The 257018-nt window shown below is 42.9% G+C and overlaps 1 protein-coding gene and 1 long non-coding RNA gene across 6 annotated transcripts; one reads left to right on the top strand and one right to left on the bottom strand.

The window, feature by feature from the left end:
- Positions 1 to 11517: 11517 nt before the first annotated feature.
- On the bottom strand, positions 11518 to 187157 carry FN1 (fibronectin 1). 5 transcript variants are annotated; one of them, XM_070732223.1, is made up of 46 exons: positions 187057 to 187157; positions 186796 to 186958; positions 184796 to 184924; positions 179908 to 180045; positions 178494 to 178625; positions 177271 to 177408; positions 168530 to 168688; positions 160780 to 160971; positions 155176 to 155355; positions 151897 to 152073; positions 151402 to 151554; positions 149237 to 149365; positions 131407 to 131544; positions 119632 to 119756; positions 117562 to 117739; positions 115017 to 115193; positions 113346 to 113474; positions 113155 to 113244; positions 109890 to 110084; positions 107867 to 108139; positions 105176 to 105442; positions 97278 to 97372; positions 91643 to 91811; positions 87990 to 88076; positions 84772 to 84963; positions 78708 to 78890; positions 73843 to 73932; positions 73077 to 73346; positions 70634 to 70750; positions 64537 to 64701; positions 62149 to 62304; positions 60698 to 60811; positions 58546 to 58815; positions 57018 to 57205; positions 56115 to 56202; positions 49082 to 49258; positions 47983 to 48072; positions 47619 to 47798; positions 46758 to 46847; positions 40190 to 40653; positions 32606 to 32744; positions 29308 to 29472; positions 20797 to 20922; positions 19398 to 19504; positions 14395 to 14487; positions 11518 to 12388 (listed from the first exon to the last, which is right to left on the bottom strand). In XM_070732223.1, exons 2-46 carry the CDS (start codon positions 186947 to 186949, stop codon positions 12314 to 12316), a joined length of 7143 nt encoding a protein of 2380 aa, XP_070588324.1. In that variant the 5' UTR covers positions 186950 to 186958; positions 187057 to 187157; the 3' UTR covers positions 11518 to 12313. The 5 variants fall into 5 exon arrangements, with proteins under 5 accessions (XP_070588324.1, XP_070588325.1, XP_070588327.1 ...); XM_070732224.1 differs by having other exon boundaries at positions 40190 to 40515; positions 187057 to 187147; XM_070732226.1 differs by lacking the exon at positions 58546 to 58815 and having other exon boundaries at positions 40190 to 40515; positions 187057 to 187147.
- A 1181-nt stretch (positions 187158 to 188338) lies between these two features.
- On the top strand, positions 188339 to 193787 carry LOC139160208 (uncharacterized). Its single transcript, XR_011557903.1, has 2 exons — positions 188339 to 189444; positions 193388 to 193787. It is a non-coding gene; the product is annotated as an uncharacterized lncRNA (long non-coding RNA).
- Positions 193788 to 257018: the final 63231 nt, after the last annotated feature.

Below are 257018 nucleotides of genomic sequence, written 5' to 3' on the forward strand. Positions count from 1 at the left end.
AAATTGTGCCAGAAAACTACAGGTCAACACTGACCTGAAGGCAGAATAAGCTGAGCTGTATGATGAGAGCCTTTTCATGTATGTATCAACCTACTAAGTTACATTACTTTTAGCACTCCATTCCTGCAATCCCATCTCTGTACCAGGTTTCCAGGTTTCCATAATATATGCACGTCTTACATATAATCCATTTACATAATAGTTCTAGATTTTTCTTTTGACATTTTGACAGCGGGATACATAGTGATTGTTGTGTTTGGCTCTGGGCCAGCTCCTGCCCCAAGGACTGTGGGGGTGTGGGGGTGGGTGAATCCTCCCAGTGTCAGAGGCCTGTTTTACTGCTGACTGCTTCGGACAGCGAAGCGTGGGAAGCAGGGAGTGACTGTGAAATGGGACCCCCCGAGTGGGTCATAGCAAACAGCCAATTAGGGAGCAATTCATCACCCTCCTTATCTTCGCTGGACTCAGGTGAAGAAGCATTTATTGACGTATGCAGCCACAGGACAATGACTAGCAAAGAGCAGCTGCGGAAATACTTCAGGAGATAAGGGAGTTTCACCTGTGGTTGGGTGTGGTTCAACTAACTGGGGCTGCCATTAAATTGGCAGCGTTTTGGTCTTAGAGTGTAGAAGTTTATCTGTTCGGTGACAGTGGAAGTGGCTTTCATCTCAGGATTCTTCAAGGACTCTTTGCTTTGGTAAGGACTCTTAAACCATAGTCAAACGTGTGAGTTTGACAATGTTTGAAGGAGAGTGGTTGTGACGTCTTCACAGCTACTTGTTAATTGCTTTGTGTTTGTTTATTGTTTTTCACAGCATTCAAGTCTGTTACTTTGAAGGTGAGCCCTTTGACTACCAAAAGGGTGTTTTGCTTCTACTTTGCTTTGGATAAAGACAGTGTTCTTGCCTTTTCACTTGTGTGTGTGTGTGCTTTGTCTACCTTTGCAATTAATTGGGGGCTCGTGCTGTGAGCCAGCAGAACAGTGATAACGCTTGGAAAACAGATTATTTATATGTTGTATTTTTTTTTGTCTTGGTTTTAAAATCTCCATTGTGCATTCTTGTCCTTTGATTAATGAAAAAATGTTTTAATGATTAGCTAATACTTTGGAAGATGTCCTCAAGATGCAGAAGCACCTTGGCAGAGTTGGATATTGAGCCTTAAGTAATAAGATGCAATTCAGTGATAAGAAAAGTAAGTTCCTGTACTTTGTCAAGAAAAACAAAGAACCGTTGTACATACCTGAACGGTCTTCTCGATGCATTGGAAGGAGAGTCCAACATGGGGTAATTCATCAATCTTATTGGTAGAGACTGAGTTAATTTAAATATTTAAATATGAGGTAGTCACCGCCCCTTAGCAGCCCCCAATACCTCAGTTTTAAAAAGGAAGCCAGTTTAAGGAAAACCTGTTTATTGAACAATAACCATAAAACCTCATAACTGTTTAACTTGTATCCCAAACTCCGGCGACCTGGCGAAACAGCCATGCCGGGTGGGTTTGGACTCTCCTTCCAGTGCATCGAGAAGACCGTTCAGGTATGTACAACGGTTCTTCTCCACTGCATCTGGAAGGAGAGTCCAACATGGGATATGCCAAAGATTACTGCCCATGGGAGGGAAAAGGCTGAGCTACGGTCGCAGGAGTTGAACACACTTGCTGCAAAACCCGTCTCCCAAACGAAGCTTCCGCCGAAGCTACGGAGTCCAGTTTGTAATGGCGTATAAAGGTGGTAGGAGACGCCCACGTAGCCGCCCTGCAAATGTCCTCTATGGAGGCCTGAGTCCTCCAAGCCACCGAAGTGGCTGCACTTCTAGTGGAATGCGCTGTTACCCCGGTTGGTGGTACTTGAGACCGAGCTTTGTAAGCTTCCTCAATACAATCCCTCAGCCAGCGACTGATGGATCTAGCTGATACTGCCAGACCCATTGATCGCTGGCCAAAGGACACAAACAGCCGCTAAGATTTCCTGAAATGTCCAGTCCGTCTGATGTAGATTTTCAAGGCCCTCCGAACATCTACCTTGTGCCATCTCAGCTCGAGAGGGTGCTGTCCATGTGTGCAAAAGTCTGGCAACACTAACTCTTGAGCCCTATGAAACCCAGAGTTAACCTTGGGGATAAATGTAGGGTCTAACCCCAAAACCACCCGATCAGGGTGGAATATACACGAATCTGCAAGCGTAGACAGGGCCGACAGCTCCGACACTCTGCGTGCCGACGTAATTGCCACTAAAAAGGCAGTCTTTAAGGAGAGCAATCGTACTGGAATCGTCCTCATGGGCTCGAAAGGAGGGGCTGTCAACGCCTTGAGTACCAGGGAAAGGTCCCACGTCGGGAATCTGTGTACTGGAGGCGCATGGGTGTTAATCGCGCCCTTAATAAAATCCCTAATCCAAGGATCTTGTGCCAGGGAGCGAGCGTGGGGTACTCGGATGATGGTTGCCAGAGCAGCTAAATGCCTTTTCAAGGTATTCGGTGCTAACCCTTTCTCTACCCCTGACTGTAGGAATCGTAAGATTGACACAACCGAAGCCTCCCCCGGATTAAGGTGGTGGTCCAAACAAAACTTACAGAAGGCTGCCCAAGTGGCCTGGTAGAGTCTTACCGTTGATGGGCGACGTGCTGCCTGTATGATGGATATAACCTCGTCTGGCAAGGCTTGCTGTCTCAGACCCGCCCTTTCAAGTGCCAGGCGGTCAGTTTGAACCACTGAGGGTCCGGATGGCAAACTGACCCCTGAACTAACACTACCTCGGGATCTGGAATCCTCCACGGGGGAGACACCGACAGGGCTACTAGGTCTGCAAACCAAGGCCGTCTCGGCCAATAGGGAGCCACCATTATCATCTCCACCCCCTCCCGAATTGTCTTGTCTAATATCCTTTGAATGAGACACGTCGGGGGGAAGGCATACAGTAACCCCTGGGGCCATGGTGACCATAGGGCGTTGACCCCTTCCGCCCCTGGCGTCGGAAACCGGGAGAAAAACCTCTGTAATTGGGTGTTTGCTGGGGTTGCGAAGAGGTCCACCAATGGAAGACCAAATCGTAGAACTATCCGCTTGAAGAGTGCCGGGTCCAGTTGCCACTCCGAAGGATCCAGAGTGGACCTGCTCAGCCAGTCCGCTTGCACATTGCTGGTCCCGGCAATATGCTCCGCCGTCAGAGAGGCCAGATGAGATTCGGCCCAATCGAAGAGGTCCGTGGCTTGAGCCATGAGTCGATGAGATCTCGTACCTCCTTGATGGTTCAGGTGGGCTTTTGTGGCCACGTTGTCCGTCAGAACCAGGACATGCCTGTCCTGAACCCAGGGAGCGAAAGCCTGAAGGGCTAAGAAAACCGCTCTGAGTTCGAGAACGTTGATATTGACCTGGGTTAAGTCCTCCTGAGACCACAGGCCCTGAGCTATACGAGGCCCCATATGGGCGCCCCAGCCCGACAAGCTCGCGTCTGTTGTGATAATCACACGCTCGTGGCTGTGAAGAGGAGAACCCTGGATCAAAGCTGGGGAAAACCACCATGCCAGCGACTGTTTGACTGAAGCTGGGAGTCTCACCTTTCGGTGCGAGTGACTCACCTTGTCCCTCTGGGCCGGAAGGAGAAACCATTGGAGGCCCCTCATGTGATGGCGAGCCCATGGCACAATCCCTATGGATGAGACCATAGTCCCTAGTACCTTGGACAATGTTGCCAACGGTGTTTGCCTTTGTCGTCGAAGGCTGGTTACCAATCTCCGGATATTGAGTACCCTCTCTGGTGTTAGGGAAACCGTGTCCTCTGCGGTGTCTATGATGGAGCCCAGATGTTGGATTGATGTGGTAGGATGAAGATGGCTCTTCTCCACGTTGACCGTGTACCCATGCCTCTCCAGAGTTTCCCGTGTGAGCGCCAGATGGTGCTGCGCTTGGACCATAGACTTGGACATAACGATTATGTCGTCCAAGTACGCCATAACCCTTATGGACTGGGCCCTTAGATGTGCTGTCAGAATGTCCATCAGCTTCGTAAATGTACGGGGAGCCGAAGACAGGCCGAACGGCATGGCACGGTACTGGTAGTGGACCCCATTGAGACAAAACCTGAGGTAACGACGATGTGCTGGCCAAACCGGAACATGCAGGTAAGCCTCTTTGAGGTCGATAGAGGTGAGAAAATCGTTGTGCCGAACAGAGGCCAAAATCGATGGTAGGGAGTGCATGCGAAATCTGCGATACCGAATGAAGGTATTCAGGAGTTTCAGGTTTAAGATCATCCTGAACCCCCCTGAAGACTTCGGCACTAGGAACACAATGGAATAGAATCCCGTGCCCTTGGCATGTTCGGGCACCTTCTCTATCGCTTGTATTTTGAGAAGGTGTGTTATCTCCAGTTGTAGATGACGTCTTTTGAGTGGGTCTCGCGTTAGCGGACAGGTGACAAACCGGTTTGGCGGGGGCTGCAAGAACTCCAGGCGCAGTCCTCGTGATATTGTGGCCCTTGCCCATTTGTCGGTGGAGGTAATTCTCCAGGAGGCACTGAAGCGTTGAAGTTTGCCTCCTATGGGCTGTAATGGAGCCAAGTCATTTTGTGCGCCTGAAGCCCCGTTGGTTCCCTCTAAAGGGACGCCGAGACTGCTGGTATCCTCTGGGCCTATCCTGAAAGGCCGCTCGGTCCCCTCTAAAGGTGGGTTGGCCATACTGATTTTGAGTGTATGACCTATTGCTCTGACCAGCCGAGGAAGAGGGGTCCCAACGAAATGGCTGACGGCGAGCGTAAGGATTGGGTCTACGCTCTTGGCACCGGTATGCTCTGGGGAGGGTCTTACGTTTGTCCTTATCCTCAATGAGGACAGGGTCCAAGGCTTCTCCAAAGAGCTTCTCCCCTTGGTATGGAGATGATGCCAGGTTCCACTTGGACTTCAGGTCCGCTGGCCAGCTCCTCAGCCAAAGGAGGCGTCTGGATGCAAGTGACGCCGCCATCCCTCTAGCCGAAAACTTTGCGGCATGGAGAGTTGCATCTGCTGAAAAATCCGCAGCTGCCAATAATTTACTGAGGTCCTGACGTAAGCGACCTTCTTCTGGACCTAGGTGGGCTTGTACCTCCTGTAACCACATTATGGAGGCCCTATTGAAAAATGAAGCTGCGGTCGCTGCCCTAAACGCCCAGCTTGCCATATGATGGGATTTTCTGAGTAAAATTTCCGCCTTTCTATCCTCCGGTTTCAAGCTATCGCCGGTTTCAGATGGTTCTCCATGTCATCATCCAAGGTATAAAACTTCCTTTCGATGACTGAAGGACCTTGAGCTGCTGCAGGCTGTTGCCATGGGCGTTTGATGCTCTGTCTAAATATATCCGAGGATGGCACATGTTCAGTCTCGGGTTGGGGCTCCTTGAATAGCACTGCTGAAGGCTTAGGGTCCTCTGAGGCCTCGGAAGCCTTGGTTGGACCCGGTAAGTCTGCCACCTGCTTAGCTTTGTGTAGCATCTTGAAAAGGGGAGCCTTAAAAAGTCCAGCTTGCACAGGAGGATCCGGAGCTGATTCATCATCTGAAAAATCGTATTCTTTTTCCGTGTCCTCCAGGGGAGACAGCTCCTCCATCCAGGACCCCATACCCGAGGGGGGCGGTGCAGCCCACAGGTTCTTGGGCTGTGTAGAGCGGGGGTGTTGAGCAGTTTGTTGCACCCCCACAGCCATCCCTTGTGAGTAAGCATCAGAGATGAGGCCTTGCAAGGCAGGGGACATCTGCTGCCAGGTATCAGGTAGCACATGCAACCCAGCCACAGTGGGTGTAAAGGTGGCAGATGGGGCACTCCTCAATGAGTGGCTGGCAGACCCTGGTCTCTGTTGCTGAGGCCCAGTTGGAGGAACCACCTGAGGCATGAAGTGCTGCCTCTCTGGAGACCAGTCTCTCTCTGATAAAGTCTCTGATGGTCTCAAAATACATTGGGCTGGTGGATCCATGGCCTGCAATAAGGGAGAGGTGGTTCTAGGAGTTAAGAGGGCTGCCTCCAGTCTCTGCTCCAACGCTTTAATGCGCCTCTCTGCCTCCTTAAATGAAGAAGAGGCTGGGGCCTTAGATTTATCCTTGGACTTCCCCTTGCCTTTATCCTGAGGCAATACACTGGGGGAAGATGATTTCTCTAGGGTCTTTTCCTCCATACTCACAGTTAACAGTTGTTCTGATTTTTGACTGAAAGCTGAGACACGCTGACAGATATTGCTGTCACTGGGCAAATGTCTCCAAAAATGGCGTTCAGGCTCTACAGAGCCTGCACCTGCGCCGTAGGATTGGTCGCGCCCAGCGATTGGGCGGAGAGCAATCTTTCGCCCCCCCCAACATGGAGGCGCGGGGACTTTTCGCGCCCAAAAAATGGCGCTCCTGCTCATTTTGCCACCTTCCTGATCGGGCCATTTGCCTGCAAGGGCCTTGCCCCCCCCCACGATCGGCCACCTCCGGGCTTCAATTTCGCCGCTCTAAGCGGCTCTCCGGCTCGGCGATCGGGGGCGACGGCGGCGGGGCGGCGGCGGCGGCTTATTCCATAGCCGCCGAACAGCTGAGAGGCACTGGCGCGGCGCCAGAAGCAATCGCCTTCCTTTTCTAGCTGAATTGCGGCTTTTCGAGCTTCCCAGTGAGGGGGACGGACCCCCTCACCTTCAGCTGACAGCCGGGTATGGCCACTGAGGCCGGGGACCCAAGGCTGAGTTGCTCCTCGCTCAGCATGGTACCCACTGAGGGAAGGGAAGCTCGAGGAGAGGTAAGGTGGGGGTGCTCCTGCCCACGGAGGGCAGAGACCCCTGAAATCCCTTCTTCATTCAGCACCTGCAAAATAGAAAGGGAATAAAACATAAAGATTAATATATTTATTATTAATATTTATTAATATTATTAATATTTTTATTAATATTATTAATATTTTTATTAATATTATCACTATTCTTATCAATTAATATAACATCTACATCAGAAGAAAAAACTCAACAGTCTCTACACTAAGACTGAGTTTTTAAAACTGAGGTATTGGGGGCTGCTAAGGGGCGGTGACTACCTCATTTAAATATTTAAATTAACTCAGTCTCTACCAATAAGATTGGTGAATTACCCCATGTTGGACTCTCCTTCCAGATGCCGTGGAGAAAGGTATACTGTAAGTATAGAATAGGTGGTACCTGGCTGAACAGTAGTAACTGTGACAGGGATTATACGTATGTATAAGTCATCATTCCCCAAAAGCCAATGCAGTCCCAAACCGCATCAACAGTGGGATAGCATCAAGATCACAAGAAGTGATAGCACTGCTTTACATTGCACTAATGAGGGAACATTTGAATACTGCATTCATTTCACCACAATACAAAAACTATGTAGAGATCTTGGAAAAAGTGCAGAAAAGAGCTACAAAGATGATAAAGGATCTGGAGGCTAAACCATGCGATAAATGGTTGAAGGAGTTAAGTATGTATAATCTATCATGGGCATAACTCTCCCAGTATTTGAGGGGGGTACCACAAAAAAGGAGACTAATTTTAAGGCACCAGAAGACAGGATATAAAGTAATGAATGGAAAGTTGTTAAAGGGATTCAACCTAGAAGTAATGAGAAAATTTCTGACAGAGATGAATGGAAAAGCTTGCCTCCTGGATTGTGGTTGCTCCCTCACTGGATGTTTTAAAAAAATAGACTGGGCAACAATTTGACTAAGATGGTATAAGAAACATAGAAACATAGAAGACTGACGGCAGAAAAAGACCTCATGGTACATCTAATCTGCCCTTATACTATTTCCTGTATTTTATCTTACAATGGATATATGTTTATCCCAGGCATGTTTAAATTCAGTTACTGTGGATTTACCAACCATGTCTGCTGGAAGTTTGTTCCAAGGATCTACTACTCTTTCAGTAAAATAATATTTTCTCACATTGCTTTTGATCTTTCCCCCAACTAACTTCAGATTGTGTCCCCTTGTTCTTGTGTTCACTTTCCTATTAAGAACACTTCCCTCCTGAACCTTATTTAACCCTTTAACATATTTACATGTTTCAATCATGTCCCCCCTTTTCCTTCTGTCCTCCAGACTATACAGATTGAGTTCATTAAGTCTTTCCTGATACGTTTTATGCTTAAGACCTTCCACCATTCTTTGGACCCGTTCAATTTTGTCAATATCTTTTTGTAGGTGAGGTCTCCAAAACTGAACACAGTATTCCAAATGTAGTCTCACCAGCGCTCTATATAAGGGGATCACAATCTCCCTCTTCCTGCTTGTTATACCTCTAGCTATGCATCCAAGCATCCTACTTGCTTTTCCTATAGCCCGACCACACTGCTCACCCATTTTGAGACTGTCAAAAATCACTACCCCTAAATCCTCTTGAAGTTTTTGCTAACACAGAACTGCCAATACAATACTCAGATTGAGGATTTCGTTTCCCCAAGTGCATTACTTTACATTTGGAAACATTAAACTGCAGTTTCCATTGCTTTGACCATTTATCTAGTAAAGCTAAATCATTTACCGTATTACAGACCCCCTCCAGGAATATCAACCCTATTGCACACTTTAGAGTCATCAGCAAATAGGCAAACCTTCCCTACCAAACCTTCCCCTATGTCACTCATAAAGATATTAAAAAGAATAGGACCCAGAACAGACCCTTGTGGCACACCACTTGTAACCAGGCTCTGCTCAGAATACTCGCCATTAACAATAACTCTCTGATGTCTATGCTTCAGCCAGCTTGAAATCCACTGAACTATCCAGGGATTAAGTCCAATCTTCACTAATTTATCTATCAGCTCTTTATGTGGAAACGTATCAAAGGCTTTGCTGAAGTCCAGATAGGCAATATCCACGGCACCACTTTCATCCAACACCTTAGTGACATAGTCAAAGAAATCAATGAGATTAGTCTGACATGATTTGCCTTCAGTAAAGCCATGCTGATTTGGCTTTTGTGTTTTGAACAGGTGGATTGGACTAGAAGACAGGCCCCTTCCAGCCCTGTGGTTCTGATTGTTAGACTTGGGATCTTTGCTTGGTTTTGGAATTCTTAACATTGTCCTCTCAAAATTCCTTTCTCCCTCCCCATTAGTACAAAGGAATTTATTGAAACATCACTCCATCTGCTTTCTCAACTCTAGCTATTGGATTACCACTGTTGTGAGTGGCCCAGGGCCGGCTCAGCTAGTCACAGATTTTGAGGATGAGCCAGGTCTGTCTGTGTATCCTAGGCCAGCCTTTTTGCCAGCTGAGTCTGAGAGTGAAGGGGAATTAGAACCTGGGAGACCACCAGAGACTGTAGAATCACCCCACCCCCAGTTAGGGTAGTGTCGGAGGCGGAGGATAATGGAGACATTGATGACCAAATCTTAGATGCCAGAATTAGAAGAATGAGAGACAGAGACAAATATCTCTATAAACATAGATTCAGGCATTGAATATCTCTATGTATGTGTGGTCATCCCTAGCAGCATAAATAGAGACTCATGGGGAAGTGGGTGTGGAAGCTCAACGTTCCTACAATGGGGAGCAAAGACTTGCAGCAGAGAGCCATTCCTACTCCTGGATTCTGAAATCCTGGCTTTGAATGGAGTTTCCTGTCAGAGAAAAGAATTAATGACTGAGAATTTATGATCCTATTTTGGCTCGTTTTTGGTTGAATTGGCAGTCAGCCTGACATTCCGATAATCTCATTGCTGTTTTTTAGCATGTTTCTTGATAAAGACAATTGTATAAAGTTGCCCTTGCATCCGAGTCTTAATTGTAGATTAAATATTGGCAATTAACCAGACCGTGCAGAACAACTAGAGATGGTGATGTATACTTTGGCGTCCCACACTCTTGCTTTCCCAGAAATCTAAATGGAAAAAACAGGGTGGAGCCCCAAAATTCATTCTTTCCCCGTCACAATCTGAGATGTAAAGGTAGTCCTCAACCTGATAGTTGGGACCATAATTTTTGTTGTTGAGCAAGATGATTGTTAAAGTGTGTGATGTCCAATTTTATGTCATTTTTTCCAATCGTGAATCACTGCAGTTGTCAAGTGAATCATGCAATTGTTTAGTGAACTAAGCGCCTTGATTTTGTTTGTAAAAAGCTGGCTAGGAAGGTCCACTTGTGATCACATGCGTATTGCAGCTGTTGCAAGTACATGCTGGATGTCAAGTGCCCCATGATTGATTGTGAGACTGGGAATGGCACAGTGGTCATAAGTGTGAAGACTGGTCATAAATCACTGCCTTTGTAAATTTGAAGTCACTAAACCAAATCATTGTAAGTTGAGGTCTACCTGTGATCCTCCCCTGTTGCAGATAACTAGGCTAAGCTCAAAGGAAAGGCCAAACATGTCATGAGTCTCAAATCCCCTTGAGAGAGCCAAGTCCAGTCCACCTTGAATTCCATTAACTACTGCCAATTTGCTTTGACAGTAGTTCAGATTCTTGCAATTAACCTTTATGTTCATTGAACTGCCTGATTTTCCTTGACACCTTTGTAGACCAGTCAAATACAGCTATGTATTGTAAATTGGATAGGATATATGAATCACCATATCAAGTCTGTACTCCTCTTCAGTCAATCAAACCCTGCAGCCTGACCTGCTATAATAAATATTTTTGTTCCAAAGGATGTGAAGCACCTTCGAACTGAGAAAATGCTTTGGACTGAACATTGACATGTACATTGTTCCTGTCAAGGTGTTATGCCCATGTTGGAGTCTGAATCTGAGCTGGAAGATAAAAACCTGATCAGGAGGGTGGCTCAGTTAGCTGCAGAGGAAATTAGGGAAGGGCAAAGTCAGGCTGGGCAGAGCAGGGGAGACAGAACAAGGGAGAGGGAGTTCAGAAAAAGACCAAGGCCCACCCACCCTCCTCATCCTAGGGTGCGCAGGGAAGAATGTAGAAGAAACCAAGGCAGGTTGTGTGGTTTACAAGGAAAAGGCCCCTTCACAAGGCACACCTGGGGATGGAGCTTAAAGTGATGCAGTTGGGAGAGGTATTTGTGGGGAGCAAACACTGAATTCATGTAGTGTTTAGAGTTGTGGCCTACATTCCTGGCATTCCACCTGATTGAAGTATTGTCATGCTTCTGTGTGCTTGGCTTGATTGCAGTATCTTAGGCACTGGATATGCATACTTTATCTCCCATTTATAGCTGAATATAATAGCCCTATCTATCTATGATCCCCAAAGTCTAATAATTCCTAATAATTTACTTGCAGAAATTTACTTTTCAATTCTGGATGGACCATCCTATATGGATGGACCAAAATGTGAATGGTTAAAAAGACAGTTAAAACTTCAACTCGGGTAGAAAGATCACTGGGAAATAATGGGGCAATAATCTATTATCAATCTAATTTCCTTTGGAGCTTTGTTTTATGATAAAAATAGGGAATTAAAGAATTTAGCAAATTTTCTACAGCTAACCATAAACCTAATACCAGTTCTCTCTAGTTCTATTGTTTAGTATAAAGGAAGTTATTACAATTGCTGATCTCAGATTAATTAGGAAAAAATTAAACAATAGTTCAAAAATACAATTTGGTGAAACCTTTTATTAAAAGAATTATGTCTCACAGCAGAAAGCTTTGGCACTTACAGTATAAAAAATAATCACTGATCATAATTATACCAAATGTTTCTGTCAACAGTATACTAAATGTCTTTAATGTATTTTCTGTTAGAAAAATATAAAGGCATTTAGAGATGGAGTGGGGAGGTATAGAAGGAAATTGATGTTGATAAATAATGAGATACATATATACTGCTAGGGGAAAAATAGGATCATTTATAAAGATTAAGGCTGTGCATATTATAAATATCACAGTAATAGGCTATGTAGTTTCTATTGACACCTGCATGGTTAACAGATCATATTTCTTTCTTGGATTTTCATTTGAATAGTCAGCATTTTCTCCAATTTTTATGGGCCCGGGGGTATTTACAAATTGCTGAGCAGTTATTATTAGCTACAGTTGCTTTGGCACAATATTGAAAGACGTTGAGAAAAGAATGGACATCATATCTGCTTCCTTGCTGGGACTGGTCTCCTTTAGACAAGCCGTGAACTGAGCAAAAGTGGAGAAGTGCAGCTGTTGTAAGGCTATCAGGCCTGGGGTAGGAAAATCCAGATGACCACCAGAGGGCAAAAAAGAATCTGAAGTGTTTTGTGTCTGCTACAATCTTGTGGTCATCCAGATTTTATGAAGCCCAAATATGATAGCTAAATGCTTTCATTATCACACAATAAGATGGATCTACTTTTTTGTAGCATCATTTATAGTGATAGTGTTGCTGCAACCTCTTTTTGCTTGATGTTAAAATCTTGATATTAATCTCCACGTCGGTTCTGTGCATCTGAGTGTAGATGTAAGGGATAGAAGCATTCAATTGGACAATGGATATTCTGCGGGAGGAAACATGAATAAATATAATTAGTAGTAATAATGTTACAAGGCAGAAAGTATCTTACCGAAAGTGTGGATAATCTGAACAACATTTATACTGTAGACTCTTTAGGAAAAATCTTAAAATAACCATTCAACTTCAGAAGAAAAATTCAGTGTGTCTCACTATCTGCAACAACCTGAAATTAGATCAATACATGTGACATTATAGGATGTAAATTCTGCCCTTCTATACTTAAATCCTGATGCTTTGCCATAATCACAGACTTCGTTTTTTTAATGCACATTTGATCACTTGACACCTACTGACACCTATGCTAATATAATTGATGCTTAGGACTCCATGAAAAAATACTTTGTATTTGTTTTATATTTTGTTTAAGCCTTACTTTTTCTACTTTATATTACTGTAGTTCTATCATGTAGATGCAAACAGATCCATATAATTTACCAAAGAAATGAAATTATTTGATATATATGTTATATATCAAAGTAATTTCATTTCTTCAGTAAATTATATGGATCTGTTTACATTTATTATAATATTTTCCCACAACTGCAGTGTCCACTTTTTTAGATTAATCAAGTGTTGATTCACTGTTTGGGACAGGAGTTGACCTACCTATCACTTGCCCAAAGTCCACCAAGCTGGCCTTCACTTTTAAGGCAGGATTAGAACTCACAGTCTTCTTGTTTTTAGTCTGGCTCCTTAAGCACTAGATCAGTGATGACGAACCTTTTTTTCTTCAGGTGCCAAAAGAATGTGCACACACGTTATTGTTCATGCAAGAGTGCCCATACCCATAATTCAATGCCTGTGGAGGGTGAAAACAGCTTCCCCTGTCCCCTGGAGGCTGTCTATAGGCTGGAAACGGCCTGCTTCTCAATTTCTGGTGGGCCCAGTAGGCTCGTGTTTCACACACACACACACACACACACACGGCTTCAAAGGCTTCCCCCATCCCCCCCCCCCCCCCCGGAAGTTCTTTGGAAGCCAAAAATGCCCTCCCAGAGCCTTTGTGTGAACAAAAATCAGCTGGCTGGCACACACATGCATATTGGAGCTGAGCTAGGGCAATGGCTCACGTGCCATCAGATTTTGCTCTGCATGCCACCTGTGGCACCCATGCCATATGTTCGCCATTCCTGCACTAAACCAAACTGCTTTTAGTTGAATTCTAATACAACTGTTTTTCAAGTATTCATCTCTTCTTCCAAGTAAAAAACCTTGAAATCTTAAATATAGTGGAAATCTATGACAGGCAAAAGATGCCAGATTCTACAACAATTTACTTACTAATGTGCAGTTCCTATAAATCAGGTGTGTCAAACTCTATTTCATTGGATTGTGTTTTACTTTGGGTGTATGTGGGGGGGGGGGGGGAGTGGCCAGGAGGGCCATGGGCAGCTTGATGTCACTTATGTTGGAGACGTTTGTGGTTGCCCAAGCACTCTGCCAGCAAAAATGGGCTCCCGAGCTCTGTTTTCAGCTGCAACAGCTTCCTGCAACCCTCTACCAGTAAAAACTGGGAGGGCCACACGTGGCCCTCCCAAACTCCGTCTTCACTGGCAGATGCACCACAGGCTGGTCCTTGACTGTTTTTAGGGTGGCCACAGGGGCCAGATCTAAGCCTCCTGCAGGCCGGATCCGGCCCATAGAGCTTGAGTTTGACACACCTACTATAAATCATGTTAGGGGGCTGTGAAATTTCCTTTAGAATGTATGCTCCAATATTTTGGCAATGGATAAGGCAAAGGGACTCTGAGCACCGAAGGTAGAATTTCATAGTTATTCTTCTACAATAGAACACTCCTATTCCACAGAAGGCAAGTGGGTGAAATTGTGAGAAAAAAACTACACAGTAAAATATTAATCCATCATCCAAGGACAAAATATGCAAACATAGTGCCTGCAGAATCATAAAATCCAATTAATAGAAAAATACTTTATTCTTAGTATTGATTAAAATTTAAGAGTCATATACGAATGCAAATGTTCACTTACGGTATTTGTGCTTTGTTGCTCTCTCTGTAAATAGGTTTGACTAGGAGAACCTTCAGATGCACCAGGTCTACGGCAATTGTCACAACGCCAGCCCTGTACAAATTTTTTCAAAAAAAATCCAAACCTGAATTTTCTTGAGGGTATTTTCAAATGTTGCTGGACTTCACCTCCTTTACTATTTTGGTAAACATTTCAAAAGCATTTGAGGAACAGAAAAAAACCTGCTTCCATGTCCAGATATAAAGGAGATGGCTATACAATGGATTATGGAAATAATATAATTTCAAAAACTCCAAAATAAGCAAACTTAATTTAAAGTTTTTATAGCTGCTCATTCAAATATGTCTTATGAGCTGTTCTTACTACATGTTGCTGCAAATTTATGAAAATAATGGAAGTTTTATGTATATACATATCAGGGGTGGTTTCCTCGCAGTTCGGACCTGGCATAGCCACTTACAGATTAGAAAACAAACCATAGAGGGGAGGAGCCCCTGAAGCTGCCAGCATTACAGCCATCCCCCACCCTGCAGCTTGGAATTCCAAGCAGAACAGGTCCTTGACTGTTGTGAAGAAGTGGCAGCTCTGGGTGCGTCACCCCCACTTCATTCTCTTTGAGAGGTGCTTTACAGACAAGGTACAAAACGGCTCTCAAAAAGAATGAAGCAGGCATCGCGCAACCAAAGCTGCCACTTCTTTGCAACAGCTGAGGACAGAAGAGTTTGCTCAGCAGCAATGCCAGCAAGGAAGGCAGCTGGATCGGAGGGAGGTTTAGCCCGAGCTCTCTGGGATGGGTAAACAAGTGTTGGGAGGTGAAGGGAACTGGGCTTCCCCATGTTGCATCCCCCTCCCAGCTTTTGCCCATGCCTCTGTGCTGCCAGTATCTCCTAAAGGGCCGCCGTTGGAGCCGCAACAGGCAAGCAATGTGGCTATATGTTCAGGCAGGGCAAAGGGGGGGGGATTGTCTCAGCCCCATTCAACTGTGCCAGCAAAGAAGCGTGAAAGTTCCAGCCCATCTGCCCCACGAGTGAAATGGGCAACGCAAAGGAGACTGCTTGGCATCAGGTTGCATGGAGGAGGGGTGCCTTGCCTGCCCTCTGTGCATGAAGACGCCTGCCCTGAAGTCCTTGCCGCTCCTGCACTAAATGCCCCAGCCCCACTCAACCTAGCTTCTTTACTGATGTTGGAGCTGAAGCCAGGAAGGTGAAAGGGGCATCTGTGGTGGCAATGGCTCTCCAGGACAGCACAGACCTCCCAATCCCTAAGTACTTTATTCCTTCTCCTGCCGCTGAGAAGAGAGAGAAGAGAGAGAGAGAGAAGAGCAGAGGGAAGGGAGGGAGAGAGAGACAGAGTGAAAGAAGAAAGATAGGACAGGGTAGGATAGGAAAGGAAAGAAGGAGAATGGAATGAAATGGAATGGAACAGGAAGGGAAGAAAAAAATCCCCTGCCTCGCCGGCTTCCAGCAGAAACTGGGCCAATCGCCTGGTGTTCCATTCAGTGCTGGTTGCCTGGATGCACTGCCTCCATTTTTCTACCACTAACCACTGCCTCCATTTTCTCACTGCCTCCAAACTAGTTCCGTGAGACTCTTCTCTGCACTCCCTCACAGGGCAGGCAGGCTGGCCTCTGAAGAGACAGGAGTGGGGAGAGGGAGGTCAGCCACCAACCAGACGAAGCTCCCGCTGGGAGGAGGAAAACATCTTGGGAGGCTGCACTGACTCAGCTGAAGTGAGTCAGCTGAAGTGAGGCTCTTTTGGTAGCCCAGCCGGTAACACTATCAGGGCGGTCCTGGAAAAAGGCAACATGCATGAGGTGGATCTGTTAATGTATTACGAGCAACTGTGTCCTGGGGAAGAAGCTTTTCAGTGCGATTTCCTGCAGTGACAGGAATCCAGTTGTGATGTAACCCAAGGGAGACACGTTGTACAAAGGCCTCTCTTCAAAAGCACTGGCCTTTGGCTGTTGGCAAATAAATGGTTCCCCTTGAAAAGGGAGAGAGAGAGAGAGAAAAGAAAGACAGACAAGAAAAAAGAAAAAAAAAGAGGAAGGGAGAAGATAGAGAAGAAAGAAAGAAGGAAGGAAGGAAGGAAGGAAGGAAAGGAAGAAGGATAGAAAAGGAACAGGGAAGGGAGGGAGGAGAGGAAAGGGGAGGGGAGGAAAGGAAAGAAGGAAAAGAAAGAAGGGAAAGGAGGAGAGGGGAGGAAATGGAAAGAAAGGAGGAAAGGAATGGGAAGGAAAGAAGGAAAGAGGAACGGGAGCGGTGGAACTACAGCTACAGCTCTGGAACATGGGACTGACTTTCCCACCAACATCAGCAAGCCACTGTCAGTCTCCCATCTTTGTTTTCCTTCACTTAAATTGAGCAAGCTTCTTGAGAGAATGAACACAAAAGAGGTTTCCAGGCTGTATGCCTGGACCAGGCGCTTTCTCTCAGGCTTCCTACTTGGAAGCCTCGCAAGTAGGCCTGAAAGGCAGGATTTAAAATTATGAATTTGATGGTTCCTGAGGTCCAAAAGTATAACACTCTGGGGCAAAGGGTATGAGCCATTTCCTCCTTTCAGTAGTCCATGAAATTACATTTATAGTTTGTAGATAATAAAGTTGAAAAAGGTAAACAACATTTTTACAGATCTTAGATACCTTGAGGCTGGGTGTGAAAAGGAATGGCTGGGAGGGGAGGGGCCAGGCGAGGTACCCCTTGATATGAGTAACATTGAGTTGGTCACACCCATCCAGTCACATGACCACCTGGTCACGACTGCCAAGTCACTCCCACAAAATCAAGCCACACACACAGAGTGGTAGTAAAAAAAAATGGAATCCACCCGATACATATATAAAATAACACACTTTTTAATTTTCCCATTATCACTTTTGATCATTATCAAATGATCACTTTTGAAAATTTTATCTGATTTATCATTTCTCATAGATCTGTTTTGAAGATCCAGGTCAATCCTCTGAATATGAATATTTTTATGTACCAGGTCAATTTAATTATTTGGCTGGTTTCTACTACTCACACAAACATACACAGTAAATATGTCTAAATTTAAAACTGACATCTCTTAACCCTTCTGTTCTGTTTAAGAAAAGTAACAAATCTTATGTTCCCGGGTCACCCTGACCCGGACCGAAAACTCTTCATTTGCAGTGCTTATGTTTGGTCTTTTTGAAAGCTTTTTTCACTTGGAAAGTAGTCTGAACATTTCTGCACACAATGATATGAAAATTGAAATGAAAAAAGTAAATCTTATTGGTTTATTTTGCGGATATAATGCACGCCCCCCCTGTTTTTGTGAAATTTTTTTCAATTTATGGATAGTTTTGCTTGCAAAATGCATTCTATTTTACTAAAGTTGGTATGGGATTAGTAGCTTGAACATTTCTGAACATAATGATATGAAAATTGAACTGGAAAAATTGATGCATATTGGTTTATTTTGTTGATGAAATGCACGCCCCCCCCCCCATTTTTTTTAAATAGTCTTCACTTTATGGATAGTTTTGCTAGCAAAATACATTCTATTTTACTAAAGTTGCTGTGGGATTGGTAGCTTGAACATTTCTGAACATAATGATATGAAAATTGAACTGGAAAAATTGATGCATATTGGTTTATTTTGCACATAAAGTATGCCTCAATTATTTCAATTTATATAAAAATTATGCTGTTAATTTCAAACTTACATACTTTTTTTTAGTAAAATGGATTTGTTTCATAAAATTAGTTCTCTGGCTACAATGTGGTTGATTTTCAAAAGGATATTCCAAATATTTCTAGACAAATATGTATAAACAGTGACAATAATGGCACACAGCAAGGCCGAGGGGGGGTGGCCCTTTTGTGGCAAAAATAAACCAATAAGAACCATTTTTTTCAGTTCATTTATATTTTTCTTATATTCAGAAATGTTCAATTTAGTATATCAAACCTTTTGGGGGAAAATTCCTTAGGGATTTGTAGCCTTAAAAAATAGAAATTGACACGAAATTTAAAAAGGATGGGGGGAGGGGCTTTTTGATCAAAATAAAAATATAAGTCTCAATTTTTCCAGTTCAATTTTCATATCATTATGTTCATAAATGTTCAAACTAGTTTTCCAGTTGAAAAGTTTTCAAAAAGATCAAATTCAAGTACCTAAAAAAAATATTTTTGGTCCGGTCACATACGAACAGAAACAGATTCAAAGTTATGATTTTTTTTTGCCCAGAAAACAATTAGCCACCACCCCAAAAATATTTTTTGATGATCAGCATTGTTAAATTGAGTAAATGAATGCCTAAGATTTTAAAGAATTATTTCGGATTTGGAGCATAAAAAAATAAAAAGTGAAAATGGTTGCAAGCAGCCAAGGGGGGGGGGAGGCCTTATTTCTGATGTTAAAAAACCAATAAGAATAATTTTTTTCAGTTCCTTTATATTTTTCTTATATTCAGAAATGTTCAAGCTACCAATCCCACACCAACTTTAGTAAAATAGAATGCATTTTGCAAGCAAAACTATCCATAAATTGAAAATATTTTCACAAAAATGGGGGGGGCGTGCATTATATCCGCAAAATAAACCAATAAGATTTACTTTTTTCATTTCAATTTTCATATCATTGTGTGCAGAAATGTTCAGACTACTTTCCAAGTGAAAAAAGCTTTCAAAAAGACCAAACATAAGCACTGCAAATGAAGAGTTTTCGGTCCGGGTCAGGGTGACCCAGGAACATAAGATTTGTAACTTTTTTTGCCCAGCAAAAACTAAGCCCCCCACCCCCCCAAAAAAATTCTCATAGAGAGAACCCCTGAAATGATGAAACTACATGAAATTTCAAGTTTCAGATATGCAGGGAAAATTTTTTACAGGGACTCAAACTTGGCTTCGGGTCACATACGACCCGAACAGAACAGCATTAAACTGATTCAGAACAGTCATTTTAAGTGCTTTCAGCAAGATTATAAAAATTGTCTGGTTAAACAAATAAAAAAACATGACACAGAATGGAAATACCTGTTGTCCTCCATAGCAAGTACATGAGCAAATGGCTCCAAGATATTCTTTCTGCCACTGCTCTCCTACATGATACATCTTTCCATCATCGTAACAAGTTGCTTCATCTGCAATCAATTAATAAATATTTCAAAAATTGGAGAACTACCAATGCTTTGTTCATCACTTCATGTGGAAGCCTGTTCTACTGGCTGAAAGTTTACACTGTTCCTTTTGATGTCTATGCTGAATCTTCCCCTTTGTAGCTTGAACCCATTGGTGCTGGTCTTGCCCTTTAATGCGAGAAAGAAGTTCCCTACCTCTTAAAAAGTTTGAGGGAAAAGAAAATCCAATTCTTGAACTCTTCAGGTTTGTCAATAGTGTCCAGGTTGGTACTCCATATGTGGATCTCAAAATTCCTCCAATCCTGATTACATCTACCTTTCAGAAAGGTCCCTAGTCCAAAATTTACAGGCCAAGTGGCAGTCTTTAGCATATCATTAAAAATTGGGAATCTGCATTCCATAAAAATGATGTATTCCTGCTGCAATTCAAGTGTGAAGGAACTGTAGTCCCATAATGGCTGGAAGGATAGTTGTAGGGACACAAGCAGTGTATCAGAGCACAAAATGCTGACTGGCTGTTCTTCTATTACAGATGGAATTGTTTTCTAACTTTTTATATTTATTTGAATTATGAAAAATAATCTATATATTTCTATTTATTTATTTATTGTTAGAGTTGAAAGGGGCCATGCAGGCCATCAAGTCCAACCCCCTGCCTGAGCAGGAATCCTATAGCATCCTAGCCAAATGGCAGTCCAATCTCCTCTTGAAAGTGTCTCGAGTTTAGTAGTCCTCAAGTTATGAACAAAATGGAGCCTGCCCACTCCATTCATAACCCGAGGATTCATAGGTGCGAATTGTGTAATTTGAATGTGATCACTCTCTCCTTATGCCGACGCATTTTCTAACTGAATGTAAGACTCATTAAGTGCACATAAGGTAACCTGGAGTGGGGAAGGCCATGGGGGACTAGTGACAGAACAGCCCTTCTCCAACCCACTGAGATACCTCATTTCACGGTATGTTTAGGCCTCTGTTCTCTGAGAATGCACTGAAACCTTGAAGCAATGAAGCAAGCAAAAAACTGTGATAGAGACTTAGCAAGGTGAGTCTCCACAGGCGGAGTGCCTGTGAAGACCCGGTTAGGGGGTGGAATATACAGGGCAAATGTTGCAGAGCCTCCGCTTCATTTATAAGGGTGAACAATTGCCGTGCTGCAACATTTGTAATTTTGGGACTTGTTTGTAAACACTAGGGGGCACTTATCACGTAACTTCAAATGTTAGTTAAGAGAATGTAATTCAGGGATACCTGTATAACATATGTTAGAGACAGTATTCATGAAAAATACATACGAGGGTCACACTTGAATTCTCCTTTTCCATTTCCAAGGCAAGTGCAGCTCATCACCTGGCCATTCTCGTCATGCCTATCCCACTTTTCACCGATCTTATAGTTTATCCCATTGTCATGACACCACTCTGAATGAAACAAAATAATAGTTGGAAGTTGAATAATCTGCTATTGCAGCAACTTTTAATAGAAGTCGATTATTGTACTTCCTGTCCCCCAAAATCAGTGTATTGGTGATAGGAAACTACACAGAGCAACATCTTAATTGAGAAAGCAAGAGCTTTGCTCTGGGGCCATGGAAATGAAATGACAATCATAGTTGGACATCCTAAGAAAGCCTCAGGTTGACTCAGCCTTCCATTTTTACGAGATTGGTAAAATGGGGACCCTGCTCGTTAGGCGCAATATGCTGACTCAGTAAACCATTTAGACTTAGTGAGTGTTATAAAGTACTATGATGTCTATGGCTATTTATTATCAACATTTTCTACCTTTGCAAATGTGAATTCTTGCTTAAGGTCAAGGCAACGTACCATAGTCATTGTGTTGATGGACCCTGATTGAATGATCAGTGTCTTTGGATGCATACTGCCTAAAAAATCCCTGTTTGAGCCACAGAAGAACTGTTGAACTTACCTGAACGGTCTTCTCGATGCACTGCAAGGAGAGTCCAACATGGGTAATACTTCAGCCTTACTGGCAGGGACTGAGTTAAAAATTAACATATAAAACAGGTCCCGCCCCCTTAGCTGCCCCAATGGGTCAGTCAATAAAAACAAAGGAGTAGTGTAATGAACAAAGAAGAATTTATTAACCACAAGTATGCAAGGAAAATAGAAAAAAACCAACCTCTTGCACCCCTGCCCTCAAGAATCGGCCGGGAGGGTTTGGACTCTCCTTGCAGTACATCAAGAAGACCGTTCAGGTAAGTTCAATGGTTCTTCTCCACTGCACTGCTATGGAGAGTCCAATATGGGATATACCCAAGCACATTAAATTAGGGTAGGAGAAGGCTGTACTAGGGGCGCATCAGTAACGCACGTCCTTTGCAGTACTCTACGTCTGAAGGCAGCTTCAGCTGAAATGTAAGTGTCAAGACAGTAGTGTTTTATGAAGGTGGTGGGAGCAGTCCACATGACCGCATGACAAATCTCTTCAAGAGGGGCCTGCGTAGCCTATGCAGCCATGGTAGCTGCACTCCTGGTGGATTGAGCTGTGACCCCTGCAGGTAGGGGGGCAGCCTTTGACTTGTATGCTGCAATTATACAAGAGCAAATCCATCTGCTAATGGACTTGGATGACACTCTGGACCCCAGTGTCGAAGGGAGGAAAGAGACGAACATAGATTCCGTTTTCCTGAATGGCCTTGTACGGTGGACATACAACTTTAGGGCTCTACGAACGTCCAATTTATGCCATCTCAACTCTGAGGGATGGGATCCATGAGTGCAAAAGTCTGGTAAAATTATTTCTTCGGCACGATGAAAGACCGTATTAATCTTACTAGTCAAAAAGGTTGGATCCAGACGTTAGACCACTGTCGGAGTCAAAGACGCACAGGTCAGGTCTCACAGACAAGGCAGAGAGCTCTGATACTCTCTTGGCTGATGTAATGGCCATTAAAAAGGCCGTTTTAAAGGATAGGAGCCATAGTAAAATCTGGCGTAATGGCTTGAACGGACTAGCGGTAGGTCCCAGGTAGGAAAAAGATGGATGGTAGGAGGACAGAGGTTAGATGCTCTTCTGAGAAAATCCTTGACCCATGGGTGGTGGGAGAGGGGTCGAACGTGGTCTGGTCTAAGCACCGTAGCTATGGCCGCGACCTGCCTGCGCAGTGTATTAGGCGTCAATCCTTTGTCTAGGCCAGCCTGTAGGAAGGATAGTAGGTGGACCACCGAAGAAATCTGAGGGTCAATGTTTTGTGTTTTGCAGAAGGTGCCCAGGTGGCCTGATAAATGCATGTCATAGACAGTCTGTGTGACACTTGGATTGTGGAGATGACCTTATCTGGTAAGTGTTCTCTTCTCATGCAGTCCTCTTCAAGTGCCACATGGCAAGTTTCCACTACTGGGGTTCAGGATGTAGTATGAACCCCTGGCTGAGGGAGACCCAGTGGTCGGGAATCTGCCATGGATGTGATACCGACAGATCCATGAGATCGGCAAACCAAGGGCGTCTGGGCCAATAAGGGGCCACCAATATGACCTCTGCTTGCTCCCCTAGAATCTTGGCTATCACCCGGGGAAGAGGCAAATCGGAGGGAAGGCATACAGGAGGCCCTCCGGCCAAGGGGAGTGTAATGCGTTGATTTACTCTGCTCCCAGAGATGGGAAGCGGGAGAAGAATCTCGGTAGTTAGTTGTTGAAGTGTGTTGCAAACAAGTCCACCTCTGGCATTCCGAACATGGAGACAATGTCCTGGAATAATTCGAGGTTCAGGCTCCACTCCGCTTGGCCCAGTGTTGTGCAGCTTGGCCAGTCTGCCTGAACATGAAACCGCTGGGTGAGATCATCCAAGGGCATGGGGTGAGGTATCATCAGTACACAAATGATACCCAGCTTTATATCTCCACCCCATGTCCAGTCAGTGACGCAGTGGAAGTGATGTGCTGGTGCCTGGAGGCTGTTGGGATCTGGATGGGTGTCAACAGACTCAAACTCAACCCTGATAAGATGGAGTGGCTGTGGGTTTTGCCTCCCAGGGACAATTCCATTACCCTGGGGGGGGAAAATCACTGACCCCCTCAGAGAGGGTCCGCAACTTGGGCGTCCTCCTCGATCCACAGCTCACATTAGAGAAACATCTTTCAGCTGTGGCGAGGGGGGGCGTTTGCCCAGGTTTGCCTGGTGCACTAGTTGCGGCCCTATTTGGACCGGGAGTCACTGCTCATAGTCACTCATGCCCTCATCACCTCGAGGCTCGACTACTGTAATGCTCTCTACATGGAGCTACCTTTGAAAAGCGTTCGGAAACTTCAGATCGTGCAGAATGCAGCTGCGAGAGCAATCATAGGCTTTCCTAAATATGCCCATGTTACACCAACATTCTGCAGTCTGCATTGGTTGCCAATCAGTTTCCGGTCACAATTCAAAGTGTTGGTTACGACCTATAAAGCCCTTCATGGCATCGGACCAGAATATCTCCGGGACCGCCTTCTGCCGCATGAATCCCAGTGACCAGTTAGGTCCCACAAAGTTGGCCTTCTCCGGGTCCCGTCGACTAAACAATGTAATTTGGCAGGACCCAGGGGAAGAGCCTTCTCTGTGGCAGCCCCGACCCTCTGGAACCAACTCCCCCAGAGATCAGAATTGCCCCCACCTTCCTCGCCTTTCGTAAGCTCCTTAAAACCCACCTTTGTCGTCAGGCAAGGGGGAACTGAGATATTCCCTTCCCCCTAGGCCTATATAATTTATGCATGGTGTGCTTGTGTATATGTTTGGTTTTTTAAATAAGGATTTTTAAAAATTATTTTAAATATTAGATTTGTTACATGTTGTTTAATTATTGTTAGCCGCCCCGAGTCTACGGAAAGGTGCGGCATACAAATCTAATAAATAAATAAATAAATTGGACACTCCCGAGATATGCTCAGCTCGAAGGGAAATTAGACGAGGTTCTGCCCAGGTGAATAGCAGCTGGGCTTCATCATTCTGCCTGATTTTGTCCCTCCCTGGTAGTTGATGTGGGAATGAGTGCCCACCTTGTCAGTCAGGATGAGGACGTGGCGGCCCTCCACAAGACGGGCGAAGTGTTGAAGAGCCAGGGAGACTGCTCGGAGTTCTAACAGGTTGATACTGACCTCTAAAAGTTCCTCTGGTGTCCAGAGACCTTGGGTCACTTGAGAGTCTGTGTGCACACTCCATCCAAAGAGGCTCGCATCGGTGGTTATTGTCACCTCGTCGTATAGCAGAAAGGAGGAACCTTGTTGCATGGTCCCGGATCTCCATCAGGGGAGGGAACGCCTGACCTCTGATCTGGCCAGTAGTCTGTTTGGAGTGGCTGGATCATGCTGTCTGAAACGGGAGCAGAAACCACTGTAGTGGTCTGGTGTGTAGCCAGGCCCAGGGGATGATGTTGATACAAGAGACAAACATCCCCAATAGCTGGGATAGGAAGAGTAGTGGTACCTTCGTGTGTTGCTGTGCCTGGAGTATTAGGCTCCTGATCCTCTTCTGGTGGTCTGGAGAGAGATACACCTTACAGTCTCGAGTGTCTATAATCGCCCCTAGATGCGGTAGCATGTGGTTGGGGTTAAATGACTTTTTTCGTAATTTATGGTGAAGCCGTGTCTCTGTAAGGTTTTGATGGTCTGCTGGAGGTCTGTGCATGCATGATGTGAGCATTAGGATAGGATGACAATGTCATCTAAGTATGCCATCAGCCGTATTGATCATGTCCTGAGGTCTGCTGTCAGAACATTGAGGATCTTTGTGAAGGTTCTTGGCGCTGATGATAGGCCAAATGGCATTGCCTTGTATTGGAAATATATTGGTCCTGCAGACAGAAACTTTCTGTGGTCTGGATGAACCGGTATGTGCAGATAGGCCTCATTGAGATCTATAGATGTTAGCCAATCATGCTGGTGGATGGAGGCCAGAATTGTCTTTAGTGAATGCATTTTGAAGCAGTGGTAGCGGACATAAATGTTTGTTTGAGGTTTAAGATTAGCCGGCAACCACCAGATACCTTGGGTACTATGAATACAATTAAATAATAGCCCTAGCCTTCCTGGCTGGTCAGAACTGGCTCGATAGCTCCGATATCTAGTAGGTGTAGGACCTCTTGAGTCAGCATGTGGTGTTTCTGAGTGTCAATTACTGTCAGGCAGTTCAGGAATCTAGTTGGAGGGGTACAAAGAAACTATTTGGAGACCTTGGGCTATGGTTTCTAAAGCCCAGGCATATGAAGAGATAGACTCCCAGGAGGCAATGAAATGTTGAAGTCAGCCCCCAATGGGAGAGTAACTTGGTGAGTCACTTGGACCTACGGTAGCCTCTGGTGTTGTTGCTCTTGAATGGGCACCTGGACTGCTGGAACTGTGTGTTTCTATCATTAAAGGCAATTCTCTACGATCTGTAGGCTGTTTGACTATAGGCCCCTGATTGGTATGGCCTGAATGTCTGGGGAGCGGCTGGGGAGGAATCAGACTGAAAGGGCTGCCTTCGCTGGTATGGTGTCTGCTTTCGGTCTTGCCTCTGGGCTGATCTGGGAGTATCTTCTTTTTGTCCTTATCCTCAATGAGGACAGAGTCTAGGGATTCCCCGAACAGCTTTGAACCTTGGAAGGGTGCGGATGCCAAACACCACTTTGATTTGGTGTCCGCTTGCCAAGAATGGAGCCAGAGCAAGCATCTGGAGGACAAGTTGGCTGCTAAGGAGCGAGATGCAAACTTTGCTGCTGTCAAGGTGGCATCTGCTGAAAACTCTGCATCTGCTAAGACTTTATAGCTTGTGTCTCTGAGCCATAAGATGGACGCCCTGTTGAAGAAGGAGGCTGCTGAAGCTGCTCTGAGGGCCCAGGCAGAGGTCTGATGTGATTTTTTAATCAGGTTTTCTGCCTTCTTGTCATCAGGTTTCAGGCCATCTGCCATGTCAGATGGTACCAAGGCAGTGGAGACTAGGCTTGCCACAGGAGAATCCACAGTTAGAAATTGGAGCAGTGTCTCCATTTTGGGATCAAAGGTGTAGAACTTTTTCTCTGAAGCTGTTAGGCCTAATGCCATTGCTGGATGCTCCCAAGGATGCTTGACGTTTTCCAAGAAGATGGGAGATGCAGGTATATTGTCAGACTCCTTTTGGGGCTCTGTAAGGAGTCTTCTGGGGCTCTGTAAGGAGTCTTCTGGGGCTCTGTAAGGAGTCGTGTGGCTGGTTGGATACCTACTGAAGGCTGCTCTGGTTGGGTAACACTGTCCAAGGCCAGGATCTGTTGGCCTTATGCAGCAGGATCCAGAACAGGGTAGGTTTAAAAAGGCCTGAAAAGGTTGGCTGTTCCAAGATGGTGGCCTCATCCTCAGAGAGGTCATCCTTGGGGTCACTCCCTGTTTCTTGTAGCTCCGGGTCCTCATTGAAGGAGTCATGGGGAGACTGTGGGGGAGGCGGGGCTGCCCACACATCCCTCTGCTCTGGTCTGGATGGAGTGGGCATAGGATATTGACTCTCTAGGAGGAGGAGGAACCAGCAAGAGCAAGAACAAAAGACCCAAACATCATCGATCCGATCCTGCGGCCTGCGCTCCACACTCTGTCAGCTTCCTTGCTGCAAGGCTCTTTCCGCACCATTTTGTAGATCAGCTATTTGGTGCTCTGATTACCTGCTCCTTTTCGCTTTCCTGATGCGACCTGAGTCATGGCAATCTGGGAGGGTGTGTGTGGTGGCGATGAGGCATGCGTCACAACGCGGAGGCCTGGGGAAGAGAAGTTTTCATTTCCCCTTCAATGGTCTTTCTAGGTGTGCCCTGCAGGGCAGGGACCCCAGACCCATGATTTCTTGGCTACGGGGTGATGCTGCACAGAGCAGAGGCCCCCAACAGGAAGGCAGTTGATTTCTAGGTAAGTGGCAGGGAGAGGGAGGAGGCGATGCCCCACAGGGTAGAGGCCCCAGAGAAACCCCACTTTCTTCCACTCCTTGCAGAAAGCTTCTTCCTCTGAGAGAAGGAGAAAAAAAGACAAAACAGATTTATTATATTATTGGAAAAAGATGGAAACAAGAACTCAACATCCCTACACTACAACTGAGTTTTTAAGACTGGCCCATTGGGACAGCTAAGGAGGCAAGACCTGTTTTATATGTTAATTTTTAACTCAGTCCCTGCCAATAAGACTGAAGTATTACCCATGTAGCAGTGCAGTGGAGAACAGCTCCTTCCATTGAGCTCAGTGAAATGCATCATATAATCATAATTCAAGATCATTGTTGTTTAAGCAAGCTTTTTGCCTTCACAAGGTTGAAAATATAGGAGAATAACTACTTAGCTATAATCCATAGTATGAATGAATGAATGAATGAATGAATGAATGAATGAATCAATGAATCAATCAAGGTTTCAAGTTGGATTCTAATGTCTGCAAATGCTTATAGTTTGCATTGTGTGATTGTCTAGATATAGTGATGGATTACATTGGAGGAGGGTCCTATGTTGAGACTAAATCATAATTAGGAAGAGGTAATTTTCTGGCTAGGACCATAAAACTCTCAAGAGCAGCAACATAAGCTGAGAGTTCGGATAAAATTATAATGTTGGTGGAATTGTATATGACAGACGTGAATGGGTAGGTTGAGTGACAGGACAATGACTGGCTCAAAATTCACCTAGTGAAGGACTAGAACCTCTAGTCATTTTCCCTACCCCAAGTTCCATACTTTTATTTTATTTATTTATTTATTTGTTTGTTTGTTTATTTTGTCCAATATATAATACATATAGAAGAGAATAGACATGAGGTAATATATATAAAGAAAAATATAAAATAGAGGAGAAGATATATGAAAGGAAGAAAATATATACGATATATGAGATAAAGGAAAGACAATTGGATAGGGGACGAAAGGCACACTAGTGCACTTATGTATGCCCCTTACTGACCTCTTAGGAACCTGGAGAGGTCAATTGTGGATAGTCTAAGGGAGAAATGTTGGGGGTTAGGGGTTGACACTATTGAGTCTGGTAATGAGTTCCACGCTTCGACAACTCAATTGTTAAAGTCATATTTTTTACAGTCAAGTTTGTAGCGGTTAATATTAAGTTTGAATCTGTTGCATGCTCTTGTGTTGTTGCAGTTGAAGCTGAAGTAGTCATTGACAGATAGGACGTTGCAGCATATGATCTTGTGGGCAATACTTAAATCATGTTTTAGGCGTCGTAGTTCTAAGCTTTCTAGACCCAGGATTGTTAGTCTATTTTCATAGGGTATTCTGTTTCGAGTGGAGGAGTGAAGAGCTCTTCTGGTGAAATATTTTTGGACTTTTTCAAGGGTGTTGATGTTCGAGATGTGGTATGGGTTCCAGACGAGCTGTATTCTAGGATGGGTCTGGCAAAAGTTTTGTAGGCTCTTGTGAGTAGTGTGAGATTGCCGGAGCAGAAGCTACGTAGGATCAGGTTAACAACTCTAGAGGCCTTTTTGGTGATATTGTTGCAGTGGGCTTTAGCCTTTAAAAAGACATAATCCTGACTCTCAGCATGCAAGTTGTACCTTCTCTGTTCCTAAGTTCATGATTATTCCTGAATAATCAGAGCTTTATTTACCATATTTCTGATTAACTGCTAGATGCCAACCAAGAACCATGCTTTCAAAATAACTTTTTATCAATCGCCAGTAATAAAGAGTCACTAATAAGACAAAATAGGGAGTACAAATTTTTAAAAGTAATTTCAAGTTAGATAACAGACTAAAAAAATAGGAAACTTATGAATGTTAAAATATTATTCTGGTGTAGAAAGAGTATTTAAATTAATAGAGTATCTAGAAAGAGTATCTTCTAACTATTAGAAAAAGAGATGTACAAAAAGGTACTCACTTGAAGAATCACATCTGAAATGCCCACTGCCAAGACCTAAACATTGGCACCACAATTTGAATCCAGTTTCCGACATCCTTTCCCACTCATCCCCAATGGAATAGAAAGAACCGGTAAAGGTATCATAACATACATCATCAGTGGATGGGTTTAATCTTTCAGAAACTGGAAAGGAAAGTAAATAAAACTTTGTTACATCTTAAGTTCCTCCTTCCACACATTCTGTAAGTAATGATGAATCATCTCTGCACTCCTTATAACAGATGCCTCATCATACAGTAATTACATGGCATGGAATTCTCACTCATTACTTCCCATTCTAAAAGGCTGCACATTTAAACAACTGAAATGCACATTCAAGGATTAGGTTCAGACTGTAACCCAGAAAGGGGAACTGAACTGGCCAAAGGACTAGCTGTTCCCTGCAAATAGTCTAGCAAGCAACTATCAGTAGCTCAGCTTCCCTATCTTTGCAGAGGAAAAAAGAGAGGTCATCAACCTGCATCTCGGGGAGGGGGGGGAGCTTTCTTCTACAAGATGGACATGGGGAATGTTGAGACATGCCCTAAACCTAATAATCATTATTCTTGCTTGTGTCCAAGGCTCCCTAATGGAGACATCTTTTCTTAACCAATGTTCCCACTCTATGCAATTATGCAGTTATGTAATGCTAACTCTTACATGTTGAATTCTGTGTTAAATATGGAAAGTTTCTATAACCCTTGCAACTCCTTAAAGAGAATCCCTGGAAAGAAGCAGAATTCAAGTCTGATATGCCAAGGCTACAGGAAGAAAAACAGCCAGTCGGTGGCAGAGAGACTCCTGTAGGTGCAAAATTTTGCAAGTCTTATAGATTAAGACTCCCAGGAGACATCTTGGGATTCCCAGCTGCTGTTAGTCAGGGCAAATGCCAAGAGGATCATTTAGTGTTACAGGAAGAATGTAGACTCTGGATTTCTTCCTTTTTTAGATGCTCAAACCAGCTATGAAGAGGTTCAGTGCCATTTGATTTCAGACTGCGGTTGATGATCCTTTTTATCATTAAGACTTTTCCCTTAAGTACTTATTTTTCCTAATGAACTTTTTTTAACAGAGAAAAAAAATCAGTTGTATGGCCACTCCCATCTGCAAATGAAACAGCAACCACAAATGCTGGGGTGGTAATCAGGGAAAAATAAAATATTCTGAACAGGTTATTTTAACTAGCCTACTAGAGAACTAAAGAACTATGGTTGTCAGCCTTGCCGTGTTTCATCCTTCAACTGCGCTTCAGCCATCATGAGAAACATGAGGTGGAAGTAGGTGTTGGGATTTGGGAGGGGGAAGTCTGCTGGAGGAGCCCAAGGAAGTTTTGTTTCTTCTGGTGAAGGCCAGGAGAGTTTCGTTTCTCCTGAGAAGGGGTGATAAGGGTACTTCAGTGGTGTGCATTCCAAAAGTATGATGCGTCAGTGAAGATGCATCCACCTGACGAAGATGGACAATGGGGATTGGTTGTTTTCCCAAGTGGGCAATTGGGGTTACTTTGATATACACAACTATCGCACCTTTTTCCTCAGACTTTACTTTTCTTTCGATGCATTCATTTCTGATTTAGTAAAGTTCACTTTTGAAGTTCAAAATGGACTCTGCGTTTTACTTTTCTTAAATTCTGAGAGAAGTCAACCTGACAATGGTAGTTAGGATCCTGGACTAAGACAATAATCATCCCCCCCCCCCTCTGATTAGATTCCCTTCATGGGGCTGTTATACAAGTAAACAAGATTGTGTATGTGTAAGACCGAAAAAAAGAGGGCCCGTGTCTGCTCTCTCTAAAGCAGAGGTCCCCAACCTTTTTAGCACCAGGGACCGGCTTTAAGTTAGATGAGTTTTCTACAGCCCGGGGGGGGGGGCTTTGGTCATATGGGGGTGGGGTTATGGAGGGGTGGAGCTTAGTGACGCAGCCCTCCACACTTCTCCACAGGGCGGGGAGAATGAGGAGGCTCCTTTGGCGGCTGGGGGCTGCCTGGCTTTGTGATTTTGACTGGGGGGGGGACTTAGGAAGGTCCTACTTCTCCCCCCCCCAGCCAAAAACTCAAAGCCTATCTGCTCCAGAAACTTGGCGATCGCGCACCGCCGCCGCCGCCTCCTCCATTTCCCCCAACGGCAAGCAATCTAAACGCGGGAAGGGCATTCCGGCGCTTCCCTTCAGCCTCAGAAGCCCCCTCGACGCTGGAGGGATGGTTATGAGGGGAGCGAGCAAGGAGAAGAAGACGTCCCACTCATCGCTCCTGAGGGAACGGGCGAGGGCGTCGGAGACCCAAAGCCCATCCTGCGTGGAGGGAGACGGAGCCAAGCGGGGCCACCCGGAGACCTTTTCCCGTCTTCTTCTCCTCGCTCGCTCCCCTCATAACCAGCAGCCCCGCTCGCGGGGGGATGCCCGTTCGTAGCTACCAGCCCGCCAAGCGTCGAGGGGGCTTCTGAGGCTGAAGGGAAGAGCCGGAATGCCCTTCCCGCGTTTAGATTGGGGGAAACGGAGGAGGCGGCGGTTTTCTCCTCGCTCCAGAAACTAGGCGATCGCGTCCCACCGCCGCCGCCGCCTCCTCCGTTTCCCCCAACGGCAAGCAATCTAAACGCGGGAAGGGCATTCCGGCTCTTCCCTTCAGCCTCAGAAGCCCCCTCGACGCTTGGCGGGCTGGCGTAGCTACGAACGGGCATCCCCCCGCGAGCGGGGCTGCTGGTTATGAGGGGAGCGAGCAAGGAGAAGAAGACGGGAAAAGGTCTCCGGGTGGCCCCGCTTGGCTCCGTCTCCCTCCACGCAGGATGGGCTTTGGGTCTCCGATGCCGCGGACCGGCTGGAAAACCCCAACGGCCCGGTCCCGGTCCGCGGACCGGCGGTTGGGGACCTCTGCTCTAAAGGACTATGATGATAACATGAAGTCAGTGCAATTATCAACTAGTAAATGTAAAAAAGGAATTTGTAGGTTTTATTCCATTAATAATAGCTGCACATTTCAGTTTCTAGGCCAATGGAGCATTGTTGCCTTCCCAACAAAATAGTATCTATTTAACTATTTGCATTTATATGTTTTCAAACTGCTAGATTGGCAGGAGCTGGAATTCACTTTATTACATGGTGGTACGACTTGAACCACTGGAGTGGACCTTCTTTGGCATCTTTTAAGCCACTCTTTCTCTCTCTCTCTCTTTCTCTCTCTCTCTCTCTCTCACACACACGTGCCTCTCTATCAACTAGTAAACAGTCAAAAATACCATTGTGAAATAAAATTAGCATAAGTAGAATCTTCTCATTTCCACTCACCATCATTGCCCACCGTAACCATCTCTTCAAGAACTCTGTGTCTTCTTTGATTTTTAACTGCTTCTACTATGATGTTGTAGGTTGCCCCCCTAGTAAGACCCATAAGAGTAGCAGTAGAATATATGCCAGGAACTTTGATCTGTGGTTTGAGAAAATGTTGTTTAAAACAGTTTTTTAAATTTCCTTGCTTTCTAGCAGTATAGGAAACTGGTTCTTTTTTTTTTTTCAGGTAGTGAGCCATTTAGCCAAAAAAAGAAAGAACAAAAAACAGGAGGAAGAATTTACATTATAACCTTCAACTAACTTTCATATTATCTTCAGTATGAGCAATACTGTTTCCCTACCTCTGTGTGCCTTTTTAGACAACAAAAACCTACTCTGGAATCTAACATTAGCCTTCTTTATTCACAACTCTTGTTAATTTCTGTAGGATTTTCTTCAATCTAAACATTGATAGCTTATTGTATTGCACTTAAAAGTGCTTAACTAGATACAAGCTCTACTGAGGTGGCAGCACTCAGCAGACTTTCGCTGAATTCAAAAGAGCAGCCCTAGTTAATACATAGACAGAAGACTATCAGGTGATCCAAATATCCAGATTAAACTGAGAAATTGAACAAACTTTAGAAGAAGCTACTTGACATTTTTTACTAAAAAAATTATATAGCCCTGCTTATGTAGTCATCAGAGGTCAATCTTAAACAAAGTTTGCTCTTATCAGCTATTTTTTTTGTTTAAAGCCTACTCTCTCTATTATTAGTAATTATTTTCCACCTAACTGAATACAATTAACTGGCTCACCTTTTTTCATTGCATTGCTTTATTGTTTTCAGCATAGAGCCTTTTTCATGTTACATTTTAATTTTTCAATCCTGTTATTGTTATGCAGCATGGTGACAGAACAAATGCTACTATTTAGAGCAGTGGTCACCAAATGGTGGTCCACGGACCATTGGGGGTCTGTAAGAAAATTCTGGTGATCCACAAAGAAATCTTTGCATTTCTCTTGAGGAGCCAGGCCAAACTTCCTACACCACTTGCGCTTCAGTGCTTTGACACCCAGGGATAGGATGGGGTCCTTTAGGCAGTTAGTTTAGCCGCCTGTTAATGGAAAGAAGTGCCAGGGGTCACCTCTAGCATTACTGTTCATCGCAGCTAGAAATCTCAAATATGCCCGAGAAGGACTGTTGAATTTACCTGAATGGTCTTCTCACTGCACTGCGAAGAGTCCAATGTGGGTTATTCTTCAGCCTTATTGGCAGGGACTGAGTTAAAAATTAACATAATTATTATGTCCCACCCACCACTGCCCCCTCAGGTCAGTCAATAAAAATGAAGGAATAGTGAAAGGAAACAAACTTTATTCAGTATAAAACTTAACTATCAATGCAAACTGAACTGCGCACATGGGCTAATAAGCCAGACAGGTTTGGACGCTCTTCGCAGTGCAGTGAGAAGACCGTTCAGGTAAATTCAACGGTCCTTCTCCACTGCACTGCTCAGAGAGTCCAATGTGGGATATACCCAAGCAACAACTTTTAGGGAGGGATAGGCTGGACCAGGGGCGCTGGAGCACAATCCCCCTGCAACACTCTTCTACCGAAAGCTGCTTCCGCCGAAGCAAACGAGTCTAGGCAATAGTGTCTGATGAAGGTCGTGGGGGCAGACCAAGTTGCTGCCCTACAAATGTCCTCAATCGGGGCCTGTGTGGTCCAAGCAGCTGTAGTGGCTGCACTCCTAGTGGAGTGGGCTGTAACCCTCTCCGGTAAGGGTGTCGATTTTGTCTTGTATGCTTCGATGATGCAGGATCAAATCCACCTGCTAATTGTCTTGGCCGATACTTTCTTCCCCGTGGACGTGGGAAGAAATTATACAAAGAATGCCTCCGATCTCCTAAAGGTGCTTGTACGGCGCACGTATATCTTCACAGCTCTTTGGGCGTCCACCTTATGCCATCGCAGCTCCGACGGATGGGAGCCGTGTGTACAAAAATCAGGCAGAACTATGTCCTGAGACCTGTGGAATCTAGTATTAATCTTGGTCAAGAAGCTTGGGTCTAAACGTAGAGTTATCCTGTCAGGGTGGAAAACACATAGGTCCAGACGAACTGATAAAGCTGACAGTTCTGGTACTCTGCGAGCTGAAGTTATGGCCACCAGGAAGGCCACCTTCACTGATAGGATGCAGAGTGAGACCTCCCTCAATGGTTCAAAGGGGGGTCCTGTAAGGGCTTGCAGAACCAAAGGTAAATCCCAGGATGGGAAGCGATGAACGACTGGTGGAGACAGGTTTGCTGCCCCTCGGAGAAAGTCCTTTATCCATGGGTGATGTGAAATTGGGCAGAGTGGGTCTGGTTGGAGAACCGTTGCTATAGCAGCTACCTGTCTGCGTAGGGTGTTGGGGGTTAACCCGTTTTCGAGGCCCTTCTGGAGGAAATCTAGAAGGTGAAGGACTGAAGACACACTGGGTGAGACTCCCTGGGCTCTGCAAAAACAGGAGTAGGCCGCCCAAGTTGCTTGGTACATGCGAGTGGTCGACGGTCATCTTGCCGCTTGTATGGTATGGATGACATTTTCCGGAACGTGCTTTTCCCTCATGCGGTTCCCTTCAATCGCCACACGGCAAGTCTCCACCACTGAGGGTCTGGATGAACTATTGACCCTTGCGTCAGGACAAGCTGGTGGCATGGAATCCTCCATGGAGGGGAGATTGATAAGCCCATCAGATCCGCGAACCATGGACGACTGGGCCAGAATGGAGCTACTAGGAGTACCTCCACCCCTTCTGAGATGATCTTGGAGACTACTCTGTGTATCAAGCAAACCGGAGGGAAGGCGTATAATAGACCCCTCGGCCATGGTGAGAGACGTGCGTTGACTCGCTCGGCTCCCAGGGTTGGGAACCGAGAGAAGAACCGTGGAACTTGGTGATTTTGTTGTGAGGCGAACACGGCCACTACTGGATTGTCGTAACGGTGAACAATGTCCTGGAACACTTCCGGGTTCAGGGACCATTCCCCGGGGTCGATCGTCATGCGGCTTAACCAATCCGCTCGAGTATTCTCCACTCCCGAAATGTGCTCCGCGCGAATCGAGGCCAGGTGTGTCTCTGCCCATGACATTAGGGCGTGGGCTTCCTCCATCAAGCGGCCCGACCGTGTACCTCCTTGGTGATTCACATGAGCCCTTGTTGCCACATTGTCCATCAATATCAGGACGTGTTGGTCTTTTACGGTGTCTGTAAACGTCTGCAGCGCTCTGAATACCGCTCTTAACTCTAGAAGGTTGATGTTGAGGTCGGTCAAGTCCTCTGTCGACCACCTGCCCTGGGCAACCTGGGATCTGGAGTGCACTCCCCAGCCGGAGAAACTTGCATCCGTGGTGATGGTCACCTCTTGATGGTATAGAAAGGGAGAGTCCCTGGTTATGGCTGAAGATGTCCATCAAGGAAGGGAGCGGCGGACTGCTGTGGTCAGGCGCACTTGGTGTTTGGAATTGCTTAGTCGAGCCCTCTGAAAGGGGAGTAGAAGCCACTGTAGTGGACGAGCGTGTAACCGAGCCCATGGTACTATGTTTATGCATGATATGAACATTCCTAGCAGTTGCAATAGGAGAGCCAGGGAAATCTTGGTGCGGTGTGTTATCAAGTGTATCACCGCTATTATCTTCTGTTGTCTCTCTGATGAGAGATAGACTATGCCTGTTGAAGAGTCTATTGTAGTACCTAGGTGGAATAGGCATCTGGTTGGTTGCAGATGGCTTTTGTCGTGATTGATCATGAAACCGGCTCTCTCCAAGGACTCTATTGTTTGGGCCAGGTCTTGTTTGGCCTGGTGAGGGCTTCTGGAGAGGATATGTCGTCCAAATAGGCTAGAAGGCGTATCGACCGCGTTCTGAGGTCTGCTGTCAATGCGTCTAGAAGTTTGGTGAAAGTCCTGGGGACCGAGGACAAACCGAAGGGCATGGCCTTGTATTGGAAGTGTTGAAGGCAGAAACGTAGAAATTGTCGATGTTCTGGATGGACCAGAACATGTAGATATGCCTCCTTGAGGTCGATGGAGGTCATCCAGTCTTGGTGACAGATAGATGCTAGGATGGTATGCAACGAATGCATCTTGAACCTCTGATACCTGATGTAAATGTTTAGTTGTCTGAGGTTCAGGAACTACGAATACTATGGAGTAGAACCCCTTCCCCGCTGCAGTGTTGGAACTGGTTCGATTGCTCCAATGTCCAAAAGATGTTGGACCTCTTGGAAAATAAGAGACCGCTTTTGTGGATGAGTCAAAGCTGGGCATTGCATGAATCTGTTTGGTGGAATTTGTAAGAAGTTTATTCATAGGCCTTGCTCTACAGTCTCTAAGGCCCATGTCTCGGTGGATATGGATCCCCAAAATTCGGTGAAGAACGGCAGGTGTCCACCGATGGGCGGTTCGTGGGAGGAGTCACTTTTGTTTGCGATATCCTCCTCTGCTGCTGCCCCTGAAGGATCTGCAAGGTTGTTGAAACTGGCGGTTCCTGTCCCCATAGTTACCTCGGTCAGATCGGTAGAATGGTCGTGTGTAGGTCCCCTGCCCATAGGTCCTTGTGACTGGGGATGAAGTCGAGGAGGGATCCGATCGGAAGGACTGTCTTCGGAAGTATGGAGTCCCTCGTCTGTCCTGTCTCCTTGCCGACCTCGGTAACACTTTCTTCTTATCTCTGTCCTCAATTAGAACAGAGTCCAATGACTCCCCAAAGAGCTTAGAGCCCTTGTAGGGAGCGGTGGCCAGGCGCCATTTTGATTTTGCATCTGCCTGCCATGAACGAAGCCAAAGTAGGCGCCGAGCTGAGAGATTGGTCGCCATTGCTCGGGATGAAAATCTTGCTGCCGCCAAGGTGGCGTCTGTGGAAAACTCGGTGGTGGCAATGAGTTTATTGATGTCTTGGCGAAGCCGGGTGTCCTCTGGGCCTAGTCTGGGAAGGATATCCTGTAGCCACAGGATTGAGGCCCTGTTAAAAAAGGATGCAGCTGATGCTGCCCTTAAGGACCAGGCGGACTGCTGATGGATCTTCTAATCAAGTTCTCCGCCTTTCTATCATCCGGTCTCAGGCCATCCGCCATATCTGACGGTACTACTGCGTTAGACATCAATGATGTGACTGGGGTATCCACTGAAGGATACTGAAGCAAGTCTTCTACTTCTGGATCAAAGGAGTAGAATCTCTTGTCTAATGTTGAGGGGCCCAGAGCTGCTGCCAGTTGCTGCCAAGGTCTCTTTATATTTTCTGCAAAAATAGGGGCTGCAGGAATGTGCTCAGACTCCCTCTGGGGCTCATTAATGAGCCTAGCCGCTGGCATGATACCTACCTCTTGGCCTGCTGGCTTTGCTGAGTTATCTGGAATCAGTGTGGTTTTAGCCTTGTTTAATAGGACTCTAAACAGAGACTGTTTGAACAGCCCTGCCAAGGGGGGATGGTCAGGAAGGTTGGCCTCATTCTCAGAGAGTTCCTCCTCTGGATCTGTGGGCATTTCTCTTGGGCCCTGATCCTCTTGAAAGGAATCATGTAAAGACGGGGCGGCAGTGGGGGCTGCCCAAAGGTCTTGTCTATTGGCCCGAGGCAGTAGAGGGGATGGGCACTGCTGGGCACCCACTGCGATGCCCTGGGAGTATGCAGACGCTATCATATCTTGTAATGATGGTGACATAGTTTGCCAATTGTCCATGGGGCCCCTGAGACCTGCTGCAGTTGGGGTAAAGGTGGCTGCTGCAGGCTGGGAAGGTTGAGACCATGGGTGGAGAGCTGGTCTAGTCCATTCTCACCTTTGAATCCCCTCAGATGGCGGGGGGCGCTCAATGGGCGGTCAGGGGACAAATCCCCTATTCCAGTGAGGTGAGGACCTTCAAAGGCAACAGCTGTAGTTACATCTGTTGATGTGGTGGGATCGTGCTGGTAGAAGGACTAGGCCCTTGCCTTGGCCTGTTTATTTCTAGCTGAGCCTCCAGGGCCTTGATTCTCTTCTCAGCCTCCTTTAAAGCTGCAGAGGATTGAGAAGTTTTCCCCTTGGATTTGGAGCTATGGCCCTTATCTTTCCCCTTGTTTGTTGAGGGGGCAGTTGGGTCGCTGGGATTGCCCTGCTGTTGAGACATTTTTAGGAATCAGTAACACTCATGGTACTGCTTGATGCGAAGGACAATTGTAGCTCAAAATGGCGAAATGAGTGAGGAGTAAAGTCCCCTGAGGAACGAGCCATTAACCTCACCCCTGGTGATTGGTCAGGACCTATGTACCCTTATTGCCATGGTAACGCCCCCTTTTCCAAAATGGCGGCCATTGAGTGACTAGGAATTAGCTTAGTCATTGCTATATATCCCCCAACTGCTGCTTCAAAATGGCGTCTGAGCCGGCGCGGGAAATCTTAGCCCCAAATTGGCTGAGGCATCCCAGTGCCTTTATTTGCCGGCAGCTCAGACTTCTCCCCCAAAATGGCGGGCGGAACTTCAGGCAGCGAGGTTCTTGTGGAGGCTCCAGCCTCGTTTGCTGCCACCGCCTTTTATAAGCCCCGATCTGTTTCGCCGCGCCGCGGTGATTGACAGCCAATAATTAGGCCGCCTAACAGCTGATTTCGCGCTTCAGGATGGCCAAGCGCTGATTCTAGCAATTGCCGGTATTTGCTCAATTCGGATGGTCGAGGCAGCTGGAGAAGCGGCCGGGGGGGGGTCTGATCGCGGACGTCAGGGACCCCAATGCAGCCTCCCTGTTGTCGAGGCAGTGCTCCGTAGAGCAGTGGCATCTCAGGGGTGAAGAGATGGAGAGCAATACCCCGGAGGGCAGTGGCTCTCAGCTGCAGACTTTCCCTCTTCCTCCTGCAAAAGAAGAAGAGTTAGTTAGTAGAAAAAACCTGAAAATAAAATGACATAAAATTCACTCTCTCTGGAGAAGAAAAACTCATAGTCCCTACACTATGACTGAGTTTTTAAGACTGGCCTGAGGGGGCAATGGTGGGCGGGACATAATAATTATGCTAATTTTTAACTCAGTCCCTGCCAATAAGGCTGAAGAATAACCCACATTGGACTCTCTGAGCAGTGCAGTGGAGAATGAACATTTCTGATGCTAGATTGGCCCCCTGAAAACTCTCATCTCTTGAGGAACGCTCACTGAAGTGGTGTGGGAAACTTCAGCTGGGCTCAAGAGACAAGAGTTTGCAGGGGGCTGATCTAGTGTCCATAATGGACAGCAAAGCTAGGGTTCACTCCGGCTGCTTGTTTGATGTTGTGTTTCCCCGATGCGGTTTACCGCCCCAAGGGCCAGGAGTTGAGGGCTGCCTTGATGCCACCAGTTGTTACAAATATACCACAGTGAAGGTGGAATGCCATCGCCACCGCTGCTTTGGCCCGCTTGGGCCACCACCACCCTTGCTGCAACAGCACCATTGCATGTGCCAATCCCTTTAGTGGAGATTTCCAGCCCACGAGATATGTTGCTTTGGACACAAACCAACACAGCTGGTTTACCTTACCTAGATCATATACAGATGCTATTATTAAAGTATAAACAATATAGGCACATTGTTTCATCACTGACAATTAATCTAAGTTACCTCAGTAGGTTCTTCTTCAGCACTAACAGGCCGGCAAGAAATAATGTATTCAGAGCTATCTGTATAAGGTGTCCATGAGATAGTTGTCTGAGAAAGTGCTTCCTGGGGCCTGGTGTAATTATCCTTGTCTAGAAGGGTATGATGATAAGAAGGTTTGTCAACATCAGGAACTTGAATGGGATGACGGATCACCACCACTGGCTGTTCTTCCCCATCTGGTTTAGCTCTTCCTGGAGTTGCTGGAGTTGTGGGGGTTCGAGACCCAAATTCTTCCACAATGACTTGTTGACCTGGGTTGTTCAGGATGGATTGCTGACCAGAAGAACCTGGAATTGGGATACCATTTCCATTGTCATAGGGGTTGTTTGTGAGGTAAGGTACATTCTCCAGAACAGAAGGCACATCCAAGATCTCTGTCACCTTTTTACCAGGATGTGGTGGAGTTACCAGCCGGGGAAGCTCATCTAGCCAAAGAAAAGTTAGAAGCAGTGAAAGCAAGGTGCTGAAAGCTCCAGCAAGGGCTCCATTTAAGATGGAGGAAATCTGCCCCATAATATCTTAATTGAAGCAATTAAATTTTAGCAATATTCTCAAAAAAGCAATATTAATCTGCAAAGCCTAGTTAAATTACTCTCATAGCATTTGAAACAAAAAAGCATTGGAATTTGGAACTAAAGACAAATCAGAATAACAACCAAAGAACTTTGAAAGATCCATAAAAAACAAACGTCTCATTTGCCAAACTACTGAATTTCTGCTATATTTATAAATAAATGAATTGAACACTTTAACCATGTTTACTGCTGTATTGTTTTTCAAAAAAAAATCTTAAGGGACAATTATATTATATTTCACATATTCAAATACAGTGGTACCTCTACTTAAGAACTTAATTCGTTCCGTGACCAGGCTCTTAAGTAGAAAAGCTTGTAAGTAGAAGCAATTTTTCCCATAGGATTCAATGTAAAAGCAAATAATGCATGCAAACCCATTAGGAAAGAAATAAAAGCTCGGAATTTGGGTGGGAGGAAGAGAAGGAAGAGGAGGAGGAGGACAGTCGCTGCTGAAGGAAGAAGGTGAGGTGAGGGGAATCAAAAACATCCAAAACTTTAAGGCTTAAAAAAAAAAGAGGGACTCTGAGGCGGCGAGGAGGAGCACAGGCCTCCCATGCACTGCTCCAAAGAGAGAAACCCAGGCGGGCGAGAGGGGGGAACCTCCGAAAGGTGGCTGCTGCTGCTGCTGCTGCTACCTGCTTCCTCTTCCTTCCCATGTTGAAGGGCTACCCTCTTCTCTCACTCACTCGCTTTGTAGCCAGTGCCTTTCCTTCACTGTGGTGACTCCTTGGTTTGGCTGAATGTTCTTATAATGTTCTTGTGGATTTAAATAGTAAGGATGTTGTAGATATTAGCAAGGCCCCTCAGGCGGAGAATGAGGGGATGTTCAAAGGGGAAGTTGTTGTAAGTGAGGTGCATAGTGTCACCAAACCATCAAGTGCAGTTAGTAGAAATAAAAAGAGGGCACATTTTCTTGTGGGTGACTCGACTGTTAGAGATGTTGATTTGGGACAGAGTAAGGATGTGGTGAAAGTGATGAGGTGTCTCCCAGGGGCCACTGCCAGCAGGGATAGGAGGCGGATTACAAACATTGCCAAGGCTGTGAGTAAAGGTAATAACGTTGATGTGGCGGTGCATCTTGGCACAAATGATTTGTCCCAGAGAAATGTTAATGTAGTAAAAAGAGATTTTCAATGTCTAAGTGTGGAGCTGGGTAAAATAACTGATTCAGTGACTTTCTCAGAGGTATTACCGGTTTGTGGCCAGGAGAATAAAACAACTTGTATCAGAGAGTTTAATGTGTGGTTAAGGCAGTGGTGTAAAGCTGAAGGTTTTGGCTATGTAAGTCATGATGTCAGTAGGTGGTTGTTTGTGTGATGTCTAATAGGGAGTTGTTTAAGAGGGATAGTTTGCATTCATCATACAGAGGTACCCAGGTGCTCGGTGAGGAATTCAGAACTTTTTTGGACAGGCATTTAAACTAGGTAAAGGGGACAGAGATGTAACTGATGTGGATGATTTCTGTCCCCGACCAATGAGGATAAATCAGTTTCTGGAAGCTTACGAAAAGAGAGCTGCAAATAAAATAGATGTAGTTGTTGATGTTAAGGGGCAAACTAATAATGAAAATAATGTTCTTTGGGTAATGTGCACGAATGCTCGAAGCTTGAGCAACAAGCTCTGTGAGTTAATGGCCATAATATCTAGAGATAATTTGGATCTGGTTGCCATAACTGAGACATGGTTTAAGGATTCTAATGAATGGGAAATATCTATACCAGGATATACACTGTATAGGAAGGATAGAATAGAGAGAAGGGGAGGTGGAGTAGCCATTTATGTTAAAGAAAGTCTAAAAACAACACTAATTCAAAATACATGTAAAGATCTGGAGACTCTCTGGATTTGCATGCAAAATAAAGAATGTTCTGTCATTAGAATTGGGGTGATCTATAGGCCTCCAAGGCAATCTGAGGAATATGACAACAAGATGGTGGATGAAATTACCCAAATGGCAGTGAAGGGAGATATTGTGGTTATGGCTGATTTCAACATGCCTGATGTTGACTGGAATATCCCCAGTGCCCTTACATGCAAAAGTAAGAATATAGTAGAGGCCTTTATAGGAGCAGCTCTGGCACAGCTGGTTAAGACACCAACTAGAGGGGAGAATATTCTAGATTTAGTTTTTACGAATGGGAATTGGGTTTCAGAGGTCAAGGTGGGAGAAAATTTAGGTTGCAGTGACCATCTATGTTTGTGGTTTGATGTAAAAACTGATTGTGAGCAATCCTATACTGCAACCAAAGTATTGGTTTTCAGAAAAACAAATTTTAATGCAATGGGGGAATATTTAGATAATGAATTAAAGGGGAGGGATAAAATGGCAGGAGCGAGCACCCAGTGGACTGTATTAAAAAAGGCCATCTTAAAAGCCACTGGACTATATGTAAGACAAATAACTAAAGGTAAAAGGAAGAAGAAACCATTATGGTTTAGCAATGATGTAAGGGCTACAGTCAATGAAAAAAGGCTGCCTATAGGAGGTATAAAGAGTCTGGAAGTATAGCTGATAGAGAGGTGTATAAAATGAGAGAGAAGGAGGCGAAACAGATAATATATGCTGCTAAAGCCTCAAAAGAGGAAGAAATTGCCAAATCTGTAAAGAAGGGGGATAAAACCTTCTCCAGATATATATTAGTGATAGGAAGAAGAAAAGCTGCGGCATCACGAACCTTAGTACCAGGAATAATACATGCATTAATGGGAATAAGGAGGTCACTGACCATTTCAATAGCTACTTCTGTTCAGTTTTCTCAAAAGACACCTTACAAAATAATACTATAGAGGGATATAGCATTGCTTCCAGCTGTACGGATTCAGCTCCAGTGATCTTAGAAGTCGATGTCTTAGAAGAACTTGAAAGATTAAAGATAAATAAGGCAATGGGTCCAGATGGCATCCACCCCAGAGTTCTTAAAGAACTCAGATCTGTCATTGCTACCCCCCTGACTGATTTGTTTAACCAATCCCTGTTAACAGGAGATGTTCCTGAGGATTGGAGAATGGCCAGTGTTGTGCCTATCCACAAGAAGGGCAGTAGAGAAGAAGCTGGTAACTACAGGCCAGTTAGCTTAACATCATTTGCAGTTAAAATGATGGAGACTCTACTCAAAAAGAGGATAAATCAGCACCTAAAAAACAATAACAATAACAGTAAAGCATGGCTTTACTGAAGGCAAATCATGTCAGACTAATCTCATTGATTTCTTTGACTATGTCACAAAGGTGTTGGATCAAGGTGGTGCCGTGGATATTGCCTACCTGGACTTCAGCAAAGCCTTTGATACGGTTCCACATAAAGAGCTGATAGATAAATTAGTGAAGATTGGACTTAATCCCTGGATAGTTCAATGGATTTGCAGCTGGCTGAAGCGTAGACATCAGAGAGTTATTGTTAATGGTGCGTATTCTGAGCAGAAACAGGTTACAAGCGGTGTGCCACAAGGTTCTGTTCTGAGTTCTATTCTTTTTAATATGTTTGTGAGTGACATAGGGGAAGGTTTGGTAGGGAAGGTTTGCCTATTTGCTGATGACTCTAAAGTGTGCAATAGGGTTGATATTCCTGGAGGCGTCTGTAATATGGTAAATGATTTAGCTTTACTAGATAAATGGTCAAAGCAATGGAAACTGCAGTTTAATGTTTCCAAATGTAAAATAATGCACTTGGGGAAAAGGAATCCTCAATCTGAGTATTGCATTGGCAGTTCTGTGTTAGCAAAAACTTCAGAAGAAAAGGATTTAGGGGTAGTGATTTCTGACAGTCTCAAAATGGGTGAACAGTGCAGTCAGGCGGTAGGGAAAGCAAGTAGGATGCTTGGCTGCATAGCTAGAGGTATAACAAGCAGGAAGAGGGAGATTATGATCCCGCCAAATAGACCACTGGTGAGACCACATTTGGAATACTGTGTTCAGTTCTGGAGACCTCACCTACAAAAAGATATTGACAAAATTGAATGGGTCCAAAGACGGGCTACAAGAATGGTGGAAGGTCTTAAGCATAAAACGTATCAGGAAAGACTTCATGAACTCAATCTGTATAGTCTGGAGGACTGAAGGAAAAGGGGGGACATGATCGAAACATTTAAATATGTTAAAAGGTCAAATAAGGTCCAGGAGGGAAGTGTTTTTAATAGGAAAGTGAACACAAGAACAAGGGGACACAATCTGAAGTTAGCTGGGGGAAAAGATCAAAAGCAACATGAGAAAATATTATTTTACTGAAAGAGTAGTGGATCCTTGGAACAAACTTCCAGCAGACGTGGTAGATAAATCCACAGTAACTGAATTTAAACATGCCTGGGATAAACATATATCCATCCTAAGATAAAATACAGAAAACAGTATAAGGGCAGACTAGATGGACCATGAGGTCTTTTTCTGCCGTCAGACTTCTATGTTTCTATGTTTCTATGAAGCCGAATTGATTCGGCTGGGGTGAAGTGCCCCCTTTTGCCTTTCTGTGCCCAGACGCTCCAGGAGGTAACCTCGCACTGGGTGTGTGGGAGGCAGTGCGAGGGAGTCACCACAGCGAAGTGGTTTATTTCCACTCCAAGCACCCAGAGAAAGGAAAATACTCTGTTCGCTCTGGACTGCAAAGCCTCGTTAAGCACCACCGAAAGACTCCTCTCGCAGCCCAGAAAAGCCCAAGATTGCCAGGATTAAAGGGGGAATGGCAGGAAACTGGCTGGGCCTTTGTGACAGGCTCAGGTTCTTAAGTAGAAAATGGTTCTCAAGAAGAGGCAAAAAAAAATTGAACACCCGGTTCTTATCTAGAAAGTTCTTAAGTAGAGGTACCACTGTATTTACAAAATTAGTTCTCCTAAAATGTCAATCCTTGGATTCCCATCTATGCTTCAACACTGAACCTACAGTTTCAACTAGAGACCCAGCAAATTATTCACAAGATTTTTATGGATCTATTTCTGCCCTTTGGTTATGAGATCATATATAAAACAACAGTTTTCTTTCACCAATAAATGCATAGTTTCATGAAACATGGGTTAATGTTTTTGTTATAAATCATTATTTTTCATAAAATATAAAGTAGCTGATTTAGACCTAATGAAAGTACTAAAAATAATGAAATAGGGAGAAGGAGCGAGAAAGATTTTTAAGCTACTGGAAGCAATCATTCAAATCAAATTATCCCCTTTTTTATTTTACTGAGTCAATGGAAATAAGGAAGTATTAAACTGTAGCTGAAATCTAATTCAATAATATAATATAAAATTCTCAATTAATCTGGAATTAAATACTCTTGAGCAGAGATAATTTTCATTCTGAATAAATTAGTATGGGGGAGGAGTCAAATTTTAAAATAGTTTTAAATAGGTTTTTTTAATAAATAAAAATCATTCTCAGGTTTTTGATGTCATAGTAAGAAAAGTTGATTTTGAAGCCAATTTGGGGTGCAATAGTATATTTTTGAGATTTTAGCAACAAAAGTCCTTCATCTTGCATCAGGGGATGGAGAAACGTATCCAACAATATGTGAATATTTGAAGTGAACTAAATCAGTTTATTTGGAATACATATATCTTACCTTATGCCAAATTCAGAGTTTAGACAGCACTTTAATTCAATCATTTTCATAGAAAATTCAGCAGCAAGAAAGATTAACTAAATCCTTGAAATGATAATAAACTAGAATTCTATTATATTTTGCATAAATTAACATGAAAGGTCATAAACAATGTTTATGTAAGTTACAAAAGTATACTCATTTGTCTTCAAATATGTAATTGACAGTGACCAATGAAATGATAAGAATACTATACAATTAACTGTCTCATATTAAAATTATCATAAATTCAAAAGTAAGTGCTTTTTGGCTTTTCTTTTGAGATTGATTTGACCATGCAATGCTACATATGTTTACTCAAAAAATATTTTTCACTGAATTGCATAGGATTTATTTGAAGATACAGGAATGAAATCTAAGCTAATTTTACCTGTTTTTTTCCTTCCAATCAATGGTTCACTCTTCTGATTATTCTTGAAAGCCGTTATATAAATGATATATTCTCTCCCAGGCTCCAGATCTGATGGAAGAAAAATTCAAAAGGACACTGCAGCCAGTTCTGGATTCAGGATGTTCAGAAACGCAAAAAGCCTGCTCAGTTTTTAATAATCAAACTATAAGTTTATGAGGATTTTATCTGTTTCTGTGGCTTTATTGCTTTATCTTTTATTACTTTTGTGTAATATGTTATATTTAAAAAAAATATGTTGGTGTTATAATGTTATAGCATTATAAGTGCTATTACAAATCATTAAAAAAACCAAATTCCCATCTGCCTTCAATCCCCAGGATACATTGTAGCTTATCATGCAATAAGTGGACTATTCTATTTCAGATTTAAGACAAGAAGGATTAGTTATTAATGGAAAACATGTTAGGATGGGATCAAAATCTACATTAGCCTTTAAAAATCATTAAGTCACGAGATAGAGAACATGTTCTAGTTTTGAAAAGCAATGCCTTACTTCATTTCCCAATAATGTATTGTTACTACATAATATCCAGTACCAGTTACAATTTGACTAGATTTTTAAAATGCTTCTTCACAATATTTTGAAGCAAAATGATTACAAGTTCAATCCTCACAATCTTAAAGTGCAGCTGAGAAAATCTTGCCTGTAAAACCAAGGAACTATTGCTATTCCTTGTACTCCAGCAGCTAATAGCAATTTCAAAGGTTCATTGTTATTCCCTATGACTGCAGATGCTAAATGCTGCCAAATTACCTTTCCTCTATACCATTTAATGTTCCAGTGCAAAGTCAATGAGCTTTATTATGAAAAGTTCATACCTGTGATAGTGGCCTCAGTAATACCAGGATGAGGACGAGGAAGTAGCTCCCGAGCTGGGCCGCCAATTTGCTCATATTTGATTATGTAGCCTGTGATCTTAGCCCGTGGTGACTGCCAACTGATCAACAAAGAGTTGCTTGTAGTTGTGAGGAAGCGCAGATTGGAAGGTGCGTCAATGGCTAAGGAGCAAAACCATTTTAAAAAACATTAGTTATTGCAATTTCCATGTATTTCAATCACTGTCATATTTTCTTTTCATTCTCAGAAGGTGAGTGGAGACAAAAAACAGTCACAAAGAATTGTAAAGAACAAGAACAAAAACCTATATTCAGCTCATAGGAATTTTTACTCAATATCATTTACCAGTGGAAGCATCAAGTTCTGCTGGGGAGCTCCGAGCATTCTCATTCAGTGCATAGATAAAAATCTTGTAGTCAGTGCCAGGTTGCAAGCCTATAAATTAAAATAAAGCATTAAAAATAAATCAATGGTGCTCATATAATGTTCTGATTGGAGGAAGCCTATATGCCAGGGGTGTCAAACTTGCAATCCGCAGGCCAGATGTGCCCCACCCATATTTGGTTTAGCGAAAAGGGGAAAAGTCCCAATACATCACATGATGCCATTGTGACAACGTGAGTTTGACACCCCTGCTATATGCCAACGTTCATTAAAAACAAGAAGCAAAGAGTTAAAGAAATTCAGTTCACAAGTCTAGGTAGAAAAACTGGGATAACCTCTGTTGCTTTCTTTTGACTGTATTATAGATTGACTGCATTATAGTCTTCAAATCCATGTACAATTATGAAATCATTTTGCAAAAAGTAAATAAACATAATTGTAAGGGCCATATGGAAACTAAAGGAATCGAAAATCAAGCTAAATTATAATGATCATCAGGGGCCCAAGGGCAGAAAATACGATGGCAGGAAAGAAATGAACAGGCAGGGAAGTTCTAAAACCAGCATTTCCACAATCACAAAAGACAAGAGATCCCAAAGGGGAGCCAAACTGCTTTGGGTCTTTACAAGTCACACACAAAAGAAAATTTCACCAATGATTGTTTTTCTCCTATCTACTGCATAGTGATGCAATGGGAAGGATTATTTATTAAACTCTCATAGGAAATGTGACTTAATATTTGCAACTCACAAAGATAGTGAGCTCTGAAGAAATGATCTCAGTGGATGAATTTAAAAAACTGAAACCATACAAAGCTTGGTCCTTCAGCTGTAGCAAAATTAGCATTTTCTGAATTTTCCTTGGAGCTGCCCAGCTGCTTATACTGTTCTAAACATGGTAATAAAAATGGACAAAATATCCTATTTAAAGTTTAAGTGCTAGAAAGTTGTTGGAGTTTGGTTTGGTTTTATTCTGCAAGATATCCTTTAACAATACTCTTCCTTCCTGCAAAGTTATTTATTATAGAACTTTTCAGGGTTTAGAAATGATGCTCACATACCAGTAATGGTGTAGGTTCTAACATCAGGACTAATTGTTCTTTGAATTGGATTCTGACCACCTGCAGGGATGGCATCTATCTGGAAACCCGTGATTGCCTCTGTCTTGGTACGCCAGGTAATTGTGATGGTTCGCTCTGTGACATCTGTGACACGAGCCCTACGAGGAGCACTAATATCTGCACCAAAAAGGTGGAATGTCCAGCATTAATATAAAGGTCACACTGAGCTTAAAAATTTCACAGAAAAATACATTAAAATAAATTGTAGCCTACAGCCCAGAGACTGACTGATTTGTTTTATATAATTGCTGATCTCAATTAATAGATTCAATACTCAATAAACAGACTCTAGGTCAGTGATGGTGAACCTTTTTTTTCCTTGGGTGCCAAAAGAGTGTGGGCCTGCGCTATCGTGCATGCGTGAGTGTCCACACCCATAATTCAATGCCTGGGGATGGTAAAAACAGTTTTCCCCACCCTCCCGGAGGCCAGAAATGGCCTATTTCCCAACTCCTGATGAGTTCAGTAGGCTAGTGTCTTGCCCTCCCCAAGCTCCAAATGCTTTCCTGGAGCCAGGGGAGGGTGAAAATGCCCTTCCCCATCCCCCCGGAGGCTCTTTGGAAGCCAAAAATGCCCTCCCAGAGACTCTGTGTGAGCCAAAAATCAGCTGGCCGGCACACACATGGATGTTGGAGCTGAGCTAGGGCAATGGCTCGCGTACCAGCAGATATGACTCCACATGCCACCTGTGGCACTTATGCCATAGGTTTGCCATTACTGATCTATGTTCGATCTAATTGATTCTGGGTGATGAACAGCATCATAATAATTAAATCGATAAAAACATAAATCAGTTACAAATTACCATATTTTTCAGACTATAAAACACACCATGATTTTGAAGAGGTAAGTAAGAAAAAAAGTTTTTATCCTTCCAAAAAACATTTTATTGCAAAAATAGGATGTGGGGGCAGGGCTTCAGGAGGCCAAAGATGGCTGTATTCAGTGTATAAGAAACACCAACATTTTCACTCTCTTTTAGGGGGTAGGAAAGGTGCATCTTATAGTTTGAAAAATATGGTATATGTAGGGCTAATTAAAAATTATGTTACATAAAAATTAGCAGTGCAACCATGTAATGGTTCTTATTCAATCATAACATTTGCAGGTTCCTAGGCTTAGACACATAGGCAGGTCCTGAAAGCTTATGAAAGGCTAATAAGGTTGTGGCCATCCTGGGCATCGAACGAAGAATGTTTCAAAAGGCAAGGGCACTCCCCTCACCCTCCTGGTCTCCATCAACTAACATCATCCCCAATCCCCAAATTGAATAAGTAGAAACTACTGGGAGAAGACGATCATTTGAGAACTGGATCCCAAGCCATGTAGTGATTTAAAGGTGACAATCAGCACCTTGAATTGCATCTGGAAACACAAAGGAGTAGCTCCCAAATTAGTGCTGTTACATGTATTGTGTAACAGGTATCATTAACTAATTGTGCAGCTGAATTTTATATCAACCTGAAATGCTTAAGACAACCCCATGCAGAGTTCATAAACAATTATTCAAACTATTGGGAGGTAACAAGTAACAAAGTGACTGAACAAACTTCCCCAGATCAGGAATGGGGCACAACTGGCACCCCATTTCTGAAGATGTGCGAAGACCCTGTTAAAGCTGCCATCTGCTTTTCAAAAAGAAGCTGCAAGTCTGAGGGGACCCCCAGATTGAATGCAAAGTCTGTCTGAGGCAGTGCTATCTCATCTAATACCAAAGAATCTTGTTCCCAAGAGAAATAAATAACAAAAACCAGTCTTGGTGGTGATCTATATCTAGGTATCATCTGCATATTGATTATACCTCACCTCAAATCATCTCAGCCAGTAGCTTCATTAGATGTTACAGTTGTGCTCATAAGTTTACAGAATTTATGATTTCCTGCCCATGTTTCAGAGAATATGAAAACCTTCCTTTCATTCATGGTTAGTGTTTGGCTGAAGCCATTTATTATCAATCAATTGTGTTTACTTGTTTTCAATTGTAATGATAACAGAAACTATCCATATTACCCTGATCACAAGTTTACATACCCCAGTTCTTAATATTATGCATTGCCCCTTTTAACATCAATGACAGTTTGAAGTCTTTTGTGGTATGTGTGGATGAGGCTCTTTACCCTCTCAGATGGGAAGGCTGCCCATTCTTTCTGGCAAAAAGTCTCCAGGTCCTGTAAATTCTTGGGCTGACTTGCACATTTAAGATCTCCCCAGGGTGGCTCAATGATATTGAGGTCAGGAGACTGAGATGGCCATCCCAGAACCTTCACTTTATTCTGCTGCAGCCAATGACAGTTCAACTTGGCCTTGTGTTCAGGATCACGGTCATGTTGGAATGTCCAAGTACATCCCATGCGAATTGTCCTCCAGTATCTTTTGACAACTTCCTGCATTCATCGTGCCATCAATTCTGACCTATTGTCTTGTGCCTTTGTAGCCCAAAACATCAGCGACCCACCCAATGTAGTATTATGGTTGTGGCCAAAAAGCTCAATTTTGGAGTCATAACTCCAAATGACTTTGTGCCAGAGAGTTTGAGGTTTGTCTCTGTGCTGTTTAGTGTACTGTAAGCAGGATACTTTGTGGCATTTGCCTACTAATGGATTTCTTCTGGCAACTCGAACATGCAGCCCGTTTTTCTTCAAGTGCCTCCTTATTGTGCATCTTGCAGCAGCCACACCACATATTTTCAGAGTGTCCTGTATTTCACTTGAAATTTTTGTGGGTTTTTTTTTGCATCCTGAACAATTTTCCTGGCAGTTGGTTTGGTTTCAACAGAAGCCATTATCTTCCATTTCTTGATTAGAGTTTAAACATTGCTGATTGGCATTCTCAATTCCTTGGATATATTTTTATATCCATTTCCTATTTTATACAGTTAAACTACCTTTTCCCACAGATCCTTTGACAATTCTTTTGCTTTCTTCGTGACTCAGAATCCAGACACATCAGTGCAGCACTGGGTGGAGGATGCAAAGGTCTGTCAGGAGACCAGAAACTCATTGGCCTTTTTTTTTTTTAAATTTATTTATTTATTTATTTATTTATTTATTCAATTTTTATGCCACCCTTCTCCTTAGACTCAGGGCGGCTTACAACATGTTAGCAATAGCACTTTTTAACAGAGCCAGCATATTGCCCCCACAATCTGGGTCCTCATTTTACCCACCTCGGAAGGATGGAAGGCTGAGTCAACCTTGAGCCAGTTGTGAGATTTGAACCGCTGACCTACAGATCTACAGTCAGCTTCAGTGGCCTGCAGTACAGCACTCTACCTGCTGCGCCACCCTGACTTTATATACACACACTGATTACATGCAAACAGATTACACGTGAGGATGGTTACCTTTAATAGCCATTTTAATAGCCCTTTGTGTCAACCTGTGTGCATGCTATCAGGCCAAAATCACCAGGGTATGTAAACTATTGATTAGGGTCATTTGGGTAGTTTCTGTTGTTATGATTGCAAAAGAATAAACACAGTTAAATGATAATAAATGGCTTCAGCCTAATCCTAACCATGAGAGGTTTTCGAGTTATCATTCATATTCTCTGAAAAATGGCCAGGAAATCATAAATTCTGCCAGGGTATGTAAACTTATGAGCACAACTGTGCACAACACAACAGGAGTTGAGAGCTGGATCTCTCCTTTCCTATTCACAGTGACTGAAATTGGCTAAGAAGGAAAGAAGTAACTGTGATAGCTATTTAGGAACATTAAGAAAAAAAAATTCTTGGCAATTCCACAAGAATGTAACAGTAGTCTTATTGGGTCAGCAAAAGTCTAGCTCCTTGTCCACTGTCTCAAAGTGCATTAAAAATGACTACATAGAAGCCAATAGAAGAATATGAGAACAATCATATCACACCAAGATCCCTACATGACTATATTTCATTGTCTCTGAATCCCAAGATAATGCACCACCTACTCCCTTAGCCATTGATAAACGTATAGGGGCCTCATTTATTTGTCGAATTCCCTTTTAACATCTTCAATGCTGATCACATTAAATCTTGTAGTAATTTACTACATGTGCTTTATGAAGTGGCATTTCCTTTATCTTTCTTGAATTTTAACTTTACTGAATGTCATAGATGAAAAATGTCTGTATGTATTTTGATAATGCTTCTTTCTTTTTTACTTCTGACTTAAAAGACACAGTGTTTTGCCTTTCAGCTCAGTGATTTATGGCAATTTTGAATTTGTGGGATCACAGGGGAATGGGCTGGGTCTGATGGCCGCAGCAGCGATGCCATTCCTCTCCCTTGGGAATGGCCCCGAATTACCATTGCCCGGGGGTTCTGGTCCTTTTGGACCAGACCAGATCTCTCCTGTAGGGGCGCTGCCAGTGGCCTGGCAGTGGCCGGCATGCCCCGCCAGGCAAACTGGCCTGTCTTGCACTGGCTGTGGTGAAGCTGGACAAGCAACCATGCCTGAGCTGACACAGCTGTGGAGACAACGTGAGCCAGGATGGAAGCCAAATGATAACATCTGGAAAGAGAGTTGGAGGAGTTGCTTACAGAGAAAAGGAGGGATTTCCTCTCACTGATTGTAAGATGAGAGTGCCTAAAAGGGATTTTGGACTTTTGTTTTGCGATTGGTTGCTGGATGGAGCTAAAACAGCCAGAGATTGAAGAAAGCAGCTATCTGTGCAAGGTGGCATTTCAGCGAAAACTTTGAAAAGTAGCGAATTGCCCATTGTTGGATTTTTTTTAGCTATCTAATTGGTTTTATTTTAAACTTGCCTTTTGGAATCTGGAACCTTGAATCCATGTTGTGAAAGCTATATTTTCCTTTTTTTTATGTAAACAAAGAGACAGGCATGGGGGAATTGAAATTTCCCTTCCCCCTAGGCTTATAGAATTTATACATGGTATGCTTGTATGTATGAGTGGTTATTTAAATTGGGGTTTTTAATATTATTTTTAATATTAGATTTGTTTACATTGTCTTTTTATATTGTTGTTAGCCGCCCCGAGTCTTCGGAGAGGGGCGGCATACAAATCTAATAAATACAAATACAAATACGTAAAATACCGGAAGGAGAAGACACCAAAACTGGAAATAGTTGGTAAAGAGCTATCCAGAAAAGACCTGGAAAATTTGTTATCTAGCGCCATTGTGTGGCCGGAGTAAATATAGCAGCTTGCTATTCGGTTAAAGATTTTGGCATTTGACTTTCATACTGACTGGCTATGAGAAGGTAGATCAGCTATTGCATGGAAGGAAGAAAATGACTGAACTGATTTGACTTGATTTGATCTGATTGGACTGCTTGATTTGATTGAAAATACAATGGACAATATAATTCAAAATTAAACACTTTTAAGAAAATCCAGAAGATACTAAAAATTACCAGTACCATAAAGAAGAGGAAGAGGATAGGTTTTTTTCTTTTTTAATTTTTTTTTACAAAGTTATAAATTATAAAAAGAAATGAGTATACATAATGAATTGGAATTATTAATATTTTAATCTTATTGGAGTTTATTATTGGAATATATATATATATATATATATATATATATATATATATATATATCTCCAATAATAAACTCCAATAAGATTAAAATAATATATAATATATATATATTATACAAATATACAAATATATAAGCAAGAGATATAAAATGTTAAAATAGAAGAACTGTGCAAGGGGAGAAAATTTAATGGTTTATGAATGAGAAAATTGAAAATAGTTATGATTATTGTGCTTAATATGGATGAGATAATTGAAAATAATTATGATTATTTCTGAATTATTATTATTTTGATTTTTTTTCTTTTCTCTTTCGTTCTTTTTTCTTTTTCTTCTGATTGATTGAATTATGAATTGATTATCTGATTTATGGTGATAAATAAAATAGGAGGAAGGGGGAAAAGAAAGGGTAAGAGAGATACAATATCAGGAGTAAGATCAATATGGGATAATAATTAGTATTAATTATGTTAGATATCTTAGGGAAAGATAGATGAAACAAGGAAGAGCTAAATTGAATAGATTAGGGAAGATTATCACTGAGTTCGATAGTGGAAAATATATAGAATTAGGGAAAATATATAGATTTGGGGAAATATATAGATTAGGGAAGATTATTGCAATGCATTTAGCAGTGAAAGTAATTAGAATAGGGAAGACTATTGCACTGATATGACAGTGACACATAGATTAGGGAAGATAATTACACTGGGATTGGCAGTAGAATTTATAGATTAGGAAAGACTATCACACCAAGAATGGCAATGGAAGATATCTAGATTAGGGAAGAATATTAATACACTGGCTTTTCTAATGGAAGATACTTTTCGCAAAAATAATGGAACAATATGATTTATATTGATTTTGATTTGTTAAAGCAGAAATGATATACTGATATAATGAAAGAAATGAAAGAAATGAATTGAGTAGGAAATACATCTTAAAATTTCTAACAACAACCCTTCCTCCTATGTATAATGTATATTGACATTGTTATAATTAGATTAAGATACGATATGAATAGTGTTTCTTTTTTTCTTTCCTTCCTGGGTTTTAAAGAGTAAATTTGGATATTTCTTTTGTTAAGGGCAGCTACGATAAAATGAGGGTTTTTTTAAAAAAAATAAAAGCAGGAATGAGTTTAATAAGAAGGCTAGAAATGGACTGAAGCACAATGGCATAGTTATGAAAAACAGCAAATAGCCAAGAGAAATCTAGATATCTATAGCACTTTAAATGCAAATGAAGGCAAAGAACAATACTCCAAATCCGAATGATAGTATATGGAAAGGAGGTAGTACAGGATGGATGATATATATCAGAATAAATTGGATAAATAATTAGAAAAAATTGATTAATTTTGACTAAGAATTTGGCATCTGATATTATATTGTATTTTATTTTAATTTGAGGTATGTAAATTGGAATCTCTGTGAGGTGTGAAAAACAATAAAAAATTTATACCCCCAAAAAAAGAATATGTGGGATCACTTACTTTCCAGAGTATTAACTACACCTTGGGTAGGTCTGCTGGTCAAAGAGTCTTTCAGAGCATAGATACTAACTTCGTATTTAGTTGCCACCTGGACATTAAAAAAAAAAAACATAAAGTTAGGAAATTTGCATTTATTCTTATATTTGTACCGCTGTTGTAAGCCGCCCTGAGTCCTTTGGGATTGGGCGGCATAGAAGTCGAATAAATAAATTTATAAATAAATAAATTCTTCAAAGAAGCTGTCACACATGCCATTTTAGTAAGTAACCTCAGTTCCAAATAACCTCAGATACTGTGTATCTGCTGTATTCATGTCTAAAGTGGGATGAGGATTCCCCCCCCCAACCAAATGGTTCTCTTCTTCTGCTCCATCAGCCCAAACATTAATATCCAAACCTAACATTGATATGGTTTCTATTAATGGATTAGGAGGGGAGACAACACTTTCTCTCCTACTGCAGTCTCTTGGTCTTCAAATGTTGCTTTGAAGATTTTAAAATTATGGGAAAGGCCTGAAATGGAGAAGAATAGGAAAAGGAAATCCTATTTTACTATACTAGTACCTATTCTTATTTCTCCTTTGGTATCTTAGATGCTCTACAAAGAGAAAAAAGTCTAAGGCTCGGATAATTACCTTATACAACCTGCTACATATGTGAATGTATTTATACTACTCTTAAAAGATGCATAATATTTTCCTTAAAAGATTAATGTTAATTATGAAGAAAAACAAAGATGAAATATGTTAATGTTTCATTTATGTGTTCTAAATCTTGGACTTTGAAGTCCAATTGATTTTATAAATACTAAATAAAACTGTATATAAGTTATATTTTTCTCCCGCTATATTTTAAATTGCTGCAAAACAAGCACATCTAACCAACAATAATAAAAAAGTATTACCATTAGTCCAGAGATAACAGCAGATGTGCTATCTGGAGCAAGGTTAATTTCTTTCATTGGGCCATTCTTTTCCTTGGGATTTACTCTCACTCGATATCCAGTAAGCTTTACATTTGGTGCAGTCCAGGTTAGCATTAGACTTGTTGGAGCCACCTGAATAAATTTCAGGTTCATAGGAGGTGGGATTGCTGTTAAATTTAGAATAGAATAGAATAGAATAGAATTTTATCGGCCAAGTGTAATTGGACACACAAGGAATTTGTCTTGGTGCATATGCTCTCAGCGTACATAAAAGAAAAAGATACGTTTGTCAAGAATCATGTGGTACAACACTTAATGATTGTCATAGGGGTCAAATAAGCAATGAAGAAACAATCAATATTAATAAAAATCTTAGGATACAAGCAACAAGTTACAGTCCTAAGTGGGAGGAAAAGGATGATAGGAATTATGAGAAAAACTAGTAGAATAGAAGTGCAGATTTAGTAAAAAAAAAATCCATCTAAATCCTTTAAGTACTATCAATTCAGTATTTTCATTTTATGTTACAGTTACAACAGCTTTTTGAAAGTTTTCATGCATTATAAATGAAAGCTAGAAAACTAGCCTAAACTATCTTTCCTATTGAATATAGGGCAGAAAATTTCAAAAATACGGGCATCTCTTTTGCAATAATAAAACATTGTCCCACAATGCAAAATAACAAGTGAGCCGTTACAACATAATTTAATCTGCACATGGCCATATACATGTTTCAAAACTGACAAGATAAATTGGCATAGTAGGGGTAGTAGACTAAATATGAAGGTGCAAAGCAAACCACCCATTTTCTTCCTGGGAAATGAATGTTTTGAGACTGGTCAGTCACCATATCATAATGTTATGATTAGACAAAATTCACAGTGATAGCTATTTTGGGAGAACATGGCAAAATGTTTTCAAAATTCCAAATATATCCACTATTTCAAAACAATTACATAGTTCTGTTTTATAACATCTGATTTAAAAAGAGGAAATACAAGAATCCTTTCTCAATTATTGTGATAAGAATTTGAGCCAGAGAAAATTCCTACTTAAAGATTAAAACAAAATGTTCACACAAATGTCAGAAATCCTGATCTAAACCTTGTTGTGCCACCTATGGCCTCTCAAATCAATACTATAGCTGAAATATATTATTATATATACACACATATATTACATGTAGATATATAATATCTGAGTTATTATATCAGCTACAGAAAGAGGGAAGCTGCAAACTGAGAGAAAGAACAGCATCTATCTTTGGGTTCAAAAAATAATAATCTGACACGAAAACATTTTCTTTTGTTTGCGCATTCCAGGTCTCCAATGTTGCACAGTATGTTTTGATTCTATTAATCTCTTATAATTTCCCATTGATGTTGCTTTGATCCCATACCTCAGCACTGCATATCCCAAGCACTTCATAGATAATTAATTGCAACTGGATTCCTTCACAAGAAGGAACAAGTATCATGACCACCAGGTGACATTATTTCATGTGTACCTGTGTTCTGGGTCCCAATCAAAGGTAGGCTTTTCAAGTCATTGTGCAAGGCAACAATGTAAACAGTATATTCAGAACCTGGCCTGAGGCCATGCAGTTCCGCAGTGTCGTCTTCACCATCTGGAGCAGGGAATAGTTCCTGGATTCCATCCTCAGGGGTTGAATAGGTCACCCTGTATCCGGTGACTTGCCCTTGTGGGCTTTCCCAAGCAATTTTGATGGAATCGACATCCACTGCAGTGAATGCCAGTCCTTTAGGACGGTCAATGTCTGTTAGGCAAATTAATGGTGAAAGGTTAAGCAGAGGAGGATGCAAAGCAGATTTGGGGTAGCACAAAGCGCTCTTGTTATAAGCATGCAAAGCATTTTTGCTTTTGCAGATCAAGAAATAGAATTTATTTTTTTTCCTGCCTGAAGTACCACATAAAGACTCTTATAACATTATAGATAATTAAATGGTGATCTTACGGTTACCTTGAACAGAAGTTTCCTTTTGTTCAGTGGGCTTACTTCCACTTAGGTGAGAATAAGACTGCAGCCTATTGCTACTGCTCAGTAAGGAAGGGTGTGGCTAGCTGATGAGGCCAGAACAAGGCCGAAATGGGACCATCCTAGTCTCCCTTAATTTAAAAAAATTCCAGCTAAAAACATTTTATTTATATATATATGTGTGTGTGTGTGTGTGTGTGTGTGTGTTTTCGTAGATTTTCACGGGTACAGGTATGACGGTCTTGGTATATTCGGGTTTCTTCCTGTGTAGGATTTGGAAATTTCTGGCGACGTTTCGACGAGGTCTCACTCGTCATCTTCAGGCTGGTGTTTCTGTCCTTGTTCTCAGGCGAACACTGCGAGACCTGAGCTGCCTTCCTTCTATAAATACTGGTGGCTGGGTGTGATTTGATGGCTCATCAATTGCCTGCTGTGTAGAAACTTCCTGGTGAGTCAGTGGGGTAACAATTGGGGTCGTTGATGTAGCTGATGTATGCTGATTAGTTAATGGTTGTAGATTAGGCGTGATATCCTGAGTAGTTGGAACTTGCAGGCTACTTGATTGTTTTACAATGTGTGTTCTGAGTCTGGTTTCTATGGCTGGGATACGTTTGAGGGCTGGTTTCCAGATGTCTGGTAAGTGGGAGGTATCATCCCGCTTGTTCATATTTTGGGGATGTTTTTCTATCTCGATTCGGGTTCCTTCCCATGTAGGATTTAGACATTTCTGGCGATGTTTCGACGAGGTCCCACTCGTCATCTTCAGGCTACATATATTTATATATTTGTTTTCGTAGATTTTCACGGGTACAGGTATGACAGTCTTGGTATATTCAGGTTCCTTCCCGTGTAGGATTTAGACATTTCTGGTGACGTTTCGACGAGGTCCCACTCGTTATCTTCAGGCTGGTGCTTCTGTCCTTGTTCTAGGGCGAACCTATCTTGTTCGCCCTAGAACAAGGACAGAAGCACCAGCCTGAAGATGACGAGTGGGACCTCGACGAAACGTTGCCAGAAATTTCTAAATCCTACACGGGAAGGAACCCGAATATACCAAGACTGTCATATATATATATATATATATATATTTGTAGGATGACATCTTCAGTATGAGTAGCAATACCAAACAGATAATTTTATTTGATTTTGTGTCAAAGGAAAAGTTTGGTTAAAAAAACTATTTTAAATCCAGGATTTAAATTTCTTCATATTTTATAATGCAAAGACCTCTTTTATTACTCATTTGCTGCTCACAAGTTCCTCAGAAGAATAAAAATGTTAGACATATAATCTACATATCTATAGCCAAAATAGTATTTTATTTTGTAAAATGCCCAGTCTACTGGAGTAAGTAGCTATATTGAATTTGACAAATAAAGAAATAAAAAATGTTTATATAAGGAATTGATTTTCTTCAGTCAGATTATCTTTTCCAAATTATTTACCAATTATAATTTGTTATAATTAATGATTTCTAATACTTATAATTTTAGTTTTATTTTTAGTGTAAGCAGTTTGTGGGTAAAAATGTAGTAAAGGAGGTTTTTCATTGCATAACTATGAGAATAATAGTTTTTGCTATTTTCTCAAAATTGTCCCTAGAGATTCATGTATCTGTAGACACTGTTCTACAATGAAATGTGGGAAATGTAAATTTACATACTTGTAACAACTTTCTCAACCAAAGGCTCACTTTCTCCATTTGGCCCTTGGGCATAGACACTAACCACATACTCAACTGTAGGTTGTAGTTCATCAATTTTGACTTCTGTTTGTTCTGCAATAAATAAAAATATATTTATATATGATCTCAGCTATTCAGTTGCCCATCAAGAAGAAAGACAACTAAATAATCCTAGGAAAGGATAGAAACTGTTTCAGAGCAAAAGACGGATTCCTGTCACAAATATTTTGATAATGTAAATGTAGAAATATTTTTATCTAGAAATAATCTATGGCAATTGTTTCAGTGTTTTTAAAAACAAATTGTCATCAGAAGTTTCAATCAGATATAAATTACATGATTAATGAGACCTACATTTTTGCAATTCTTTTGGAAATGGTAAGCAATAACTATTCCTGTTTCAGAACATCTCAAAATCCGTTCCGGCGTAGGGAAGTTTTATAATCTATTAATTCAATCCTTATGACTCTTAGATAGATGATAGCAGCTGCTGGTATTCCAAGTTTCAAATATAGTAAGTCATATTTCCAGGGATGGGCTACTAACCAGAATGGCAGGAATGCCATTCCATTTGCAGAAATGGAGTGCGTAGCCTCGCTCCATCGCTACCTGGCATGCATGCATTATGCATGCACAACCAGCGTGATTCCGGTTAAAACTTTTGCCCAAATCTCACTGCATGAGATTTCAGCTGCTGCACATGAATAGCAGCTGAATCTCGCTGTGGTGCCTAGAGCGGCAGCTGGGGCCAGCAATACGGCGGGAGTGGTGGGTCATGGTGTGGCGTGGCAGGGGCTTGTGGTGCAGTATAGGGGCAAGCCGACAGAGCAGTCGTCACCCCTCCACTGTGCCACAAGCCTCCGCCACGCCGTGAGCCCCTGCCACCCCGGCACCACAAGTGGCCTGCCTGCTCTACCATGAGCAGCTGCTCCATCCGCTCACCCTTCCTCTGCTCTGCAAGCCCCTGTTGCACCATGAGCCCTCACCGCCCCCCAGCGCTGCCACGAGTGGCCTGTCCACTCTGCCATGAACAGCAGCTCTGTCGACTCGCCTCTCCATCACACCGGCGAGTGGACAGGAGTGGATCAGCAGTTCTTAACTTGTTCTTCTGTCCATTTTCCAGAGGTTTTTGCTTCTGCATGGCAGAGCAGGCAGGCCACTCATGGCAGCGCCGGGGGGGGGCTCACAACGCAGCAGGGGCTCGCGGCGCGGTGGAGGGGCATAGTATTAATGATGTGATGCCAGTTTTTCCATAGATTTTTAGCAGCATCTTTCCAATCTTCACAATTTCCTTCTCTTGTACAAAGACATAATAGCCTATCATAATCCCACATTATACTTGCAAGACAGTCAAATTAAAATTAGAGTTTCCTTTCTTTCATTGAAACACTCAGATTACATTCTGCTTCCTATGATTCCTTTGTGCTTACCTGCAGAAAGAACTCTAGTTTTTGTCGGGCTACGGCCATCCTTAGGGGTAGCTGTCACTCTATAACCAGTCACTGGGGAGGAAGAAGGCTGCCACTGCACAGTAAGGCTGTTGTCTTGAACATCAGTAACTTGTAGCTGCGATGGTGTATCAACCTCTGCACATGAAAATTTAACTTTCAATGTTAGATTTTGTCCTTCAGGCTGCAATGTTCTTAAATTCTAATATCATGCTGTTTTTATTATTACCATCATCAGCACTACCACCTCTACCCCCACCTCCACCTTTGGTCAGTATGCCTCTTGACAAAGCATAAAAAAACAGATTAAGAATCACAATTTCAATACAACAAGATTCAGTGAAGCATAAAATTATGGTAAGTCCATTAAAAGTTTTGAAAGACTGCAATTTCAAAATAGAGAACTAGAAGTCAAAACTATTACTGCAATTATTCAACAAAACTGACAGCCAAAGGAATACATAGCCCCGCGTTACTCTGTATTAATTCCTGGTTGTATAAATTGAAATTTCCTACCAATTTAAAAAATTCAGGATACCCCACTATTGGAGATTATGCAGAAAGCTAATATGGAAAACAAATGTCCTTCATACAGTTCTTTTTCAGATCCCTTATGGCAGCTGTGCAAAAGTTGAGGTCCATATTAAAATGTATTGTTATTATTAAGCATTATTTTAAATTAATAAAATTAACATCCTTGTTTTAGTTAATGCTTTTTTGTTCATTTTTTACAGTTTGTTTCCCTATATTTAATGGCATTGTAATTTGATGTGCAAAAATATATATTAGCTACAAGTAATATTACATTATTGCTAGTACAGTGGTACCTCAAGATACGAACCCCTCGTCTTACGAACAACTCGTGATACGAACCCGGGGTTCAGAAAAATTTTGCCTCTTCTTACGAACTTTTTTCAAGTTACGAACCAGCATTTGGGAGGCTGCTGCGAAGCCCCCCGGGTGTTTTAAAAGGTGACAGCTGGGCGGCGGGGCTTCCCAGCAGCCTCTGAATGCCTGTTCGTAACTCGAAAAAAGTTCATAAGAAGAGGCAAAATTTTTCTGAACCCCGGGTTCGGTTCGGGAGGCTGCTGGGAAGCCACCCAGCCCGGCTGCGACCTTTTAAAACAGCTGCGCGGCTTTCCAGCAGCCTCCGAACGCCGAACGCGGAAGTTCAGGTTTGGCGTTCGGCTTCGGGAGGCTCCTGGAAAGCCATGCGGCTGTTTTAAAAGGTGACCGCCGGGCTGGGGGGCTTCCCAGCAACCTCCCGAACCCCGAACTTTTGCCGAACTTCCGGGTTCGGGGTTCGGGGGGTGCTGGGAAGCCCCCCAGCCCAGCGGTCACCTTTTAAAACAGCCGGGCGGCTTTCCAGCAGCCTCCCGAAGCCGAACGCCAAACCCGATCTTCCGCGTTCCGCGTTCGGAGGCTGCTGGGAAGCCCCGCCGCCCGGCTGTCACCTTTTAAAACAGCCTGGGGGCTTCTCGGCGGCCTCCCGAACGCCGAACCCAGAAGTTCGGGTTTGGCATTCGGCGTTGGGGAGGTCGCTGAGAAGCCCCCAGGCTGTTTTAAAAGGTGACAGCCGGGCAGCAGCGTTTTTTTGCGGGTTTTTTTTTTTTATTGCACGGATTAATTGACTTTACATTGTTTCCTATGGGAAACAATGTTTCGTCTTACGAACCTTTCGTCTTACGAACCTCCCCCTGGAACCAATTAGGTTTGTAAGACGAGGTATGACTGTACAGTACTTGCTATCTCAGTTACACCTAACATTGCACTCATTCATCTTAGGATAATGCGGTAGGAATTATTGGAGATCTTTCATTAACCTAAATCCAATGGTGTTAGTTTCCTTTTACCTACTCCATCTCTTTATGCAGCTCCAGGAGATAATTGGAATAAGTATTGGATCTTGTTGATCCTAATTCCAGTTACTACAAGTTTCCCAAATATATATTTTTAATTGGTTTATAGTGTTACCTTACTCACTACCTTTCATGGCAACTGGTTTTACAAAATATTTTTTTTTACTAAATTAGTAGCCCTTATCATACTTGTTGCCTTTTCTACTTTGTCTGTATCTCTCCTGGTGCCTTTTTCAATTTCTTTGTATCCTTTCAAATGATTGTGAAACTTTGAAAATTTAAAATAACTGTTAACCATACTAATCTGATCAAAGACCCAGAAATAAAAACATGTCTTCATTTACTGTTGCAAAACATTTCATTATACAGTACCATAAAAGCAAAATGCAAATATTTTCAATAAGTTGCAAATGATCAGAACAAAAAGAAAACATTCTGAGTATATAACAGATTAAATGAATGCAATAGACTGTTTGGTAATCTCTTTAAGCCAAAGAGAAAACAGGTTTACCTATTCTGTAATTTATGCTGACAGGTTTGCTACTGGCTGGACTGTCTCCTCGCCCAGTGACAGCATACACAGTAATGGTATAATCTACTTCAGGCTTAAGACCGGGAATCGTAGCAGTGGAGACATGACCAGGAACAGTGAACTCTTGAACGGGCCCACTGCCACCTGAGGGTAATAGTGTAAAACAATTAGACATTACTTATTTCTTCTCCTCCTCCTCATAATCATCATCATCATCATCATGAACTGCTTTCAAATTTTTTCCTCCTAACCATTATACCAAAGTGGCTCTTGCTTTCCATTAACTTCCCATAAAACGAAAAACATATATTGTTATTACCCAGCCACAGCAATTAATGCTTTAGTGGCATCTTCTAACTAAACTATAAAATATCTGAAAAACCAGAATGGATCATTTACCCAAGTTCTTCGGTCTTGTAAAATATCTTACATCAAAGATATCTCCAAAATTTATTTCAAAAGAATTCATCTTTAAAAGCATCTTTAAGCTAATAGTCTGCCTTCCTTAGTTACTGAAATCCTTTATCCATGAACTATACCAAGCAGATATCCTAAATCAGTGGTTCTCAACCTTTCTAAGGCCGTGACCCATTAATACAGTTCTTCGTGTTGTGGTGACCCCCAACCATAAGTCTAGCACCAATTCTCCCAACAGAGCTTCAAGCTGATTGGCAAGAAAATCAGAGGGACATCCCCCCTGTAAACGCCTGATTGGTCGGATTGTAAGAATATGTTCCAAGATGTCAGAATAGAAGCTTTAGTTCCTAATACCGGGAGAAATTTGTCTTTTCCCAGGGTCTCAGGCGACCCCTGTGAAATGGTCATTCAACCCCCAAAGGGATCCCGACCCCCAGGTTGGGAACCACTGTCCTAAATAATTGTTGCTATTTTCTAACACTAAAGAGCCATTTCTTGCTGAAGGAAAGGAAGCCCTTCTATGGAAAGTAAAAAGACATTCCAGCTTGGAATTGGTTCAAGAGAAGAGCCGTCTGAAGTTAAACCTTTTGGTCTCCAACTGCCATTTCCCAAGAGAGGGCAGACACACTAGTGAGATTCTAGTAATTTAGGTGGTCAACAATTAAATATTTATTTGGGCCTGTTCATGATGGATTCCTGGTTGCTTGCACCTGACATCTAGAGTTTAAAATATAATGTGTGAAGTCATCCATTAAATGCTTCTGTATATGTACTGAATTATGATGAAACAATATCAATCTGAACATTACAATTATACTAAGTGTGTCTGAGTCATAATTTCAAATTTTATTGGATTCAGATCTGCTATGTGTTACTGATAATTTTTTTAAAAAAGCGGGATTATGCATGTGTCACAGACTTTTCTAGATGCACCTATGCGAGCTCCAATATGATTAATTGAACAAAGTGGAAAATCTCCCTCAAAACATCATAATTTTTTCTTGAAGATAAGCAGAGCCGTAGAGCAATTACAGAAGTTTAAAGAGAATCTAAGATTTGTGGTTTTAAGGGAAGACAGATCTTCTTTCGCTATCATGAAGTGAGTACAATAAATCTTAATAAAATGGCTGAAGGGGCTGACCCTAGCCTCGGGAAAATTGAAACGAAACTGGATAAATTGCTTCAGATTGTTGGTGGTTTTGAACAAAGATTTCTGCGAGTGGAAACTGTGTTGGAAAATCTTTCCTTAGATATTAAAACAGTTAAAAAAGGAGCAGATGAGTCAGCTGAAAAAAATTCAGAATTTAGAGCAACAAATTAAGTCAGGCTGAGATTTGTAAGCAATTTAATTATAGGCTTGCCAATTTGGAAGATCGTCAAAGGAGAAGAAATGTACGTCTGCGTAGTTTTAGACCAGATTTTGCTCCAGGCTTGAAATTAGCTGAAGCAATTCTTGGTTGGATGAAAGTACAGGGCACCCAAGTTGTTTTTGATGACATAGTGCGCATTCATTGGGGCGTTCCATGTAGAAACTGGGAGAGGCAAAGAGACATTGTTATGGCCTTGGCTCGTGAGAAGAAAGATGATATTATCAATAAGTATTTGAAAAGTTGTGCCGTCCTTAATCAAGATGGAAACGAGATAAAAGTTCTTAGAGATCTCTCCTGGGAAACTTTTAGAGCAAGAGCTGCTGTATGTCCAATTTCAAGCTGTCTATATCAAAGTGGAAAAAAGTTTACCTGGGGTTTTCCAGCTGCCATTTTGGTGTTCCAGAAAAATAAGATGTTTAGAGCACGATCATTGGAGGAGGGAAAGGCACTATTGAACCAACTGGGTACTGAGTTTGGAGAAAGCAGAGCACAAGGAACAGAAGGAGGGGAGAGTGGAGCAGTTGGAGAGCCACAAGGAGCAGAACGAAAAGAAGATTATTTCAGCGGTCGCAGTACCCCAGACGAGGAGGAAAGGCAAAAGGAGGAGCAGCTGAAGGAGTTGACGGGGCAGGTGGAGGCCATTAGAAGGAAGCAGAGAAGAACAAGAACCCAGCGTGAGAGAAAAGTGAAGAAGTGAAGAGTTGAAACTGACTCTGCTCTCCTCCCTTGGAGATGTTTCTGGAAATTAGTGTTAATTTTTATTCTTGTTGGGGGGAGAAGGGAAAAAAGTAAAAGAAGTAAAAAAAAGTAAAAGAAGGTATTATTCAAATGGATAAAGGAGGGTAGGAGGGGATTTTTTTTTCTCTAATTATATTAAAAAGTGGTTGCAAGTGGAGCTCAGCAGCGTAGGAACGTAATCAGTAGAAGTACCTCATGATTGGACAAAAGTTTTTCTTGTCCTCTCCCTTCCTGGTGGGGAGAGCACGGGGGAGGCACTTTGGGGGGGTGATTGGGGTGAGGAAGGGGAAAATAAGTAAACCAAGAGCAAAACAAGAGGGGGAAAGGGTTATTTTTGTATATTATGAGTAAGTATACTATAATGGTTTTAAATGTGAGTGGTTTGGGATAAGATTTGAAATGTTACAGGATATTGAGGATGGCTAAGCAAAACAAGGTGGATATTAGGATTTTGACAGAAACACATAAAAGTCGGGGAGGAAGGGATAAATTGGTTAATGATAGAAATTGGAAGTGGGTATATGAATCTCGAGGAACGCAAAATAGTAGAGGTATGGCGATTCTTATTCATCAGAGGGTTCTATTTGAGGAGGTTAGAGTTCAAAAAGACAGAGAAGGGAGGTTGTTTGTTAAAGAGAAAATTAATCAAAATAAATTGACACTCGTGGCAATTTATGCCCCGAATGCGAAAACAAATCAATTTATAATAAATACAAAGAGGAAGTTGGATAACTTTATGGAGGGCGCAACGCTTTTGGCAGGAGATTTCAATATGCAATTAACAAATGGGATTGGAAATAGCAGAATGTTAAATTTAAATAGACTTAATATGGTGGATCTCCATGCAGATATACCAAATAGAGGCACTTACTACTCAGCAAGATATCATACATTTAGTTGCATTGAATATATATTAATGAATAGGGTGGGCAATATACAAGTTTAAAAAGTAGATATAAAAATTATTTGGTTGTCAGATCATGCCCCACTACTGGCAGAATTGGAAATAGGTCAGGAATGTAATCAAAGAATTTGGAGATATAACGCAGTTGTAACTTCTAGTGAACAAGATAAAGATAAATTGCAGGCAGAGCTATGTGAATATTTTAGAATTAATGATGTGGGCAAAATTCAACAATCAATTGTTTGGGATGCATGTAAGGCATGTAAGGCGTATATGAGGGGACAATGTATATGTATGGAAGTAGATATCAGCAAGAGGTGAGGTAGAGAAAGGGAGAGGAAGATAAGGGAAATAGATTTGATACAAGAGCAGCTGAGATTAACTAAGAGAAGGGATTGGAATATTCTATTGAAATTGAAAAGGAAACAATTGAAGATGTATGATGAGATCCAATGGAATAAGATGAGAATGACGATGCAACAAAAAATATTGAGCTGGGGGACAAAATCAATGCAACAAATGGCAAGATATTTGAAGAAGATGAAAGAAAAATCAGGTATATTAGCACTGAGAGACCCTGGTAGAAAGGTTAGATATGGTAAAGAGCAGCTAGAGAAGATAATGAGAAAATATTATGAAGATTTGTATAAAGAGAAGCAAGTAAATATAGGAGTCCTTAACATTGGGAAAATAGTAAGTGAAGAAGATAAACAAAATAATTACACAAGATGAAATTGCTAGAGTAACTAAAGGGTTAAAACAAGCCAAAGCACCGGGCCCGGATAGGTTTACAGAAGAATTTTATAAAACTTATATGAATGAACTGTTGCCGCATTTGGGGAAACTGTTTAATAATATATTGTTAACTCAAGATATCCCGCAGACATGGAAGACTTCAGAGATTGTTACCATCCCAAAGATTTATCGAGATTTAAGAGAGCCTGGGTCCTACCGTCCTATTAGTTTGGCAAATCAAGATTATAAAATATTTATGAAGATATTGGCATCCAAGTTTAGGGAGTGGGATAAAAAACTTAATTATTGGGTCGAAGAAGATAAGAGGCCGAGAATAAGGAAAAAGTGGTTAATAGCGAACAAAAAAGAGAGTGGATGGGGAATTCCTTGTTTGGAGTTGTATAGAAAAGCATTTCAAATTGAAAGATTAATGGAGCTGCAATTATTTGAAAATAAATGGATAAAATTGGAAAAAGAGATAAATGGGATGAACAATAGAGAATTAATTTTTATAAGATGGAATAGGAGCGACTTAGATAAATTAATAGGTCCCATGAAAGGGAGTATGGAAATTTAGAAAAAATGGCAGGGGAAAATAGGATTATATAAACCAAAACTATCATCGCTATATGTAATAAATAGAGATAATGAAACAAATCTAAATAGGGTTATAGGAGAGTTGAAGGGAAGAGCGATAATTAAGATAGAACAGTTATATGAGAAGGATGGGAGGCCAAGTAGAAATCGTATAGAATGGTGGTTGGGTAAGGGAAGATGGCTACAAACAAATGCAATATGTAAATATCTGAATGAAAGGGAGAATAAAGAAGCACTATTTAGGGAGGAGATAGAGTTAGAGAAAATAATAAGAGAAAAAAGTGAGGGTACCAAGGCGCAAGCAAGTAATATATATAAGATGTTAGTGAAGTCAGATGGGGATGTGATCCAAGGATTGACTAAATGGTGGCAAAGTGAGATACGAGTGGAGGCACAAGAGATGAAAAATATAGTGGAGAATATAAGGAAAACTAAGAATACAAGGGTTAGGGAAATGAGAAGGAAAATATTACATAAGTGCTATTGCACGCCCGTTCAACTCGCATACTTTGAGCAGAATGTTAAGGGCATTTGTTGGCATGGGTGCCAAGATAAAGGAGTGTTTATGCATATGTTTTGGGAATGCCCGGTAATGCAGAATTTTTGGCAAAAAGTGCAAGAGGATATTAATAGGATGTTAAATATACGATGGATAAGGAAATGGCAGTATTAGTCAAAAGTAATGCAATGGGAGAATTTAGAGAAATAAAACAAGCAGCAATAGAAAGCACTCAGGCGGTAATAGTCTTGGGTTGGAAGGATGCAACAAAATGGACAATGCAAAATTGGTACCGGTACATGGTGGACCACATTCAATTTAAGATTATGGATAAAAGGATGAATTTGGTTAATGAAACTGACTTGCGACAACTGATGGGATGATGGAACAAGGTAAGACGATATATGGCAAGTAGAATCCGAGATCAAGCTACAAGAAACAAATTGGAATCACTTTATAACATGTAAATAGATACTTTGCTCTTGGGTTAAAATGGTTTATACAAGAAACACCCCCGATTTGGTGGTGGGGTATGAATATTTGTCTGGTGATAGGCACAATTCATAAAACACTTGTTTTATGTTGTGTGTGTATTTATATTGTAAAAAATCAATAAAAATAATATATATTTTTAAAGATATGTTTCTAAAAGCGGAAATGACATTCTTACGGGAAAAATATCCTTTATCACCTTTCTAATTCCTATTCCATTGCCAGGTATCATCAATTTTTATGTATTGCTGTTATCATCCTGTTATTTTTCTTCAGTTGGAGGCTAATCTTTTCTTTAAAATATCAGCATCCGACACTGCTCACCTGTTTCTCCATATGTGATCCTGTAGTATCGGACTGTAACAGCAGGTGCATCCCAGGAAATGACTAGACTAGTGGGGCCAGTAGCACTCACGTGTAGATCTCTTGGAACATCAGAAACTAGGGATAATTTTTAAAAGCAATGTTTAATATTTTTATCCATTTTTGCAGACTTTAAAGTTCCCAAATCATGTTGTCAAAATTCAGTAACAAAGGGGTAATACAGGATTCCTACTCTTTGTAAAGCAATTAAGGTGGAATTAAGTATGGGTAAGCTTTGCATAACTAGTTGGGGAAGCCCACATGGGCTGAACTTTCAATTCTGCCAACTTTAAGATACATCATTGCCTTTGGGCCCAATTTACTTCCACCCTCCAAAATAATTCAGTTGCTTTGTTCTACACAAAGCTGTACCACATACTGACCACTAAAGTCTTACTGCAGAGATTATTAGAGAATGCATGCTTTAAAATTATTTATGAAATGATCCAGGTGTCATACAGAGTACATGCAGCACCCAAGTGTCTGACAAAGTATGCTTCAGCATCAAAACACAAGCCTCAGCCTTTTTCCAACTGCAGAGGTTGGCAAATTTCAACACTTAAAAAGCCATTTAGACCCTGTTTCCCATACAAAAACAACTCTGCGAGCCACAAAACCTAGGTGGGTGTGACCAACTTGACATCACTCACTCCCACCCAGTCACATGACCCCCTTGCCATGCCTACCCAGCCAATCATTAGAATAGAGAACTGGGAACCATAAAATCCTTTTCCCTCCCTCCTTCCCTCTTTTCTCTCTATGTCTCTCTCTCCTCCTCTCTCTCTCTATCTCTCTTTCCCCTTCTGTCTCTCCCCCTCTCTGTATCTCTCTCCCTCTCTCTATCTCTCCCCCCTTCTGTATCTCCCCACCCTCTCTGTTAAAGTTGCTTCCTCCTCCTCGCCAGACAGTGTGTTGTAGAGATCCAGCATGAAGAAGGGCACGGAGTGCAGCCTGCCCAATGGGAAGGCTGACTGCTGCTGCTGCTGCCACCAACAGCATTGCTTAGGGAGAGAAACATCAGGCTCTCATGGCTGCTGCAGCTGAAGCCTATGAGAGGGCTGGGGCCAGTGAGGCAAGCCCAGCATGAACAGGATTTCCTTCTGCATCTCCCACTTCTCATGGGACTTGAGGCAACAGTAGAGGAAGCCCAACTGGGAGCAGTACGGCTCAGCCCCAGGCACCTATTTCCACCTCTTCCTTGCTGGCGGGCTTCCTCTACTGTTGCCTCAAGTCCCATGAGAAGTGGGAGATGCAACAGTAGAATGGTGAATAAAAAGGTGAAAGCTCTCCACAGAGACCAAGTGGGAAAGGACCGGAGAAGGCAAAACAAAACAAAATCCCCAAATACCAAACTCCTAATCAGCCAACTCCTCCCTTTCTTTCTTCCCCCACTCCCTGGGCCAAAAAAAAAAAAAAGTAGCGAACTCTGCAGATGGTTCCTCCCTCCCCCACTGAAGTTTACCCCAAAGATGAGGGAGCTTTCAAGACAAATCCTAACGACACGTGCACTCTCCTGCCGTCAGTCGAAGCAGCTCTTTTAAGCCAGTTGCTTCTGTGAGTGCCAAGCCTCACAGGTACTGTGTGATCATCCAGCTAACAGAATCAGCCTGCCTCTTTATCTCAACTGGGAGGAAATACCATGTGGTATTTTGTGGAAGACCCACACTCAAGGGGCCAAAGAGCCACATGTGGCTCACAAGCTGCAGTTTGCCGACCCATGTTCAAATGCAATACGAGGTTGCACGCATGCCCATAGAGTCTGATTGGGAGCTGGCAGCGCCTCCCAACTTCTCTCATCTCACTCATCTCATCTCACTTGCATCTCTTATCTCTCTCTACTATTGATTAAAGAGTCTGGGGGGAAAACCACTGCAACATTAACAGCAGAGTGGTCCCATGTTCATATGAGGTCCAATTGACTCTTCATAACCACCTAAAGCACCTTCTTCTTATTGTTGTGTCTAATGTCAGTCGAATATGTTCCATGATTCTCTGGCTCATTGGCTGCAGATACTGCCACATTATTCATCTTTATGATGAAAAGAGAGAAAGCACAGATACAGGGCTTGATCTCTGCATATAGTCTTCGGAGAGGGGCGGCATACAAATCTAATATATTATTATTATTATTATTATTATTATTATTATTATTATTATTATTATTATTATTATTAAATACAGAATAAATTTGTAGAAGTGTTTGTCCTTATATAAATTAATTAAAAGTAATTTTTAAACATTGAGACTCTTGTGTTTTTATACTACTTTAACCCAAGTGAGATTTCTGACTCAATTTGCTAATTCATAATTTGCTAATTAGGAGATTTTTCCCCCAACAGTGAAATCTGATTCAACAGGCGAAGATACTAATAATTTGCAATTATTTTTCTTATTCAACTCTTACCTGTACTTTGCTGTCCAATTAAGGGCAAACTCTCTTCTTTGCCATAGAAGGCAGATACACTAACCACATACTCTGACCCTGGAATCAGATCCGTGAGAGTGATGGAGTTGCGAGATGGTGCAACACGGACTTCTTTGGGTCTACTTCCACCTTGCTCAAGGTGATGGCGTATTTTATAGCCAGAGATAGGGGCACGAGGAGCAATCCAATGGACAGTGAAAGAATGGGCGGTTATTTCTGAGAAATCCAGTCCAGTGGGGGAATCAAGGCCTATTTCACAAGAAAATACAATAGAAACCCAAACTTCAATAACTGGTTAATGTCTTTTTGCAAAAAGAAAACTAAATAAACCTACAACCATTGTAAATGTGAATTATTTTAATCCATGCTAGATTGCTAAAATATTGAAACCATGTTCATTTTGGAAAAGGACTTCTTTCTGTAAATCTAATTCTGGTATTGTCTGAAGGCCCCTGCTTACTTTCCAGTTGAAATCTGGCTGATCATGGTCTAAGTCCCATATTTTACAATGTTTACAACATTTACAATGTTTACAATACAATATCCTCAGAGAGGGGTGGTATAGAAATCCAATAAATGAATGAATGAATGAATGGAAACCATATCAGAGAGAAAGAGAGAGAGAGAGTGCTTATTCTAGCTAAAATGATGACACAATCATAAAAGGGAGATATAGATAATGAATGGTTTTATTTCCATGCAAAACTTAAGGAAACACTTATTTTATACTTGTTGATTCACATGCCTGTTTTCTGCTCTCCACTCAGAGGTTTACTCTCATGTTGCTCATATACACTGTAGACCTTGATCAAGTATGCTGTGCCAGGAAGGAGATCTGAAACATTACAATAACAATGATATCAGCGTATTAGCCAAGATAATTTTCATTCCCAACCACAAATTTCTTCCTCTGGTCCTTGGGATTATGATACCCAGCCATTGCCTTAAGACAGCGTTTCCCAACCGGTGTGCCACGGCACACTAGTGTGCCGCGAGACACCGTCAGGTGTGCCACGGCGAGAGGAGGCGGAGGAGAGTGGGCGGATCGGGCGGGCAATGGGGCAGGGCGGAGAAGCCAGGGGCGCGTTTGGCCAGAGGCACCTACTGCCGCATCTCCCTGCCCCTGCCTCCCCACGGTGCCTCCGGCCAAACGCGCCCCTGGCTTCTCCGCCCTGCCCCATTGCCCGCCCGATCCGCCCACTCTCCTCCGCCGCCGCCTCCTGCCTTGGGCGAGCAATCCGGGAGTCCGGCACTGTGTGGCTTTGTGCCATGAAGAGAAAACGGCCGACTTTTCCCTGCTGCCGTTTTCTCTTCATGGCGCAAAGCCACACAGTCCCGGACTCCCGGATCGCTCACTTCTCCGGTCAGCAAAGCCATCTGCCCAGGAAAGCGCCACGCTGGCCGGAGAAGCGAGCGATCCGGGAGTCCAGGACTGTGTGGCTTTGCGCCATGAAGAGAAAACGGCCGACTTTTCCCTGCTGCCATTTTCTCTTCATGGCGCAAAGCCACACAGTCCCGGACTCCCGGATCGCTCGCTTCTCCGGTCAGCAAAGCCATCTGCCCAGGAAAGCGCCACGCTGGCCGGAGAAGCGAGCGATCCGGGAGTCCGGGACTGTGTGGCTTTTGGCCGGGCTAACGGGAGGCGGCGCGAGGCCGGGCGCTGCGGACGTCTGGGAGGGCGAGGAGGCTGATGGCTGCTGCGCACTCCACTCTCTCTCCAGCTCTCTCTCGCTCTTTCTTTTTCTCTCTGTTGCTGGCGTGGTGAACGAGAGAGAAAGAGAGAGAGAGAAAAAGGAGGGGAGAGAGAATGAGAGAAAGAAAGCAAGAGAGAGGGAAAGAAAGCAAGAGAGAGAGAGAGAAAGAAAGGGGGGAAGGAGGGAGAGGGAAAGACATAGAGGGAGGGAAGGAGGGAGAGAGAAAGAGAGCAAAAAAGAGAGGAAGAAAGAAAGAGGGATGGAGAGAAAGAAGGGAAGGAAGGAAGAGAGAGAAAGAGGGAGGGAGAAATAGAGTGAAATGGAGGAAGAGATATTTTTTTGTCCAAACTTTTCTTTAGCCCCCCCGGCCCCCCCCCTTCAGTGTTCCCCAGAATTTTGAAAACATGAATAATGTGCCGTGGCTCAAAAAAGGTTGGGAAACACTGCCTTAAGAGAAGAATTGCATTAAGAATTTCCTTAAACTCAGTTGAATTTGAACATAATTTATAATTCATTTAGTACTGCACAAAATACATACATGTGCAGGTGAAATGTGAATTGTATTGTATTGTAAAGACTTTGTATTCTTTGCCATTTCTATGAAAGGATTCCCTGAGAACTGAAAATAATTTTATTGCAGGATCAAAAGATTTAAAAAGACAAAACAACCTCTGAGCAATTCTGTTATTAATGAAAAATGCTATAAGGTAATTATCAAAGGCAAGCCAGTATCTCAACAAACTGAATTTCAATTACTCTTATTCCATCATATCAAGTAAAAAAGGAAAGCAAAAAATAGTTAACTGCTGGTTTCCATATTTTTCTGAATTATATGGGTAATTATGAAGAAAGATGATACCTGATTAACCAATTTCTCTACTTTGAAAAAAATATATATTTGAAGGCTAGATAAACCCTATAGGAATCACCATATTTTCAGAGAATAAGACATACCTTTTTATCCCCCAAAAGAGGGTGAAAATCTGGGTGCGTGTTATACATCAAATGTATCCCCACCCAGCTACCCCCACCCTTTGGTCTCTGCCTCTCAGCAATTTACCTCCTTGCAGCAAACAGCACAGAGCCTGATTACCAAAAACAAATGATCAGCAGCCTCCTGACACACAGCTGATTCAGCACATGCAACAAAGAGGCAAATGGACTGCTAGCAATGTTGGACTGCTGAAACTGCAAGGAAGTAAGTCAATAACTATAAATATCTACAGAATGTTCAAATTATTAGGTTTACAGTGGAACCCCGACATAAGAGCTGCTCTACTTAAGAGCAACTCGAGATAAGAGCTGGGAGGGGAGAGATATTTTTGTTCTACTTACAAGCCCAAATTCGAGATACAAGCGCCAAGGAGCTGTCTCCTGAAGCCAAACGCTAACTTCCGCGTTCGGCTTCAGGAGACAGCTGCGAAGCGGCGCGCGTGTTTTAAAAGGTTGCAGCCAGCCTGGGGGGCTCGGGGGGGGTGCTTGCAGCTTTCTTTCTTGCTCTTTTTCTTTCTCTCTTTTACCTTCCCTTCCTCTATTTCTTCTTTTCTTTCTCCTTCCCACCTTCTTCCCTCCCTCCCTCCCTTCACTCATTCCTCTCTTACTCTCCCCTTTCATAAGTTTCCTTGCTTCCTTCCTCTGTTCCTGTCCCTTCCCCCTTTCTTTCTTTCTTTCTTTCTTGCTCTTTTTCTTTCTCTCTTTTACCTTCCCTTCCTCTATTTCTTCTTTTCTTTCTCCTTCCCACCTTCTTCCCTCCCTCCCTCCCTTCACTCATTCCTCTCTTACTCTCCCCTTTCATAAGTTTCCTTGCTTCCTTCCTCTGTTCCTGTCCCTTCCCTCTTTCCTTCCTTCCTTCCCACCCTCCGTCCATTCATTCACCCATTCCTCTCTTGATCGCTTAAAGCCGGTCCCTGGTGCAAAAAGGGTTGGGGACCTCTGTCCTACAGGATTGGGTGGCAGAGAAGTTGAACATATGTAAATTTAAAAGTTTAAGAAAGTTTACAAGTTAAGTGAAAGAAACTTCATTATTCATTTATATGTACATGTACATTTCTTCATTAAAAACATGTCTTTCTGCATAATTTAGACTAACTTTGTGAGTTTTTTGAGGGCTGGAACCAATTAAAATTATTTACATTAATTCCTATGGGGAAAAGTCGTTTGAGATAAGAGCTGCTCGACTTAAGAGCCCAGGTCCGGAACGAATTAAACTCGTATCTCGAGGTACCACTGTATTTTTTAAAGACTGCTTTATTATTGTTCTAGACCAGTGATTTTCAACCTTTTTTGAGGTGGGACATTTTTTACATTTACAAAATCCTGGGGCACACCACCAACCAAAATGACACTCTAAGACACTCTCCTCTCTTTTTCCATCCCTGTCTCTCCCCCCCCCCCCAATGTGTGGGTGGGTGGGTGTATACATACTCTTGAACCATTTCCAAAAACAGGCGAGGGCTGAGTTTTTTCTCTCTCTTATTCTTTAGGTGCTTTTTATCACATGCTTTAAATCAAGAGTCACTTCTCTCTCTTTTGTTTCCCTCTCTTTTCTCTCATTCTCTGCTTCAATCATTTTCTTGTTTCTCTTTTTTTCTCCCCTTTTTCTCTCATTTCTCTCTCTCTCTCCCCCTCTCCTTTTCTCTTGCTTTCTTTCTCTCTCCCTCTTGCTTGCTTTCTCTCTTTCTCTCTCTATTTCTCTCTTGCTTGCTTTCTCTCTCTCTCTCTTTCTCTCTTTCTTTCTTTCTCTCTCTCTCTCTCTTTATCTCTCGCACACCACGCTGGCAACAGTGGCATCGGGCGGTAGCCACGGCGGGGCGGCGGCAGGGTGGTCAGCTGCGAGAGGAAGCTCCAGGGTGGAGGCACCGACGGTAGCGACTGGACATGTTGCTAGACGCCGTACATGCTGGCGCTGCGCTGGGCATGGGCGCGGGGCTGGCACCTCTATCCCGACCCAGCCAGCGGGCCAGTGCCAGCACTGCACCACCAGCATGTATGGCATCCAGCTATACGTCCAGCTGCCACCATTGCTGCCTTCGCCCTGGAGCTCCCGCTCACAGCCGACCGCCCTGATGCGATGCCGCTTTTGCCGGTGTGGTGTACGCTGTTGCCGACAGCTCGCAGCCACCGCCCCGTGTCTACTGCCCGGTGCCGTTGCTGCCGGTGCCCTCCCGCTCCCACTACTGGCGCCCTCCTGCCAGGCCCCAAAGCTCACCTGCCGTTGCCACCAGGGAAGCTCCAGCCGGGCGAGGTGCTGCAGCTGCCAGAAAACTTGGAAGGCGCGAAGAAGGAAGCTCAGCTTCTGGTCTCGCAACTTTTTGCTCTTCACGCCCTCAGCTTTAGTTGTGAGACCAGAACCTGAGCTTGACCATGTCTCTGCACACTGGTTGAAAAACACTGTTCTAGACAACTTAACAAAATGAAGAAGCTTTTAAAAATAAATGCTTGATCTGGAGAGGCTATTGTATCTTATTTTAAATAACATAGAATACTTCCAGAAAGCCACATCAAATTTAAAGATCTGTAAAAATTTAATCTGAAATGTAACATTGTCCCGTTGTAGTATTAAGATAAACCCTGTCTTAGTCATGTTCGGAGTAGATATATTTAAATAATTGGAAGAAGTTAGTGTGATTACATTTAAGAAAACCTTCTGGCATCTTATACTCCAAAAATACAGTAATATATGTACAGAGATATACAATAGTTATGTTACCTTATAATTCAATATTTTATTTCCTCTAATTCATAGTGCTGAAAATTCTCCCAGGAACTTCAACTATTTTTATAAAATGTTACAGCTGATTATAAAAAGTGGAAGAAAATGCATGTAACTAAAGCTCAGGCACCTAACCTGTTATATATCTCCCAAAAAAATCAGCATTACAAAATCAAGTGATTTCAATTTGAAGAAGCTTCTTACTTGTTAAAACCACAGAACTGTCCGAAGGTGAAATGGAAAGTTCTGCAACATCCTCCTTGTTCTTCATGGGTGAGAAGCGAACCAAGAAGCTGCTCAATTCAACAGATGCTGGTGGAGTCCAGGTTACTCTTATAGTGTCAGGTCCCACATTGGTGAAATGGAGATCCGTTGGTGGGGGAACAGCTGAATTTAAAGAATAATGATTTACATATTTTCAAAAGAAGCAGAGATAGATTCAATAGTGATTCAAAAAAATGCAAGTTCATGCACAAAAAAAATTCACTATTGAGCCAAACACATGCAAATAACTTTTAAAACCATCTTTCTTTAATTGCACTTAATCCAAAGAATGTTGTAAAACATTTCTAACCTCTCAGTTCAGTCTTTATAGATTCTAATTATGTATTATATTATTACTATTATTTTGCTTTTCTTCAGATAGGCACTGAGATCGTTTGCATCTATATAATACAATTTTTGGGAGTATGAAATGAGAGGCTTAGTTTACTTTGCAGCAGTACAATGAAGGAAACAGTACATACCTTCTTTTATAACAATTGACAAACATGCAGGAGAGGAGGCTAAACAACTTTTCTGAAGTCTCTAGTAGTACTCTACTGTACAATGACTTCATCAAAATAGCCATTCAAGTAAAATAAACACTAGTCTGCCATGCATACTGAATTCTCAGGTCATGTTTGGTACATGCACTACCGAGAATCTTCCCATGCTGCCATAGTTGTCACTAGCATGAGTTGGAGGAATTTTTTCCCCCACATCATTTTGGGGTTTTATTTCAACATTTGGGCCACTATAATATCTAAACACTATATCTAATGTATGCTAAAATTTTGCACACCTCAAGCTGATGTGGCAAAGAATATTGAGAGACTTCCAATTGCAGATATGCAAGTTAAATATGACAAATGCAGATGATTGTAAATGGGTGGTAATGCACAGCATTACAATTTTCATTTACTATCTAAAATAAAAAAATTCCTACTGGTCATCCCCACTGCAAAATAACGATAAAGGGCTATTTCTATTTGTCATCCAAACAGCTAGTGACAACATGAAGCAGCACTTTAATTCAGTAGTTTTTCACTAATCACCCGTTTGTTGGATCAGCGTAGTAGGGGCACTCTCTCCGCCATTAATGAGTGTGATTACACTGATTTCATAATCAATGCCTGGCTCCAAGCCTGTAACCATGTAGTATCCTACTGATGAATCCACATAATCTTCAAAAATGGGGACAGTTTCTCCTGTAGCAATTACTTTGATGCGATAGCCAATAATGGCAGAAATATTTATTGGGGTCCACTTTAGGCCGATGCTTGTATCACTTACATCAACAAAGTTTAAGTCAGTAAGCTGGGGCACCTCTATTGAGTTAGACAGCAAAATATGGAGGTAATAACAAACAGACGCAAAACATGACAAAGAACAAGAGGGAAAAAAAGGAATGACCATCAGTTTATTTCAACTAAAAATTAAGAAAAAGTAAAGTACCTATGGTGATATTGTAATGTTGTTATAGTAATAACTCACAATTTACAATGACTAGTACTTCTTCCAATTTTCATAACTGTTTTATGTATTATAAAGAAAATAAGATTTAGAGCTCAAACCTACAAAAATGCTGGCAAAAAATAAGCAAAGGTTTTTTTAAAAAAGGACCATCATGGGCTTCTCAGAAATCTCCCAGAAAAATTAACAACTTAGGCACACTGTTGGAAATGCTCTCAAGGTGGAGGAGTGAAAGTGTTGCATCTGGACCATGATGAGGAGAACCTATGTTATCTATCTTTACTGGGTGATTTTAGCCCTGCCTGCCTCACAGGATTGTAGGAAAAATCTGGAGCCATTTGGACCCATTTCCGACAGAAAACCCCAGGAGCAACAAAACCTGGATGGGCATGGCCAACTTGACATCACTCACTCCCACCCAGTCAAATTATGCTCCCCAGCCACACCTACCCAGGTTTTATTGCTCCCGGTATTTTCTTTTCTCTGGAAAACATCTCTCTCTCTCTCCCTTCCCTCTTTCTGTACTCCTCCCTCTCAACTTTTTCTCTTTCTTTCTCTCCCATCTCTCTCTCTCCTCTCTTCCCTCTCTCTCCTCATTCTCCCTCTCCCTCTCCTTCTGTCTCTCTCTCTCTCATGTGTGTGTTTCCTTTTGAGCAATTTCCAAAAAGAGGTGAGGGTAGAGGCCTTTTTTGCTGATGTTGTTCTTTCTTCTTCCTTGGGTGCTTTTTACCATATGATTTAAATTTTATCATATGATTTAAATGTTGAATTTTGGCCCCACATTCTTGGAGAGCATGGGCTAAAGGAGGCTGGGAAGAGATTTTATGCCTCTTCTCTAAATTCAGTGATCAACTTTTATCACATATATCTCCTTTGAGTACAAACATCTCCTTCTGCCCCATTAGTGTTATTGGAGGGTATTTTGTATGCTCTATTCTTATGATTCAATAATATCACACTGAATTAATAACAGTGCAACGTAGCTGCTCATGAAACTCTGAAAGCCAAATTCTTGTTCCTTTCACCAACTATATTTGAAAGCCTTTCATGACCTGAACAATAGAAGGATGGGAAGCATAAAGGAGATGGAAAATTTGATGGCTGTGGAAAAAACAAATTGTTTTATTTGGCACTAATGAAAAGGAATCTGGATACTAAGAAATCACTAAAGCAAAATTTGGAAATGATGTAATATATCAATGGTGATCTATATGTGCTGTATCTACATATACTAAACACTTTTTATTTTGTAATTGAAACCTACCAATTATATTGTAAAGAATTCGCTAAATTAAAATCTTTCTCTAAAATATGTATTTACTGTATCATCTAAAAAAGGGGCCAAAGGAAACATTATATTTGTAAAAGTTATTTGTTTAAAGGAGTGGTTTTGATTTAATCCCTTTGAATAATAACAGAGTATTACAAGACTCAAACAAATTCAGTGCTTGCATAGAAATGTCAAGCAATGTTAACAGCAAGCATCTGTGAAGTCTAATACCTGGAGTAATTTTGAGATTAAAAATAAAACAAAACAAAATCCCTTCATCGTATTGATTACCCCATAATTATATAGCCCTCACATTCAAGCAATATAGATCATATTTTCAACTCTAAAGTAGTCCTGTGGTCACCACAAGATAACAGAGAAATAATCACTGCAACTAGATGTGAATTTCTCAAGAGTAAGAAATTTCTCAAGAAGCCAGATTATCAATAAAATGCATTTTTAAATGAAGGCTGACAATGTAGTAGATCACCTTTTGTATTTTATGGTCTTTTGATCACATTTGGCAATATTTTGATCTAGGACAGTCATTTAACAGCAGGAAAGATTTTCTTCAGCAGAAGTCTTCTTGATATAATAGCTAAACAGGTATTATAGGTGTTCCCATGCTACACTTTGCAAATTTCAATCATTCAGTTTGCAATATTTATCAAGAATGGCTCAATATATGTTTCAAATATTAGACACTCGTCAAATAGCAATATCTCTAGCTAAATCTCACAAATGAATTGACTGGCAGTCTTCAGCAAGAATGATGCCAGCTTCCATTCTCCTATATAACATCAAAGATCAGAAGATCTGAGCTTATTGATGCTAACAATCAACAGTAATGACAGTTGGAAGGGATCTTGGAGATCATCTAGTCCAATCCACTGCTCTCTCACTCATTGACAAACAATGGTTAAACCTTAGATGAACTCTAGGGTTTCACTGCATCTACAGTCTTCTTGCCATTTGCCACTGAAAATCAGGGGCAAAATCTTTTTCCATCGAATTTCTATTGTAGTCAATCTAAAAACTATGTAAAGCTTTCTCAAAACAAAAGAAAAGGATATATTACAGTAAATTACAAATTTTTACGGACATACAGTTCTTTGAATTTTTTTCTTTTATATTGCATTTTTTTCAAATATTCCACCTGATTACAAAATGGGTTGGAACTGTTTCTGTAATATTAAACAACAGTAATAAAAACATACAAGACTCATGTTTTTAAAATATTTCACCTCCACCTTTCAGCTTCTTTTAAGAGGACAAAGACTAAATATTTTATTCATTTATGTAAGGTACTGATTATTATTTTATACTTGATATTTTTACTCTGTCCTCATACTTATGTAATATAGCCCCCTTTCCTTCATACAAAATTGAATGTAGCCCTCAGTTCAAAACTGGTTGCCCATTCATGAACAATTCAGGCAAAACCTTTATTTTACAATACTCTTCTGCCTCTTCCCTTAATTACCATATTTTTCAGTGTATAAGACGCACCCTTTTCCTTCCTACAAGCGACTGATAATTAGGGTGCCTCTTATACTCTGAATGTAGCTTTCCCGCCCAGCCCTAACTAGCTGCTAATGATCTTTCCAGCTCTTATGTTACAGGCTCTTTCATTGTTTCTCTTTGTGAAAAATGTTTTCCAAGCCCTAAGTCTTTGCAGGATTTTATCCATTACTCTAACTTGCTCCAAAGAAGTTTCTTTCTAGCCCTAACCAGGTGCTAACAATGTTTCTAGCTTTTACTGACTTACAAGCTATTTCATTGTTTCTCTCTATGAAGAATGTTTTCCAAGCCCTAAGCCTTTGTAGGGTTTTTTCCATTACTCTAACTTGCTCCAAAGAAGTTTCTTCTAGACCTAACCAGATGCTAACAATGTTCCCAGCTTTTACTGGCTTGGAAGCTCTTTCATTGTTACTATCTGAGAAGAAGAATGTTTTCCAAACCCTGTCTTTGTAGGGTTGTTTTTTAATTGCTTTACTTGCTCCAGATGTTTCTTTCCAGCCCTAACCAGGTGCTATTAATGTTCCCAAGCTATTTCATTGTTTCTCTCTGTGAAGAATGTTTTCCAAGCCCTAAGTCTGCAGGGGGGGTTTAACCATTGGTCTAACTTGCTCCAAATGTTTCTTTCCAGCTCTAACGGGTGCTAATGATGTTCCCTGCTCTTACCCGCTTACAGGCTCTTTTATTGTTACTCTGTGTGAGGAATGTTTTCCAAACCCTTTCTTGGTAGGGTTTTTTTTTCCCATTGTTTACTTGCTCCAACCCTAACCAGGTGCTCACAATGTTCCCAGCTCTTACAGCTTGCAAGCTCTTTCATTGTTACTCTCTGTGAAGAAGAAGGTTTTCCAAGCCCTAAGTCTTTGCAGGGTTTTTTCCATTGTTCTACTTGCTCCGACTGTTTCTTTCCAGGTGCTAATGATGTTCCCAGCTCTTACTGGCTTGGAAACTCTTTCATTGTTACTGTCTCAGAATAAAGGTTTCTTTATTCTGAGACAAAATAACTAGGGGATAAAATAATGTGCTGAAGCTGACCAGACTAAGGACGCTAGCCAGATGAATACCTGGTAAACAGATTCTTTTCCCTATTTTCATCCTCAAAAACTAAGGTGCATCTTATACTCCGAAAAATTATGTTAAGTGTTTAATATGACTTTTCTAGATGTATCACATCCAGGCAGAGAATAACAGAGACACAATCAGTTAACTATTTCTTCTGACAGAATCATACTGTCAAGATACTCTGAACTGAGGAATGATCTGCTTGCTACTGGTTTTGGTGAGGATTTTTTTGCATCTGTGCAAAGAAAATAAAACATATGTAACTTATGCAAAACATGCATCTAGATTTATCTGATTGATTTAATCAATTTAATATGGTTTACAGTATGAAAATAGTCCAAAGAAGCTAAATCTTTTCAATGTCCAGAGTTTTCTACTTTTATCTATATTTTGATGTTAATTTTAATGACGAGTTTATTTATGAACATACTAAACACATTTACAAGGTTTTCCCAAAAATAAGACCTTGTCTTATATTTTTTTGAACCCTGAATTAAGCGCTTGACCTTATTGCCATGCACTCAAAAGCCTGATTTGGCTTATTTTCAGGGGATGTCTTATTTTGGGGAAAACAGGGTAGATACATGCACACACACACAAATCAGAAGAAAATAAAAGAAATACAGATTCCATATAGAACTTAATAGGACTAATTTTACCAGTTCTATTGCTCATATTTTAATTTACCTTGTGTGGTGGTTTCAGAGATGGGTAAACTCTCTTGATTATCTTTGAGTGTGTAAATACTGACATTGTATTCCACACCAGGACTCAAATTTTCAAAAATGCAGGATGTATCTTCTGCTTGCACTTGTTCCTCCAGACTGTAGTCTTCTTGCCCATTTGTAGGGGCTGTTGTAATTCTGTATCCAGTGATACCTAATACAAAATGACAAATAGCCACACATAATGTCATCTTTAAAATATAGGAATCAATGGTTATTTTAAGATATTCAATTTTAACACTCCGAATCAAGTACCGTACAAACTCGAGTATAAATTGAGTTTTTCAGCACCAAAAATGTGCTGAAAAATCTGACCTTGACTTATACTCGAGTCACTGACAGCGCTCGGGCACTGCAATGGTCCGAGCGCCGGCAGCAGGGGTAGGCTGGACCCACCAGGGCATGGAACCGTTCTGCCCATGGAAATGAAGCTGCATGCAGCTTCAGCTGACCGGCAGCAGTCACTTCTGGGATTACTGGTCTTGGCTCTCCTTTTATTTCCCCTGCTGCTGCATCTGTACTCCTCACTTTTTCCCTGTTTCCTCCTTCCTGGCCTCGGTGAGCTTCCCTCTCTCCTGCCCGGCTCCCCTCCAGCCTCATGCGGCCACCTTCCAAGGCCAGGTAGGAGGAGAGAGGAAAAAAGCGAGGAGCACACAGACAGCAGCAGCAGCAAGGAAAGAAAGGAGAGCCCAGCTGCACTAAAGCAATCTATTTCCCCCTCATGAAGCCCTCGCTCTGCCTGCAGCTCAGACGGAAAGGCTTTGGCATGGTGCAGCTCTTTGTTTGCTAGTCTTCCCTACCCCATCCATGGGGGGCCTGGGTGGGAGCAAAGCCAGGGGTGTGTGTGTGACCATGAAGTCCCACCACCAGCTCTGGTAATTTTATTTTGGAAGGATTCCTTGCTGCAAGAAAATTACCGGACATGATGATGGTGGTGGCTCCAAATAGGCAGCAATCGCAAAGGAAGGCGACTGTGTCCGTGGAGGCACCTCTCCCGCCTGCTCTGGGACCAAGGAATTTTTCCAAAAGAAAATTACTGGAGCGGGGGGTGGGGGGTCCTCTGAAAGGCCGGGGCAAGGGGCGGGTGGGAGCGCGTGGTCCTCGCAGCCACCCATTTGCCGGGACGTCACTTTCTGCCTGCCCCGCACCAAGGCTCCTGCCAGGTTAAAAATCCTTTGCAGGATAAACTATGGATCCCACTGAAGAAATTTTAGAGAATACTCAAAATGATTCTTCATTTGCTTTGTAACCTTAAATAAAAACCAGTATAGTATTGGCTGTGTAATTTACCTGAGGGGGGGGGGGGGGAAGAAAGATGCTAGGAAGGAATAAGAAAGACAGAAAGAAAGACAGAAAGACAGACAGAAAAGAAAGAAAGAAAGAACAAAAGAACAAAAGAAAGAAAGAAAGAAAGAAAGAAAGAAAGAAAGAAAGAAAGAAAGAAAGAAAGAAAGGAAAGCAAGCAAGCAAAAGTTTTCTCCCTCAGGTGGACTGCCTCAACCCGAGGCAAATGGCAGCTGCGGCTGCGAAGGTGACTTGGGCTTGTGCGAAGGTGGAGAGCCGGGTAAAAGAAAGCCAACGAGGGGGGAAAAAACGGGAGCCCAACTTTCGACAATGCCTTTTTCACTCTCTCACACCTGGTTTACACGTGCGCTGGACAGGCAGGACTCCCCTCCATTTTGCCGCTTAGTAGTGAGCTAATGGCCCCCCCTTTGCCACTAACTTCTACCGGCAGAGAGGTGGAGGGGGTGAGGGAGGGAGAGACCGGGGAAGGAGGGAGGGCGCTGCTGTGTGATTCACATCCGCCAGCCCCAAGTGAATGGGATGGGAAAGAGACAAGGAACTCCCCCCTCCTCCCCTTGCCCCCTCTGTCACCTTGGCTCCCCCGCAAAATTAAAAAAGGGGGGGAGGAAAGAGAGGCAATGGAATGATAAGCGCCGAGGGAAGAGGCGGAAGGGAGGGAGAGAGAAAGAAAGAGAGAAAGAGAGAAGGAAATAAAAGAAGGAAGGAAGGAAGAGAAGGAAAGAAAAGAAGGAAGGAAAAGGAAGGAAGGAAACAGAAAGAAAGAAAGAAAGAAAGAAAGAGAGAGGGGGGGGAGGAAGGAAGGAAGGGAGGAAGGGAGGAAGGAAGGAAGGAAGGAAGGAAGGAAGGAAGGAAGGAAGGAAGGAAGGAAGGAAGACCTATGACCACAACTGAGCCCAACATTTTGGTTGTTAAGCAAAAGCGTTGTTAAGTGAGAATCACCACATTTTACTCAATCCTTGACATTTCCTAGCTCTAACAGTGATGTGCGAGCTAGGGAAGAACCGGTACATCTGAAGGCATGTGTAATGTTCTAGTTATGGTTAAATGTGTGGCAGAAAGTGGACTCTGGGTTTGTTTTTCCTATCACAATAAGTGAGGTTGAATGTATATATTTTTACAAGAGCTCTCTCTCTCTTTCTGAATGTGTATATACACATACAGTTTACATAGTAGATAATGTATATTTTTGTGTGCCTGTGTGTAATATGTATGTAAACATATGGCATATATACATAGAATCAAATAGTATATTTTGGATGTTCAGTAATAGTAAATAGAGAGGGAAATTGTATCTCTTTGAGGCAAGGAGAGGCCAGGTACCCTAACCCAAACCAGTGGGAGCAGCGGGGGACTGAGGTAATTGCATTTTTTTTGCCTACACCTACGCCACTGCATTTTCCATGAGTCAATAAATTTTCCCAGTTTTTTTGTGGCAAAAGTAGGTACCTCGGCTTATAATCAGGTCGACATACTTGAGTATATACGGTAACTGTAATTGTCTATATACTATACCTTTCAAATATTGATTTAGGACCATTCAATATTTACTATCCTTATTCTTCGGGGAGGGGCGGCATACAAATCTAATCTATTAAATTATTATTATTATTATTATTATTATTATTATTATTATTATTATTATTATTATTATTCTAGTCACCATTGAAGTAATATTTATTAGACCATAGATTAAGGGGATTGTTTCTATAACAGAGTATGATTTTTCTGGCTATCAAATATCAAATTTTTATTCTATGTTATTTTTCATTAATTTTAAATGCCTGAAGCTCAAAACTCAACTGAGTATTTCAAAATGTGCAAAATGCTCTAGAAAAAGGAGCCACTTTCTGTTAGGAAAACAGAAGGATAAGGTACCTGGAGTAGTGCTTTTTTCCCAAGAAACAGTAAGAATTCCAGTATCAGGGTTAGACTCAAGATGCAAGTTTGTGGGAGGAGATGGTGCTGAGAAATAAAGGTGAAATGTTAGATTTGTCGAAAAATGCAAATGTCATTTCTTGTCGTTTAAAGACACAAAATTGAATCTCAGGAGAAGTTTTCAACAATTGCTCTTTTCATTTGCAATATTTTTTATATCACAGACACACCCCAAAACACCAAGGGTGCACAAGGAGCTGTGGCCACGGCCGCCCCCTGCAGCCCCCAGTGCCTCTGGCCTCCTCACACCCCTGGCTTCTCGCCACTGCCCACCGCCCACCCGCCCAATCTGCCTCTCTTTCTCCTCCTCCGCTTCCCCCTTGGGGTATGGCTCCTCCCACAGCGGTGGCTGCAGCGGTGGTGGCAGCTTCTCGTCCTCCTCATCCGGCCGCTAGCCGCTCCGAACGCTTTGGGAACGCCCACCCTGCCCCTCTCGCAGTCCCTTCGCCGAGAGCGCTTTCGTCCTGGGCTGTCAGAGAGGGGGCTGCAGGAGAGGCGGGGCAGGCGTTCTTCTCACAGCGGAAGGTTTTTCTTATTTTTAATGTTCTGGGCAGGCTGGCAGGGGGATGGGGAGCATGCGCGCCGGCGCCAACATTGAAAATCACCTTCGCCGGCCCCCGCTGTGAGAAGAACAGAGAGAGAACAAGAGAGAGTGAGAGCAACAGACAGAACAAGATAGAAAGTGAGAGAGAGAGAGAGAGAAAGAGAGGGGAGAAAGAGAGAACAAGAGAGAGAGAGAAAGAAAACAAGAGAGAAAGCAAGAGAGAGAGAAAGAAAACAAGAGAGAAAGAGTGTGAGAGAGAAAACAAGAGAGAGAAAGTGAGAGAGAGAGAAAGAGGGGGGAGAAAGAGAGAGAACAAGAGAAAGAGTGAGAGAGAGAGAAAGAAAACAAGAGAGAAAGAGTGACAGAGATAGAAAGCAAGAGAGAGAGAAAAAAATGAGAAAGTGAGAAAGAGAGAGGAAGAGGGAGGAGAGAGCAAGAGAGAGCAAGAAAGAGACAGAGAGAAAAGAGGAAGGAAGAGAGAGAGAGCAAGAAAGAAAGAGAAAGAGATGAGAGAGGAAGGAAGAGAGTGAGAGAGAGTGAGAGGAAGAAAGCAAGAGAGAGAGAAGAGTGGAAGGAAGAGAGCGAGACAGAAATGATAGAAAAATGGGGAGAAAAAAAAGAATTGAGAAAATGATTGAGGCAGAGAATGACAGGAAAGAGAGAGAAACAGAGAGAGAAGTGACTCTTGATTTAAAGCATATGGTAAAAGCACTTAAATAATAACAGAGAAAAAAACCCAACCCTCACCTGTTTTTATTAATAGTTGTGTTTTTTGTTTTGCTGGTTGTTTTAGTTTTAATAGTAATGGATTTTGGTTTTTTTAAATCAGAGGTCCCCAACCTTTTTTGCACCAGGGACCGGCTTTAAGCTAGACCAGTTTTCCATGGCCCAGTGGGGGGGGGGAGCTAGCTGTCAGCGGCGCCGTAAGAGGGGCGATCAAGAGAGGAATGGGTGAATGAATGGACGGAGGGTGGGAAGGAAGGAAGGAAAGAGGGAAGGGACAGGAACAGAAGAAGGGTGCAAAGAAGCAAGGAAAGGTGTGAAAGGGGAGAGTAAGAGAGGAAGGAGTGAAAGAAGGGAATGAGGGAGGAAAGAAGGGAGGAAGGAAAAGGAAAGCAAGAAATGGAGGGAGGAAAGGAAGGAAGGAAGGAAGGAAAGAAAGAAAGAAAGAAAGAAAGGGGAAGGGACAGGAACAGAGGAAGGAAGCAAGGAAACATGAAAGGGGAGAGTAAGAGAGGAAGGACTGAAGTGAGGGAGGGAGGGAAGAAGGTAGGAAGGAGAAAGAAAAGAAGAAATAGAGGAAGGGAAGGTAAAAGAGAGAAAGAAAAAGAGCAAGAAAGAAAGAGAGAAAGAAAGAAAGAAAGAAAGGCAACTTCAAAGAAAGGCTCACTGAGCATCTCTCTCTCTCTCTCTCTCTATCCCTCTTTCTTTCTTTCTTTCTCTTCCTTTCTCTCTCTCCTCTTCCTTTATCTCCTCTCTCTCCCTCTCTCTTTCTCTCCCCCCTCTCCCCCCCTTTCCCTCTCTCTTTCTCTCTCTCTCCCTCTCTTGCTATCTCTCCCCCCTTTCCCACTCTCTTTCTCTCTCTCCCTCTCTTGCTATCTCTCCCCCCTCTCCCTCTCTCTTTCTCCCTCTCCCTCTCTTTCTCTCTCTCTCCCCCTCTCTCTTTCTCTCTGTCTCCCCCTCTTTCTCTCTCTTCTTCTCACTTTCTCTCTCTTGTTTTCTTTCTGTCTCTTTTGCTTTCTCTCTCTCTCACTCTTTCTCTCTTGTTTTCTTTCTCACGCTCTTTCTCTCTTGTTCTCTCTCTTGCTATCTCTTTCTCCCCCCTTTCTCTCCCTCTCTCTTTCTCACTTTCTCTCTATCTTGCTGTCTGTTGCTCTCACTCACTCTCGTTCTCTCTCCGTTCTTCTCAGCGGTGACGCGCGCACGCCCTGCCTGTCTCACCTTTGCCAAGAGCACTTTCGTCCCAGGCTCTCAGCAAGGGAGTTGCAGGAGAGGCGGGGCTGGCGAAGGTGATATTCAATGTCGGGGGCGCTCGGGCGGTTGCACGCGCTCCCTATCTCCCCGCTAGCCCACTCGGAATATTCAAAATAAGAAAAGCCTTTGCCGGCGAAGGTGCGGGAGGAGTGCGGGAGGAGCTGCGGTGAAAGGCAGGAGGTGGCGGAGGAGCAGAGGGGGCAGATCAGGCGGGCGGTGGGCAGCGCGGAAAGGCCGAGGGGGCCCTGGCGCCGCGGACCGGCTGAAAAACCCCAACGGCCCGGTCCTGGTCCGCGGACCGGCGGTTGGAGACCTCTGTTTTAAATTATTAATTTCTTTTAATAAAAAGGAAAGGATTCTTTCTTTCTTTCCTTCCTTCCTTCCTTATTTATTTATTTATACTTCTATGCCGCCCAGTCCCAAGGGGACTGCCGCTCAGACACTATACTTTTCCGCCCACACCAAAAAAAAATTAGAGGGAACATTGATCACAGATATGGTAAAATAATTGTGTAAACTCAGTTCTAGAAAATTATTGATAGCTTAGTAATACTTTTTCCAATAGCAGCTGAGCTCTGCAAGTGGATCTATAGGACAGGGTAAGCAACTACAGCCCCAGGGTTCCTTCTAAATTAATAAGACCAATCTTCATTTAAATAATGCACATTTTGTGGAATTGTAGCACAATTTTAAACTCTAAACTATTTACAAGTATGTTACAAAAATATACTTATGAAATTACATAATTACTTCTATGTTTCTTATCTCAAATTATAACAGATATTTTCTTAAAATGCCCATATTGTTGTGAGCCGCCCTGAGTCTTCAGAGAGGGGCGGCATACAAATCTAATAAATAACAACAACAACAACAACAACAACAACAACAACAACTACTACTACTACTACTACTACTACTACTATTATTATTATTATTATTATTATTATTATTATTATTATTATTATATATTTTGGCCCAAAATATTTCCACTGAAGTTAGTGGGAACACACTTAGAGATTAGGTAGATTTGGTGTCTTTGCTTCTGCATATAATGAAATATTTAAATGACACATACGTGTAACTACTTTCTTGACAATAGGTGTTGTTCTTTCTTGACCATCCTTAATAACATTAATGCTGTAAATATATTCCACACCAGGAGTTAGGCCAGATATAACAATGCTTCCAGATTCTGAGATGACCTCTCTTGGAGCTTCTCCACCTTGGCTTGGTCTCACCCCTAGCTGTAATAAGAAAAGAATAAACAATCATTTGCTGATAATTATATATTGGTTTCTGCCCAATGTTTGGACAAGAATGATGAGCCTCAAGTTTCTGAGAAACTGGTCAACTTTCAGGCAATTGAGAAATGAATATGGAATTAAAGCTGCCAAAGTAAGAGTTAAGAAAGATATGACAGAAGGGATAAGATATTTTTTTCGTTTTAATATCTGAAAAAACAATTTAATAATTTTACATAGCAGGAATCTAGTAGTTTTCAACCTTACCAATTTTAAGATGTGTGGACCAACTCTCAGAATTTCCCCAGTCAGCATGGTCCACTCCCTCTTCTCCTTAACTTTAACAGAGAAAATCTCTGAGTGTGCACAATTTTGCTATGCAGGGAAGTATGTTACAGTGGTCCCTTGACTTTCACAGGTCCAACTTTTGTGGAAGAGCTATACCACGGGTTTTCAAAAAATATTAATGGAAAAAATATTCCGCGGTTTTTTTGAACACCACAGGTTTTCCCGCGACCGCCTGATGTACTGTGCGTTTTAATTCTCCTCCCCTCCACCAGCCACCCTGCTATAAAAGCTCCTCTTCCACTCCAGCTTCCCAATCCCTCCCCTTTAATTCTCGGAGCATTGGTGCGCTCCACTTGAAGCCGAGCCTTGCAGGCGGACAAGATTTATTTATTTATTTTATTTATTAGATTTGTATGCAAGATCACCCTAACTCATCCTGTTCTGGTTTCTGGTAGAAATTCACCAAGTGCAAATAACTTTTATCAAACACATTATTTCATAAACAAAGAAACTCCATTTTATTCTCTTCTCTTCCGGTTATACACTCATTTCATGCTGGCGTATCTCTCCTGGCTCTGTAATCTCTCTTAATTGCATTCCTTACATTCCTTCTCCTGCTTTGCTAGACAAGATTTATTTCGTAAAAGCATGCTCACTAAAAAACAGCAGACAGACAGTTAATCACACAGAATTTTTGGCTTACTTGGAGAGCGGCATAAAAAATCAACATCCTTTTGTTCAACAACGTTGAAACTCCATCCTTCTTCTTTACTAGTCCCATGCCGTGCCAATTACTTCACTCAATTATTTAACCCATTCATCTCCTTAATATCTTCTTCCAGACCTTTGCTCTCTACGTTTCTGAATTCTTCTGAATTTAGGATTAACCCAGCGTGCCTCTAATTCTCCCTCACTAGATCCTGAACTCATAGCCCCATCCTGTGGCTGGCCTCCCACCTGTTCTACTACCTGTAACCCCGGACTCCCCAGTATTTCATAAACATTATCTGAATCTGAGTCTTCAATATCTTCATCATCCTCCAACTGATCAAGAGTATGTACAACACATCCGAGGGGGGAGGAGCTGAGGGCATTGTTGGGTCAGGGGGCCACGCGCTAATCATGGGGATGGCTTGCATCACAGCCCTCCGGTAGCCTCCGCCCACAACTCAGTGTCACCTCAAGCACCAAAGGGCGCGGCTGCCTCTTTTTCCGCTGCCGTCACTTACAGTCACCTGTCGCCGCCTCTTCTTCCCCCACCCACCTAAGCCGTCTCACTTAGTGGTAGCATCCGACCTCCCAGCTGACTGGCCTGGCTTCGAGTCCTGGCCTGGATTCTTCTTGCCTTGAGCTTCCCCTTCCCCTGCCCTGACCTTGAGCACCAGTGCTGCTGCTGCCACCATGGGAGACGCTGGCAGTGAGCACAGTAAAGCCCCCAGCTTGCCGCTCCATTTCCCCTGTGGGTTCTGGGGATAAGTAAAATCAGGAATGGAAGAGGAAGGGAGAGGAAGGAAGGGAGCGTCTCCACTTCGTGGAAATTTGACTTTTGCAGTGGTCTTGGAACGTATCCCCCACGAAAGTCAAGGCAACACTGTACTAACATTCCTTTTCATCAAGCTGCAAATTGTTCCATAGTGTTAAAGCTTAGAACAAGTTTGTGTCCTCTATTTTTGGTGAAGGGCTATTCTTTATCTTATTTCTTATTTTATCTCTTGTCTTGGAAACTCCAAAATATTATTACAAATCTCTGAAATATCCACAATTACAGTTTTTGGGAGAACCAGTTGGTGTTGTGGCAGGAACAGCTGGAAGTAGTGGAGCTCTGCAGAGATTAATGAAAACCAGCAGGTATCTGCTTGCTGGGAGACCCTATGGGGTCAATGCTGTCCTGGAAGGGTGGTGAAGGAGAGGTGCTTTGTTGACCATGAGGAAACTGCAATTTCCTTGTTAGGGTCAAAGAAAACTCTGCTAAATGGAAGCAGGGACACCAGCCATTTTCGGCAAGTCACAAGGCGTGACAACTAGGACAATAAGATTTGTGTTAGATTGACAGAGCATTGAAACTGGGTGAGACAACATTCAATATTTATTCTAGAGACCTAACCCAAGTAAAGTAATTTTAAAAATAATCTCCAAATATTAAGAAAGCAGCAACTGGTTACATAGAGAAAGAGAAAGATTAAAGACTCAGATATGAAAGAAATATCTAATAGAAACTTTAAAATATTGAAATGCTGGAAAAGATTTAACAATACTTTGAAAAGTTATTATTGGAAGAAACGATCTTTTTTTATTTTTACTTCTACATACGTACACACCCCGGATCAGTTGATAATCTACTGTTGTTTTTCCCACACTATTTAATGGCTTTGGAGAAGGAGAGTCATCTACTGGAGGAAGATTACTGTAGGAAAGTGATAATTGTTTAAGACAGACAAAGAAAAGGAGTGAAAATAAATAACTCCTGGAAGGCCACTTTACCTTGATTCTATTTCAGTGGGCAACTTAGATGTTTGGCAATATCTTGTGAGCTTTTAAAAGATTTTTAAGACAATTTGAATTGCAAATAACTAAAACCCTAATGAAATTGTTTACTGGAAGGTGGATTTGAAAGACTTGAGGGAACCTGATGGGTTATTTGGATTTGGATTACTAATGTTATTTGATAGAACATTCTACGAGGCAAAAGATGAAATGTGATAGAAGGAAAAAACAAAGAAAACATAAATAAGACTTTAAAATATGGATAATTGGGAAGGTGTAAGTTGGAAATTATAAAGATTGTAAATTATCAATTTATAGTTTTTAAGAAATAGAAATTTGGGGGTTTGGAGGAATAATTCTGGGATTGACTAAATTTTATTAATAATTGTCTTCTATGGAGTTTTTAGATATTGGGATATGGAATATTAGAGGTATATTTTTAGTACATTACACTGGTACAAAATGACATAAGAACATAAGAAGAGCCATGCTGAATCAGGCCAAAGACCATCAAGTCCAGCATTCTGTGTCACACAGTGGCCCACCAATTGTACATGGGGATCTTGAGTAGAAAGAGAAGGCAAAACCCTTCCTTTCTCTTGACCCCCAACAAATGGTACTCAAGGGAATCCTGCCTGCCTAAACCAACATAGAGGCGGCACATGGACATCCATTTCAATAACTACCGATACACTTGGTATCCATGAATCTGTCTAATCCTGCCTTAAAGCTATCAAAGCTGACAGCTATCACGACTTCTTCTGGAAGTGAATTCCATAAACCAACGACCCTCTGAATGAAGAAATTTTTCCATCTATTTGCCCTCGCTTTGTTACCTATGAACTTTAGAGTGTGCCCCCTTGTCCTAGTATTGCATGATAGAGAAAAGAATTTTTCTCTATCCACCTTTTCTATTCCATGCATGATTTTATACACTTCTCCTTTGACCCAACAGGAGACAATAAAGTTCTATGAAGAAATGTTAGTGAAGCTTAAAAGTATTTATGAAAATGTGACAAAGAACCATAAGGAGATGATGGGATTGTTCAAAGATAAAGATGTATGTGTAGAAGATCCTCAACAATATCACAAGTCAAACACTTCCCAAGCATCTAGGACTGTGTAATGTATTTTCGTATCATGCACGCAGATTCAAGTACGGTGGCCTTTTGCAACTGACAGATCGTGATTTTGTCAATGTTTAATGTATGATGATGATGATCATTATGCTGATGATTAGGGTTGCCCAGAAGATAATGCACCAATTTTTTTCAGGCTACAGTAATGGTACAAATACGAAAGGAGTGTATGTGTAAATTTTGTGTTTCTTCAGATAGGTAGCGTAGCTGCAGCAGTGTTTCAAAATGGCGTCTGTAAGTGATGCACGTTATAAGCCGCATGTCATCATTGAATTTCTCATTGCGGAGAAAGAAATTGTTGGGAACATTCACAAACATTTGTGTACAGTTTATGGAGAATCTGCATGGATCTGAATGGATACCATTCGTGGAAGACATTTTGAGGATGACGAAGAAGTGATTTGCACAGTGCAGAAATGGCTTCATGACCAGAACATGGAGTAGTACTGACAGGACCATTGTGTCTCGCTGGAGGAAGACCATAGAACAGGATGGAGATTACGTGGAAAAAGGGAGTGTAGAAGAAACATCATTTTTTTGTGTGTGCAAGTTTCATTGTGTTCAATAAATAATTGTTGAAGAAAAAAATGTGGTGTATTACTTTCTGGGTGACCCTCGTATTAACAATGAATATATTGAAATGTACAGCTTTCATGGACTATACATTCAGGGGATTTAGAGATATAAACCCAGGACTGATTAAACTTTAATAATAATTGGTTTTATTAGTCTTTATAAAAAAATTGAGATACTGGAATTATGGTGGAACATTGAGTAACATCTAAAATATTAAATATTAGTGTTTCAGCAGAAGTCAACAAATACATTGTATGAAGAAATGTTATTGGTGTTTAAATATATTTATGGAGAAAAATGATAAAGAATGATAACGGGAGAATGGTATTGTTTAAAGGAAAAGATGTGAATATAGCAGAACCCCAACAAATGGGGAGGATAGAATTTGGAAAACAAAGATTGTGTACATTTAATGTACATGTATTATTACTGTGTAAAAAATATACTGACCTAGTCAACATACTGTCCACAAAATATATTGGTTGTAAAAAGAAAATTACAAATCAAACATATACAACAACAACAAAAACAAAATCAATTACTATTTCATTTTTGTTAAATACTACTGTTAAAAATGTTAACTCTGACTTTTTCAATCTCATTTCATCAAGCAGGTTTTGTTTTCTGTTGATTTTTTTTACTATTTCTTATTTAAACATTGTTTGACAATTTTATCATTTGCAAATTAAAACATTTATTTCTAGAGTAAAATTAATCGTGTTGGCTATCAAAATTCATCAGGACAATAGTAAGCCTGAGATCTTTATGAACTTTATTCTCTTCTCTAACATATTAGAATTTAAATGAATGTATAATTTTTGATCAATATATTGAAAAATAATTGCATGTTGTTAAACAATTACTAGGTAGGTGTAATTATATACTGTAAAGACCCAAAACACTTCCTAAGGTTATCCACAATTGCTGTGAGGAAGCAATTCATGAACAGTAGGGTGGAAACAGAGCAAGCCTAATTTCCTACCTTAAAACCAAGGCTAGGTGCAGGTATCCAGGTAACAACAATGGATGTCTCTGTCACTTCAGTGTTATACGGAGGAACTGAGCCTGAGGATTGCACTGTCAAATCAAATGTAAACCCAGGCTTAGAGATAACAGCTTATATATATGTATTATTTCTTAATAGTCTACTTCCCTACTTAAAAAGCACATCAAAGTGGCTGACAAGATAATTTAAAATTAAACAGAATTAAATTATAACTAAAATTTAAAATCACAGATTTATAAAATATTTATAATCGTACATTAAACATACTAATCATATTAGTCTTGTCAAGTGCAAAAAATTAGAAGACTTCAAAGAATAGTTCAGTCTTTATTGTTGATCTCCAGCTTATAAGAATCTTGTCAGACTGACTTCCTTTACTTATGAAACTGCAACTTCTAAGAAACCTAAGAGTCTGACCTCAAATGCTTCCTTCCCTAATGGACTTTAAGATAGAAGAACCGTTGCACTTACCTGAACGGTCTTCTCGCTGCACTGCAAGGAGAGTCCAATAATGGGTTATTCTTCAGCCTTGCTGGAAGGGACTGAGTTAAAAATTAGCATAAATAACCGGTCCACCCCCTTTGTTACCCTTCCTGTGTCAGTCTTATAATAAAAACGAAGTCATAGTGACCGTAAACCAGTAACTTTTATTAACCAACCGAATATATATAAAAGACCAACACGTAACTAGAAAACTGTGACCCTGGGCCTAATAGCCGGGTGGGTTTGGACTCTCCTTGCAGTGCAGCGAGAAGACCGTTCAGGTAAGTGCAACGGTTCTTCTCCACTTGCACTGCTACGGAGAGTCCAATAATGGGATATACCCAAGGTTAACTAGATAGGGAGGGAGAAGGCTGGACCAGGGGCGCAGAGGCTTGGCATACTTTCTGCAGTACTCTGCGTCCAAAGGCTGCTTCCGTGGAAGCGTAAGAGTCCAAACGGTAATGCTTTATAAATGTATTAGGGGCGGCCCAGGTTGCTGCACGGCAGATGTCATCGATTGGTGCCTGGGTTGCCCAAGCCGCTGAAGTGGCTGCACTCCTCGTTGAGTGTGCCGTGATGCCCTTTGGTAAAGGTGTGGGGCCTGCTTTGTATGCTGTGCAAATGCAGGAACGGATCCAACAACTGATAGTCTTTGAGGATACCCTCGTTCCCATGGTGGCTGGGAAGTAGGATACAAAGAGGGATTCCGTTTTCCGAAAGGTGCTTGTTCGTCTTATGTAAATCTTGATGGCTCGTCGAACATCAAGTTTGTGCCATCTCAATTCTCGTGGATGGACTCCCTGCGTACAGAAATCAGGCAAGATAATGTCCTGAGATCTATGAAACACTGTGTTTATTTTAGGGAGGAAAGTGGGGTCTAACCGTAGGACCACCTTGTTCGTGTGGAAAATACATAAGTCAGGTCTGACTGAAAGGGCAGCCAGTTCGGAGACTCGCCTAGCCGATGTGATTGCTGTCAGAAAGGCGGTCTTGAGTGATAGGAGACGAAGTGGTATGTCTCGCAGAGGTTCAAACGGTGGTTCAGTTAGAGCGTGTAGTACAAGCGGTAAGTCCCATGTCGGGAACCGATGTATTGGTGGAGGACTGATGTTTGCTGCTCCCTTAATGAAATCTCGAATCCATGGATGTTGAGAAATTGGGCGGGAAAAGTCCATTTTAAGTATCGTGGCGATTGCTGCCACCTGTCTGCGGAGCGTGTTGGGTGTCAGTCCCTTATCCAATCCTGCCTGTAGAAATTCCAGAATTTGGATTACTGAGGGAGACTGTGGATCCTGATCGCGGGTTCTGCAGAAGGCGCAATAAGCTCTCCAGGTCGCCTGGTATATCCTGGTCGTGGATGGCCGGCGAGAGGCTTGGATGGTATTGATTACCTTTTCAGGAATCCGTTCCTTCCTTAGTCTCTCCCCCTCAAGTGCCACACGGCAAGATTCCACCATTGTGGATCTGGGTGGTACACTGCTCCCTGTTTCAAGACTACTTTGCGATGTGGTATTCGCCAAGGGGGAGAGATGGAGAGGTCTATCAAGTCCGCAAACCACGGCCGTCTGGGCCAATGTGGGGCTACCAGGAGTATTTCGGCCCGTTCTTGAAGCAGTTTGTTTATCACTCGCGGGATCAAGCACACCGGAGGGAAGGCATAAAGAAGTCCCTCCGGCCATGGGGAGGTCAGGGCGTTGATTCGTTCCGCTCCTGGGGTTGGGAAGCGGGAGAAGAATCTGGGTAACTGGTTGTTCTGATGGGTAGCGAAAAGATCTACCTCCGGTCTCCCGAATCTGTGGGTGATCTCCCTGAATAGGTGTGTCCCCAGGCTCCATTCCGTCGGGTCGATGGTTGCCCGGCTGAGCCAGTCCGCTTGGGTATTGGAGATGCCTGCTATATGCTCCGCTCTCAAGGATGTTAAGCGTTGCTCTGCCCACTTGAAAAGTGTCTGAGACTCTGACATGAGGCGCCCTGATCTTGTGCCCCCCTGGTGGTTGTCTATTTGACTTGCGAAGTGTCTGAGCGCCAGGTGTACCGCCCTGAGCTCTAGATAGTTGATGTTGGGGCACGTGAGTTCCTGGGAACTCCATTGTCCTTGGGCTACTCCCACGTTGGAGTGGGCGCCCCAGCCCCAGAGACTCGCGTCTGTTGTTATAATTACCTCCTGGTGGGGTAGGAAGGAGGACCCCTGAAGTAGGGCTGGCGACTTCCACCAGTGAAGTGAGCGGCGAACGTCCGGTGAGATTGGGATGTGTCTTGAGGAGTGGCTGGTTCGATTCCTTTGGAAGGGAATGAGGAGCCATTGTAGGGGTCTGGCATGGAGCCTGGCCCATGGTACAATGTCTATGCAGGATATGAGCATGCCCAGTACCTGGGACAGAAAAGCCAGTGGTACTGTACGGGAGCGTTGCAACTCCGATATTGCCGTCTTGATTTTGATCTGGCGATCTGGTGAAAGAAAAACCTTGCCGGATAAGGTGTCTATGATGGTGCCCAGATGGGATAGGGATCTGGTCGGAGTCAGGTGACTCTTTTGGTAGTTGACTGAGAAGCCGAGGGACTCCAATGTCCGCATGGCTTCTGACAAGTCCTGTTGGGCCCGAGAGGGGTTGTTGGAGAGTATGAGAACATCGTCCAAATACGCCATCAGGCGTAAAGGGCGTGTACGTAGATGTGCTGTGAGAACATCCATGATTTTTGTGAAGGTCCGAGGGGCGGACGATAGTCCGAAGGGCATGGCCTTGTATTGTAGATGCTGGCTCTCGAAACAAAAACGCAGGTATTTCCTGTGTTTGGGATGCACTGGCACATGCAGGTATGCCTCCTTGAGGTCTATCGATGTCAGCCAGTCTCTCTGACGTATTGCCCTTAGGATTGACCTCAAGGAGTGCATCTTGAATCTGCGGTATTTTATATATATGTTGAGTTGCTTTAAGTTGAGGATGAGGCGACAGCCTCCCGAGGCTTTGGGTACTATGAAAACAATGGAGTAATACCCCTGTCCCTCTTGATGTGCAGGGACCTTCTCGATAGCGCCTATTTCCAAGAGATGGTGAATTTCTTGCAGGAGGAGATTGCGTTTGTGACTGTTGAAAATGACTGGACACTGTAGAAACCTGTTCGGAGGTTGTTGTATAAACTCTATGGTAAGGCCTTGAGCTATTGTACTGAGAACCCAAGTGTCTGAGGAGATAGACTCCCAGGAGGCGGTGAAGTGCTGTAACCGTCCTCCTATTGGAAAAGGTGGGGAGTCATTTGTTTCTTCGGAAACCACCCCTGTTGGAGCCTCTGAAGGCTTTCCTTGATTGTTGGAATTGTTTATTCCTATCTCCAAAGTTACTCCTGTCTGTTCTAAAGGAGGACTGCGCATAGGACCCCTGGGCGTACGACCTTCCACCTTGGGGGTTGGTGGAGGAAGTCTCGGCTCGAAAGGGTTGACGCTTGTAGTAAGGAGTGGTGCGCCTGTCCTGTCGTCTGTAGGTTCGTGGTAAAACCTTCTTCTTATCCTTATCCTCTATGAGGACATTGTCCAGAGATTCTCCAAACAGCTTTGCCCCGTCAAAGGGGGCTGATGCCAGGCGCCATTTAGACTTGGCGTCTGCTTGCCACGTGCGGAGCCAAAGCAATCGGCGAGATGACTGATTTGCTGCTAGGGCACGTGATGAAAAACGTGATGCGGAAAGGGTGGCATCCGCCGAGAACTCCGCCGCCGCCAGCAGTTTGTTTAAATCCTGCCGTAGGCGACCATCCTCTGGTCCCAATTTCGCGATCATTTCTTGAAGCCACAGGACTGAAGCCCTATTAAAAAATGAAGCCGCTGAGGCTGCTTTAAGGGCCCATGCCGTCATCTGGTGAGCTTTCTTGTTCATGCTCTCTGCTCTGCGTTCCTCTGGTTTTAGCCCATCTGCTAGCTCTGATGGGACGAGCGCATTGGACACCAGGGCTGCAATTGGAGCATCTATAGCCGGAAATTCCAGGAGGTTCTCTAGTTCTGGTTCAAAGGCATAAAACCTACGCTCTGAGGCAGTTGGACCCAGAGCTCCAGCCGGGTATTGCCACGGTCGTTTAATATTGTCCAGAAACAGCTTTGGAGCGGGAATAAGATCTGCCTCCCTTTGGATTTCTGTGAGCACCCTGTTGGCAGGTTGAGGAGCAGTTGCTGCTTCTGTGGATTTTTCTGTACCCGGTGTCACTGTCAATTTTGCTTTGTTAAGTAAGACCCGAAAAATTGAGGGTCTGAAAAGACCAGCATAGGTAGGAGGTTCAGGTGGTGCTCCTTCATCATCAGATAGGCCATCATCTGGATCTGAGCCCTGGCCCCTTAGGTCATCCTGAAAGGAGTCATGTGCAGGGGAAGAGGGGGCTGGCGCTGCCCATATATTCCTTTGTGGAGGGGGCGGGCGTGGTGATGGGGGTGGTGGTGTGCTTGATGAGCACTGTTGAACCCCCGCCACGATGCCATGAGAATAAGCGGAGGCAATCATATCCTGCAAAGCAGGAGGTAAACGTTGCCAAGTCTCTGGGGAGGAACGGAGTCCCGCTGCAGTAGGGGTGAATGTGGCTGTTGGCAGTGGTTGTGTAGCCGTGTGCCACGAGGAGGAGGGAGGCCTGTGCATATCAGGGCCTGGTAGGTCCGGTACATGGGAAGTTCCCCCCACTCTGTCTGGTGACCAATCAATATCTGTGGCCAACCCGGTACCCTCTGGGAGTCTCGTGGGGGTAGCGCTGGCCATAGACCCCCTAATCTGACCTTGGCTTGGCTGAGGACCAGGAGTCTGCTTTTATGCCTCTAATTGCTCCTCGAGGGCTTTTATACGTCTCTCTGCTTCCTTCAATGCAGAAGAGGACTGTGAACTCTTTGATTTTGCCTTAGAGGAGTGAGATTTCTCCTTGGTTTTGGTGGCAGGAGGCTCCGCTACTCCCTGTTGAGGGAGATCCGACATCCTGGGAATCTAGGCCTGTCAGGGACTCGGCAGCACGCAATAGAATATTTCTGCGTGTTCGGCACAATGAATTGGCAATAATGGCTGCCTCCAGGCTCGTTCCGCCTTTTCCTGCACTAGGGCAGGATATCCGGGCGTTTTCCCGCTCGGGGGAAATTTGCGGCGTCATAGCCGACTTACAAATGGCGGGCGGAAGTCGTGGGCTGTGGGGAACACCCAATATGGCGGCCTCCTATGTAGCTCGCCATTTTCGCGCCCGCCGAAAATGCCGTTTGTGGCGCCGATTCCGTTCCGCGATCTCCTTCGCTTTCGGCGCCCTTGATTCGGCGGGAGATTTGAATTTCGGCTGCATCTCTGCCGATTCCAGCTGCTGGGCTTCAAAAGTCGCTTTTGCTGGGGTATGGCCGCGCAGGCCGGGGACCCCCCTTTCCTGGCGACTCCGGGTCGTAGGAGCGGTACCCATGCAGGGAAGAGGCTCCGACCTGGGTAGAAACGATGCGGGCTTACTCCGCAGAGCAGGGGCCCAATCCCGCCGAAACCAAGAATCTTCGAGGATCTGAAAGAAAGAAAAGAGAATTCTGTTAAGTACAAGTGCAATACATTTGTATTTATTTATTTTTAAAAACATATTAAATTAAATCTAAACAGTCTAGACTACTAAAGTCATAGGAGAAACTACTCATATGTCCCTTCACTATGACTGAGTTTTTTAGACTGACACAGGAAGGGTAACAAAGGGGGTGGACCGGTTATTTATGCTAATTTTTAACTCAGTCCCTTCCAGCAAGGCTGAAGAATAACCCATTATTGGACTCTCCGTAGCAGTGCAAGTGGAGAATATCTTTTAGCTTTCCTATTACAGCCTCCTCTACTTCAGCTGGTGGTTCCATCATAGTATTTTGATAATTATAGATCATCCATTCCAATACAACATTTTAAATCTAGGAATAAATCTAATATGTACTTTGTTTTAGTTATTTCACATTTGTAAATGGTTTTCAATATTTATTTCAATCCAGTACAGGAAATTGAACTAAACAGTGGCTTAGAAATAAAAAAAAACTTTAAAAAATCTCTGCATAGCCATGTCTACTATATAGCAACTGTGATAAAAATATTTTAAAGTTTCTTCAGGTTTTATTTTGAATATTTGATACCACATATGAATCATAGCCTAGAATGACCTTGGAATATTTTCGTCACCGGGAATATTTAATTTGGAACACATATAAGTCAGAAAACAACCAGTAAAGATTCAGCCAAATCTGATATGAATTAACCTCTCTAAATTGGAAAATGTTTACATCTATCAGCCAAACACAGCTTTTATACAATAGTTAATTCATTGATATAGTGGTTGTTTCTTATTTAGCCATACAGTTGATCAACTGTCTGCAGTTAACTACTAGGGGGTTTACTTAGGTCAATAGAGGGGGGGAAACAGTTTATCAGACATATAAATCCTGACACACATCTGGATGGCAAAAGTAGATTTTCTGAGTTTCTGAAAGGCTGCTATTCATAATAATGTGCCATGGTCAGTTTATTAAGTTAACGGTTATGCAGCAATCTATGTTTTCACTCAAGGCAGTATGAAAATTCAGGAGGGATGTGACCTCAAGTAAGTCATTTAAGTTGTACTTCATTAACCAAAATAACTTCACTGGAAAAATACAATATTTGAACAAATACATTCAAATGATCTTTGTACAATAGGAAAGAAACAACTGTTCCTGGTACAATGGAATTACAGTATAGTCCTTTTTTATGCTTTCCTGATGACTTTTAAGTTTCACCAAATTTGAAATATGTTTTTAATAAGGTACATGATTAAAAGACATGCCATAAAATTTAATATTTTCTTTAACTAAAACTAATAATAGATATTTTACAGGCATATTAGGCAGGAAATGTGCTGAAATTATAGGGTTCCAGAGAAAGACTGATCCATCCCCCCCCCCCTACCCTGGACCTCTTTTTCATTTCATAGGCTGCAGGAGGGAGAGTGCTAACATTAAAACAGGAGTCTCCAAGCCCTGCTTTGTGAACCGGCAGAGGTCCATGAAATGCCACCAGCACAAACAAGCAAAGCCCCAAGTGCGGAATGCAGGCAGCATGCAACACCATGCCCCCGCCAGTCCAGAAAAACCTTTCTCCATGGAACCAGTCCCTGGTGCCCAAAATGAGGGAGCCACTGCCTTAAAGGAAGTCAAATAAGAAATCTGTGGGTTTTTAAAAAGATTTTGCAATTTTATGACTCCCAAGCTAAGTCCTGGGCATTGATAAATTTCCCAAATTAAAAAATCAATTGATGGTACAATGTAAGATTTAATTTGAACACCTTGCTAATGAAATATTAAATGTCCAGTTACGGTCATTTTTTTCTTTATTAAGGTAGTTCTGAGAATCTTTTTGGGAGGCAGCACACAAAGACTACTTCATACTTACATGTTGTGAAGGTTCCCTTTTCTGGATTGCTCTTTTGATTACCCTTGACAGCCACTAGAGACACAGTATAGTCAGAGCCAGGCTGCAAATTCCTCAGCAGATATTTGGTAGCTGATGGCCCAACAGTGTATTGTTTTGGATGACCATCTGCAATAGGCTGCACAGTAAGTTGGTATCCTGCAATACGAGCTTGCGGGGACTTCCATGTGACTAGTGCAGTAGTGGGTGTCTCACTGACAAGCCGCAAATTGGTTGGACCATCAAGTTCTAGAAAGATAAGTCAAAATATTTGTAATAATATAATAAAATATAAGTTTATTATTTATTATATATAGACATCCATCTACCCAAAAAGTTCTAGCTAGTGAACAAGAGATTCTATTAGGCCACAATTAAATTACATACATACTTATTTTATTTTCCTTCATAATTTTCATTTTCAATTAGAATTTACATTATCATCACTACTATCATTACTACTAATACTAGAAACAATTAGTAATACCAATAATAGGAACCTGACATTAGCTTTTTACAATCTCTAAATTATCTACATTGTGTTCATGTCTAGGAAAGTGGGCTCTGGAATAAAATACCCTGCTACTTCATTGCATGACATATGCCATTCAATTTTCAACCTAACACCTACCACAAACAAAAAAAATAACCTCCTCATCTCAATAAGAAAATTACAAACAAGAAAAAAATCTCTCTGGAGGAAAAACAAAAAAGGACAAGTAGCCAACTTCAAAAGCCGTTATAAAAGCATTTGCAATCAAATAAAAGCAGAATGCCTTAACTACTATAGCAAGCAAGAGGAAAATCTCCTACGCACCAAATCTAATAGAGCCTTCTACAACTTTGTCAACAATAAACTCAAAGACTCTACACCTATCCCACCTCTCAAAGGACCCAATAACAAAGAATGCCACTATGATTCATCCAAAGCTAACCTCCTCAACTCTTTCTTTGGCTCTGTCTTTGTTAACAGCAATAATGCATTAATGTTTTCACTTCAATTTTTATTTCATTGTGTTCAGAAATGTTCAAATTAGTATACTAGTGAAAAAAGTATTTTAAAAAAACCATTCTAGTAGCTAGAACCAATCTTTTTTACTCCGGGTCACATATGACCCAGAGGACTCCACATTTTTTTCCCCATTTCATTATGTTCAGAAATGTTCAAATTAGTATGCCAATGCCAAAGATGGTCAAACAAATTCTGATTTGGCAGGCTATTCTATCTATAAATTGAAAAATGTGCACACAGCCGTGGGGGGAGGCCCTTTTTTGAGCAAAATAAACAAATAATTCCTCAACACATTATTCACATTTGTCTTCACTCATAAAGAAATTGTAAACCAACAAACCTGTAACACAACTGCAGGAAACAGAATTGGAACTCAACATCACATTTAAAAAACACAGTAGGAGACCACCTGTTAGAACTCAACAAATATAAATTACCAGGACCAGATGAACTACACCCAAGTCCTAAAGGAACTAGCAGAGGTCATAGCTGAATCACTGTACCACATCTTCCAAAGATCCTGGCTCAGGATCGATTGCAAATGAGCCGACGTGGTCCCCATCTATACAAAAGGCAAAAAAACTGACCCAGGAAACTACAGACCAATCAGCCTTACGTCAATGTATTTAACAACTGTCATCCGGTCTCCAACCTTCCTTCTATGCGGAAGGTTGTTGAGAAGGTGGTGTCCTTCCAGCTCCAATGGTCATTGGAAGAAGCCAATTATCTAGGCCCTCGACAGTCAGGATTCATACCCGGCTACAGCACGGAAACTGCTTTGGTCGCGCTGATGGATGATCTTTGGCGGGCTCGGAATAGGGTTTATCCTCTATCCTGGTGCTCCTTGACCTCTCAGCGGCTTTCGATACCATTGACCATGGTAGTATCCTTCTGCACCGACTGGAGGGGTTGGGAGTGGGAGGCACCATTTTACAGTGGTTCTCCTCCTACCTCTCTGGTCGGCCACAGTCAGTTTTAGTGGGGGTCAGAGGTTGACTCCTATGTCCCTCCCTTGTGGGGTTCCTCAGGGGTCAGTAATCTTGCCCCTGCTGTTTAATATCTACATGAAACTGCTGGGTGAGATCATCCAAGGGCACGGGGTGAGTTACCATCATTATGCTGATAATACTCAGCTATACATCTCCACCCTGTGTCCACTCAGTGAAGCAGTGGAAGTAAAAAATAAATAAAAGGAGACAGGCGGCCACGGGCTGCTTTGGCGGAAGACAGTAGGGCGGGGCCAGAAGTGTTGGGGTTCGGGTTCGGCGAACTTACCCGAACTCCGCCGCCAAGTTCGGCTGAACCTGCCAAACCCGAACTTCATTGGGTTCGCCCAACACTATCTGTTACCACTCATTACTTTCCTGGAGTTTTCAGTCCATCTTCTAGACTTGTGCAAATTATAAAAACAAAAAAAGGGCCTTGATAGAACTACTTAAATGCTGGAAATGCATGGAAGTTCATCCCCGTCTGCTTGCTGACTACTTTAGGAAAACATTGCTGAGGGGAAGACTTGGGCTACAGGATAGTGGACCTCTAATAATAAAGCCAATGGATTCATCCTACTAAATTCTTTATTACAGGATTTGTGAAATGATGGACTTTCTGACAGGAGGAATTTGTGGAAAATCTATACACTGAATTAGAGAAAACAAACTTACTTGTTGTTTGTTCTCCAGTTAATGGTTCACTCTCCGTATTTTGTCCTATAGTGTAGATCTTGAAAAGGTACGTTGTTCCAGGCAAAAGTTCTGTGACCTCAGCAAATGTATATCTTGTATTGGGTAATCTCTGACCATGTTCCCCAGGGCGGTTAATTGGAATAACCTCTACACGATAGCCAATTACTGCACTATCAGGGGGGCTCCACATGATGGTGATTTTGTCACTGGCAACTTCCAGAAATTGAAGGTGCTGGGGAGGGTGAATCTCATCTAGCCAAATAGATGTACAAAATAAAACATTTAATGAATGGTAATAAATGGTAAGAAAGACTTGGACAATGTATCATTACAACTACTACCCTCTTCCTTCTGTCCTACTTCGAAATTAATCTCTCAGCAAAAACTGCTGTTGATTCTTTTTTCAATGTCCCTTGAAATCCCATAGAGACAGTCAATAGCTTTCTATCTTGCCATGATATTATCATCACTGAGCAGACAGTAATATGAAAATAAAACAGTGGAAAATTTAAATGTGGTTGCAGTGTTCCTTTATACAGCTTGGCTACCAGATAAAAATTAAAAGCAAATACAGTGGTACCTTGACATATGAACCCGGGGTTCGGATTTTTTTTTGCCTCTTCTTACGAACTTTTTTCGCCTTACGAACCCCCCGCCGCCGCTGGGATGCCCCACCTCTGGACTTCCGTTGCAAGCGAAGCACCTGTTTTTGCGATCCTGGGATTCCCCTGAGGCACCCCTCCATGGGAAACCCCACCTCCGGACTTCCGCATATTTGCAATGCTGTAGGGAAATCCCAGGAGGGGAATCCCAGGATCACAAAAACGGGTGCTCCATTGGCGACGGAAGTCCAGAAGTGGGGTTTCCCAGCGAGGGAAGCCTCAGCGAAATCGCACCATCGCAAAAACACAGAAGTCCTCGAAACCCCACCTCCGGACTTCTGTGTTTTTGCGATGGTGCGATTTCGCTGAGGCTTCCCTCACTGAGAAACCCCACCTCCGGACTTCTGTTGCCAGCGAAGCGCCCATTTTTGCGCTGATGGGATTCCCCTGAGGCTCCCCTCCATGGGAAACCCCACCTCCTGACTTCGGCATTTTTGCGATGCTGTAGGGAAATCCCAGGAGGGGAATCCCAGGATTGCAAAAACGGGCACTCCGCTGGCAACGGAAGTCCGGAGGTGGGGTTTCGAGGACTTCCATGTTTTTGCGATGGTGCGATTTTGCTGAGGCTTGAAAATGGGCGCTTTGGCTTGAAAAGGGGGTAAATTTTGGGTTTGCACGCATTAATCGGTTTTCCATTGATTCCTATGGAAAACATTGTTTCTTCTTACGAACCTTTCACCTTAAGAACCTCCTCCCAGAACCAATTAAGTTCGTAAGAAAGGTATCACTGTATATCTCATTGTTAGAATCACTTAATTAGAAAAGCAAACAATTGGTATATCAAAAATAGAAATTATTTTTTAAAAAGCTATTCAATTTTAATTTTTGAAAATCAGTTTGTTTTAGTGGTAAGGCACAGGCTACAAACAGAAGATTGTGAGTTCTAATCCCACCTTAGGGATGAAAATTGGCTGGCTGGGTGAACTTGAGCCAGTCGCTCTTTTAGGCCACAAAGTCAGGCTCAGGTATCAAGCCAATCATATAGTCCCTGTTGCAACCAAATGAATAAACACTCAATTGATCCAAAAAAGTTGACCTTGCATTTGCAGCAACACTAGGAAAAATGAACAATCTGTTCTTGTAATGTATGTGGCTTTTTTAAGATGACTCCATCACTGTTAATATTTATTTTTCCCTGTGCCTGGTAGTTTGCATTTTTAATTATAGGTTATTTTATATTTTTTTAATAAAACTTGTTTTTAAATATTTGTTGCCTTATTAAATAATTGTATATTGTCAATAATATTTTTTGCAGAATTGGCAGTTATATTAATGAAAAAAGAGAACACCCCCCCCCTCCCCCAAAAAAGAATCACAAAATTACAGAAATATTTTAATACCTGCCATTGGCACTCCTGTAGTTTTCTGCTGAATGAAAATAGGAGTGCTTTCCTGATTCTCTTCCACAGCATAAATACTGATATTATATTGAACACCAGGCATCAAGTCACTGAGTGTCACGGATGTAGCAGATTCAGGAAGATTGAGTTCTGTACTGCTACCTTCCAGCGAAGGAGTATAAACAATCCGGTAACCTTGTAAAGCAAAACATGCAGTCAGTGGACAGCACAGTCAAAAAATATTTGGAGTTCTTCCATTTGCTAAATTACCCATCTTTGTTCAGACCATATTTTTTGAAAATCATAGTTTTATGATGTAGTGAGTCTACATCAAGTTTAATTTATAAAAGAAAAAAAAGGTTGCTTTATAAGTCAAATTCAATCAGACAAACAGTAAAGGCCAGTCAAGCTTCAGGCATACAATTTTCTTTGACTGTCAAATATGCTTAACATACTTTCCTAACTTACAAATGAAAGGAATCCACTCAGGCCCCTAAGCTCCAAAATAGATACAGTGGTACCTTAAGATACGAACTTAATTGGTGCCGGGGGGAGGTTCGTAAGACGAAAGGTTCGTAAGACGAAACATTGTTTCCCATAGGAAACAATGTAAAGTCAATTAATCCGTGCAACAACAACAAAAACCCGCAAAAAAAACGCTGCCGCCCGGCTGTCACCATTTAAAACAGCCGGCGGGATTCAAAGTGCTGGGGTGGGAGGTGTCCCGACAGCCCCACCCCAGTGCTTCGCCTCCCGCTGGGCAAGAGCGCTCGGGTGGCAGCTTCTGCCAGACACGGGCAATGAGCGGGACGAGCCGCGCGGAAGCCTCTTGCAGCAGCTGCCACAGCCATCGGCTTCCGCGCCGCTCGTCCGGCTCATTGCCCGTGTCTGGCAGAAGCTGCCACCTGAGCGCTCTTGCCCAGCGGGAGGCGAAGCACTGGGGTGGGGGGCTGTCGGGACACCCCCACCCCAGCACTTTGAATCCCGCCGGCCAAGAGCACTCGGGCAGAAGCTTCCCCCTCATCGCCCGTGTCTGGCAGAAGCTTCTGCCCGAATGCTCTTGGCCGGCGGGATTCAAAGTGCTGGGGTGGGAGGTGTCCCGACAGCCCCACCCCCACCCCAGTGCTTCGCCTCCCGATGGGCAAGAGCGCTCGGGTGGCAGTCCCCGCTCCCCCGGCACAAAACTAACCTCGCCCCCTGGGCAGCCAGAAGGCTCCTTTGGGAAGGCGGCCGCAGGGGGAGGAGGTGGAGAGACAGGATAACTTTGCGCCGCTTCGGAGCCCGTTTCTTTCCTGCTGCCACTACCTTCTTGAAGGTTTTCCCAACGAAGCGCTGCGCTGGGCTCCGAAGTGGCGCAAAGTTCTCCCTGCCTCCTCTGCGGTTGGGAGGCTCCTTGGGGAAGGTGGCAGCAGAGGAGGCAGGAAGAACTTTGCGCCACTTCGGAGCCCAGTGCAGCGCTTCGTTGGGAAAACCTTCAAGGAGATAGTGGCAGCAGGAAAGAAACGGGCTCCAAAGCAGCGCAAAGTTATCCTGTCTCTCCACCTCCTCCCCCTGCGGCCGCCTTCCCAAAGGAGCCTTCTGGCTGCCCAGGGGGTGGGGTTAGCTTTGTGCCGGGGGAGCGGGGGCTGCTACCCAAGCGCTCTTGCCCAGCGGGAGGCGAAGCACTGGGGTGGGGTGGGGCTGTCGGGACACCTCCCTCCCCAGCACTTTGAGTCCCGCCGGCCAAGAGCATTCGGGCAGAAGCTTCTGCCAGACACGGGTGATGAGGGGGAAGCTTCTGCCCGAGTGCTCTTGGCCGGCGGGATTCAAAGTGCTGGGGTGGGGGTGTCCTGACAGCCCCCCACCCCAGTGCTTCGCCTCCTGCTGGGCAAGAGCGCTCGGGTGGCAGCTTCTGCCAGACACGGGCAATGAGCCGGACGAGCGGCGCGGAAGCCGGTGGCCGTGGCACCTCCTCCCCCTGCGGCCGCCTTCCCAAAGGAGCCTTCTGGCTGCCCAGGGGGTGGGGTTAGCTTTGTGCCGGGGGAGCGGGGGCTGCTACCCGAGCGCTCTTGCCCATCGGGAGGCGAAGCACTGGGGTGGGGGTGGGGCTGTCGGGACACCTCCCACCCCAGCACTTTGAATCCCGCCGGCCAAGAGCACTCAGGCAGAAGCTTCTGCCAGACACGGGCGATGAGGGGGAAGCTTCTGCCCGAGTGCTCTTGGCCGGCGGGATTCAAAGTGCTGGGGTGGGAGGTGTCCCGACAGCCCCACCCCCACCCCAAAGATCTTCCCGTCTGCAGAGGCTGGCTGAGCCAGAAGATCGCAGCGCGCATTGCCTGCGCTGGCGAGGGAAGCCAAGCCGGGAGCGATCTTCCGACTCAGCCAGCCTCAGCGGATCAAGCCCGGCCCGGCAGCTGCCTTCCGTCTCTGAGCCTCGCCGGCCGGGAAGATCACAGCGCGCGTTGCCTGCAGCGGCGAGGGAAGCCAAGCCGGGAGCGGCGGCGACGCTGCTCCGGTTGCCTGGTCCTCTCCTGCCTCCCATGCTGATATTCCCCGCTGCGTCGGGCGCCGCCAGCCCCGAGTCAGACGCACCCTCCCCGCAGCGCCCAGCCGCTGCCCGCCCCGTCCTAGCCGGAGCCTGAGCCGGGTCCGCTCAGTCGCGCCTCCTCGCCCGCCGCCCGCCCAGGATGCAGACCTGCTGCCTCTCCCCGCGCCCGCCGCCGGCCCGATCCTGCGCCTCCTGCTTTCCCCCCCCCAGCCAAAAATACAAATGCGGTCGCCCGCGGAGCAATGAGAAGCTGAAGCCGCTGGTGGTTTCAGACTCCCGCTGCTCCACGCTGCTCCGCCCTGCCTGTCATGCGGCGGCAGACCCTCTTTGTGTTTTTCGCTGAGGGTGGGCGCAGGAGGACCTTCCTGACTCCCTCCCCCAGCGCCGGACCTCCAGCCAAAAACCCAAAGCGGCCTCCCAACCTGCCGCCGCCGCCGCCCGGCTGTTACCTTTTAAACAGCCTCCCGAAGTCGAACGCGAAACCCGAACTTCCGGGTTCGGCTTCAGGAGGCTGCTGGGAAGCCCCCCAGCTGTTTTAAAAGGTGACAGCCGGGCTGCGGGGCTTCCCAGTAGCCTCCGGAATGCCGAACCCGGAAGTTCGGGTTTGGCGTTCGTAAGACGAAAAAAGTTCGTAAGAAGAGGCAAAAATTTCCTCAACCCCGGGTTTGTATCTCGGGTTGTTCGTAAGACGAGGGGTTCGTATCATGAGGTATTACTGTATATGCTGACAATTCAGACCTGTGATTGGGGCTTCTGGTCTTCTCCAGCTGACAAGAATTGAAGTATCATCAACATTTTCTACAAGATGTTCAGGAGGCGCATCAGGTGCTGTGTAGAGAGATAATAATTAAGAAAGTTGATTGAACATCTTTCAGTTTTCAGAAAGAAAATGCCCATATTCATCTGTCCCTGTCTGATAGAAAATATACCTGTTGTCTGTGTTGTTGAAAGAATTAGATTTTGCTCTCCTTCCTCTGAAATTTGATAGACTTTGATAATGTAATTACGACCCGGAAGCAAGTTAGGAATGCTAACCGAATTGACCGTATTTGGAAGATCTTTAACAAGAAAATAAAATAGTAGATCATAGGTTGTTAAATTCTTTAGTGGAAATGAATACATTCAATTCATAAACTTAAGAGTAACAAAAAATTGAATAGCATAAACACAATTTTGTTTATCTCACAAAATTTCAGATCATAATACTTCTATAAGTTCATATCCATTTCTTCAGAATGTCTTATTTTGGATAACCATCGTGAGAGAAGATCTGTAGCAATTGCCCAAGATTGTCCAGCTGAAGCCCCTTTACTGTCCACATGTAAAGGGATGTGGCAATTCAAGGAGCAATCCTGAATAGGGCTCTCCTTTGGAGAAGCCAAGCAATTGATCCCTATGTATGAGGCATTAGGAAATAAACAGATTTCATTTATAAACTTTATTCACTATTAACATCAATTTTTGTTGTAAGATGTGCCGTGGACAGGGATTATAATATTGGGGCCGGTCATAGGGCGGTAATTTTGAAAACTGCTCTTTTGAACTTACTATATCCATTACTTACAATCAGTATATCTCAGGAAGCAAAAGAAAGTAAGGGCTACTGCCTGGCTTTCAACCTTTGCTTCTGGCTGATTAAACTGGTCAGTAGCCCCATAGTAAAAAGAGCTTAATTAATGCCTCTTTGGACATGCAACACACTTCTACTTTCTTACAGGATGCAACAATTAAAAGGATTCTATGTAAATAAACTCTCCTTTAGCCCAGATTTCTCTAATTATAGGACAGTCTGTATTGTTCCATTGTTATGTAAGATGATTGAGAACATAGTGGCCTTGCAGCTCCAGATCTATTTTGATGATATTGTATGGACTCACTTTAATTAATCTTTTCCCTGGGTTATTATATTGAGACTTCTTTGGAGAATGTGTATGTTGTACATTTGTTTCAAGCTTTTTTGGTCACTTCCATTACACCCATGGAGTATCTTTGAAAGCAGATACATAACAATAGCACTTAGACTTATATACCACTCTACAATTCTTTACAATACTCTCTGAGTGGTTTACAATGTTAGCATGTTGCCCACAGCAATCTGGATCCTCATTTTACTGACCTCGGAAGGATGGAAGGCTGGTCAAGCTTGAGCCCTAGAATTGAACTCCAAGCTGTAGGCTGTTTGCCTGCAGTACTGTATTCTAACCATTGCGATATCAGCAACAAAACTTTACATATTCTGAAGCACTGCTTTTGAAAGAAATTTTCAAGAGAGATTTGTCTAACTGCAGGCTATAAATGTATTTGAATATACATTCAAAACATTCTATGAACCTTCAGATTCAGACTCAAGGGATTTGGAGTCTGAAAAGCAGATATTATCCAGGCTAGCTATACAAGATAAGAATTTTAGGATGTGAGAGATTAACTTTACTTATGCCATCTGATTCTGTGACTCATTAGATTGGCTATCTTTAAGCAAATGGATAATTATTGTATTATAATGTAGATGGAAGGTATATGATACTGAACATGTTTTTGATTGGATAACATTTTTTTAAAAATTAACCCAGGGGGGAAAAAAGATTGGCTATCTTCCTTACCAAGATATTTAGGTTCATCACCATCTTCACTCAGTTCATATTCCACCCGAAATCCTGACACAGTGTCTGAGGCAGAAACCCAAGAGACCACAAAACTATTGGCTGTTATTTCTGTGACAGACTCAGAAATAGAGACAACAGAAGGAAGGGCTGTTGTTTCTCCCACCACACGACTAGCTGCAAAGCAAAGATCAAAGTATAAATAGTAGTATTTTTCATGGAAACTTGACAACTTGTTCATGAAAAAAATTAAGCATGATTTCTATAACTTTTTAACCACTAAAATAAACCGTATAGTTAAACTGATAGTAAAAAAAATAACAAATTCAAAAACAGAGAGGTATTTTCATCCATGACCGGATGGACAGAAAATAGTAGAGTAACCATGAATATAGCAGGTAAGTCTGAATTTCAGACACAAACAAGTATTAATATCTGCAGATATGGAGATATTTAGCTGATAATTAAAAAAATGCTATATAAGCTAAAAATGAATGCAGATTTATACTCATTGCTATGACTGTAGTACTATAATATTGGTATTAATTCAAGATCAGCACCAATGGCATATCATCTATTATAATAAGAAATTCTTAGCTGAATCATGTTCTTTTAAGAAAAAGGAGACAATGAAAATTATTAAGGGGAATGGTGCTTAAGACAACTCCTACAGCTATTAGCATTCCATTAAGAACAGCAGAATTTATATTTTGGTTTCAAGGCATGACTAATCTTGGTTGAAAACACCGAGAAAGTGCTAAAAGCAACATAATTACAAAAGGAGTAAATTATGTCTTTATTCTTTCTTAGAGCCAGAAGGGATAGAAATTAAACAGAGCTAAAGGATTTAACAAAGGTACCCTGCAGGTTAACGTTCACTTTCAAAATCTTATTTGCTTATTTGTGTGTTAAATTTTACTTCTATACTGTTGTAAGCTGTACATGTCAACTTCAATCCTTACATTAACATATGCAGTTCAAACAATATAAAAGATAGTCCTCAACTTACAATTCATTTAGTGACCAAAGTTATGAAACTGAAAAAATGTTGACACAATGTTGCAGCATCTCCATGGTTATGTAATCAAAATGCAGATAATTGGCAATTGACACATATTTATGCTAATTTCAGTGTAATCTGCCATATGATCATCTTTTGCAATCTTCTGACAATCAATGGGGAAGCCAGATTAGAATCATAGAATCATAGAGTTGGAAGGGACCTCCAGGGTCATCGGGTCCAACTCCCTGCTAAATGCAGGATTCATTAAACCATCCCAGAAAGATGACTGTCCAGTCTCTGTTTGAAGACCTCCAGTGAAGGCGAGCCTACCACCTCCTGTGGCAAACTGTTCCACTGGTTTATCACCCTTACTGTTAGAAATTTTGTTCTGATATCTAATCTAAATCTACTCCCTTGCAGTTTCATTCCATTGTTTCTAGTCCTTCCATGTGCTAATGAGAACAATGCTGATCCCTCTGCTCTGTGACAGCCCTTCAAATATTTGTAAACAGTTATCAAGTCTCCTCTTTCTTCTCCTTTGCAGACTAAACATCCCTAGATCCTTTAACCGTTCCTCATAGGACATGGTTTCCAGATCACTCACCATCCTTGTAACTCTCCTTTGAATTTGCTCTAGCTTATCAATGTCCCTTTTAAATTAGGGCCCCCAGAACTGAACACAGTATTCCAAGTGTGGTCGTACCAAATTACTGTAGAGAGGAATAATTACTTCACGTGAAGAAGATTCTATGCTCCTCTTGATGTATCCCAAGATTGTGTTTGCCTTTTTTGCAGCTACTTCACACCATTCACTCATGTTTAATCTGCGATCTACCAATACACCCAGGTCTTTCTCACCTGTGCTGCTGCTCAGATATATTCCTCCCATTCTATATGTGCTCCCATTCATTAATTTTGCTCAGATGTAGGATCTTGCATTGCTCTCTGTTAAATACCATTCTGTTAGTTTCAGCCCATTGTTCAAGCTTGTCTAGATCATTTTGAATCCTATCTCTATCTTGTTTAGTATTAGCAACACCACCTAGCTTTGTGTCATCAGCAAATATGATAGGTTTTCCTTCCATTCCTTCATCTAGGTCATTTATAAATATGTTAAATAGCACTGGGCCTAGGACAGATCCTTGTGGTGCTCCACTTGAAACATTCTTCCAATTGGATGTGTAACCATTTATTATCACTCTTTGAGTACGATCATTAAGCCAGTTTTGAATCCATCTAACTGTTCTTTTTTCAATCCCATACTTAACTATTTTTTCAATAAGGATGGAATGAAATACTTTGTCAAATGCTTTACTGAAGTCAAGATTCGCTTAACAACTCTGTCACTAACAACTGCAGTGATTCATTTAACAACTATGGCAAGAATTTCTAGATCAAAAAATGGGGCAAAATTCATTTAACAATTGTCTTACTTAGCAACAGAAATTTTGGACTCAATTTAGTCGTAAGTCGAGGTCTACCTGGAAAGCAAATAAATAACCAGGGTAATAAAATGCAATAATGACAAATCAAAACACTTACATGAAATAGCTGTTGTACTAGAGGTGGTGAATTCAAAACGGGTGATTTCTCTGTGACCATAATGCTGCACACTTATAAGCTGTCCCTCATAAATGACACCAGGTTTCAGACCTGAGATTGTGTAGGAATTTAAATAGCCTGGAATTTTAGCTTCTTTCCATTGCACTCCAGAATTTTTCTAATGGAATTAAACATAATGTAGATATAAGCATGAGAATACAGTGGTACCTCGAGATACGAGTTTAATTCGTTCCGGACCTGGGCTCTTAAGTCGAGCAGCTCTTATCTCGAACGACTTTTCCCCATAGGAATTAATGTAAATAATTTTAATTGGTTCCAGCCCTCAAAAAACTCACAAAGTTAGTCTAAATTATGCAGAAAGACATGTTTTTAATGAAGAAATGTACATGTACATATAAATGAATAATGAAGTTTCTTTCACTTAACTTGTAAACTTTCTTAAACTTTTAAATTTACATATGTTCAACTTCTCTGCCACCCAATCCTGTAGGACAGAGGTCCCCAACCCTTTTTGCACCAGGGACCGGCTTTAAGCGATCAAGAGAGGAATGGGTGAATGAATGGACGGAGGGTGGGAAGGAAGGAAGGAAAGAGGGAAGGGACAGGAACAGAGGAAGGAAGCAAGGAAACTTATGAAAGGGGAGAGTAAGAGAGGAATGAGTGAAGGGAGGGAGGGAGGGAGGGAAGAAGGTGGGAAGGAGAAAGAAAAGAAGAAATAGAGGAAGGGAAGGTAAAAGAGAGAAAGAAAAAGAGCAAGAAAGAAAGAAAGAAAGAAAGAAAAAGGGGGAAGGGACAGGAACAGAGGAAGGAAGCAAGGAAACTTATGAAAGGGGAGAGTAAGAGAGGAATGAGTGAAGGGAGGGAGGGAGGGAAGATGGTGGGAAGGAGAAAGAAAAGAAGAAATAGAGGAAGGGAAGGTAAAAGAGAGAAAGAAAAAGAGCAAGAAAGAAAGCTGCAAGCACCCCCCCGAGCCCCCCAGGCCGGCTGCAACCTTTTAAAACATGCGCGCCGCTTCGCAGCTGTCTCCTGAAGCCGAACGCGGAAGTTAGCGTTTGGCTTCAGGAGACAGCTCCTTGGCGCTTGTATCTCGAATTTGGGCTTGTAAGTAGAACAAAAATATCTCTCCCCTCCCAGCTCTTATCTCGAGTTGCTCTTAAGTAGAGCAGCTCTTATGTCGGGGTTCCACTGTACTCAGTAACAGAATTTTCCAATGTTTCTTTCTACTGTGGTTGTTTTACTAGCTTTAATTTCTATCAAACTATTTTAGCAATAAAATAGAACAAAAGAACAAAAAAATCATCTGCAAAATCAGAGAGAAAATACTAATACTTATATTCAAACTCAACATACATTTCAGTGAAAAAGTGACTGATTTCTGGGACTGCAATGTGAGTTTTTTGGAAGATGGACAAATTGGTGACATCTCACAAACATTGGTTAAAGAAGGAGGAGGAGGAGGAGGAGGAGGAGGAGGAGAAGGAGGAGGAGAAGGCGAAGAAGAAGAAGAAGAAGAAGAAGAAGAAGAAGAAGAAGAAGAAGAAGAAGAAGAAGAAGAAGAGTTTTGCTAGAGATAACAAACTTGTGCAGGAAAACTTTCCTTTCAGTTCCTTTGAGAACTGAAAAAGTCCTAAAATCTGACTGCAGACAAGTGTTCTTCTATCCTAAAATACAGGAATGTGACTAAAATAGAGTTTATTAAACCACCCAATGAAAAGCCAATGAAGAATTCATTAATACCTTCATTAACAGTCAAAAATGAGAAAATGAATAACATGAATTTATACTCTTTGTAAAGGATGGCAAATGTGACAATAGTTGAAAATGAGATCGGATGAGATAATTTCTCAATTAGAATATAATACACAATTTGCTCACTGCCCAATCCCTTGTGGCACACAGCGTATGAATTTAGCCAAGTTAAAAAGCAAAAATAAACTTAGAAATAAAACACTTTTTTATGAGCTAGTTGAATTGCAAATATAAATCTGTAAGAAATTCTGAATGTCTTAGTTAAGAAAAAGTTGATCAATATATGACAAAAAGGCTTACCGGTTTCCATCGTAGAATATAATTGGAAATATGAGAGGACTCAGGTACAATCCACTGGATAGGATGAGAATCAGGTTGAATTGGAACATCTGTGATAATCACTTGAACTGGGTGACCAGGGGAACCTAAAATTAAGATTATTGTTATTTATTTATTTGTTTGTTTATTTGTTTGTTTAGATTTCTATGCCACCCTTCTCAGCTGACTCAGGGTGACTTACAACAGTTTAGTTTAGTTTAGTTTAGTCTGTTTGCTACCTCTTAATGGAGCTTCCAATTTGGGCTACCAGCAATGTGCCCTCTAAGGCGCGCAGCCACATGGCCGTGCGCCCTACAACACCCCACGCAGCCTTTTCCAAGGCCGCACACAACGGAGCCGGAGGGTGGAGTTGGGGGCATGGAGCGACGAAAGGTTTTTCTGGTTTTGAATGTTGTGCGCACATGCGCGCATGCTCCCCACCCCCCTACCAGCCTGCCGGGCGGGTGGTAGATCCACGCCCATTTTGCCAGCGCCGGCCTGATCATTGTCTGGGGGGGGGGCGGATTCACGCCCCACATTTTGCCGTCGCTGGCCCAATCATCATGGGAATAAGATGCAGCTATGCATGGAAACGCCCCTTGGGGTGAGGCTGGGCAGTGTCCCTCTACCAATCTCAGCAGCAAAGGCAAACTGGGTGGAGTAAAGGAAGGCCAAAGTGCTAGGAAGGACATTTGGCCAGCTGGCCGGCCAGTCTTCGGTTTTTCATTGTAGAAGATAGGCCGTAAATCGTCTCCTCCCGCAGCGGCAGTGGAGGCTGCGGCTTCTCCTCCTCATCATCTGCGCTCCCACGAGGGAGCTGCGAGAGGGGAGGGGCAGGCGGGTTTTCTCCAAGCACTTTGGGAATGGCCCCCCGCGGCCCCTTCGCTGGGAGCACTTTCGTCCCGGGGTGTCAGCGAAGAGGCTGCAGGAAAGGCAGAGTAGGCATTCGCGGAGAAAGCGCTCTTGCAGCTGCTACCGGAACGCCCGCCTGGAACATTCAAAATAAGAGAACAAGAGAGAGAGAGAAAGAGAGCATCAGACAGAGTGAGAGAGAAAGCAAGAGAGAGAGAGAACAAGAGAGAGAGAGCAACAGACAGAGCAAGATAGAAAGAAAGAGAGGGGGGAGAGAGAAAGAGAGAAAGAAAGCAAGAGAGAGAGAGAAAGAGAAGAGAGGAAGGGAGAGAGAGTGAGAGAGAGAAAGAAAGCAAGAGAGAGAAAGAGAAAGAAAGCAAGAAAGGGGGAAGAGAGAAATGATAGAAAAAAGGAGAGAAAAAAGAGAAATGAGAAAATGATTGAGGCAGAGAATGAGAGGAAAGAGAGAGAAACAGAGAGAGAAGTGACTCTTGATTTAAAACATATGGTAAAAAGCACCCAAATAATAACAGAGAAAAAAACCCCAGCCCTTTTTTCTCTATTTGTTTGTTTGTTTGTTTGTTTATTTGTTTGTTTATTTATTTATTTATTTATACTTCTACGCCGCCCAGTCCCAAAGGGACTGCCGCTCAGACACTATACTTTTCCACCCACACCAAAAAAAAATTAGAGGGAACATTGGCTACCAGTAGAATATCCTGATTTTCATAAACTAGTTTAATAAAATATTTAACTTTTAATTATCTTTGCAATGAGATCTGTAGCCAAACTGATCAAGAGAGAGGTGCAAATAAAAGGTGTATCATCTTTCCTGTCAATGAGTCTAGGCATCAAAAATTAGGACTCTATGTGGGACTTTTAAATATTATTTCTTCCTCTTGTTTTAGGAACTGATGCCCTAGGCACACTGGTTGAAAAACACTGCCCTAGGCAACAGACAGGAAAGCGGTATGAAAGGAAAGTAGGTGTTTACCTAAGCTATGTACTAATATTTGTTTAAAACCAAGGCTCTTTGCATAGGAGAGAAGCTATACTTGAGGATAAATATTAAGAACTTGTGCCCAGTCGAGAGCAAGAACACATGAGTAAACTGTGTTTTTTATAAATTAATCATCAGAACAGAGTTTTACTAACATTGGGGTTTACAGATTTGGATTGTAAAAAATCAAGGGATTGTTAGATAGTAGCAGTTTTTAGCATATCTTTGCTGCTATCTGGAAATCTTGTAACCTTATTTATGTAAAGTGTTTATTTATTTGGATCCCACCTTTATAATTTTTACAAATAACTCAAGGTGGCAAACTTGTTCCTTCTGTTTTTCCCCACAACTACTCTGTGAGATGAGTTGGGCTGAGAGACAGAGACTGACCCAAAGTCACCTGCTGGCTTTCATGGCTAAGATGTGAATAGAATTCATGACCTTCTTCATTCTATACTGGTGCTTTAAGCAACAGACCAAATTTATTCCATTGTTGTTTATTTATTCTTGAAAGGTTTCTTGATTTCTATTTTTTGTTCCTTACATTCAAGTGAAAATATTAGACTGAATCTATATTTTATGCTATATGCATGTGGGAAACCAGCAGCTATACCTAAGGTTTTTCAGTGAGATAATGCTTCATTGCAATTCCCACCAAAATTAATCCCCCACATGCAGTCTGGGGATAAATACTCCCCCATGAGTGTGAAAGGAGGTGAAAAACAGAAGCTTGGGAAGGAAAGTCACAAACAAACAAATAATAATAATAATAATTATTATTATTATTATTATTATCATCATCATCATCATCATTATTATGTCAGTACAACACAGCAAACGAGATCATTATTCTGGATTTCGTATTTCACCACCAGTCGGGCGCTTCCCAAGCACCTAGGACTGCGTGATGTAGCGGCGAATTATGTTTGCCGATCCCAGTAAAGCAGCCTTTTGCAATTGACAGATGGAGATTTTGTCAATTCCGATGGTTTTCAAATGTCCGCTGAGATCCTTTGGTACTGCGCCCAGCGTGCCAAGTACCACTGGGACCACTTTCACTAGCTTATGCCAGAGTTGTTGCAGCTCGATTTTTAGATCTTCGTATTTCACTAATTTCTCTAGCTGCTTCTCCTCAATTCTGCTGTCTCCTGGGATTGCGATGTCGATGATCCATACTTTCTTTTTCTCCATGATCACAATGTCTGGTGTGTTATGCTTCAGAATTCGGTCAGTCTGAAGTCGGAAGTCCCACTGTAGTTTTACTTGCTCATTTTTGACCACTTTTTCGGGCTTATGATCCCACCAGTTCTTTGCCACTGGTAAATGGTAGTTCCGGCACAAGTTCCAGTGGATCATCTGTGCCACAGCATCATGTCTATGCTTGTAGTCAGTCTGTGCGATCTTTTTGCAGCGGCTGAGTATTATTATTATTATTATTATTATTATTATTATTATTATTATTATTATTATTAATTAGACTTGTATGCTGCCCCTCTCTGGAGACTTGGGGCAGCTCACAACAACAAAACACAATATAAATACAAATCCAACAATTAAAACTATGGCTAAAACCCATTATCTTAAAAACAAGCAGTAATACACAATCAACACTCAATATTACAATAATACCCACACATAACTTTTAAATGGTCAGAGGGGGGTGTATGCTAGTTGCGCCATGCCTGGCGACATAGATAGGTCTTAAGGCTCTTGCAAAAAGTGGGGAGGGCAGGAGCAGTCCAAATCTCCGGAGGGAGCTGGTTCCAGAGGGTCATGGCCGCCACAGAGAAGGCTCTTCCCCTAAGCCCCGCAAGATGACATTGTCTGGTCGACGGGACCTGGAGAAGGCCAACTCTGTGGGATCTGATCAGCCACTGGGATTTATGTGGTATCCCGCTCTTCCATATTCTTACACCTAAAAGCCCCATCCTAGTTGCCATTCACTGCAGAATATAAACCTCTCAGTTTACACCACACAGTTCTCTCTAGTCTATTGATTTGTTTATAGCATTTGCATGTCTAGGGTGGGTTACAATAACCTAAAATGCAGAGAACAAAATAAGATCCTTGCAATCAGGGACTCTCATACTCTCACCAATGCAATGTGGCAGAGTGATAAAGAGGATGGCCATTTGGCCTTCCTCTCAAAAGAATTCAAATGTGGGTGTCGGCAATCCATGTGGCTCTTTGGCCCTCTGCTGCAGCTCTCTGTCCCACCACTGGGTCATGAAAACTGTTAAAATCGGGCCAGAGGGTGCTCTCAGTCAGCTGCAGGACTGTTTTGAAACCACTGAATGGAGCATTTTTGAACATCCATATCTGCATGAATAGACTGATGCCATACTCTCTTACATCAAAGTGTGCACAGACAACATAACAGTGGATAAGTGCATCAGAGTCTACGAGAATTGTAGACCCTGGATGACTTTAAAGGTACAAATGCTCATGAGAGCCTGGAATTTTACCTTTAAGGTATGGGACAGTGATATAAAGAGGCCAGGGGAAACCTACAAAGAGGCATTAAGTTGGCAAAACAACAATATAAACAAAAGGTAGACAACTATCTAGCAGACAACCTCCGAAAGCAAGTGTGGCAGAGACTGCAGCACCTAACTACTGTAATTACAAGGACAATTCAATGAAGACAGTCAACTCTCATGCCTCATTGGTAGAGGAACTGATCACTTTCTTCACCCACTGCAAGGTGAAAAGACCTGACACTGTAGCCCCTGCTCACCAGCCGTCTAACTCCCAGCCACTCACCTTGTATGAACACCAAGTGAAAGCTGTATTGAAGGCCATAAACCCCACCAAAGCTGCAGGCCCAGATGGGGTGCTGGGAATAGTGGTAAATGCCTGTGCCGCCCAATTAGCAGAGGTTGTGACAAGGATCTTTAACATCTCCATGCAAACACCCAATTTTCCATTTGCTTGAAAATAGGCATTGGAATCTTACCTGAACACCTCTTCTCATATGCAGAGAGGGGGCAGTAGTCACATGGGTATTGCTTTGCATCTTATCCAATCAGGAACAAGGGCTTGATCAGATCAGCCTTCAGTCTTGATCAGATCAGCCCTTCTGTAGACTTGGCTTGATTGTGATGGCTCTCGACTTAGTCGACTCTCAGCCCTAAGAAAGGTTAGTATAAGAAGGTAAAAGAGAAGATGTAGTAAAGAATAGGGAATGAGGTGACTACTGCCCCCTCTCTGTGTATGAGAAGAGGCGTTCAGGTAAGATTCCAACTCCTATTCTCCATACTAACGAGAGAGGGGCAGTAGTCACGTAGGACATATCAAATAGATGTGTCCCTATAGGGTGGGAGACCTTACAGGTCATAAGAAATGACGCTCTGTAAGACTCCATGACCAAAGGCCACATCTGCAGAGGCATAGCTGTCAATTTTGTAGTGAGGTATGAATGAGTTGAGTGAAGACTAAGTGGCAGCTTTGCAGATTTCTTCAAGTGGAGCTTGAATGGCCCATGCTGCTGAAGTTGCTGCGCTTCTAGTGGAGTGGGCGGTGATGCCCCTTGGAATTGGTAAGGCAGCTGATTCATATGCCTTGGCAATAGTGCTCCTTATCCATCTCCCCAAGATGGTGGAAGAGACCTTACTGCCTAAGGATCTGGGATGGTAGGCAACAAACAGGGCCTCAGATTTACGAAACGCTTGGGTAGTTTGATATAAATGCATAGAGCCCTGGTGACATCCAGAGTATGCCATTTCTGGCTTAAGCGATGGTCTGATCTGGTACAGAAGGAAGGCAGTGTGATGTTTTGTGATCTGTGGAATAGAGAGCTGACCTTCAGAATGAACATAGGATCCAGTTTGAGGGTTACTTTGTCCTGATGAAAGTGGCATAAGTCCTGTCTTACGGATAAGGCTGCCAACTAAGAAATACGCCTGGCCAACGTAATTGACAGACGATAGGACCCGAGGTAAATCCCTTGTGGGGTATTGGTGAATGGTAACTGAAATTGCCTCAGTTGGGCAATTTCCTTAATGAGCTCTTGTATTTCAGGGAAACTGTGAAGAGTTCGTCTGGGCCCTGCGAGCACTGAAGAAAGAACTGCTACTTGCCTTCGAATGGTGTTGACTGACAGACCCAGGTGGAAGCCGTTCATGAGGAAGGAGAGTATTCCGTGAAGGGGAATGGAGAGCAGGGAGATGTCCTCTTGGGAGCACCATTCACAAAATTTGGACCAGGTATGATTGTAAATCTGGTTTTTAGATGGTCTTCTGGAGGTCTGCATGACAAAGATGCTATCAGTTCTAAGTCCTGCCTGATAACCTTCAGGCAGTCAAGTGGGACCAAGTTGGATCTGGATGAAAGGATCCACCTTGCAGAAGCATGTCCTCTGAAAGGGGGAGTCACCATGGGGGTTTGATGGACAGGGTCTGGAGGTCCATGAACCAGGCCCAACGAGGCCAGTGAGGGGCAATGAGGATTTTCTGTGCTTGTTCCTGGAGGATCTTGTGGATGATGGAAATCAGTGGGAAGGCATAGAGAAGGCCCTGGGGCCAAGGGCAATTGGGGACGGGAAGCAATTGAAGAATCGTGGTAGCTGCATGTTGTCTGCAGTGGCGCAGAGATCCATCTCTGGTGTGCCGAATTTGAGGCAGATTCTGGAGAATAGAGATGGAAGAAGACATATTGTCCTGGGTCTATCTCCCTGCGGCAGAGCCAGTATACATATGTGTTGAGATCTCCGGAGATGTGATCCGCTGATAGGGATTGGAGATGCCTCTCCACCCAGAGACCCAGTTTGAGAGTCTCCTACATTAGGGCTCTGGATCGTGTGCCTCCCTGTTTGCAAATGTGGCTCTTGGTAGCCATGTTGTCGGTGAGAATCAGAACATGTTGGTGGTGCATGAGGTATCTGAACTGTTTGAGCTAGGAAAACTGCTCTCAGTTCCAGCCAGTTTATGGGGCACCTGGCCTCTTGAGCCGACCAGGTGCCCTATGCTATCATACCTGGTGAGTGGGCGTCCCATCCCGATAGGCTGGTGTCTATCATGATGATCGTCTGTGATGGGACCCTGAAGAAGGTGCCCTTTGACAGCCACCATGTGAGCAACCATATTACTGATGAAGGAATCTGAATGATGCAATGAGACATGCTTTGACTGGATCTCTGAAAGGGTACAAGTAGCCATTGAAGATCCCTGGAGTGACTATTGATTTAATACTGTCCTGCCTCTCCTGGGAGAGGGAGACCACCGATAGCCTATGCTAGGATAGCCTATGCCCAGCAATGGAAAGCTGATAAAATACCAGAAGAAGGCATAATTATTAGAAAGCTACTAGAATGTGCAGAGATGGACATAATGTCCAAAAAATTAGAAGGAAAAGAAGACATAGAATACTACAAGACAGGGGTCGCCAAACTTTTTACACAGGGGGCCAGTTCACTGTCCCTCAGACTGTTGGAGGGCTGGACTATAAAAAAAACCCTATGGAAAAAGTAAAATACTAATAGAAAAATAATGCATCAATTAATATATTTCCATAAATTATACTTTTCTATAATTTCATTCAATATTTCCAAGCTCAATTAATTTTTTTACTATTATTAACTTTCATCAATCTTCTACATTTTCAAGTATATTTTAAATGCATAATGCAAACTCATAAAATCATACAGTACTTATCATAAACCCCTTGTTTATCATATGTATCTTCCATTAATTTTACCTATTTTGGGGAGGCTTACCTATACCTACCTATCTAATCCAATTTTACAAATTAATACATCCTAATATTAAAGAACACTTAAATATATCTTTTACCAATATTCCATAGTCAATCCATATTTAATAATCAATCATCCCTCCACAAATTTCTACCACTGTTCCCATTTCTGGATCCCTCTCCTGTCTCTCCCCCTTTTCTCTCTCATTTGTTTCTCATTTCTCCTTCTTCCTCCCTTTTTCTCTCATTCTTTCCCTCTCTCACTTCTCTCTTTTTCCATTCCTGTCCTTCCCCGTGTGTGTGTGTGTGTGTGTATATGAACTCTTGAACCATTTACAAAAACAGGTGAGGGCTGGGGTTTTTTTTGTTGGGTGCTTTTTACCATATGCTTAAATCAAGAGTCACTTCTCTGTCTCTCTTTCCCTTCCTTCCTTCCTTCCTTCCTTCCCTCCCTTTCTCTCTCCCTCTTTCTTCCCCCCTCTCTTTCTCTCTCTCTTCCTCCTTCCCTCCCTTTCTCGACACAGCAGAGCCGTTCGCTTTCTCTCTCGGCAGGAAGGGGCAAAGGCGCATCTCTCTTGCCTCCGGCTCGCAAGGGGGGCTGCTGTGGCCGTGGCTGACCACCAGGGAGCTCCCTCCGCAGGCGGCGCTGCCCTGGCAGCTCGTTAGCTTCCAAAGGGAACTGAGCATGCGCGTCCACCTTTGCCCATCTCCGCTTCTCTCTCTCCCCCAGCCGAAAAGGCACAATGGGGGAGGGGAGGAAAGGCTTCCCCAGCATCCGCCCCCTCTTCCCGCCGGCTTGTTTTGTTCTATTTAACCGGAGGGCCCCTATGCTCCATCGCCCCCTAGAAGCGGCCCCTACGCCCCATCGCCCTCCCCGGGCTTGCAAGCGGCTGCGGTCAGGGGGTTGTTGTTGTGGCAGTGGGCCCGCTGATGTCAAGCCAAGTGGTGCTGAGCAAAGCTGGCTGCCCGGGGAAGCAGCGCGTTTGAAAAGCGTGCTGCTTCCCTGAGCGTGACAGGCGCAGGGCTTGATGTCAGCAGGCCCCTGCTTCCCTGACAGCAATCTCCCGACTGCCGTGGTTCCCGCCTCACCAGCAATGGACTGTTAACGGTGCTGGAAGTCACCCACAGGCCAGATAAATGGCCTTAGCGGGCCACATCCGTCCCGCGGGCCATAGTTTGGGGACCGCTGCTATAAGATATGGGGAAATCTTTACAATTGGCTAGAGAAAAGGACAATGATAAAATAAATAAATTAGAAATTAGAATTTTCTCTCTTCCATCTGTGACTGGATTAAAGACTTTCTAACATACTGGCCACAAACAGTGAGGGCTGTCTTTCATATCTTCCTCCCTGAAGCTCAGCACTGGCTCTTCTCAGGGCTATGTGCTCAGCCCATACCTGTATTCCTTGTACACATATGACTGTGTATCTTCTGACCCATCCACTGTGAGCATCTAGTTTGTAAATGATACCACCATATTGGGCCTCATCACAGGTAGAGACGAAGCAACATACAGAATGGATTCAGCTCCAGTGATCTTAGAAGCCGATGTCTTAGAAGAACTTGAAAGATTAAAGATAAATAAGGCAATGGGTCCAGATGGCATCCATCCCAGAGTTCTTAAAGAACTCAGATCTGTCATTGCTACCCCCCTGACTGATTTGTTTAACCAATCCCTGTTAACAGGAGATGTTCCTGAGGATTGGAGAATGGCCAGTGTTGTGCCTATCCACAAGAAGGGCAGTAGAGAAGAAGCTGGAAACTACAGGCCAGTTAGCTTGACATCAGTTGTAGTTAAAATGATGGAGACTCTACTCAAAAAGAGGATAAATCAGCATCTAAAAAACAATAACTTATTGGACCCAAATCAGCATGGCTTTACTGAAGGCAAATCGTGTCAGACTAATCTCATTGAGTTCTTTGACTATGTCACAAAGGTGTTGGATCAAGGTGGTGCCGTGGATATTGCCTATCTGGACTTCAGCAAAGCCTTTGATACGGTTCCACATAAAGAGCTGATAGATAAATTAGTGAAGATTGGACTTAATCCCTGGATAGTTCAGTGGATTTCAAGCTGGCTGAAGCATAGACATCAGAGAGTTATTGTTAATGGCGAGTATTCTGAGCAGAGACAGGTTACAAGCGGTGTGCCACAAGGGTCTGTTCTGGGTCCTATTCTTTTTAATATGTTTGTGAGTGACATAGGGGAAGGTTTGGTAGGGAAGGTTTGCCTATTTGACGATGACTCTAAAGTGTGCAATAGGGTTGATATTCCTGGAGGGGTCTGTAATATGGTAAATGATTTAGCGTTACTAGATAAATGGTCAAAGCAATGGAAACTGCAGTTTAATGTTTCCAAATGTAAAATAATGCACTTGGGGAAAAGGAATCCTAAATCTGAGTATTGCATTGGCAGTTCTGTGTTAGCAAAAACTTCAGAAGAGAAGGATTTAGGGGTAGTGATTTCTGACAGTCTCAAAATGGGTGAGCAGTGTGGTCGGGCAGTAGGAAAGGCAAGTAGGATGCTTGGCTGCATAGCTAGAGGTATAACAAGCAGGAAGAGGGAGATTGTGATCCCCTTATATAGAGCGCTGGTGAGACCACATTTGGAGTACTGTGTTCAGTTCTGGAGACCTCACCTACAAAAAGATATTGACAAAATTGAACGGGTCCAAAGACGGGCTACAAGAATGGTGGAAGGTCTGAAGTATAAAACGTATCAGGAAAGACTTAATGAACTCAATCTGTATAGTCTGGAAGACAGAAGGAAAAGGGGGGACATGATCGAAACATTTAAATATGTTAAAGGGTTAAATAGGGTTCAGGAGGGAAGTGTTTTTAACAGGAAAGTGAACACAAGAACAAGGGGACACAATCTGAAGTTAGTTGGGGGAAAGATCAAAGGCAACATGAGAAAGTATTATTTTACTGAAAGAGTAGTAGATCCTTGGAACAAACTTCCAGCAGACGTGGTTGGTAAATCCACAGTAACCGAATTTAAACATGCCTGGGATAAACATATATCCATTGTAAGATAAAATACAGGAAATAGTAAAAGGGCAGACTAGATGGACCATGGGGTCTTTTTCTGCCGTCAGTCTTCTATGTTTCTATGTTTCTATGTTTCTAATGGAGATTCAAAAATTATCCACATGGTGCTCAGAAAACAACCTGCACCTGAACACCAGCAAGACAAAGGAGACGGTGCTGAATTTCCAGAAGAGAGAGGAACCTGCCCACTTTACATTGAGTGTGGCTGTGTGGAGAGAGTCCCCTCCTTCAAATTCCTGGGAGTGCATCTTAACAAAGATCTTACCTGGAAAAACAAGATAACCCAGATGGCCAGGAAGATCCAACAGAGACTCCACTTCCTTAGGGTATTGTAAAAGAACAAGATGGAACAACAACTGATGAACTCCTTCCACAATAGAAAGGGTCCTCACCTATTGCATTATGATATGGTATACTGACTTGATGACCGTGGATAGAAAGACACTACAGAGGGTGAGGAGCATGGCACAGATCATCATGGGCTGTCCCCTGACATCACTAGATGAAATTGCTAGGACTTGCTGTCTTAGAAAAGTGAGGAAAGTCCTCAGGGACAACTCACACCCTGGTCAGCACTTCTTTGCTCTCCTACCATCAAGTAGGAGATATAAAAGATTAGTCAGTCATACAAACAGGCTGAAGAACTGCTTTTATCCATGGGCTGTCAGATTCCTGAATGCGACATAATATCATGAGTATGTAGTATGATAGACTTGTAGGACCAATGCAGCAGGTTCATATTGGTGCAATATATTATAATGTAATGTTATGCACATTTATGTATAAAGGATTGTTAGTATGATTTATTCGGTTAAGCATTTTCCTTTCTTTCACTGTGAGTTTTTGATAAGTATTTATGTTAGGGAGTGCACTAAAGGAGGCTCAGCCAATCTCATTGTACACGTGTTATGCATTGACAATAAAAGTTGAATTTAATTTAATCTAATTACTTATTTCAAAAAGAGTGGTCATGTGTCTGATTAGCACAGTCAATGATGTAATTATAGGCTCTTTATGTTTGATTCAATGATTTCTGAATATTTCTCTCTCTCTACTTAAAATTATGATTTAAAAATTATTATAATGTACTTAGAAAGCATACCATAAGTCATGTGAAAACAAGTCCTGTGGTCTCCCTCATTCATAGATTTGGATTCTTACCTGTATTCAAAGGCTGGCAGTGCCATTCTCCAATACCCCGGCCATTACAGTAACATTGATATCTCACTCCATGAGCATGCTTCTCCCAGGAATCCCCAATCTGATAAAAGGTCTGGCTTTCTGAATCTTGACACTGGTCTAAAAACAGAACATCAAAGAGTTATTTCAGGCCTATTACAAGGGTGGAGTTCTGCTGCCTTAGAAAATAAGCAAGTCTTTGAATGGCTGCTGAAATTTCCATACAAAATTTGATCCCAATCAGTTACATTTGAACTTATTGAAATAAAGTATTGTGGGAGTTATTCTATTTTCTGACTTGAACTTAACACACTTTCTTCATTAAAAAAAACCCTTTCATATTATATAACAAACTTTCAACATGATTTTTGCTCCAATTTAATATGTAGAAGAATAATAGGGAGGGAGGAAAGTGACAGCTAGCCTGCTGCTTGCTGCCATGGAAAAGGGGGTAGAGGTCAATGTATAATTTTTCATTGCAACTCTGCAACTACAGTCTGGGATTCCCTCACCCCTCTAAGATCATTTCTTCTAGCTCTAGTATGCAGCAGCACCTGGTTGTCTAGCTATAAGGGTATTGGGCTCTACAGTTTATTTCAATTTGTTGCTTCACACACTTTTGCTTCAGATTTTGCCTGAAATGGGAGAGAGGGGCGGGGCCAAATGGCCACGGCAGCACGGAGCCTCCTTGCTGCCTCAGGGGGGCTCAGAATCCCCGCTGTCTGGGGGTTCTGGTTCTTCTGAACCAGGCCCGATCCTTCCTGGAGAGGAGGTGACACAGAGGACACTACCAGGGGTCTGGTTAGGGGTCAGCATACCCCACCAGACTAACCAGCCTAGTCTCGCACAGGCGATGCTGTGAAGCCGGCCAGGCAGCCATGCCTGAGTTGGCACCAGCCATGGAGACTTGTGCGTACACATCTAAAAAGCTCACAAACACCGAGAGGTGGTGGGCAATATGGGAAAAGGAAGCATATGTTATCTGATGGGCCCTCCTCATATGGAGACACTTCCTGGAGGGGAGTAGGGTGCCATTTGAAGTTTGGACTGATCAAAAAAACTTAGAAGCCCTCAAAAAACCCTGAAAGTGAGGAGATAATTCATGCCACCATTCCTCCCTCAGAACTGGTAGCTCAAGCCATCACCAGAGGTCAAGCCTGAGAAAACCCCAAAGAGACCAAATGGCTTTCTCACCAGACTCTGAAATTAGCACTCCGGCAGTTCTTCAACAACTGAGACACCCTACCTGAGAGATAGACTAGCCTGGAAGGGGGCCAAGCTGTATGCCTCCTCCAGTTTCAGACTTGAAATCCTACAGCGCAGCCATGACTCCAAGCTTGCCGAGCATTTGGGGTTCCTATAAAACTTGCACGTGGCCACGAGACAATTTTGTGGCCCAGAATGTAAGCATACATGGAGGACTATGTAAAAAGTTGCACCACATGTGCTGCCATGAAAAAGAGACCCAAGAAACCCCCAGGCTCCTCCATCAAGTGACAGACCCAAGCCAACTCTGGGAGGAAATTGCCATGGGCTTCATAGTCAAGCTCGCAGAGAGTGGTGGGAACATGGTCATTTGGACCATGATTGACTTATTCTCAAACAAGCCCACTTCACTGTCTGCTCAGGTCTACCCTCAACTAGGATGTTCATAAGATAAATGTACAGTAATACCTTGTCTTATGAACTTAATTGGTTCCGGGAGAAGGGTGGGTAAGGTGAAAAGTTTGTAAGATGAAACATTGTTTCCCACAGGAATCAATGGAAAAGCGATTAAAGCGTGCAAGCCCAAAACTCAGAAACCCGGAAGCCAGGCCGCCACCACCGAAGAAGGCTTGAGCCTCCCGGTCCTCCCAGCCCCTTTGCCATGTGTGTCATCCTGGGTGAAGCACTGGGGGGAGGGAGTCAGGAAGGTCCTCCTGCTCCCCCCCAGCTTAAAACACAATGGAGGTCCGTGGCTGCCGGCAGATTGAGCCTCCCTTTCCTCCATGCCACTTTGCCCTGCCTGTCATCCTGGGCGAAGCGCTGGGGGAGGGAGTCAGGAAAGGTCCTCCTGCTCCCCCCTCCAGCCGAAAACACAAAAGCGGTCTGCCGTCGCCCGCTTGAGCCAGGATGACAGGCAGGGTGAAGCGGCATGGAGCAATGGGAAGCTCAAGCCGCCGGCGGTTTGACCCTCCCTTTGCTCCATGCCACTTCGCCCTGCCTGTTGTCCTGGGCAAATCGTTGGGAGGAGGGAGTTAGGAAGGTCCTCCTGCTCCCCCCCAAGCTGAAAACACAATGGAGGTCCGCAGCTGCCGGCGGTTTGACCCTCCCTTTACTCCACGCAGCTTCGCCCTGCCTCTCATCCTGGGCGAAGCGCTGGGAGGAGGGAGTTAGGAAGGTCCTCCTGCTCAGCCTCCCAGCCGAAAACACAAAGGTGGTCTGCCGCCGCCTGCTTGAGCCAGGATGACAGGCAGGGTGAAGTGGCATGGAGGAATGGGAGGTTGAAGATGGCAGCGGCAGCGGTCTGCCTTTGTGTTTATGGCTGGGGGGGGCAGGAGGGACGGCCTGACACCCCACCCCCCAGCGCTTCGCCTTCCGCCGGCCAGAAGGAGGAGGAAGGGGGGCATCTTGGCCAGCCGCTGGAAAGCCAGGGGAAAATCCCAGGCGCTTCAGCTGGCAGTCGGGAGGCGGGGAATCTCAGTGGGGGCGGGAAATGAATGGGAAATCCCATCGGGTGTAGTCACAAAGCAGGGGAATCCCTGCATCAGTAAGTGAGCGCACGTGCAGTAAGAGAGCCCAGGGACCCGGGCTCGTGTTCGTAAGACGGAAAGGGTTTTTAAGACAAGGCAAAGTAATCTTAACCCCCGGGTTAGTTCGTATGATGAGGGGTTCGTAAGACAAGGTATCACTGTACAGGCTGAATGGGGTGCCCTGCAGAATTATTTCCAACATGGGGATTCAGTTCACAAAATTCTGGAGGGAATTCCTGAGGGCTAGAGGGTCCACACAGGAACTTAACTCAACTTTTCTTCCGAACACAAATAGGTCACCAGTGTCATGGAGTTCATCCCCATGTCTGAATTACCCCAGGAACCACCATCCTCTATATTCCCGAGTGAATGAATGGAATCATTGAAACGGGATTGGAAAAATATGAAGTGAGCCTTAGTGGATGCAGAAAATTCATATAAAAGGCCACTCCACCCAGCCTCCTTTCTGAGTTGGAGCAAAGTATACTTGTCAACAAAATATCTAAAATTGAAGCTACCATGTGAAAAGCCAGGTCCGAGGTTAATAAGGCTATTTTATTTTATCTATCTATCTATCTATCTATCTATCTATCTATCTATCTATCTATCTATCTATTGGATTTGTATGCCGCCCCTCTCCGTAGACTCGGGGTGGCTAAAAACAGTAACAAAAAACAGAATGTAAATCCAATACTAAAACAACTAAAAACCCTTATTGTAAAACCAAACATACATACATACAAACATACCATACATGAATTGTAAAGGCCTAGGGGGAAAGAATATCTCAGTTCCCCCATGCCTGATGGCAGAGGTGGGTTTTAAGGAGCTTACAAAAGGCAGGGAGGCGGAACCAATTAAGATGTTCCGCCCCAGACGCCTGATGGACCCAGAGGGCTTTCAGATGGCACTTGGGGTTATTCCAGAGGCACTCGTCCACAGTTTGGCAGAGTCTCTTGCGGAGGCCTGGAACAAGGCTGCAGCGGAGGCTCTTGACTGGATTGCGCCTTTGCGACCTCTCCGTGGCACTAGACCCCGTAGAGCTCCATGGCTCAACGAGGAGCTCCGGGAGTTGAAACGCCAGAAGAGACGTCTAGAGAAGCGATGGAGGAGTGTCAGAGAAAGCAGAAGAGACTATCATTTCCTAACTAGAATTTTGATTAAAGAAAACATAACTTTCCGTTGGCTTATTCCACAAGGCCTATCTCTGACTTGGCGTTCTACAAGATACAAATTGGAAAATATAGATCAAGCCATGTACTTCTTTGAAAACAGTGGTATCAGCCATCTGGACTATACAACTAAACAACAAGCGGTCCAACAACAACCAGTACAACAGCAACCAGGGGAAAAACCAGCAATCCAACAAGAAGAAGATCTGGGGGCTACTGCTCAGACAATAGAGCAGGACCAAGGTGCCAGAAGAGTTCAACCTCAGCGAGAAACCAAAAAACCTACTAAATGACAATAAGTAAAGATTTAAAAATCTTTTCTGTAAATGTCAATGGACTTAATGAACCAAGGAAAAGGAAACAAATCTTTTCTAAAATCAGAAATCAAAATGCTCAAATTGCAATATTACAAGAAGTGCATATTAAAAAAAATAACCAAAAATTACTGTTGAATCCCAAAATTGGAAAAATGTATGCTGCATTAGCAGATCAAAAAAAAAAGAGGAGTAGTGATGTATGTTGAGAATTCTATAAATTCCAAACAAATATTTAAGGATAATGAGGGTAGAATATTGATTGTACAAGTTGATATTGAACCTAGACCTCTAGTTATTGTTTCTATCTATGCCCCTAATGAAGATCAAATGACATTTTATAAAAATTTACACCAAACAATAATAGAACTAGCTATTGAAAATGTATTAATAATTGGTGATTTTAATGCTATTGCGAATAGACAACTAGACCATTCAGGGGGGGGGAGGTAATAATAAAAGGAAAAAAAGTAAAAAAACAAGAAGGAATTTGCTACCTAGTACTTTTCAAAAAATGAAAGCGGAACTATTATTAAACGATATCTGGAGGGAAAGATACCCTCACAAGAGACAATATACCTTCTACTCCAACCCCCAAAAAATTTGGACAAGAATAGACATGGTATGGGCACCAAAAATGGTTGCAGAACAAATAAAAGAGGTCGAGATAGATGTCAATACATGGGCTGATCACAATCCAATAGTGGTCTCTATGAGAATGAATAATAAACAGAATAACTGGTGGATGAATAGAAACATTTTAAATGATAAGAAATATAAGGATTGGATTGAAAAAGAATTTAAAATATTTTTTGAAATTAATAAAAACTCAGACACCACTCCACAAAATTTATGGGATACAGTTAAAGCCTATATAAGAGGATTAACAATATCCTACACAGCAAAATATAACAAGGAAAACAAATTAAAGTATGTACAATTAATAAATGAATTAAAACAACTAGAATTTTCATCGCAGCAACATATTAAGAATAGAGATTTAAAAACAGAAATAAATGTAATTAAACATAAAATTAGAATCATAGAACAAAATCAGATAACTGAAAAAATTAAAAGAGCAAAGCAACACTATTTTGAACATGCAAACAAACCAGGCAGATGGCTAGCATATAAACTTAGAAAACAGAGACAATCAAAATTAATTAAAAAACTAGAAGACAAAGATGGTACAATAAAATATGATACAGAAGGAAAGGCAGACATTGTGTATAATTTTTATAAAGATCTATATGCAAAAGATAATATTAGCGAAGATGAAGTTTTTAACTATTTACAATCTTCAAAATTACCACAAATAACAGAGGACCAACAGGCCACCATGGATGGACCAATAACAATGGAAGAACTCCTAATAACAATCAAAAAAACAGAAAAATAATAAGGCCACGGGCCCAGACGCCATACCGGCAGAATGGTATAAAATAGAAAACGAAACAATAAGAAATAATATGTTAGAAATCTTCAATTTATGTAGACTCGAGGGTAAAATTCCTAAATCTTGGTCAGAATCACTAACAACTTTAATACACAAACCGGGCACAGAGCCAGAAAAAATTAAAAATTACAGGCCTATATCATTATTAAATGTAGATTACAAGATATTTATTGCTATTTATGCAGACAGACTTAAAAGAGTCATAAATGGAATAATACACCAAGATCAAAATGGGTTTCTACCAGGGAGACAAATCAAAAATAACCTCAGAACAGTTATAAACACACTAGAGTACTATGAACAATATCCAGGTAAGACAGCATCCTTAATGTTGCTAGATGCCCAAAAGGCCTTTGATAACGTCAATTGGATATTTATAAAAATGCAATTAAATAAAATGAGATTTGGCCCAAAATTTGTTAATTTAATAGATACTATCTATTCAAAACAAACAACTAATATAATATTGAACAATAGCCAACTACCAATACTTGAGATAAATAAGGGAGTTCGTCAAGGTTGCCCTATATCACCATTGCTATTTATTATGATTCTTGAAACTCTATTAATTAAAATAAGAGCAGACCCTAAAATAAAAGGTTTAACTGTAGGAGATGAAACTTATAAAGTCCAAGCCTTTGCAGATGACTTAACGTTTATAATTGAAGAACCGATAACAACAGTTCCCACATTACTGCAAGCTATTGAACAATATGGAAAGGTAGCAGGTTTAAAGATAAACAAAAGTAAAACACATTTTTTAACTAAAAATATGAGCAAAACACAAGAAACCAAATTAGAAAGCATTTCTGGAATAAAGATTGTTAAAAAAGTAAAATACCTAGGAATAAATCTAACAGCGAAAACAATAACATTAAAAAATGATAACTATACAAAATTACTAACAGAAATTAAAAAAGATTTAGCAATGTGGAATAACCTGAAAATATCATTTCTAGGAAGAGTTGCAACAATTAAGATGAATATTTTACCCAAGGTCTTATTTCTCTTCCAGGTAATTCCAATAAACCCAGGGGGAATCTTTTTTAAAACTTTGACAAATCTAGTTAAAAAATTTATATGGCAAGGGAAAAAAGCAAGGATAAAAATAAATTGTCTAGAAGATATCAAAGAAAGAGGAGGATTTGGCCTTCCAAATTGGAAATTATACTACCAGGCTGCCGCATTAACATGGGTTAGAGATTGGATAACTCTAGAGAACAAAAGAATATTAAATCTAGAAGGACACGATCTTATGCTTGGATGGCACGCATTTATATGGTACGACAAGGAAAAAAACCACTCATATTTTAAAAGACATACATTAAGGAAGTATCTATTAGAGGTTTGGAAAGACATAAGGAAAAATCACTTTCTAAATATCCCAGAATGGCTTGCCCCCCTAGAAGCAATAACACATCCAAAGTCTATAAAAGACAAGAAAATATCTTTTAGATATAAAGAATTACTAAATGACCAGATGAAGTTAAAATCTAGGATTAAATTACAAGAAGAAGGGATAACAATAGACTGGTGGCATTACGCCCAGATTCGATCTAGATACCAGAAGGATAAAACTCTTTATATTTTTAATAAAAGTAAAAATTTGCTAAGTAATCTAATTACTACCAATCCAACAAAAATGATAGGTAAAATATATAAATTCCTTATTGCTCATAAAAATATAGAGTTGACCTTAAAAGACACTATGATAAGATGGTGCAGAAATATTGGCAAGGAAATAGACATAGACACATGGGAGAAAGTTTGGATTAATAACTGGAAAATGACCAAATCAGTCTCATTAAAAGAAAACCAAATTAAAATGTTCTACAGGTGGCATCTCCCACCAAATAGGATAGCAAAAATGTTTCCCAAAACATCCCCACTATGTTGGAAATGCAAGAATGAAATAGGAACCTATTACCATCAATGGTGGACATATGGTAAAGCTAAAATATACTGGAAGATGATAGAGAAAATAATAAAAGAAATAGTAAAGCAAGATATAGAAAATACCCCGGAATTTTACCTATTAGGAATTACCAACCAGACTTATAAGAAAGAAATTCTTTACTTAATTATACACATACTAACTGCGGCTAGAATAATATATGCGCAAAACTGGAAGGGGGAAGAAATCCCCAAGGAAGAAGAAGTTATAGCTAAAATATTAGATTGCGCTGAAATGGATATGATGACAAGACGATTAAATGATCAAGAAGATACTAAATTCTACGAAACATGGAACAATGTTTATAAATGGATAGACAAGAAAAAATAAGATATACAAATTTATTTTTAGTTAATCTTTTGTATTTGTTTTTACCTAGGTGATAACAATGTTAATATTAGCTTAAATGTATTTTTTGATGATTATGGTATAGTAGTTTATGTACAAGCAACATATTAAGAATTTTGGTTTATATACGTATAGTAGTTAAAATTAGTTTAAATGTATTGTTTGATGATTATGGTATATTAGTTTATGTATAAGCAATATATAAAGAATTTTGGTTTATACATGTATAGTAGTTAAAATTAGATTAAATGTATTGTTTGATGATTATGGTATATTAGTTTATGTATAAGTAACATATTAAGAACTTTAGTTTATATATGCATAGTACTTAAGATTTTGAAAATTCTAACCTAAATTTACTAGACTTTTTAATATTCAATATATATTCAATTATGTATTCTTTTTCTGTATTTGAATCTATACTTTCAAGAGAAGCGGGGGAAATGTACCCCCACTTTATGTTTAATGTTTGTATGTGTGTCTGTTTATTTTAAGAAAAACCAATAAAAATTTTAAAAAAAATAAAAATAAAAATAGAGAAGCGATGGAGGAAGAGTAGGTCTGAATCTGATTGTACACTTGTAAGAGCTTTTATTAAGACTTACAAAGTGGCGCTCAAGGCAGCAAGATGTGCGTACCATACCACCTTGATTGCATCAGCGGAATCCCGCCCGGCCGCTCTGTTTAGGGTGACCCGCTCCCTTCTTAACCAGGGGGGAGTTGGGGAGCCCTTGCAGAGCAGTGCCGAGGATTTTAACACGTTTTTCGCTGATAAAATCACTCAGATCCGGGCCGACCTCGACTCCAATTGGAAAACAGAGTCGACTGACAACGAGTCAGTCGAGGTGACTGGGGCACGTACTTGTCCACCTGTCTGGGAAGAGTTTGATCTGGTGACACCTGATGAAGTGGACAAGGTCATTGGAGCTGTGAGTTCCGCCACCTGTTTACTGGATCCGTGTCCCTCCTGGCTGGTCTCGGCCAGCAGGGAGGTGACACGGAGCTGGGTCCAGAAGATTACCAACACTTCCTTGGGGAGGAGAGTCTTTCCAACACTCTATAAAGAGGCGCTCGTGCGCCCCCTCCTCAAGAAGCCTTCCCTGGACCCAGCCGTACTTAATAACTATCGCCCAGTCTCCAACCTTCCCTTTATGGGGAAGGTTGTTGAGAAGGTGGTGGCGCTCCAGCTCCAACAGTCCTTGGAAGAAGCCGATTATCTAGGTCCCCAACAGTCGGGTTTCAGGCCCGGTTACAGCATGGAAACTGCTTTGGTCGCGTTGATGGATGATCTCTAGCGGGCCCGGGACAGGGGTTTATCCTCTGTCCTGGTGCTTCTTGACCTCTCAGCGGCTTTCGATACCATCGACCATGGTATCCTTCTGCACCGGCTGGAGGGGTTGGGAGTGGGAGGCACTGTTCTCCAGTGATTCTGCTCCTACCTCTCCGGTCGGTCGCAGTCGGTATTAGTGGGTGGTCAGAGGTCGACTCCGAGGTCTCTCCCTTGTGGGGTGCCTCAGGGTTTGGTCCTCTCCCCCCTGCTATTTAATATCTACATGAAACCGCTGGGTGAGATCATCCAAGGGCATGGGGTGAGGTATCATCAGTACGCTGATGATACCCAGCTTCACATCTCCACCCCATGTCCAGTCAACGAAGCAGTGGAAGTGATGTGCTGGTGTCTGGAGGCTGTTGGGGCCTGGATGGGTGTCAACAGACTCAAGCTCAACCCGGATAAGACGGAGTGGCTGTGGGTTTTGCCTCCCAAGGACAATCCCATCTGTCCGTCCATTACCCTGGGGGGTGGAATCATTGACCCCCTCGGAGAGGGTCCGCAACTTGGGCGTCCTCCTCGATCCACAGCTCACATTAGAGAACCATCTTTCAGCTGTGGCGAGGGGGGCGTTTGCCCAGGTTTGCCTGGTGCACCAGTTGCGGCCCTATCTGGACCAGGACTCATTGCTCACAGTCACTCATGCCCTCATCACCTCGAGATTCGACTTCTGTAATGCTCTCTACGTGGGGCTACCTTTGAAAAGTGTTCGGAAACTTCAGATCATGCAGAATGCAGCTGCGAGAGCGGTCATGGGCTTACCTAGGTATGCCCATGTTTCACCATCACTCCGCAGTCTGCATTGGCTGCCGATCAATTTCCGGTCACAATTCAAAGTGTTGGTTATGACCTTTAAAGCCCTTCATGGCACTGGACCAGAATATCTCCGAGACCGCCTTCTGCCGCACGAATCCCAGCTAACGATTAGGTCCCACAGAGTGGGCCTTCTCCGGGTCCCGTCAACTAAACAATGTCGGTTGGCAGGCCCCAGGGGAAGAGCCTTCTCCGTGGCGGCCCCGACTCTCTGGAACCAACTCCCCCCGGAGATTAGAACTGCCCCTACTCTCCCTGCCTTCCGTAAACTCCTTAAAACCCACCTTTGCCGTCAGGCATGGGGGAACTAAAACACCTCCCCCGGGCATGTACAATTTATGCATGGTATGTTTGTGTGTGTGTGTGTTAGTATAGTGGGGTTCTTTTTAAATTTTTTAAATATTTAAATTTATTTGGATTTGTTACGATTTGTTGTGTCTTGTTGTGAGCCGCACCGAATCTGCGGAGAGGGGCGGCATACAAATCTAAATAATAAATAAATAAATAAGGAGGGTAGGGGCAATTGTAATCTCTGGGGGGACTTGGCTCCAGGGGGCCGGGGCCACCACAGAGAAGACTTTTCCCCTGGGCCCCGCCAAACGACATTGTTTTGTTGATGGGACCCGGAGGAGGCCCACTCTGTGGGATCTAACCGGTCGCTGGGATTTGTGCGGCAGAAGGCGGTCTCGTAGATACCCTAGTCCGGTGCCATGAAGGGCTTTATAGGTGATGACCAACACCTTGAATTGTGACCAGAAACTGATTGGCAACCAATGCAGACTGCAGAGTGTTGGTGTTACATGGGCATTTTTGGGAAAGCCCATTATTGCTCTCGCAGCTGCATTCTGCACGATCTGAAGTTTCCGAACACTTTTCAAAGGTAGCCCCATGTAGAGACCATTACAGTAATTGAGATGAGGGCATGAGTGACTGTGAGCAGTGACTCCTGGTCCAAATAGGGCCACAACTGGTGCACCAGGCGAACCTGGGCAAACGCCCCCCTCGCCACAGCTGAAAGATGTTTCTCTAATGTGAGCTGTGGATCGAGGAGGACGCCAAAGTTGCGGACCCTCTCTCAGGGGGTCAATAATTCCCCCCCCCAGGGTGATGGACGGACAGATGGAATTGTCCTTGGGAGGCAAAACCCACAGCCACTCCGTCTTATGAGGGTTGAGTTTTGAGTCTGTTGACACCCATCCAGGCCCCAGCAGCCTCCAGACACTGGCACATCACTTCCACTGCTTCGTTGACTGGACATGGGGTGGGGATGTAAAGCTGGGTATCATCAGCGTACTGATGATACCTCACCCCATGCCCTTGGATGATCTCACCCAGCGCTTTCATGTAGATATTAAATAGCCACTGAAGAACAGTGCCTCCCACTCCCAATCCCTCCAGCCGGTGCAGAAGGATACCATGGTCGATGGTATCGAAAGCCGCTGAGAGGTCAAGGAGCACCAGGACAGAGGATAAACCCCTGTTCCGGGCCCGCCAGAGATCATCCATCAACGCGACCAAAGCAATTTCTATGCTGTAACCGGGCCTGAAACCCGACTGTTGGGGACCAAGATAATCGGCTTCTTCCAAGGACCGCTGGAGCTGGAGCACCACCACCTTCTCAACAACCTTCCCCATAAAGGGAAGGTTGGAGACTGGACGATAGTTATTAAGTACGGCTGGGTCCAGGGAAGGCTTCTTGAGGAGGGGGCGCACAAGCGCCTCCTTATAGGGTGCTGGAAAGGACCCACTCCCCAAGGAAGCGTTGACAATCTCCTGGACCCAGCTCGGTGTCACCTCCCTGTTCCTAATAGTGAAAGTAATTAACCCTGTAAGTTCAGCTTGGATTCAGGCTTCACTGGGTGTGTGGTTAGCCCACAAGTTGTTGAAAAGCTGGGACTGAGACTCAAATGACTGAGGATGCCCATACTGTTTTGCCAGCTAGATGGGACTGTAGCTGGAGGGAGCCAATCTCACTTTATAACTGAATCAGTAGAAATGAGAATGGAAAAGCATAAAGGGACTCTTGGTTTTATAGTGGCACGGGGGGATGGAGAGGCCCCTCCTAGTTGGACTGTCTTAACTGCAGAAATGGAAACCTGATGTGAATTGGAGGAGAGAGTTTTTAAAGATTCTGCAGAAAGCAGCCAAAGAAGAGGAAAAGATCCCAAAGCCCAGGGGAAGGAGAAACAAAGAGCAAAGGGAGCTTGGGGCAGCATCTTGGGATCACTCAATTAGTGAATCCCAAAGAAGTACTGAGACTTGCAAGATGTATTTAGTGAGAAAGGCTCTGATGAGCTCCCACCCCATTGCCCCACAGACTGCAGCATTGAAATCCTTCCCATGGCTAAACTGCCCAAGACTAAACTTTACTTGATGACTCCATGCCAGTTGGGAGAGCTTTTCAACTTCATGGAGAAGAACTTAACATGTGCATTTATTCAACCAGTAAGGCCATGAGTGGCACCTTGTTCTGGGAGAAGATGGCACTCTTTGTCTATGGGTTGACTATAGAGGGCTAAATGTATTGTGCATAGAAAATATCTATCCACTCCCCACCTCCTGAGATGAAGGACATGTTGGTGCATTTAATTTAAAGGAAACATTTTCATTACATTAGACTTGCAAAGAGCTTTCCACTGGGTTCAGATCAAGGAGGGTGACAAATAGAAAACTGTATTTAATTGTCCATTGTGATGTTTCCAATTCTGGGTGCTCCCTTTTGGTCTACAGGAGTGTCCCGCAGTGTTCATATTCAAATTTTTTTTCAACTTATTAGATTTGTATGCCACCCCTCTCCGAAGACTTGGGGCGGCTCACAACGATAAAAATATTATAATGGCACAAATCTAATATTAAAAATAACTAAAAACCCTATCATAATTAAAAAACCAAACAGCACATACCAAACATAAATTATAAGGAGCCTGGGGAAAAGATGTCTCAAATCCCCCATGCCTGGTGGTATAGGTGGGTCTTGAGTAGTTTACAGAAGACAAGGAGGGTGGGAGCAATTCTAATCTCCGGGGGGAGTTGATTCCAGAGGGCCGGGACCGCCACAGAGAAGGCTCTTCCCCTGGGGCCCGCCAGACGACATTGCTTAGTCGACGGGACCCAGAGAAGGCCAACTCTGTGGGGCCTTATCGGTCGCTGGGATTCGTGCGGTAGCAGGCGGTTCCGGAGGTACTCTGGTCCAATGCCATGTAGGGCTTTAAAGGTCATAACCAACACTTTGAATTGTGACCGGAAATTGATCGGCAGACAATGCAGGCCACGGAGTGTTGCAGATACGTGGGCGAATCTGGGAAGCCCCACGATGGCTCTCGCGGCAGCGTTCTGCACGATCTGGAGTTTCCGAACACTTTTCAAAGGTAGCCCTATGTAGAGAATGTTGCAGTAATCAAACCTCGAGGTGATGAGGGCATGAGTGACTGTGAGCAATGACTCCCTGTCCAAACAGGGCCGCAACTGGTGCACCAGGCGAACCTGGGCAAACGCCCTCCTCGCCACAGCCGAAAGATGATGTTCCAATGTCAGCTGTGGATCGAGGAGGACGCCCAAGTTGCACACCCTCTCTGAGGGGGTCAATAATTCCCCACCCCCAGGGTGATGGACGGACAGATGGAATTATCCTTGGGAGGCAAGACCCACAGCCACTCCGTCTTGTCTGGGTTGAGTTTGAGTTTGTTGACACCCATCCAGGCCCCAACAGCCTCCAGGCACCGGCACATCACTTCCACTGCTTCGTTGACTGGACATGGGGTGGAGATGTACAACTGGGTATCATCTGCATATTGATGATACCTCACCCCATGCCCTTGGATGATCTCACTCTTGGATGATCAAAGAGATGATACATGACTATTTGTACATGAGAATGTTGGTGTATTTGAGTGACATTGAGTGACACTGAAACTATACACTGAAACTATGGAGGAACGTATGAAATTGGTGTGGGCTTCCCATTGCCTGTTGCTGGCCAAAATGGAGCCTTCGTGGGCTGGATCTGCACCCGCAAGGCTCCATTCGGGCCTCTGGAAGCCTCTCCAGGCCTGTTACAGATCAAAATGAAACGTTTGTGAGCCACATCCACCCTTCCTTACCTTATTACCCATGCCTTTACTGTACTTTCTTTTCAAAGAGCTCAAGAAGAGGCTGACCCATGTGGCAGAGAAGCCGAACTCTTTCTTTCAGAAGCCCATGAAGCTATAAGAACATGAGATGTAAGGAAAACATCTTTCCCCATCAGAATAAAAGACCAGATTCTCTGCAATAAGAGCCTGCAGGCTTAGTTTGGGCCAAGTCTTGCTGGCAATAAGCAGCCTGCTGCTTGCGGATGACTGGCTAGTTCAAATGAGCAGCTTCAGGGATTGGGGCATGGCAATTAATCAACATAGTGAATGAATATAAATCTCTCAACCAAAGGTACTGCAGAACATATCTGTATGAAACTGCTCATAAAACTTTATCATACAAATTATTCTAATTTGAACAAAATTTCACATCAGAACAAAAAATACAATTAAAAAATGTAGAGGCTTATAATGCTTCCATTATTTGCAATACTAAAATAAAATCTAATACCTTGGGTGTGGTGCATCAGTCTTGTGCACAAAACACAGAAATCCTCTTTGGAAAAGAGAAAAACTCGTAAAAAACTATAAACTCATATTCCTGTTTTGTTTACTTTTGTATATACAAAAATTGCTTCCAATTCCCCACCTCAGGTCTGGCTTTGACAGCAGCTGAAAAAAGGAAGGCTCTGCATTCCAAAGACTTCTATCAGTTCAGCAGGTGGTTGAATAGCTTTGAGGTATTGGGTAAGAGGGAGGAAGAGCTGCAAAAAGACTGGATTTATAGCCCTTCTTGACATTCCATCCAGTAATTAAATGAAAACTATTTCTTCTGCTCCTCTAACAGGGACAATAAAGCTTTGCCAAGGAATTGATTCAAACTTTCCCGAAACAATATCTAAAATAACATCTCCCAGGGACAAACACATCATTCTCATCCCCCATGTAGTAGCACCCTCTATTTCTCTCTGCTGCATTTACACTATTACAGCCTTTGAGAAGAAGTTTTTGTCCTAATTTGTGTCAGTAACTGCATGTTGTGCCTGTTCAATGTGAATTGACTATGTAGCAATTGACCCATTTAACATTTCCTGACTGAACCATTTAGTTTTCTGCATCTATGAAGGTAACCCTAATGAAATCTGAATCTTTTTCAATCAAAGAGGAAAAAACCTAAAAAAGATAAACAGTTTCAAGGAGAACATTTAGACATGTTTAATCCTAATTTGCAGCCTAAAATGATATTCTGGCATTTGGAAACCAAGGAAGAATCCAAACTTTCCTCAAGGTTACAAGCCAATTGCTCTTCTCTGTGTCAACTACAAACTTTTAGAAAGATTTGTGTCAAACAGAATAGCCCTAGCAATTGAATCTGTAATCCCAGTAGAACAAACTGGATTTTGCCCCAAACTTGATTGTAGCAATCAAGACCTTGCACTAACTTCCTACCTGGAAAATGGATTCCAAAGGAAAATGAAAAATATCCTCCTTTTTTTGACCTGATAGCCTACAATACCATCTGGGGAGAAGTTTTCAAACTAATAAAGGTTATACAGTGGTACCTCGTCTTACGAATGCCTCTTCATACAAACTTTTCGAGATACGAACCCGGGGCTTAAGATTTGTTTGCCTGTTCTTAAGAACCATTTTCACCTTACGAACCCAAGTCTGGGTGTGTGCGCTCTCTTATTGCGCGTGTGCTCTCTTACTGCCACAGGGATTTCCCCTGCCTTGTGACTGCCACCGGTGGGATTTCCCATTTGCTTGCTGCCCCCGCCGTGATTCCCTGCCTCCTTTTGCTTGCACAGGCAGTCCTGAGGCGGAGAATCCCAGCTGTGGCAAGGACCTTACAGACCCCCTTATAAGACCCATGTGACCGGAAGGAAGAAGATTCCAAGCCAGAGGGGGAGATTAATCCATTGAGGAGGCCAATTCCTGCTCGGATGAATTCCTGCTCTTCTTATGCCTCTCCACACACACACCCCGCATTGGTATTTAGGGACTCCTTGAACTGGCAGGAAATGCCGGCGTTTGCGTTGCTTGGGCTGGCTGGATCCGATCTCCTGCGACTGGTTTTGATTAAAGAATGGGCACCGGGAGAAGCTCCAAGGTGCCCACTGCTGAGGAGCAGCCTGGGGTGTGTGTGTTTTAACCTGGCTGCTTTGGGCTTAGCAGTCACCGTGATTGGAGACCAGCAGCAAATGTGACTTTCCTTGGGCAATGGTTGCTCGGGGTGATGCTACTTCTGGCTGACCATCCATACACCGCACGGGCATGCTGCTTCAAGTAACAGCGGTCAGAACTAGGTGTGGGTGCTACAAACTAACTCTAGTGGCACCCACGGCTCTTTAAATTAGTCTAGATGTCCCTGGGTGGGGGTTAACCGGTACCTTGCCTGACTGCTGGATGGATTAGTCCAACTCCTCCTCTCCCCGAGATCTTGATTTTTCACTTAGACAAGAACCGCAATTTCCCAGCTCTAAAGAGAGCTGCTGAGGCAAGCCCTGAAAAGGGCTGTTGTAAAGGGCAGGAAATGAATTTAGATTAGGTCTAATTGAGAATTTAGCTTGAAAAAATTAAAATTAGGAATTCAGGAAATATTATAATTTGGTTAGGGATAAGTAGAAACTAGGAAAGTTTGAAATAGATTGAGCTAAACTGGAGGAGGGAAAAGGAAGCCAAGTTATCTACAATTGAAGGAAGGAACTGAGCCACGTCTATGCTCTCAAGGGATCGAGTCAGATTTGGGGCCTTCAGAGTGGATCCAAGTAAGCATTCAAATTGACTGACTCGATCCTCAAGATGATTGGTCAGATGATTGGTCAAGGACCTCCCCATTGTGAAGGCTGTTCTACCCCAGGATGGAGAAGCTACATAAAATATGTTTACTTTGTTTCAGGTAAGAAAGTAAGTTAAAGCTCTGCTTTTGTTCTCTAATTCTAGGATTTCCAAACTGAGACATAGAGCTATCTAACTTGGATTACATGAACAAGCAACTAGGGAAAAAAGCAATACAGTAGTACCCCTAGATACGAGCATAATTCGTTCCATAAGGGAGCTTGTATCTCGAGGCAACTTGTACCTGGAACAAGTTGTTTTTCCACTCCGAGATAACCAAAAGCAATGATTCTTGCGCCACCTAGTGGACGCTCGGCTCGTATCCCGAATTTCAGCTCGGAACTAGAATAGAAATGTTTCTTCCCTCATGGCTCGTATCTTGAAATACTCGCCTGTAGAGCAGCTCGTATCTAGAGGTACTACTGTAGTTTGGTTGTCTTCTGCAGTGTACAAATGAAAGAAAAACACAGGAAAGAGAATAGAAGCAAGAAGTTGGAGGTGGTGGTAAGGAAGCATTAAGTCATAGAGATTCCTTTGTAGCCCAATTCTTACTGTTACTGATAGTTTGCAGCAGCCTAAAATTACTGGCATAGCCATGGTAGTAGCCCCTTATAATATATTTCTCTAAGCATGAAACGTGAGGACGCTAAGCATGATTAGGATGCTGAGTTGATGATCAGCAAACTTCAGTTCAAGATCCAAAGGCTGCTGCATGATGCAGCGAGCTTCCGTCATTTACTGCAGCTCCTGCTAACTTAGAAATTCTAAAATATGTGAAAACTTACCAACAGGATCACATTTCCATCTTCCCCGACCTTGGCCAAAACATGTACAGTTCAGCATGTGTCCTTCTTCGTGACGTTTGTGAAAAGTTTGATTAACATCATATGTGATCCCATCCACTATACACTGATCTATTTCAAGAGAGATCATATCTATATCATTGGTTGTAACTTTGCACAGCTGCATATTTTTCTCCACTCGGTTTACCAATATCCCTCTGTCATATAAAGTATTTAAAAAGTTAATTACAATGAGTGTTTTCTATAAAATTTTGTATCCTTTATAATCTTTTAATAGATCTTGAGTCACTAATATTTATTTCTTCCTCAAAGATGAAATGACTAGTCACTCCAACCCATACCACATGTAAGTAAGCTGGCTACAAATACCTACAGTATATCATAATTCAATTCACTCTTTAGGTTAAATTATGCCTTGTTTAATAATGATTATTTAATGAATAAACCATAATTATATGGTGTTAACCCATAAATCTACTTTACAGAATCATAGGCTACAAATAACAATGATTCTATTCACATATCTTATTATGTCCTTTAATTGGTTTTGGCTCTGTTTGTGCATAATTTCCATGACATATGAACCTAATCTGAGATTTAGACTCAATAAATAAGATTTGTCACAAAGGCTTTGCTTAGTCTCTGAGTCAGTGATAGTGAACCTTTTTTTCCTCGAGTGCCGAAAGAGTGTGTGTGCCTGCTATCGCACATGCGTGAGTACCCACACCCATAATTCAAAAATGCAGAGGTGGGGCTTCCCATGGAGGGGAGCCTCAGGGGAATCCCACCAGCGCGAAAACAGGTGCTTCAGCTGGCAAAAGGGGTGAATTTTGGGCTTGCATGCATTAATCGCTCTTCCATTGATTCCTATGGGAAACATTGTTTCGTCTTATGAACTTTTCACCTTACAAACCTCATCCTGGAACCAATTAAGTTCATAAGACAAGGTATCACTGTACAGTGATCCCCCGGGTATTGCGATCCCGATCATTGCGAAACGGCTATATGGCGATTTTTGAACCCGGAAGTAAAAACACCATCTGCGCATGCGCGCCCTTTTTTCTATGGGCACGCATGCGTAGATGGCGCCCGGCAGATCAGCTGCTGGGCGGCTTCCCTGGGTCTTCCCCCTCTTGCTGGCGGGAGGGCGAGCGGCGGGCATCAGCGAGGAGTTTCCCCACCGCCCACGCAAACTCCTCGCTGCCGCTCGCCCGCCCTTCGCCCGCCCACGCCGTTCGCTCGCGCTGCTTCCCAGCTGAGTCCTGAAGCGAATTGGCTTCAGGACTCAGCTGGGAAGCGGCGCGAGCGAACGGCTTGTCCGCCGCCTGCCTGCCCGCGCGCCCGCGGCTCGCCCGCCCTTCGCCCGCCCACGCCGTTCGCTCGCGCCGCTTCCCAGCGGAGTCCTGAAGCGAATTGGCTTCAGGACTCAGCTGGGAAGCGGCGCGACTGAGCGGCGCGAGCAAACGGCTTGTCCGCCGCCTGCCTGCCCGCGCGCCCGCTGCTCGCCCGCCCTTCACCCGCCCACGCCGTTCGCTCGCGCCGCTTCCCAGCTGAGTCCTGAAGCGAATTGGCTTCAGGACTCAGCTGGGAAGCGGCGCGAGGCGAACGGCTTGTCCGCCGCCTGCCTGCCCGCGCGCCCGCGGCTCGCCCGCCCTTCGCCCGCCCACGCCGTTCGCTCGCGCCGCTTCCCAGCGGAGTCCTGAAGCGAATTGGCTTCAGGACTCAGCTGGGAAGCGGCGCGACTGAGCGGCGCGAGCAAACGGCTTGTCCGCCGCCTGCCTGCCCGCGCGCCCGCTGCTCGCCCGCCCTTCACCCCGCCCACGCCGTTCGCTCGCGCCGCTTCCCAGCTGAGTCCTGAAGCGAATTGGCTTCAGGACTCAGCTGGGAAGCGGCGCGAGCGAGCGGCGGGGGCTGGCGAAGGCGCTTCCCAGCTGATTCCCCTTCCCAGGAACCCCAATCTTCGGCTCCTCGCTAGTGCTGCGAAAGTAAAAACACCATCTGCGCATGCGCAGATGGTGTTTTTACTTCCGCAGCGCTACTTCGCGAAAACCCGATCATTGCTAGGGGTCATGGAACGGAACCCTCGCAATGATCGGGGGATCACTATATATCACATTATGAACAACAACAAACTAAACCAAAAATACCTCTGATCTGGGAATATGCAATGCAAGTCCATTCTCCACGTCCATTTCCCACACAAGTGCATCTCATCATATGGCCCATATCATGCTGTTTGTCCCACTGATCTCCCACACGATACATAACACCCTCATTTGTCGTACAAATTTCTTCATGAGCTAGTAAACATATAAAAATGAATTAGACTTATTTTGATTATTACATGCTTCTTGTCATGAAAATAACAATATTGACTCTTAGGAATTTTATTTGTTCCGTACTTATTTTATATCAATACTAACAGTTTTCATTTTCTTCTGAGCACTTCAAATATGAATCTCCACTTGAACCTTGTATTTTGAATATGTGTTAAATAGATTTTCACAAATTTTATTTTCATATTAAAATTGTAAAATCTGAGGGTAATTTTTATATGCCACAACTAATTGTATATACAAGGTGAGTGAATATTTATATCAAATCATTGATATTGTGTCTTAACAGACATATGAGCAATATACCTGCCATGGGACAAAATCCAAACTTTTGATCAACATCATAGTTTGAGGTAGTTCCACACCACTTCATGTTATCTCTTCGTCCTTCAGCAGTACAATCAGTGTAATTCCGATTATTATAAAGGAAAGGAAAGTGACACAGGGCACCATTGGAATTTCCACCACGTGTCTGAACCAATACTGCAAGAAAACAATTGTTATTCAAAAAAATACTGTAACTTAACTACATGCCAATTACTTTACTACCTGTTGCCAAGTATACCATACTCATGAATATTATTTCTGAATAATTTATAACTGAATAATAATAACTTTATTGCAATCATTTTTCTTTTGACAAATGGGAAATCACCATTTAAAGAAAATACAATTAAAACATCAAGAAATGACAAAAAGAAACAATAATGAAGTAGCAATCTTTGCCATTTTTATGTGAACTATTGAGAATATAAAATGTGGAAGTTTTTTTTAACTGATCAACTATCTTTAAAAAATGAGATGTTTTCAGGTTTTTGATTATAAATGTAAGCTGGGAACATCTTTATAAAGAAGTTCCAAACAAGTTAAGACACATATCAGAGTCAGTTCATCTTGAAATTTCCATCAACTCAAGAGCTGCACCAGCCTTTGAATGTCAAGGATTGCATTCCTAAGTGGTCACAAACAGGCCCTATTTGATTAGAGAGCCTTCAGGAAAGTTAAGAGTTGAAATGGGTTTTAAGTATCTATAAGGCTTAAAACATCCATTTTATTTCTTCTCATTCCTTCTCACCTTGGGAAAAAAGGGTTCAATGGCTTTTCTCTATCCACTTTGTGACACTTAGCCTCTCATACTTCTGTCTTGGTTCCAAAATGTATAAAGCAGTTGCAAGCAGTGTTCCCTCTAATTTTTTGGGGGGGTGGGCAGAAAAGTATAGTGTCTGAGCGGCAGTCCCTTCGGGACTGGGCGGCACAGAAATAATAAATAAATAAATAATAAAATAAAATAAAATAAAAATAAAATAATAAACAAACAAACAAACAAATAAAAAACCCACCCTGTTTTGCCTCAGAGAATTTCAAAATAAAATACTGTACTGTGTGTCTATAACAGTGAGCTCATAATAGGGCAACTCTATCAATATCAAAATGCCACTTAAATAGTTGAGCTAGTTTCAAACTAGATTTTGATTTTCTTTCTCTCTTCCTTACTCCCATTCTTTTTCTTTCTCTTTTCCTTCCTCTCTTTTTTCTATCTGTTTCTCTCTCTTCCTCTCTCTCTCCTTCCCTCTCGGCTTCTGGGCAGGTTTGGAAAACTCTGAGTGGATGATGATTTTTAAGTGAGCGATTGCTCACTGCTCAGCTTAGAGGGAACTATGGTTGCAAGTCAATAGCTTGTCTATATAGTAGCTCTTTGCCAAAAATTCAAACCAGTTTTATTCTACCATGTCTAAATCAATCTCATAAAAAACTTCAAAACTGAAATAATCTACTATCAAGAAAGTATGGGCAGCAAAAGGGAGCTCCAGAATGATGGTGTCATAGTGACAATGCTGGCCTAGAACCCAAGAAATAATGAGTTCTTAGGCAGGAAAGCCATCTGGGCGACTTTGGGCTAGTCCTCCTCTCTGAGCCTAACCTAACTCTCATAGCATGGTTTTAGTAGGAGATCAAATTATACACAGAAGCAGAATTATTATATATGTTCACCACATATCTAGTCATATTTGATTTTATCAAAATATATAAAATAAAAAACATCTAATAACAACAATAATAATAAAGAACAATCTACTCCAATAAGCTCAAAAATCACAAGCTTTCTGAAAATCTTGTTATAAATAGAAACCTCTGGCACAGTCGGGGGGGGAGGGTTGAGAAATTGTGAGGCAGAATTTAACTGTTTAATTTAACTGTATTTTCAGATTATCTCTGCAAGAATTGCCATGGCAATAACAGAATAATATTGTTCCCATCCTTTAAGATCAAAAATTAAAGTAAGGTAAATAGTCAAAGCTTTTGGTATGTTTCTTTTATATAATGGTATAAAAATCTTTAAATTATTTGGCAATTTCTTTTTAAATAAAATAATATTGAATTATTAAACTACACAAATTAATATGTTTTAAAGCATGTGTTCCTCTATATCTTGCAGGGTAAAAAGCCACAGTAGCCCCTTGCTAGTTCTTAGGGCTGCCATATATGGCAACCTGGCTGTGAATTCCAGCTCGAGTCAGAGCATTGCAGTCATCAAATTCAAAAGACCTCTTTCCTTCTAGCCTAATATAGATATTTGACTTCTATCTTTAAAAAAAAAAAGAGGAAGAAATGCCAGCCAAACACAGACAGAAAACCAAAGACACAGACTACTAGCTTTATTTCTATTTAATTCACTTCCTCCTCACAAATATAAGAGGACATCCAGGTCAACAAACTATTTTCATCTTTCAACATCTCTGCATGCTGCATGCATTTCATTGGATTAGTTAATGGGACGAAAGCAAAACAATTGTTGGCAAACCCCTAACACTGATTACCATCAGTTATTCCTTGGCTAAAAATTGCAAAACTAACTCCAACCCATTGTTATGATTTCATTTCTGCATGCAACAAAAACAAAAATGATTTCAGATTCTTGGAAAGAGTCCATCACTTAGAAACAACTACTTAGAATAGGAGCAGAAAACTACTTTTATTCAGAGGGTCAAATTAATTTATGGTATGTTAAAAACCATACTGCTAAAGTGGGCATGCTCAGAATAAAGATGAGCAGGAGCAGAACAGAAACAGTGTGATAATAACATTTTACAAAGTAAGAAATAATTAAAATAAATATTCTGCCTCAGGCAATAGTCAAGTAGATCTTTTCACGACATCCAGGGAAAGCTTGCAATGTGGCATACAATATTACTGATTTTCATGTTACCTGATAAGATATCTGTAGAGAATTGTATCCATTGTTATTTAGTTAAGCTATGGTAGCCTCTTGACATAAATCTTGTTTTCTTAGGCTAAACCCATTTCATGTATTGCACTGAATAGACTTTCTAATTGATTTATGTTTGACTTCTGTATTCCCTCTTACACTTTCCTAGTTCTCAAGACTTTCTTCACATCGTTTATCCAGTGCAGATCCATCTCTCCTATTCCCAGCCCAGCTTTTTAAAAAGGCATGTTAATCATACTCAGCAAAAGAATACTAAGTTATAATTAATATATTTTGTACTTCCATGACCACACTTTCCCAGCTAAAATCTGCAACTTATTTCTCCCCAAGGTATTTTTTTTCTTGAAAAAGTTTACCATTTTGCTCTGTACAAAAGGAGTAGCTCTTATCCTGGTCAAAGTTGGAGGTTGTACTGCACCAGAGATTCCCATCATGACGTCCTTCGGAAGTGCATGAATAGAAAGTCCTTCCATTATATGTGAATGGGAAAATGCAGGGGTCTCCATTGGAATTGCCACCATAAGTTTGGGTCACAGCTTTAAAACATAGAATACCATTATAATTATATAATAATTTTGTGTTATTTGGTTTCAGAAAAATATTTAATATTTAGCATTTATATAAAAATGTGCATTATAGTGAAACTTCAGTTTTTCAAACCAATGGGATTATGGTCCCTGTCTTTGAAAACATGAAGTATGTCATTTCAGTAACTGACATAGATTGAACAATGTATCACACAAATGATGCAAATTATATTGTTGTTGTTAGTCACGAAGTCGTGTCCGATCCATCGTGAACCCATGATCCAGGTCTTCCTGTTCTCCCCCCGGAGTCCATTTAAGCTCACACCGACTGCTTCAGTGACTTCATCCAGCCATCTTGTTTTCTGTCATCCCCTTCTTTCTTTTGCCCTCAATTGTTCCCAGCATTAAGCTCTTCCCCTTCTCATTAGGTAGGAAATTATATCACTTGCATTAATTTACATCATTTATATGATCATTTCATTACACAAATAAAAAATACAGTGGAAATTGATATCAAAGTCTGTTGTAGTAAAAAAAAAAATCACTCTGTGTGTGTGTATGTGTAAAGGTGTGGGTGTAGCTGTAGAGAGGGTTGTCAAAGTTCTGGTTGGTTTTGGAAGGAGGAAGATAACAGTATGCCAAAACTGACCACACTAAACTATCTTCCCTTCAAATCCATTGAGATCATGCCTTTATAGGTTTAATTGTATGACTCATTACATACCATATTTTTCAGTGTATAATATGCACCGGTTTATAACACGCCCCTTGATTTTTGGAGAGGGGCGGCACACAAATCTAATAAATTATTATTATTATTATTATTATTATATATTATTATTATTATTATTAATTTACTTATTTATTTTTAGAGGAGGAAAACAAGAAAAAAAGCATTCTGAACCAAATGGTGAAATATTTTATTGTTTAATAAAATATCAGTGTAGCAGAATACTTTTTACAACCATGTATACTTTTTAAAACCATGTACAGTGGTACCTTAAGATACGAACTTAATTGGTGCCGGGGGGAGGTTCATAAGACGAAAGGTTCGTAAGACGAAACATTGTTTCCCATAGGAAACAATGTAAAGTCAATTAATCCGTGCAACCAAAAAAACCCCTGCAAAAAAACGGCTTTTGCGGCTGTTTTAAAAGGTGACAGCCGGCCTGGGGGGCTTCCCAGCACAGGGTTCGGGGGTGCTGGGAAGCCCCCCAGGCCGGCTGTCACCTTTTAAAAGAGCCGCGCCGCTTCCCAGCTGTCTCCTGAAGCCGAACGCGGAAGTTCGGCTTTGGTGTTTGGCGTTCGGAGACAGCTGGGAACCCAGCGGTCTCCCGAACGCCGAAACCGGAAGGGGCAAGGTGGGGGGGGAGAACGGGAGGCTCAGCATTCCGTCAGTCGCAGCGCTGGCTGTCAACTTTTCTTTTTAGCACTGGGGAGGCAAGTCAGCTCCTGCCCAGTGCTAAAAAGAAAAGTTGACAGCCAGCGCTGCGGCTGACGGAATGCTGAGCTTCCCGTTCTCTCTCCGCCCCCTTGCCCCTTCGCCCCCCTGTGTTCCTAGGAGAAGTGCTGGTGAGGAGCAGAAGGTCTGTCTTGCCTCAATCCCCAGCACTTCTCCTAGGAACACAGGGAGGCGAAGGGGCGAGCGGGGGGGAGAGAGAACGGGAGGCTCAGGAAGGGAGCTCGGGAAGGAGCCCACGGTCAGTCAGCTGCGGGCGGGAGGAAGGCGATTGTTCCGCTGCCGCCAGCATGGCCTGGCTGGCAGCGGAAGATGTAACGGAGCCCACGGGGGATTCGCCTTCCTCCCACCCGCAGCCGACTGATCGTGGGCTCCTTCGCAACCTCGGAGAGCTTCCAGGGCATGAAAGCTCACGAAAACCAGGAAGCTCTCCGAGGTTGCGAAGGAGCCCACGATCAGTCTCGGCTGCGGGCGGGAGGAAAGCGAATGTCACAGGGCTCGGCTCGGCTCCCCCCCTTACCAGCGCCGCCGCGGAACGCTCCATTCTGTTCCCTGCCGGCCCGATTGAGCGGCCGGCGGTCTCCATTCAGGGAACAGAATGGAGCCTTCCGCGGCGGGGCTGGTAAGGGGGGAAGCCGAGGGGGGAGCCGAGCCCAGCCCCGTGGCATTCGCTTTCCTCCCGCCCGCAGCTGACTGATCGTGGGCTCCTTCGCAACCTCGGAGAGCTTCCTGGTTTTCGTGAGCTTTCATGTCCTGGAAGCTCTCCGAGGTTGCGAAGGAGCCCACGATCAGTCTCGGCTGCGGCCGGGAGGAAAGCGAATGTCACAGAGCTGGGCTCGGCTCCCCCCCTTACCAGCCCTGCCGCGGAACGCTCCATTCTGTTCCCTGCCGGCCCGATTGAGCGGCCGGCGGTCTCCATTCAGCGCTGGCTGTCAACTTTTCTTTTTAGCACTGGGGAGGCAAGTCAGCTCCTGCCCAGTGCTAAAAAGAAAAGTTGACAGCCAGCGCTGCAGCTGACGGAATGCTGAGCTTCCCGTTTTCTCTCCGCCCCCTCGTCCCTTCGCCCCCCTGTGATCCTAGGAGAAGTGCTGGTGAGGAGCAGAAGGTCTGTCTTGCCTCAATCCCCAGCATTTCTCCTAGGAACACAGGGAGGCGAAGGGGCGAGGGGGGGGGAGAGAACGGGAGGCTCAGGAAGGGAGCTCGGGAAGGAACCCACGGTCAGTCGGCTGCGGGCGGGAGGAAGGCGATTGTTCCGCTGCCGCCAGCATGGCCTGGCTGGCAGCGGAAGATGTAACGGAGCCCACGGGGGATTCGCCTTCCTCCCACCCGCAGCCGACTGATCGTGGGCTCCTTCGCAACCTCGGAGAGCTTCCAGGGCATGAAAGCTCACGAAAACCAGGAAGCTCTCCGAGGTTGCGAAGGAGCCCACGATCAGTCGGCTGCGGGCAGGAGGAAAGCGAATGCCACGGGGCTGGGCTCGGCTCCCCCCCTCCCCCGCAACCTCGGAGAGCTTCCAGGGCATGAAAGCTCACGAAAACCAGGAAGCTCTCCGAGGTTGCGAAGGAGCCCACGATCAGTCTCGGCTGCGGGCGGGAGGAAAGCAAATGTCACGGGGCTGGGCTTGGCTCCCCCCCTTACCAGCCCCGCCGCGGAACGCTCCATTCTGTTCCCTGCCGGCCCGATTGAGCGGCCGGCGGTCTCCATTCAGGGAACAGAATGGAGCCTTCCGCGGCGGGATTGGTAAGGGGGGGAGCCGAGCCCAGCCCCGTGGCATTCGCTTTCCTCCCGCCCGCAGCTGACTGATCGTGGGCTCCTTCGCAACCTCGGAGAGCTTCCTGGTTTTCGTGAGCTTTCATGTCCTGGAAGCTCTCCGAGGTTGCGAAGGAGCCCACGATCAGTCTCGGCTGCGGCCGGGAGGAAAGCGAATGTCACGGGGCTGGGCTCGGCTCCCCCCCCTTACCAGCGCCGCCGCGGAACGCTCCATTCTGTTCCCTGACGTCCCGATTGAGCGGCCGGCGGTCTCCATTCAGGGAACAGAATGGAGCCTTCCGCGGCGAGGCTGGTAAGGGGGGAAGCCAAGGGGGGAGCCGAGCCCAGCCCCGTGGCATTCGCTTTCCTCCCGCCCGCAGCTGACTGATCGTGGGCTCCTTCGCAACCTTGGAGAGCTTCCTGGTTTTCGTGAGCTTTCATGTCCTGGAAGCTCTCCGAGGTTGCGAAGGAGCCCACGATCAGTCTCGGCTGCGAGCGGGAGGAAAGCGAATGTCACGGGGCTGGGCTCGGCTCCCCCCCTTACCAGCCCCGCCGCGGAACGCTCCATTCTGTTCCCTGTCGGCCCGATTGAGCGGCCGGCGGTCTCCATTCAGGGAACAGAATGGAGCCTTCCGCGGCGGGGCTGGTAAGGGGGGAAGCCGAGGGGGGAGCCAAGCCCAGCCCCGTGGCATTCGCTTTCCTCCCGCCAGCCCCTCAAGTTGGATGCACCCTCGCTGGCCCGCTCGGCCGCGCCTCCTCGCCCGCCGCCCGCCCAGGATGCAGACCTGCTGCCTCGCCCCACGCCCGCCGATCCTGCGCCTCCTGCTTTCCCCCCCCAGCCAAAAATACAAAGGCTGTCAGCCGCCGCCCGCGGAGCAATGGGAAGCTGAAGCCGCCGGCGGTTTCAGACTCCCTTTGCTCCAGGATGCTCTGCCCTGCCTGTCAGACCGTCTTTGTGTTTTTCGCTGGGGGGGGAGAGCAGGAGGACCTTCCTGACTCCCTCCCCCAGCGCCGGACCTCCTGCCCTCTCTCCCAGAGAAAACCCCAAAGTGGCCTCCCGAACCCGGAAAGAAGCCCCGCCGCCGGCTGTCACCTTTTAAAACAGCCGGGCGGCTTTCCAGCAGCCTCCGAACGCCGAACCCGGAAGTTCGGGTTTGGCGTTCGTAACACGAAAAAAGTTTGTAGGAAGAGGCAATTTTTTTCTGAACCCCGGGTTCGTATCACGAGTTGTTCGTAAGACGAGGGGTTCGTATCTTGAGGTACCACTGTATACTTTTTAAAACTATATACAGTGGTACCTCATCTTACGAACTTAATTCATTCTGTGACAAGGTTCGTAAGTAGAAAAGTTCGTAAGATGAAACAATGTTTCCCATAGGAATCAATGTAAAAGTGAATAATGCGTGCAATCCCAAAACTCACCCCTTTTGCCTTGCGCCACTGGGAATCCCCACCTCCGGACTTCCATTGCCAGGCAAAGCGCCCCTTCTTGCGCTGCTGGGATTCCCCTGAGGCTCCCCTCGCTGGGAAACCCCACCTCTGGACTTCTGTTGCCAGCCGAAGTGCCCATTCTTGCACTGCTGGGATTTCCCTGAGGGGAATCCCAGCGATGGGAGCCTTAGGGAAATCCCAGCAGCGCAAGAACAGACGCTTCAGCTGGCAACAGAAGTTATATTGCACGTAGAGCAATGGAAAAATCCTGCAAAGACTTAGGGCTTGGAAAACATTCTTCTTTGCAGAGAGCAACAGTGAAAGTGCTTGCAAGCAGGTAAAAGTTGGGAACATCGTTAGCACTTGGTTAGGGCTGGAAAGAAACATTTGGAGCAAATAGAGAATTAAAAAAATCAAAGGCAGGGTTTGGAATACATTCTTGGCAGAGATTAACAATGAAAGAGCTTGCAAGTGGTAATAGCTGGGAACATCGTTAGCACCTGGTTAGGGCTAGAAAGAAACTTACTCAGAGCAAGTTAGAGTAATGAAACAAACTGTAAAAACTTAGGGTTTGAAAACATTCTTCACAGAGAGAAACAATGAAAGAGCCTGCAAGGCCTGCGTCTTATACACGAAAACTACGGTAATCGTGTACAAATGATGCTAATCACTTGTTTTTCGCAGTAGTGACCTTCAGCCCAGCTTACACTAATCAGTTAGGAACATGCATTATCATAGGGTAAATGATTGAAACATCTTTTATATGCCAATAAATATTTAAAAATATGCCCTACCTGTTTCCTGGCAGCTGATTCCATTGCCCAAACAAGTACAAAGCATATGCTGGTTTCCCTGTGCCTTAAGCCACTGCATTCCCAAAATATACACCATACCACTGTCAGTTACACAATGCCCAGAAGGAGCAGGTTGGGGCTGAGGTTGGTAGAGTGCAGTTCGTACATCTGTGATAGTTGCAGATCCACTGCCTGCATATAAAAAAAATATTGATGTTTTGCAACAGTCAGTAATAAATACCATCTGTCTGTCTGTCTGTCTGTCTATTTATCGTATCACTTGATCAAGATTGATTACTTTTACCCTGTTTTTAATATTTATTTATTTATTTATTTATTCGACTTCTATGCCGCCCAATCCCGAAGAACTCAGGGTGGCTTACAATAAAATATAAAAATGCAGCTAACAATAAAAACAAGTCTAATATAAATTAAAACAATAACCTCAGTAAAAACTCACAACTCAGCAGAACTCATTCATTCTTGACCAATCAACACAACGTACCATTCAATATGATTTTGCCATGAAAGATGTAAATTCATGGCCACCAGGCCTGCCGGCAAAGCCAGGTCTTCATAGCCATTCGGAAGGCCAACAATGTTGGAGAAGTACGGACATCGGGGGCGGGGGAGTTGGTTCCAAACAGTCGGGGCGACTACAGACAAGGCCCTCCCTTGTGGGCCTGCCAACCTGCATTGCTTAGTCAACAGGACCTGGAGAAGGCCAGCCCTGTGCTATCTTATTGGTTTCTGGGAGGCATATGGCAGGAGATGGTCCCATAAATAGTCTGGCCCTAAGCCATGTAGGGCTTTATAGCTAATAACCAACACCTTGAATTGTGACCAGAGACTAATCAGTAGCCAGTGCAGCTCGCAGAGCGTAGGTGTTATATAGGTATACTGAAGTACACCCATGAGAGCTCGCAGGATTATCTGCAGACTCCAAATACTCTTCAAGGATATCCCCATGTAGAGCATGTTGCAACAGTCAAGATGGGAGATGATGAGGGCCTGAGTGACTGTGCATAAAGCCTCCTGATCCAGAAAAGGCCATAACTGGTACACCAGGCAAACTTGGGCAAAGATCCCCCTGGCTACAGCCAAGAGGTGGTGATCAAGGTTCAGCTGTGGATCCAGGAGGACACCCAAGTTGCGGACCTTATCTGAGGGGACCAAAGTTTTCCTCCCCAGAACAATGGATGGATGGTTAGACTGGTCATTAGGACTGAAACCCCAATTGAAATGATGAAAAGAATAATGATTTTACTCCAGGAATTTAAAGATCAATCGGGTCTTTCAAGTTAATATAGAGAAATCAGAGATAATTTGTTTAAATACAGGTCCTAAAGAGCAAATTGAGATACGAAAAGTGTCAGAATTGAAATTAGGATGTAAAAAAATGAAATATCTAGGAGTTTGGCTGTTAAAAAATCCTAATAAAATTGCGATGGTTAATTATAACTCAATATGGAAGAGACTTCAAAAGGAGATAAAAAAACTGGAAGAAAAAAGGTTTAGAAGAATGGCAAAGATTAGAGCCCTCCAAGGTTGAGAAGAATGGCAAAGATTAGAGCCCTTAAAATGATGATTATTCCAAAAATGATGTATTTATTTCAAGTTTTACCAGGTACCTTTCCTGGGGCAAAACTGAGGGAATGGGATAGTAAACTAAACTTTTGGATTGAAGGAAACAAAAGACCTAGAATAAGGAAAAGATGGCTGTTTGCCCACGAGAAAGAGGGGGGTGGGGAAGCCCGAGCTTAGAGTTATACAGAGAAGCATTTCAAATAGAAAGATTAATGGAACTACAGTTATGGGGGGAAAAGAAGTGGGTGAAATTGGAAAAGGAAATCAATAATATAAATAGTAAGGAGTTATTATTTAAAAAATGGAGTAAAATAGAAATTAATAATAATCTAAATTGAAAGCAGTTTTAGAAATATGGCTTAAATGGCAGGGGAAATTGGGAATTAGAAATTCAAAATTATCAACGTTACATGTATTGAATACAGGTAATGACGTTAGCTTAAGCAGAATTATAAAAGAATTAAATAGTAAAGGGATAATGAGAATTGAACAATTATATGAGAAGGACGAAAGAGTTAGTAGAACTTGGCTGGAATGGTGGCTGGGTCAACAGAAATGGCTGCAGATTAATGCAATATGTAAATATTTAAATAAAAATGAGAATAAAGAAGCTTTCTTGAGAGAAGAAAATTGCTTAGAGAAAATATTAAAAGAAAAGATTAATGATACAAAAGCACAAGCTAGTAATATATACAGAATGTTATCGCAAGTGGAAGAGGGAGTAATAAAAGGCTTGACAAGATGCTGGCAAAATGATTTACAAATAGACGAAAGTGAAATGAAAGAAATAGTAGAAAATATATATAAGATTAAGAATACAAGAGTTAAAGAGATGAGAAGAAAATTTTACATAAATGGTATTATACACCAGCACAACTTGCACACTTCCAGGGGAAAGTGAAAGGTAATTGTTGGCATGGTTGCCAAAAGAAAGGAATCTTCATGCATATGTTCTGGGATAGTGTTGAAGTTCAGAAATTTTGGAAGGAAGTGAAGGAGGAAATAAATAAAATGTTAAATTATAAGTGGATAATTACAAAAGAAATAGCGATATTAATTAAACAAAGAATTAAGAGATTTTAAAGAAATAAAAACTGGAGCACTAGAAAGCGCTCAAGCAGTAGTGGTATTGGGTTGGAAAGAGTCTATAAAATGGACATTACAGAACTGGTACTGGTACATGGTGGGTCACATTCACTTTGAAATCATGGAAATAAGATTAAACAACTTTGATGAAAATAAATTGGAGAAGCTGATGGTACGATGGAATAAGGTGAAAGGTTATATGCTGAGTAGAATCTGTGACGAAAATGTGAAAAATAAACTCCAATCACTGTTTTAATAATAACAAATGCAAAGTAGAGCTAAGGAATATATATATGTATATATATGTATATGTATATGTGTATATATATATAGAATACCAAGGTATCTATGAAATCCCTTGCAAAACATGTGCAGCCACATACATTGGACAAACTAACCGAAGAGTGAGCCAGCGCATGGCAGAACATATGAATGCAGTCAAGAAACAGGAGAAGACCTCCTCCCTTGTCCAGCACATTAAAAGAACAGGGCACGAAATTGACTTTGAAAAAACTAAATTACTCCACAAAACAGAGAATTTATATAAAAGAATCTCTCTAGAAGCTATTGAAATTGAAAAAAGATCCTTTTGTTTAAATAAACGGGATGATACCTCACGTCTGCCAGAGATTTGGAAACCAGCCTTAAACAAAATAAAAACTTCATTATAATCAATATGTCAATCCTTTAATTATTATGATTTTAGAATTTTATATTTGGAAATCAGACTTAAACAAAACACTTCATAATCTTCATACCATTCCTTCTATAACCATGATTACACCAACCAATCAGATCACGGAAGCATAGTCACCCAATCTATTTGCTACATTCAAAGCAAATCTCCACCCCCACACTACATGCTAAGAAGGAATGTCAGTTGCTAATATTCATTTGCAAAAACACAGAGATTGGAACTCCAGCCTGATGATGGTAAATGTGATTTTACCGAAACGTCGCATAGACATGCAAAACATTACACAGGGCAAAACCCGAACTCAGAACAATCTACATATATATATATATATATATACCGTATTTTTCGCTCTATAAGACGCACCTGCTGATAAGACGCACCTAGATTTTAGAGGAGGAAAATAGAAAATAGAAAAAAAATATTGGCGGGGCTTGGCGGCGGGCAGGACGCGCGAGGGAGCGAGTGATCCGGCGTGTGATGGCGTTGGGGTGCGGAAAAACTGTTCTCGTGTCTAGTACTCTTGTTGTGCTGAGCTCTATTGCTTATATATGGAAAGAAGAACAAACGTCCCACAGTCCTCCAACCCAACCAGCCGGCAGCTGAGTCGGGCTGCCCGGGAAGGCGAGCAGTGCGCGGTAGGCGCGGGGACGGGGACAGGGGGGGGGGAATCGTCTGAACGTGCTGGAAAGCCCCCCAGGCCGGCTGCGATCTTTTAAAACAGCCGCGCCGCTTCCCAGCTGACTCCTGAAGCGCGGAAGTTCGCCTTTGGCTTTTGGCTTCAGGAGTCAGCTGGAAAGCGGCACAGCTGTTTTAAAAGCGGCGCGGCTGTTTTAAAAGATCGCAGCTGGCCTGGGGGGCTTCCCAGCACCCCCCCGAACCCGGGTTGGGGGTTTGGGGGGGGTGCTGGAAAGATCGCAGCCGGCCTGGGGGGCTTTCCAGCACGTTCAGACGATTTCCCCCCCCTGTCCCCGTCCCCGCGCCTACCGCGCACCGCTCGCCTTCCCGGGCAGCCCGACTCAGCTGCCGGCTGGTTGGGTTGGAGGACTGTGGGACGTTTGTTCTTCTTTCCATATATAAGCAATAGAGCTCACCCCAGTGGAGATGTATAGTTAGCCACGCAGTCATGAATTTGAAATGGGCAGCTATGGCTACTATGGCTAAATGGACAGACATAATCTTGATAGTCTCCTGAGTCACATAATCTTTTGTAGTTAAATTATGGTAATGTGCAACTTTGAAATTTCCAACATTAATACTGTACTGCGTTTACCATTTTGACTGGAATCAAAATGGTTATCCAAATTGTCTTCCCAATATCCTGGCAAAGATGAATTTCTACTGGGCGTGCAACAATACTTTTGCTCTCAGATTATCAGACGGTAACAAAACATTTACCCTCATGTTAATAAGTAAATGAACTTATCTTACAACCCACTGCACAGTGAAAGAATCCAATTTTACTTGGAAGATCCAGCCTCTAATCTAATTTCTGCATATAATACACAGGTGGCAATGGAAGGAAGGTGTTCTGGATCTCCATCATTGGTTCCACTGCCAAATTACTTAGTTAGGATATTTTTCAGAATGTTCCACTGGAATCTGCGTTCCTGTAACTTAAATCTATATTAAGAAAAAGCCTTTTTTCTTTGTAGCTGATTTCTGGGGTGGGATTTTTTTAAAAAAAATCAGAGGGCAACCTTTGGATTTAAAATACGTTTAGATTAATGAACATTCTTTTTCACTGAAAAGCCCATTAAACTGTTCTATTGGATTATATTAATGGTCACACATCTATTCTGCAGTTCATCAAAACGGATTCCACATTATTGCCAAGATGCTTCCCCTATTATTGATAGCACATTCCATTCTGTGGGTAACTGAATCTGCACTTATCATTCCAAAGGACTAAATCAAGAAGCCTGCCAAATAGAAAGAAGTTTTGTGATGCTAGCAATTTTAGATGTGGGAATTTTTTGTCAGACTTCATTAGTTTTTAATTATATTGGCATTGTAATTGTTTTATAGATTACATTCAGTTATCTTCAGATTCGAACACAGTTTGAATACTTTAAAGTTGAATGTATGATTTCCCAGGGTAAATTTTATTTTATTTATTTTTAAATATTTTTTATTTACATATAATTAACACAGACACACAAATTATACACAAAAAACCCCAAAGATACATCCCCTCCCCCAAACTGGCTGTCTCTTCGACAGCCGCCTTCTGTACTCTTTTTCGGTAGTGTTACCATTGGTTTTTTCAATAATGCATAATCTATATCAATATATTAAACTGTATTTAAGTTGTTATTCTGTAATTTGTGGAAACATAGCAGTTAGAGAAAAAAGAAGTTCTATTTGAATCTTTTTAAAAAATTGTTAACTTAATTTGTTAATTAATCATGCAGCACTACTGATATTTGTTCTTTGGTCCAACCATATATAAAAATCTTTCCATATCTGATAGTATTTTGTGTTTTCCTGTTCTTTTAGCTCCAATGTTAATTTATCTGCTTCTGCACAGTCCGATCATTAGGCATTGATTCATTTTTCCAAAATTGAGCTATGGTTATTCTTGTTGCTGTTATTAGGTGTTGAGTCAAATTTCATATTTTTTTCCATAATACCAAATAAAAATATTTCCAGTCTCATTTCTAATTTAATATTGATCATTTCTTTTATCCATTTTTGTAATTTACACCAAATTTCCTTAACTTGCGGACAGGTCCACCACATGTGGAAGTAGGAACCACGTTTCTCCCATTTCCAGCAATTGGGTTTGAGATTTGCATACATCTTGGCTAGTCTAGCTGAGGGCATATGCCACCTATAGAACATTTTAATTGCATTTTCTTTGTAAGAGGTAGATCTGGTCATTTTATAGTTTGTATGCCACATTTTTTCCCATTGATCTAATTGTATGGAGTGTCCGATATTCTTTGCGCAGGCTATCATGTTGCCTTTGACAATTTCTTCTAGGTTATTATGTTGTAACGATAGTTTATATGTACTGTAATGGTAATTGCTTTTTTGTTTGATCCTAGTAAGATTTTGTCTAGTGGTAGATCTTTTTTCTTGATTCCGTATTTTTCTTTATCTATCCGTAATCTGGATTTTATTTGATTGTAGGGCCACCAGTCTATTTTAATTCCTTCTTCTTTTAGCTGTGCTAATGGTTTGAGATTTGTCTCTTTATCTAACACTTGTAAATATTTTACCATTTTCTCTAGACGTATTGTATTTGGGAAGGTTAATGCCTCCATACTTGAAAACCATAATGGTATTTTGGTATAAAATTATTTCTTTATTATGTTCCAGGTGTCTAATAATGATTTCCTGATCAAGTGTTGTTTAAAATATGAGTGTAGTAGACTTGTTGTCCAAGATAAAACTATTCCAGCCAGTTTGTATATCGTGGCCTTCGAATGCTAACAGTCTTACATTTTTAAGTTGTATCCATTCTTTTATCCATACTAAAACTGCTGCTTGGTAATATATTCTGAAGTCAAGTAATCCCAGTCCACCTTGCTTCTGACTGTCTTGCATCCATTTGAGTCTAATTCTTGGCTTTTTATTTTGCCATATTAATTTAGATATTAATTATTCTAAATTTTTGAAAAAGGTTCTTTTGAATTTAATTGGGATCATTTGAAAAAGATATAAAAATTTGGGTAGTATGGACATTTTGACTGCCGCAATTCTTCCTAATAGTGAAATTGGAAGCTTAGCCCAAGTTTCTAGTTGTAGTTTTGTTTTATTTATTAACTGATCATAATTATCCTCTTTTATAGTATTGCATTTAGGTGACATATTTGTTCCTAAATATTTAATTCTTTCTGTAATTTCCAAATCTAATTCTCTGGCCAAGTTTACTTTGTCTTTCGTTATCATATTTTTGGTCATAATTTTGGTTTTGGATTTATTAATTTTAAATCCTGCTAAGACTCCATATCTGTTTAATTCTTCCATTAGTTTTGGGCCCGCTTGGATCAGGTTTTCAATAATGAAAGCTATATCGTCAGCGAAGGCTTGTAGTTTGAATTCTTGTCCCTTGGACTTAAGATCTGTTATCTCTTTGTTGTTACGGATTTGATTTAATAGTATTTCAATGCATAAAATAAAAAGCAAGGGTGACAAGGGACATCCCTGCCGAACTCCTTTATATATTTGGAAGGTGTCTGTAGTGTCTCCATTAATTATTATTTTAGCTGTTTGTTTTGAGTATACAGTTTTGATTGCTCTAATAAAGTTTGATCCAAATTTCATCTTATTTAATAATTCAAGTAAAAATTCCCAATTTAGGTTATCTCTAGTAATTTTTATAAAGGCAAATAAAGAAGGAATAAACATCCAACTTCATCCAGACATATTGCTTACCTATGCCTGTGGCTTGTAAAGAGGAATGCCTTTCACATTTCCATTCCCCTCTGCCATTCCCTGTGCAGATGCATTGAAGTAGATTTCCCCTGTTATCCTTCTTGCTCCAGGTATCTCCAATTCGATAAGAGGTCTTGGTGTCTTGATCATTGCATCTATCTATAGAAAAGAAGAGTCCACACACCCATGTAATTTCAACAGTCTGTAACCATTCATAACAGTTATCCTCTTGGACTGATATTGGATTTTTTAATGTAGTCAATATTTCCATCTAGTTTCATTCAAAAGTACCATTGGCAATCATACTCTAGTCCAGTGATGGTGAACCTTTTTTTCCACAGGTGCCGACAACGCATGCACGCAAGTTATCATACACACATGAGTGCCAGCACCCATAATTAAATGTCTGGGGAGGGCGAAAATGGCATCCCCTGAGGCCCCCCAAGGCCCTCTGGAGGCTGGAAATAGCCCATTTCCTGACTTCCAGTGGGTCTAATAGGCCCGTTTTTCACTCTCAGTCACCCAGTCTGGGGAGAACAGAAATGCCCTCCCCTCCTCCACCAAAAACACCCTCCCAGAGCCTCCGCATGAACCAAAAATCAACTGGCCAGTACGGAGCTAAGCTAGAGCAATGGGTTGCATGCCAGCAGATATGGCTCCATGTGCCACCTATGGCACACATGACATAGGTTCGCCAACGTTGCACCTAGTCACTCCCTAGTTGGATTATTGTGCAGTACACAAACCTGGCTTTCAAAATACACCAACACTTGGTGAATCCTCTGGGTTGGTGTGGGAGTTCACAACTTCCATGGAAGGGTCCGACCCACAAAGGGGGGCACACTCTCAACATGCTATTCCTCTTGGAGCACCTGAGCAATGATCTGAATTTAAGGGGCCTAGATACTTTGCCCTTGTCATTGTCAGATCTACGGCTTGAGTTTAAGGCTCCAATCCTTCCCTGCAGGGAGGTGGGACTGACTAGGTGGTTTTGCACCAGGCACCTAGTGGACCTGGAGGGCTTTCAGAGGGCACTTGAGGTCTTACAGGATTCGTTTTACACAGTTCGGCGGAGTCCCTAATATCGGCCTGAAATACAGCCGCAAGAAGGGTTCTAGACCAAATTGTGCCTTTGCAACTTCTCTGTGGCAGTAGACCCTGGAGATCTCCTTGATTTACCAAGGAACTCTGAGGAATGAAATGCCAGAAGAGACATTTAGAGATGCGTTGGAGGAAAAGTAAATCTGAATCCAACCGAACACTTGTAAGAGCTCATATTGAGACTTATCAAGTGGTGCGCAGGGAGGCAAGAAGCGCATATCATGCCACCTTGATTGCATCAGCAGAATCTCGCCCAGCCACCCTCTTTAGGATGACTTGCTCCCGCCTTAATCGGGGGGCGGGGTTTTTTGAACCTTTGCAGGGCAGTGCTGACAATTTTAATGAGCTTTTCGCAGATACAGTAAAATCGCTCAGATCCGAACAGACCTTGATTCCAAATGGAATGCAGTGTCAGCTGACGAGTCAGTCAAGGTGACAGAGGCTCATATTAGTCTTAATTTGTGGGAGGAGTTTGATTGGTGATGTCTGATGAACTGGACAAGGCTATGGGAGCTGTGAGCTCCGCCACCTATTTATTGGACCTATGTCCCTCCTGGCTGGTCTCAGCCAGCAGGGAGGTGGCACGAGGCTGAGTCCAGGAGATTGTCAACGCTTCTCTAAGGGAGGGGTCCTTTCCTGCTCCCTGCGGGAAGGCAGTTGTGCGACCTCTCCTCAAGAGGTCTTCCCTCTTGATGGGAGTGGCTGTGGACTTTGCCTCCCAAGGACAATCCCATCTGTCCACCCACCACCTGGAGGAGGGGTCTTTAACCCCCTCAGAGAGGGTACGCAACTTGGGTGTCCTCCTTGATCCACAGCTGAGTTTAGAAGACCATTTCTCGGCTGTGGCAAGGGGGGCATTTGCACTGGTGCGCCTACCACTCTGCCTGCCCAATGGAGCAGCAGCTTCCTGGAACCCTGGATGGCCTAACTCAGCTGGCATTAAGGAAGTGGCTATTTCCTCAGGCATAAAACCCCCAGGTTAGACAAGATTGTTGGTTGTTTTTTTAAGTTCTTCTTTTACTTATTGGAAGTTTTTTTATATATTTTTTTTAAAAAAATAATGACTATATTTCATTTTAGTTTTGGAATGCTTACTTTTACAAATCATATTGCTGTTCTTAAACCTGTATTCATCATCTAAAATTACTGTTGTGAGATAGGTGGTGATACAAATTGTATAAATAAACAAATCAACTTTGATTTGAAAGATAGAAATATGAGATCAATAATTTGTTTCACCTTGGGATAAATTGCTCCCCTCTACAGAAAAATTCTGCTCCATTTGTTATTACACAATTCTTGGGGAAATTGCTGTTTCATCCCAATCACTTACCTGCTGAGTTTCAAAAAATGAACATGAGGAAAATAGGCATTGGACTCTTACCTGAACACCTCTTCTCATGCACTGAGTGGGTACAGCAGTCACGTGGGTTTGCTCACTGTCCTATCCAATCAGGACTGAGCCTTGTCTTTTAAAAAGATTGCTGGATCCACCCCTTCCCAGAATTTGCAAATCCGTAGACTTGGCTTGATGATGGTGGCTCAAAGGATGCTCTACTCTCGCTTGAAATAAGGTAAGTTATTAAACAACAGGTAGGAAGGAAAGGTAAGACATAGGGAGGGAAGTGACTGCTGTACCCACTCAGCATATGCGAAGAGGCATTCAGGTAAAAGTCCAACGCCTATTCTCCATACTGAGGAGTGGGTCCAGCAGTCACATGGGACATACCCAATAGATGTGTCCCTAGGGAGGGAGCAGTTCAAGTATCATGAGAGATAACTGCCTGCAGGACTCTCTGGCCAAAGGCTGCATCTGCTGAGGCGTAGGAGTCAATCTTGTAGTGACGTATGAAGGAATTAGGAGTGGACCAAGTGGCTGCTTTGCAGACCTCTTTCAGAGGAGCTTGGGTGGCCCAAGCTACTGATGTGACTGCACTCCTAGTAGAATGAGCTGTAATGCCCCTTGGAATGGGCAGGGAGGCAGATTTGTAGGCTTTTGCAATTGCACCTCATATCCAACGGCCTAATATGGTGGAAGAGATCTTGGATCCCAAGGATCTTGGGTGATAGGCCACGAACAGGGCTTCAGATCTATGGAAGGCTTTGGTTCATTGAATTTATATGCGCAGAACTCTGGTGAGATCTAGCGTGTGCCACCTGATAGAAAGATGATGGTCCGGATTTGTGCCCTGAGCTAACAAACCTGTTGCATGGGCTCCTCGGCCCGACATCCGTAGTGATGCTAAACTGGTCTGTAATCCTGAAGAGGGACCCCTTGTCCAAGCTGGAGGACAGCCACCATGAGAGAGATCTGAGGACAGTCGGTGGAATGGTGTTGTTGTGTGAAGAGTTGGAATGGTGTTGTTGTGTGATCCCCGGCCTCTGGAAGGGTAACAGAAGCCACTGGAGATCTCTGGCATGGAGGCATGCCCAGGGAATGACCCCAATGCAAGATACCATCTTTCCCCAGTCGGAAGGGAGAGTGACAATGAGAGCTTTCTTTTGTAATTTGAGTTGGGAAATAAGTTTCCTAATACTGGTCTTCCTTTCAGTACAGAGAAAGACTTTAGTTTCGATGGAGTCTATCACTGTTCTCAAATGTTGGAGAGTAGTGGAGGGAACGAGGTGACTTTAAGCCATATTAATTGAAAAACCATGCTCTTGTAAGATTGACATGGAGGCCTGGAGATCTGAAAGGGTGCTCTGTCTGCATGGACTGTGAATTAATATGTCATCCAAATAGCATTGTATATGAATTGGAATAGCTTGAATGTGAGCTGCTAGGGAGCCCAGGAGTTTGGGGCAGAAGACAGGCCAAAGGGCATGGCCTTGTATTGATAATGCCTGCATTGAAAGTCAAAATGTAGGATCTGCCTATGCCCTTTGAAGAGTGGAATATGGAGATACACTTCTGTGAGGTCAAGGGAAGCCATGAAGTCCCCTGGGTGAATGGAAGCAAGAATGGAGGACAGGGAATGCATCTTAAACTTCCTGTATCTGATGTAATTATTTAAGCATTTCAGGTCCAGGATAGCCCTCCATCCTCCTGATGTCTTAGGGGCTACAAAGAGGATGGAGTAGAAGCCTAGACCTCTTTGGGAAGAGGGGACTGGCTGAATGGCTCTAATGGATAAGAAATGAAGGATAGCCTCCTCCATCTGGAAGAAGGCTTCGGAAGACATGGGGGACAGACAGGAAATGAAATGCTTGGGAGGTAAGGCTATGAATTCTAATTGGAGACCCCATTGGATGGTAGAATGGACCCAAGGGTCCTGGGTGGACTGGCACCAGGCGGAAGAGAACCAGGCCAGGTACCCCCCAATGGGGATGTTAGAGGAACTACCATCTGGATCTCTTGGTAGATTTAGAGGAGGAGGAGCCTCTCTGGTTTCAAGCACCTCTACCCTGGGGGATCTATCTGACTGAGATCGAAATCGGGAGGGGTACTGATTGGTCTGATTGGCGAAAAGGCGGCTGAAAAGGTTGCTGTGTTTTGGCTGCTTTCTTTGTGGTGGGCCCCAGGATTTTCTTCTTATCCGTGGTCTCAGTGAGTAACGGGTCAAGCAAATATCCAAAGATATTATTGCACTCGAGGCACCCCATGGAGAGCTGCCACTTCTGCCTGACCCCTGCTTGCCATGGATAGAGCCATAGGAACCTTCTGGCCACTATAGAGGCCGCCACTGATTTGGGTGCAAATCTAGATGGCTGAAGTGTGGCATCCGCCACATATTAAGCTGCCACAAATACCATGTTAAAGTCCTGATGACCCCGTAGATCATCTGGGGGAATATGGTGTTGAAGTTGTAGCCAGAGCAGCATGGTTCTCGTGAAGAATGAAGCTGCTGTGCAGATTTTATGGCCTATGAGTCAGTGAGGAAGCATTTGTCTTCTGGTTTCAGGGCCTCCTCTGCCTCACCTGATTTGGCTGCCGCTGAGTGGAGGATCTTGATTGGTTCATCCGCCTTAGGAAAGAAGAGGAGCTCTTCATAAGAAGGTGAGACCTTATACAGTTTCTTGTCCTTAGAAGAGGGATTGGATCCCGAAGTGGGGTGGTCCCATTGTTTGAGTAAAGCCTCTTTAAACAGCTTTGACATAGGGATTACATATGTGTCCTCCTGCTCCTCCATGAAGAATGGGCAGCTTTCTTCCTGAGGAGCAGAGGTGGACAGGGTAGGCTGGTCTTGAGAAGTTAGGCCCATGGCCACTCTAGCCTTGAGTAATAAACAGCTGAATAATTGAGGTTGAAAAATGGTGGAGGAGGAAGGAGTTTTATTTTGAGACTCCTCATCCTCAGAAAGGCCTTGGAAGGGATCATCCCTATCCTCCTGTTCTTCATCATCCTCACTGTCCTCTTGAGATGAGGAGGAATCAGAATCCTGGACTGAGGCCTATATGATAATGAGCTCAAGGGCCTAGTCCTGAGGGATTGGAGACGGGGATGGGGGGCACATTGAGGATGATGAATTTAGCATCAATGGCTTGGGACAAGGCCAAAAACATGGATTGGAATTCAGGAGTATGTTAGTCAAAGATAGAGGGAGATCAGAAGTTACCCTGTGGGCCTGGGCTGGACAAGGCTGTGGGGGTTCTTCCACTAATCTCTGATTCTACTGGACCTAAACCCCAGAGATTTGTCTGGGGCCTATTTAGGTTAGGTTCATCCAGAGAGAGGACTTGGTCACCTGGGGGGGGGGGCAGATGAGACAGATCTGTGAGTTCAGGTGAGTTTAACATGAATCTGGGCCTGCCTTCTCAAGTGTTTGGCTGACTGTTCATGGATCGTTTGAAGTGTTTTATCATGTCTTTGCTTAGCTCTAGTGGGTCTTGCAATAGTAGGAGCCCCTAGAGAGGTGGAGGCCTGGGGAATTGGTTCTATTTTGTCCCCAGAAGGCCTAGCTTCCTTTTGTCTCTTGCCAGAAGGGTTTTTCTTGGGGATTCATGAAGCCATAGCCTGGATTAACAAAGGCCAAGGGCTGAGCCAACTAAGGGCGAAGCGCAACAAAATCAATTAAGCAAATCCCCAAGGAGGAAGGCCCAAGCTCTTTGGCCCAGGAACGTCTGCCACCCAGAAATCGGTTGGAGCGACTCCTAACGCTTGTTAATGGGCACAGACTAACTAGGCCTCAAATTTTAGACACCACATGTAGACGGGAGGCCTAGTGACCGAGCAAAGGCCTGACGCAATTCACGGCTAGCTTGGGGCCTGCAGTGGATGTTGGCGCCAATCGAGAAAGCGTGGGCATGCTGCTGGCACTAAAAATTACAGAATGCTGAGGGCCATTGCGCCAAAGGTTTTCAAATCTAAAGTCCAGGACACTGAACAGAGGATCTGTTCCTGTGTCCCAATCCGCAATCAGGGCCGGGTAGATTTAAAAGGTAAAATGCAACCACCGGCGGAGCAGTCCAAGCAGCCGGCACTGGCCACAAAATTTAAGGAGATTTCGTGCCAGCTGAGCCCAGGAGGGCTGGCTCAAGTCTATTAGTTTTCTCTGTTAAACGGTAGTCAAAATTGCAATTAAAAAGATTGAAACTTACCTGACGTTTGTTGTAGGTCAAGTCGTTGAGAGGGAAGGTGTTAAAATTTGAGAGGAGCTGAGCCACCACGCGTCCTCCCAATAGGAGGACCAAGCAAATTCTGGGAAGGGGCAGATCCAGCAATCTTTTTTAAAAACAAGGCTCGGTCCTGATTGGATAGGACAGCGAGTAAACCCACATGACTGCTGGACCCACTCCTCAGTTTGGAAAATGTTTAAGACATGAAGTCAGATTGATAGGAGTTATATGAGTTTGCCAGGAAATTGGTCTGTGGCTTCAATTCTATGAATGGACATACGTTTTAAATATTCAAAGCTGGGAACCAACCAAAGCTCCCCCATTTCAGTAATTATATATTTATAAAACTAAATGCAAAATGCAAATAATGTAGTAGTAAACTTTCTAATGCAAACTTAAAACACTATTTTCACACTGAACAGTTCTTAGTTCCAACTAGATATATTTAGAAACTGACTGTTAATCTGGGAATACAAGGAAATATTACAAACTTTGGGAAAATAGAAACAAACCGTTTGATAGGTTTGATAAAGGAATCTAAAACACTGAGATAAGTTTCAGAGTCTGTCCAAACCTATATGATCCCAGTTGAGAACATTCTATCCTTGTATCTTTGCCATTTTACACTGTGACCCACATTTTCCTCCACAAGTTTCCAGTCAGAAAAAAACACTGAATAAAAGTGTTGCTTTTATGGTTTTAAAATTTTATTTCAAACTGAGTATTTACTTTATGTAATGGATTGTTTATGCTAAGAAAAGTTATTATCCTCAATTAAAAGCTAAATATCATCTCAAAATCCATCACAAAAAAGTACTAAAAACAAGGTATGCCCCAAAACAGCTTAAGCATGGCTTATACTTAACCATCTGGGGGATGGTAGAGTGCAGGAAGGCCTGGAGGAACATTGTCTATAGGGCCATGCTGGATTGGACATGACTTTGTGACTAACAACAACAAATACTTAACCAATGACTCTAATTTTAAATATTTGCTATGCTTGACAATGATTACCTTGCATATAATTGGATGCAAACCATAGTAATTTTTCATCACAAACTAACATCCTCATAAGAACTTTTCAAAGTTTCATTTTAAGTTCTTTCAACTTTAATATGACAATCTTTATAATGGATTAGAATTTAAGGAAATTCACCCATTTTTTTCATTGCCATGCAGTCATCTGCCACTCAAAAAGCTGAGTAACTCACCTGAATAATATAGAATGGAGAAGGGATCATGACAAAGAGTAACTAAATAAAGTTTTTTTGTTAATTAATGGTAACTTAACTATAGAATTAAATTTTCATATTGTCTTTATTTCTAAGTACTTCCACATTGTTTAGTGGAACCTTCTCAATGTCTTGAAAGATAGTTTGGAGAAATAATCAAAACTTTCATAAATTTATCTTGGGATCCAAGCTAGCTCCTTCCGGACTGACCGGACTTTCTACCAATATCCAATAGGTACAATAAATGATAGCCTGGAATTGAAGAGGACTGACTTCTCTAAAATTCAAAGACATATTTCTATGTTCTCCAAAATAAAAGGCTTCTTTAGCTTTTCTGATAATTTTCATATTTCCTAGCAAAGTTCAGAATAGAGAAAATAATATATTCTATGATCTCACAGATTAAAATGCAATTATTATTCCCAGGTAATTCAAACCAAAATTTGTTTAAAACTAACTTTTTCATTAGTATGGCCCCAAGTCTTAGCTTCTTTTTGCAACCCCAATTCCCTCCCTGGTGATATCTTTGTGCATTGTCATGTCCCTTGTGGCTTTACTATACTGAAAAAATGAGAAAGGCCCGCACCCTTGACTTAAGGAAACTACTGACAGGCAACATTTTAACCACAATACTTGGATGGAGGAGGCAGCAGCCACCAAATTGCTAATTTACTATGCTAATAATTTATTATAGCTTCATAGATGGTGTGAATACAGTCAGCCAAACAATTTGTGCAGAACATTCCGGACTTTGGACCCTCCTTCAAAATAATGGGGCAAATGAAAAATACCCAAGAGCATTATTTGTGCTGATACTCAGCATGAGCTGCTCTGCCACAAGCCCATACTTACTTCTGGAAGTGCAAGTAATCCTCCCACTGCCTTCTCCAAGGCAAGTGCAATCCACCATCATCCAGCCCTGATATGGCTTTTCCCAAACTTCTCCAACAACATATGATGTCCCAGCTGTATTATCATAGCATCGCTCAGCTAAGGGAAATTAATTTTCAAAGATGAAAAAGAAAAAAAAATAACCTCACTGCACTGTTTTCTTTACAATTTCATCAAGGAAAGAATTACATTTCATAATTAGGAAGGAAAGAAAATGCTTCCATAATTTTTGCACGTGGTTAAAAATGCAGCATGCAGAAATCTGGCAATTTAATAAAATAGAAGTTTCTAAGTGTTTGCAATATTGGTGTTGCTGACAACTGTTTTATTTTATGTTCCTTTTGAAGATTTAGCTATATTTGGAGTATATAACTATATATAGGACTATATTTCAAAATGATCTGGATAATTTTCTGTTATACCAATAAAGCACATCAAACTTTGGAGTATGATTCTCTTAACCAACCCTTCCCTATCAAAAAATTATAAAAACTAGACAGCAGGGAACCTAGGCATTTTCTCTATGGCAGTGAGGGCGAACCTTTTTTTCCTTCGGCGCTGAAAAAACATGGATGTGTGCTATCGCGCATGCATAAGTGCCCACACCCATTATTCAATGCTGGGGAGGGTGAAAACAGCTTCCCTCGCCCACCAAAGACCCTCTGGAGGCCGGAAATGGCCTGTTTCCCAACTTCTGGTGAACCCAGTAGGCTCATTTTTTGCTCTCCCCAGGCCAAAGGCTTCCCTCCCAAATCCCCCCCAGAGGCTGTCTGGAAGCCAAAAGCACCCTCACAGAGCCTCTGTATGAGCCAAAAATCAGCTGACCAGCACACACGTACACGTTGGAGCTGAGCTAGGGCAACTGCTCGTGTGCCAGCAGATATGGCTCTGTGAGCCACCTATGGCACCTGTGCCATAGGTTTGCCATCACTGCTCTACGGAATACTGTACCTGTATTCTAAGTGAATTTGTTTATTGTCTTATATTCAGAAGCACTACCTGCAGATCAAAAGTCCAGTATACATGTTTTGAGTATTTATATATATCAACTGAGATAAAATATATATCAACTGTGATAAAATATTATCACAGAAGTCCAAAGTCTGCTTACAGTAACGAACAGCTCTATTTGCAACTGAAATACTTTTGATCTCTGAAATGCATAAAAGAAAACTAAATCATACCAACTGGTTTGCAAGTCCATTCACCCTTTCCATTGCCGAGACATACACATTCTAACATGTAGCCTCCTGTCTCATGAGTCCTGCGCCAGGTATCACCAATCTTGTAGGACTGGCCACCTTCATGACATCGATCTGAAAAACAAAGCATAAAAACTGTTCTTCCAATTTATATAATTAATGTATCTACTTCAATGTTGTCTATGTAGTAGTTCAGCAACTCTTTAAGATTGCTCCAATTATTAGTTAATTATTAGTTAATTATTGCCCCAATTATAGTCTTTGATCCATTCATCCATTTCAGCATTGGACAATCCTTCATAATGTGGTAAGCTATGAAAAGCAGCCAGTCTTGTTTGTTTGTTTGAATGGTTGATTTGTATGCCGCCCTTCTCCGAAGACTCGGGGTAGCCACTTTCCTGTCATAACAGGCCACTTTCCTGTCTTACCAGAAGTCTCCCTAATTTATTAGGGATGTTAAAACATTTGGATTATAAAATTATAAAAACTAGATTATAGAACTATAAGAAGATAAGTTAAATGTTGAACTGCACTTCCCTTCATCTCTCATATTGATTATATTAATTAGGATTGCTTGAAATTGAGGTCACACATTTGAGTCCTTGCTTTACAATGAAGTCAAAGTTCTGACATGTAGTAATGAAAAATACTGTATTTTTAGACTATAAGATGCACATTAGGAGAAAAACAGGAAAAAAATCTGTCCCTGCTTCCTAGTATCCATCCTATATTCATCTGGGTAGTGTCTTTGCAGCAAACAGCAGCCTGGTCAGCTTCAGCACATTATTGTTGCCCCAGCACATGGCTCATCAGGGCTCCACTCTGTTATGCCCACCTGAGCTGAGCTGCTGCCACTACTGGGGAACACCGAAGCCTTCGCTGCAAAGCAGTTGATTAACAATTGAATTTGCCTCCCAGAATACCCTCCATTTGCCGCACCCCGTTCGCCACCGCTGTCCATTTGCACCAAATGGTGGCAAACAGGCAGTGGCAGCAGGGACAATCCCCACCACCTAGAACAGCTATTTCACTCTTTTTCACATTCTCCTTTTCTTCATGCAGGAGACAATCTTAGGTATAACCTACACACTTATTCATAATGTCAACATACAGCAAATAACAGTTGTCTCAATTACATTCCCTCTTTCTTTCTCTCTCCCTCCCTCTCTCTCTCTTCTCTCTCTCTTTTTCCTCTCTCTCTCTCTCTCTTTCCCTCCCTCTTGATTGAACTTGCCACAGACAAATTCCTTATAATTATGCAACATTATGTGTGGTACCTACTTCTTATTATGGAAACCATTAGATTTTGCGATATTCCAGCAAAGTGAGTATATGGATTAGCACATTGTCTTGGAGAACATCATCTAAACATCTCAGGGAAGGATTTAATACATACTTGCAATAGTGCAACTGATTCTTCCACGCCCAGCCCCAATACAAGTACAGTCCCAGATCATCGAATCCTTTGGGCGTTCATAGGTTTCCCCTACTCGATAAGTAGTCCCAGTGTATTTATCAAAACACGTTTCCTCCGCTGTGTAGAAAGAAGGAAAAAAACCCACAGATAAATCTACATCTTGCAGCTTCTAATCTCCTTTCCCTACCTTATTCAGTTGATACGATAAGTTCAAACATTTCTGGAAGAAATAGACTCTCTGGACCTATTCTAGTCTGGGCACAAGCCGGGACATATGATCAAAACAAACTTGGTCTCCTTAATGAGTCAGCCATGAAGATTGGGAATTCAAGGCAGAATGCTACAGTTACTCAGTTCCTGCTGACACTGACGGACACATCTAAGGCAGGGGTTCAAACCAGACAAGATGGCAGTTGCAATGACCTATCCTTTATTCATATGTACAATATGTACACATGAAAACATACAAAAGGTAAATCTTGGATTTCACTTCTAAATTACAATTCTTACATGTCTTGACACAGATAACCTCAGATATTTAAATATTATACATCTCTTGCAGGACAATTAAGTACTGAAGTGCAATTCTGATAAATAAAATGTTGCAGAGAGAATGTGATAGATGATGCACACAGAGGGGGAGATCGTGTGAAGGTCTATAAGCAGCAGTGCGGAGGGAGCAGACCCAGAAAGTGGGGAAAAGATGAGAAGTAGCACCACCTGTCTCTAAGCAGAAGGTAGCACAAATATATTACTTCCTATTATCACAATGTTTCTGTAGTGACATGCAAAATTTATTTTATTTATTAATTTGATTTCTATGCCGCCCTTCTCCTGAGACTCAGGACAAAATGTTTGTAATCTGTTGTAATTTCCAATCATTATCTTACTCTGTAATTATATTTAGTTTTATTATTCTATCTCAAGGGTCCCCAAACTTTTTACACAGGGGGCCAGTTCACGGTCCCTCGGACTGTTGGAGGGCCGGACTATTAAAAAAACTACGAACAAATCCCTATGCACAGTGCACATACTTTATTTTAAAGTAAAAAACAAAATGGGAACGTTTTTAGAGGGGGGGGGAGTCTGAAATTCACAAAAGTTTATGTTTTGTTTTTAATTTTCTTTTGTTAACATCTGATTGGCTATACAAGTTTTTTTTTGGATTATAAAAAAATGTATAAAGAAAGAAGGAAGCACTTTTTCATAATGGTTAATACGTTAGAAATATAATTAGTGTACTTTTTTAAGGAACATTAAGGAGGGAATTTAATTAAAAGAAAAGTATGTACCTGGGTGACAACTTTAGAAAAAAACATTTGCAACTTTTTTGATGATTGATATTAGTTACTAACAAAATACCACATTTTATTCATGGAAAATTAGATGGTACACTGTATTGTTTGAATGCATGTTGAGAGAATTTTTTTTTAAAAAATTACACACACACCCCAAAAAAGTCCTTCCTTCCTCCGCCCCTCCATTCATTTCATTCTTCCTTCCTTCCTTGTTCCATTTCTTCTACCTTCCTTCTTTCCTTCCTTCCTTTTCCCTCCATTTCTCATTCCCTCCCTCCTTCCTTCCTCTCCTTTTCTCTCTCTTGCTTTCTTTCTCTCACTCATTATCTTTCTCTCTCTCTCTTGCTTTCTTTCTCTCTCTCTCTCTGCTCTCTCTTGCTTTCTCTCTCTCTCTTGCTCTCTCTCTTTCACACTATCTCTTTCTCTCTCCCTCCCTCCCTTTCTCTCTCCCTCTCTTTCGCCACCTTCCTTCCCTCTCTCCTTCCTTCCTCTCCACTTCTCTTTCCCTCCTTCTTTTTCCCTTCTCTTTCCCTTTTCTTTCTTTCTCCCCACTTCTCTCTCTGAAGTTCACGGCGGAGTGCTCAGCCTCCCCACCCCCCAGGTGCATGACAAGCTGGCAGTAGAATGGGGAGCTCGCGCGCATAGGCATGTGCGAACCTTCACTGGTGCAAGACTTCCCCGCACTTTCTTTATCGCTCCCCGCCCCAACTCCGATGCCCAGCTCCCCAGTGCAGCCTTGGAAAAGACTGCATGGGGGGTTGTTTTTGTGTGCATGGCAGCACGCCTTACAGGGGACATTGCCGTGGTCCCCGGATACAGCCGGAGAAGCCGGGCGGGCCTCAGAGCCCACAGGGGTTTCTCCAGGCCAACAGACTCAACCGCGGGCCGGATAAATGGCCTCAGTGGACCACATCCGGCCCCCGGGCCGTAGTTTGGGGGCCACTGTTCTATCTTATTGTATCTCCAATATGGTATTACTTTTTTAATATGGAGACATGAAAATTAATAAATTTAATTTGTTTAATAGCTTCTTTCAGTGGTATGAGTAGAATTTTTTCTTGGTCTTGTCAATTTTTGGAAATGTTATTTTTCGTTTGCTTCAAAATGTTCTCCATAGCAAATCTGATCTGCCAGATTTTTTTTTCTCTAGTCTTATGCAGCATTTTCTCTAATATCCTATCTTATGTTGAAGGATCGATCCTTCAGTACATTGTTATGTGACTAGTGTTGGGTGAACCCAACGAAGTTTGGGTTCAGCGGGTTCGGACGAACTTGCCGTCAGAGTTTGGGTAGGTTCGCCAAACCCAAACCCAAACCCCTCTGGCCCGGTGGGAGGCGAAGTGCTGGAGGGGGGTGTCACGCTCCATCAAGCAGGCAATGGCCAGGAGCCACCGAAAATCCCTGCCCCTAGTTCTCTCTCGTTTCAGCGGCTCCCGTCCATCGCCCGCTTGATGGAGCCTGACACCTACCCCCAGCGCTTCAGGATCCCAGCCGGCACTTCAAGCGGGCGGTGGGTGGGAGGGGGAGGCAGGGAGGGCTCTGAGTCAGACTCGGGGTTCAGCAGTTCCCACTCCCCTTCCTCACCTTCGCCCTCCAGCGCCTCGGCTCCCCCGCCGGGTTTCATCAGAGCTGCAGATGAAGGCAGGCAGTTGGTAAGCACTTGAGGGGCGGCAGGCAGGCAGGGGCGCACCCGCCTTTGCCTGTTGGTCCGAGCAAGTGGGACTGAACCAACTCCTCGGGGAAACCGAGCCCAGCGGGGACTGGGAGAAGAAGTGTGAAGTTCCTGGCTCGCCTTTCTGGGTGAGACCAGAAGCAAATTGCACGGAGGCAGCAGATCCGGAAGGATCAGAGCCGGCAGAGAACTTCTGAAGACCGGCAGGGAAAGGAGAGAGATCCCACCGAAACCCGGTCGTGGAGCAGCACCGGGAGCAAAAGTTGCGATTCGCACATGGGCGGCTGCACTGCTGGGTGCGACGGAGGCGGGACTGACAGACGGGGCGGGCAGGGAGAAGTAGTGGGGAGTTTGCTCTGGGGCTTAAAGGGGAAGCGGCAAGGAAAAGGGGCAGTGGCTACGAGCCATGGAAGTTGCTACTCCGCTGGGTTGCTTTGCTGGACGTTACCAAAGTGCAACATGTCTGGCTGGGAAGCTGAGCAGGTTGGTGGAGACTTGGACCGGAGACCACCAGGCGATGCACACCAGGGAATACAGTACAGCCCAAACAAACAATCTGGGAGAAGGTGGTGCCAAAGCACTTCTGAAGAGCATGACACAAATACTCTTTTAAGGTTTTGTCCCCAAGGTGCTTTTTCAATTGGACTTTCTGGGACTTTTGTTTTTCTTAAAAGACATTTGGCTTCTCATTCAAGAAGTTTGCTGATCTGAAAAAGCTTCTTGGAAGATAAGCCAAATGTCTTACAAGTGAGGCAAAGCGCTGGGGGGAAGGTCAGGCTCCGGGTCTGGAGTCGCCCCTCCTGCCCCGCCAAAGCCGAGTTGGTGGTTTGAGCCTCAGAGCCCTCCCCGCCTCCCCCTCCCGCCCACCACAGTGTTCGAGCGAATGTCGAACCTGAACACAGATTTTTGGAAAAGTTCGGGTTCGGTATGCCGAACCCCGCAAAGTTCAGCACAGACCCGAACTATGCAAGTTTGGTTTGCCTAACACTAACTGTGACTTCTTTCTGACAAGGCAAAGTCAAACCTTTCCAAAAAGCCAAACAGAAGAAGTTAAGGGGTCAATGAGTCCTGTTCAGAGTACATATTCTCTGAAGGCTTCTTTTAAAGTTATGTAAAACAAGAAGTCCAGGGACAAAGCTTTCTTAAGAGACAGCTTACCTATTGCTATTTAGCTATAATAGTACAAAAACTGAACAAAGGAAAATCAGCTATTAACAGTATGATAAAAGAACCTGAGCCACGACTGGAAGCTGAGAAAGCACCTCTGACTAGATTCTCACTAGATCTCATGAAGATGAAGGAGTATGTGTATGTGTGGGGGGTGCATTTAGACTTGTAATATTGTGTTTTTATAATCTTATAAAAGTATGACTCTGAGTTCCTAATCTGCTCTACCTCTACACTGACATTATCTGTCTGTACAATGATAAGCAATATAAGTCCCTCTGAATTCTCCTGATTAAAAACAAGGGCACTAGAGAAGCTTGATATAAATTATCTGTGGGTCACAGAATAGGTCACAGGATACTTGGGGCCTCCCAACTGTAACCTACTGATAGATTAATCCATGCTAGCAGTTCTTGAATCTAATTAGTGTGAAAACTACACTAGGAATAATCTGTTACATAAAATAATGCAAGGTTTCTCCAGGATATTTGCAATCTGCAGTAGACACGAACAATCAGAAATTCACAGGCTTGGAGACTGAACTGTAAAAAAATACAGTAACAGTAACTTTTTTGAGAAGAAGGGGAAACTTTAAATGTTGATGTTACCTTTTCCAAGAGCTAAAAAACCCAGGATATTTCTATACATGTAAATATCTACTTTTTATTTTAGGGGGGAGGGGGGGAAATGTTCCTGACCAGAAGTTTGTCAAGAGATGCATCTAACTTACGCTCAGGTTTGCTTTCACAGTTGAATCCTCGACTGCCTCCATAGCAAGTACAGACCAGAGTGTTCCCCAAGTAAATGCGCTCCCACTGCTGGTTTATCTGATAATGTTGTCCATTGTCATAGCATCCCTCTGAGAAAGAAACAGCATTGTTTAATAATATCCTACCATCGAGATCAAGTGTGGCTCTCCTGGTAAGGAGAAATAATGTCAGCCCCTAACATATATGGAATAGACATTAACTCCTGGCCAGACATTCCTTATATATCTTGAAACCTCTGTGTAATTTAATATTAGATGCAGGCAACTCAAGACTGAAGTTAAACTCAAAACAGTTCCATCCGTCTCTTGTTTAACCATGTTTTAAATGTACTGTACAGGATTTAACCACTAGAGATTTCACATTCTGGAGCAGCATGTTAACAGATGGAAAAGATTGCTCAACTGGGAGGCTTAATCCAATGTTTCATGAAAGCCCCCAAAAGATTTGAAAGAAAATTTGGCTCTCTTCCCTAAGCAGGTTTATTCTTGCCAAATAGAACTAGTCTCTATTTTTTTTAATTTCCAAGCCTTTTCCCCACATTTACAGTGTTATCATTTCCTGAGATGACTACTTTAATGGAAAATCATATTTTCTAAACAATTTTGAAGTGTAATCTCAGCATCTTTTTTTTCAATTCACATAAAGATTTTTAAATGAAAAAGTATGTTCTATACCTTTCAAAATTAATTCAAACACCTTAATTTTAAAATCTGTTTTTTTTAACAGCAGGAATGATGATTTCCTCTATTTTACTTTCAAGTCAATTAATATAGAAATTTTTGATTCCAGTTCTTTTGTAAGAGAACAAATAGAAAGCCACCCTTTCTAGATTATCTCATTTTTCTCTCTAGCTGATATAACTACAGTGAAAAAAATGGAATGCTAATTTACCCTTCTTGAGAAATGTCTGGATTTCAGGAAAATCAATTCATCCTAAAGAAGCAAATGTGTGTGAAAGAGAAATAGACCAGGACAAGAATCCCTTTTTTCAGTAATGAAGAATATGACAGACCAGATATATATGTATGTATGTATATAACTTAACCACCAAGAATTTAACAAAGAGACGGAATTTAACCACAAAGAGACCATTAAAAATAAAAACAAAAAAGGTGTTCTCTCAACATCTTCATACAATTTGCCAAATCTGATGAGATAGTTTTGCTTCTCACTGGTATCAATGAGAAAAATAAAAATTAAGAATTTTTAATTCCGTAAGAGCAAACTGGCAAAGCTTGGGAAGCAGCATTTTTTTTTTACCAGACCTCCCCAAGAGTAGGGTGTCCAATCTAATCAGGAGGCACTCAGTATTTAGACATAATCATCTTTGGGTTCAATGCAATATACTGTATATTCCAACAATAAATCTTAATTAGGCTTGAAACTCAAGCTTGAATTCCTTGGCAGAAAAACTGGACATAAATGTAATATCAAGAGGATTCCCCACCCAACAACATGGTTCAGTTTAATTAATCTGAAAACTCCCTGGAAAAAGCTTTTTCATGATTGTGCATAGAAATGTTCTAGCTGTCCAGTGTGTCCTTGCATCCAAGAGTCCATGATGGATTATCAAACTGCAATCTTCCACAGGTTGCAAAGCTGACTGGACAAGGAAAGTAACTCTGGAACCATTAAAAGGTTGTCCTAAATTGCTGTAATACTTGGACAGGCATTGCTAAATCCCTACTAAAGTTAAGTTCAAAAATATTTCTCCCCTTCATCGGTTTTGTTTCCTGCAAATTTTCTTACTCTCAATCTGATGATTTCATGTATTAGACCCGAGTAGATTCAAGAAAGAACTATTACCACATTCATATAATAAATTTTATTTCCCCCCTTCACAACCATCCAAAGTTGCAATTTTCGGTATGCTCCTTAAGTTTGATTTCGGTTTTTCAAAGCGTCCATGATCCGACCTCTCCCCTGAAAAGCCGTTATCGCTCATCCCAGAATTACTCACGTTTGTTCTGCCCGACCGGCAGAGAAGGCTGAACGATATGCTGCTGCGTTTGCCTCTTGCTTTTCCCCCCGCGGGATTGCGAACCCCAGACCCCTGCCCCCGAACAAAGGATCAATACCAAAAGAATCCTTCCCTTCGATCGACTGTCCGGCATCTTGGAAAACTGTCGGGAAAATAAACGGATCGTGTTTGAAACAGGAGGCAAATCAATTTTATCTGGTTCATAAAGTGGGATGAAGGAAAACTTGCAAACTCTCTTACCGCCTCTCAGCCTTTGCTTCTCCTATCTGGCGCAACCACTACAAGTTGCGAGAAGGGCAGATCGCTGGGTCCCATTGGATTTATATAGCGCTCCTAGCCACAGGGACCCCCGCGAGGGATTACAGGGGGGAAGAGGAGGAGGGCCTCGTCGGAGACACCCATTTCGGACGGCAACGTCTTTCCAATTGGTCCAGGCGGAGTGTTAGCGTCACGGCCCGGGAGTTGCATTACACAGCAAACAAAGATCTCACTTCTGAAAGATTTGAACGGGGCTAAATTTTAGAGAGTCTGTGGAGTGAGAGTGAGGGCTGTTGCAGTTCTTGTTGCAGCTTAGCGATGCCGCCAGTTGGTCATATTTGGACCCCCCGAAGTCAGCCAGTCATGGGAACCTTCGAGCGTCCGAAAACGTTTTAAAAGAACTTAGTGACGATTTTAGCTTCGCTTGTGGTGCAGAAACATATTTAGGACCATGAGGAAGAGATCACAGGAACAATAACTTCTCTCTTAAAACTGCAGTTAAATCTTATGCAGGTCCCAGTTCTCTTTCTCTTTCTGTCTTCTCCCTTTTCTATTCCTCTCTTCATGGGATTCTTTTTCTTTGTGTGAAGGGTTTTTTTTTTCAGTCTGTCAATTTTTATTTGTTTGGTGCTGAGAAAGTGGAAGCATGAATGGATGTATAAAAGGAATAAAAATAATATCCAACCTCATTAAATTACAATGCTGGGGAAAAGATGGGGTATTCAAAGCACACTAACTTAGACTTGCTTCAAACATCATTTCAGTGGTCGTCAGCTGAAAACAATCTGCTGTCTCCATTATTGATCCCTCAGGTTCCAATTGCAAACTCAATTGTCTGACTGAAAAAAAAGAACATGCATGTTGTTTGTATTTTATGATTTATGTTTTTTGCTTTTATTCTATATTATTATACTATACTATATTGAGTGTTGTAACATGACTTAGAATGATTCATTTTATGATTATCATGATCTATCACATTGCTTATATGTAGACAGAGCGTATGCACCAGAAACAAATGCCTTTTGTGTCCAATCATACTTGTCCAATAAAAAATTATAGAAAATGGGAGTTAGTGAGCATAACCTGTTTTGAACAATTATAATCTTGTCTTCAACCATCCCTTTATAGGAAAGGTTGTTGAGAAGGTGGTGTCACTCCAGCTCTAATGGTCCTGGGATGAAGCCGATTATCTGAGTCCTCGGCAGTCAGGATTCAGGCCCGGCTACAGCACTGCAACTGCTTTGGTTGCATTGATGGATGATCTCTGGCGGGCCCAGGATAGGGGGTTATCCTCTATCCTGGTGCTTCTTGACTTCTCAGAGGCTTTCAATACCATCGACCATGGTATCCTCCTGCTGGAGGGGTTGGGAGTGGGAAGTTCTCCTCCTACCTCTCTGGTCAGCCATAGTCAATGTTAGCAGGTGGCCAGAGGTTGACTCCTAGGTCCCTCCGTTTGGGGTTCCTCAAGGGTAGGTTCTCTCACCCCTGTTGTTTAATATCTACATGAAACCGTGGGTGAGGTCATCTGAGGGCACGGAGTCAATTACCATCAGTCTGCTGATGACATTTAGCTATACATCTCCAACCCGTGTCCACCCAGTGAAGCAGTGGAGGTAATGTGCCAATGTCTGGAGGGTGTCAGGGTCTGAATGGGCATTAATAGGTTCAGTCCCAAGAAGACGGAGTGGCTATGGATTTGGCCTCCCAGGGACAATTCCAACTGTCCGCCCATCACCCTGGGGCACCACCTCAGAGAGGGTCCATAACCTGGGCATCCTCCTCGATCCATAGCTGAGCTTAGAAGACCATCTCTCTTTTGTGGCGAGGGGGGCATTTACATGGGTACACCTTGTGCACCAGTGCAAAATGCAGCCATGAGAGCTATACCAGTAGAGGAAGACAGCATTGGAAAGAAAGAAAAGATTCCCAACATTTTCTTTGGTAACTTTATTTTGTTAGTTCTGGTTCCTGAAGACAAATATCTCATTCACCCCACTCTGAATTCCACCTTCTATATGTATCATTGGAATGGGTCAGTGATTTTTTTCTGTGGAAGGTCACTTATATAAAATTCACTGCATAACTCACAATTTTCCTTGGTTTCAGTATTTCTATATTCAGTATTCCAACATTTAGCAGAATGTTGCACAGCTCATCACGCCAGTGCCGCCACTCGCGCAAAACGCTGCAAGGCTCGTCATGCTGAACCACTCACATGCGCAATGGCACAATGTGCTATGCAAGCAGCACTGGCACGACGACTCTCACAGTGTCTGGCCATGAGTAGCCACGAGCAGTCACAGAAGAAGTCGAACAACAACACAACAGGTGTTGGAGCATGGAAGGCTTGGCTGCAGTGGTCCTAAGGTAAGAGGGTAAGATACCCCCCTAAAATAAGACCTGGTACTTATTTAGACCAGGTTTTATTTTCAGGGAAACATGGTAATTATGATTGGGGATTTTAATTAAGTTTTCAACCCAGCTTCTAACGAATACAGTGGTACCTCAAGATACGAACTCCTCGTCTTACGAACAACTCGTGATACGAACCCGGGGTTCAGAAAAATTTTGCCTCTTCTTACGAACTTTTTTCGAGTTACGAACCGGCGTTCGGGAGGCTGCTGGGAAGCCCCCCGGCTGTTTTAAAAGGTGACAGCCGGGCGGCGGGGCTTCCCAGCAGCCTCCGGACGCCGGTTCGTAACTCGAAAAAAGTTCGTAAGAAGAGGCAAAATTTTTCTGAACCCCGGGTTCGGTTCGGGAGGCTGGTGGGAAGCCCCCCAGCCCGGCTGTGACCTTTTAAAACAGCCGCGCGGCTTTCCAGCAGCCTCCAAACACCAAACGCGGAAGTTCGGGTTTGGCGTTCGGCTTCGGGAGGCTGCTGGAAAGCCGCCCGGCTGTTTTAAAAGGTGATCACCGGGCTGGGGGGCTTCCCAGCACCCCCCCCGAACCCGGAAGTTCGGCAAAAGTTCGGGGGGTTGCTGGGAAGCCCCTCAGCCCGGCTGTCACCTTTTAAAACAGCCGCGCGGCTTTCCAGGAGTCTTCTGAAGCCGAACGCCAAACCCAAACTTCTGCGTTCGGCGTTCGGAGGCTCCTGGAAAGCCGCACGGCTGTTTTAAAAGGTGACCGCCGGGCTGGGGGGCTTCCCAGCAACCTCCTGAACCCCGAACCTTTGCCGAACTTCCGGGTTCGGGGGGGTGCTGGGAAGCCCCCCAGCCCGGCGGTCACCTTTTAAAACAGCCGGGCGGCTTTCCAGCAGCCTCCCGAAGCCGAACGCCAAACCCGATCTTCCGCGTTCGGCGTTCGGAGGCTGCTGGGAAGCCCCGCCGCCTGGCTGTCACCTTTTAAAACAGCCTCGGGGCTTCTCGGCGGCCTCCCGAACGCCGAACCCAGAAGTTCGGGTTCGGCGTTCGGCGTTCGGGAGGTCGCTGAGAAGCCCCCAGGCTGTTTTAAAAGGTGACAGCCGGGTGGCAGCATTTTTTTGCGGGGGTTTTTTTTTGGTTGCACAGATTAATTGACTTTACATTGTTTCCTATGGGAAACAATGTTTCGTCTTACGAACCTTTCGTCTTACGAACCTCCCCCTGGAACCAATTAGGTTCGTAAGACGAGGTATGACTGTATAGATTTTTCCCACCAAAATGTAAATATTTGCATTTGTTCCTGTTTCATTTATTGTGCAGTTTTCTGTCCATTATTCCAGCTTCTCAAGATCCTCCTGAGTTTTGATAGGGTCCCAAATGTGCTTCATTTGTATGTTCTCTAAATCTGCTGATTTATATTTACTAATCCATCATCAAAATCACTTACAGCAGTGGTTCTCAACCTGTGGTCCAGAGACCCCTGGGAGGTCATCACCCCCCTGGGAGGTCATCACCCCTGGGAGGGTCTGCAAAGATTTTAAGTTATGATTTAAATCTTTAGTTAATTCTTAGGGCTTCGTGGCTATGGTCCATGGCCACAAAAGGTATTTAAAGGTATGTGGGAAAGAAAAGATTGAGAATCACTGCCTTACAGCAATGAATCTTTTAAAAAAAATTATCCTATTGCATTTTACTTTTACTGTAGATACTGTAATATGCGACAGATATATCTTACACATAAGTCCCATTGATTTCAGGAAAGTTTGTTTAGAACTGCATTCTGTTATATTTAGATTTCAGGTCAATGTCAAATTTTAGATATTCACACTCATCTTACACCAACAAAACTTTCTCAGAGATACTCTATCAAGTTAAGCATTACTTTGTATCAAAAGCAGTAATTAGAAGAAGAATGCTGTGGGTTGACATAAGTTTTTTCTCTTTTCCTATTTCAGGAGGTTTTTCCTCCTGAAATAGGTTCTTGAGGTTCTTCCCAGTGTAAACTATGAAATAGGTTCTTGAGGTTCTTCCCAGTGTAAACTATGACTAATTATCATTTTGTACCAATGAGGCTTCAGAGTAGCCACCGCCTTCATTTTGGTGGTATGTTCAGGTTGATGAATAATCTAAATATTTAACTGCCTTTCAGTGGTTATCTCCTAACCATTAATGGAAATCATTCCTTTTTGTTTACTTAAGAATTCTTAGGCTTGAGGCAGACAGCCAGATTCATCTTTTAAAATGTTCTCTTCATCCTTTAGAACCCTTGTTTGTTCTAGAAACCACCCCAAGCATACTTAAGATGTTCCCCTGATGTTGCCTTGCCCAATAGGATCATCTGCCAACAAAACTCTCACACAGTAGGATACATTTTCCTTTCTTGCTCACAGTGGGCAGTCTTGTTTGCTTATGTGGGTGACTGGGAGAACAATTTGTTCCACTGATTTAAACTACTTAGGTCTGCATTGATGCCATTCAATATTCTGGACTCATATAAGTGGCCTGTTATCTCACTATTTACTCAGGGAAATTATTTAATTTTATTTCATTCACTGTCACTTTCATGCTTGTCATTTACAAACATTTCCTCTTACCTTTGTTTTTTAATAAAAATAGAATATAAATAAATACTACTGTAAGTGTTGTGCTCAATAGCTGCCAGCAGAGCTGGCACCAGACTCTGATGAGGAGGAGGTTGGGGAGGAACTTTGGCCAGTCCTGCAGTCTGGAGGCTCTGACGGATGCTCTGTGTTGTAAGCAGAGATAGAGCCAGTATCAGGATTTCAACGGAAGACAATTCCAAGGCTTGAAGTTCCTCAAACTTCCATTTTATCAGAGATGTCATATTGGCGCATCTGGGAAAACCTGAATCTGAGAGTTTCGAGTTTTCCCCACCCAAAAGAAAGTCAAAAATCTATCACCTGCACACATAGGTCCATCACAGGATCCAATCAATTTACTATCCAAACTAGAGATAACCCCCAGGCACTCCCATCGGTGTAGACCAAACATTATTGACTCCCGGAGAAAGGAATGTTGTTATGGCTAAACCTCCACCACTCCATGCAACCCCCCTCCCGTTTTCCCAGGCACTAAATATGGCAGCCCTGAAGCTCCAAGGCCGACATCCCCCCCCTGAAAATCATCCCCCCCCCCCGGTATGAGAGGAAGGCAGGGAGTTAATTCAGTCATAATGTGGCATGTTAATCACTTCTCCCCACTAGGAGGGCCCTTTGGCTTATTAGGAAATTTATCATGAATTTCTTTCACTAATGCATCTGTTTTCACATCCCAACTTTTAACCCAGGTAGCTTCTGACAAAGGGTATCCTTTCCAATCCAAAATCTAAAATCTTTTTCATTCATAGTGTGTCTCATCCTGTACTACAATTGGTTTGGGAGATGCTGTGCACTGTGGTCTCAACCTTGAACTAATTGCTGATTTTAACAAGCTGCCATGGAATACTGGATGCACTTCCCCTAATATGCAGAGGAGGCTGAGCTGTACTGATACTGGGTTAATTACTTTCACTATAGGGAAAGATCCCAGGAATTTAGGTCCTAGCTTCTTACTAGGCAATCTTAGCCTAATATATTTCGTTAACAGATAAATTCAGTCTCCCACCCGAAAGGGTTATTGAAAGATCTGTGTTTATCGGCTTGCCTTTTATACACTTCAGCGGCATCCACCAGTATCTTTTTGGTGTTTTCCCAATTTTTTTTTAACAACTCCATCCATTCAGTTGGAATCATGGAAGAGGGTTGTTATCTCGACAGCTCGGCCATAGGGACAAACTCCATGCTGCTGGTAAAGGGCCAGTGCAGTGCTGCTGTACATCACATTGTTGTAAGCCATCTCGACAAAAGGTAGCAAGTCTGCCCATTTTTCCTGCTGGTAATCCATATAATATCTGATATATTGTTCCATCATGGTGTTTGTACATTCCACAGCTCCATTCATACTCAGATGAAAAGCCAAGCTAAGTCCTTGAGATGATTCAACATCAGGAACTCTCTCCAAAAGTTTGTAGTGAATTGGACTTCCTGTCCAGAATCATTCATTGTGACACTCCATGCAGCTGGTAGATCTGTTTGATCTGGGAACAACGGCTGGAAGCTGACCAAGGAGAGATTCAACATGGAGATAAGGAGGAACTTCCTGACGGTCAGAGTGATCAACCAATGGAACAACCTACCAGCGGACGTTGTGAACTCCAACACTCTGGACATTTTTAAGAGAAGATTGAACTGCCACTTGACTGGTGTACTATAGGGTTCCTGCTTGGGTGGGGGGTTGAACTCGATGGCCCTCATGGTCCCTTTCAACTCTAACAATAAATATATAAACATCTTGGCCAGCTTCCTGGCTGAGGGCAGTCCTGAGCAAGCGGTAAAGTGTGCTTGCTTAGAGAATAGAACAATTAGAGTCCAGATCATGGTGTGTCCCCAACTTTCGAGGAGCTCAACTATAAAATCCATAGTAATCTCTTCCCATTGCCAGCTGGGCTCAGCTACTAGCTGGAGCAGTCCCAGGACCTTTCCAGGTCTCATCCTCAGAGTGGCACAAATAGTGCAATTTTTTATATAATCTTCCACATCTGCCTTCGTCTATGGCCACCAAAATTGCCTCTATGCCAGGTGTAGAGTTTTTAGAAATCCAAAGTGGCTGGCCAGCCATGAGTCAAGCTGTTGGGGATGTAGAGTTTTTGACCCTTTCCATGCTAGTCCTTTCCTCATGGTTAACATCTCTTGATTTGTAGGAAGCACCACTTTTAACACAGTGGTAGGTTCTCTAAGGGCTTGTCCTCGTGTCTGGCTTGACTTCTGGTAGTGACTTGAGCTGCAATTTGGGGGACGGGGATGATGGCATTGACAACTTCTTCCTGCCAGCTCTTAAACTGGTGTTTCCTTGATAGTGTGTCTCCTCCCCAGGATATATTTGAGTTTGAAGTTCAATCGCTGGAAATATTGTGCCTAGTGGACTTGTTTGGGGGAAAGCTTCCAAGGGGTTTTCAAGGTTTCAAAGTTCTTGTGGTCAGTCTATACCTTGAAAGGCATCTTGACTCCCTCTAGTAAATGTCTCCATGAGAGGAGCGCCCAATGCAAAGGTTTCCTTCTCCCAAATTGCCCATTGCCGCTCAGTGTCAATGGGCAATTGTGCCGCTTATGTGCTTGGACACATAAGCGCAGGGCAATAGCCAACCCTGATGGTCATTTTGGAGGGACACTGCTGCCACTGCAACATTGCTGGCATCAGCTTGGACAATAAACTGTCTTTCAGGATCAGGATGCTGAATAATCGGCTCTTCTGTGAAAATATGCTTTAATTTTTCAAATGCTTTCTGACAGTCTAGCATCCAGGGCAATGGCTGACTTGGCCGTGGATTCACTGGTGGGGGCCCAGTCTTCAGCAGTTTGGTTAGGGGTAAGGCTACCTCAGTGAAAGTGGGTATGAATGTAAAAATTTGCAAACCCTAAGAAGCTTTGGAGTTGATGGCATATGTTGTGAAGAGGTTTCCAATCTAGCACTGCTTTCACTTTCCCTAGATCCATTTCAATTCCCTTACTTGACACTTAATAGCCCAGGTAGTCTAGCGATGTCTTATGGAATTTGCACTTAGAAAGCTTTGCTGCCTGCCCCCCTAGCTTAATGTGTTCTTCTAGCATTTTGCTGAAGGTGAGTATTTCACTCAAATAAACTAGGACTGAATACAGAGCTAGGGCTGGCTGCAGACCAGTGCTGGCGTCCAGTGGTAATGCACCCTCCCCTGGCTGGGATAGAAAGCCCAGCCAGGGGAGTATACTTGGCTGGGGGCAACATGAAGAACAGCTGATGAGGGGGGTGGCTGGTCTTGGCAAGCCCCTGAGGTCTGGTTGACATTGTGGCCCAACACTGGCAGGAGCTTTCATCTTGATGGATTAGACCCATTTAGGAAGGCAAGGTCATCCATCTTCCTGGCCCGAATGGAAAGACGCCATCACTGTCCTCTGGGTGCTTGCGGGACCAGATCTGGGAAGGTGACCAGGATCCACCTTGGTTGGCCAACCTTGGGTGGAGAGATGTAGCTGCTCACCAGGAGTTGGCCCAACTATTCCAGGAGGCCTGTCAATGGTTGACTCTTTGGGCCAAGCATTCAGTTGGTGTTCTGCTTTGATGGCCTCTTCTGATCACACCACACACTCAGAAGGGGAGTAGATGTTCTTGAGGTGGAACATCGTGCCAGTCTTGGTAGCTCCCTCCTTGGTTGTCACCTTGTCCTCCATCTTTCCCGAGTCTTCGCATTGCCTGGATGATGGGCCGGTGCTCAGAGCTCAGGACCCTGAACAGCACCCCGGCACTCGGTGACCTGGTTAGTGTTTAAAAAGAAGATTTGGGTTAATGTCAGGATTACAGGTAACACCTCCAATGAATGAAGACTTCAAGGGTTGAAGTTCTTCAAAGTTCCATTTTACTATAGATGTCATATTGACACATCTGAAAAAAACTAAATCTGAGAATTCTGGCTTTTCCCCACCCAAAAGAAAGTCAAAAATCCATCCCCTGATTGGTCTATCATATGGTCCAATCAATTCACCGTTCCAGCTCGAGACAACCCTGTCATTCCCATCCAGGTGCAGGCTGAATACTCTTGACTCTCAGAGAAAGGAATGGCTAATCCTCCTTGTAATCCCCCTCCCATTTTCTCAGGCATTAAATATGGCAGCCCTGAAGCTCCAATGGAAAAGATGGTTTCCAAGGCTGACAGCCAGGACCATCCAACATTTCCCAGTTGTCTTTGGCGTTAGAGATAAGTAGGGACAAGGAACAGCTGGAGACTGTTCCAGATGTGAATATGTGCAAAGCTAACAGGGAAGAACAATAGAGGAGCAGGAGCTGACTGATGAAGAAAGGCACACATAGAAGGCAAATGGCCCCTTCCTGGCTGAGGAATAAATAGATGCAAAGGGGGAGTGGTGCTTGCAGGAGACAACAGTTTGCATTTCTTTCAGAAGATTTGCTTATTGTGGTTCATGCCTCAGAGGCTGCTTGCCAGGAATTAATTTACAGCTTTGTGACTGGAAGCTCTCGGCCTGGCAATTATCCAAGGTTCTGATAAGGTCTGTTACTGCAATTAACCTTTGGAAGGACTATTCCCTGGACTGTATGAATGCAATGAATTCACAGTAGCTAAATAGGGGGCTTGGGGGACAAGGAGTCTGGTTTTTTTGGTTCTGCTAAGGCTGGGTCAGAACAGTAAGATTGAGTGCAAGTGATTTATCAAAGTAATTTAAAAATATTCTGTAGAAGAATATTTTTCTTCTATATATGTGATATTTTTTGCATAATTTGCTAAAAATCTATTTTCAGAAGGTAACAAGAATGGAATTTGAACACTTGATTATTGGATTCTTCATATTAGATAGGATTGTTCTAAATGAAACCAAACCAGATGAATATGCAATTAACTGACCAATCACACCCAACGTGTTGTCTTTAAAGGAACTACATCTACATGGAGAAAAGCATGCAGTGGAGTACCACTGTCTTAGGTCCAATGTTCTTCAACATCATCATAAATGAGCTAGATGAGAAGGGAAGCTCATCAAATTTGCAGATGACACCAAGTTGGGGGAAATTGTTAACACTTTGGAATGTAGACTAAAAATTCAAAAGGATCTTGAAAGACTTGAGCATTAGGATTTATCCAAAACATGCAGTTCAATGTTGAGGAAAATAAGGTCCTGCACTCAGGCAAGAAAACCTAAATGCATAGGTATAAAATATCTGGTACCTGGCTCAACAGTAATAACTGAGAAAGCATTCTAATAGACCACCATTTAATATGAACCAGCAGTGTACTGGTCCTGGGATGCATCAAGAGCATGAAAGTGACAATAGCACTTTATACTGCACCATATTTGGAATACTGTGTACAGTTCTGGTCAATGTGATACAAAAAAGAAGTTGAGACCTGGAAAATCCAAGAGAAGAGCAAGAAATATGATAAAGTATCTGAACAATTGAGGGAGCTAGGTATACTCTCACTCAGGGGTGTCAAACACATGGCCTGTGGCTGGATCCAGCCTGCAATAGGCCCAGAGGTATCCCACAGAGCCATCCCAGAAATGGCAAGGGACTGGCCCATGTTGCTCTGTCCTTTGCCTACCCTGGCCCTGCCCACCCAGTTGACCGTGACAACATGCCCGCCCACCCCGATTCCCCAAGGGCAAATGAAATCCTAATACTGTACTACCTGTGATGCAGGGGTGGGCTACTGCCCAGATGGGGGGAATGCAGTGGGGTAGCGAAAATGGAGCTCCACCTAGAGCACCCAATTTGCACCGAAAGATGTTGAAAGAAAATGCATAAGCCACGCCCACAGTGTGGTAGTAAAAAATTTGGTAGTCCTTCACTGCTGTGATGGTAACAGGTTTGACACTCTTGCTCCAGCCTATCAAAAATGAAAGAGTACTGCCTTCCAGTACTCAAGGGACTGTCATAGAGAAGAAGGGGTTGGGTTATTCTCCAAAGCACCAAAGACAAAAAGTAATGGATGGAAGCTTGTTAAAAGAAATACAACCTAGAAATAAAGAGTAAGAAATTTTCTGACAGTGAGAACAATTAATCAACAGAATAGCTTGTCTCTGGGAGTTGTAGGTGCTCCATCATTGCAGGTTTTCAAAAATAGACTGTGCAACCATTTGGCCAGGATGTCTCCTGCCTTGAGCAGAAGGTTGGACTAGAAAATCTCCATGTTCCCTTCCATCCCTATGATTCTGTTCTATATTCAATTTCATGATTTTAGTTTCATTAAAAATTGCTGAGAAGTAAGTCTGCTTTCTCAATTCTCCTAATTTTGATACCTAAGATTTGTAGCTATACTACAAAATAACAGCAAAAATTCATTGGTAACTTAACAAAATAAATAAAAACAAAAATTCATTGGTAACATAACATACATTTTGAAATTGCATTATCTTTGCCTTCTGTTTATTTAGTCATTACAGTATTTTGTTACCATAGAGAAATTTAAATTGGGAATGGGAAACTTTATGTCTGAACTGGAAAACCACAGGAAATATTGTGAAAGAGCCAATGTTTGTGCAATCACTATTTTATCTGACATATCTGTCTTCTTCATCATGTGATAATCCCATTAAAGAGATTTTTTTCTTCTTAATAGCACAGTATGACATCTAGAAATTATGCAGAGTTCTGAGATGTTGTGCAAGAGACACTGTTGAGATCTGGAAGTGAAACTCTGTATGACATTTGTTGTAGTTGATATTTCAGCATTGTTGAAACCCTGAATAAGCTGAATTGAAGCTGCTTCTCCTAGCCCTCCTATGCGTGCATCTAGCCCTCTCTTGCATACTCTGCCTGGAAACATTGCTTCTATGATCTCAATCAGAAGACTTAGCCTCATAAGGCTGGAAGGGTACTTGGATATTTTGTACTCCAACCCGCAACCCAAGATATTGTCTTTCCCAGACAAATGGCTGTCCAATCTCTTCTTGAAATTCTCTAGTGATGGAGCATCCCCATCTTAAAAAAAGGGAGATCCCAGTCTAGTTGAAAACTGCAGACCAATCTCTCTATGCTGCATCACATGCAAAGTCATGAAATCAATAATAAAACAATCCATTACCCTCCCCCTAGAAACTAACAATCTACTTTCAAATAAGCAATTTGGTTTCAGGAAAAAATTATCCTGCAATCTACAGCAATCTACACTGCAAAAGCATATGGACCTCAAAATTTGACCACAGAAAACAAGACACCATTTATATAGACTTCTGTAAAGCCTTTGACTCAGTGGTTCACAATAAATTACTTCTGAAACAGAAATCCTATGGCGTCTCTGGACACCTACATGACTGGAAAACTGCATTTCTGTAAAACAGACAACAAGTGGTCAAAATAGGGAGCTCCCTATCTAATCCCATTGCTGTTAACAGTGGTGTACCCCAAAGCAACGTACTAGGACCAACAGTCTTTATACTCTATATAAATTATCTTTGTGATCACATTACAAGTGACTGCGTTCTCTTTGCTGATGATGTAAAAATGTTCCACGCCACCAACAACACTGCTACCCTCCAAAAAGACCTTGACTTTGTGTCAGAATGGTCAAACTTCTGGCAACTTCAAATCTCAGCTAACAAATGTTCTGTACTACACATTGGCAAAAATAATCAGAATACCAAATACAAGCTGAATAAACTAGACTTTGCAAATGACCCTCACTCTGTCAAAGACCTTGGAATACTCATATCAATGACCTAAGTGCCAAACCCACTTCAAAAGTTGTTAACCTAATCTTACATAGCTTCTTCTCCAGTAATATCACACTACTAACCAGAGCATACAAAACATTTGCCAAACCAATCCTTGAATACAGCTCATCTGTCTGAAACCCACATTGCATATCAGACATAAATACATTTGAAGGTGTCCAGAGATACTTTACAAGAAGAGACCATCACTCCCCTACCTATAAGAGCATACCTTATGCAACCAGACTTAAAATCTTGGGCTTAGAAAGCTTAGAACTACATTGTCTTCAGCACAACTAAGCATAGCTCATAAAATTATCTGCTACAATATCCTTCCTGTCAATGACTTTTTCAGCTTCAACCACAACAATACATGAACACACAACATATACCAACCCTTATTTTAATTTTTTTAAAATTGATTTTATAATATCAATAACAATAGAACTATAGAACTGACAACACTGCTACCCTCCAAAAAGACCTTGACTTTGTGTCTGAATGGTTAAACATCTGGCAATTCAAAATCTCAACCAAAAAATGCTCCGTCCCACATATTGGCAAAAAGAATCAGAACACCAAATACAAGCTGAATAAACAAGACCTTACAGACAACCCTCCCTCTGTAAAAGACCTTGGAATACTCATATCAAATGACTTAAGTACCAACGCCCATTGCAACAACATCGCCCAAAAGGCTTCAAGTGTCTTTTATCTAATACTACATAGCTTCTGCTCTGATAATCTAACCAGAGCATACAAAACCTTCACCAGACCAATCTTTGAATACAGCTCATCTGTCTGGAACCTACACCGCATTTCAGACATAAATACTCTAGCAAATGTCCAGAGATAATTTACCAGAAGAGCCCTCCACTCCTCCATGCACAACAGAATTCCCTATGCATCTAGACTTACAATAGAAAGTTTAGAACTATGCCGCCTTAAACATGACCTAAGAATAGCCCATAAAATCATCTGCTACAACGTCCTTCTTGTCAATGACTACTTCAGCTTCAACCACAGCAACACACGAGCACAGAACAGATACAAACTCAAAGTAAACTGTTCCAAACTTGACTGTAGAAAATCCAACTTTAGTAACAGAGTGGTTAATGCCTGGAACTCACTACCTGACTCTGTGGCTTCATCACCTAACCCCCAAAATTTTATCCTTAGATTGTCCACTGTTGACCTCACCTGATTCCTAAGGGGCGTGCATAAGCCCATCAGCATGCCCACCGTCCCTGTTCTAGTGTTCCCTCTTATTAGTACCCGTCTTATGTATATAAACCATATTTATTTATTTATTATTTATTTATTTATTCAATTTTTATGCCGCCCTTCTCCTTAGGTTCAGGGCGGCTTACAACATGTTAGCAATAGCACTTTTTAACAGAGCCAGCCTATTGCCCCCACAATCTGGGTCCTCATCTTACCCACCTCGGAACGATGGAAGGCTGAGTCAACCTTGAGTCGGTGATGAGATTTGAACCGGTGACCTACAGATCTACAGTCAGCTTCAGTGGCCTGCAGTACAGTACTCTATCTTCTGCGCCATCCCAGCTCATATATATACAATCTATGTATATTACCAATACGTACTTGACAAACAAACAAACAAACAAACAAATAAAACTTCTGCACGGAAGCCATTTCATTGTCAGGAAATTTCTTAATATTAGGTTGGATCATTGATGATCTTCTAGCCATTATTTCTTGTTCCACATTCACATGCTTTGGATAATAGGTCAACCCTTTCTTTTCTGTGACATAGTCTCAAGTATTGGAAGACTGTTATCGTGTCAACCATAATCCTGCTCTTCATTAGAACAGACATATCTAGTTCCATTAACCATTGATCATCAGTTTAGCCTCCAGATCCCTTATTGTCTTTGTTGCTCTTTCCTATTTCTCTAAGTGGACTTTTTTTAGCTCTCTTTCCTGAGAACCCAAAAAGTGGAGATATTGGGACAGGACTGAGGGACCTTGCTGCCAGGCACTTATATTTCTATTGAGCTATAATTGATGAGTTTTTTGTTGTTGAATTTAAATTTTATTCCTCAACTAATATCACCAGATTATATGTTTTTCTGGAACTAGCGGATGAATATGTTAGAATCCTCAAATAAATGTATTGTGTCTACAACTAAATTCCGCCCCAGACGCCTGATGGACCCAGAGGGCTTTCAGAGGGCGCTTGGGGTTATTCCAGATACACTCGTCCACAGTTCGGCTGAGTCTCTTGCTGAGGCCTGGAACAAGGCTGCAGCACAGGCTCTTGACCGGATTGCGTCATCGCGACCTCTCCGCGGCACTAGACCCCGTAGAGCTCCATGGTTCAACGAGGAGCTCCGGGAGTTGAAACGCCAGAAGAGACGTCTAGAAAAGCGATGAAGGAAGAGTAAGTCTGAATCCGATCGAACACTTGTAAGAGCTTATATTAAGACTCACAAAGTGGCACTCAAGGCGGCAAAATGCGCATACCATGCTGCCTTGATTGCATCAGCGGAATCTTGCCCGGACGCTCTGTTTAGGGTGACCCGCTCCGTTCTTAATCAGGGGGGAGTTGGGGAGCCCTTACAGAGTAGTGCCAAGGACTTTAACACATTTTTTGCTGATAAAATCGCTCAGATCCAGGCGGACCTCGACTCCGATTGGATTGCAGAGTTGACAGACAATGAATCAGTCGAGGTGACTGGGGCCCATACTTGCCCATCTGTCTGGGAAGAGTTTGATCTGGTGACACCTGATGAAGTGGACAAGGCCATTGGAGCTGTGAGTTCCGCCACCTATTTACTGGATCCGTGTCCCTCGTGGCTGGTTTCGGCCAGGAGGGAGGTGACATGGAGCTGGGTCCAGGAGATTGTCAATGCCTCATTGGGGAGGGGGTCCTTTCCGGCTCCTTATAAGGAGGCACTTGTGCGCCCCCTCCTCAAGAAGCCTTACCTGGACCCAGCCGTACTTAATAACTATCGTCCAGTCTCCAACCTTCCCTTTATGGGAAAGGTTGTTGAGAAGGTGGTGGCGCTCCAGCTCCAGTGGTTCTTGGAAGAAGCCGATTATCTAGGTCCTCAGCAGTTGGGTTTCAGACCCGGTTACAGCACGGAAACTGTTTGGCCGCGTTGATGGATGATCCCTGGCGGGCCCGGGACAGGGGTTTATCCTCTGTCCTGGTGCTTCTTGACCTCTCAGCGGCTTTCAATACCATTGACCATGGTATCCTTCTGCGCCGGCTGGAGAGGTTGGGAGTGGGAGGCACTGTTCTCCGGTGGTTCTCCTCCTACCTCTCCGGTCGGTCGCAGTCGGTGTTAGTGGGGGTCAGAGGTCGATCCCAAGGTCTCTCCCTTGTGGGGTACCTCAGGGGTCAGTCCTCTCCCCCCTGCTATTTAATATCTACATGAAACCACTGGGTGAGATCATCCAAGGGCATGGGGTGAGGTATCATCAGTACGCTGATGATACCCAGCTTTACATCTCCACCCCATGTCCAGTCAACGAAGCAGTGGAAGTGATGTGCTGGTGTCTGGAGGCTGTTGGGGCCTGGATGGGTGTCAACAGACTCAACCTCAACCCTGATAAGACAGAGTGGCTGTGGGTTTTGCCTCCCAAGGACGATTCCATCTGTCCGTCCATCACCCTGGGGGGGGAATTATTGACCCCCTCAGAGAGGGTCCACAACTTGGGCATCCTCCTCGATCCACAGCTCACATTAGAGAAACATCTTTCAGCCGTGGCGAGGCGGGCGTTTGCCCAGGTTCGCATGGTGCACCAGTTGTGGCCCTATTTGGACCGGGGGTCGTTGCTCACAGTCACTCATGCCCTCATCACCTCGAGGCTCGACTACTGTAACATTCTCTACATGGGCATACCTTTGAAGAATGTTCGGAAACTTCAGATTGTGCAGAATGCAGCTGCAAGAGCAATCATGGGCTTTTCCAAATATGCCCATGTTACTCCAACACTCCACAGTCTGCACTGGTTGCCGATCAGTTTCCGGTCACAATTCAAGGTGTTGGTTATTACCTATAATGCCCTTCAGGCACCAGACCAGGATACCTGTGAGACCGCCTTCTGCCACACAAATCCCAGCGACCGGTCAGGTCCCACAGAGTTGGCCTTCTCCGGGTCCCATCGACTAAACAATGTCATCTGGCGGGACCCAGGGGAAGAGCCTTCCCTGTGGCGGCTCTGACCCTCTGGAATCAGCTCCCTCCAGAGATTAGAACTGCCCCTACCCTCCTTGCCTTTTGTAAACTCCTCAAAACCCACCTCAGTCGTCACGCGTGGGGGAACTGAGACATCTCTCCCTGCTTATGTAGTTTTTAGTGCATGATATGACTGTATGTATGTTTTTTATATTGGGGTTCCTTGTTTTTAGATTTTTTAAATGTACAATTGCTATTTTAGATTTTAAATTATTAGATTTGTCAATACATATTGTTCTTTATCACTGTTGTGAGCCGCCCTGAGTCTACAGAGAGGGGCGGCATACAAATCTAATAAATAAATAAAATAAATACTGCAAAGAACATTGGGAAAAGTATCAGCCTTCTGAAAGATTCCCCCTCTGCCTTGAAAATCTAGAAATATGATTTGTTTTTAATTTTGTTATTTACCATCCAGAGCCATTTGATTGTGAGATAGCAGCAGTAGTGGGTTCCAGCCAGTAGGGCTAATTACACGTAGCTCTGTGGCTCTGGCGCAGGAGTGCGAGTTCAAGCAAATTTTGCTTCCTGCACCTGTACAGGTAGCAAAATCTTGCATGGGGATGCACATGCACACATGTTTTAATGAGTAAAAGGAAGTTGGGGGATTAAAAATAATTTTAAATTTTAAGTATGCAGACAAAGTATGTATGCAGATACAATTCTTCATTAGCATTTTATAGAATAGAAATTTGTGATAAGATTTTTAGGCTTATTGGGATAAGGTAAAAAAAATTAAGGAAATCTTTTTAAGAAGGTTTCCTCTACCTGGCTTATATTACAGTAAATGTCCTTTGGGAGGGAGGAGGAATCCAACAAAAGAGGAGTTTAACATGAGGTAAAATAAACATATCTACAGAAAATAACATTCCTTCCTTTAAAAAGCACTAACAATATTAGATAATCCTATATGCAACTTATCGATTATGCTAGTGCATTGTGAGCTGTGTATATAATAAGTTTTAGGTGCCTGAGGGGGAGAATTCCCAAAGACCTGAATGTTTTTTCAAGATTCTTCCAGGATAAAAAAGTTGGAAAAGATTAGTTAAAATAGATTTGACTTCTGCTATCAAACTGAACAGGATTGCTCTGTAAAACCCAAAATAGAGACCATAATGTACTATTTGATCAAAAGGCACCATTTCCTGCTGAATTCTTCTTGCTTAGCTTGTAATCATTAACCAAAATATATACACTTTTGTATTTAAATAAAAGCAGCTCACCCAATATCTCAATCAATAATATGATGATGTTACTACTACCGCTGGGTGAGATCATCCAAGGGCATGGGGTGAGGTATCAACAATATGCAGATGATACCCAGCTTTACATCTCCACCTCTTGTCTAGTCAGTGAAGCAGTGGAAGTGATGTGCCGGTGTCTGGAGGCTGTTGGGGTCTGGATGGGTGTCAACAGACTCAAACTCAACCCAGATAAGATGGAGTGGCTGTCGGTTCTGCCTCCCAAGGACAATTCCATCTGTCCGTCCATAACCCTGGGGGGGAACTATTGACCCCCTCAGAGAGGGTCCACAACTTGGGCATCCTCCTCAATCCACAGCTTACATTAGAGAACCATCTTTTACCTGTGGCGAAGGGGACGTTTGCCCAGGTTCGCCTAGTGCACCAGTTGCGACCCTACCTGGACTGGGACTCACTGCTCACAGTCACTCATGCCCTCATCACCTTGAGGCTCGACTACTGTAACGCTCTCTACATGGGGCTACCTTTGAAAAGTGTTCGGAAACTTCAGATCGTGCAGAATGCAGCTGCGAGAGCTATCATGGGCTTTCCTAAATTTGCCCATGTTACTCCAACACTCCGCAGTCTGCATTGATTGCTGATTGGTTTCCGGTCACAATTCAAAGTGTTGGTTATGACCTATAAAGCCCTTCATGGCATCGGACCAGAATATCTCCAGGACTGCCTTCTGCCGCACGAATCCAAGCGACCAGTTAGGTCCCACAGAGTTGGCCTTCTCCGGGTCCTGTCGACTAAACAATGTCGTCTGGCAGGACCCAGGGGAAGAGCCTTATCTGTGGCGGCCCCGACCCTCTGGAACCAACTCCCCCCGGATATCAGAGTTGCCCCCACCCTCCTTGCCTTTCGTAAGCTCCTCAAAACCCACCTCTTTTGTCAGGCATGGGAGAATTTAAATTTTCCCTTCCCTCTAGGCTTATAGAATTTATACATGGTATGTTTGTATGTATGATTGGTTCTTTAAATTGGGTTTTTTAAGATTATTTTTAATATTAGATTTGTTTACATTGTCTTTTTATTGTTGTTAGCCACCCCGAGTCTGCGGAGTGGGGCGGCATACAAATCTGATTAATAATAATAATAATAATAATAATAATATAATAATAATAATAAAATCTGGGTAGTTCAACTAAACAAATAACTTAGAAACTAAATATTAAGAGTTTCAAAGTAGTATTTGAAAAATTTAGAAGTTGAAATGATCCAGGAAGTTGTGAAAGCCATGTTATCTATTAAATCTGAGTCAATTTACATACAGGAGCTAGTCTATAACAAGCCTTATAATAATCAATGTTTAAAAAGTTGTACAAATCTCTGAGAAAACATATATATAGTGCATTGAGAAAGTATTCAGACCCTCTTCACTTTTGTCAATTTTGTTATGCTGCAGTCTGATTCTACAGTTGTTGAAATTCATTTTTTCTCATTAATCTATACTTGATATCCCACAATGACAAAGTGAAAACAGAATTTTACAAATGTCTGTAAATTTATTAAAAAAGGAAAAACTGAAATATCACATTGATGTAAACATTTGCACCCTTTGTAACGACACTAGAAATTTAGCTGCAGTGCCTCCCATTTCTCTGGATCATTGCTGACACATTTCTATACCTTGATTGGAATTGATCTGTGGCAAATTAAATTGATTGGACATGATTTAGGAAGGCACACACCTCTCTATAGAAAGCTTCACAGCTGACAATGCATACGGTAGCAGAGCAAAAGCCATGAGGTCAAGGAACTGCCCGCAGAGCTCAGAGACAGGATTATTGCAAGTCACAGGTCTGGGGAAAGCTACAATAAAATTTCTACTGCACTAAAGTTTCCTAAGAGACTGTGACCTCCATAATTCTCAAATGGAAGAAGTTTGGCACAACCACTCAGTCAAACACAGCAATCTGGGGAGAAGGACCTCAGTAAGAGAGGTGACCAAGAATCTGATGGTCATTCTGACTTAGCTCCAGAAATTCCATGTGGAGATGGGACAGAAAAGAGGAGGCAGAATTGCATTATATGTGAGAGATCACTACATATCTATAGAAATGCACATGATCAAAGATAAAAGCCCCTCCAGAATGTATATGGATCAATATAAAAGGGGGGAAAGTGGCATTGACAAATTACAAGCCACCCAACCAATCAGAAAAAACAGATGAACTCATTGACAGCCAGTTAACAAATGTATGCAGGAAGCATACCACAGTAATGCGATTATGGAAGACTTTATCCAGTTCTCAACTGGGAGACAAACTCTGCAGCAAGTGGGAGATCAAACAGATTCCTAATCAACCTTCCTGACAACATTATCATATAAAAGTTGGAGGTGGTAACTAGAAGTAAAGTCTTACTGCATCTAATTCTTACTAATAGAGAAGAAGTGATGCAGTTAAAGTTGCTGGCACTTCAGTTGAAAGTGACCATGTTAATATAATGCAAACACAAGCAATAGAAAATAATCCAATGCCTTAAACTTTAAACGAACTGATTTTAACAAACTCAGATCCTGGGAAAAATTCCATGGATAAAAATCCTAAAGGAAAAAAAACAAGTCAAGAAGAATGGGAAACTCTGAAAAATGCAATCATAAAAACCCAGTCCAGTGCAATACCAGTGAAAAAGAAAAGAAAGAAAAAGAAATTCAGGAAGAAAACATCATGGCTACACAAAGATCTCTCTGACAAACTGAAAGACAAAAAGGACAAGCACAGAAAATGGAAAGAGGGATAACTAAGGCTAATTATCAACAGATAGCCAGAACATACAAAGATGAAATTAGGAAAACAAAGGCTCAGAATGAACTAAGGCTTGCTTCAAAAGTCAGATAATAAAATAGGTTTCTTTCAACATATAACAAGAAAAAAGTCAAGGAAACAGTAGGTCCACTAAAGAGAGAAGATGGCAAGAAAGTAACAGGCAGTAGGGAGAAAGTAGAGCTGCTTAACTCATTATATGCACCAATCTTATGCAAAAAGAAATTGTAGCTCAATGTAACAAAAAAACTATTGTAAAAGACAACCAGAAATAAAAATTAAAATAAGCAAGAAAATGGTAAGAGAACAACTATCTTATCTTGATGAATATAAACCACTGGAATCTGATAGACTACATCCTGGAATTCTGAAGGAGCTGGCAGATATTATCTTAGAAACATTGTACCAAATCTTTCTAAAAATTATTTATTTCTAAATGTCTAAAAATTATTGCAGGAGACGCGGAGTAACGACACGGACACAAGAGCTGGATCATTTTTATTTAACATAAATTTGCATAATTTATTAATTAAATTAGCATAACTAGCATAATTAACTATGACCCTAACAAGGACCCGCAGGGTCAAACAATTGCTTCCGGGGCGGAAAATGACGTAGAATAATCTTCCTGGGCAACTTCTGGGCGTAGCTCCATGCTAATCCAGGTGAGGGACCTGAGACTTTGCCATGCACTTGCATGTGGGAGGTCCCGTCGGCTAACCCCTAGAAGGGGAATTAAATGGTCGGGACCCAAAGACAGGTCCCCCCCAACTGCTCAGGTCGCCAATACCACAAGCTTTGGAGAGAACCTGTCAATCATCCCCAAAGATGCCCAACGGAGAACATGCAGTTGCTAAACCACCACCCAGTTTTCCGCCCCTAATCTGCCACGGAGCGGGGGTCAGATCTCTATCTTGGCCCCCCGACTCCCCCCTCTAACTGCACCAGCTTGCGCAGTGACCGCTGCAGATCCTGTAAGAAAATGGTGTTCCCCTGTTCTGACAGGTGAACACCATCAGCCCGGTAAAGCCACGGCTGATCTATAGTGATGTGGGGATGGGCCACTACAACCCCACCTAACTCCCTGACTACCTGCCCCAGGGCCTTATTAACTCTACGTCTAACCCGGTGAATGGCCCTAAGGGAAAGGGCGTCCCTCCAAGTGATCCTCGTGAGGATCTCAGACCACACCACTTGCATGGTGGGCCACACAGTGCGAAGCCTCCACAGGTCCTCGCGAGCCTGGCAGATCAAGGGCAGACCTCCAAGCATACACAGGTCATTACCACCGAGGTGTAAGACCAACCATCTGGGCGCAGCAATGGGATGCCACTCTCCCAGCAACAGTGGCAGAAGACCTTCCCACCGCATGCCTCTTCTTCCCATCCAGACGATGTTGACCCATCGGCCCAAAGACAGCTGGGTCCCCACGGCGCTTCTTGCTGCTGAGCGGCCAGCCCAAAATATCATACTGTGGCCGCAAAGCAACGCCGTCGGTCTCGTACTGGCATGGCTACCTGGAAGAGGACACAGAGAGGTTACCTAGCCTAAGACCCTGACCTAGATCCTCAGCAGGCCTAACATAACCCAAATATGCCGCTGGCCGCCAGCAGCCGATCTCCCGAATCCTCTAGGCCGGGAAACCTGAAAGTGCCGCACTAGTGGCGCCGCCGATACGGAACGAATGTGTTCCATAGCCGGCGGGATCAATGCCCACCTTAGCCATAGCTCTGGACACTAAAACCCAGAATTGATAGCGTCCTGGTGTTTAAAAAGGTACCCTTGCCCCGACCCCCTCAAGCTACAAAAGTGCTGCAGAGCAGCCACCGGGCACACAGACTGGTCGGTGGCCGCACTAAGCTCTATCCTAACCCCTCTATGCAACTGATCCGTCTTGGAATGTCTCACCAAAAGGGAGACACACCCCTGCCTAAACTCTAGATCAGTGTACAGGAAGGCACGGAGCGACCTGTCAGCCTGCGATGAGGCCATAGCCTCACTGACCCGTAGGGCCCCAAAAAACATGACACAAGTCGCTGCCCTAAAAAGACGGGCCTCGTACAGAGAGGCACACAGACTGTCCAAAGCTTGATTAATCAGCAAAAGCTGCTGCACCGTCAGGGCCTGGCGAGTATCAGAAGGGGTCCCCTGTCGCTCCCTCACCCAACCTTCCAGCATCTTCCAAATGCGGAAGTCACCAGAGAAGTCCAAAAGCCCACCCGCCTTGGACAGAAAGGCGAGGCCGGCTAACTTGGACCTAATTGTCCTAACTGAAGGGCCACGCTGCCTAAGCTGGACACAAAATTCCACCAGGTGTTCTACTGGGGCAGGTCAACTATGGGTGTAACCCCTATCCTGCCTGAAATCCCCAAACTCCTTACCTGCATGCTGGTAAGCCCTCAGGGTGCCTGGTGCCACTGAGAGGGCCATAGCCCTGCAGGCCTCTTCTCTCCACTGCTCGGGAGCCCGCCCAGGCTCCAAAGGTGGTTGGGAAAAGCCTCTAGAGATGCTCGGGCCCATGGGGCCAGGGTCCAAAACCTGGACAACTGACCACGGGACAAGGCATCAGCAATCCCATTGTCTAACCCGGGGACATGTCTAGCCAAAAACAAGGCATTTAGGGACAAAGACCTGTGCACAAAATGGTGGACAAGCCGCATGACCCTGTCGCTCTTAGAGGACAGGGCATTCACAACATGGACAACCGCCAGGTTGTCACACCAAAAGTGCACAGTTTTGTCCCTAAATTGCTCCCCCCAAAGCTCTAAGGCCACTACCAAGGGGAAGAGCTCTAAAAAGGTCAAGTCCTTAACCAGGGGAGAGGCCCTCCATTCCGGAAGCCAAGCAGACCAGCACCACTGGTCACCTAACACAACCCCAAAGCCACAAGTCCCCGTGGCATCTGAACACAACTGCAACTCAGCTTCCAAAAGAAGCTCGTGCCTCCAAAATGACAACCCATTAAACCTTTCTAAGAACTCCCGCCATACGCACAGGTCAGCCCTGACCCCAGCGCATAAACGGGTACGATGATGGGGCAAACGGAGCCCCTTCATCGCACTGTACAACCTTCGTGAAAAAGCCCGGCCAGGAACAATGACCCGGCAGGCAAAATTCAAAATCCCCGCTAATTCTTGTAGCTGCCGAAGGGTGACCTTCCTGCAGCCCAACACTAGATCAAGTTTACCCCGAATCTTGACTAACTTGTCCGGGGCAATCTAGAAGATTGCTCCTCTGAGTCCAATTCAATACCAAGAAAGGTAATCTTGGTAGCAGGGCCCTCAGTCTTCTCAGGGGCTAAAGGCACCCCCAACTGAGCACAAAGGGCTTCGAAGTCCCGCATCAGAGTAAAGCATTGCTCCGAATGCGCAGGCCCCGCCATCAGGAAATCGTCAAGATAGTGAACGACCGAACCCAGACCACTGCGCCTCCTGAGCGCCCACTCCAAAAAGGTGCTAAAGCTCTCGAAAAGAGAGCATAAGACCTAGCAACCCATAGGCAATGCTCTGTCTATATAAAAACCACCTTCGAAGTGGAAACCCAAGAGCTCGAAGTCGTCTGGGTGTATGGGGAGGAGCCGGAATGCCGACTTAATGTCGCATTTACCCATAAGGGCCCCCACCCCACACTTCCTAACCATGGTCACGGCCGCATCAAAGGATGCATACCGGACTGAACAAAGTTAGTCAGGAATGAAATCATTCACTGACTCCCCTTTTGGAAAAGACAAGTGGTGAATCAACCTAAATTCACCACTCGCCTTTTTGGGGACCACCCCTAACGGAGACACCCTAAGATTCGGGGAGGGCGGGTCCAGAAAAGGCCCCAGCACCCTGCCCTCGGCCACCTCCTTCTTTATCTTTGCCCTAACTATGTCCTCATGTCCCACAACCGATCTAAGGTTGTCGGACATGAAGGCTTTCCTAACCCCCATATAAGGGATCCTAAATCCCTCAAAAAATCCTAGCAGGAGAGCATCTGCTCTCCAGCGACGGTGGTAGTTTTTTAACCAACCCTTAAGGACAGAAAGATTAATTGGGCTGGGCCCCTTTTCCCCCAGCAGGCGGGGGTTGCTTCGCCTGACCCCCTCCTTTCTTGTCCTTCCCCTTTTTAGGCCGGGGGGACACTGAAGCGGCATGGGTACCTCCGCAATTCCCGCATGCATGCCTGAATTTACAAAAGGGGCAAAAAACAAACCCCTTTTGCCGCAAATTCATGACATGGGGGAAGGCACCCTTCACCGCACCCCCCATGGCAGCCTTAGCTGGGGTGGAAGCTGGGGACTCCTCCTCCATATAGTGTCCACTGTCTGTTCTATCACATCCTTCTTTCCCAGACATGTAGGTTGCTTGGAACCACAAGTCGGGAACTACCATGTCCCAGAGGAGAGTGGGATCAAATGCCACCCGCATCCTGAATGCTTTATCGTAGTGCCTCCAGATTGACCCTTTATATTCAAAATGGGCCCTGGCTATGAGGTCTATATACTTAAGCATCGAGGCAACCCTAGCCAGCTGCCTCTGGAGCACAATAGTGGCATAGGTCAGGTAAGCGTACAGCCAAGAGCTGAAACACTTACTGACCTTAGTTTTCTTGGGCTTCTCCCCCGGTACCTCTCCCTCTTTATCCTTTTTCGGGACCTCCCTATTCAGGATGGAAAAGAGGTCCACGTAATCCCCTTTCCAAATGGCCTCCTTCACCGATGGATGAAGGTGGAAACCCAGGGGTGTAGCTGGCAGCCTGCATGGGATGGCCCCTGCCCTAATGCTAGCAAACGGATCCCAAACCATGTTAGCCCCCATCCCCAGCACCCCCGGACCCGACAGGTAAGCCATCAAAGGGGCCGGAGCTAATGCAGCCGGCGCCGGTGGGGTCCACTCCCCTGCCCCTGACACCCCGGGCCCCAATGGAAAAGCCATCAAAGGGGCCTGAGGGACCAAAACCGGAGCAGGCGGGGACCAAACCTGATTACAGGTGCCCGCTGGAGACCCCACTAAATTGGCCCCACTCCCAAAACCTGGCGGGACAAAGGCCTGTCCGGGCAGAGGGAGGAGCGGAGTGGATGGCAAGTGTGGTGCGACCTCACCTGCCCCGAAAGGGGTAGAAGACATCCAGGGTAGCCCCGGTCCCCCGGGCCCAGGAACGCAGCCATCTGCCCAGGCTGGGCCCTCTGCCCGGACTGGGCCACCTCCTCCTCCGGATCTCTTCCAAGGGCCGCAGACGCTGATGCGGAGGCCCCTCCTACACCTGATCCTGACCTCCAGTGCTCAAGTTCATCCAATCGCTCGAGGACCCTGGCCCAAGAAAGAGAAGACATATCCGCATTAGGCCCAGGGGGCGCAAACCCCATCACACCTGACGGGATTCCCACTGAAGCCCCCTCCTGGCTCGCTCGAGCCTGAGCCAAGGGCCGCAGCGCCCTCCTTGGCCTTGCCACTGGCTGGGCCGGCGGAACCGCAGCCTTCTGCCTCTTCGGGGCCATCAAACAACCAGACAGCAGATATCAACAATTAGAATATATATATATCCAGTACTCGGTATTAGTTAGTAATTAAGTACGCAGCAGTATTATTGATGCACTTATTACTTAAAGTCAGACCCAAAGAAGTTGAAGCCAAAACGGCCCCAAAACCTTAAGAGGGGAGCCGGTGAGCTCTGCCTGAAAAGACAGAGACGTAGCCTCAAAATGCCACCTGTGAAGGGGGCCTCACCGCCCACTTAGTCCTCCTCAGTCCCGAGGAGAGGTGGGGCTGAAGATCCCCCCGCGATGGCCAACGAGCCCTTGTCCAGCAAATACCCCCCCAAGACACCCAGAGCGGTCCCCGAGGGGCTCAACGACAAGCACACTCAGCCGCAATGAAGAGGCCGAGACGAGCCAGCTGCCTTCTCACCGGACCCGCCAAATGCCCAGCAAACCACTCCGCGAGCCTCCGATGAGACTCCAAAATGGCGGCCACAACACGAGGCCACCCAAAATGGCTTCCAGGAGCAGACACCCAGCCGAGTGTCTGCTCTTAATGACAGGTCCGGGCGAAAAGGCTGAGCCCGGGCCTGCCCGCCCTTTTATAGGGCTGGCAGGCCCCGCCCGGACACGTCACTGATCAGGCCACCCTGGCCTGATCATCAGCCGAAATCTCGCTATGCCATGTGTCCTAGTGTCTGCCCGAGCCCTCCTGCAAAAGGCGCTGGTGAGTGAGGTCCACCGGCGCTATTTCTACAAATTTCTAAAAATTATTTATTTGTTTGTTTCTTTGTTTGTTTTCTCAAGTATATTGGTGGTATACAAACATATATACCAATATTTACATACATGATTCTAAAAAAAGAGAAACATTAGGACAAGGGACAGAAAGCACTCTGGTTCACTTATGCACGCCCCTTACTGATCTCTTAGGAATCAGGAGAGGTCAAGAGTGGATAGTCTAAGGGTAAAGTTTTGGGGGTTAGGTGATTATACTACAGAGTCTTGGTAGTGAATTCCATTCATCAACTACTCAGTTACTAAAGTCGTTTTTCCTGCAGTTGAATTTAAAGCGGTTTACTTACTAAATTTGTATCTGTTGTGTGCTCATGTGTTATTGTACACATGAGCGCACAACAGATCCTGGAGCATAGAGGAAGTACCTAAGGATTGGAAAAGGGCTAATATGGTTCCTATCTTAAAGAAAGGGAGAAAAAAATAGACCCAGGAAATTACAGACTAATCACTCTAACATCAATACCTGGGAAGAAACTGGAAAAGATCATAAAAAATAGATCTGCAAATAACTAGAAGCAAATAAATTTATAACTAGTAGCCAGCATGGGTTTGTTAAAGACAGATCATGCCAAAGCAATTTTATTTGATTCTTTGATAAAGTCACTAAAGTAGTAGGCAAGAAAAATGCTGTGGACATAATATACTTAGATTTCAGTAAGGCATTTGACAAAGTAGACCACAATCTACTTCTTTGCATCGCCACCAGATGGATTTATAACTGGCTGACAAACCGTACTCAATAAGTAGTGCTTAATGGTACTACATCCACATAGGGAGAAGTAAGTAGTGGGGTATCGCAAGACTCTGTCTTAGGTCCAGTACTCTTCAATATCTTCATAAATGACTTAGATGAGGGAATAGAATGGGAACTCATCAAATTTGCAGATGATTCTAAACTGGCAGGAGTAGCCAACACCCCAGGATACAAACTCAGGATCCAAAAAGATCTTGACAAACTTGAACAATGGGCTCTACCCATAGTTCCCTCTAAGCTGAGCAGGTGAGCAATCGCTCACTTAAAAATCATCATCAACTCAGAGTTTTCCAAACCTGCCCAGAAGCCGAGAGGGAAATTTTATTATTATTTCTGTGTCGCCCAGTCCCGAAGGGACTGCCACTCAGACACTATACTTTTCCGCCCACCCCAAAAAAAATTTAGAGAGAACACTGGCTCTACCCAATAAAAATGAATTTTAATGTGGATAAAAGCAAAGCTTTACATTTGGGCAGGGAAGATCAAAGATGTAAGTGTCAACTCTGAAGCAAATCTGGCTGGGGCTATTTTAGGGGCTTCAGGATTGCCACAATGCAAAGAAGGGAGAGGGAGATGGGACCTAGTTAGTTAGATGGGGATTTTGTAGCCAAAACAAAATAGTTTCTTGTGTGAACCAAGGACATTCCAATAGGTGGCTGGAGAAGAAGGGGTGAAGCAACCAGGCAACCAGCCAACACCTTCATTGCATAACATGATTGATTGTTTGGGGGAAAGGGGAAACTTTCAGTTTTTAATCAGGTGAAAACCATGCGGCCTATCAGAGTCAGCTTTCACCAGTTTGTACCAATATGTTACCTCCAATAAAGCTGTTCTTTGAGGAATCTACTGCCTCAAAGTTCTGCTTTCTATGGGGCTATTATTTAGAACCCTGACATTAAATTAACTCTTCTAAATCTCTGCTCCAACTGGATCCAGCTACTCTCCGGGGTCCTGAGCAACAGTTGTTCACCCGGTCTACAGTGGGAGAAGGAAGACTCGGGAAAGATTACAGGCATTGAGAAACAAGAAGAGGAAGTTTTTGGTGCTAGAGCTGGCCTCCTGGAGTACCTATAGACCCTCCTAGAGAGCCAATGAGTGGCAGAGGCAGTCACAGGCCAACAAGTGGGGACCCAGCTGAAGGTTCATACCAAATGGCCAGCCACAGGAGATCTGTACCAAGCCAAGAAGGACTTCAGGTGTCTGAGTCTGGTCCAGGAGCCAGTGAAAGATCTCCTGGTGACATTGATGAGGGAGTCCATGACTACTATCCTCCAGTGCGGTGATTTTCAACCTTTTTTGAGCCGTGTCACATTTTTTACCTTTACAAAATCCTGGGGCACACCACCAACAAAATGACACTCTAACACAGTGCATATTATACATATAGTTAATAATATCATTTCTAATTGTACAGTGGAACCCCGACATAAGAGCTGCTCTACTTAAGAGCAACTCGAGATAAGAGCTGGGAGGGGAGAGATATTTTTGTTCTACTTACAAGCCCAAATTCGAGATACAAGCGCCAAGGAGCTGTCTCCTGAAGCCAAACGCTAACTTCCGCGTTCGGCTTCAGGAGACAGCTGCGAAGCGGCGCGCGTGTTTTAAAAGGTTGCAGCCGGCCTGGGGGGCTCGGGGGGGTGTTTGCAGCTTTCTTTCTTGCTCTTTTTCTTTCTCTCTTTTACCTTCCCTTCCTCTATTTCTTCTTTTCTTTCTCCTTCCCACCTTCTTCCCTCCCTCCCTTCACTCATTCCTCTCTTACTCTCCCCTTTCATAAGTTTCCTTGCTTCCTTCCTCTGTTCCTGTCCCTTCCCCCTTTCTTTCTTTCTTTCTTTCTTGCTCTTTTTCTTTCTCTCTTTTACCTTCCCTTCCTCTATTTCTTCTTTTCTTTCTCCTTTCCACCTTCTTCCCTCCCTCCCTCCCTTCACTCATTCCTCTCTTACTCTCCCCTTTCATAAGTTTCCTTGCTTCCTTCCTCTGTTCCTGTCCCTTCCCCCTTTCTTTCTTTCTTTCTTTCTTTCTTTCTTGCTCTTTTTCTTCCTCTCTTTTACCTTCCCTTCCTCTATTTCTTCTTTTCTTTCTCCTTCCCACCTTCTTCCCTCCCTCCCTCCCTTCACTCATTCCTCTCTTACTCTCCCCTTTCATAAGTTTCCTTGCTTCCTTCCTCTGTTCCTGTCCCTTCCCTCTTTCCTTCCTTCCTTCCTTCCCACCCTCCGTCCATTCATTCACCCATTCCTCTCTTGATCGCTTAAAGCCGGTCCCTGGTGCAAAAAGGGTTGGGGACCTCTGTCCTACAGGATTGGGTGGCAGAGAAGTTGAACATATGTAAATTTAAAAGTTTAAGAAAGTTTACAAGTTAAGTGAAAGAAACTTCATTATTCATTTATATGTACATGTACATTTCTTCATTAAAAACATGTCTTTCTGCATAATTTAGACTAACTTTGTGAGTTTTTTGAGGGCTGGAACCAATTAAAATTATTTACATTAATTCCTATGGGGAAAAGTCGTTCGAGATAAGAGCTGCTCGACTTAAGAGCCCAGGTCCGGAACGAATTAAACTCGTATCTCGAGGTACCACTGTATTTATACTCACTTAGTGTGAAACTTGGGCCTGTTTCGATGAACACAAAAGGGATATCCTAGCAGGAATGGTAGTTTGGGGACCCATGTTTAATATTCCCACGGCACACCTGACCATGTCTTACGGCACACTGGTTGAAAACCACTGCTCCAGTGGATAACGAAGGGATCCCTAGACCTCAATGAGTCTGAGGACTGGAAATTCCAAATGGTGTTTCACAGGCAAACCTTGGAAGGAATGCCAAGAGCCTCAAGAGCTTGACCTGAGTAGCCAAGATTGATCCTAAGCCAGCCAACCTTGACTTTCTCTCCAAGATGGGACTACATTCCCACCTCTGCAGCATGAGCGGCCATCCATCCACCGGCCATCAAATCTGAGGCCTTGCACAGTGAAATCTGAGGCTTTGATGGAGCCCATCATGAAGCAGGCAGCCTGTGGGGCCATCCATGCCCCCAACCAGGTAGGTGCCACCTGATTGGGCATACTACCCCGGCCATGGTCAGGTCTAGATGCTATGAATATTGGCTCTGGCACCACTGCTGCCTTCTGCATGAGTTCCCCTGGCCACTACTGCTGCTCCACCACCAATTAAAACCACCTTTGATGGGGACCCTGACAAATTTGCATTGTTCCTGAGCCAAGTATGGACTCACCTCAACTCACTATGCTATGTTAATTATAAGCAAACAGATTGGATAGAACTGCTGTCTTTTGCCAAAGTGGCATAGAACAATGCAGTGCATAGTAGCACCGGACATACCCCTTTCCAAGTTACTAGGGGTATGGAATTTGTCCCCATGCCCAAACTCCCTAGGAAACCACCTTCATTCATGTCCTTGACTCTCTGAAGAAAGCCTGGGAAAACGCAAGTTGCAAGAACCCATAAAATGCAAGCTGATAAACATCAGGTCCCCCATAGCCCATTCCAAATAGGGAATAAGGTTTACCTCTCAATGAAATGCTTGAGGCTAAAGCTCCTGTGTAAGAAGCTAGGATCTACGTTTATAGGGTCTTTCCCCATAGTGAAAGTAATTAACCCTCTGACAGTAAAGCTTAAGTCCCCTCACTTGCTAGGGATAGTGCACCTGGTTTTTCACAGCAGCTTGTTAAAGCTACTCCCAGCTTTAGGCTGGTAGATTGGGCAGCCCCCAAAACAAATAATAATAATAATAATAATAACAACAACAACAACAACAACAACAACAATAATAATAGTAATTTATTAGACTTGTATGCCGCCCCTCTCCGGAGACTCGGAGCAGCTGACAATAACAATAAAAACAATATAGGTACAAAATCTAATAATTAAGACTATGATTAAAACCCATTAAAAACAATCAATATTACACAATCAAACAATCAATATTAACCATCATAACCACACATAAGTTTTAATGGTCAGAAAGGGGGGGGATGTGCTAATTGTAGTGTGAAGGGGAGACAAGTTATAAGATGAAGTGTTTTTTAGATTTCAGATTGTACAAGGGAAGGCTACAGTCTTAATACAGTGGAAATGATACCTGTTGTCTGAAGCCATGTGGGTAAAGAGCAGGGATGTAAAAGCAGACAGGCTGATTAATCACTTGTGTGATTTCTCTTCTTTTTAAAAAAAGAAATAATATTTATTAGGTATATATACATTAAAAAGAAAAGAGAAAAAAGGCAAAGAAACAAACAATCAAACATATTCACATGTATTCAAAATACAAGTATTTTCATATGTACATATTTATATTTGTAATTACTCAATGGCTTATAAATCTTTCTATGTAAATATATTTATATAAAAGACATTCAACCTAATTGTCAACCATCCTGTTGACTCTTGTATTATACGACCTATTGAAATAAATCTCCTATGTATCTTATATATATTTATAGGTTTATCTTAAGTGGCTTTGTATACCAAAACGGAAAAATTAAGTTACTTGTAATATATAGTTCTGTATTCTTTCAATAAGGGGTGTAATATTCTGGTGTATTTACTTTAACTAATTATTAAGTTTTTAAGGTTAATTTCTTTCAATCAGTGTGGGAAGGTATACATTTAAATGTTCTCTGTATTTATGTTGTCTGAGGTTTTGTTTGATTTAAGAATTTTAAGTATTTATTTTGGTTAAACCAGTTGTATCACCTATTCCAGGCTTTATAGAATTTAGATTCATCCTTGTCTTGAAGTTCCATGACAGTCTAGTCATTTCCGCACATTTCCATTCAGATTATGAAATTTAAAGTTGATAGAGTTGACTCCTTTTTCCAGTTTTGTGTGTAGAATATTCTTGCTGCTGTTGTAACATGTAAAATTATACATCTATCCTCTATCTTAAACTTCTCCCTAAGGATGCCCAAAAGGAAGACCTCGAGTTTTAAAGAAACAATTTATGATATAATTTGTTCCAAACATTTTTTAAATTTTTAACCAAAATTTTTTGGTGCTGAGGCAGGTCCACCATAGGTGGTAATAGGTTCCTATACCTTTTATACATTTCCAGTAGAGTGGTGAAAGATTTGGGAACATTTTAGCTAGTCATGCCAGTGGAAAGTGGCAGCAATAAAACATTTTGTACAATACAATGGTACCTCTACTTACGAACTTAATTCGTTCCTTGACCAGATTCTTAAGAAGAAAAGTTTTTAAGAAGAAGCCATTTTTCCCAAAGGAATCAACGTAAAAGCAAATAATGCATGCGATTGGGGAAACCACAGGGAGGGCGGAGGCCCTGTTTCCTACTAGGAGATTCCTAGAGAGGCTTCGTGGAGGCTTCTCCCCACCTTTTCCAGTTACAGTTTTGGAGGCTCAGGTTTGTAAGTGGAAAATAGTTCTTGAGAAGAGGCAAAAAAATCTTGAACACCTGGTTCTTATCTATAAAAGTTCGTAAGTAGAGGCATTCTTAGGTAAAGGTACCACTGTATCTTTATAAGATATTGCCAATGTTAATTTGTGGTTTGTATTCAGATTTTCTCCCATTCAATTAAATTTATAGGATATTCACAATTTTGGGCCCAAGCAATCATTGTACCCTTTTACCTCTTCATCAATTATATCATAATGAAGAAGGTAATTGTATAATAGAAATTATTTTTTCATCCGGACCTAAGAGAATCTTGTCTAAATTACCATTGTTTTGAAAACCATATTTAGTTTTATCCTCTTTGAATGTTGATTGCGCTTGCAAGTAATGTCACCAATCCAGATTGATTCCCCTTTCCATAAGTGCCTGTTTGGCTATCAGTTCCTCCTGATCATCCAATATTTGATCATAGGTTACTATAGTATTTTATTGTGATCTAATAAATTAGGGTATATTATTGCCTCAGTTACCAAAATCCATTTTGGGATTGCATGGCAGTGGTGTTTCTTTGTTTTTAACCATATATCAAGCATGTTTTTACTGATATAACATCGGTGAAAATAGGCATGTTTTTCTCCCCCTAAAAGGGCATGCCAGCCAATTTGCGAATCAAACTCTTCTAGGGTTAGTAACATTTATTTCTAAGGAGGATCCATTCTCTTAGCCAATTTAGGATTGCTGCTTGGTGGTAAAGCTCCCAAATTGGAAGGCCAAATCCCCCCTCCCCTCCCTATGATCTTGCAATAGTTTTAATTTGATCCTTGCTTTCCTTTTTGACCAAATAAATTTATGGATCATTTTATTAAGATTAGTGAAGATGGCTTTGTTCAGTTTTATTGGAACTACCTAAAATAAAAACAATATCCTGGGTAGAATATTGGTTTTGATTGCTGCTGTTTTACCCATTAGGGATAATTGAAGTTTCAACCACCTATCTAAGTCTTTGTTTATGTTCTGGATTAATTTTTCGTAGTTATCTTTCTTGAACAGTTTGAAGAAATCCATAATCCTAAATATCTAACTTTTTGGCTGTCTTTATGCCTAATAGTTTCTCTAATTTAATATTTTGTTTTGATGTCATATCCTTGGTTATTATTTCGGTTTTACCCTTTATTTATTTTTAATCCAGTGGCATTTTCAAACTTCTCAATTTCTTTTATTAAGATCAGACCAGTATCTAAAGGGTCTTCTAGAATAAATACCATGTCATCTGCAAATGCTTGAAGTTTGTACTCCTCCTTCCTAATTTTTAGTCCCTTAATCTCTTGCATGCTCCTTATTCTTATTAATAAATTTTCCAGGGCTAATATAAAAATTAGTGGTGCTAGCGAACAACCTTGGTCTTCTCTTCTTTGGCAGGTATTCCTCTTCAGTTAAGGAGGTATGATTGTCAACCATGAAGGGAACCTGGCTTGGGACATTTTGAAAGCTTCAAGATTGCTACAATGCAAAGAAGAGAGGGGGGACATAGTTAGATGGGGGTTTTGTAGCCAAAACAAAATAGTTTCCTGTGGGAACCAAGGACATTCCAACAGGTGGCTGGAGAAAGAGGGGTGAAGTAACCAGGTGACCAGCCAGTACCTTGATTGGACAGTGTGACTGATTGTTTGAGGAAAGGAGGAACTTTCCGTTTTTAATCAGATGAAAACCATGGGAACTTTCAGAGTCAGTTTTCAACAGTTTGTGCCAAAATGATATCTCCAATAAAACTATTCTTTGAGGAAGCTACCTGCCTCAGAGTTCTGCTTTCTAGGGGTTATTATTTGGAACCCTGACAATAAGTACAGATTAGAGGTGAGACTGGCTCAAAAACAGTAAATATGAAGGGACCTTGGAGTCCTACTGGGTGACCACTTAAATATGAGCAAGGAATGTGTAGCAGCAGCCAAAATAAATCTAATACAATCCTGGGTTGTATAAACAGAAAGATAGAATCAAGATCACGTGAAGTATTAGTGCAGCTTTACAAAACCATAATAAAACTACATCTGGAATACTGCAACCAATTTTGGTCACCATACTATAAAAAGATGTTGAGACTTTGGAAAATGTTCAGAGAAAAGCAACTAAGATGATCAAGGGCCTGAAGACTGTCAATGTAATTAAGAGTGGGATAGCCATAACAAGTCAACCAGTGGGAACTGTTTGGTGACTGAGAGCCATGTCAGACATCTTGGAGCCTGGGTATAGCTTTGGTTCACTGATCTATCTCTCTCTCTCTCTCTCTCTCTCTCTCTCTCTCTCTCTCTCTCTCCCTCCCTCCCTCCCTCCCTCCCTCCCTCCCTCCACCCACCCACCCACCCACCTATCTACCTACCTACCTACCTAAGATTGCTTCAGTGATTATACTGATTCTGTGCTTCTTTGATTTCTGGTTCTGGCTTCTGGGAATTGTATACAGGCATTATGATTTATATTACTGTATATAATTAAATTCCTTTTATAAATAAATCCTGCTGAATTCTTTACGTGTGCTGGTTGGATTGCTGCAAATGGGCCCAGAGCACACCAAGCACATAGTAAGACTGAACTGTAATTAAGCTATGTTATAAGCTTATAAAAGAGAACAAGGTTGAGAAGGCTTACATAATGGCTGTTGAGTTCAAGGAGAGCTCTCTGCCTCATTGGGGCGGAAGAATTGTTTTATTTGGGCTGCAAAAATGGAATGCTTCCTGAAGGTTAAGGAGCTCTGGGTTATTATTATTCATCCATCCCAGGCACCATTAGCAGCAGCACATCAAACTCAGCATGATAAGGGACTAGCCTATATCATCTTAAATCTAGAAGATAAACAATTCTTGAATGTAGCTGATTTAAACACTGCAAAGGAAGTTTGGTTGAAATTGAAAAGTGTGCATGGGAATGCATCAGCATGCAATGTTGTGCAAATATCAAGACAATTATATAGAGACCAATTATATAGAGTATGAAGAGGCATTTGCTGCATATGCAAATTTTATTTATTGAATTCAAACAGCATGGAACGCAGATTTCTGAGTCTTAGAAGGTACTGTTGGTGTTGGTATTAAATAGACTTGATGAAATGTGGGACATTGTTTCAGCCATTTTTGAATGCAGACAGGAACAGGAGTTGCGTATGGAAGCCCTGAAAGCCTGTTTGCTTTCTGAAGAAAACAAATACTCTTTTAGAAGAAACTATGGTGAGAAATTCCCAAGGTGGAGCCCAAAGAGTAAAGAGAGAAAGCAACAGACAGGATATCTGCAGGGATCAGTTTACAGCCCAGCAAAGATATTCTAAAAAGCAAGAAACAGGACAGCAACACCGGAAATATTTCATTTGTAGTGATAAGGCTCATTTAAAGAAAGATCATTTGAAAGGAATTAAGACAACAGATGAACAAGGTGCTGTTGCAAAAGTTAGCTATTGTAAGTGGGATGGGAATGGAGATTTTGCAATATACTTCCCCCAGGAGTGGAGTGGGAATGGAAATTTTTCAGTATCTTTCTCCCCGGAGTGGGGAGGGAATGGGGATTCTGCAGTATCCTTCTCTTGCCATGCCCACCAAAACACACCAAGCTCACCAAGACACACCCATGGAACTTGTAGTAAAAAAATTGAACCCTACTGTTGGCAAAGCTATATGATGTAAGGGGTGTACAAAAAGAAAGTACTATCCAACAATGAGATACAATATATAGCAAAATTAGTGGCACAATGTTTTTCATAAAGGAGAAACGTGCACTATGATGAGATATTAGCACCAAAGGTAAAGAGTGAAAGTTTGGTACTAGTATTGGCAATGGCACATGGCCATAAAATTTGGCATTTGGACATAACCACAGGATTCCTCAATGCAGAATTGGAGGAAGAAGTTTACATGGTTCAAGCACCAGGGTAAAAAAGTAAAAAGCCTAACATAGTGTATAAATTTAACAAGGCCATTTATAGGCTGAATCTATCAGCCAGGAAATGAAATATCTGTTTAGATATGGCACTGTTTAGATCAGTGGTTCCCAACCTTTTTTTGGCCATGCCCCACCTAAGCATCTCTAAAATCCTGAGGCCTCCCCCTGCCCTGACATATAACTCACATGGAGGAAGCCTAAAAGGTCGTTAACTTGGTTTAAACAAAATTCTAATTGGCCCCATTAAAAATGAAATTGCCCCCCTGTGGGAACCAAGAGTTTAGATCTTGGGTTAAAGAATTGCAAGGCTGATGATTGAATCTCTCCTGGAAAGTTGTCAGGTTGGAATTGTGAATTATTAGCATTTGTGGATGATCTTTGTTTCATAGGAAATGATTTGTCACAGAAAAAAGAATTTGCTAATCATTTAGAGAAAAAATTTAATTAAAGGATTTGGGAGAAATACAAAATCTCAGTTAAAACAGAAAAATTGAACAGTTGTTGGAGAGATACTATATGAAGGATTGTGATTCTGCTCTAACACCTATGAGCACAGATTTTTATAACAATTTGGGTGAGGACAAAATTGAAGCCTGTGATCAAGAGATATATACCATAAGTCAGCAATAGGAAGCTTGCTATATCCATTACAGTGTTCCAGACCAGACATAGTTTGTTCAGTATGCATCTTAAGTTGCTTTACTACTTACTGCACCAATGCAATTGCATTGGATGGATATAAAAAGGATTCTCAGGTATTTGAATGTAACTGTGAACTTGGGTCTTCAAATACAAATAACTTGGGTCTTCAAATACAGAAGACAGGCTCAAAATACAGAAGAATCTTGACAAACTTGAATATTGGGCGCTATCAAACAAAATGAAATTTCAATGGTGAAAAAAAGTAAGGTTCTACATTTAGGCAAGAAAAACAAAATGCACAGGTACAGTATATGTGGTACATTGCTCAACAGTAGCAACTGTGAGAGGGATCTTGGAGTCCAAAGGGGCAACCATTTAAATATGAGCCAGCAGTGAACAGCAGCTGCCAAAAAAGCCAATACAGTTCTAGGCAATGGATGGAAACTAATCAAGGAGAGAAGCAACTTAGAACTAAGGAGAAATTTCCTGACAGTCAGAACAGTTAATCAGTGGAACAGCTTGCCTCCAGAAGTTGTGAATGCTTCAACAATGGAAGTTTTTAAGAAGATGTTGGATAACCATTTGTCTGAAGTAGTGTAGGGTCTCCTGCCCAAGCATGGGGTTGGACTAGAAGACTTCCAAGATCCCTTCCACTCTGTTGTTGTTGTTGTTGTTGTTATTATTATCTGAGATCCATCTGAGAAAATGCCAACTTATATGTTTTAAACAAATATGAATATAAAGTCTTTATCTGTTAATACAATCCAATCCAATCAAAGTTAAACACTTTTAAATTCCATACATTATAGTGGCAAATTGTGAATACATGCAGATCCTTCTATTCAAATGCAAGTGGTCCTTGACTTACAACAGTTCATTTTGTGACCTGTCAACCTTCGCTTATGTTTCTGCATCTCTATGCTTGGTTGCCAATAGTAACGGGGAGGGGTTACCCTGTTTCCCCAATAGTAAGACACCCCCGATTGTAAGACGTATCGGGGGTTTCAGGGGGGTCGGCTAATATAAGCCGTACCCCGAAAGTAAGACATATGTCTTACTTTCGGGGAAACACGGGGGTATTGCCGGGGGGGGAGCCCGATGACGTCGCTTCCAAGCTCCCCGCGCGGCCCTCGACTTCGCCTTGCCGCGGCGCCACCACCTCTTCCCCGGCTTGGCAAAGCGAAGGACGGCGCTGGTCCAAAGCGAGCCGAGCGGGCGGCGACTTGCAGCAAAGGCGCTCGTCCCAGCAACCGAGTCCTGCCGAGGCTCAGCTGCAAGCGGCCAGCGAGGCCGATCAGCTTCGAGGCGAGCGGCCGGAGCTGCGCCCTCCTTCGCCCGCCTCCTTTCCGGCAGGCAGGTGGGGCTGCCCAACTGCACAGAGCGGCTCCTCCCCTCCAGACACACGCTTCCCCGACACACGTCTGTAGCTCCACGCGTGCACGCCGCTTGGAGCCCTGAGGTTGAACTTCGAAAAGGGCTCACGAGGCTCCTGTCCCACGGCTGCCCTTCTGGACTCTGGGGAGATGCCTTCGGGAACGCGACCCTTTCAATTTTTTTCCAATGTAAGACATACCCCGAAAGTAAGACGTAGTGGGGCTTTTGGGGGTAAAAAGAAAGTAAGACACTGTCTTACTTTCGGGGAAACACGGTAGTAGTAATGGTGAGGGGGGGGAAGAGAGCAGGAGGCCCTATGAAGAGAGATAAGTTTCATTTTTCTTGGTACCAGGTGACCTGAAGGAGACCATTAGAAGTACATTCCATAAATGTGACGTGGGATGAAGATATATCCACCTGACGGTCATGGACACTAGGGATTGGGCATTTTCCCAAGGGGGGTGGAAAAGGGGGTTTGATATACGCATGTATTGTGGTTTTTTCTCCAGACTTTGCTTTCACTAAGATGCTTCCAGTTCTGATTTGATAAATTCACTTTTGAACTTTTTTTAAAAAGACTAAATAAATAAAAAAGACTAAATAAAAAAGAGTTTTATTTATCCTAAATTCTGACTGTGGCAGCTGACAATAAGCAAAGTCTGCCTTTTACAGTCACTCCTGGAGAATTACTTCTACCAGGGACTGGCAACTATGTCCGGACATGAAAGCAGAGAAGAGCAGTCTGAGGACGACACCACCTTAAGGAGCCCTTCTCTCCCCCCCTACTCCAAAAAGAGGAAGATTCGGGGCCAAGCAGTGACAACCAGCTTCAAGCCGAACCGGCGTGGAGAGCCCCCAGATGGTCCATAGGAGTCGGAGTAAGTCACATATCTGAGGATGAGCCTCTGTTTTCTGTGGCAAATGTGATCCACCATAAGAAACAAAAGGAGAAGGGGGGGGGGGGGGTCAGCCAGGACATTATTGAAAAAAGTGCCAAATCTGTAAAGAAGGGGGATAAAACCTTCTTCAGATATATTAATGATAAGAAGAAGAAAAACTGCAGCATCATGAAGCTTAGTACCGGGAATAATACATGCATTAATGGGAATAAGGAGATCGCTGACCATTTCAATAGCTACTTCTGTTCAGTTTTCTCAAAAGACACCTTACAAAATAATACTATAGAGGGATATAGCATTGCTTCCAGCTGTACGGATTCAGCTCCAGTGATCTTAGAAGCCGATGTCTTAGAAGAACTTGAACGATTAAAGATAAATAAGGCAATGGGTCCAGATGGCATCCACCCCAGAGTTCTTAAAGAACTCAGATCTGTCATTGCTACCCCCCTGACTGATTTGATTAACCAATCCTTGTTAACAGGAGAAGTTCCTGAGGATTGGAGAATGGCCAGTGTTGTGCCTATTCACAAGAAGGGCAGTAGAGAAGAAGCTGGTAACTACAGGCCAGTTAGCTTGACATCAGTTGTAGTTAAAATGATGGAGACTCTACTCAAAAAGAGGATAAATCAGCACCTAAAAAACAATAACTTATTAGACCCAAATCAGCATGGCTTTACTGAAGGCAAATCATGTCAGACTAATCTCATTGATTTCTTTGACTATGTCACAAAGGTGTTGGATGAAGGTAGTGCCGTGGATATTGCCTACCTGGACTTCAGCAAAGCCTTTGATACGGTTCCACATAAAGAGCTGATAGATAAATTAGTGAAGATTGGACTTAATCCCTGGATAGTTCAATGGATTTGCAGCTGGCTGAAGCGTAGACATCAGAGAGTTATTGTTAATGGCGAGTATTCCAAGCAGAGTCAGGTTACAAGCGGTGTGTCACAAGGATCTGTTCTGGGTCCTATTCTTTTTAATATATTTGTGAGTGACATAGGGGAAGGTTTGGTAGGGAAGGTTTGCCTATTTGCCGATGACTCTAAAGTGTGCAATAGGGTTGATATTCCTGGAGGCGTCTGTAATATGGTAAATGATTTAGCTTTACTAGATAAATGGTCTAAGCAATGGAAACTGCAGTTTAATGTTTCCAAATGTAAAATAATGCACTTGGGGAAAAGGAATCCTCAATCTGAGTATTGTATTGGCAGTTCAGTGTTGGCAAATACTTCAAAAGAAAAGGATTTAGGGGTAGTGATTTCTGACAGTCTCAAAATGGGTGAACAGTGCAGTCAGGCGGTAGGGAAAGCAAGTAGGATGCTTAGCTGCATAGCTAGAGGTATAACAAGCAGGAAGAGGGAGATTATGATCCCACTATATAGAATGCTGGTGAGACCACATTTGGAATACTGTGTTCAGTTCTGGAGACCTCACCTACAAAAAGATATTGACAAAATTGAACGGGTCCAAAGACGGGCTACAAGAATGGTGGAAGGTCTTAAGCATAAAACGTATCAGGAAAGACTTAATGAACTCAATCTGTATAGTCTGGAGGACAGAAGGAAAAGGGGGGACATGATCGAAACATTTAAATATATTAAAGGGTTAAATAAGGTCCAGGAGGGAAGTGTTTTTAATAGGAAAGTGAACACAAGAACAAGGGGACACAATCTGAAGTTAGTTGGGGGAAAGATCAAAAGCAACATGAGAAAATATTATTTTACTGAAAGAGTAGTAGATCCTTGGAACAAACTTCCAGCAGATGTGGTAGATAAATCCACAGTAACTGAATTTAAACATGCCTGGGATAAACATATATCCATCCTAAGATAAAATACAGAAAATAGTATAAGGGCAGACTAGATGGACCATGAGGTATTTTTCTGCCGTCAGACTTCTATGTTTCTATGTGACTTATGACTATTTTTCATACTTATAACTGGGGGGGGGGTTGTTCCTACTTACTGCTGCTACCGTGCGACATGTGCATAGCTCCACGTCCCTGGTGTGCACGCATGCACGTCCCAGCAAAAATCTCACCAGAGGACGCACATGCGAGATTTTAGCAAAAGTTTTATTTTAATATTTTATTAGGAAATATAAATTCAAGTACATAATACAAAAACAAACACAAATACATACAAAATTAAAAATTAGAGAGATATCTTGTTCTCTCTTCTTTCCCTTATAGTGTTTTATATATAATTCTACACAATATACAGTTTGCGGTTATCCATATTGGTATTTTTCATTCTCTACTGATTTAACTCTATGTCTCTTAGAAATAAACATATATACTTAAATTCAAGACACCTAAAGAATAGAAGGTAGAAACAAAAAATAAAAAGTACAAATTATTACAAATACAATTATTTCCAGGTCAAACAAATAAACCCATTACTAAATCTCAGAGATTCGATTTTTATCTAATTTTAATCTATGTATATTATAGTATGTCTAACAAAAAATATTTTTTTTTTCATTTTCATTCTTGCGATGACTCCTCTTTGTGGTATAAATAAGTTAATTATTCCCATTCCTTATTCTTTTTCGCAACCAATTATACCATTTGTCCCAAACTTTATAGAACACTGTGTCTTCTTTCTCTTTAATGCACATACAGTATCTATGTATCTGTGTATCTATGTATCTAGGAAATATCTATCTGTCTGTCTGTCTGTCTGTCTGTCTGTCTGTCTGTCATCTATCTAACATCTGTATATCTATTTAATCTACTGATGCCTAATGTAATATTAATGTACTAATTGTTCTGCCGGGCTCTCTGATAGGAGCCTCCTGAAAATTCAAGGGTACAAATTTCAGACACACACACATTTGAAAATTCAAAACAATGTTCTTTATCACAAAAGTCAAAATAAACTAAGCACTCTTTTTGTATTGCAAAGAGCACTCTTCTTAAAACAACCGGGTAGTCTGTACAATTTCCCTTAAGCAGTCATTAAGTACTTAGCCAGCAGCTATGGAGAAACTTCACACCCCTTCTTCTTCCAACGAAGTGGGACACACATACACATGTTGCTCTGCTTTGGTTTCAAAGGCATGAAAAAGCAACGAAGTCCAGCACACAAGATTCCTGACAACTGTGAACAGATATTCTTTCACAATGGCCAAACCCACATGCTGCTATTTATAGCAGCAGCCCTAATTACTGGAGCCCCACCCAAACACAGGTGGCCTCCCTTATTTCCTGTAATATGTTCTTACTTGGTCTCTTCTACGCATAATTCTGCGCTTGCGTGGGTCCAAAATGTCATCATCTGAAGCAATAGAAGATAAGGAAGATTGACTGCCTTGGCTGTGTGCCAAGCCCTCCTCTGCCGAGTCACTCCCACCTTCTTCTTCGTCCGAGGAAACTAAACTCTGCACTGATTCTGTCGGCAATAACACCGGCCTGTGACATGTTGAAGTTTCCCCTGCATCCACCTCCCCTTTCCCTGGAGCAGGAGCTGAGCCAGAGCCAACCACAACACTAATGTAATATTATTGGTTTCCATTTTTATAAGTTACTAGTAGCCACTGCATTTTCCATGCTTGACTTATACTCGAGTCAATAATTTTTTCCAGTTTTTGTGGCAAAAGTAAGTTTATTTATTTATTTATTTATTAGATTTGTATGCCGCCCCTTTCCGTAGACTCGGGGCGTCTCACAACACAATAAAAACAGTTCATAACAAATCTAATAATTTACAATTTAAGATATTTTTAAAAAAACCCATTATTAAGCAGACATACATACAAGCATACCATACATAAATTGTATAGGCCCAGGGGAGATATTTCAGTTCCCCCATGCCTGACGACAAAGGTGGGTTTTAAGGAGTTTACGAAAGGCAAGGAGGGTAGGGGCAGTTCTAATCTCTGGGGGGAGCTGGCTCCAGAGAGTCAGGGCTGCCACAGAGAAGGCTCTTCCCCTGGGACCCACCAACTGACATTGTTTAGTTGACAGGACCTGGAGAAGGCCCACTCTGTGGGACCTAATCGGTCGCTGGGATTCGTGCAGCAGAAGGCGGTCTCGGAGATATTCTGGTCCAATGCCATGAAGGGCTTTAAAGGTCATAACCAACACTTTGAATTGTGACAGGAAATTGATCGGCAACCAATGCAGACTGCGGAGTGTTGGAGTAACATGGGCATACCTAGGGAAGCCCATGACTGCTCTCGCAGCTGCATTCTGCACGATCTGAAGTTTCCGAACACTTTTCAAACATAGCCCCATGTAGAGAGCATTACAGTAGTCAAACCTCGAGGTGATGAGGGCATGAGTGACTGTGAGCAGTGAGTCCTGGTCCAAATAGGGCCACAACTGGTGCACCAGGTAAACCTGGGCAAACGCACCCCTCGCCACAGCTGAAGGATGTTTCTCTAATGTGAGCTGTGGATCGAGGAGGACACCCAAGTTGCGAATCCTCTCCGAGGGGGTGAATAATTCCCCCCCCCCAGGGTGATGGATGGACAGGTGGGATTGTCCTTGGGAGGCAAAACCCACAGCCACTCCATCTTATCAGGGTTGAGTTTGAGTCTATTGGCACCCATCCAGGTCCAAACAGCCTCCAGACACTGGCACATCACTTCCACTGCTTCATTGATTGGACATGGGGTGGAGATGTAAAGCTGGGTATCATTAGCGTACTGATGATACCTCACCCCATGCCCTTGGATGATCTCACCCAGCGGTTTCATATAGATATTAAATAGCAGGGGGGAGAGGACCGATCCCTGAGGCACCCCGCAAGGGAGAGACCTCGGAGTTGACCTCTGGCCACCCACTAACACTGACTGCGACCGACCGGAGAGATAGGAGGAGAACCACTGAAGAACAGTGCCTCCTACTCCCAACCCCTCCAGCCGGTGCAGAAGGATACCATGGCCGATGGTATCGAAAGCCACTGAGAGGTCAAGAAGCACCAGGACATAGGATAAACCCCTGTCCCAGGCCTGCCAGAGATCATCCATCAACGCGACCAAACCAGTTTCCATGCTGAAACCCAACTGCTGGGGACCTAGATAATCGGCTTCTTCCAAGGACCGCTGGAGCTGGAGTGCCACCACCTTCTCAACAACCTTCCCCATGAAGGGAAGGTTGGAGACTGGACAATAGTTATTAAGTACGGCTGGGTCCAGGGAAGGCTTCTTGAGGAGGGGGCGCACCAGCGCCTCTTTATATGGTGTTGGAAAGGATCCCCTCCCCAAGGAAGCATTGACAATCTCCTGGAGCCAGCTCCGTGTCACCTCCCTGCTGGCCGAAACCAGCCAGGAGGGACACGGATCCAGTAAGCAGGTGGCGGAACTCACAGCTCCAATGGCCTTGTCCACTTCATCAGGTGTCACCAGATCAAACTCTTTCCAGACAGGTGGACAAGTACGGGCCCCAGTCACCTCGACTGACTCGTTGTCAGTCAACTCTGTTTTCCAATTGGAGTCGAGGTCCGCCCGGATCTGAGCGATTTTATCAGCAAAAAAGGTGTTAAAATCCTCGGCACTACTCTGTAAGGGCTCCCCAACTCCCCCCTGGTTAAGAAGGGAGCCGGTCACCCTAAACAGAGTGGCCGGGCGGGATTCCGCTGATGCAATCAAGGCGGCACGATACGCACATCTTGCCGCCTTGAGCCCCACTTTGTAAGTCTTAATAAAAGCTCTTACAAGTGTTCGATTGGATTCAGACTTACTCTTCCTCCATCACTTCTCTAGATGTCTCTTCTGGCGTTTCAACTCCCGGAGCTCCTCGTTGAACCATGGAGCTCTAAGGGGTCTAGCGCCACAGAGAGGTCGCAAAGGCGCAATCTGGTCAAGAGCCTCCGCTGCAGCCTTGTTCCAGGCCTCCGCAAGAGACTCCGCCGAACTGTGGACGATTGCATCTGGAATAACCCCAAGCGCCATCTGAAAGCCCTCTGAGTCCATCAGGCGTCTGGGGCGGAACATCTTAATTGGTTCTGCCTCCCTGCGGGGGAGGATTGGAGCCAGGAAGTCAAGCCGTAGTAGAAAATGGTCCGACCATGACAAAGGCAATGCTTTTAAGCCCATTAGTCTCAGACCATTACTCAATTGCTCAGAGAGGAATACCATGTCGGGTGCGTGTCCTCCCTCGTGAGTTGGACCCTGTACTACTTGAGTCAGGTCCATGGCTGTCATGGTGGCCATGAACTCCTGTGCCAGTCCAGAGGCTTCGCCAAGTGACGGCCGGTTGAAGTCCCCCAAGACAATAAGTCCGGGGAACTCCACCGCCAACCCGGCTACCTCCTCGAGTAGCACAGGCAGGGCTTTTGACACGCAGCTAGGAGGCAGGTACGTGAGAAATAAGCCCACCTGAACCCCTAAGTTCCTCGTGTTATATTCGGGTTGACTTATACTCGAGTATATACGGTACTTCCAAAGGTTCTTTATTTATTTCAAACTGGCCCAATTAGGAATGAACAAAAGTTTTACAAAGAATTAGATAAATTGGTTAGGAAATATATTTAGAAAGGAAAAAAAATTGAATTAAATAAAAGCTCATGCAAGATGCAAAAAATAAAGGAGGTGTGGGCTTCCCTGATTGGAAGCTATACTATCAAGCTGCTATAGCTATATGGTTAAAAGATTGGGTAATTAATTATTGATCCACACGATCTACAATATGGGTGGCACAAATATTTATGGAATAATGAAGACAAAAGACATATATTTTAGGAACCATTATATCAGAGGTATTTTAATTCAAAATTGGTTGGAAATTAGGAAGACATTCTATGACCAGATCCCTAAATGGCTATCACCTTTAGAAGCAGTAATGCACCCAAATTAATTTTGTGTAAATCACTATGACATATAAAAAACAACTATCAGAACAGAATGAAATTAAAGGGCAAAAATAGCGGAAGAGGGAGTAAATATTGATTGATGGCCTTATTTTCAATTAAAAAAACAAATATAAAACAGATCTGGAAAAAATTGGTTTACAACTGAATGAGGAAGAAATTGATTAAAATTTTTGTAGGCCCGGAGGGAAAAACAATCTCAAGATTTTATAAATGCTTACTTAAAAATAAAATGGAGGAAGAGAGAGAGTTAAAGAAATTATGATTAAGTGGGCCCAAAACATAGGTCATGCAATCGATTTGGATAACTGGGAAAATCTTTGGAATTATAATTTGAAATTAACTATCTCTTCCGGGTGGAGCCCGATCGCGCTGGAGGAGCGGAGGCTGAGCTCTGGCACCGCAGCCTTCCTTTCCGCCCTGCAGGACGCCGTTTTGCATTGTGCCGACACCCAGAGGGGTCGGCCCAGGACAGGGGGTCTCCTGGATCCCCCGGGACGGATCGCCGCGGCCCCAGGGGTTAGGGACAACCCCGCAGCTGCAGGGATGGAGAGCTGTGCCCAGGCGGCTGCCTGGACACAGCCATAGCGGTCGCCGATAGCGGAAGTCAAAAAATAGAAAAGAAGTCTACGAGGAGCAGATCGGCAGATAAAGGAGCTTGACAGCACCACACGGAACTCTTTTGGTATTTAAACAAGCTTGGGAAAAGAAGGTATTAACTTTAAGGCGAACATAAATAAAGGAAGAAAACTGTAAGTGATAGCCAAACACGGAAAAGAAGATCACCCGGAACTACTTACCTTTGTTATAATTAAGTATAACTTTCACTTTTTTCTAATCTTAAGATCATAGTGTGGTGTGTTTATTTTTTTTTTTACTTTCCCTTGCTATATTTTTGCTATATAGATTTTTTCTTCTTTTTAAATAAAAATTAAAGTTTGATTTGGTAAATAATCTGAGAGGATGAAGCAAAATATATTAATGAATTGAATACATGAACCCATGAACTGAAATGAATTGAATCTACGTTATTTGGATGGAATTTTATTGAAGTTATAATTATTTGGAATGAATTTTGGACTATCTACTTTATTTCTCTATTTTTAAAACTTTTGACATTATTTTTACTTCCTTTTTTTCCTCTTTCTTGGATTTACTGGGACTATTTTTTGTGTGATATTAGAGGTGTAAGGATATTTTTTATATTTTTCTTTTTCGCTTTCTCTTTACAAAATAAAGAGACCTGGATTATTTTATAAGTATTTGAACTTGGAGATTATACTGGACACTGGTTTTTGAATTTACTTTCATTTTTACTTTTTATTTGGACAATTTTAATAGACCATAATTTAGATTTAGTTCACTTGGACTTATTAGAATTTTTGGACCTCTTTTAGATTTTTCATATCTTTTCTTTTTTTAATTCAAAGTGTGATTATTATAATTACTGTTTGATTAATTTGATTAATTTCTTTTTTTTGTAATTTTCTACATTTTTGGAATACTAGATAAAAACATTTTTTTCTTTTAAAATAAATTCTTTCCTTTTTCTTTAAATAATCTGTAACAGGTTTTTTCTCTTCTTTCTTTCCTTTCTTTTCTTCTCTTTTTTCTTCTCCTCTTTTTAATTTTTACATAATTTTTTTTATTAAAACTATTTTATATACTATATTATATTTCCTTTTTTCCTTTTAATACTTAATTATGTGCTAGAAGCTTTGTTTTCTTCCCTTCCCCACCTGGTCACCCCTTACAGGAGTTTAAGATTTTAGAGGACTGAATTATTATTTTTTTCTTCCCTTTTTTAAAATTACCCTCTTTTCTTAATTAATTCAAATAATCTGTTATTGTATATTAATTCTTTTCTGTTCTTCTTTGTTCTTTTTTTGTGTTTTCTTTTTTCTCCTTCTCTTTTTTTGTTTAATAGTATCAAAGAAATAAATTCTGTCTTTTTTCTTATACTTAAAAATATTACAAGACATTGATTTAAGTAATTGCTGAATATAGTAGAAATTTTGGAATATGAAAGGTTCTTACAGGGCACAGAGTGCATCTTCAGTGACAACAACAACAACAACAACAACAACGCGGAAACAAACAGCTATCCCTTCTTCGACTTCAACTCCCACGCCCAAAGTTTCTCCAACTTCATCACCACTACAACAAAGAACCATCACTACAATGTTGGCCAAAGAGAAAGAAAAAGAAAAGCCACCTACAGATACTAACTTTCAGACTATTCAAGAGGCATTAGCAGGCATTCAAGAGCTTGTACAAACGGCACAAACACAGACAAAAACTCAACTCGAAACGAACAAGGAAGAAATGAAAATGTATCTACAAGAAATGAAGCAAGAAATGAGACAAGAAATGAAGGAGATGAAAGATGAGATTAAAGATGAAATTAAAAAAGAAATTGCTGAATTTAAGACTGAATTGAACGCAGTCAAGGGAAATGTTGCCGAAATGGATGGAAACATAAAAGTCATGCAACAAAATCTACAAGACAATGAAAAAAGAATACAAATGACAGAGGGAAAAATTCAAATTATGGGACAGAGAGTGGAAGAATACGAAGACCGTAACTACGCAGCCCGCAGAGATTTCGATATAGCAATAACCAACTTAGAACTCCAATCCGCATCACATGGTCTGAGGTTCCAAAACATTGAGGAAGAAAGAGATGAAGATTTATCCGCAAAAATGGCAGACGTTATAGGAGGTATTATGCAGGCCGATCCAGCAGAGTTGATAAGAGAAATCGATGAAGTTTATCGAGTTCAGACTGGCTATGCAAGACGTCATAATTTACCCAGAGAAGTTCATATTAAGTTTTCAAGAAGAGTCATTAAAGACGAGATACTGAGACTAACCAAAAATGAGACCGTTCAACGTAATGGGAAAGAAATTACGATCCTCAAACAGGTTTCAAAGAAAGTTCGAGAGAGTAGAAGACAATACTACTTTCTTACAAGCATCTTGATTAGAAAGAATATTGTTTTTAGATGGCTGGTACCAGAAGGTTTGACTTTAACTTGGCAATCAACGAGAGTGAAAATAGAAAATGTGGAACAAGCAAGATCCTTCCTAGCACGAACCGGATTGGATAGAATTGAACAAATCCGGATAGAACCAAAGAGTACTGAAGATACGATGGGGGCCACAGGTGGTGGAGGGGAAGAATTACTGGCAGTGGAGCAGAAACAAACGCAAGCTTCACAGGAGTTAATTTTGGAAACTCGACTTCGAGAACAAGAAGTTAAAAAATGCTACTAATAAAGATGACACAAGATTTGAAAATATTTTCAGTTAACGTAAATGGATTGAACAACCTGAGGAAAAGAAATCAAGTATTAACTAAACTTACCAAACAAAAAGCTCAGATAAATATTTTACAAGAAGTTCATATTAAAAAATCAAAACGAAGTCTTCTTAAAAACTCAAAATTGGGGAAATTATATACCAGCTTGGCAAATCAAAAGAAAAGAGGTGTAGCAATGTATATTGACGAATTAATTGAATCTAAAGAAATATATAATGACAGTGATGGAAGGATGTTGATAGTGCAATTAGACTTAGAAACAAAACCTCTTGTAATTGTCTCAATTTATGCACCAAATGACAACCAAAAACAATTTTATAAAGACGTGCATGAAAATATTAATGAATTATCAATTGAAAATATGATAATAATAGGGGATTTCAATGCAATTTCAGATGATCAAGTGGATTATACTGGGAAATAAAGGAAAAGAAAAAAAAGGTAATTTTGCCCGGGACGTTCTGGAAAATGTGTACGGAATTATCATTAAAAGATGTATGGCGAGGACAACACTTAAAAGATAAACAATATACTTTTTATTCTAACCCGCACAAGACTTGGTCTAGAATTGACATGGCTTGGGCCCCTTCTCATATAATGGAACAAATTAGTAAAATAGAAATAGAGACAAATACCTGGGCAGATCATAACCCCTTACCCATATATTGAAAAGGCAAAAGGAAAATAAATAACTGGTCAATGAACAGAATTATAATAAAAGATCCAGAGTACAAAAAATGGATAGAAAAAGAATTAGAGTTTTTTCTTAAAATAAATAAAAATATTGATACTACCCCTCAAAACCTTTGGGATACAACTAAGGCTTATATACGCGGGTTAACAATATAATTTGTAGCAAAAAAAAACAAAGAGAGGAAAAAATGTTATGAAAAATTATTAGAAGAACTTAAAAGTCTAGAAATGTTAATGCAAAAAGAGGACAAGGATGACAAGTTAAAAAATCAGAGAGAATTAATAAGACATAAACTGAGATTAATAGAACAAGAACCAGTTGTAGAAAAGATAAAAAGAGCAAAACAAGAATATTTCGAACATGCGAACAAACCTGGAAGATGGTTGGCATATAAATTACGCTAATGATACCCAGCTTTACATCTCCATCCCATGTCCAATCAATGAAGCAGTGGAAGTGATGTGCCGGTGCCTGGAGGCTGTTAGGGTCTGGATGGGTATTAACAGACTCAAACTCAACCCTGATAAGACGGAGTGGCTGTGGGTTTTGCCTCCCAAGGACAATCCCATCTGTCCATCCATTAACCTGGGGGGGGGAATTATTGACCCCCTCAGAGAGGGTCCGCAACTTGGGCATCCTCCTCGATCCACGGCTTACATTAGAGAACCATCCTTCAGCTGTGGCAAGGGGGGCGTTTGCTCAGGTTCGCCTGGTGTACCAGTTGCGGCCCTACCTGGACTGGGACTCACTGCTCATAGTCACTCATGTCCTCATCATCTCAAGGTTCGACTACTGTAATGCTCTCTACATGGAGCTACCTTTGAAGAGTGTTTGGAAACTTCAGATCATGCAGAATGCAGCTGCAAGAGTAATCATGGGCTTTCCCAGCCATGCCCATGTTACACCAACACTCCGCAGTCTGCATTGGTTGCCGATCAGTTTCCGGTCACAATTCAAAGTGTTGGTTATGATCTATAAAGCCTTTCATGGCATTGGGCCAGAATATCTCCGGGACCGCCTTCTGCCGCACGAATCCCAGAGACCGGTTAGGTCCCACAGAGTTGGCTTTCTCCGGGTCCCGTCGACCAAACAATGTTGTCTGGCGGGACCCAGGGGAAGAGCCTTCTCTGTGGCGGTCCCGACCCACTGGAATCAACTCCCCCCAGAGATTAGGATTGCCCCCACCCTCCTTGCCTTTCACAAACTCCTTAAAACCCAGCTCTGCCTGCCCTCAGGCATGTGGAAATTTATTTCCCTGGGCCATTTCCGTTTTATGTATGGTTTGTCTGAGATGTATGACTGTTTTTTATATTAAGGATTTGTGCTATTTTGTTGTTGTGAGCTGCTCCGAGTCTTCGGAGAGGGGTGGCATACAAATCTAATTAATAATAATAATAATAATAATAATAATAATAATAATAATAATAATAATAATAATAATAATAATAATAATAATTACATCATGTTAAATCTAGACTACTTGTCTAGATTTGCCAAGTATAAATTTTATTATGGTATTAGTGACAGGGTTACTTAGGGATTTTTACACTCTGTGTTTTACAGAGCACTCAACTATTTTCTTTCTTTCCTTGCCTCTCTACCCTTGCTTTAGTGAGCCTTGTAATATACCTATATCTTAGTCATCCCCAATCAAATACCCTCCATATCAAGGGTCTCCAACCTTCGCAACTTTAATCTTGGTAGATTTCAATTCCCAGAATTCCTCAGCCAGCTTTGCTGGGCAGAATGCTGGGAGAATTCTGGGAGTTGAAATCTGCCAGGCTTAAATTTGCTAAGGTTGGGGATCCCTGCTCCAGATTACAACTAAAAATCCCAATGAACATAGAACATGGAGGTAGATGATTGTAGCAGGGCAATCCGGTTAACTAATACAAACATACCGTAGCTGCTTATTTTTTCAACTTGTTACCTTTTAACATTACTGCACATAAGGTAGGAACAGAATGAAGGTAAATTAGACTTTCAGTCCTCCAGATTTTCTCCCCGCTTTCTCCTTACTCAGAACTGCTGGATAAAGATGGAAAGCAGGAATCGCCACCCTGAGTCAAGCCACTGTCCTTATTCATCATAATTCTCAGCCGGCTCTCAGGGAATCTCAAAAGGCTGGCAAAGTAGCATGGATTTGCCCATAACAAGGGGGAGGGCACTCAGAAATAGTCCCAAGGTAGCCTCTCCTAGTACCGACGCTTAGCATTCCCCCCGAGCTCTACACTGTCCCACCTCCACTGAGCCATTCTGGGATTTGAGCCTAAGAGAGGCAGAGAGGCTCCTTAGGACAAGCGAGGCAGGCGAGCCGCAGCTCCCCAAGAGGACTCCTCTCAGGCCAAGATAAGCCACATCTCCAGGACGGAGGGATCACTGGGCGGGTGGGGAGTTCTGCAGTAGCCCTTCACGGAGCAGCCATGGACAATACAACCACCGCAGCGGTCTGGTCGGGGCGTCTGGAGCCTAGCGAGTCAGCTGAGGCTATGGGGCTGGGTAGGAGTGTAAAGAGTCAGACAGGGAGCTCTGCAACAGCCTCTGCACTGCAGAAGCTGGTCGGGCGGAGCAGCCATGGACAATGTGGCTGCCTTGGGGAAACGGGCAGCGGGTGAGGCAGGCAGTGGGAGGCGGCTTCTGGTTGGGGTGTCTGGAACTGATTAAGTTGTTTGGGGCTATGGAGCTGGGGAGGAGGGCAAAGAGTCAGGTGGGGAGCAGCAAGCTTGTCTGGCCGAGCGAGCTCCCCATGGGAGATGCAGCCGATGCCCTCGTTCACTAGTTTCAGCATCTGCAGCGAAGGGGTCTCCCTCTCCCATTTGCCTCCCTCTTCCTACACTTCCTCTAGCAAGAGGAAGGGAAAAAAGATCCCTTCAGCCCGAAATGATTTGTGTGCATCTGAAGTGTCCCTGCTTACGCTTGGGCCATCTCAGCGCCCGAGCGCTGGCAGTGACTTGAGTCAAGGTCAAATTTTTTCAGCACATTTTTGGTGCTGAAAAACTCGACTTATGCTCGAGTATATATGGGTATCTTCATTTTAATTACCGAAATTCTGCCTAGTAAGGATATTTGTAGTTTAGACCGTCTTGTAAGATCTTTCTGGATGTCTTTTAGTAATTTATGTAATTGTCTTCTTTTATTGAGGCACATTTAGCTGATAACCAAATTCCCAAATATTTAACTTTTTTAACCGATTTGATTCCCATGCTTTTTTCCAACTCCTCTATTTTTTTGATAAGTTTTTAATTAACATTTTTGTTTTATCTTTATTCATCTTAAGTCTGGCTACTTTTGCAAAATTTTCTATTTCCTTTAATAATTTAAGCCCGGAAACTAGTGCATTTTCCAATAATGTAGACTATATAATCTGCAAGGACTTGCGTTTTATAATAATGATCTTTAATTTTTTAGCCTTTAATATCTTGATTGACTCTTACTCTGTTCAATAATATTTCAATATAGAGAATATATAACAAGGGAAAGATCAGACAACCTTGTCTGACTTCTTTTTCAATACTTATTTTCTCTGTTTTATCTCCATTAATTAGAATAACAGCCAATAGTTGAGAGTAAATAATTTCTATAATTTTAATAAATTTATCTCCAAATTGCATTAATTTGATTTGTGTCAATAAAAAATTCCAATTTACATTATCGAAGGCCTTCTGTGCATCAATAAAGAGAAGTGCTAAATGATTATCTGATCTTGCCTCATAGTATTCTAGCACATCCATTACTATTCTGGTACTATTTCTAATATGATGGTTAGGGATAAACTGTTATGATCCGGGTGTATCAAGATGTTTAAATTGTTTTTAGTCTCTCTGCTACTATTGAAACAAAAATGTTATAATCAGCATTAAGTAAGGAGATAGGCCTATAATTTTGAATTTGACGCTGATCCAACCCCTCTTTCTGTAGTAAGGTAATATAGGCTTCCCTCCAAGACTTAGGCATCATACCTTCCTTCAAAATTTTATTATACGGTTCCAATAATTTATTCTCATATATATTAATAAAGGTTTTGTATATTTCTACAGGGATCCCATCCAGGCCCGGGGTCTTGTTTTTTTTGTTTTTTGTTTTGTTTTGCAACGCTTTTTGTTATTCTTCTCATGTAATGTCCCTATTTAAGTTAATTCTCATATCCTCAGTCAAAATAGTCAGTTGTTGGTTCAAGAGGTAATTTTTAACCTCAAGCTCGCTGATTTCTTCTTTTTTATATAAATTTTGGTAAAAATTTTGAATTATTCTTTTTTTTCTTTCCAATCTGTGATAAATCTGTCCCTGATCATCCTCAAGTTGTTGGATTGTTCTCCTGGCTTTCCTTTTCCTTGACCTATGGGCCAACCACCTCCATTTTATTAGCATATTCAAAATAATTTTGTTTCATTTTTTTATATTAAGTGCTAATTCCTCCTGGTTTATTAAAATTATTCTATGAATTACTAAATCTCTCGATTCCTTAAGGCTTTCATTTGTTGGATTTTTCTGACAAAGGGTTTCCATGTCTTGAAGTTCTTTCTGAAATGTATTCAATTTTTCTCTATATAGTTTATTTTTCGTATTTGATAAGCGATAGAAATACCTCTAAAGTAAGCTTTCATTATGTACCAAATATAATTAGGCAGGGATGCCCTCTCTCCCCACTTTTATTTATACTAACTTTGGAAACATTATTGGTGAAAATAAGATAGGATGAAGAGATAAAAGGTTTAAAAATAAGGAAAGAAATTTACAAAGTCCAAGCTTTCGCAGATGATTTGGTATTCATAGTTGAGGAAACTTTGATAACTGCCCCAAAATTGATTAAACAAATTAAAGAATTTGGTGAAGTGGCAGGATTAAAAATTAACAAACATAAACCAAAAATCATAACTAAAAATTGTACCAAAACCCAGATAAAACAATTAGAACAAATTACTGATATGAAAATAGCCAAAAAAGTAAAATATTTGGGAATTTGGATTACAGCCAAAATGGCAACATTAAAAGAGGATAATTATATGAACTTAATAGGCCAAATTAAAACTGATTTTAAAAATTGGAAAAATTTACAACTTTCACTATTAGGAAGAATCAATTCAATTAAAATGAGTGTCTTGCCTCAGCTTCTCTTCCTGTTCCAAACAATTCCAATAAATCCAGGTTAAAAAAATTTCAAAGAACTCACTAAAATAGTACTAAATTATATTTGGTTAGGCAAAAAATTGAGAATCAAATTAAAGGCATTACAAGACATGAAGGAAAGAGGAGGTTTGGGACTGCCAAATTTTAAATTATACTATTATACATCGTCATATAATATAAATTATAAATTATACATCATCATTAACTTGGATTAGAGAGTGGATTATGTTACAAAATAAGAGAATATTAACTATAGAAGGTCACAATTTATTACTAGGTTGGCATGCCTACTTCTGGTATGGAAAGGATAAGATACATAAATATTTTAAAATATATATATTAAGAAATTCGCTTATACAAACCTGGAAAGAAATAAAAACAACAGAATGGGTGTCACCAATCAAATTTAAGTACCATCCAAATTTAATTAGATCTGAAAATACATTTAGCTATAACGAATTCTTAGATAAACAAATCTAAAATCAAAGGAAGAATTGGAACAACACTATTAAATTGGTGGACATATCTACAAATAAAAGATGCCTATCAAAAAGATAAAAGGGAACATAACTTTCAAGTAAGAAGAGGGGAGCTACACAAGACAGTCTTAGGGAACAATGAAAAACTAATTGGTAAAATATACAAATACCTAATTTGATATGAAACAGAGGTGGAAATTGTAAAGGAAAACATGATAAACTGGGGAAGAAATTTCGGATATACAATTGAACTAGAAAAGTGGGAAAAGCTTTGGATTTACAATTGGCAGAGGACAAAATCAATTACATTCAAGGAAAACCAGTATAAGATGTTTTAAAGGTGGCACCTGTCGCCGGAAAGACTATCCAAAATGCTCCCGCAAGTCTCTCCGATATGCTGGAAATGCAAAAAAGAAAAATGTACATTCTATCTCCAATGGTGGAGTTGTCCAAAGGCTAAAAATTACTGGAACAAGGTGGCTGACTGGTTGAAAGAAATAACAAAGGAAGAACTGGAAAAAAAACCCCAGAATTATATTTATTGGGTATTTTTAACAAAAAATTTAAAAAGAAGTAAGATACTTGGTCATTCATATTTTGACAGCTGCAAGGATAGTTTACGCCCAACAGTGGAAATCTGATAAAATACCGGAAGAAGATATGATAATTAAAAAGGTGTTAGATTGTGCAGAGATGGACAGGATATCGAAAAAATTAGAAGGGAAAAAAGATTCAGAATATTATAAGATATGGGGAAATTTTTATGACTGGCAAGAGGAAAGGACAACGATAAAATAAATAAATGATAAATTTTCAAAAGACAGATTTTTTTTTAAAAAAAGGCAAAAGCAATGCAAAGCAATACATTAACAAAATAATAAGTTATGAGGAAAAATTATCCGATTGAACATTCTAAAAGAGTGGGGAAATTACTTTTCCCAAATGTTTTGTTTATATGTTTTGTTTTGTTTTCTGTTATGTTTATTTGTCTATCTGTTTGTTTGTTTTTATTTATTTGTACTTATTTTGTTTGCAATGACTTTGTATGTATAAAAATATAAAAAAGAAAAGAAAAAGACATTTCCACCATTAATATTCTTCCCTCTTTGTCCTTGAAAATTGTCTTAGGATTTAAGTATTCTTTAATATACATAGCAATACCTTTTTTTCCTTACCTGTGCCGAGGCACAAAACATTCTCCCCAGCTTCAGACATTCCAAAAGCTTATTATAATTTTCCTTTGTGTGCATTTCCTGCATACATATAGCATCCAAATTTAATTTAGCCCGTTCTAAAAATACATGCTTTCTTTTAATCAAAGAGTTCAAAACATTAATATTTACACACAGAATTTTTGTTTCAAAACCTTTAACATAATTATTGGCTATTAGATTTAAGAGCGCCTCTTGACCTTGTCTCGACTGGCGTTCTGACCCTAATTCCTTCCCTTTGATTTCTTACAAATTCTCTGGATTCCCTGACCTCCCATCCTTGATTCTAGATTCAATCGCTATCCCTTCCAAATTTCAATTTCTAATTTCTTCTTTGTTAAAAAATTCACTTTCTGCTAATAACATTTCGTGAAGTTCTTGTGCTTTGTCAATAGAGTCAATCTTATACCTTTTCTCTTTCCAGGTGACAAACATTCCCTCAGGGACAAGCCATCTAAAGCGGATGTTATTTCTATTTAGCTGTGTTGATAGAAATTGGTATTTTCTCCTCTTTTCTCTTATTTTGCAGGGAATTTGTTTTAAGATCAAAATTTCTTTTCCTTTGTAACTCAAAAATTATCTTCTAAAGATATTCAAGATCTTATCTTGAAGTTGTCTCTTCAAAAGTCTAACATGGATCTCTCTCAGATTTTTGAACCTTCTCACATAGCTTGTATTGATTCTGTATACTTCATTGATTTCCCAAACCATCTCTTCTTTAGGCCTGTCTAATACAAGGCCTAAAATTTCTGCAATGAGGTCTGGAAGGTTTTCATCTTTGAATTCCTCTGTACAGTGATCCCTCGATTTTCGCGGTCTCGATTTTTGCGAAACGCTATACCACGGTTTTTCAAAAAATAATAATTAAAAAATATTCCACGGTTTTTTTCTATACCATGGTTTTTCCCATCCGATGACGTCATACGTCATCACCAAGAGTCACATCTCTCTCCCTTTCTCTTCCTTTTTCTCTATCCTTTCTACCTCTTACTCTTTCTTTCTCTCCCTTCTTCATTCAATTTTCTCTCCCTCCCTTTCTCTCTCCTTCCTTTCTCTCCCTCCCTCCCTGTGCCTGCCCTGCACCAACCAACAGGGACGGACAGCCCCCGATCGTCGGTTCGTCGCCCCCCCCCCACAGAGGGAGATCGAGCTGCGAGGGCAGTCGATCCGCGTCCCCAGCCACCGGCTTGGATTCCCCTCCCGGCGGCATTGGGCTGCCCTGCATCGCTCACGCGCTCGACTGCGGTGGCTGCTTTGGCGGGGAAGGAGGAGTTTGGGGAGAAGATGAAGGCAGTGGGCAGCAGCTGAGGCAAAGCGAGGCGAAGGCGGCGAGGAGCGGCGAATCCACCTCCCCAGATCGGGCTGGTGGGGGCGGCAGCCACCGGAGGGAGATCGGGCTGGTAGGGGCGGCGAATCCACCTCCCCAGCCACTGGAGAGAGATCGGGCTGGTGGGGGCGGCGAATCCACTTCCCCAGCCGGGCAGGCGGGCGAGCAGCGAACGGCGGGCGAGCGGGTGCTGGGGGGGCAGGGGCAGCCAACATTCAAAGCAATCTGTCGGCTTCCGCACTTTCGTCGCTCCCCGCCTCCACCATCTGCGCATGCGCGGCCATGGAAAAAAGGGGTGTGCATGCGCAGATGGTGTTTTTACTTCCGCACCACTATACCACGGATAATCGGTTTTCGCGGGAGGTCTTGGAACGTAACCCCCGCGAAAATTGAGGGATCACTGTATTTTGAATACATAAATAGAAGGCTGACCTTTCAAGTTCTAAGTGGAGAATAGCTTCTTCTTGATGGTTTCTATCATTTGTCTTTTCTGTTTTTCTTTCAATTGTTTCTGTCCTTTTCTTGACTTCTTCTATCTCTTGAATTACTCCAACCCTCTCATCCATTCATCTTCAATTCACTGATTTCGTTCCTCACTCCATATATGCTTTTAGTTAGTCTTCGGAGAGGGGCGAATCTTCAGAGAGGGGCGAGTGTTCGGAGAGGGGCGGCATACAAATCTAATAAATAATAATAATAATAATAATTATTATTATTATTATTATTATTATTATTATTATATTATCTTGCATTTTAAAAAGGGTTTCCTGGAGAGTATTCATTGTAACTTCTAACTTCTGAGGTGAGGCCTTTTCCTCTGCCAGCATGCTTTCTAAAGACCTTTGTCTTGTAGGAGTAGAGAGTAGCAGGGTTTTTTTTATTGCTTTATTTTGAATAAGAATTTTAGAAGCCATAGTAGCTATGCTGTATGGGCAAATTTTAATTTAGAGAGACAATATAGCAAGTACACAGTATTTAAGTAAATTAAGTAAATTAAATAGATTAAACCTTCAAGAAGTCCAAAGGAAATATTTTTCTTTCTTCCCTTTTCTCCTTTGGAAGGGGGGGGGACCAGAAATGATCGTTCAAAAGTTTACATCAGATTTTACCAGGTCCACAACCCAAAATATCCCAAAAAGTCCAAGAACCAAAGTCCAAAGGCTAAAGTCCAATGTCTGTAGCCCAGAGTCACAATCCAATATCAAATATCCAAAAAAATAGATTACATTCTGTAATGTAAGTGCTCAATCCTAGAAACTTTCTTCACTAGGGTTTTTCTTCAGTGAGGTCAGAAGTGAAACTGCAAAAAAGGAGTGCCCTTTAAGTTTAAAATTAATTAATTATGTTCTAAATTCAGCCCAGTTCAATCCAAACCATTCAAGTTGATCAAATAAATTGGGTCACAAATCAGTTATGCAGCCACTTCCAGTAAACCTGAGATAAATTCCTAATAAATAAGCGATCTGTCTGTTCTTACAGGTAAGCACTCAAATGATCTCCCAAAACTAGCACACTCCTCCACGGCACCATTCACCATAAGGTTTGCTCAAGCTCAACACAGGGGCCTCTCAGAGTAGGAAGGGAGTCTCTGTGGTCTCTTGTCACTCTTAACACACCTCACCACCGATCCAGTAGTTTTGGATGATCACGCTCTGTTCTTCAATCCTTAAATCCGGTAAATAGTTACTGCTATCAGCTTGAGATTAGAAATCAAGTTAATGAAATTCCTTCACAAAGAGGATAGGTAGTATTCCCTCTAGATCCAATATGGAATCCGCACTTGTTTTAGCTTTCAATTAAAATGGCAGGTCATTTTGGCCATTTTAACTTTGGTCAACGTTGGCCATTAAAGGGCCAATTCTTCTAAACCCGATCTGAGAGTGTTCTGGGCATCGTACAGGAGATTTCCCTTCTCCCTCCTGTGCCAAATAACTTCCTCTCCCCACCAGTCCTTCTTCCTCGACAGGACCTTGCTGAAAATAGCCACGGGCTAACAAGATCCGAGTCAGTATGGCGGAGCACCACTGTGCTCCAGCACCAAAATTGCTGAAATCTTGTGCATGTGCATATCCCTTAACAGGATTTGTTTTTCTGCACATGCGCAGAAGCAAAATCTCACTGGGACGTGCATGTGCAACTCCATTTTCGCTACAGGTGTGCAGTGTGGCACATACTGGGTGGCAACTTGATACTTCTTATAACTATTGCAGAATCCCCATGGTCATGTGATTTACATTTGGATGCTTGACAATGAGTTCATATTTATGACGTTTGCAGTGTCTCAGGGTCGTGTGATCATTCTTTTATGACCTTATGACAAGCAAAGTCAATGGGGAAGACAGATTCACATAACAACTATGTTACTAATTTAATAACTGCAGTGATTCATTTAACAAATGTGGCAAGTAAAGTCGTAAAATGGGGCAAAACTCACTTAACAAATGTTTCACTTTAGCAACATAAATTCTGGGCTCAATTTTGGTCATACATTGAGGACTACCTGTAGATGAGTCAAAAGGTTTAACTTGGCTCTAGATATCTGCTGGCTCCAGGTTTATTCATTCAAGTTTCTTTTTACCAAAATTCACTTATAGGCAAATCAAAGTGGTTACTGTATAACAGCACTATCCTAAATGTGATTGGTACATTGATTCTAAACATTTTAAGTAAGTTTTAACGTTCTAACTCAAATGTACTAAGATCATGCCACTATAAGTATATTTCTGATTGCAAATTTGTAACAGCTAATTTCACTCTTACAATGTTCAAACAAGTTAAAAAAGATATTTGGTTTCCTTCTTGAAGTACGAAGATATTTTGAAATCATGAAGTGTTCCATAAATGGTTGTAAATGTCACATTGATATTATAAATAACAGTGTACAATGTTTCTGTGAAGGGAATGTAATGATTAGCTCTAGCACAAACATAACATTTTATTCCATTCCTACATTTCTTTGGGAAGGTAGAGTTCGTGTTTTTTTTACTCAAGAACAAGCATGAATATGGAGACCCTTAACAGCATCTTTCTGATAAATAAAAATGAAGCAATGGGACTGCAGATTTTGACCACTGCACTTCTATTAGGAAGATGTGCATAAACGTTTATCTGCAAGTCCCCCCTTTCCCCAAATTATTTTCTGACTTCAGAAGAAATGGATATTCCTAGCTTTTGCTGGATTGGGATGCTATCTTCTGAAAGGACATTGGACCTTCACCTTGGTGGGGAACAGTTTATAAATCCTAGAGGCTCTTTGGACAAGCTTCTGGGGCCTCTATTAGTTGCCTTGCAAGAATCTTGTCAATATGGGGAGCTCTCCAGGGCAGAGTGCCCATTTTTCAAAGTGGCTTGCCTAGTGAGCTCTTATGGTTTATTTATTTATTTATTTTATTTATTTATTAGATTTGTATGCCGCCCCTCTCCGCAGACACAGGGCGGCTCACAACAGTGATAAAAACAATATATAATGACAAATCTAATAATTAGAATCTAAAATAACAATTGTACATTTAAAAATCTAAAAGCAAGGAACCCCAATATATAAAAAAATACATACAGTCATATCATGTAGAAAAACTACATAGGCAGGGGGAGATGTCTCAGTTCCCCCACGCTTGATGACAGAGGTGGATTTTAAGGAGTTTACGAAAGGCAAGGAGGGTAGGGGAAGCTCTAATCTCTGGAGGGAGCTGATTCCAGAGGGTCGGAGCCGCCACAGAGAAGGCTCATCCCCTGGGTCCCGTCAGACGACATTGTTTAGTCGACGGGACCCGGAGAAGACCAACTCTGTGGGACCTAACTGGCCGCTGGGATTCGTGCGGCAGAAGGCGGTCTTTCAGATATCCTGGTCTGGTGCAATGAAGGGCTTTATACGTAATAACCAACACTTTGAATTGTGACCGGAAACTGATCAGCAACCAATGCAGACTGTGTAGTGTTGGAGTAACATGGGCATATTTGGGAAAGCCCATGATTGCTCTCGCAGCTGCATTCTGCATGATCTGAAGTTTCCGAACACTCTTCAAAGGTAGCCCCATGTAGAGAGCGTTACAGTAGTCGAGCCTCGAGGTGATGAGGGCATGAGTGACTGTGAGCAGTGACTCCCGGTCCAAAGAGGGCCACATCTGGTGCACCAGGCGAACCTGGGCAAATGCCCCCCTTGCTACAGCTGAAGGATGTTTCTCTAATGTGAGCTATGGATCGAGGGGGACGCCCAATACTCCCCCCCCCCCCAGGGTAATGGACGGACAGATGGAATTGTCCTTGGAAGGCAAACCGCACAGCCACTCCATCTTATCAGGGTTGAGTTTGACTCTGTTGACACCCATCCAGGCCCCAACAGCCTCCAGACACCAGCACATCACTTCCACTGCTTCGTTGACTGGATATGGGGTGGAGATGTAAAGCTGGGTATCATCAGCGTACTGATGATACCTCACCCCATGCCCTTGGATGATCTCACCCAGAGGTTTCATGTAGATATTAAATAGCAGGGGAGAGAGGACCGACCCCTGAGGCACCCCACAAGGGAGAGACCTCGGGGTCGACCTCTGACCTCCCACTAACACCGACTATGAACCGACTGGAGGGGTAGGAGGAAAACCACTGAAGAACAGTGCCTTCCACTCCCAACCCCTCCAGCTGGCGCAGAAGGATACCATGGTCGATGGTATCGAAAGCCGCTGAGAGGTCAAGAAGCACCAGGACAGAGGATAAACTCCTATCCTGGGCCCGCCAGAGATCATCCATCAATGCGACCAAAGCAGTTTCCGTGCTGTAACCGGGTCTGAAACCCAACTGTTGAGGACCTAGATAATCGGCTTCTTAAAAGGACCGCTGGAGCTGGAGCACCACCACCTTCTCGACAATCTTCCCCGTAAAGGGAAGGTTGGAGACTAGACAATAGTTATTAAGTACAGCTGGGTCCAGGGAAGGCTTCTTGAGGAGGTGGCGCACAAGTGCCTCCTAATAGAGAGCCAGAAAGGACCCCCTCCCCAAGGAGGCATTGACAATCTCCTGGACCCCGCTCCGTGTCACCTCCCTGCTGGCCGAAACCAGCCAGGAGGGACACAGATTCAGTAAACAGGTGGCGGAACTCACAGCTCCAATGGCCTTGTCCACTTCATCAGGTGTCACCAGATCAAACTCTTTCCAGGCAGACTGACAAGTACGGACCCCAGTTACGTCAACTGAGTCGTTGAGAGTTAACTCTGCAATCCAATTGGAGTCGAGGTCCGCCCGGATCTGAGCGATTTTATCAGCGAAAAATGTGTTAAAGTCCTCGGCACTACTCTGTAAGGGCTCCCCAACTCCCCCCTGGTTAAGAAGGGAGCAGGCCACCCTAAACAGCGCGTCCGGGCAAGATTCCACTGATGCAATCAAGGCGGCATGGTACACACATCTTGCCACCATGAGCGCCACTTTGTAAGCCTTAATATGAGCTCTTACAAGTGTTCGATCAGATTCAGACTTACTCTTCCTCCATCGATTCTCTAGACGTCTCTAGACGTTTCAACTCCCAGAGCTCCTCTTTGAACCATGGAGCTCTACGGGGTCTAGTGTCACAGAGAGCTCGCAACGGTGCAATCCGGTCAAGAGCCTCTGCTGCAGCCTTGTTCCAGGCCTCAGCAAGAGACTCTGCCAAACTGTGTATCTGGAATAACCCCAAGCGCCCTCTGAAAGCCCTCTGGGTCCATCAGGCGTCTGGGGCGGAACCTCATAATTGGTTCTGCCTCCCTGCAAGGAAGGATTGGAGCCAGGAATTTAAGCCGCAATAGAAAATGGTCTGACCATGACAAAGGCAACATTTCTAAGCCCCTTAGTCTCAGATCATTACTCAATTGCTCAGAGAGGAATACCATGTCGGGTGTGTTCCCCCCCTCATGAGTCGGACCCTGTACTACTTGAGTCAGGTCCATGGCTGTCATGGTGGCCATGAACTCCTGTGCTAGCCCAGAGGTTTCACTGAGTGATGGCAGGTTAAGGTCCCCCAAGACAATAAGTCTGGGAAACCCCACCACCAGCCCAGCTACCTCCTCGAGCAGCACAAGCAAGGCTGTGGACATGCAGCTGGGAGGCAGGTACGTGAGTAACAAGCCCACCTGAACCCATAAGTCCAACTTCACCAGGAGGGACTCGCAACCCGCAATCTCTGGAGCAACGAGTCTACGCAGGCAAAGGCTCTCCCTGGCTATAATGGCCACTCCTCCCCCCCTTCCCTGGGGTCGGGGCTGATGCCATATCCGAAACCCGGCTGGGCAAATTTCAGAGAGAGGAACTCCTCCCTCCAGGCCCAGCCAGGTTTCGGTCACACAAGCCAGGTCCCCTGGGTTCCTGTAAACTGCTGGAGAATGATTATTATAATTAGCCATCTATCTGATGAGTTGTTAGTCCTAATTTAAACCAAATCAAAATTCAGTTAAAAAAAAAAAAGGCAGTTGATTCATTTGAATGCTAATTAAACTGGCAGTTGCAAACAAGTAAAACAAGGATGACCTTTTAGTATTTACAGCCCCCCCCCCCCAGTCTCTGCCTTCTGTCAAGGCAAGGGTTTTCTAATCTATTGTCTGTCTTTTCTGTTTTCCTTTCAATTGTTTCCGTCCTCTTCTTGATTTCTTCTATCTCTTGAATTACTCCAACCCTCTCATCCATTTTACCCATGTTAATCTTTAATTCACTGATTTCATTCCTCACTCCATCTATGCTTTTAGTTAGTCTTCGGAGAGGGGCAAGTCTTCAGAGAGGGGTGAGTGTTCGGAGAGGGGTGGCATACAAATCTTGTACATGAACTTGCGATCCAGCTGTTTTTATGGACAGTATTATTGGGCTGGCTCAAACTGAACTGATGCATTTGCACTTATTACAGTGATCCCCCGGGTATTGCGATCCCGATCATTGCGAAATGGCTATATGGCGATTTTGCAACCCTGGAAGTAAAAACACCATCTGCGCATGCGCGCCCTTTTTTCTATGGGCACGCATGCGTAGATGGCGCCGGGCAGATCAGCTGCTGGGCGGCTTCCCTAGGTCTTCCCCCTCTTGCTGGCGGGAGGGCGAGCGGCGGGCATCAACGAGGAGTTTCCCCACCGCCCACGCAAACTCCTCGCTGCCGCTCGCCCGCCCTTCGCCCGCCCACGCCGTTCATTCTCGCCGATTCCCAGCTGAGTCCTGAAGCGAATTGGCTTCAGGACTCAGCTGGGAAGCGCGAGCGAGCGGCGCCAGCGAACGGCTTGTCCGCCGCCTGCCTGCCCACGTGCCCGCCACTCGCCCACCCTTCGCCCACCCACGCCGTTTGCTCCCCCTCTTGCTGGTGGGAGGGCGAGAAGCCCCCCCAGCACCCGCTCGCCTGCCCTTCGCCCGGCCACCCGCCGTTCGCTCGCTGCTCGCCCGGCCACCTGGGTTCGGGGGGGTGCTGGCAAGCCCCCCATGCCAGCGGCGACGTTTTAAAACAGCCGCGCGGCTTCCCAATGAGTCCCGAAGACAAACGCGGAAGTTCGCCTTTGACGTTTGTCTTCGGGACTCAGTTGGGAAGCCGCGCGGCTGTTTTAAAACGTCGCCGCCGGCATGGGGGGCTTCCTAGCAGCCCCCCAAACCCGGGTTGGGTGTCCAGGGGGAGCTGGCAAGCCCCCCATGCCGGCGGCGACGTTTTAAAACAGCCGTGCGGCCCCCAATCTTTGGCTCCTCGCTAGCGCTGCGGAAGTAAAAACACGCTACTTCGCTAAAACCCGATCATTGCTAGGGGTCCTGGAACGGAACCCTCGCAATGATCGGGGGATCACTGTAATTGGTTTTTAACGTAACTTATTCGACTCTATATTCTTGTATTTTATATTTGCATTTTATATTTTGTATTGTATAATTTATATTTTAATTTTATTTTTAAGTAGTTAAGGGGTTTTTTTTAAGGAAGGATGACTGGAATTGCATGGATGATATGTATGGCATGTATGGTATGAATGAATACGTTTATATTAATGGAGAAGTCAGCTCATTGGGCGGTATGGAGGCAGGAGGGTTGGAGGATCCTATCTCTGGGGTGGCAGAGGGACATAAAATTCCTGTGCTCCTGGGGAGAGGCAGATGTGGCAGGAGCCATGGAGCAACTTGGTTGCAGGTAATGAGAGAATGCTGCCTGAAAACGATCCCTTGTTCTGGTCCCATGGACTCCGTCCGGGATTCTGGCGATGAATTTAATCCGGGCCCTGGACTCAGGCTGCTGCTGCTCAATGCCAGGTTGGTGGTGAACAAGTCTCTCCTCATCCAGGATTTGATCCTGGATGAGGAGCCCGACCTGGTATGTGTGACTGAAACCTGGCTGGGCCCAAAGGGAGGAGTTCCTCTCTCTGAAATATGCCCAGCCAGGTTTCAGATATGGCATCAGCCGCAACTCCAGGGAAGGGGGGAGGAATGGCTATTATAGCCAAGGAGACGATTGGCCTACGCAGACTCGCTGCTCCTGAGATTGCGGGTTGTGAGTCACTTCTTGTGAAGTTGGACCTAGGGGTTCAGGTGGGCTTGTTGCTCACATACCTGCCCCCCAGCTGCATGTAAACAGCCCTGCCTGTGTGGTTCTGCGCATGCGTTGGTATAGCTGAACGCTCCGAAAGAAGGCTCCCAGATGTGGAAAAGTAAAAGTAAAAGTTAACCCTTAACAACCTCTCTAGCTTGGTGAAAGTGGATTGAGAGGAGAGCGAACTGAACAAGCTCTGGAAAAACTTTATTAGAAGGAGTTAAAAATTGAAGCAAGTGACTGTTTTTAACGTGCCTGTGTGAAGAAGCGAGAACAAAGAGAAGATGGCGTCTACCGAGGAGTTGGAGGGAAAGATGGATTCGCTACTTAAAGGCTTTGCTGACATGGGGAAACTGCTCCAAGAAATGAAAAAAGATTTATCTGCATTGGGAACTGGAATGACAGAATTGAAAGAACAATCCAAAACACAAGATCAAAGAATTGGGAAACTGGAGGTGGGAAAGTCTCGCCAGGAACTTCGCATCATAAATCTGGAAGACAGAGAGCGCCGATCTAATCTTCGTTTGAGAGGTTTCCCCAAAGATTTTGCGGAGAGCAAACAACTTGTTCAAGAGCTCATCGAGAACAAAGTTAAATGTGAGTTGCAAGAATTCGAAAGAGCGCATTGGGCTTTTGGATCCCGCAAGCGTGGGGACTCAAAGGACATTGTTGTAAGATTTGTTTCAGAGAGGAGAGCTGCAGAAATATTTAAAGAGTTGAAACAGATTTTAAACTTACGTTACAAAGCTTCTCCAATACGCGTTTTAAAAGATTTGTCTCCTGAAACCCTCAAGATGAGAAGCCAGATGAGAGAAGTATCCTCCCAACTTTATGAAAATGGGATCAGATTTTCGTGGCGCTATCCTGCTACAATAATTGTGTTTAAAGATTCCAAGGTTTTCCAGGCGAGATCGTTAGAAGAGGGAAGAAAGCTGCTTTTTCAATTGGGGTTAAATCCGGAGGGAGCAACCCAGAGTCAATCATCGGTGGATCGACCAGATGCAGCAGAAGAAGAATTGTTTCTCCAACCGTTCCGTGATGCAGGGCAAAGTAAGGGAGAAAAGATTGCAGCACTTCAAAGAGAACTGGCCTCACTCCAGGCAGAGAAGAAAGACGAGCCAAGGGTCACTCGACAGAAGAAAAAATAATAAACTGAACTGAGTTGACTTGCTAATATGATATCAAGTTTTTCAACCAATTATTCTTTTTTCTTTATTTCTTGTTTGGTTGTTCTCGTTAGTTAACAGGGGGAGAGGAGGGAAGGAGGGGGGAATCTTTTATTATGTTGTAAAATGGGGAAGAAGGGGGGGCTTTCTGAGGGAACGCAGATCCAGGAGTGCCTCTTAGTAACGGAAGTTTTTTTCGTTGCCTCCCCCTGGGGGGGGGAGGCCAGGATAGGGGCACCAGGGTGGGGATTCATTGTAATGAAAAAATATTTTTCCGGTAGGCTCTGTTTTGTTGGAAGGGGAAATGTATTTAAATTATGTAAATGGGTGATATAGGATTATTATCGCTGAATGTAAATGGTCTCTCATCACAGAAAAAACGTTATAGAATCATGAAGCTGGCAAAGGACAGTAAGGCAGATGTTTTATTTTTATCTTAAACTCATAAGGGAAGGGAAAAAACAGACAGATTAGTCACAAATGCAGAATGGCAGGAAGTTTATGAGTCGAGAGCAACGAATAAGGCAAAAGGAGTTGCCATCTTGTTGCACCGAAGAGTGCATTTTAAGTAATATTAAAAGGGACAAAGATGGCAGAATGCTATTTATTAAGGGGAAAATAAGTAACAAGCTAGTAACCTTAGTGGTAATTTATGCTCCCAATGTAAATGCAAAACAATTTATAATAAATATAAAATGGAAACTAGATGAATTTGCGGAAGGTATTGTGATTTTAGCAGGAGACTTTAATCTGGAATTAACAGCAGGGAAGGGGGAAAAGAAAAAATTACATCTAAATAAACTCAATATGATAGATCTTCATGAAAACGTAGTTAATAGAGATACTTTCTATTCTGCAAGACATAATAAATTTAGCTGTATAGACTATATGTTAATTAATAAAACAGATAAGGTAAAGTTTAAGAAAGCGGAAGTAAAAACTATTTGACTATCAGACCATGTTCCTCTGTTAGCTGTGATAGAGATAGAGGTTTGTAGTAAACAAAGAATTTGGAGGTATAACCCCATTGTCTCAGCAAATGAGGAGAGTAGAATTAAATTACAAAGGGAACTTAATGGATTCTTTTGTATTAATGCAACAGGTGAGGTTAAACAAACAATAGTTTGGGATACACATAAAGCAGTAATGAGGGGCAACTGCATTAGTACTGAAGCTTTTATTAGGAAATCCTGGGATGTTAAGAGGTATAATTTATTAAAAGAAATA

Source organism: Erythrolamprus reginae, chromosome 1 (assembly GCF_031021105.1).
Source record: "Erythrolamprus reginae isolate rEryReg1 chromosome 1, rEryReg1.hap1, whole genome shotgun sequence".
NCBI lineage: Eukaryota > Metazoa > Chordata > Lepidosauria > Squamata > Dipsadidae > Erythrolamprus > Erythrolamprus reginae.

What these genes read in the sequence shown, in the direction of transcription:
- FN1 (XM_070732223.1), bottom strand. Translation starts at nt 186,949, where the DNA reads ATGCCGGACAGTCGATCGAAGGGAAGGATTCTTTTGGTATTGATCCTT. An exon ending in GGTTGAGAAAGTTGTTACAA is followed by an intron (nt 58,816 to 60,697) that starts GTATGTAAATTT and finishes TTTGCCTAACAG; the next exon opens with ACATTGACCGTCCTAAAGGA. An exon ending in GATTGGGACCCAGAACACAG is followed by an intron (nt 57,206 to 58,545) that starts GTACACATGAAA and finishes TAAATTTAACAG; the next exon opens with CAATCCCACCTCCTATGAAC.